Here is a 239980-nt window from a genome sequence, read left to right as displayed (position 1 = left end):
GCGTGGTCGAAGTCTTTGGTATGGAAGGTGCTGTCGAAGGAGCCTTGGTGAATTACTGCAGTGCACCTTGTATATGGTACACACTGTTGACACTGTGTGTCAGTGTGGAGAGAGTAAATGTTCAAGATGGGGAATGGAGTGCCGGCCAAGTGGGCTGCTTTGTCTTGGATTGTGTTGAGTTTCTTGAGTGTTTTTGGAACTGCACTCATTTAGGCAAGTGGAGCGTATTCCATCACACTCCTGACTTGAGCGATGTAGATGATGAACAGACTTTAGGGAATCAGGAGGTAAGTTACTCATCACAGAATTCCCAGCCTCTAATCTTCTCTGTTGCCAGTGTAATTATATGACTGGTCCAGTACAGTATTTGGTCAAAGGTAAACACCAGGTTTTTGATGGTGGAGGAATTAGCGATTGCACTATCATAGAATGTCAAGTAGAGATAGTTAGAGTCTTTTTTGAAATAATAATGTAGTTGCCTAGATCTTAAATCTTCTCTTTGAGTAGAAATTTTGCTTCATTTCCTCTCTAGTTTTTTTTGCCAATTACCGATCTACTCACTGATCTACTTTTAGATTTAGATTCCTGTTAGCCTTACATTTGCAAAGGGGCAGCAATGGGATGGTTTGTTGGCTGAAGGGAGACCTCCTGCTGTAGACCTGTATCAACAGGAAATTTTAAATCAGCTGAGCTTAAATTCAGTGCACCTAGCTGTGCCCAAAAGTGTGACAATATGATCTATAAATTGCTTTCAAAATTTTTCAAAGCTTTAAAACTTTTTTACTGAAAAAGTTTCAAATACAACAAAGCAGCTGCACATCATAAGGATAGATATATTTTTTGGCTGATGTCATAATTTGAAGTCATAGCTTAACTAGGTATGATTTGGAAACAATTTTTAACAAATTGAAGCATTTATTTCTAACTTAGAAGACGAGAAACATATTGTTCTGCTCAATGCTATTTGAAGAAGGTCAACTTAGAACTTCAGGTGCAGGAGAACACTGATTTCCTGCCAAGGTTACAGCAAAAGATTGGCAGAAGTTCAGATGCTTGGGTATCAATCCTCAGCTTGACAGACCTAGAGGATAGCAGAGGCACTGGATGATAGAAAGAGAGAACTTGCATTTCTATAATACCTTCCACAGCCTCCGGCATTTCTGCACTTCTGAAGTGTATTCAATGTTGTAATGCAGGAAACGTGGCAGCTAATTTGCACACAGCAAGGTCCCACAGCGATAGCAGTAAACCAGTGGAGCTGCACCCTTGGGTGAGGTGAGGTTGGTGGATGGCCCCAAGGTGTTGAGATTCCAAGGGCGCATAGTTCTCTCCTGTAAAGATACTGCTGAAGTGGGTTGGGTGGGGTGGGTGTGGGAAATTGGGGAAGATGGTGGAAACGTAGCATTGATGGTTTTGGACTTTGGAGGCTTGCAGAATTTGGGAAGGAATCTGTGTCTTACTGTTGAAGGGGCTGAGGTTTAAACCGTGCTTACCATCCACAATGATACCATTGTGTGGTTTTAGGAAGCATGTCTTTCTGAAGTCATCTTGAATGATGATAGCGTCCTTCATGCTCCTCGTTTGTTTCCCCCACGGTGAAACATCAGCAGCTGCAGACACTATCCTCAATGGACCAATGTTAACCACTGAGCAGGAGGAGGATGGAGCCTAAAAGAGTATGCCGTCACATCCTTGCTCCTCATCTAGCACCAGAGCCGAAACATGCACCTCGGTGGCAATGTGCAAGTTGGCTCAAAGGGATCCACACACTGGTGACAGCACATTACAGTCTTCAGACCAACTGTCAGAGACTGAAATAGTGCCAGCCTCTAGCAATCGGAGTGGTGTTGGAAGCGATCTGGATGCTGAGCCGCAGGCTGGTGACGAGCCTCTGGAGCCATCCGTCAGGCGGCAGATGCTAGACATACAACATAAGGTACATGGAGAATTGGCAGAGACTCCAGAGGAGTGGACTCCACCATTTTCCATGCTAGTGGGGGAGTCCATCCAGACCATGAGTGCTGTGGTCCCCGGTGACTGTCATGGAGGGCCAAACACAGCACTCACTGATAGGATATTGGTTATGCATTCTGACCTGCACTCCATCAACTGTCTCTGAGCTCCGGTGCCCAGAGCCAAGGCAAGAAGGCTAGAGGATCCTGGAGCTGCAGTCAGGTCCTGCTTCCTCTCAGGAAAGCAGGGAGGGCCAAATGGATCTCAGGTCCTGTGGATGAGCAGGTGCCTTGGCCATTGGGGAGCACCTCTCAGGGTCCTTCTAATGGGGACAGCCTCTCCCTCTGCCATTGTCACAATGCCTTCACGTGCCACAGCGACATATGAGTCTCCTGCCATTGTGCTACCCTGAGGCCTTCACGGCTACAGGATACCTGCCAAGGTCATCCCAGGCAAAGGGACATGAGGATCAGCAGCCTGTCTCCAGCACAGCTGGCGGTAAGGGGGGAGCACCACCCAAAGCATCCAAAAAAAATTTAAGAAAACACCTCATTAGTCACACAGGAGTTCATAAGGGTGATTGCTTAATTTTGTTAGGTCTGAAATTTCTTGATGTACTTTGTCAATAAATAATTTTTCTTTGCACTTGCATCTCTGGCTGCATGAGTGTTTCATGTTTGTGATGTGCTAGTTTTGATTTGGATTGACTGCATGCTTTTATGGGAACTTTTGCTCATGTGGGCCCCTCTGATCGGTTTCATTTAGTATTTCTACATTGGCACATGCACAGACAGCCCTACTGTTGATGAGTGGGAGATACCAAGAGAAAGTGCGGGCAGCCAAGATGGTCTCATAGATCAAATTACAGATTGCTAGTTAAACCTTTGCTTATTAGTGAATCTCGCATCTCCCTGTCATCCAAGGCACCCTGTGTACTGGTTTGTGCAGCTTGCTGGTTTGGCTCATCTTCATCATCAGACTAATCCTCAGACTCTTCGTCAGACGATGGGGTTGGCTCCGTTAGATCCTCCTCTGCTAGGCTTCTCTTCTCTGGAACACCAGGTTGTGGAAAGCATAGTAGACCATGACCATATCTGAGACTTGAGCAGGAGAGTATTGAAAAGTGCCAGCTGACTGGTCCAAACATTGAAATCTGATTTAGCCTGCTCAATGTTGGCCCTGGTGGAAGTGTAGCTCTTGTTGTACCGCCTTTCTGGCTCAGTGCGCGGATTTTGGAATGGGATCATGAGCCATCTGTTCAGGAGGTATCCCTTGTCACCCAGAAGCTAGTGTTCCAAGGGTTCTGGTCCACAGAACATCCCTGGCACCAAGGACTGTCTAAGTATCTATGTATCATGACTGCTAACAGGATATTAGCGTGCGCACACTTACATTATCCTTTGCATATGGCACATACACGCTACACATTGATGTGTGTGCAGCGGGCGGTGGTCCCGATTTCCAAATGTAAAATTTACTCCTTGGTGTTACTCTTCTAAGACCTGGGATTAATAGTAACATTGAGGCTGAGTTTAATAACACTGGGTTAACTGTCTTCCAACTTTACAGCCTTAGTTGTATCAGTATGCATGAAAAATTCTTATTCCTTTTCTCCAAATGTTCGTTGTTCCAACTAGAGTATTTTAAATGGCTATCATTTACTATAAAATGTAGCATGAATCCTGGGGTTCATAAGTGGAACCACCACAAACCCAAATAATATTAATTCTATCATGTTATGTCAGAAACTATTTTATGAAAACTGAATGATAGTCTTTCAAGTTTAGTCATTTTAAATTTAACCATACATTCATCAAAGTTGACTAAGAGGAAGCAGCTAATGACCTACATTTATGAATGGCAGAACGTTAACAGATAAAATTTAATATAGATTAGGGTAAAGAACTGAACCTTTTGTGATATGAAAGCCATATATACACTATATATATATGTCATAGAAATAATTAAGGAGAGGTTGAAAGAGATCTGTGATTGTTGGTAAACATGGAATTTAACATGTCAACTTAACATCAGTCTCAACATAATGGTAACATCCTTACCTCTGAGTCAGAAATTTGTGAGTTTAAGTCCCCTCAATAGATTTCAGCACATCACCTAGACTGGAACATAATCTAGTACTGAGGTGCTGCCTTTGTATGAGACATTAAACCAAGACAACTGCTCTCTTGGGTGGATGTTAAAGATCTCACTCATTGTTAGAAGAGGTTCACCTTAGGTGTCCTGATCAATTTTATCCCTCAAGCAACATCACTAATAACAGTTTATCTGGTCATTGAACTCATTGCTGCGATATGCAAACTGCCTACTGTGCTTCCCTACATTAAAAAAATGACACCTAATTGGGTGTAAAGTGCTTTGTGATATTCTGAGGTCATGAAATGAACTATATAAATGCAAGTTCTTTCATTTTTCACCACAGAGCTGTGATCAGCAAAGCAAAAAAAACCAAATAATTAGATTATCAATCACAAGAAGTCATGCTAAAACTCAATACCACTCTGCTGAAACCTCATCAGTGCTTACTTTTTGCCAGCAAAGCACACAAAAAAAGACTCAAGCTCTGGAACTGTTGCAGGACAAGGTCACAAGGCTGATCCCCAGGGTCAGAGAAATGAACTATGAGGTAATACTAAAACATCCAGGACTCTTCAGCTCTTATATCAAAGGTTGGGCAGATTCCACAAATTTGTGGGCAATCCACTCCCACCAGATTACCACCCAGCCAAAGGTTTACCTTACTATCTCTCTTTTCCTTTGTGGGATAGGTCTGTGTTACATTTCCAGCCGTATATATCTCATTGTAGCCGACGCACTTCTGACAAAGGCTTCTCTTTCCATTCTCCCATCATGTGTGCTAAGGTTCCAGCTTTAGTCTCCCACTATTCATCATCTATATGCCATCTCTTGGCAAAATTATCTGTAAGTATGGCATCAACTGACAACATACTGTTTCATCTCTCTGCCATCACTTGCCATTTCATGAATGTATTACTTGTACCCCTGTGAAGCACCTGGAACAGTTTTTCTACATTAAAGGTGCATAAATGCAGGTAGTTGTGCTGTACAACTTCCTGTCTGACAACCAGTAACGGGTGAGACCGAACTTTCTCCAGCTCAGCATTGGCAAGACGAAGCCATTCTGTTTGCTCCTGCTCGGAATTAATACAATTCCAAATCCCTTCCCAATTGCTTGCCATCAATGCACAAGCTTTATTTACATCCTTTTTGACCCCAAACTTAAATTCAAACCCCTATATTCTGTCCATCAATAGAACCATTTATTCTACTTTCATAACGTTACTCACTTTTTCCCCTAACTCAATGCAACCCATATTGAAACTGTCATCCATCTCTTCTTCACTCTGACAGATCTGACGATCCAGTCAGGCTGAAAGTAGGACACAGGTGGATGGCTATGAGAACACACTTGACTCGCAATTGGCTGGAACACGCCCATATTTCTGATCTCAGGTTATCATATCCTGGGAGCTTCTTCTGTTGAAAGGAGTTAATGGATTTCTTTGTCACCACGATTGGGACCATCCGCACAATTGCCTTTGGCACTTTCTTCCCTTCTCCTAATCCAGAAGGATTTTCCTCGAAGACTCCCCCTTGCAGTAGCACTGAACTTGAGTCTTTTTGTAGTTCCTCTCCTATCTCCCTGTTTTGCCCTCTCTAAGCTCATCATGTCCATGAGATTCACCTCCTGCTTTTTCAACCATATTCCCACTGAACTACTGACCACCCAACTTCCTGGGTCCTGTTTTAGCTGACATTGTTAAAGGTTCTCTCTCTTCAGCTTCTGTCCCTCCTTAAAAAGTGCAGTCATGACCCCTCTCCTCTGAAAGCCAACCCTTGACCCCTCCATCCTTGCCAGTTGCCATCCCCATCTCAACTTCCCATTCCTTTCCAAATACCTTGAACATGTTGTCAGCTCCCAAATTTGTGCCCATATTTCCAAAAATTTCATGTTAAATCTCTCCAAACAAGTTTTCACCTCAGCCACATTATCAAGACTACTGTTGTCCATGTCACAAATGGCATCCTATGTGACTTGACAAAGCTAAACTATCCCCTCTCATTCTTCTGCCTTGTCTGCTAATTGATACAGTTGACCACACCATCCTCCTCAGCGCCCCTCCACCATTGTCCAGTTGGTTGAGACTGCACTCAACTGCTTCCATTCTTATCTAGCCAATCATAGTCAGAGAACTGTCATCAATGGCTTCCCTTCCTATTGCTGTACAGTTACCGCTGTACCCTCTGTTGGGGAACACCGCAACCTGGAAGTTCCCCGCCAAACCACTCGCCATCCTGACTTGGAAATATATAGCTGGTCTTTCACTATCGCTGGGTCAAAATCCTGGAACTCCCTCCTGAACAGCACTGTAGGTTTACCTACACCACAGGGACATGCAGGGTTCAAGAAGGGAGCTCATCACCACCTTCTCAAGGGCAATTAGGGATGGGCAATAAATGCTGGCTTAGCCAGCGAAGCCCAGATCCCATAAATGAATTTTTTTAAAATCCCTATGGTCTGTCTTTGACTGCCTCCTATTCTTCATCTACATACTGTCCCTCAACATGTGACAATATCCGAAAATACAACGTCAGTTTTCACATGTACACTGATGATATCCAGCCCTACCTCACCACCAACCCTCTCGACCCCTCCACTGTCTCTAAATTGTCAGATTGTTTGTTCAACATCCAGTATTGGATGAGCAGAAATTTCCTACATTTAAATACTGGGAAGACTGAAGCCATTGTCTTTGTCTGCACACAAAAAAAACTATGTTCTCTAGCTACTGATTCCATCTTGCTCCTTAGCAACTGTCTGAGGATAAATCAGACCGTTGACAACCTCAGTATCATATATGAGCCAGGAATGATCTTTTAACCACATATCCACACCATAACTAAGACCGCCTATGTCTACCGGCGTAACATCACCAAACTTCACCCCTGTTTCAGTTCTTCTGCTGCTGAAACCCTCATCCATTCCTTTTACCTCCAGGCATGAATATTCTAATGCACTGGCCAGCCTCCCATTGTGTATCCCTCAGAAACTAGCGGTCATCCAAAACTCTGCTGTTCATGTCCTAAACTGCACCAAATCCCATTCATTCATCACTCCTGTACTCCATGAACTATACTGGCTCCCAATTAAACAACACTTCAATTTTAAAGTTCTTTTCTTCATTTTCAAATTCCTCCATGACCTGGCCTCTCCTTAGTTATGTAATCTCCTTCAGTCCGACAACCCTTCATCTGCCACCTCAAATTCCGTGCTATTGAGCATCCCCACTTTTAATCATTCCATTATTGGTGCCTTCAGTTGCCTAGACTCTAAGCTCTCGAATTCCCTTCCGAAACCTCTCTGCCTCACATTCCTCCTTTAAGAAACTCATTAAAACCTAACACTTTGACCAAACTGTGGGTCATATGCACTAATATCTCCTTATGTGGGTCAATGTGTATTTTGATTTATAATGCCCCTGTTATGGCACAGCTGGTGGTAAATACTGAGCTGCTCACATTCCAAAGGGAAACATGACACAACTGCCACAACTGTTTTGCAATTTATATAAATTTTGAGATGCATGCCTTGAATTCAGTAGTAATAAGACCAGTGAGTCTTATAGGTTTCTTACAAAACTAAATTAGACCCTTATCATTAGAAGAAATTTTTTTTAAATACACACATAAATCTTACAATTTTTAAAAAACTCATTAATGGGATGTGGGCTTTGCTGGCTGGGCCAGCACTTATTGCCCATCCCTAAATGCCCTTGAGAAGGTGGTGGTGAGCTGCCTTCTTGAACTGCTGCAATCCATGTGGAGTGCCTTTGGGAAGGGAGTTCTGGGATTTTGACCCAGCGACAGTAAAGGAACGGCAACATATTTCTAAGTCAGGGTGGTGAGTGACTTGGAGGGAACTTTTAGGTGGTGGTTTTACCATCTATCTGCTGCCCTTGTCCTTCTAGATTGTAATGGTCATGGGTTTGGAAGGTGCTGTCTAAGGAGCCTCGGTGAATTCCTGCACTGCATCTTGTAGATGGTACACACTGCTGCCACTGTGTGTTGGTGGTGGAGGAAGTGAATGTTTGTAGATGTGGTGCCAATCAAGTGGGCTGCTTTGTCCTGGATAGTGTCAAGCTTCTTGAGTATTGTGGGGGCCGCATTCATCCAGGCAAGTGGGGAGTATTCTATCACACTCCTGATTTGTGCCTTGTAGATGGTGGACAGGCTTTCGGCAGTCAGGAGGTGGGTTACTCTTGTAGCCATAGTATTTATATGGCTAGTCCAGTTCCGTTTCTGTTCGATGCTAAACTCTACGATGTTGATAGTAGAGGATTCAGTGATGATAATGCCATTCAACATCAGGAGTCGATGGCTGGATTCTCCCTCGTTGGAGATGGTCATTGCCTGACACTTGTGTGGCGTGAATGTTACTTGGCACTTGTCAGCCCAAGCCTGGATATTTTCCAGGTCTTGCTGCATTTGGACATGGACTGCTTCAGTATCTGAGGAGTCACAAATGGTGTTGAACATTGTGTAATCAGTAGCAAACATCCCCCACTTCTGACCTTATGATGGAAAGACGGTCATTGATGAAGCAGCTGAAGATGGTTGGGCTGAGGACACTACGCTGGGGAAGTCCTGCGATGATGTCCTGGAGCTGAGATGACTGACCTCCAACAACCACAAACATCTTCCGTTTTGCCAGGTATGACTCCAGCCAGTGGAGAGATTTCCCCAATTCCCATTGACTCCAGATTTGTTAAGGCTCCTTGATGCCACATTTGATCAAATGCGGCTTTGATGTCAAGGGTAGTCACCCTTACCTCACCTCGGGAGTTCAGTACTTTGGTCCATGTTTGACCCAAGGCTGTAATGAGGTCAGGAGCTGAGTGGCCCTGGTGGAATCAAAACTGTGCATCAGTGAGCAGGTTGTTGCTAAGCAAGTGCCGCTTGATAGCACTGTTGATGACCCCTTCCATTACTTTACTGATGGCTGAGAGTAGACTGATAGTGCGGTAATTGGCTGGGTTGGATTTGTCATGCTTTTTGTGTACCGGACATACCTGGACAATTTTCCACATAGCCGGGTAGATGCCAGTGTCATAGCTGCACTGGAACAGCTTGGATAGGGGCGCAGCAAGTTGTGGAGCACAAGTCTTCAATATTGTTGCCAGAAGATTGTCAGGGCCCACATTATCCAGTGCCTTCAACTGTTTCTTGATATCACATGGAGTGAATCGAATTGGCTGAAAACTGGCATCTAAGTCAGGGTGGTGAGTGACTTGGAGGGAACTTTTAGGTGGTGGTTTTACCATCTATCTGCTGCCCTTGTCCTTCTAGATTGTAATGGTCATGGGTTTGGAAGGTGCTGTCTAAGGAGCCTCGGTGAATTCCTGCACTGCATCTTGTAGATGGTACACACTGCTGCCACTGTGTGTTGGTGGTGGAGGAAGTGAATGTTTGTAGATGTGGTGCACAATACCGTATTGTCGTGGACAGATGCATCTGCGGCAGGCAGGTTGACGAGAACGAGGTCAAGAATGTTTTTCTCTCTTGTTGGTTCTCTCACCACCTGCTGCAGACTCAGTCTAGCAGCTACGTCCTTTAGGACTCAGCCAGCTTGGTCAGTAGAGGTGCTGCCGAGCCGCTCTTGGTGATGGACATTGAAGTCCCCCAGCCAAAGTACATTCTGTGCCCTTGCCACCCTCATGCCAAAGTAGTGAAACAATGGGAATTTGCATTCAAAGATGAAAATGTGTATAAAGGAGTGAAGGCTGTGTGTAAGGGTGGGAATTCTAAGGTGGGCACCTCTGGAGGAGGCCAAGAAGGATCATCCGCTCAGCACCTCTGGCTGAAGATTATAGCAAACGCTTCAGCCTTATCTTTTGCACTGATGTGCTGGGATCCTCCATCATTGAGGATGGGGATATTTGTGGAGCCACCTCCTCCAGTGGGTTATTTAACTGTCCACCACCATTCACGACTGGATGTTCATGACTGAAGAGCTTGGATCTGATCCGTTAGTTCTGGGATCGCTTAGATTTGTCTATCATTGCTGCATATGCTTTTGGCACCGAAGTAGTCCTGTGTGATAGCTTCACCAGGTTGACACCTCATTTTTACGTATGCCTGGTGCTGCTCCTGGCCTGCCCTCTTGCAATCTTCATTGAACCAGTGTTGATTCCCGGCTTGATGGTAATGGTAGAGTGGGGGATATGCTGGGCCATGAGGTTACGGATTGTGTTCAAGTACAATTCCACTGCTGCTGATGGCCCACAGCGCCACATGCATGCCCAGTCTTGAGTTGCTAGATCTGTTCGAAATCTAACCCATTTAGCAAGTTGATGGAGGGTATCCTCAACGTGAAAGCGGGACTTTGTCTCCACAATGACGTGGCGGTGGTCACTCCTACCGTATTGTCGTGGACAGATGCATCTGCGGCAGGCAGGTTGATGAGAACGAGGTCAAGAATGTTTTTCTCTCTTGTTGGTTCTCTCACCACCTGCTGCAGACTCAGTCTAGCAGCTACGTCCTTTAGGACTCAGCCAGCTTGGTCAGTAGAGGTGCTGCCGAGCCGCTCTTGGTGATGGACATTGAAGTCCCCCAGCCAAAGTACATTCTGTGCCCTTGCCACCCTCATGCCAAAGTAGTGAAACAATGGGAATTTGCATTCAAAGATGAAAATGTGTATAAAGGAGTGAAGGCTGTGTGTAAGGGTGGGAATTCTAAGATCTAACAAGTGGGTAAAGCCTTCAGCACCTACACCTCAAGCTGCTTTCTACAAAGAACTGAAGTTAAGAAAACTCACTTTGAATTGGATTGTTCAGGGTATCATGTGTCTTTGCCTGGGTCTTTTAAAATCTGTGTGTCTGACTATTGCATTAACAAAAGTGTAACTGGGAATTAGACTAACTAGGGGATTTAGAAATTACCATAGTAGTGTCGGGGAGGCGATGGCATAGAGGTGTTGTGGCTGGACTAGTGATCCAGTAACCCAGGGTAATCGCCTGGGGACCCGGGTTTGAATCCTGCCACGGCAGATGTTGGAATTTAAATTGATATTTAATTCAATTTGAATTAAAAGTCTGATGATGAGCTCAGTGCTTCCCAAGCGGTATTCAACATGGAGGAGCACCGATTCATCAGCTGAGGGAGGGCGGTACATGGTATTCAGAAGGAGGTTTCCTTGCCCATGTTTGACCTGATGCCATGAGCCTTCATGGGGTCCGGAGTCAATGTTGAGCACTCCCGACCACCTCTGCTGGGCCTGTCCTGCCGGTACAGAACATACCCAGAGATGGTGGTAATGGTGTCTGGGACATTATCTGTAAGGTATAATTCCGTGAGGATAACTATGTCAGGCTGTTACTTGATTAGTTTCCCAATTTTGGCACTACTCCCCAGATGTTAGTAAGGAGGATTTTGCAGGGTCTACAGGGCTGAGATTACCATTGTCATTTCTGGTGTCTAGTCGTTGCCAGGTGATTCATATTCATTCCTTTTTTGTGACTTTGTTGTGGATTGTTACATCTGAGTGGTTTGCTCGGCCATTTCAGAGGGCATTTAAGAGTTAACCACATTGCTGTGAGTCTGGAGTCATGTGTAGGCCAGACCAGGTAAGGACGACAGATTTCCTTCCTTAAAGGATATTAGTGAACCAGATTGGTTTTTACAACAATCGACAATGGTTTGATGGTCATCATCAGACTTTTAATTCAAATTGAATTAAATATCAATTTAAATTCCAACTTCTGCCGTGGCAGGATTCAAACCCGGGTCCCCAGGTGATTACCCTGGATTTCTGGATCACTAGTTCAGCCACAACACCTCTATGCCATCGCCTCCCCGATACTACTATGATCATTTCTAAATCCCCCAGTTAGTCTAATTCCCAGTTACACTTTTGTTAATGCAATAGTCAGACACACAGATTTTAAAAGACCCAGGCAAAGAAACATGATACCCCGAACAATCCAATTCAAAGTGAGTTTTCTTAACTTCAATTCTTTGTAGACAGCAGCTTGAGGTGTAGGTGCTGAAGGCTTTTCCCACTTGTTAGATCTTAGAATTCTCATCCTTACATGCAGCCTTCACTCCTTCATACATATGAATGCAAATTCCCATTGTTTCATTACATCTTTGGACTTTACCTTTCTAATAATAAAAATCTCTCATAATACCAATTTTACTAGTAGCCTTTGGGAAAAATAAACATGCTGTTTCTTAACTTCCCCTGGCTAGGGGAATATTTCACTCCCTCTTTTGAAATCAAGTCTGGTTTATTTAAAAATGCAAACATTCCTTTGACATCCATGTTTACCTACTTAACATTTGAAACCTAGCTTATCTTCTGTTACATCAATTCCTTCAGACCAGCTGCCTTTAATTCAATTAAGTCTCACACACACAGACATAGACCCAAAGACACAGACCCCATTATTTCTCTACTTTATAATAAATTCCAACAACATTATGAAAATTATTATATCTTCTTGACATCCATATGAAGTGCCTTGGTATGTTTTAATTTGTTAAAGGAGCTATTTAAATACAAGTTCTTGTTGTTCTTGCTGGTTTGAAAAGTAAAATCTTACCTATTAAGAGGTAGGAGAAAATGTTAACTGCCTTTTCTCACACTGTTCAATAGAGAATGGGTTGAATACAAATTTCCAACCACACCCACGAACATAAACCAAAATGCACCCATGTGTTAAGAAATCTGTTTTTGCATTCCAGCTAGGAAAATCTCTGCATCGGGAGTGTAAATTCATAGAATTACCCTTTTATAAAAATGGTCCTATTCATTTGATCGAGTAACTGTAGTCTTGAAATAAAAACAAAAAAGACTGGGGATGTTTACTAGGCCAGACAGCATGAATGGAGCAATACAGGAAGGTAGGGTTAACATTTGAAGTCAATGATCTTTTGTTAGAACCAGAAGAAATTACAGAATAACTTATAAAGAGAAACAGAGCCAAGGAAAAAGGTGAAGAGAGGAAAAGAGAGAATCTGTGATTAGGTGGAATACAGGAGATAATTAAATGACTATAGTGATAATAGTGCAAGATAAAGGGAGGCAATAATGAGAGAAATTGAAGAAGCAAAACAAAAGCAAAGTACTGCAGATGCTGGAAATCAGAAATTGAAACAGAAAATGCTAAAAACACTCAGGAAGTCCAGAAGTATCTATAGAAAGAAACAGAGAAATAAAAGACGTATCCAAAGCCCAGAGACTGGGGGAGAGAAACATCAGAAATCTGGCAAGGATGAGATGGCTTCAGTGACCCAGGAGTATGGTAGAAGGAAAAAACAGGTGGAAGTCAGAGGTGCAGACCATGTCACCAACCTTTTACGCACCTCTTGTCCACTACTTAATCACAGGTCATTTTTTCTCTCCCCATGCCTTTTTCCTTAGCTCTGATCCTATTTATAAATTGTTCATTTATAGCATATCCTGATTCTGACAAAAGGTCATTGACTGGAAATGTTAACCTACCTTATTCACTTTGCAGTGTTTGAAGAATTTCAAATTTCTATTTCAGCTTTGAAGCATCTGTACTACTTTTCTTTTAATGTTAAAAATATCAATTTCAGAAATATGCTTTTTTTTGCTAATTTAGGAGAAATTATTCTCCTTAACCATCAGTTTTGGCATTTGTTAGGAAATAGAGACAGTTTAAGTAAGCTATATTTCTATTTGTGAGTGTTAGGAATGAGTTTTGGCTTTAATGTTTAAGTTTGATTTGTATTTCTGTATCTGTGTGTTGAGAGAAGGTCAAATTCAGTTTGAGTTTCACTTTTAAAAGGTGCTTGCATTTCTAATAAGGCTTTTACAACTGTTGTAGCTAAGTTAAGCAAACAAGAGTAGAAGAATTGGGCTGTTGCTAGCAGCAGGGATCCAGAGAGGCAAGTCCATCCCATAGTCACACTGAAAAATTTAAGAAACAGCAATTTTAAGTTTAGTTTGAAGCCAGGACTCCAGAGAGACTGGACACTGGTAGAGGGAGCTGCAGATTTCCCAAAAGAACCAAAAGGTCCCAAGGCCAAAGGATTGAGACAGAAACGAGGAAAAGTCCCAAGAAGACCTCCTAAGTCAAAGGAAGAACAGGAATCTGGATAACGTCCTGTTAATGAAGATAAGAATGAGGGGCAGAGAGAAAGGCTCCAAGCTTCAGATTTAAAGAAACAAAAGCTGCAGAAAGCAGCTTTAAGCGAGAATGGCTTGCAAAAGGCAAAGAGACAACTGAAGGTCTGTAACTCTTTGCAATGAACCATGGGACACAGTGGTGTATTGTTGATAGCTGAGACAGTGAGGGGGTGTGTGTGGAAGACAGCTTGAATACATGTGGTGACCCAGGGAAGAGGAACATCAGGAGAGTTTGAAACCCTGGGGCAGAATTTTATGTCCCGCAGGCGGCTGTGCACCCTACCCAATCGGGTGTAAAATAGCACGCGATGATTTTGGGCGAGTGGCTTGATGCCATCGCACACTCGTGCGATATTTTAGTCAGCACACACACGAGAGTTGGCAGTGCACCTGCCATCAATTAAGAGGCCTATTAAGGCCATTAAAGTATTAATTAAGGGAGATTTTTCACTGCCTATCCAACGTTACGGCTGGTGGGCGGGCGAATTGGCGAGGCAGCTTTTACATTTTTGAGGAAACCTCATCCATGGGCAGGATGGGGTTTCCCACATTAACTTAAAAGAAAATGTTTTGACATAATTTTTATTATGTATATATTCATGTGACTGAGTCCTCTGTAGGGACTTTTTTTTCAGAATTTCCAACTCTTAATTTTTGATTTTAAAATTTTTCAGCTGCCTAAGGCAGCTCTCTGATTTCAGGGAGCTTTCAACGCATGCTCCCCCGTATCTATGCAGACTTCGACGCTCACCCTCCTCCCGCCCCCACCCTGGCAGCACTGAGCCTTTCAGCACGCATTTCACGCTGGCAAGTTGTTGATTGGCCAGCCAGCATGAAATCACTGTTGGGGGCCAAATGCAGGCGGTGGACCATTCCCCGGTCACTCCCAGACCTGCTCGCCATGCCCGCCTGACCACCCAAAAATTCTTCCCCTGGAGGTGAACCCTTGTGGAAGACTCTGAGAGAAAACGTCAGTTTGGGAGAAGTTTCCAAGGCAGAGTCTTGGAGAGTAGAAATTGGAAACCCTTGTGTGAAAGACGGAGTTCAGTGAGACTGGTACTAACCTGATACCAGAGTGGAACCCAGCTAGATAGATCCTAACTTTTATTTGTTTGGTTAGATACGTGAAGAGTAGCTACTGAACAGAGTCACAGGGGTCAGCTGATGAACTTTTAACAAACGGTGTGACAAGCATCTGGGGGGAGTTGAGGAGAGATCCATAGCATCTGGTTGAGGTGGCATCTGTCACTTGGTCTCAGGGTGTGGTGTGTCTGACCACAGTGTGCCTATTGGTACATGGACTGCGTACTTACTGTGGACATTAGAGTACAAGATGGCTTTTATAACTTGTGTTATCCTTACAAATCTGTATATATCTATAAAAGTATAGTTGTGGGTGTAGGAGTAATGTAATATAATTCATCTTTTCTTGTTTAATAAACGTTTTACTCTTTTGTTAAAAGTTCATCAGCTGACCCCTGTGACTCTGTTCAGTAGCTACTCTCCACGTATCTAAACAAACAAATAAAAGTTAGGATCTATCTAGCTGGGTTCCACTCTGGTATCAGATTAGTCCAGGGGCAAACTCAGCGGGGACGATAACACATTTCTACAAGATGATTTGGACTGAAGTTTGGGCAGCATGTTTCTTTGAAAGAGCTATCCAATTAGTCCCACTTGCTTGCTGCCTCCCCATAGCCTTGCTTTCCTTTTCAAGTGTATATTTCATTCCCTTTTGAAAGTTACTGTTGGATCTGCTTCCACCACTCTTTCAGTTAGTACATTCCAGATCATAACTTGCTGCATAAAACTATTCTCCTTTCCTCCACTCAACTCTCTGCTCTTTTTGTCAATTTTCTTAAAATTTTCAGTTAAAGAATACCAATATATTCATATGCAATCATTTACACATGTTCTTGCAGAGACTAATACATGTTCATTTTCACACTTACATTCACTCAGTCAGCTTTCAGATATCAACACTCTACAAAGAATTACATAGAATTGACCAGCATAGACTATTTGGCACAACAGGTTGCAGTTGTCTATGGTCCATGGAATCTCCTCCCACCTTAATTCATGTTACCCTGTCACCATGTCCTTCCTCACACACATTTTTAAACTGTGATTTGCTCTAATTTTGATTACTTAGAACAGGATGTGCAGAAGGGTATACCAGTTATAAGACTTTTTTTTTCATATTTGGTGCCTGGGTTGAACTCTAGTTTACTGGGACGCCAACTGCAATAATCGCACCTGAAATTAATCTGGATATTCTCAATCCAATTCCTAGTGGGTGTGCATTCATCACAATGGTTTCTGCACACAATAAATGTGTTATATGCATGCTGTGTCTTGAATACAGTGTTACCTGGCAGGTGAAACCACTAAAATGTGACAAATAGGTTAAATACCAATTGGATAAAAGAAAAACTGACATTTATATAACACTGTTATATAACACCTGGACTTTGCAAAGCACTTCACAACCAAAAATACTTTTTTTGAAGTGTAGTTAGTCAAAGTGTAGTTGATGTCAAAAATGTGGCATCCAATTTCCATACAGAAAGGTCTCGCAAACAGCAATGGGCTAAATTTTTCTGTGTGAATTTCTGAATAATGCACACCATTATTATTAATGCACAAATTGACCAGCAACTTTTGTCGATTAAGAGGTACCCTGTGAATTGCAAGTCAGCCTGCGGGTTTCTGGTCGATTCACGATGCTGTTAGCTTCATGAAAACAGCATTCTTCCATTAATTTGAACTTCTTGAGTGTTGTTGGAGCTTCAGTCATCCATCACACTCCTGACGTGGTGGACAGGCTTTGGGGAGTCAGGAGGTAGATGATTCACAACAGATTTATCAGCCACTAACCTGTTCCATAGCCACAGTATTTATTGCAGCTAGTGACTTCCAGAATGTTAATGCTGCCTTGCTGCTGCCTATTTCCAGCAATTTCGATTTTTAATACAAAGCATCAATCACTTCCTCAATATGCTCAGACGTTGCATGATTTTTGTGTTGAAAGTCTGTTTCTGCAATTTACAAAACATATGGGATCCGGGGCTTTATGAATAAAGGCATAAAGTACAAAAACAAGGAAATTATGATAAACCTGTAAAAACAATGGTTCAACCTCAACTGGAATATTGGGCAGGATTTTACCGTCGGTGAGTGGGGGTGGGGCCCGCTCACTGACGTGTAAAATGACAGGTGATGACGTCAGGCAGAACTCCCGATGTCACCGCACCCCATTTAAATTTTCAGGTAGGCGGAGGTGCAGCAAAATCAGCTGCACGCCGGCTGACCTGTCAATGGCCAACTGAGGCCATTGACAGAGTCAATTAAGTAATTAACGGACCTGCCCGTCCAACCTTAAGGTTGGCGGGCAGGCCAGGAGCCCTGGTGGGGATTAGAAAAAGCATGAAACCTCATCCACGGGCGGGATGAGGTTTCATGTAGGTTTTTAAAAATTTTAATAACGTTTTTGTAAAAATTATGGACATGTCTCAACTCATGTGACCGCGTCATATGAGGGGACATGTTATGAAAATTTTATTATTCTATTTTTAGCTTTTTTACATTGAGAGCCAATCTCCCTGAGGCAGCACTTAACCTCAGGGAGATGTGCTCTCTTTCGTGCACATGCGCAAAAGAGCGCACTCTTGATTTTGGGATTCCCCCCTGCCCGCACAGCATAGCACTTCCGTGCGGGCATCATGCTGGGCAGGCCTCAATTGGCCTACCCACGTGAAATGGCGCCACACCCCCGATTGGGGGCGCCGATCGGAAGTGCGCCTGTGCACGCGCACCCTTCAACTTCGCCCCCAACGGGGGGAAAATCCTGCCCATTTTGTCCAGTTCTGGGTACCACACTTTAGGAATGATGTGAAGGCATTAGTGAGGATGCAGATAAGATTGACAAGATTGGCTCCAGGAATGAGGAACTTCAATTACATGGATAGATTGGAGAAGCTGCAGCTGTCTTTCTTGGGGAAGAGGAGATTTGAGGAAGGGAAGAAGAAGGTTTGATAGAGGTGTTCAAATGATGAGGGGTCTGGACAGAGTACATAAGGAGACACTTTTTCCATTGATGGAGGGACTGAGAACCAGAGAACAATGATTTAAGGTGATTGGCAAAAGAAACAATGGCAACACGAGGAAAAGCTTTTTTACACTGCAAATGGTTAGGATCTGGAATGCCCTGCCTGAGTCTGTGATGGAGGAAGATTCAATTGTAGCTTTCAAAAGGGAATTGGATAATTTGCTGAAGAGGAAAAATTGCAGGGCTATGTGGAAAAGACAGGGGAATGGATCTACCTGGATTGCACATTTAGAGAGCTGGTGTGGACACGTGAGTCGAATGACCTGTGCTATAACCATTCTATGACTCAATGATTCTATACTTTAATTTTTGTATTCAAACAGGCTTGGGTCACGGGATCAGATTTAAAATAAAATTGAAAATCAACGTGCTTTTGTGCCCTTCCAAGTCACTATGTTTCCAGATGGCCATTAAAACCTTTCATGGTTTTCAGATCATGTTTACCAATAAATAGAAGCATTATAGGATTAATTTGGTGGAAAAATATTTCATATGCCAAATTTTTTGAAAGCCGGTGAGAAATCTAACTGCTGATGTTTTCTTTGAGATAGATCACAGGCATCTCTGGTGCATCATCCAATGCAATATTTAGCAATGCAGAACAGAAGGTCAATTGTCAATCTGTGCTAAAGGTCCCAGAGTAAGTGGATTTGTAGTGTTGTTATATATCTCAGAAGCCTTATCTGATTATAGCAAAAGCAGCAGATGATATGCTACAATTGGCTTGAAGTATGCTAATGGCAATGTGATGGGAAAATCAGTCAGGGTTTCTGTTCTTGATTGCTAACCAATGACTACTGTTGGACAGTCTGCATGAGTGAAGCAGAGATCATGGCATAGTACTTTATTGCACCCAAAAACAAATGGATAGGCCCAAGGTACACTTCATATTGGGCCTTGGGCCTCAATATCATTGAACTGAGATGTCTAGAGTTGCTTGTTTGGTGACCAGAACTGGTCACAGTGCTCCAAGTGTGGTCTGACCAGCTTGGTCATGAAATAAAAACAGAAAATGCTGGAAAATACTCAGCAGGTCAAGCAGCATTTGTGAAAAGAGAAACAGAGTAACATTTCAGGTTGATGACCTTTCATCAGAACTGGGAGAAGTAAAAAATGTAATGGATTTAAAGTAAGTGAAAGAGGTGTAAGGGTGAAATAAGAAGAAAAAGGAAGACCTGTGATAGGTGGAAGACAGGAGAGGTTAAATGGCACAAGAGTTAAAAGCAAATACTGCGGATGCTGGAAATTTGAAACAAAAACAGAAAATGCTGGAAAAACTCAGCAGGTCTAGCAGCTTCTGTGGAGAGAGAAACAGAGTTAACATTTCAAGTCCGTATGACCCTTCTTCAGAGCTGAAGAGATGTGGAAATGTGATGAAATTTATACTGTTAAAGGAGGGTGGGGTAGATGGAGCTGGATAGCTGCACACCATGAGGTCAGCTAATTAAATGCACCTCAGATACAATGGGAGGAGGATGGCAGAAAACTGGGGAAGAAGCAGAACTTAAACCCAAAATGGTCCTAAATGTTTGGAAATTTTGTGGTGGTGGAAGATGCTTGGAAGATGCAGCAACCTAGTGCAGTAAAACTAGAGGAAGGCTGCAACTTGGCTGACAGGAATGGTAGTAGGGAACAAAAGAAGAGCAAACATTACAGTCTGTTTGGGGTCAGGGATTGGAGTTCTGCCAAGAGTGTGACAGGCATTCTGTGGAGGGAGGCGGCTGTCACATGCTATATCTTTGAAGTCTAGGATTCCCTTGTAGTACAAGACAAAAATTATCTTCATCAAAGTACCCAAGGTGAGCTGCCTACTTCCTCAAACCCTCACTTCTAGTCTATTTATTTGTCTGACACTCTTTTGTTCAAGTATCCTTAGGGTTCCAGAGAAGTCAGAGGTGAAAGTGGGACCTGACCATGGGGAGCTGATGCTCTGTCGATGTCAACTGCCAATTGAACCTGTGGCCTTAAATCTCAGTTTGAGTGCTGCTCAAAAAAAGTCTTAAATAAGCATCATTTTGAAATGAAAGTCACCATAGTCCCAGAGGGCCACAGGCTGCTCTCTCATCAGAGAAAGATAACTGGTGGTGAATTTAACCTGAGGGTCAGCACACCTCACGTTGTCCTCACCTGGTACAGGAATTGAACCTGCACTGTTGGCCTCATTCTGCATCACAAACCAATCATCCAGCCAACTGAGCTAACTGACCATAGAGACACTGAGGTCCATTTTGGTGGATCTGAGGTAGATGGTAAGGCTCATGGAGTAATCTAATTCCATCCCCCAAGCCAATACCTGAGAATGGTGCGAAATTAGGAAACACTACCCGGATTGAGCAATTGCACAATTAAACTTGCACCTGGCCCCCCAAGACCTCCAGACCTTCAGATCACATGGAATCGATTGGAAAGGATCATGAAAATTGACTTTGAGAGTTTGGGTTTGAAATTTCTCAGAGTCTACAGGGTCCAACTGATGCCATCAGGTCTGCTCTCCTGCTGATCAAATGGCACTCAGGCCCAGGACCAAGCTTGGCCAAGATTCCTTGACTGCAGTCCAGATTCTTGTTTACAGTTGTGACCTTTGTAACTCAGGACAAAGTCATTATAATCAACCAAAAGTATCTTGAATATATTTACTTGTGGTTTGTATTGTGATTTTATGCCTAGCTGTAAAGAGCTAGTATCACACTTAGCAGTGTTATTAAAATTCCAATCCAGCGTGGTCCCAATGCACAAATTCCCCGGGAGCGTCATTCAGTTATAAAAGCATTGCAAGAAAGTATTGCAGGAATGGAACTTTTTAGTAACCAGTAGCTACCGTTAGTGAATCAATTGAGGTGTGTAAAATATTCTTGTTAACATTCTATTGTGTGGAAGTTGAGTTGTAGAAATTATATCCAATGGACTCACAAGCTAAACCATAGTACAAAATTCTAAATTCTAATCTGGCAATAATTCAGTTTTGGTGTCAGATGACTATTCATTCCTGCCGTTTATGAAATCACAATCCCTTGGTGTAAGACTATGGAGAAACAATCCAGCAGATTCCATGGTGGAATAAAGTAGAGACAACTGTTTATACAGCTAGCTCCATTGTTCAAATTGTGAGATACTGGGCTGGATTTCACAGTCAGCAGTGAAGCAATAGCCGCTGACAGTTTGCCACTGACTTTGACGAAAACTGCACACAAAGATCTAGGAATCTTTGTGATGTGGATTTAATCTTTTGCAACGTCAGTTTGAATCTGCTGCCAAGTCAAGGGAATCTCCAGCTATCCAACAACCATGATGTCATCAAGTAGGGTAATCAGCCAATCACATTGAAATATTCTCACAGACAGCAAGCCAGGAAATAGAAACTGCAAAATCTCTTTATTTTTGATTTTTAAATTTTACAGGTAGTGAAATAAATGTTTGGGACATACACTTAGGATTAAGGTAGAACCGAGAATACCATAATCGAACTTTGAGCAGTGAGGCTATTTAGCAGTAATTATGAACTTAGTGCTTTGTTAAAAACCCAATTACACTTAATTACTAATGTGTAACTTTTTCAAGGGTGAGACTAAAAGCGAAGTGTGTAAGTTATTATCAGGCTAATGATTTCTAATTTATTTCATTCTGGGGGGAATCTTAACGAGCACCCTCTGTAGAAACGGAGAATTACAGACAGCAACTTCTGGATTTCTGTGTGTAACTGGCTACTTGCAGACTTCAGAAGTTGCTATCAGTTTTGCCTGCATTATTACCCCAAAATTCGAGCCAATATTTTTGATTAACTACTTTCACTTCATATGTGGGAGTAGCATTAGAACTTATGCTTATACTCAAACAGCTATTTTCCCTTCACCTACACAGAAAGAAGATCATGTACAAAGTAACAAATGTTTCCATAGCAACCACATTGCTACCAATGTATATAAGATCGGAAATAACCAATTAAAATGGTCCCTGTAGTCTCAACTATGGCAGACCAATTAATTTTTTTCTGCTTCCAAAAGACTTCATAGCTTTTATGATGTCACTACATGCTGCATCACATTAATGCATGGTAAATCTACCTCACTTTTATTTCTGACCTGTTTTCAATTTAAAAAATTTTTTTTATTTATATTTATTTCTGTTCAGACCATAGGAATAAATGGGAAATATGTTAAGAGAATGTTAGATAGTAGAGCTATTTGGTAGTGAGCCTGAACTTGTAAAGGAGTTTGTAACTTTGTTGCTGGCATGGCAGGATCACTTATTCTTTAGATATCTCATTGCATGCTTTAGAGTAATTGTCTTAAAATATTTAGCTCCAGGATCAAAACACTTGGGTTACTCCAAATAGCTATTAATAGTGGCCTTCAGATTATTTACTTTCACACTTACTTTAGGTAAATGTTTTTCTTTCCCCTTGAAAGTTGACAGTTGAGAGTTTGATTTTGGAATGGTGCTTTTCTTTTTCAGGCAGTCAATCAGTATGTTAAATTCATGGGAGAATGTAGAACTCGGGGGCACAGTTTAAAAATAAGAGGTCTCCCATTTAAGACAGAGATGAGAAGGAATTGCTGCTCTCAGAGAATGGTTAGTCTTTGGAATTCTCTTCCACAGAATGCTGTGGAGCCTGGGGTCAAGTGTATTCAAGGCTGAGTTAGACAGAATTTTGATCTATAAGGGAGTGGAGGGTTATGGGGGAAAGGCAGAAAGTGGAGTTAAGGGCGCAGTCAGATCAGCCATGACCTTATTGTGTGACAAAGCAGGCTAGATGGCCGAATGTCCTACTCCTGCTCCTATTTCTTATGATTTTATGATCTTATTCCAACCTCACATATAGTAAGATGTTACTCATCCAGGACCATAAAAAACAGTAAAAGTAAATACTGCAGATGCTGGAGATCTGAAGTGAAAACAGAAGTGCGGGAAAAACCGTGTTCCAGAGAAGTTATATTGGACTCGAAACATTCACTCTGTTTCTCTCTCCACAGATGCTGCCAGACCTGCTGAGTTTTTCTAACACTTTCTGCTTTCATTCCATTAAAAAATCATCTTGAGGCACTTCCCTTTAAGAAGTCCCACCTTTAAAGGTTAGGTGGCTTTTGCTCTCTTCATTGTTTTGTTACAGACAGGGGAGAGGCAGTCAAACTGCATTGATTTCCTCTTCCCACCTATCCGTAAGCAGAAGGTGTTTTGAATTAGTTTTTTTAAAGATTTGGTGGTGGTGTGTTTTCCCAATCCCTTGGGTTTTTTTGTGATCCAATTTTACTAATAATCCACAGCAAATTCGAGTTAGGTTTAACTCAGGAGATTAGTTTATTTTATGATTACTCCTAGCGCTCCCCTAATTAATCTGACTCCCAGTTACACCCCTGCTAAGATAACAGTAAAAAAAAAATAGATTTTAATAGACTCAGGCAAAGCACACAATACCCTGAACAGTGATATTCATGGTAAATTCTCTTAGCTTTGGTTCCGATAGGCAGCAGCTTGGTACATAGAGGCTGGAGGCTTTTCACACTTGTTTGATCTTAGAATTCCTTCCTCTTACACATAGCCTTCTCTCCTTTATACATATTTTCCCCTTTGAATATAAATGTCATTGTTTCAATATGTCTTTGAAACTTTACCTTTCTAAGAATAAAAATATTTCATAGTAGCAACTTTATCAGTAAGCTTTGGGAAAAATAAACACAGTTTGGCTTCTTCTGGCCATGTGTAACATTTCACCCTCTCTTTTGAAATTCAAACTACTCTGGTTTATCTAAGAATGCAAATGTTCCTTTACACCTTACATTCTAAAACTTCAACCATATTTACCAGTTTAGCATTTCAAACCTAGCTTCTCTTCTGATAAATCAAAGCCTTCAGACTAGCTGTCTTTAATTCAACTAAGTTCCCCCCCCAACCACACACACACACACACACACACACACACACACACAGACTATCCAGACCCACTATTCCTATTATTATACTTTCATAACACTCATTTTACCTTGAATTAAGGAGACAGTTTAAACTGTAGCTGTCTTATAAAACCTCACAATTGTAACACTTTTTCCACTGGTTAGGGAGTCCTGACTAAGGGGCATTGTCTAAAAATTGGAGTCAGACCTTTCAGGAGTAAAACTAGAAAATACTTCTACACACATAGGATGGCAGCAGTTTGAACTCTCTTCCAGAAACAACAATTGATGCTGGTTCAACTGTAATTTTAAAATCTGAGATTGATAAATTTTTGTCATCCAAAGGTATTAAGGGATATCAAGCAAAGGCAGTGAAGTTAATTTGCATATCAGCCATAATCTCATTGAACAGTGGAACAAACTTGAGGGACTAAATGGGCTTCTCCTGTTGCTATGTTCAACAACTTTCTATCAGTCCTAATTCTATAGTATTCAGCTCCAAATACAATTCTTTCAATAATGAAACAACCCTTGCTAACCCACAGCAAGACATGAACAAATTCCAGGCTTCAGCTACAAGTGACAAATAATATTTTCATCAGGGTGCCAGGCAATGACCAAATCCATCAAGAAAAGCATAAAATCTCCCCCATCTTCAGCGGTATCATTATTATTGAGTCCCTCACCTTTAATGCCTTGATGATTCACCAATGAATAGAAGCTCAGCTGAACTTGCAAAATCAACACCGTGACTACAAGGGGCTATGTGCAGAGGCTTTGTACTCTGTGACAAGTGGCTCACCTCTTAACATGTTAACATCTTTCCATCACCTAAAAGTCAAGATCACGTTGAATACTCATCATTTATCTTTGAAAGCACCTTCCAGACCCATGGCTTCCACCACTAGGAAGACAAAGGCAGCAGGTGCGTGGGAACACCACCACCTGCAAGTTCCCTTCCAAGCCACACACAAGCCTGACTTGGAACTATACCACCATACTGTTGCTGGGTCAAGTTCCTGGAACTGTCTCCCTAACAGCACTATGGGTGTACCTACACCACATGGCCTGCAGCAGTTCAAGAAGGCGGTTCACCACCATCTTCTCAAAGGCAATAAGGGATAGGCAACAAATGCTGGCCTAGCCAGCAACACCCACATCCCATGAAAGAATTTTTAAAATTGCCTTGATATGTGCAGATGCAACAACATTCACAAATCCTGATTCTATCCAGAACAGAGCAGTTCACTTGATTGATGCCAAAGCCATTGCATTCCTAATCACTCCTTCTAGCACCAGGACGTTATGACTGAAATCAGTATTATAGGCAGAATGCACTGCAGCAATTCACAAAGTTTAATTTGACAGCATCTCCTTCCACTGTGAAGTCAATCACTGAGAAGAAAAGCATGAATGTCATGGGAATGCCATTGCCTCCAAATTCTCATCCAATTCATACACCATTCCAATTTGGACATAAATTGCCATATCTTTATCATCACAAGGCCAATATCCTAATGTTCTTGAACTAACATCATTGTGGGAGTACTGTCACCACGATGACTGCAATGGTTCAAGAAAAAGATCCATAACTACCTTCTGTAAGTAACTAGATAATCAATAAATATGACTATGACAGCCTATGTCCAGAGAACAAATTGAAAAAAAAATTAGGCAGCATGGGTCCATGTTTGTGAATGAAAGGAATGCTCCCTAGAGGGAGATAGCATGCACTACATATCAGACAAACAGTGGGCGAATCGTCTGCTCGCGTTTGTGATGGGTGTCATACTGGATGGCAACAGAAAATATTGGGAGATTGCAAAAATTGGTTTCATGCCATCATAAAACCAGTTTGTGATCATCTGCTCCACCCCTCAATGGCCGGCTGCGTTTTCCACTGCCGCACGTTGGCAACCTTATTTAAATATTTTAGCATCACATTATAAGCTCTGCTCACCAGAACCATCCCCCCACGCTGGATCATCTGAGCACATCAGCACTTCACAACTGTACATAAGCGACATACACCTGGCAAGCTGCATTTCGCTCGGGACTTAGAGGTTTGTTTGCCTACTTTGCTTCGGGCAGCACTGGCAGTCATCAGCACCAGGCTTCACAGGCAGTGCTACATCACTTTTAGGGAGAGCTCACAGCCAGTTCTCTACCTACCAGACCAGCTGTAAGGCGGGGGTGGCTTTTCAGTGGCTACAGGGCTACGGCTTGCTTGAGGAAGGGGGAGAAGTGGCTTCAGGCAAGGGAAGATATTGCAGGGTGAGGGCTGGACTGGGGAAGGAGGGTATCCCAAGGTGTGCGTGGGGGCACGTTGATCTTTGCAAGTGACCTCAAGATGTTGAGGGCTGAGCAGGCAGTCTCCAGAGGAAATGAGGCCAGATGGAAATGTGAGGGTGTGTGTGAGAGAGTGAGTGGTGATGTCTCTTGAGCTGGCAGTGAGGGAGATGCCTTTGTGAGTATGTGAGTTTAAAGTGATGAGGTGGTTGCCTTAACCTGGCAGCATGGATGAGATCATTCATCCTCTTTCTGCACTGGATAGCCGACCTCTTCTGTGCATTGTTGACCCTGGCCACCATTGCCACCACCTCCCAAACCGGAGTGGTGAGATTGCCCCTCCTGTGGCCAGGAGTGTGGGTTGAGGACATCATGGCAGGCCTCCAAAAGGCATTCCAGTGACAGGTCACTGAACTCTTTTTGGCTTTCAGGGCCATGTCTTCATTGGAACAGTCCTGGGCTGCAAACATTGAGAATTGTGTGCGTGGCTGTAGTTTAGACATGGCACCTGGAACAAGGAAACGGTGAGGTAACTGCGTGGTGGGCGATTCAGAGGCTGCCTGCCAGCGAGACGGTGTGTTTCCCGTGGCTGCATAATTAATGATATGGGAAGCAGATGATATGGCGTGAAAACCCGCCATTGCAGCCAGCAGGTAAACCATCATTTTTCACGCCCGCTACCGCACTTAGTGCAATTCTGGGATGATTGTGCCTAGTAACTCTGCTTGTGTGCATTTTTCAGTAGCTTTTTAATCACTTTCTCAACTTGCCTTCAATTCACCTACAGAGGGCATCTACCTACATATCAGAAAAGCTGTTCAGCCTTTCCTGCCTGAGATCCAGGGGACAAAAGTATAGCAAGTCTTCATTAGAGAGGCCGCACTAGCAGTCTGTAATGAGGAATACCTTCAGTGGCAGAAGGACAGACTCTCATGCCTTTAAAGAGTTTGGTTTGACCATCAGAACAAGAAAGATGAATGTCATGGTCCAGGGCTTAACCATACCGCCACTAATCAGCATTGACATTGTGACACTAGAGGTTGTTGATAGCTTCACATATCTAGGCTCCATAATCACCAGTAATCTTCCACTTGATGCTGTAATCAAAATGCACGTTAAAAAACCTGCAGCTGTTATGTCCAAGCTAAGTAAGACAGTGTGGAACAACAGTAACCTGACCGAGAACACTAAACTGTGAGTCTACCAAGCCTGTGCCCTTTGTGCACTCATTTACAGTGGTGGGTAAGTTTGTTTAAATCCTCCCCAACAACACTAGCAAACCGCCCCTAAGGATTTTGGTCCTAGCTCTGTTGAGGTGCAACTTGTCTGGCCTGTACCAGTTCCACCATCCCAGAACTGGTTCCAATGTCACCTGACTAGCAATCCAGAGACACAGGGTAATGCTCTGGGGATCCGGGTTTGAATCCCTCCACGGCAGATGGTGATATTTGAATTCAGTAAAAATCTGAAACTAATGGTCTGATGATGACCATGAAACCATTGCCAATTGTCGTAAATACCCATCTGGTTCATTAATATCCTTTAAGGAACAAAATCTGCTGTCCTTACCTGGTCTAGCCTACGTGTGACTCCAGACCCACAGCAATATGGTTGACTCTTAAATGCCCTCTGAACAAGGGCAATTAGGGATGGGCAATAAATGCTGGCCTAGCCAATGAGGCCGACATCCCATGAGCTAATAAAAAAAAGGAATCTCAAGCCCTCTCTCCTGCACCATCACTTTGCTGATGATTGACAGGAGGCTGATGGAATGGTAGTTGGACGGATTGCATTTGTCCTGCATCCCTGGGCAATTCTCCACTTTTTCAGCTATATGTCTGTTTTGTAGCTGCACTGGAACAAATTGGCTGCATACATGGTTTGTTCTGGTGCACAAGTCTTCTGCAGTACAGCTGGCATGTTGCCAATCTCCATAGCCCATGTGTCCAGAGTGTTTAGCTATTTATTTCATGTGGAGTGAGTCAAATTGGCTGAAGACTGGGATCTGTGAAAGTGGGAACGTGTGTGGCATTATCACTGTCTATTCAATACTTCTGGCTGAAAATTGTAGCTTCAGCCTGGGCTCCTCCATCATTGAGGATGGGGATATTTGTGGAGCCCCCTCCTCCAGTGAGTTGTTTAATTGTCCACCACCATTCATGACTGGATGTGGCAGGACTGCAGAGCTTAGATCTGATCCATTGGTTGTGGAATCCCTTAGCTCTGTCTATCACTTGCTGCCCATGCTGTTTGGCATGCAAGTAGTCCTATGTTATAGTTTCACCAGGTTGACACCTCATTTTTAGTTATACTTGGTGGTGCTCTTGGCATGCCCTCCTTCACTCTTCATTGAACCAGGGTTGATCCCTGGCTTGGTGGTAATGGTGGAGTGGTGGATAAGCCGGGCCATGAGTTACAGGTTGTGGTTGAATACAATTCCACTGCTCCTGATACCCCACAGCGCCTCATGGTTGCACAGTCTTGAGTTGCTAGATCTGTTTGAAATTTATCCCATTTAGCGCGTGCCACATAACATAGTGGAGAGTATCATCAATGTGAAGGAGCACCGATTCATCAACTGAGGGAGGGTGGTACGTGGTAATCAGCAGGAGGTTTCCTTGCTCATGTTTGCCCTGATGGCATGAGACTTCAAAGGGTCTGGAGTCGATGTTGAGGACTCCCAGGGCAACTCCCTCCCGACCGTAACGCACTGTGTCACCACCTCTGCTGGGACTGTCCTGCCGATGGGAGCCAGGGATGGTGCCTGGGACATTGTCTGTAAGATATGCTTCTGTGAGTATGACTATGTCAGGCTTTTACTTGACTAGTCTATAAGACAGCTCTCCCAAATTTAGCACTAGCCCCTAGATGTTGGTAAGGGGGACATTTCAGGGTCGACAGGGCTGAGTTTGCCGTTGTCATTTCTGGTGCCTAGATTGATGCCAAGTGGTTCATTTCATTCCTAGCAATCTGATATAATTGAGTGGCTTGTTAGGGCATTTCAGAGGGCATTTAAAAGCCAACCACAATGCTGTGGGTCTGGAGTCACATGTAGGCCAGACCAGGTAAGGATAGCAGATTTTTCCCCTAAAGGGCATTAGTGAATCAGATGGGCTTTTATGACTATCAGTAGACTTTTAATTCCAGATTTTTATGCCATGGTGGGATTCAAACCTGGGTCTTCAGAGCATTACCCTGAGTCTCTGGATTATTAATCCAGTGAGAATACTACTATGCCACTGCCTCCCCTGAATGATAACTTTTTGTGTCCCTTGTATGAGTACACCCAAGTCTCTCTGAACATCAACATTTACAAATTTCATGCTTTTAAAAAATATCCTGCTTTTCTATTCTTACAACCAAAGTGAATGACCTCATACTTCCCCATACTATACTCCTCCTCCTGTCTTGTTGCTCACACACTGTTTCTTTGCAGTCTCTTTGTGGCCTCCTCACAGTTTGCATTCCCATCTAGCTTAACATGGTCAGCAAACTTAAATACAGTACTCTCTGTCTCTTCATCTACATCATTAATATAGACTGTAAAGAGCTGAGGCCCCAGCACTGATTCTTGTGGCACTCCACTAGTCACAGCCTGCCATCTTGAAAATGCTCCATTTATCCCTACACACAGTGTCCTCTCTGTTAACAATACTCTATCCATGCCAATATATCACCCCCAACTCCACAAGATATCATCTTATGTATTAGCCTTTCATGTGGCACCTTATCAAATGCAGTTCCCCTTTACCTACTCTGTTAGCTACTGCAAGGCACTCTCAATCTCTTCAATTTTGCATACACAAAACTTGGCCAGTTCTTGAATGTTGCCAAAACAAAACTCATTTTTCAACCACACCTGGTCAGCCAAAAATTCCACCTCCCATATTATGTTGAAGGAGAGACACTGGAATATGTTGGACACTTCCCATACATTGGTAGCTACCTCTCTCAAAAGGCCACTATCGACAAGGAGATTGAATGCTGGATCAGCTGTGCCTGCTCAACTTTATACAAACTGCGGCAGTGAGCGACAGAAAAGACCTCTGCAAGTCAACAAAAGTCCCATTGCACAGAGCAGTTGGCATTACCACGTTCCTGTACTGCAGTGAGACCTTGACTGTATATCAATGACACATAAAAGCGCTCCACCGTATCCTCCGGATTCAATGGGAGGACTGTCAAACAAACATGAGTGTCCTTTATCAAGGCAACTCCACAAGCATTCAAGCAAAACCCCTGCAAGATCAACTTCAATAGATTGGACACTGTGTCTGGATGGCCAAAAAGCTATCTCCCCGCAACAGGTCCTGTTTCCTCAACTCTCAAATAGCCAATGTTCCAGGGGAGGACAAAGAAAATGTTTTATACACTTTGAAGCTCTCCTTGAGGCGCGGCAGCATTGACATTAATAACTGGGAGGAACTTGCTACCAATCGTTCAGACTGGCAACTTGTCCATCAAGCTGCATGACATTTTGAGTGACACTGTCTTAATGATAAGGCAGAGTGGCAGCAGAGAGGAAAGAAAATGAAGCAGATCCTGCACTCTGAATCCCACTACCTCATGAGACATCCTGCCCCAAGTGCTGTAAGAACTGTGGGTTGAAAATCAGCCTGTTCAGTCACATGAAGACCAACAGTAGAGACTTGTGACCCTGTGTAGATGTCATCCTTGAATCGAGGGACAGTTGCTGCTGCCGAGTTACATCCTCGACAAATTCCAGTAAATTTGTCAAACAGGATTTCCTTTTTGCAAGATGTTGACTTGTTCTGACCATATTATACTTATCCAAGTGTATTGTTAAAACTTCCTTAATAATAGATTCCAGCACTTTCCAGATGACTGACGTTAGGCTAACTGGTTTGTAGTTCCCTGTTTTCTCTCTCCCTCCTTTCTTGAATAGCAGTAAGACATTTGCTAGCTTCCAATCTGCTGGGAGCATTCCAGAATCTAGAGAATTTTGGAAAATCAGAGCTAGTTCAAACTTTGCAGCCATCTGTTTTAGAACCATTGGAAGTAGGCCATCAGGTACTGGGGATCCATTGGATTTTGGTCGCTTGGACTTTATCCAGTTCTTTCTTTTTACTGACATTAATTACCTTAATTTCCTCACTCTTATTCACCTCCTATTTCTGGTATCAAATTTGTATATTCTACTGTGAAGACAGACGCAAAATATTTGTTCAATGTTGCTCCCATTTTCTCATTCCCCATGATAATTTTTCCTGTCTCAGCTCCTAAGGAACCAACATTTACTTTAGCTGAAACAAAAACAGAATTACCTGGAAAAACTCAGCAGGTCTGGCAGCATCGGCGGAGAAGAAAAGAGTTGACGTTTCGAGTCCTCATGACCCTTCGACAGAACTTGAGTTCGAGTCCAAGAAAGAGCTGAAATATAAGCTGGTTTAAGGTGTGTGTGTGGGGGGCGGAGAGATAGAGAGACAGAGAGGTGGAGGGGGGGGTGTGTGGTTGTAGGGACAAACAAGCAGTGATAGAAGCAGATCATCAAAAGATGTCAACGACAATAGTACAATAGAACACATAGGTGTTAAAGTTAAAGTTGGTGATATTATCTAAACGAATGTGCTAATTAAGAATGGATGGTAGGGCACTCAAGGTATAGCTCTAGTGGGTTTTTTTTTATAATGGAAATAGGTGGGAAAAGGAAAATCTTTATAATTTATTGGAAAAAAAAAGGAAGGGGGAAACAGAAAGGGGGTGGGGATGGGGGAGGGAGCTCACGACCTAAAGTTGTTGAATTCAATATTCAGTCCGGAAGGCTGTAAAGTTCCTAGTCGGAAGATGAGGTGTTGTTCCTCCAGTTTGCGTTGGGCTTCACTGGAACAATGCAGCAAGCCAAGGACAGACATGTGGGCAAGAGGGCAGGGTGGAGTGTTAAAATGGCAAGCGACAGGGAGGTTTGGGTCATTCTTGCGGACAGACCGCAGGTGTTCTGCAAAGCGGTCGCCCAGTTTACGTTTGGTCTCTCCAGTGTAGAGGAGACCACATTGGGAGCAACGAATGCAGTAGACTAAGTTGGGGGAAATGCAAGTGAAATGCTGCTTCACTTGAAAGGAGTGTTTGGGTCCTTGGACGGTGAGGAGAGAGGAAGTGAAAGGGCAGGTGTTGCATCTTTTGCGTGGGCATGGGGTTGTGCCATAGGAGGGGGTTGAGGAGTAGGGGGTGATGGAGGAGTGGACCAGGGTGTCCTGGAGGGAGCGATCCCTACGGAATGCCGATAAGGGGGGTGAAGGGAAGATGTGTTTGGTGGTGGCATCATGCTGGAGTTGGCGGAAATGGCGGAGGATGATCCTTTGAATGCGGAGGCTGGTGGGGTGATAAGTGAGGACAAGGGGGACCCTATCATGTTTCTGGGAGGGAGGAGAAGGCGTGAGGGCGGATGCGCGGGAGATGGGCCGGACACGGTTGAGGGCCCTGTCAACGACCGTGGGTGGAAAACCTCGGTTAAGGAAGAAGGAGGACATGTCAGAGGAACTGTTTTTGAAGGTAGCATCATCGGAACAGATGCGACGGAGGCGAAGGAACTGAGAGAATGGGATGGAGTCCTTACAGGAAGCGGGGTGTGAGGAGCTGTAGTCGAGATAGCTGTGGGAGTCGGTGGGTTTGTAATGGATATTGGTGGACAGTCTATCACCAGAGATTGAGACAGAGAGGTCAAGGAAGGGAAGGGAAGTGTCAGAGATGGACCACGTGAAAATGATGGAGGGGTGGAGATTGGAAGCAAAATTAATAAATTTTTCCAAGTCCTGACGAGAGCATGAAGCGGCACCGAAGTAATCATCGATGTACCGGAGAAAGAGTTGTGGAAGGGGGCCGGAGTAGGACTGCAACAAGGAATGTTCCACATACCCCATAAAGAGACAGGCATAGCTGGGGCCCATGCGGGTACCCATAGCCACACCTTTTATTTGGAGGAAGTGAGAGGAGTTGAAGGAGAAATTGTTCAGCGTGAGAACAAGTTCAGCCAGACGGAGGAGAGTAGTGGTGGATGGGGATTGTTTGGGCCTCTGTTCGAGGAAGAAGCTAAGGGCCCTCAGACCATCCTGGTGGGGGATGGAGGTGTAGAGGGATTGGACGTCCATGGTGAAGAGGAAGCGGTAGGGGCCAGGGAACTGGAAATTGTTGATGTGACGTAAGGTGTCAGAGGAATCACGGATATAGGTGGGAAGGGACTGGACAAGGGGAGAGAGAAGGGAGTCAAGATAACGAGAAATGAGTTCTGTGGGGCAGGAGCAAGCTGAGATGATCGGTCTACCGGGGCAGTTCCGTTTGTGGATTTTGGGTAGGAGATAGAAGCGGGCCATCTGAGGTTGGGCGACTATCAGGTTGGAAACTGTGGGAGGGAGATCCCCAGAGGAGATGAGGTCAGTGACAGTCCTGGAAACAGTGGCTTGATGTTCAGTGGTGGGGTCATGGTCCAGGGAGAGGTAGGAGGAAGTGTCTGCGAGTTGACGCTCAGCCTCCGCGAGGTAGAGGTCAGTGCGCCAGACAACAACAGCACCACCCTTGTCAGCGGGTTTGATGACAATGTCAGGGTTGGACCTGAGAGAATGGAGTGCAGTAAGTTCAGAGAGAGACAGGTTAGAATGGGTGAGAGGAGCAGAGAAATTGAGACGACTAATGTCGCGCCGACAGTTCTCAATGAAAGGATCGAGAGAAGGTAAGAATCCAGAGGGAGGGGTCCAGGTGGAGGGAGAATATTGGAGATGGGTAAAAGGATCTGTTGAACTGGGAGAGGACTCCTGCCCAAAGAAGTGAGCCCGGAGACGAAGACGGCGGAAGAAGAGTTCAGTATCATGCCGAGCCCGAAATTCATTGAGGTGAGGGCGTAAGGGTATGAAACTAAGTCCTTTGCTGAGCACTGAACGTTCAGCATCGGAGAGGGGAAGGTCAGGGGGTATAGTGAATACACGGCTGGGGTTGGGATTGGAAGAAAGGGTGGGGACGGAGGGACAGGCAGGGGTGGAGGGTCCTAGATGGGTGTTGGTGTCGATGAGTTGTTGGAGCTTGCGTTCCTTAGCACTTGAGAGAAAGAGAAAAAGTTTCTTGTTGAGGCATCGGATGAGCCGAAGGATAAAATGAAACTGGGGGCACGCGCAGCTTTGAAAAAGGGTACGGCGGTGCTGCTGGAGGGAGAGGTCGAGTGTGTTCATATGGCGGCGCATGGCACTGAGTGTGGATTTCAGAATGTGACGGGAACAGCAGTCCGAGAAACGTCTTATGTCCCGGAGATACCTGTAATCCTGGGTGGGTTCGAAACATGAGGGGTGGAATTTCAGTTGAAATCCACGTGGGGTAAGTTGGAGACGGAGACAGTCACTGAGAAAGGAGATATGACTGTGAAAGCGGGTTTTAGTAAACACCTTGTCAAACACTAGGAGGGAAATGGAAAGCAATGAAGGTGAACAAGGCAACAGAGAGATACGGAAATCTTGTCGCAGAGAGGAACAGAACTTCTTCAAGGAGGTAGGCATTTCTTGAAGAGCAGTGGCAGTCAATTAAACACAGAGATAAAAACAAAAAAACTGCGGATGCTGGAAATCCAAAACAAAAACAGAATTACCTGGAAAAACTCAGCAGGTCTGGCAGCATCGGCGGAGAAGAAAAGAGTTGACATTTCGAGTCCTCATGACCCTTCGACAGAACTTGAGTTCGAGTCCAAGAAAGAGCTGAAATATAAGCTGGTTTAAGGTGTGTGTGTGGGGGGCGGAGAGATAGAGAGACAGAGAGGTGGAGGGGGGGGGTGTGTGGTTGTAGGGACAAACAAGCAGTGATAGAAGCAGATCATCAAAAGATGTCAACGACAATAGTACAATAGAACACATAGGTGTTAAAGTTAAAGTTGGTGATATTATCTAAACGAATGTGCTAATTAAGAATGGATGGTAGGGCACTCAAGGTATAGCTCTAGTGGGGTTTTTTTTATAATGGAAATAGGTGGGAAAAGGAAAATCTTTATAATTTATTGGAAAAAAAAAGGAAGGGGGAAACAGAAAGGGGGTGGGGATGGGGGAGGGAGCTCACGACCTAAAGTTGTTGAATTCAATATTCAGTCCGGAAGGCTGTAAAGTCCCTAGTCGGAAGATGAGGTGTTGTTCCTCCAGTTTGCGTTGGGCTTCACTGGAACAATGCAGCAAGCCAAGGACAGACATGTGAGCAAGAGAGCAGGGTGGAGTGTTAAAATGGCAAGCGACAGGGAGGTTTGGGTCATTCTTGCGGACAGACCGCAGATGTTCTGCAAAGCGGTCGCCCAGTTTACGTTTGGTCTCTCCAAAGGAGAGAAGGAACTGAGAGAATGGGATGGAGTCCTTACAGGAAGCGGGGTGTGAGGAGCTGTAGTCAAGATAGCTGTGGGAGTCGGTGGGTTTGTAATGGATATTGGTGGACAGTCTATCACCAGAGATTGAGACAGAGAGTGAAGCAGCATTTCACTTGCATTTCCCCCAACTTATTCTACTGCATTCGTTGCTCCCAATGTGGTCTCCTCTACATTGGAGAGACCAAACGTAAACTGGGCGACCGCTTTGCAGAACACCTGCGGTCTGTCCGCAAGAATGACCCAAACCTCCCTGTCGCTTGCCATTTTAACACTCCACCCTGCTCTCTTGCCCACATGTCTGTCCTTGGCTTGCTGCATTGTTCCAGTGAAGCCCAACGCAAACTGGGGGAACAACACCTCATCTTCCGACTAGGGACTTTACAGCCTTCCGGACTGAATATTGAATTCAACAACTTTAGGTCATGAGCTCCCTCCCCCATCTCCACCCCCTTTCTGTTTCCCCCCTTTTTTTTCCAATAAATTATAAAGATTTTCCTTTTCCCACCTATTTCCATTATAAAAAAACCCCCACTAGAGCTATACCTTGAGTGCCCTACCATCCATTCTTAATTAGCACATTCGTTTAGATAATATCACCAACTTTAACTTTAACACCTAAGTGTTCTATTGTACTATTGTCGTTGACATCTTTTGATGATCTGCTTCTATCACTGCTTGTTTGTCCCTACAACCACACACCCCCCCCTCCACCTCTCTGTCTCTCTATCTCTCTGCCCCCCACACACACACCTTAAACCAGCTTATATTTCAGCTCTTTCTTGGACTCGAACTCAAGTTCTGTCGAAGGGTCATGAGGACTCGAAACGTCAACTCTTTTCTTCTCCGCCGATGCTGCCAGACCTGCTGAGTTTTTCCAGGTAATTCTGTTTTTGTTTTGGATTTCCAGCATCCGCAGTTTTTTTGTTTTTATTTACTTTAGCTGCTCTCTTCCTTTTTAAATATTTGTAAAAGGTCTTGCAATCTGATTTTATATTCCTGGCTAGTTTATGCTCATATTCTATTCATTTTCCCTTTTAAACAACTTTTTATGGCTCATTGCTGCTAAAATACTTCCAATCCTCGGACTTACTACTATTCTTTGCAAATTATAAGTTTCTTCTTTTAATCTAAGACTATATACTTAACCTTCTTAGTAAGAGATCTTTCCTGCTGAATTTTTGTTTTACAATGGCATGCACTATGTTGAACATTTTGAATTTTTAAAAAATGTTTCCCACTGTTTATTTATTGCTGTACCTTTTAATCTATTCACCCAATCAACCATAGCCAGCTCTCCCCTCAAACCGTTTATTTGACTTTGTTTAATTTAAGATTTGTATTTGTGATTGGGGTATGTTATTTTCAAACTTAATGTGGTATTCAGTTGTATTATGATAACTATTTCCCAGTGGATCTTCTACATGATATTACTAATTGACCCTGCTTCATTACACAATACTAGATCAAAGATAGTTTTACCCCTAGTTCATTCCACAACATGTTGCTCCAGGAAATTGTCACGAAAGCATTCTACATACTCATCTTCCTTTGCCAATTCGATTAGTCCAGTCTATATGAAGATTAAAGTCCTATACAACTATTTCATTGCCTTTGTTACAAGCTCCAATAATTTCTTGTTTAATGCTTTGTACAAGTGGTGTTAAGGGACTTATAAATAACTCCCAGAGATCTTGTGGTGCAGTGTGTATTATCCCTGCCTTTGAGCCAAATGCTCTGATCCCAGTCCCACTCCAGGACTTGATGACTCAGGAAATTGCCTTCAATAACGCAGCCTTGCAGGTTGATTGTCAACCTGTAAATCCTTCCACCATGCACCAATGGCAGATGGTAAGAATGGGAGAGATTTCTGGTCAGTCACGTGATGGAAAGAAATTGGAGCCTCTACCATCACTATCTGTAGCTCCAGGCTACGACATGTATGTAAAAGTGTGTCTTGCCACAGCAAGTTGGACTCTTTTTGGGGCTGGTTGGCTTGATGGCTGGTGCTGCAAATTGATGCCAATAGCATGGGGTTCAGTTCCTGTTCCAGCTGGGGTGCATTTTGAACCTGTCCCCTTACCCTACCTGCTATGGGTCAGCCTTGCCTTTGGGTAAGGGAACTGTGGAAGAAACTATTCCTATTAACATATATTCTCACTTTTGCTATTCCTAATATCCATCCATATGATTCTACTGCCTGATTTTCTGAGTCAAGATCCTTTCTCACTGATGTCGTTATTTCATCCTTTGTTATCAGGGCCACTCTTCCTCCTCTTCTGTTCTGCCATCCTGCTCGTCTGGAGTATAAATGCCTAGCTACCATTGACAGGTTAGGCTGAATGATCTATTTCTATGTCCTGTGTAATCACCATGAGCTTTGTACCACCTAATTTAATGGACCTTGGTTCCACTCCATTTAATTGGATTGTCTAGTCTGATTCCAGAGAAATAATTTAAAATATGGTCTATCCCTGGAAAATGACCTGCTTCCCCCCACCCACATACTGGCCACTTCAGAAGCAAGAAGCAAAACATTGGTGCAACAATTGAATTTTTAGGATAATCCATCAGATCCATGGGTCACCATTTTTATTCCATCGCCAAATTCAAATTTAAAAACTGCTTTAGCAAGATTTGAACTCATATTTGCTGATTATTAGTCTAACTCTCTGGATACGAAAGTAGTATTATAATCATTATACCATCCAGAGCCTCTGGATGAGATAGAGACTTGCCTGTCGTATCGACAAATATCTATCTGGCCAGTGCGCATTGTGCTCAGCGCTGTACCTGGCGGGCAGGTGCCTGTTCCTCCCCGCCTCTGTCATAGGAGGAGGAGTCTGCTAAGACGATGACTAACAGGACTGGCTCTTCTCCTTTTGAGGGGTGACACAGCAACTGGATCCATCCGGCGGAAAGACTGCGACCTCGGAAAGCGCTTGGATCTCAGCTCTACCGGGTGAGCCAGTGAACAGAAACTTTCTGCAGGGTCGCTTACCCTGTTGGCTGGACATCATGGCCAACTACACAGAAACCGAGACTGACGAGGTAAATTCTCCGAGCTAGAATTTTCTTTTTTTTTTCTTGGGGGGGGGGGGGGGGTGGAGGGGGGTACTGTTTGATCTTAAATTGCATTTTTTTTGTATCGGGTTTTGTGACACTGGTTCAAACGTGGGGAGCAAGGTTAAATATGCTGTACAAAAGAGATAGGGAGTATATAATATGTGAAATCGGTAATGCTTTGGCTGCTGGGACGAGCCAGGTTAAAACAATAAGTATTGTTTCTTACTGGCTGTGGTGTGTAACCTAATCGTGTGTTGTGTCCAGTATTTTTAACCCTAGTAACCTTTCTCCACTCCTTCCGTAAAAGCGTATCCAATACTTTTATTTTACTGTTTTTTTTGGAGATCAGACATCTTGTTATTGTTGCCATCTTATGTTGCCTCCAGGCAGTGACAGTTCCCCCCCGCCCCCCCGAGGTCGCTGTGTGTTAACCTCACTCTTTCCCCTTACATTAAGTATCATTTTATGTTTATATCATGTGCGTACCCCTTTCCGTTTTAATGTGGGAGGACACACAAAGTAGTATGTTTTCCAGCCGAGAGCGCGCTGCTATATTTACTGATGGGGGCTTTTACTAAGGAGCCTTTCTTGTCCTTCCCTTTTCGGTTGCCCCATCTCATGCCCCAGTCTGAGTGGAAGCTCTCAGGAGCAGTCCTGTTCAGTGCTACTCTGCAGTTTTGTCAAGGTTTGCCTACCTCTTCAGAGTTCAATGCTGTGCCCTAGCTTGCTAGAGAGTGGGGAATATGCAAGGATGTTGTTTTTTGAATTATGAAGTAATGAGTGCAAAGAATCAGGGAAACATAGGAAACAAAAACTTGAAGATGGTGGACATACTTTATGTAGCTACATTTGTAATGTAGGAGGTGCAATAGTCAATTTGTCCACCGCAAGGCCCTGCAAACAGCACTGTGGTTTTTTTTGTGTAATAGCAGTGTTGGCTGAGGGGTAGATTTTGGTCATGCAGGGCTCTGAGGAGTCACTCACATGTCTTCCTTAAACAGTGCTGTGGGACCTTTTATGTTTCACCTGAGAGGCCTGATGTGACATTGTTATAACATGTCATTCGAAAACAGCTTCTCTGACAGTGCAGCATTCCCTCAGTACTGAAATAGTAGCTGAGATTGTGTATTTCATCAGAACTGGATCAGCTCTGATTAACTGTTACACCTGAAGTGTTAACTTATTTCATGTTCTCCATAGATATGAGGGGAGATTCTCCTGAATCTCTGTCCAGGCATGATGGATTGATTGGACACAAAAATATTTAGAAAACAGGTGGGTTGGAGTACCTGCTTGTAAAGGTGGCCACCTATTTAAATAAATGGAGGGGAACTGGGTGAGATTCTTTGAGGGTGTAATCTCTGACCTTGTGATTTTTCATATTGCTTGTGCTCAGGTGATTCAGAGTCACTGGGTGCAGACCTGAAAAAACTTCCCTTTTACTTTTATGAATGCATTAGGCATTCAACCTGTCTATCGAATTTGACTTCACCCTGCTTAAAAAGTTGACATTTAAAATCTGTATATTTCAGTTTTTTTTAAAAATCTCTTGTTACTTTTTCTTTCCCATTTCTTTCTCCTTCATTTACCAAGTCTTTAGAGCAATTAGAGAATAATGTGGGTTTCCCAATGCATCACGTTGCAAAAATACATCTGCGTTGTGAGATATCGTGGAAGTATGAAGGCACTATTTGCTAACTTTTGTGATTGTGCATTACAATCAGGTCTGCACTGTGCTAAGCCATTGTACAAAGCAGCTGAAGCTGACTGGGTTGATGCTGTGTAAATTTGAACCCACTTTTATTTAAAAAAATGTTTTTAGAAGTTGTAAGGCTGTCATTCTTTCCTTTATATGAACTGGTAATTATATTTTATTAATATGCATATCTGTAATAAGTATGTTTGTTTTAACTAAGAAAAACTACATACATCATGTATAACTCATTATAGCATTTTTGAAATTTTTATATCTATTTTTAACACCATTTTTGACAAGATAAATGTAAGGTAAATACTCAGTGAGTTGACTAACTAGAGTTCAGTAGAAGTATCACTTAATGCAAGTTAGGTAATTCCTATTGAGACAGTCAGCCAAATATTTAAAGCTGACGTTATCTGTCATGCTTAACTGTCTTTGTCAATGTGCCTTCCATAATACGAAATTAGCGTTAGTCATATAGGATGGCACAGATTGTAATCCGTCCAATACATGCTGAGGGATTGAAATTCTACAAAACTTCTAAGAGTAAAGTCAGTGATTATTAATGGCATCTGAATCCTGACATTTTGTTGAAGTGCACTCCAGTTTAAGTTCTTTATGTACGTGGTATTTGTGAGGTGAGTTTTATTCACTTTAAGGTTTTTTTTCCAAACGCATCAAAAGATGTCCTGATGAATATTTGCTGTCTCAATCAGTTTAAATGATTCTAACTGTTGTGGTATTAGGTTTTGTCTTCTTATTCTGAAGAATAGCCTGACCTGTTCCATAGTGCTGTTTTTCATGTTCTATTTTTAAAAATTTTAAATCTCCGTATAGTCCCATTGTGGATTCATAGATCTCCTTTTCACTCTCTCCAAGGCCTTGACATCTTTCCTGAGCCTTGGTTTCCAGAATTCAACAAAATTGTCTCACTGAACTTTGAAAAACATTCAGAGGTGCCCTGTCTTTGCTTCTCTCTTCTCTTCTCCAGTAGGGAGCTATGGAACCTGGGCATGATGCCTCGCTGAAATTAAGAATTTAGGTGCTTGGGGCCTTAATATCTGAACTTACTGTCCTTAGTTGAGAGAAGGTACCACTGGATAGGGATCAGAAATGGGAACCATGGTTCCCTTCCTCAGCCAACTTGAACTAATCTGTAGCACACTGGATGGTTCATTTACCCCAGTGCTTCCTAAACTATTTTACAATGTGGCTCCATTTTAACTCTTGAAAATTAACATGACTCCAGATGCCAACAAAAACAAAACAGCAACAAAAACAACATAGTAATATTCAGTATATAATTATTAAAGTTTGTGTATTCTGGATCAACATATAATAATACATCAAATAAATAAGAAACTCTTTTTAAAGCACTTGGTAAAAATGTTATTTTATGTCCTCACCCGTCCATTATTTCATCTGAGCCTTTCCAGCTCATGGACCTAAGCCAGGAAGCATTTGCATTCAGCATTAATGATCTATGTCAACATCACACCAAGATTCCTTAAAGGCCATCTTGACATCATTGATTTTAATGTGAGATGAGCCAATTAAATTTTTAATTTTCTACTGAGGATTTCAAATGACACAAAATCATATTTATAGTTCCAGAGGCTACAGTTTCACTGTGAATTCTGCTATACAATATGGCTTTAAAATAAAATGGATTTAATTTGCAAGGTAAGCATCTTACCTGAATGTGTAGCCGTGCTCCTCTCAATCTGGGAAACTGGAGTGCTTCTAAACAGACATAGAACTGAAGTGTTACAGTTCCTCACCAATGAGGTCTCAGCCAAGCTCACCATATCCCCCTGTACCAGAGGACTCAGTGAATTCTCTCTCCATGCCCCAACCCACACATACAGTAATCAATCCTCCTCCCTGTCTTCAAACACAAACACATACAGTAATCAGCCTCTCTTCTGCCTCCTTCCAACACACAGGCCAGCCAGCTAGTGGCAGCTCTGACAGTTTAAGCCTCAGCCTGCATATGAGCCTGTGTGTAGCTGCAGCCCTACAGTCAGCATTTTTAATTCCTCTTGATAAGAAGAGAAAAACCCCAAGATGGAGAGATGAGCAGGGCCAGGCCAGGACCAGATGCTGTCTGGACCTTGGTGCAGGGCAAAGTCCTTGAAGAGGGGAAGCTCACAAACCCAATTAATGTTTCTGCAAGCCTAACAGGGGTTGCTGCAGTTTCCATACAGACTGGCTGGAATAAGAGGTATGATAATTAAAGAGTTGTATTTGATTCTTAGCCACACTGTCTGGAAAATGGGTCACACTGCAGTTGGGCAGGAATATGAAGTGACAATCTGTTTAGGCTGTGTAGCTCCAATATTCTGTTCCCGGTGACTGATGGTAGACCAATTAGTACTATTTTAAAAAAGAAATGTACAAGCTACTGGTGGTAAAATTACATTAGTTTATTGTTAAGGTGTGGCTATTCTATTTCTCAGTGTGAAACTTGGCACCAGTCACGGTTATGTATTTACAATTGTTAGTCACTTTCTTTGGTAACTGAACATGCCAAGTTCCACTTTGCTGTAATGGACTCTGAGTCCATTAGTGAATAGGGGAGGGTATTATGTCTGTTTATAATTGTGCCTGTTGATTTGTGGTGAGTGGTTATGTTTAATTATGTTTTTGTTGGATAGCAATATGGAATTTTCACCTGTTGATCATGTTGTTTGATCCTGTTCACTCGTCCATGTGGCCACAATGGCTTTGGCTGGAGCCTATTAAAACATTGCGATGTCCCATCGTTTATAACATCTTTTGAAATCTGGAACTATTGTAATGCCTATTAACATATAGTATGGTTTTCCTGATAGCTTTAAGGGTAAATGCATGGGATGCAGTATTGAGATGTGTAAGGTTTCAGTTTTGACCTTCCATCTTGTTAATTTAGCTGGGTTGGTGGTGGGGGTGTGTTGGTGATAGGAGTGCTACATCAGTTTGTGAGTTTAGAATAGGGAGCAGAAAGATCAGCTTGGGTTCCCACATCTCAACTTGTGAAGTAGCCAATCAGGCATATCCATGTTTTAAAGAAAAATAAAATTAAGGGCATTTGTTTTCGACTGTTGTATTTGATACTTAGCCACACTGTCTGGAAAATGGGTCATCCTGCAGTTGGGCAGGAATATGCAGTGACAGTCCAGTTTGCATTTGTCTCTTAACATTGTACCCACAGTAACTATATCTTGTGCAATGGATTTGAAATTTTTGTATTATATTACTTTCTACTGATGGAAAGCAATGGCAAACCATCACTGACAAAGAAAAACTGCCAAGAAAATGGCTTAGGATGAAGCATCAGCAGACAATGAGCCAAGAACCTGCCTTCAGGCAAAACACACATGACGTGACATTCAACTGTACTTCTGGTATCCAGCTTCTCCTACCCGTATGGTTGCAGGCTTGCAATCCAAAGTGCAGTATAAATGGAGCAGAGGAGGATTTGGAGGAGGCAAGGGAGAAGATGGGGAACACAGCAGAGGAGAGCTAGTGATGCCATCTGGAAGAGCTGGTTTTGTGTCAGTAAGGTGGGGAGCGTTTGTTTAAAATTAGTTTAAAAATCACCTTTCACAGTCTTCTGTACCAACATTTGCAGTTTAATTATTGAAAAGGGTTGAGTATCTCTTCAGCTTTTTTGGCCCTCAAAATTCATGAATGGAGGAAGACCTGTAATCCACTCGACTGTACATGCGTGAGGTTCTGCCTTCCCAAATTTCACAATGACGTGAGGAGGCAGTGAAAACATTGTTTCTTCCCTGAGGTATTGTGAAAAATGTCAATGTTTTGCCACCATTAATCACTCATCATCAAAGATAATGTTTATGTGAAATGTGTTGACAACTGATGGAAAGTTAAAGTAAATTTTAGTGCTGTGTAATTTAAAAAAAATGTACATGGTTGTGTACCATTTTAGTACATGTTGAAAACAAATGTAGAACAAATGACTTTTTTCACAACAGCCTGTACAAAATGATTTCATATAGGAACATAAGACTTAGGAGCAGGAGTAGGTCATTCAGCTCTTTGAGCCTGCTCAGCCATTCGATAAAATACTGATCTGATTGTGGTCTCATCTCCACTTTCCCGTCTGCTCCCCAATAACCCTTGACTCCCTTGTCTATCAAAAATCTGTCTAACTCAGCCTTGAATAAATTCAGTGACCCACTGCTCTCTGGGGAAGAGAATTTCACATAGTAATGACCCTCTGGGAGAAATAAAATTCTCCTCATCTCAGTCTTTAAAGGGAGACCTTATTCTTAAACTGTTTCCTAGTTTTAGTCACCCCCACAAGTGGAAACATCCTCCTGGTATCCGCCTGATCAAGCCCTCTCAGAATCTTCAGATAAAAGCAAAAAACAGCGGATGCTGGAAATCCAAAACAAAAATAAAAATACCTGGAAAAACTCAGCAGGTCTGGCAGCATCTGCGGAGAGGAGCACAGTTAACGTTTCGAGTCTGCCTGACTCTTCAACAGACCTGCTGAAGAGTCATGTGGACTCGAAACGTTAGCTGTCCTCCTCTCCGCAGATGCTGCCAGACCTGCTGAGTTTTTCCAGGTATTTTTATTTTTGTTTTTCTCTCAGAATCTTATATGTTTTAATAAGATCACTTCTCATTCTTCTAAATGCCAATGGGTATAGGCCAAATCTGTTCAACCTTTCTACATAGGATAAGCCTTCACTCCAGGAATGAGTCAAGTGAATCTTCCCTGAACTGCTTCTAACACAGTTATATCCTTTTTCAAACAAGGAGACCAACATTGAATGCAATGTGCCAGAAGTGTGGTCTCACCAATGCCCTGTACAGCTGCAGTAAAACTTCCCTACTTTTAACTTCCATTCCCTTTGAAATTCCCAACATTCCATTTGCCTTCCTAATTACCTGCTTAATTTGTATGCTAGCTTTTTGTGATTCATGCACAAGGACCTCCAAATCCCTCTGTACTGCAGCCTTCTGCAGGCTTTCTCCATTTAAATAATATTCAGCTCTTCTACTCTTCCTGCCAAAGTGCATAACCTCACATTTTCCCACATTATATTCCATTTGCCAAGTTTTTGCCCACTCACTTAACCTGTCTGTATCCCTCAGTAGACTCCTTGTGTCATCCTCACCACTTGCCTTCCCACCTATTTTTGTGCCATCCGCACACTTGGCAATAGTACATTCACTTCCCTCATCCAAGTCATTAATATATATTGTAAATAATTGTGGCCCCAGCACTGATTCCTTGTTTCACTCCACTAGTTACAGGTTGCCATCCTGAAAATGTACCCCTTATCCCAACTCTCTGTCTTCTATTAGTTAGCCAATCCTCTATCCATGCTAACATACTACCCCCAACACCATGGGCTCTTAACTTATTAAGTAGCCTTATGTGTGGTACCTTATCGAATGCCTTTTGGAAATCCAAATATATTATGTACTGATTCACTTTTATCTAACCGGCTTGTTACCTCCTCGAAGAATTCTAACAAATGTGTTAGGCATGATTTCCCCTCGTGAAGCCATGCTGACTCTGCTTGATTATATTATGTATTTCTAAATGCTTTGCCAGTACATCCTTTATAATAGATTCTAATATTTTCCCAATGACAAATGTTAAGCTAACTGGCCTATAGTTACCTGTTTTTTGTCTTCCTCTCTTTTTGATTAAGGGTGTTACATTGGCAGCTTTCCAATCCTCTGGGACTTTTCCAGAATCTAAGGACTCTTGGAAGATTACTACCAGTGCATCCACTATTTGTGTAGCTACACCCTTTAATATCCAAGGATGCAACCCATCAGGTCCAGGGGACTTATCGGCCTTTAACCCCATTAATTTCCCTAATACTTTTCCTCTAGAGATAGTTATTATATTTATTTCCTATCTCCCTTTTGCCTCTTGATCATTTAGTCCTTTTAGCTGGAGTTGTTCCTGGCACAAAGGAAGGTCAAACACCTTAGTCCCAGGTCATCAATGCAGGAGTTCCTTGGTCCAAGTCCCAACCATCTTCAGTTGCTTCATCAATTCAATCAATCCTCATAACATTAAAGACATATTTGGATGTGCACTTGCGATGCCATGGCATACAAGGCTATGGGCCTAGCGCTGGAAAATGGGATTAGAATAGTTAGGTACTTGTTTGACCGGCGCAGACTCGATGGGCCGAAGGGCCTTTTTCTGTGCTGTAGACCTCTATGACTTGAGAATTCAATCACTGCAGCGTAAAGTCAGAAGTGGGAATGTTTTCTGATGATTTCCAGTGTTTGACACCATTTCCAACTCCTCAGATAATGAAGCAGTTCGTGCTCGCTTGCAAAACCTGAACAATAGGCTTGAGCTGATGATCGGTCAGTAACATTTTGCACCACACAAGTGTCAGGCAATGACCATCTCCCACAAGGGAAAGTCTAACCATCCCCCGACATTCGACAGCATTACCATCACTAAGTCACCAGGTGAGGAGGAATAAAGGAGGGGGGAATAACATATTTGCAGAAGGGGGGGTGGTGGTAGAGGGGGCTGTGCTCCACCCTCCACCTTCCTGCCTTTACTATAGTTTTGTTTTTCAAAGTGTGCTCCTCACTCTGTCCGCCTTCCATTTTATGGTGTGGGCAACATGAAATGCAGGCCAATTGGCTTAGTAATTGCTTCAGTTGCTAGTTTAGTTATTTATTTAAAAATGGCAGGTGGGCTGTTGATTTTGGCACCCGCTCACCAGCCGTGTCGGAACATACGAACAAGGAGCATGAGTAGGCCATTTGGCTGCTCGATCCTGCTCCGCCATTTAATAAGATTGTGGCTGATCTGATAGTAACCTCAAATCTGCATCCTACCTACCCCTGACAACCTATCACCATCTGGCTTACCAAGAATTTATCCATCTCTGCCTTAAAAATATTCAAAGACTCCACCAGATTTTCAGGGAGAGAGTTCCACAGACTCTCAACCCTCAGAGAAAAAAATTTACCTCATCTCCATTTTAAATTGGCGACCCCTTATTTTTAAACAGTGACAGTATTATGGGAACTGGATCAGGATGGGTGTTAAGGCAGTGACTTCTCATATATTAAAATGCAACCCACTGCTGGTATATTGCTGTTCCATCATGGTTATTGAGTCAAATCCTGGAACTCCCTATCTAACCGCACTATGGAAGTACTGTTACTACACTGGTTCAAGACGATGTCTCACCATGATCTTCTTGAAGGCCATTATCGATGGACAATACATGCCAGCCTTGCCAGTGACACCCCCAATCCATAAATGAATAAAAAAAAATCCTGAAAACTAACTTCCTGCTAAAAGAGGATGCATTTGCACCCACTTGTGGCACAGCTTGAGATACTCTGATTTAACTTGTGTAGCTGTTTCTTTTAAACAATAACACTTCACATTGTGGCATCCGGTTTATATTTTTTGAATAACTTCAATGTTTTTCCATAACAAGCTCTTATTGTATCTGATGTGCTTTGGGTTAACAAAGAAGATAGTTGTTAAAGTATCCTCTTACATAGACCCACCACACAAATTTCAATGTTGAAAGACTTAGAAGTTAATGTATCATTTTTCTTTGAGTATGAGGACACCCTTTGTAATCAAATACTTTGAAGTTTTAATATTCATTCACAGACATCATAGGCAATGGTGGCATTTATTGTCCATCCCTACTTGCCCTGACGAGGTGGTGGTGGAACTAAATGAAATATTATGCCACTTCAGGCAATTATGAGCCAACCATGTTGTTGTGGGACTGGAGCCATATAATAGGCCAGACCGGGTAAGAATGGTAGGTTTTCTTCCCCAAAGTTAATGTTAGTGAACTACTTGATTTTTGTTTTACCGTCACCTGCTAGCTTCTTGGTCACTTCACAATGCCACGACAATGGATTACAACCCTGAATTACTTATGGACATGTTAAGCTTTTTAAGGAAGACCTGGTTTTTCAAAAAGACATACTAGCAAAGACACTGAGCAAAAGGTGGCTGAGAATGTAAAGTAGCCACTTTTTGAAAAATTTCTAATTTTCTTGACCGACTTGTCCCGAGGGAAGCTGGAATGTTGCACCTAAAAAGGTGCCAAGGCCTAGTTCAGACAGAAACACTTGAAAGGAAGAAATGAAATGCAAAAGGCTGAACCTTAATCTCCTGTGGTTGCGGAGACAATGGAGACTGCCACATCTCAGCAGACATCCCAAGCCCATCTCCTGTTGAGTTATATCTCACAATGTGGTAATGGACTGAGTTTAAAGAAAGTGGACTTTGGGCGAAAAACATTTTTGTTTTTTCCCTTCCAGGAATACACAAGGAAATGGGTTAAAAAGCTAGCTGCAGACCTGATCTATGTGTGCTAGTATTCTAGAGTGTTGTGAGAGCGACAACACAGGAAGATCAACTAGTCACCCCTGCAGCTTGCAGGCAAAGTCTCTCTCCCTCTCTCTGTTGCTGGAGGCAAGTCAGCAAAGCCAAAATCACAAAAGGAATAGGACAGCTTCTTCAGCCAGCCTGCAGAACCAAGTGTCTCCGAACCAGCTGCTAAACTGCCAATGTCAGCTCTACTGGAATCACCCAACCTAATGGCCGCAACATTTCACCATCTACTCCTTACGGAAAAGCCAAAGACTGATTTGTACATCATTAAAAACTTTTATTTGGACTCAACTTCTCATTTCCGATCTATGTATATGTATGTTACATTTTTAGTATTCTTTCTCGGGTTTTAGTAATTAATAAACTTACTCTTTCTGTGATTCAAGAAAGCCTGGTCAAATTGGCTCCTTCTAAAACGTAAATACCAGGAAAAGGTATCCATGGAGGGGAAGAGATCCCTTTTAAATTACCCTGTTGCAACCAACTGAGGGTGGGTGTTGGGGGGGGCGGGGGAGAGGTTGGGTAATGGGGGGTTAAATAAAGAAGGGGAGCCAGCCCATTCCTTCTCACCTAGGAGCAAAACAAAATTGGGGTCCCATTTGGGAAGTTAATAAATTGGGGGACCTTGCGTCGGGACCGGTCTCAGCTAATACAGCTTCTAATGCATAAATTTTTAAAATTGAATTCAAATCCTCAAACTGTCAGAGTGGGAATTTGAACTCGGGTCCTATGAGATAGTTGAGGTATCTGACCAGTAACATGACCAGTTCATGATTATAATGCAGCATGGACCTATAAAAGATTAATGTGACTCCTGAGCACATCAAAAATGATCAGAAAGTCTTTTTGTGGAAGTCTCACGTGTGACTAAGGGAAAAAAATCTTTTATAAAACTAGGGGTGCCTCAAATTGTTCAGTTTGTGAATTAAGGTCCGAGACAGACCATTGTTTTTGTTGAGGCTTTTTGTTTCGGTATTGATCTTTGATTACTGTTTCATTTCAGACATCAGCCTTGGTTACATATGAAATTGGAGCAGAAGTAGGCCATTCATTAAGATCATGGCTGATCTGTTTGTGTTTCGAATTTCGCATTCCAATCTGCCCCTCGATAACCTTAGATAAATTCAACTTTGCTCTTCTCCACTGATGCTGCCAGACCTGCTGAGTTTTTCCAGGTAATCTGTTTTTGTTTTAGATAAATTCTTGTTAGGCAAGGGAATCAATCTCCACCTTAAAAATATTCAGTGACCCCACCTCCACCGCCTTCTGAGGCAGAGCATTCCAAAATCGCACAACCCTCTTGAGATAAAAATATTCTCCTCATCTCTGTCCTAAAAGGGCAACCCCTAATTTTAAAACAGTGCCCTCTAGCTCTGGACTCATCCATAAGAAGAAACATCCTTCCTATGTCCACCTTGTCAATACCATTTAGGACTTTATATACACAATCAAGTCACCCCTCACTCTTCCAAACTCCAGTGGAAACAAGCCCAGTTTGTCTAACCTATCCTCATAAGACAACCCATTCATTCCAGGTATCAATCTAGTAAACCTCCTCTGACCCGCCTCCAAGGCATTTACATCCTTCCTTAAATAAGGAGACCAAAACTGCGCACAATATTCGAGATGTGGTCTCACCAGTGCCCTGTATAACTGAAGTATAACATTATTACTTCTATGTTCAACACCTCTTCCAATAAAGGATAGCATTCCATTAGTCTTCTTGATTACATGCTGTACCTGCATACTAACTTTTTGTGACTCATGCACTAGAACACCTAGATCCCTCTGCACCTCGGAATTCTGCAGCTGTTTTCCATTTAAGTAATATCCTGCTTTTTTTATTCTTCCTGCCAAAGTGAACAACTTCACATTATACTCCATGTGCCATGTTTTTACCCATTCACTGAACCTATCCATATCAGTCTGCAACCTCCTTATGTCCTCCTCACACCATACTTTCTTGCTTATCTTTGTGTCACATGCAAGTCTTCACTTCCCTCATCTAAGTCATTGATATAACTTGTAAAAAGTTGAGGCCCCAGCACTGACCCCTGCAGGACTCCACTTGTCACACCCTGTCAATCAGAAAAAGACCCATTTATGCATACTCTCTTTTTTGCCAGCCAGACATACTTCTATCCATTCTAATATGTTATCTCCTACACCATGAGCTTTTATTTTCCGCAACAGCCTTTGATGTTGCACCTTTTCTAATGCCTTCTGGAAATCCAAGTACAGCACAGGCTCTACTTTAGCCACAGCACATGTTATTCCTTCAAACAACTCCAATGTATTGGTTAAACGTGATTTCCCTTTCATAAAACCATGCTGAGTCTTCCCGATTACCTTGAGTTTCTCTAAGTGCCCAGCTATAACCTTCTTAATGATTGGTTCTAACACCTTCCCCATGACAGATCAAGCTAACTGGCTTAGAGTTTCCTGTTTTCTGCCTCTCTCCCTTCTTGAATAGAGTTATATTTGCTACTTCCCAGTCTGATGAAACCTTTCCAGAACCTAGGGAATTTTGGAAAATTAACACAGACGTTCTACTACCTCATTAGCCACCATCAGGACCCAGAGACTTGTCAGCTTGCAGCTCCATCAGTTTGCTCAGTGCTGCTTCCCTAGTGATTCCAATTTCACCAAGCTCCCCTCTCCCTTCCACCCCTTGATTTGCATCTATTACTGGAATGATTTTTTTGTATCCTCTATAATGAAGACAGAAGCAAAAATTTGTTCATTTCATCTGCCATTTGCTCCCCATTGTCACTCTCTAGAGGACCAGCACTCACTTTATTTACTCTTTTCCTGTTTAAGTACCTGCAGAAACTCTTGCTATCCGTTTTTACATTCCTAGCCAGCTTCCTCTCGTACTCCAAGTTCTTTCTCTTTTTTGTTCTTCTCTGCTGTTCTTTACGTTCTGACCAATCATCTGACCTGCTATTCGTCTTTGCGCAGTTATATGCTTTTCCCTTAAGTTTGATGCTTTCCTTAACTTCTTTTGTTAACCACGTATGGTGGTTCCTCCCTTTAGAATTTTTCTTTATAGTAAGAATATACTTATTCTGAGTATTCTGAAATATCCCCTTAACATATCTGCCACTGCTTCTTTATTGATCTATCCCCTAGCCTAGTATCCCAATTCACTTCAGCTAGCTCAGCTTTCGTGCCCACATAGTTGCCCTAATTAAGTTTAAAATACTAGTCTCAGGCCCATTCTTCTCCCTTTCAGACTAGATGAAAAATTCAATCATATTGTGGTCGCTGCTACTTAGGGGTGCCTTTATCCTGGGGTAATTAATTCTGTCACATTACACAATACCAAGTCTAATATAACCTGCTCTGTTTTAATGGTTCCAGAACGTGCTGCTCTAAGAAACTATGTCGAAAGCAATCTATGAGCTCCTCATCCAGTCTGCTACTGCCAATCTTATTTTTCCAGTTTATATGTAGATTAAAATCACCCATGATTATTGCTGTCCTCTTATCACAAGCACCCAGTGTTTTTTCTTGTATACTTTGTCCTACGTTATGGTCATTGTTATGGGGTTGTTACTATAGTGTATTATATACTGTGTAATAAAATAACATGAATCCGTTAAAGCATTTGTAATTGCTAAAAGTCCTTATTCAGTTCTTCTTTCATAAATTCCAACATGTCTTTGTTCTTGCTGGTTGAGTATTATTGACATGTGTAGCCAGTCTACATATTGTCACACTTGATTTAATCAAAAACATCTTCTTTTGCCTAACCAAAGCATTTGTGTGAAGCCATTTTTGTTTAGAAGCTTGTTCAGAAGCATGCCATTGTGATTTCAGACAAAAGTCTCTGATAACTATGAATCTTGTGTGACTGAGGAAAATATTAAACAATGCAATGAAATGCATGCAAGAGCAACTCATGGATGTCAGACATAACTGGTCACGTTGGAGAGACTAAAGGAGTTCTGGTGGTTCTCCTTTAAAGCAGAGAAAACTAAATGGAGGTTTAATGCAAGTTATACGCACAATTATATGCTTTTTCATTAAGTTTGATGCTTTCCTTAACTTCTTTTGTTAACCATACATGGCGGTTCAAAATTGAGAAGCTTCAATAGTGTAAATAAGTAGCGACTGTTTCCATTGGCAGGAGGGTGGTTACCAGAGGATACAGATTTAAGATCATAAGCAAAAGAACCAGAGGGAGGTGTGTTTATTTTTATGCAGTGAGTTGCTATGATCTAGAATGCACTGCCTGTAACGATAGTGGAAGTACATACAACAGGCACTTTAAAGAGGGAAACAAAAATAAAAATACCTGGAAAAACTCAGCAGGCCTGACAGCATCTGTGGAGAGGAACACAGTTAACGTTTCGAGTCTGTATGACTCTTCAACAATTCTGAAGAAGAATCAGATGACGCCTTCATTGAAGACCCATCACAGCACTCACCCACACCCACCACCAGCATGGAAAGACACACCTCAGTGGGATCTAATTCTAGAATAGCCTCGGGGTCACAATCTGGTGAGCACATTGCATTGTCTAATCCACAGCAGGCGGCAGCAGGGACTTCCCATGCCTCCGGCACTCGGAGGATTGCTGGAGGCCAGAAATCTGCTAGTCCGAGTCAGATGAGGAGCCTCTGGACTCGGTCATGCCTCTTGCTGGAGCTGTGAAGGCAGGCTCTGGATCATCAGGAAGGGATGTCCACTGGACTCCTCAGATTGCAAGGCATGATGAAGGCATCCGTCCACCTTCAGTTTGAGGTGATAGTGCCGCCATGCCAACGCACTGAGGTCAATACTGGTTTCAACAGTGTCAACATGAGAGGGATGCAGGGCAGCTCAATCTCATTCCAGCTTCCCCTTCTCCTCAAGGAGTCAGCCAGGGGCCCTCGGGCACCCATAGGAGGATCAGCAGGTGTACCCCCCCCGGGGCCATCCCTCTAGGTGACTCCGGGTGTGTCCGGCCTGTCCGAATCCCCTCTTCCTGTGACCCCAGCAGCTCCAGCTCCACAGGTCGGGCTCTCCGGGGATGCTTGCCAAGGTCTTCACAGACAGGACGTAGCAGTCAGCAGCCTGTCTCCATCTTCACTGTGAGGAGCACCAAGACATAGCAACAAGATTAGGAAAGTTAAGAAGGTGTAGTTGCGCAGCCAGGGCACGAGTGTTAATCACTTGTACTGAATGTTCACTATTCTAAATAAACTCCCAAGAGTGTCTCCCTGCCTATGGCTCCTTGTTATGTTGAGCAGCGTTTTTATCATTCAGAAGTGAATCTTTGATTCCTGCACAAGATAAAGAAAGGCAGGTGTCTCAGTCCAGGACCTCTTCCCTGTGCAGTGTGTAGCCTTCAGAGCAAAGTGACAAGTTAGTGAAGCCTGCATCTCGATGGTGCTTGTTACTGCTGCCAGAATGTTGTGGATAGGTGTCAGAGTTGTATCATCCTTTTAGTCTGCTCTCAGTACCTTTTGAGGTCGGGCTGGTCCCTATTTTGTTGGCATCTGTGACTGGTGAATCTTTGCCCCTGAAAGGATCGGCTGACAAAGCATCAGGTGCATTTAAAGATTTAAATATGCTTCTCCATGATATGACCCTGATCACAGCGCAAGCGAGCTGCCCTCAGCCAGACAGGAGTCAGACATTTACAGAGGCTATGTGAAGATCTATGGAGTGTCTTCACTGCATGTCGTCGTCATTCCCCTGGAATCTAGTGACTATTAAGGCTTCCGCTGCTTCTTCATGACATTAATCTGAGCACTGGTGGTGTGTGCACTGCCATCAGCCACACAAGAGTCAAACATTCACAGATGCAAGGTGAAGGTGTCAGGATTGTTCTCACTGCATCTTATCGTCATCCTCCACGAATCTTGCGGCTATGAGGGCCTCCCAAGTGCACCTGTCTCATCTGGTTCGTGCAGTTGCCTCATCGTTGGTATCCTCACCTTCGAGGACCACATCATCATCATCCCCTTTGACGTCCTCCTTTATTGGAGGATATGTGTAGCTCCTCCAACTCCTCCTCAGCCAGGTCCTACCCCCGTTGCATTGCCAGGCTGTGGAGTGTGCAGCAAGCAACGATGATGTGCGACACCCTCTGGGGACCGTATTGCAGTAATCCACCTGACTTGTCGAGGCATCGGAACCTCATTTTTGAAATGGCTATCGGTTGTTCTGCCAAAGTCAGTCATGGCATGAACCTCATTTATACTGTCACTCTACTGCAGTCCGAGGCCGCTGCCCAGGCATCATCAGTCACGTCCTCTGTGTTTCTGAATAGCCAAACCTGCAGCCTCTCTGGACCCTGGAAGATGTCAGGGATCTGAGACCTGCTAAGGATGTAGGAGTCGTGGACGCTTCCTGAGAATTGTGTGCAGACCTGTAGGTTGCGTCTGTGGTGGTCGCACACCAGATGAATATTCAGCAAGTGGAAGCCCTTGCGGTTGATGTAGTTGACTGCTTATTGCCATGGGGATCTAAGCGCCATGTGAGCATAGCCAATGGCATCCTGCACCTGTGGAAAACCAGAAGTCTGCACATATCCCAGCGCTGTTGCTCCAGGCTTTGCTGATCCCAGGCGGAATGCGAAGATGGTGTCCGTGACCTCCTGGATACACTTGTGCATAGAGGCTTGCGATATCCCCACAGGTCACCTGTGGAGCCCTGGAAGGAGCCACTTGCGTAAAAATTGAGTGCTGCGGTCACTTTCAAGGCCACTGGCAGTGGATGCCCTCCATGTCCCTGTGGCACCCAATCCTGTAGCAGGTGACTGACCAGTTCCCTAGATATGCACAGTCTTCAGCGACACAGGTTCTTAGTCATGTGCAGAAATGACGGGTGCTGCCTATAGACCCTGGGTCCAGCAAGGCACCTATGAGCAAGTTGTGGATCTTCAGCTTTGTGCTCTGCAGGCCTTGCTGCCCCTTCTTCTTGACGGAGGCGCTCCTCCCTTTGCTGAGCCTGGCACCTCCACTTCTTCTCTGGTCTCGGTAAGCCATGAGGCATACCGCTAAATCACTAGGCTCCATGATTCAGTCCCCTCCTGCAGGATCAAAGAGAGAGATGGGTGGATTAGCATAGGTGTACTAGGAACTTCTTAAGTCTGAAGGCCTCTTCACACATGCAGGGGAGTGCTGGCCACCACTTGGATGGCCAGTGTGTAGTGTGCTCTTTGGCCGACCCACTCCACTTCACTGATTGGCGGCAGCCTTGGCCACTGGACTTCATGCCGTGCTCTCAGCCCAGGTGCAGGCATTCTCCTAACCCACACTGCAAGGTTGTACTGCTTGTTTGAATGGATGGTGGTCCAAACCTTAATAAAGACATTGCAAAGGGTTGTGAGTGCCTTCACCAGTGACTGCGGTGTGGCCACCTTTCGCAATGGAATTCTACAACTTGCCCAGTTGGCCATTTGCTCTGCTGCCCCCAAAAACAAACATTAATTTTCAGTCTGCGTGCGAGGGGTGAAAAGTTCTGGAGCATTCGGTGGCACTCATGCTTTCGTGTTGTTTGAGTGGGCAAAAAAGTTTCAGAGGCCGGACTCCAAGTATGTCAATAGAGCTGTAGTTGAATGATCTCAGCTGTGGAAGAATGCCACTTTTGACAAGGTTTTCCAAGTGCACAGCCGCTTCCCTCACCCCCACCTCCTCCCACCCGCTCTGGCATGTGTTTGAGTATTTCTTTCAGTCTGTGCTGCCTTGCTCCCCACCCAGCCATCGGCCTGACCTGCAGCGGAGCCCTTGCCCTGGCACTGTACTGAAAGCCAGCCAGGAAAAAGCAAATTCCCTGTGCCCCCCGTGAATGCATAGCAGCTCCTACTGATGCCCGTGATTGCTGCACAAGGTTGTGTGCATTCATCTCCAAGTTCCCCTCGAAGTACAGGTCGCCAGGTCCACACCTTTTAAATATAAAAACAAAAAAACTGCGGATGCTGGAAATCCAAAACAAAAACAGAATTACCTGGAAAAACTCAGCAGGTCTGGCAGCATCGGCAGAGAAGAAAAGAGTTGACGTTTCGAGTCCTCATGACCCTTCGACAGAACTTTTAAAGGTAGTCGTGAAGCACACCGTTCCGAAGTCACGCTGACGTGGGTGATAAATTTGACACGGGGATGGGGGGTGGGAATGATTCCAGTAAGCAGGGCTTATAATTAGATGCAAATGTATTAAAATGACTTTCCTGACGTGCAGCAGTCTCCCCATTGACGGGTGGAGCAGACAGTCGCAAACATTTCATGTCAGCATAAAACGAATTTTTGGCCACCTTGCTATATTGTGAACATTATTTTTTTTCCTCTAACAACTGGATGAACTTTTCATTTAATGCTTGTTAATCAATGCATGTGGACAGAGAAGGTTCCTCTGATTTTGAAAGTAGCTTCAGCACCAAGGCAAATAATGACAGGCAGGTTGATTCCAGCAAGCTTTCACCAAGTTACAGTGCCCACCTACAGTCCAGCCATCAAAACCTTAAAAGGAACATCAAGCTCTTTATATGATTTGAAACAAAAATGATCTATGATCTATATGACTCTTCGACAGAACTAAGGAAAAATAGAAAAGAGGTGAAATATAAGCTGGTTTAAGGGGTGTGGGACAGCTAGAGCTGGATAAAGGACCAGTGATAGGTGGAGATAACCAAAAGATGTCATAGACAAAAGGACAACGAGGTGTTGAAGGTGGCGATATTATCTAAGAAATGCGCTAATAGGTGACATTAAGGGTAGAAAGCAGGATGAGTAAGGTACAGATAGCCCGGGTGGGGGAAGGGATCGAAATAGGCTAAAAGGTAGAGATAAAACAATGGATGGAAATACATTTAAAAATAATGGAAATATGTGGGAAAAGAAAAATCTATATAAATTATTGGAAAAAAGGGGGATTGGAAAAGGGGTGGGGATGGAGGAGAGAGTTCATGATCTAAAATTGTTGAACTCAGTATTCAGTCCGGAAGGCTGTAAAGTGCCTAGTTGGAAGATGAGGTGCTGTTCCTCCAGTTTGCGTTGAGCTTCACTGGAACAATGCAGCAGGCCAAGGACAGACATGTGGGCATAAGAGCAGGGTGGAGTGTTGAAATGGCAAGCGACAAGGAGGTCTGGGTCATGCTTGTAGACAGACCAAATGTGTTCCGCAAAGCGGTCACCCAGTCTGCGTTTGGTCTCTCCAATGTAGAGGAAACTGTGGGAGCAGTGAATGCAATAGACTAAATTGAGGGAAGTGCAAGTGAAATGCTGCTTCACTTGAAAGGAGTGTTTGGGCCCTTGGACAGTGAGGAGAGGGGAAGTAAAGGGGCTGGTGTTGCACCTTCTGCTGTTGCATGGGAAGATGCCGTGGGAGGGGATGTGTTGTAAGGGGTGATGGAGGAGTGGACCAAGGTGTCCCGGAGGGAATGATCCCTGTGGAATGCTGCCGGGGGATGAAGGGAAGATGTGTTTGGTGGTGGCATCATACTGGAGTTGGCAAAAATGGCGGAGGATGGTCCTTTTGAATGCGGAGGCTGGTGGGGTGATAAGTGAGGACAAGGGGGACCCTATCATGGTTCTAGGAGGGAGAGGTAGGTGTGAGGGCAGATGCACGGGAGATGGGCCGGACACAGTTGAGGGCCCAGTCAACCACCGTGGGTGGAAAGCCTCGGTTAAGCAAGAAGGAAGATATGTCAGAGGAACTGTTTTTGAAAGTGGCATCATCAGAACAGATGCGATGGAGGCGAAGGAACTGAGAGAATGGGATGGAGTCCTTACAGGAAGCGGGGTGTGAGGAGCTGTAGTCGAGGTAGCTGTGGGAGTCAGTTGGCTTGTAATGAATATTGGTGGACAGTCTATCACCAGAAATTGAAACAGAGGTCAAGGAAGGGAAGGAATGTGTCAGAGATGGACCATGTGAAAATGATGGAGGGGTGGAAACTGGAAGCAAAATTAATAAATTTTTCCAGGTCCAGATGAGAGCATGAAGCAGCACCGAAGCAATCATCGATGTACCAGAGAAAGAGTTGTGGGAGGGGGGCCGGAGTAGGACAGGAACAAGGAATGTTCCACATACCCCATATGGAGACAGGCATAGCTGGGGCCCACGCGGGTACCCATAACCACACCTTTTATTTGGAGGAAGTGAGAGGAGTTAAAGGAGAAATTGTTCAGTGTGAGAACAAGTTCAGCCAGACGGAGGAGAGTAATGGTGGATGGGGATTGTTCGGGCCTCTGTTCGAGGAAGAAGCGGAGAGCCATCATCTTCCTCGAACAGTGGCCCGAACAATCACACTCTGGGTGAAAAGAATTTTCCTCACATCACATTTACTCCTTCTGCCAATTATTTTGAATCTGTGCCCTCTAGTTCTTGATGGTCTCTTGAGTGGGAACAGTTCTATTTACCCTGCAGAGCCATGTAAGTTTAGTAGTAGCAGTTGATGAGTCCATTGGTGCAGTACAGGAAAGCTGAAGGCGACAGAGTCCAGATCCAGAAGCAGAGAATAAGTTGCTGCAGCTCTTTCTGTTACTTGAAGCTAACCTTGGTGGATCTTCACCATCCAGACCAAGTCAAGAGGTTCTGCAGACATGTGCTATTTGTGGTAAAGACCGTACCCATGGAACTCGGGTTGATTGTGCGCTGCTGTCGGCTGAGGATCAGACTAGCTCTTAGAAGGAGAGGAGCTGAAACTCTTCGTAAGGAAGACAGAGTTTTGAAGGACTTTGTGACTGAGTTTGATGATTTGGCTGCTGTGTGCACTGCCAAACCCATTTGTAAGAACTGCCTTAGTTGTAACTCATTTAATGTTAAGCTTATAGTTAATAATTGACCACAATTTGCCTGTTAATTCACGTTTAACTTGCATTGAATATAGGAGGTATTCTAAGATATTATTTAGTATTTGCTTTGTTTGACTCTTGTGTAATAAGATTTTCTGTTTAGACCATGGAACTTGTGGCTTCATTCTTCTGGCAAATAACTGGGATTTCAGATTTTTTTTTAAAACGTGGTCACTGGTCTCTGCCAAGATGGTCACATGCTGTATTTCCAACATGCTTCACAATTGCATGATCTGCTGGTTAAAAGCTAGCTTCTGTAGACTGAAGCCTTGGCAAATATTCCCATTTTTATCTGGATTTATTAAAGTTAAAACATCACTACTGACCCATTTAATCACTGTTCAGCAGAATTAAAGGGTTTACTTAAAGCAGAAACTCACTTGCCCAGACTGTATATTTTTGCTTTGAGAATCGCAATTTTGAATATTTATTCAATGGCTTGTTTACAAGTTTCTGATGTCACTGGCTAGGTTTGATACAGATTCAACAGTTTGACCAAGAGGCCTTCGAACTTTAAACTTGATATCCTTCCAGATACATTAACCCTGTAGTGTTAGGCTGATCGTTCCTGTATGCACATCTGCTCTTAAATCATTTGGTTTAGATTGGTTTCATCCGTAGCTCTGAGTCAAAAGGTCATGGGAACATGCTCCACTCCGGAGACTGGAGCCCATGATCTAGGATGATACTTCAATGCAGACCTGAATGAGATATTAAAGCAAGGCTTCTTTTGCTTCTGCAGGTAGACGCAAAGGATCCCATGCTACTATTCATAGAACAGCAAGGAACAATTTTCCATTGGCCTGACTAATATTTAGCCCTCAACCAGCACGACTAAAATAAGTATACTAGTCATCTTCTAATTGCTGTTTGTGGAACGTTGCCGTAAGCAAATTGTATGCCGTGTCGCCTACATTACTGGAGTGTCCATGCTTCAAAAATATTTAATGACTGTAAAGCATTTTGGGGGATTGAGGTTATAGAAGGTGCTATATGGATCTATATTTTCACTTTTTAGCTATACAATCAATCCTTTTTTTATACTTCACTGATGCAAATGGCCTCATGACTGATCAATACAAAATGGCCACTTATTTCAGTCCCTTTGTGTGAAATGGCACCCTGAATTGGCCTACAAGATATCATAGATCAAGTAAAACCTAGACGTTTAGGAAATGATTGAGTCTGAACATCAAAAAGACAAAAACAATGGTTTTTAGAAGGAATACATTAGAAGAAACTGGAGTGAAGATTGAAGTGGATGGTGTCTTGCTGGAACAGGTAGATAAGTTTGTCTATTTAAGAAAAATGAGAACAGAATATGGTAGGTGCAATGCTGAAATTAGAAGGATAGAGATGGCCAGAAGTAATTTTGTGATGATGAAGGATGTGTTAACAACAAGAAAACGCAAACTTGTAACAAGGAAACATCTCATAAGATGCTACTTTCTATCCACTTTCCCATATGCCTCAGAAACCTGGATCATAAATAAAGATCTATGGAAGAAAATAGAGGCCTTTGAAATGTGGAATGCTAAGAGGTGTGTTAAAAATTCCATATACAGATCACAAGACCAATGAAGAGTTACTTAAAATAGCAAGAATAAAAATAACTCTCAAAAGTGACATCCAGAAAAGAAAATGTTAGTATTTCAGCTGTTTGATCAGAGCTGGAAAGCTACAGAGATCTCTTATAGAGAGCAAAGTGTAGGGCAGCAGGAAGAGGGGTTGGCCTAGGCATGGTTGGGTGATGGATGTCACGGAGCAGTTGCAGATGAGTTGCAGTGGATGTGAGAGAGTGGTGCTTGACAGACCAACATGGCGGCCCTGTATTTTCATCCTTGAGATGGGTGGGGGGAGTCAAGGAAACTCCCAGCTCGACCCCTCTCCACCGCCTTGGGAGAAAGTGGCCGGCAGGTTGGGATCTTCATTGCCAAGGGTTAGATACAAACCAAAGTTGGGCCAGCCGACCTGGAAAGAAATGCAGAGGCAACAATGGGCAGCCAGGTGCTGAGATGGCCTGTTTAAAAGGGCCTGCTTGGAACTGTGGGACTTTGTCCCAGTGGCAAAAAAAAAGGCCCTCACACCCTCACCCTCCGAACACTCTCCATGCCATCTCATGCCCCCATGCCAAGCTCTGGCACTTTCATGCCCATTGACCCATAGTACGCTGTCTAGAATAATTGAACATCACATTGTAAAGTGGGATGTGTAGAAAAAAGTTTTTCAAAGTGTATTCCATTGATAAATCTCTCCTAAGAAAAAAACCTGCATCCCAGCATAAAAAATGTTTAACAAAAACAGAATTACCTAGAAAAACTCAGCAGGCCTGGCAGCATTGGCGGAGAAGAAAAGAGTTGACGTTTCGAGTCCTCATGACCCTTCAACAGAACTAGGTGAATCCTTGGATTCACCTAGTTCTGTTGAAGGGTCATGAGGACTCGAAAAGTCAACTCTTTTCTTCTCCGCCGATGCTGCCAGACCCGCTGAGTTTTTCCAGGTAATTCTGTTTTTGTTTTGGATTTCCAGCATCCGCAGTTTTTTGTTTTTAAAAAATGTTTACGCTGGGGTGCAGGTGTTTTCTTAGCTGAGAGCACAGACATCTATTAGAATAACAGAACATTTACTCCCCAGTGTAAACATTGTTTGAATGACAGCTCAGGCTTTCTGATCTCTGTGGTCAATTTCACAATGTTTGTTGACATAAGGACATGGATTGAAGTGTTTGTGGTTTTTGAAACTTCAAAGGGCCTGGATGATCAGCTTTCAGTCCAGATCTTTTTTTTCCCCATAGGAGAGATTTATCAATGGAATACATTTTTTCAAAGCTTTATGTTCATTGGTTCTAGAAAGTGAAGTGTCAGAGCTTGGCATAGGGGATGGATAAAAGGGCAGATCATAGCATAGGGGGCATGAGGGGCCTGAGGGGATGGGGGGGGCGGGCGGTGGTGGTGGTGGTGTAACTTGGCATAAGGGCCATGAGGGGGACCTTTTGAACTTACCTTTCAAAGGGCACCCTCATGCAGACTGGGTTCATGACTAATCTAAGGGGCCATGAACCACAACTCTTTAAAAACCTGGCCCAAATCCATTAAAACTTGCGGAGGAGTAAGAGATATCTACCTTTTTCAATGGAGTCAGCCAGGTCAGGAGTTCTAAATGCAGGCTTCTGACAGGAAGCAGCCCGCAAACTTTAAAGGCACTCCCAAAAATATCTCAGTGCGGGAATGGGGTGGGAAATCTTGGAACCTGGACCCGCCTGCCATTTTTAAAGAGTCAATCAATCTCCGGTGAAAATCTGGCCCCACGTACCACAACAGCAGATCTCCTGCTAGGAGTAGCTACAAGCAGCAGCAACAGTAGCATTGACTTGCTAATCACCACAACAATTATCTTGTAAGTTGGTGGAAAGTATTGAAACTGAGGGAATGAAACAAAACAAATAACCTGCAAAATTTAAACTACTAAATTTATGGCTGCTATTTATTATAGCACGCAGCCTCTTTAATCATTTTATTGATTAAAATGACAAAATCCTGCTGCCTACAGAGTAGCACAGTTTAAATCAAGCCAACACCGAAAGTGCTTATCTTCATTGGCACTGGTACAACTTTAACAATTATACAAAATGTGGAAGCAAGATCCCACAAACAACTATGTGATAATGACCAGACACTGCGGAGAACTCGCCCGCTTTTTGAAATAGCACTATGGAATCTTCACGTCTCCTTGAAAGCTACCCATTTTCACTACTGATGCCCTCTATATGCTCTTAATAATCCTTTTTCCTCTTAAAGCTAACAGATGTTAGACGTGCACAATGAATAGTGGGCTAGACTGCTCCTGAATATATCTGAGGTTCAAGCTATGGAATTGAGCTGGGAAAATGTTGAAAGGTGCAAGGGGTATCTGTCTGAATTGTTTCAAACTAAGAAGGAAAGAAATAAATCATTTGCATTCTTTTGCCAATCCTCACATCCACAGGCTGTTCCATGGTGCCAAATGCCGGAATATGCCTCTTTCTCTATATTCTCATCTGGGGAGAAAATAATGCTAAGGCCAATGTTGAGCAAGCCACCTCACTGCCTCTCAAATGCAGTTCCATTCATGCCTTTTTTCAAATCAGGGAATGGGGACAGTTAGTAACCACAAAGTGGATTTACACATCAAGGTATGGGCTGGGCTGTGGTGTTAAATGAATGCTTTGCATCTGTCTTTACCAAGGAAGATGCTGCCCACATCATGGTGAAAGAGGAGGTAGTTCAGGCAATTGAAGGGTTTAAAATTAATAAGTAGGAGGTCTTTCTGTACTTAAAGTTGGTGAGGAACCAGGACTGGATGTGATGCATCAAGGATCCTGAGCGAATTGAGTGTGGAAATTGTGGAGGCACTGGCCATAATTTTCCAATCTTCCTCAGATTCAGGGGTGGCGCCAGCAGGCTGGAGAATTGCAAATGTTAATGCCTTGTTCAAAAAAGGCTGTAAAGATAAACCCAGCAGCTACAGGCCAATCAGTTTAACTTCAGTTATGAGGAAGCTTTTAGAAATTATAATTTGGGATAAAATTAATAGTCACTTGGGCAAACGCAAGTTAATTAGGGAAAGCCAGCATGGATTTATTAAGGGCAAATTGTGTTTGACTAACTTGGAGTTTTTTGAAGAGGTAACAGAGAGGGTTCATGAGGGTAAAGCCATTGATGTGGTGTACATGGACTTCTAGAAGGCATTTGATAAAGTGCTGCACAAGAGACTTGTGAACAAGGACAGTAGCAACATGGTTACAAATTTGCTAAGTGATGGGAAACAGAGTAGTGGTGAATGGTTGTTTTTCTGAAGGAAAGTTTATAATGGAGATCCCCAGATATTGGTGTTAAGACTCTTGCTCTTCATATATATGTTAGTGACCTAGACCTTAATGTACAGGGCACAATTTCAAAATTTGTGGATGATACAAAACTTGGAAGTATTGTGAATCATGGGGAGGATGGTGTAGAACCTCAAGGACATAGACAGGTTGGTGGAATGGGTGGACCAAAGGCAGGTGAAATTTAAATCAGATAAGTGTGAAGTATTTCATTTTGGTAGGAGAATACAGAGATGTTATAAAATTATGGGTACAATTCTAAAGGGGGTGCTGGAGCAGAGGCACCTGGGTGTATATGTGCCTAAGTCATTGAAGGTGGCAGGGCAGGTTGAGAGAATGGTTAATAAAGCATACAGTATCCTGGGCTTTATCAACAGAGGCATAGAATACAAGAGCAAGGAAGTTGTGTTAAACTTTTATAAAACACTGGTTCAACCTCAGCTGGAGTATTGTGTCCAGTTCTGGGTGCCACACTTTAGGAATGATGGGAAGACATTAGAGAGGGTGCAGAAAAGATTCAGAAGAATGGTTTCAGGGATGAGGAACTTCAGTTACGTCGAAAGATTAGGGAAGTCAGGACTGTTCTCCTTAAAGAAGAAAAGGCAGAGAGGAGATTTGATAGAAATATTAAAAATCATGAGGGGTTTGGTAAGAGTGAACAGGGAGAAACTGTACCCATTATTGGAAGGATTGAGAATGAGAAGGCTCATATTTAAGGTAATTGGCAAAAGAACCAAAGGCGAAATGAACATTTTTCTCATGCAGTGAGCGGTTAGGATCTGGAGGCACTGCCTGAGAGTGCAGTGGAGACGGGGTCAACTGAGGCATTCAAAAGGGAATTGGATCATTATTTTAAAAAGAAGAATGCACAGGCTATGGGGGAAAGGCAGGGGAGTGGCTCTCGGTGAATTGCTCCTTCAGAGGGCCAGCAAAGACATGACAGACCGAATGGCCTTACTCTGTGCTGTAACCATCTGATTCTTCTTGTAACTCCTTTTTACTTTGTCTTTCTCCTTTTCCCAGCTCCCAGTTTAGCCTGTAGTAATCTACTATGAAATTACTTGACTTGTGCCATGTGTAGCATCATTCCATGGTACTCGGTCACTATATGCCTTTTCAATTCACTTGAGGGCTGTGTGATCTTGTGCGCAAGTGGGTGTAGTGTAGCCTGTATGTCTCTTGATTTACCAAGGCGCGTAAATTGTGCAGATGACAAAATTCTTTTTAAAGACATGTTTATTGTATGCATTGTTTATACTTCTGTTGTGGGCTGACTGATACTAATATTTTTCAGGGAAGAAATCTATAGATTACTCAGAGCATCCTTGTTTTGCAGTTCAGAACAGTACAATGGTATAGTAGTTATGCTATTGGACAAAAATCCAGAGGTCTGAGGCAGAATCATCTTCTCAAGTCGAGGTTCCTGACAGTGGGACTGGAAGTGTGCAGCACTTCAGCTTGGATGCAGAATGGCTGGTCACGCACAATCAGGCAGCGGCCAGCCAGCTAGATATGCAGAGATGAGGTAATGGGCGTGGGAAGGAAGTTAACATCCCTTGCATTACCTGACGATGGTTGAAGTTCTGGGCACCATATTTAAACGACATGTCGACAGGCATCTACTGCGTACCATCCAGCAGCATCAATCTGTTTGTAATCCCTGGAAGTGCTGCGATTTCCACTCCAACTTCAGATCTGTCAGCCCCCGCCCTGATCACTGCAACTGCTGCCATCACCCCCCACTTCTGATCTGTTACCTCACCGTGCCATCCCCTCCACCCCACCATGAAGTGCTGCCATCTCCCTATCTGTTGGTTGCGATCACCTTCTATGTCCTAGCACAGACAACGAGTGGCCCCACAGTTCAGTGATGCCTCCCTGCCGGTTCTCCTCCAGGTTGGCTGTGAACAGTGAGAGGTTCTGTTTCCCAGTGATGGCAGCAGGAGGCCCTCCCACCAGAGGTGGCAGCAGAGAGTGGCAGGGGGCTCCACAAACAAGACTGGCTCCAGTGCTGCAAAAGAATGAACAACCTCCTTCGCTCTGTGAGGGTAAGTGGCACAGTGTAGTCACTCCAGTGTGGCATTCATAAGGGCATCAAGCAATATTATTGTGCAAGTGGAGAGGAATACTAGACAGGTGTTTGGGGTTCCAGGCCTCAGTATCGGATGGAACATGTGGGCTGAATGTGTGGGAGCCAGAGTGTGTGTGTGTGGGACATTTACTAGGGAGGGCACAGCAGATTTCATAGGCATGTATACACATTAAGGGGTAAGGTGCCCATTGAGATGACACTCGCTCCTTCTGTCTGCCTGCAGGACAAAAGAGTGCATAACACTAGAGAGTGCTCCAAGGCTGGTGACGGTGTCCCTGCTGAAGAAGAGATTCCTGAGTTAGCAGGTGAGCAAGCTGGGTGCTCCTGTGTGGACCGAGAGGCTGGAGTCTCAAATTATTTGAGTGAGTTGCCTCTAACCTGGTTTTGAGAACTGGACAGACAGGAAATACACATGATACATTGATAGGAAAAGGGATTGTGCAGAACCACAAGCTAATTCTTTGTATTTTCCATTGCAGGTCCTTGCAGCAAGGTGAAATGCTAGAGCCAGCCTGCACCAAGCTCCACCTTCTCTCTGAGGACAATGACAAAGAACGCTCAGAGGATGTACCTTCACATCATTCCCCTGCACCCTCCACCAGCACAGAGGCACGCATCTCGGTGGGTAGACATTCGAGATTTGGCTCGGGGTCACAATCTGGGAGCACATCACAGACAAGTCCCCGCAGCTGATGGAAATGTGATATCCAAGATCCCTAACAGCCAGAGGATTGCTGGAGACCAGGCCCGTGCTAATGGTGTGCCTCTGGAAATGGCCATAAGACACTTGAAGGAGATACTGAGACTGGCAGGGGAAATCTAATGGAGATGCCTGAAACCATGTGTAGACTTGAACGAAAGGTGGAGGAGTCCCCCTAAGTGCTGAGTTCCGTCATGGCTCTGGCATGCGAGTGCTTGTCTTCTTTCATGGAGAGGTTAGCAACTGCCCTGGAAAGCCAAGTCCAGCGAACAATCAGTGGCTGCCGGATATGCGTTCGCACCTGCATCCTGTCGCTCTGCCATGGACTCTATACAGCGATGGCTTGGTGGGAGTGGGATGAGGCACCTCAATTTCCCTCCAGGTGCCCCTTCTTCAGGATTCAGGGAGGTGCCTTTATCCAACAATAGGGAGGAGGAGCGCCAGCAAGTTGCTCTGGGGATGTCACCTCAGGGCTTGCATTCCTTCTCCCCTCTGCCGGTGACCCCAGTGCCTCCAGCAGGTGAGATGGAAGAGGGTGCACCTGTGCAGAAGTCCCTCAGCAGGCCGGAGCCCTCTAGGCCTCAGACCACCAGTGGACGGTTGCCAAGATCATCTCAGGCAATGGGAGAAAGCACTCAGCAGGCTGCCTCCACCTCAACTGCAGATGTTGGGCTAGCACCAAGGCATAGTGCTAGAAGGTGTAATCGTAAAAAATCATAATAGCAGCAAGGTTTCATGGGGTCCAGTCATTTCGTTGATGCGTTCAGTTATATTTAAATATATAGTTTGAAACACATTATTCATATGTGTTGAATATTCATGATTTTTGGAGCTTTGCTAACTGATGGGGCTTTTAAGGAGGTGGCACCTCATTGGCTCAGTGATGCGGGGCCTCTGAGGTAGTGTCACCTCTGACCTGTAATTTTCGACATTTGTCACCCCTTGGTTTTGGGGGTTTGGATCCTGGTTGGAGGATTAGGATGTGGTGCTCACCCCCTTAGCATCCATTACAAGCTGTTGTCTTATCATCATCTGCAGCTAAAGCATTCTGTATATTACAGGTGTATACATAGGATTCTTAACAAGGCCCTTGCCAGTATTTGGACATGTGTCATTGAACATGGACAACTGACTTGCCATTCAGAAGCGTGTGTGGATTTGACTGAACCATGCATTTGGGCTTGCTCAGGCCAAGGGCCTGCAGCATTTTTCATTACGCACGGCAGATGTCACAGACCTTTACATTGGTCTGGAGGGAGTGAGCCAATCTGTGAGGGGATCAAGAGATCTTGTAGGGGCCTCATTCTGGCTGGAATCTGGACGCGATCAGGGTGTCACAGGCCTGTCCAGCACATTGCTGCATCGTCCAGGCATCTGCAGGTGGAACCGCACCATTTGCTCCCTCATGAATATCAACTTTTTCCTCTTCTTCCTCATTGAGGAGGCATCCACTTCTCTAACTCCCCATCTGCAAATTCTTCACATCTTTCCTGTGCGATGTTGTGTAGGGTGCAGCAGACACAGTGATCCTGGTGACTCTCTTTGGCGTATACTGAAGTACTCTAACTGATCGGTCCAGGCAGGGAATCTTACCTTCAGTAGTCCAGTGGTCTGTTCTGTTGGTTGTTCTTGTTAAGGCATCAGAGGCATTATACCTCGCCTCTGCTGGGCTTTTTAAAATTTCTTTCACTGGATGTGGGTGTTGCTGGCTAGGCCAGCATTTATTGCCCATTCCATATTGCCCTTGAGAAGATGATGGTGAGCTGCTGCCTTGAACCGCTGTGGGCCATGTGTTGTTGGAATATCCACAGTGCTGTTAGGAAGGGATTTTCAGGATTTTTGACCCAGTGACTGAAGGAATGGCGACGTGGTTCCAAGTCAGGATGGTGGGTGTCTTGGAGGGGAACTTGCAGGTGGTGGTGTTCCCATGTCCTTCGAGGCGGCAGAGGTCACTGGTTTGGAAGGTGTTGTCGAAGGAGCCGAGATGAGTTGCTGTAGTGCATCCTGTAGATGGTTCATCCTACTGCCGCTGTGTGTTGGTGGTGGAGGGAGTGAATGTTTAAGATGGTGGTTGGGTGCCAATTAAGTGGGCTGCTTTGTTCTGGATGATGTTGAACTTTTTGAGTGTTATTGGAGCCGCACTTATCCAGGCAAGTGGGTTCTACATTGGAACCAGGTACCCAGGCTTTGTGGGTTTTGTAAGGTGTCACCCAGGCGCATCCCCCTGCAGTCACTAAGGTAGAGAAAACAGTTGTGGTACCTGAGAGTGACTGAGGATGTAAACATGAGAGCTCCTTGGGAAGTGAGTATATACGTGAAAGATTCTTTTGTGATCACAGACCAGATTCAAATTGAAAGAGTGAAACCCCTTATGATTTATGAAGGCTGCTAGATGATCCCAGGGAGCTCTTAGAGCCACATGTGTGCAATCAATTGCTCCTTGTACCTATGGAAGTCCTGCAATAGCACCAAATCCTACAACTCTGGCTGCCTGTCTCAGGGTCTCTGGTGAATTGCACAAAATCACTAGCTCTTCTCAGCAGAGCATTGGTGACCCCCCTGAATTATTTGTCAGTGGTGGTTGATTTCAAGGTGCTAGACACCTTCATAGAGCCCTAGAAAGAACCCCGCAGGCATAGAAATTCAATGCTACAATTACTTTTAAAGCTGTTGGCATTGGATTGCCTCCTAATCCACAAGGACATGGGCCATCCTGAAGGAACTGACTTGGGTGAATGATGGAAGCCTGTGACATCCTTGGTTGTCTCTGACATTACCTCTGACATTTGCAAGTAGTTACAGTGCTTGGTGCCTCAGTGGCCTCTGGTTGGCAGCATCCTGAACTGCCTTAACTTATCCTGGTGTCCCTTGTTGGTCTTCTGGACGTTGTTGCACCTGTCTGTGGGCCATCCTTTGCTGGTTCCTCTCAAGCTGCACCAGAGCTAGCAGAAACACCGGGTGCATGTGACTCATCTTGGCTGCCTGAGGTAAACTGTGAACAAAAGGCTGGCAAAGTTCTGGTCAGCAGTCTTTAAGGCCCTCCCACTGTAATGAGCAATGGGGACCTCTATACTTGGCATTGGCCACACCCTGGTCTCCACCCACCCCACTATGGACAACTCCATCTTCAAGCTTTACTCCAGAGAACTCTTCATTTGTCACAGCCATGCCTGTGGACAGTCGCACCGTGATCCTGGAAATGAATGTCATCACCCTGCACCCCGCCTCAATCACTTTTGACCATCCCTCCATCACCCTTAGCCCTCACTTCATTATCCTTTCCCTGCCTTGGTGACCCTCAGGGCACTCCTTCAAGACCTAACTGGCTTACTAATATTCTTTTGGGAAGGAAATCTGCTGTCCTTATCTGGCCTGGCTTATATGTGATTCCACTCCCATGTGACTGACTCTTAAACTGCCTTCTGAAGTTGCCTAGTAAGTCACTCAGCTGTGTTAGAAATGGGCAATAGCATCCACACCCCGAGAATGATATTTAAAAAAGATTCTAGGCTAACACTGCACTTTGTGAGCTTGAGTACTACTTGATTGGTGTTCCAGCAGAGGATGTTGGTCTTTGGTGTTTTCAGTAGAGCTGTTTACTGATTAGCTGCTTTCATCTCAGGGGTTCCCTGGTGAAATGGCTGGTCTCTGTGGGATGAGAAACTAATATTAGATTTATATTGTAGGAACCCTTCAAGGAGAAGTAATAATCTGGGGTGCCCTGTGCTGTGTGCGTTATTTACATTGCGGGCGGATTTACATGGTAGTGAGCAACAGAAAAACAGCTATGCAACTCTTGCAAAAGAGCTTTTGCCCACATTTTATGTTTCACAACACCATTTCTGGTTGTGAGATCTCTTGCATAGATTGGACGTTGTCAAGAGAGATGTGGCTAAAAGTGCTCACGATTCATTTGAGAAGTGTCCAAGTAAATGACTTCCATAAGAGCATCATGAAAGCATTTTCAGCATTTGAACTACAGTTCAAGAAGAAGGCTGGCCACTATTACCTCCACCTTCTTGGGATGACAGTGGATCCACAATAAATATAAACTTGCCAGGAACATTCTGAGAATAAATTTAAATAAAAATAAATTCTCTGTTCAAAGCAAAAAGCATCTTTAGAATTTGACAGACATTATGGCCTTTATTCTTAGTGTTTTTGGAAGTGATTTTAACCTTATTAAATCCATATTATGGTTTATTTTGTTGCACGTACTATATGCTGGAGATTCAGATCATTACAGAATATGTTCATAATTGGGTATTTTTTATACAATTGCAACTCTTAAGTGAGCCACGAACCAATAGTTACAGCTCATTTTATTTTTAACTTCATGGTAATGCATTGTATTTTGTGGGCCAAGATGTAGTCTCAGAAAGAATTAACAGCGTAATAGATGCAATTTTAAAAACACCTGCTCTAATAATGCCTGGCCTCGAAAAGCATGCCTTTGGGGGTACAACTCCCAAATCTCCAGTGCTTTAAAATGCTTTAGTTGATATGATTTTTTAACATTGACTCTCTCAATCTGGTTACCAATTAATAGTTCTGAATCTGTTTCTCATATTTGAAATTTCACTTCATTTCACCTGTTGCATAACATCTAACAAAGGTTGATGCAGTTCATGTTATTTATCTACTGATTCTGTTGTGTACAACGTGAAATGTAGATTGCAATGCTTTCTTCTTCGGCATCCAAGTGGAAAATTGGCCGTTATGCTTTTTGCAACAGAAACTCGTTCAGTACTTTAGAAAACGAATAACACATTTCTCCAAGCTCTTATTAATTTAATGCTGCCTCTTTGGTTGTAAAGCAAACACATCTCAAACCATTGTATAAAAGTCAAAGCCCCATTGACTCCTACATTGGTATTTGAGGGAGGAAAAATTGCATTTAGCTGGTATGCACATCCTTTTTCTTGTGCTTATCAAGATGGAAATTCAGTGTTTGCGGATGAAATTCAGTGTTTCCACCAATATGTACCCATTGCGTCAAATTACGGGCCAACTATTTTTCTTTGATTTTGATTCTCTGGATGTAAGTCTCACAGAGTAGGCCACATTTATTATACAGCCATGATTGCCCTGGAAAAATTAGGATGGTGGTGGACCTTCTCCTTGAACTGCTGATATCGTTAATACAATGGGGTGGTTTGGTAGGCAACATCAGTGAACAGTTTTGTTACAATTATGAGGTTTATCAGATTGCCATGGAAAGTATGAAGGGACGTGGGGTGGGTGGAAGAGGTGGCATGGATGGGGCATAGGGAGTATGTGGGGGGCATGAGAGGATAGAGGGCTGTTTCTGTTTTATTGTTTTTTTTTTTTGCAGCTGCATCAGAGTGTTGATCACCAAGGCCAGCCTTTTCGCCCAGCCCACCTCCACCTCGTCCGAGCCCAACTTCCATTGCACGCCCCCCCCTCCCCTGGAATGCAAATTGGAACTTCCGGGAATTCTCCTGACTCTTCACCCCCAACCCGGGTGCAATAACTCAGGCTTCACTGTCTATCCACTGTCAATACAGGGCAAAATCTTCTGTTCTTGGCGGGTGTCTCATTCGTTGCCTGAAAGAGCAACGAGACATCCACACCAGCTCTGAGGAGGAAGGCTTGCCATATCTTATACCCATCAGGCAGTTAAGAGGACAGCTGTAGGCCTTCTTCCAGACTTGGGACGCTGGAAGACAATTTCCCAGCCACCAAGAGCTGCCGGTTCACTAGAGGCCGACAGCTCTTGCTACGCAGCAGCATCATGGAGGAGGCCATGACTGCTGCCAGAAATGGAATCTCTGCGAGGAAGAAGATACAAGGTCAAACAATGTGCTGAGTTTGTGAATAGCTGATTTCCAGCTGAGACAGTGGGTGGAGTGAAAAGTGGTATCTAAGGTGAGGGCATGAAGCTTGTGGCAAGGGCCTAAGGCAATGGCTTTGGTCTTACAATATTTACTGGAGGAAATTGCAGTTCATCCAAGACTGAATGTTGTGCAAGCAGGCTGACAACTCAGGTAGTGAAAGGGTCAAGGTGGAGTGGTGTCATCAGTGTACTTGTGGAACATGATACCAAGGGCAGAACTCTTACTGACCTGATTCACAGGGTATATATTCACCAGAATGCTGTAGGAAACCGGCTATTCAGGATTTCTCCAACATGCTGTGGAGCTTTAACTCTGCAGTGTCTCTCTGACTTCATGGATCAGTTCTTACCTTGGAGGCCAGATGGAATGACAGGCTGGGCCTACAGTTGGGTGGGGAGCCAGTCACTGATAACCATCATGTAATTCTGTGTTGTGCATGGGGGTCAATAGGGGAGGGGGCAAGGTTGATCTTGAGGGGATGGTGGGGGAGATGGAAACAGTCAATTGGGTAGGCTGTCAATCCCAGGGGAATCGGGGCCTGCTGGTGGGTAAGGATGTTGGGATCTGGGTGGGGGAAAGATTGGAGGCTCCAGGGTCAGGGGAATTGAGTTTTTGAATTGTAAAGGTTCCTCAGGCAGATGCCTGGATCCAGGAAGCAGGCGTGAAGGCATTTACCTCCTGGATCCACCAAGTTCTTTCCTTGGCGGAACCACTGAGTTCCTAATTGCTCATGAAACCAGTTAATTTCAAAACCTGAATGCCACTGAGGCTCCTGTCTCATTATCATATTTAAAGTTTCATTCCACCTCCTTGGATGGGATTAGTCGCCTGCCCACCGTCCAGTTTCAGTTAAAGCTGGAACCAGGGAGGTTGGAGGTAGGTTGTGGTGGAAAACAGATTTCTGGGACTTGAACTTCCACACATACCATCCTGGCCACCCCCCCCCCCCCCCCCCCCCCCCGCCCCCAACCAACCCACCCACCCCCCCCAAACCCAGCCCAACTCATGTATTTTTAATGTAAAATTTGACTCCATATCTTTGAAAGATGTCACCGTGGAGCAGCATGTCGACGAGGAACAGGAAGGGATAAATTCTTGGAAAATTCCAGAGGTAGCTGTATGGTAGTGGGAAGAGAAGCCAGTGCTGGAAGTCTAGTACGACTGGATAGGTAAGAGTGGAAACAAGTGAAGGCAGACTCAATAAACTTGACAACAGTGGAGAGACATTGGAGGAAGATGGTGTAGTCAACTATGTCAAAGGCTGCAGATAGGTCAAGATGGACTAATGAGGCACGGGGTGTCATTTAAAACATAGATTAGGTCTGTTGTAATGCTTTGACGGGTGTAAACCCAAGTAAGGAGTTTCAAATATGGAGTTCTTGGAAAGATGAGCACAAATTTGAAAAGCAGCAACACACTCAAGAACTTTAGATAGGAAGGGGAGGTTTGTGATCATGTGGTAATTTGCAAAGTCAGAGAGATTGACTATTTTGAGGAGGGAGTGATGAAACAATTTTGAAAAGAAGGAGGATAGTATTTGAGGAGAGGGAACCATTTACAATATAAGGTGGCAGGAGGACCAGGAAGTGAAGTTGTGTGGTCAGCAGTTCAGTTCATTGAGAGAGCTGGGGGAACATAATGACAAGGTGAGCTTGCAAAGGGCATGAAGGGTTTATGAAGGAAACTAGAGAATGTCATAAGTTCAAGGCAAGGCTGAGAAAGTTTGGCTCAGTGGGAACTGGGCATGTGGCAGAGACAACTGAACTGATGGTCTCAAACTTAGGGACCAGAACGTCCATGAGCTTCTCTCACCAGTTGGAGTGAGGGTGGAGGGCACAGGACTGGGGGGTTCAAGGAGATTGTTGGTATTGGTGACAAGTAGCTAGGGTTATCTTTGTATTCTAGCATGATCCTGAAGTAGTGGGTGGTTTTAACAGAGGAGTACAAGGCCCAGCAGTACTTGATGTGGACCAACTAGATCTGACTAGCTGGCTAAACCAGTTGAGTGCCTTTTTGATTCAAGCCTGTGCCCTTGGACTTGACGGAGAAAAGTGAGGGCTGTATCAGGGGAAAACCATCAGGATTGTAGTGGGTGAGGATTTTTATTTAGAATAAGGACATCAAAGCCATAAGTGAAGGAATGATTGAGGAGGTTGACAGCTGGTGAAGAATTGTCATGAACAAAGGTCAGAAGTAAGACCGGCTAATTATCGACTCAGCTCGTTTATATTGAAGAGATCCCTAGTTTCTTCATCTCTCCTCATGACCAAAGCTTCTGGTCTCTGATATCACCATAGGGAATTTCTTTTCCCATCCTCTCCATGGCCTTTCCTTCCTTCCTCAAGCAAGGCTCCCAAACTGAACACAATATTACAACTAGTGCAATCATGATTTTTGTAGATTTAGCACTCTTTGCTTCTGTATATCCCTATTTACAAAACCTACGCTCACATACTCATCCTCCCACTTTTAAGTATTTACATATCTAAACTGTTAAATTCTCTGCTTTATTGCTTTCATAAGTTTTGCCACCTAGTGTATTGGCTCCTCTCCTTATTCTTCCTCCTAATACTTTAGCCCAGATCTTCCAGTCAGCATGGGAGAGTCTGATACTGACTCCGATTTAAACTGCCCACTTACTATTTTACGCTGCAGTTTTTGCACCTTCCGATGCAGGCTTCAGCAGGGATGCAGGGGTGAACCCTGTCGGGTGGCCAAGTCGTGAGTGTAAATGCAGTACAGACACGCCCCTTTTTCTCATCATGAACTGAAGACACACCCCATACTTTAGTTCATTGACGTACATTGTTTTGAAAGGCATAGCCTTACCACACTTTAGAAGGAATAATTTGACAAGGAAGTATTCAATGAATGGCATGGCACTAGGAAGTTCTGAGGAACAAAGAGACCTTGGCGTGTGTGTCCATTGATCTCTGAAGGCAGAGGGGCATGTTAATGGAGTGGTGAAAAAGGCATATGGGACACTTGCCTTTATCAATTGAGGCATAGATTACAAAAGTAGGGAGGTCATGTTGGAGTTGTATAGAACCTTGGTGAGGCCACAGCTGGAGTACTGTGTGCAGTTCTGGTCGCCACATTATAGGAAGGATGTGGTTGCACTGAAGGGGGTGCAGAGGAGATTCACCAGGATGTTGCCTGGGATGAAACATTTAAGTTATGAAGAGAGATTGGATAGACTTGGGTTGTTTTCGTTGGAGCAGAGAAGACTGAGGGGTGACCTGATTATGAGGGGCATGGATAGAGAGCAGCTGTTCGCCTTAGTTGAAGGGTCACTCACAAGGGGGCATAAGTTCAAGGTGAGGGGCAGGAGGTTCAGGGGGGATGTGAGGAAAAACATTTTTACCCAGAGGGTGGTGACGGTCTAGAATGCACTGTCTGGGAGAGTGGTGGAGGCGGGTTGCCTCACATCCTTTAAAGAGTACCTGGATGAGTACTTGGCATGTCATAACATTCAAGGCTATGGGCAGGTGCTGGTAAATGGGATTAGGTAGGTAGGTCAGGTGTTTCTCACATGTCGGTGCAGACTCGATGGGCCGAAGGGCCTCTTCTGCACTGTGATTCTGTGATTGACAGTACTAGCCCCCCCAACAGTGCTCACTCCCATCAACCCCCAATAGTGCTGAACCCCATTTGCCCCTTGTTAATGTTCAGCCCCTCTGACAGTGTACAGCTACCCTCACACCCCGACAGTGTGCAAACCCCCAACAATATTCACCCTCAACACCCCCCCAACCCCATGAAAATGCTGAGCTGCCTCCCGCACCCCTGTGCTACCCAACGATGCTGACTCTTCCAACATCAGCCAGACAGAAACCAGGGATTCCAGAATGTGAGTTGGGAGCAGGAGGGGTTTGGGAGAGGTTGAGCACTGTCTGGGGAGTGCTGAATATTGCTGGGAGGGGAGGTGAGGAGGTGAACATTGTTGGCATTGGGGGTGGGGTGAACGTTGCTGCAGGGGGTTTTGTCAGTGCTGGAGTGCTTTGACACTTTTGCTTTTTGTAAAGCTGTGCTCCTAAGCAGGCTTTACACCTGTTGTGAAAAAACCAGGGTGAGTAAGAGTAAACAGCCTCCGTGGTTCTTGCCATCTGATTCCACTGTCGTAGGGATTGTGGAGCAATCCAAGCAGGGTAAAACCAACACAAAAACAGAATTACCTGGAAAAACTCAGCAGGTCTGGCAGCATCGGCGGAGAAGAAAAGAGTTGACATTTCGAGTCCTCATGACCCTTCGACAGAGTTCTGTCGAAGGGTCATGAGGACTCGAAACGTCAACTCTTTTCTTCTCCGCCGATGCTGCCAGACCTGCTGAGTTTTTCCAGGTAATTCTGTTTTTGTTTTGGATTTCCAGCATCCGCAGTTTTTTTGTTTTTATCAGGGTAAAACCAACGATTGGAAGTTTAAACTTCCTGTGTAAATACCACAGGTGTGCATGTGTTGTGACTTCCTCAAGGTCCCCGACATGCATCAGTGACATAAGTTGATTTGGAGGCCTCTCTCCATATTGGAGATTTTGCACCAATTATCTCACTTTTGTGAACATTAAACTTCTCTGACATCAGCCCCGTCCCATAGCCTGTCTGTATCCTTCTGACACCATTTAGAAAAGAAGAGAGTACTTAAATTTATACAGCAATTTTCGCATCCCCAAGACATCTCCAAAATGCCTCACAATTAATGAATTATGTTAGAGATATGGTTGTTCCAGTTAAGCAAGCGATGTGGCAGTCAATTTGTAAATGAGGTAAAAGACCAGTCAGCCTCTTTTGTTGGTGTTCATTGAGGAATAAAAGTTGACCAGGGCATGAGGAAGGCCCTTCTACTCTGAATTTTGTCATGGGATCTTTTATATTGGTTTGAACAGACAGATGGACTTCACATTGATTCCTTAACTGAAAAACAGGATCTATGACGATGTTCAAGTCTTTTGTGAGTGCTCGAACCCAAAACCTTCTGAATCCCAAGACAGGAGTGTTACTGTTGAGTCAAGCTGACAGCTGCAGGCCCACTTTACAGCCAACCTTGCTCTCCAAGTGTGTTGTCTGTGAATTTTAACATTGTGCTCTCTATATCGAAGTAAAGATGTTATGTATTTATGGAGAATTGAAGTTATCCCAACATTAAGCCTGGGGATCTCCAATGTTTACATTCTTCCAAAAAGAGTAATGTGCCTTGACCATCACTTGCTTTCTGTCCTGTAATAACTTTGCTATTCAAGCTGTTGCATTGCATGAATACCGTGACTCTTTAATTTTATCAACAAATCTCCTTTGTGGAGTTTGATCAAATTCCATCTTTCCTTCTTTTTCTTTTATCTCTGGGAATTTTTTTTTTTGGCCACTACATCACTTGCTAGTCAAGAAGTGAACTATTCTGCAGCCTGGTGTGGATTTTGTTAGGAGAAATGCCTGTGATGTTCATGATGCCACCAGGATTAAGAATCACACGAAAATGTCAGATCTCTGATCAGATTTTTGTCTTATTGATATTACAGAAGGGGCTGTAAATCTTTGCATTGCTTGACATTTTTTTCATAGCATTTGTCAGAAAGTCATAATAGCACTTAGGTGAAACGTGTTTATATAGAGGAATAAAACCTCATAAATGATCAGCATTATCCCTCTGTTGTATTTGAAATTTGGTTCATATTATTTTACTTTGGCTTCTTAAAAAATAATGAATCTGCTACATGATCTATTTATAACCTTTTAAATTGATATTGGTAATGTTGACTAGAGCTTTTTGATCTAGTACAACTTTAAAACTTTGTTATACATGGATTTATTACCTTAGCTTGCACGATATGTTGGGCTGAATTTTCATGTCCAAAAAACACAGGAATGGGTATGGGCCTATTGAAAAAAAACAAGTCTGCAAAACCACAGTTTTGAATTTCCATTGGAAAAGTAGCCGACATAAACTTTCCATAGTTGGGAAGAGCTTTGGGGCAGGTTTGGGTTGCAGCCAGCACGCGCAGCCTCTGATACTGGGGTTGCCATTGACAGCCTGAGGGAAAATTTGTGTTTCCTGTCCTTATATTTTCATTGGATCAGGCGGGTTTTGGAAGGCTTCGAAAAACCCAGCCTGTTTGACAGTCCGTGAACATTGGGGGTAGCCTACTGGGAAGGTGCAAGTTGGAAATATTCTGACAGGCAAGTGTTAAATGGTTTGACTGCTTCAAATATCATTATTAGATGCTGTATTAGAAGTTGGATGTGTTTTCACTTCAGTGATTGATTATAGGACTCCTGCAGAGGTAAGTTGACCAATACATTGATCAGCATTGCATAAGTGTTGAGATACATCAGAGTGCTTTTCCTTTAGGGAAAAGTCCAATATGCATTCAAAACTGAAGAAAACAGTGCCTGGGAGCTCTACTGTCATGATCTGAGGACTGTACATACTGAGTACTGGTGAGTGGCTATGGATAATATGTGGAGGTCATAGAGAGGGCATGGGGAATATGAGGAGGAATGGAGGGGACATAAGGGGCATGATGAATAGAAGATGGCATGGAAAAGACATGGGGGTATGAGAAGACATGGAAGGGACATAGGGGAATGAGGCAGTATGGGAAAAATGAGGGGGCTTATAGGGAGCATAGAACGACATGGGGAATATGAAGTGGTGGGGGTGGTGGGGGTGGGGGGGGGGGGGTAGATGGGAGAGCTTGGCTGATGTTCCAGCAAACTGAGGCAGGCCTTCTTATTGATGCACACTCATTCGATGCTGCCTCAGGACTCGGAAAACCCGAACCCTTCCTGTTACCATCTGGAGATGAAAATATTAGGGGTTGGGGGGGGTGATGGGCAGAACCGATGGGCTCAGGTTTCCGAAGTTGGTGCAGACTTGATGGGCCGAAGGACCTCTTCTGCACTGTGTGATTCTGTGAAATGGCTCAACTCATATTTTCCAAGACCGAAACACAAACCACTGCCTCAGCTATGAATTAACATGATTAACATGTAGGAGGCTTGTGTTTGTTTCAACTTTAATTCAAGTAGATTCTCCTGTTTCATACAGGACGACTGTGTCAGTTTATGGTCTGCATTATTACCCATTTTAAATTTGTTTTTACTTGTGTACAGTCTCTTTTTCTCAATGTGTGCACATTGTTTATCGTTCTGTTTAACTCTTCTGCTTATAGTAGGAGGCTCTATTGTCATAGATATCACTGAGAACAGATTTGTAGCTTAGTTCTCACTGCAATATATTGGAGATGATGGCAAAGGAATAGATAACTCAAATTAATTTGCAAATAGTTATTTAAATGTAGATATGATTCTACTGGTTTTTGGATCTGTGTTGTACTTTGTCAATTCAAATGCAATAACCTGAGCAAAATATTTTTACTGTTCTTAGACCCACATCAAAATTAAAATAAAGCAGTACCATTGCAGCAGTTTATCTCTCTTAATCACTGTCTGAGGTGTGCAGTTAGCCTTTTCCCTCTTTTTCTTTTTTTTTGTCATCACTAAACTATAGTATTTTCAGGGAGGGGATAAGTTTAGCATTTGCTCTGTGACTTAATCTGTGAAGTGCAATAATTTATTAATTAAATTCAAAATTAAAGCTGTCATTAAATATATGTTCAGATGATTCTAACTTTATTCCTCCACTGATAAATTGAAGATTATAATTTGCAAGTTATCAGTTTCTTTATCTTAACCAACCACTAGAGGGATATCATTGTACTTTTGTTTTACAGGACCAATTTGAAGATGCCTATGAAAACATCCCAGTGTAAGTGCAATGTTATTGTACTCTTAAGTTTTGTAAGATTTTGCATACATGAAGAGGCAAAAGCATACAAGGTAACTTGAAAGTTACTTCTTCACTGTTTCTAGTCATTTTTCATACTGAATTTATATCATTTGTTGATATTCCCAAGTATTAAAGGGGGACCCTCAATGCTTTGACGGGGGAGATAAATGTGGAATGGCTGTATTCTGTGTGTATGTTGGACATTACAAGTCACTTTAATGTGCTGTGTGTTTGTTAATACTATTTTAGGAACAACAAGGGTGATGATGCCCATTTTAATTTAAAAAAAAGTCTTTTACTTCATAAGTCAACAGATGAAATTTTCTTTACTCTGCAAGTGTTAACACAGTCTTACAGACCAACATATGGCTGCCCAGATCAATCACAAAACTGGGGACTCTGGAAAAAGAGATTCCTTAGATAAAAATTGCTTTAGATGTGGTTAAAAAGATGAGCTGAACATGTTAACACACTGCTTTGGTAGGCCCAATAGCTGACAATATAATAGCTAGACAATGAATCAAAAAATCATCTGCAAAATCTGATGACTTTTTAAAATCATTCTAACCTTATCTTAGCCTCAGAAGTAACAACATTTTTGAAAGGGCTAAATTTAGTAAACGTGTCCAGCAGCCAGCAGAACCTGTCGACTCCTTCATTATTGAGTTGTGCAGAAGAGCTGGAGGCTGTGATTACGGTGACCTGAAATCTAAGCTAATCAGGGATAGAATAGGAGGATAGGAGTGGCGGATGACACAATCTCAGATGTGATTCAAGCAAAGGAAGGTCCAACCCTTGAGAAGCCCTTGATTGTCAGGCAACCTGACATCCATTTCCATCTGAACATCCAGTTCAGCTCCATTTTGAGGAGAGAAAGCAAACCGTGGCACAAAGTAAACCCCACTGTCCAGTTAGTAATACAGCACAGAAGCAGGGACACTTCAGGCCAAGGGAAGCAGCACCCTAACTGACCAGCAGAGTGACCATGCCAGCGCTGTGGAGCAAAGCTCCCACGAGTGTGATCAATGTCCAGCAATTTCAGTCCAGTGCTTTCATTGTAACTGAATAGGACACGTCGGGAAGCTGTGCAAAGCCAAAATGTAAAAATGCACGGAAGATTCCAAGAGGACTCATGTGGCCAAAATAGTACATCAAGGGGCACGCAACCACACTTCTTGGATAAGGTCAAAGATCCTGGATTTTCGTTCTAGAATGCAGACATTTCGGCTAATGGCCATTTCACAAGCTTTAAATTGGACACAGGAGACAGTGTTATGGTCCTATCTGATAAAGAACTGTGGCTGAGACCCCTCAGGCTAAGAGCAACAGACACATTATTTTATGGAATCCAACTTCCAGCCTTAGGCACGATTCTGGAACCATTAAGGTATGGCAGCAAACAAATCTTCAAGCTGGTATATGTCATCCTTAACCAGTCTTTTTCTCTCTTGAGCAGAGAGGCCTGTGTAGCCCTGAATCTCCTCAAAACAGCAGATTTCAAGACAGCCACTGTTGTAAGTTATGCAGAACTGCAAGTTCCCGAGAGCTCCAGCAGAAAAGATTCTCTTGGCTGGGACTTCAGCTCTGAATTATCTCCTCTCTTTGCAGAGCAGGTTTGTCCGCTTTTGTTACAGGTGCCAGAAGCCCCTTATTGGTCAGACGAGCCAACCACTCAGATGGTTACCATGACACCCTGAGTAGATGATCATCAAGAGAGGAACTAGCAATGAAAAGAACCTCAACTTCTGGCTCCAACGACAGTTGGAGAGATAAACCCTGAGACCACAGAGCAGATGCTACAGTCCCCAGCCAGTATGACAATGCCACAAACGATGCTGGAACTGAGTAGCAGCCATCCATTGATGGCAGCACATCACAGAGCCAAATGCAAACACAACAGGAAAAGCCATCTTACATTCCCAGCATGCATTATGGTGAGCTGCAGAAAGGGAGAAAAGAAAAATCACTGTAGGGACTAGCCCAGAGTTCATCCACCCTATAAAGAGCGGGATAAACCAATCGCCATCTATTACTATAAGTGGGGAACCAATAAAGAGCGATTCCATGTCAAAGAATTGGAAAAGAGGATGGTAAGACACCCAGATGCCAGAAAAGACACCCAGATGATTCAACAAAGTTTACTTGGGTGACAGAGCTTACCAATCCTCAGACAGTAGTGAGAATAGCATATGGAAGGGTTATAAGTCGTCCAGACTGCCTGAACCTATGAACTCGGAGACTTTGGGTGGGCTGCAGGGGGCGGTGTTGCAGATGGCATAGTTGTAATGATGTAATCCATGGGGTAAATGAGGAAAACCTGTAAATACGCTCGTTAAAGACTTGAGGGGAGGTGTATAAAGGTCTGACACGTAACGGGTTAACCTAGGATGGAGTACAGTACCATCCACAGTGATGTAAGAGAACATATGACCTGCACTTGGGGTCAGTATAGTTTGGACAGAGCTTTGTGTAGAAGCAAGCAGGGAGACAGCTCCTAGCTTGGACCTTTTCAGTACCTCCGTATATAGTTTTTAGTTGTTTAGTAGTTCAATAGTAAGTATTTATTAAGACCACAAATACCTTAAGACCTACTGAACTATGCCCAAAACCTTACAACAAACTGATGCTGCCTTTTCAGATGATGTCACCAAGGGGCAGCATGTAGATGAGAAATAGGAGGCCAAAGTTAAATTGTTAAGGGACACCAGAGGTAATGGTGCAGGAGTAAGAGTAGGGAGAGAAACCATTGCAGTCGGTTCTCTGACTGCAGTTAGATAAGAATGGGCCAGGTGAGTGCAGTCCCACCCAGTTAGATGACCGTGGAGAGGATTTGGAGGAGGATGGTGTGAACAGCTGTGTCAAAGGCTGCAGACAGGTCAAGAGGGTGAGGAGGGGTAGTGTGCTTTCGTCACAGTCATGGAGGATATCAATACCGATTTTGGAAAGAGACTTTTCATGCTGTGACAGGTAGGGAAACCTGGTTGGAGGGATTCAAACATGGAATTTTGGTAAAGGTGGGTACAAATTTGGCAGGCATCAACATATTTAAGGATTATATAGAGAAGAGGGAGGTTTGAGATGGGAAGGACAGAAAGGTTGAGGGTTTTGTTTTGAAGAAGAGATGATAGATTTGAAGGAGTGGGAACAGTACATGAGAAGAGAGAATTGTTAACAATATTATTTAACATGGGAGCGAGGAACGAAGTTGGTTAGTCAATAGTTCACTGGGTATAGGGTGGAGAGATCAGGAGGTGGACTTCATGAACGAAATGAACTCAAAAAGAGCATATATGGAGATGGGGGAGAAACTAGAGAAAGCGAGAAACTCAGAGCTAAGGCAGGGAGGAGCCTTCGAGGCTATTTGAGCTAGGGGAATGGAGGGATGTGACAGTGCAGCTGATTGGGATGGCTTCAACTGTGGTAACAAAGATATCCATGAGCTTGCACATGGTAGAGATGAGGATGAAAGAGACTAGGAAGAGGCTAAAAAGATGATCTGCTGAAAAGTAGCCTGGATTTTCCTTGCCTTTCAGGATCATCCTTAGATCGTGAGCAGTAAGCCACATAACCTTGCTGAAATTCATTAATTGGTACAGCTTTTGAAACTTAGAAACCAATTTATCATCTTGTTTCCTCTGCTATGTGCCGTATGAATAAATTAATTGATTTCCCTTTTTATTGAACCATGGAAATTTCTTCAATTACAGCACTGATTGCTGAGATTTGGGAAAAGTATCCTTTAGCTACCTTATCCCTGTGTTGATAAAATTAGTTTAATTGGCTTTGGGTAGATGTCGAATGTCTAGAATATCAACATCCTTGAGGAGGAAAATTTGCTCCCTTTGCTTTCTTGAGGTTTACTGTTGCATAGTGACTTACCTTCTGTGTTAACTAAAAGTAGCCATTGCTACATGCTTTTTTAGTCATGTTTATATATACTATAGAAAATTTGATCTATTCTTGAGGAACCAAGGTGTATTTGTGGGTATGTACACATTACATGCTAAATTCATTTTTGTGGATATATGGGTGTTTAAAATGCATTGCGAGTAGCTTAAGGGGTAGAAGCTCCACAGTATGGTTTAAGTTTGTTTTTAGCAATATTTACTTCTAGTTAATAGCCACAGGTGCTGCTGACAAATCCTGACTGTTACCTGCCCTGTTCATCAGGAACAAAGTTTGTTGAGGGACCTTCAATAGGTGCCAGGCTCCTCATTAACATATTTACGGTTGCCACAAAATTGTAGTTGTAGCTGTGCAGAACACTAAATTGTCAGACTTTGTGTCATTTTTATGCTTGAAAAAATGGGCACGACTCATGTCAATCTCTACCCCCAGTGTTGGGCTCCTCACTAAGAAATGGTACCACTTGGCTGCACTTGCCTTGAATGGGTGTTTTTTTTTCTCTGGGGGTACGTGCTAGCAAGGCTGAGCTTGACCCAAGGATTCATAAACATGAGTGTTCAGTTCTTTCAAATATCCTGTTGTAGGAAGGATTACACTGTAGATCTGAAAACGTTTCAGATGGCTCGAGTTTCAAAGTGAACTGCCTGGGAAATGGTGTAGGTGTATAGCTCAATTTCTGCCAATCCATTCATCAAGAAGAAGGCAGCCCTGGCAGAATTTCAGAGGCATTAATTCACATAGTTCTGTTTTAAACTTGTCAGCATTTGTAAATTTTCAGGAAAAAAGACAGACAGAGAAAGGACTAAGTTATGGAACAGGGGAAGTGCAACTAAAATATACTTGGCCTAGGTTTGAACTGTCATGATTTCAAAAGAAAGCTCAACAAAATTATTTGTTAATCATTGCATCATTCATTCTGGTGTGTACCGTGCAGTATGTGGTCATACGTTGTGTTTTCTGTACCAGTCTTGATGCCTTAAAGAGTCATTGAGGAATTTTCAAGATTCTTCTCCCTAATTAAACTGAGTTTTAATTTTTTTTGCATCTCCCAGGAGATTATATGGCTCGAGTGATTGGGGAGTGTCAGTTTGGTAATTAATGACAAGCCAATGTTTTTGGTCTTTGCAATATTTAGTTGGAAGAAATTTCTGTTCATCTAATAACGGATATTAGACAAGCAATGTGACAATTTAGGGACAATGGAGGGATCGAGAGAGATGGTGGCGAGGCAGAACTGACTGTCAACAGTATACATGCGGACTCATGCTGTGCTTTCTTGTATATTTTGTATGCAAATTGTCTATTCTTTTGTATGACTTGAATATTCATGGCAACTAATAGTCCCTCTAATTCTGTAAGTAGATGCATTTTTAAAGTCTTTGAGATCATAAGAGAGCTTTATAATTTATTTAGCTAACATAGTTACTATTCACTACATTCTCTATCTCCTAATAAGATGATACTGGCTTTAATCTGTTGAGCAGTTTGTTACAAGGCTACGCCCTTCATTTTTGAAAATATGATTTTTCAATTTTCAACTGACTTAAACATTTGTAATTTGAACTGAGACAGCAAACTGCTTAGAAATGCAATGCCACATTCCAAGTTGAAGCTGAGAAGCCAACAAGTCACCCTCAGGGAAGTGTGAAGGGAAAGACATTTCCTGGATCCAGACACCCATTGAAACTCATAACTGTCTAAGGAAGAGGCATTAAAAATGCAAAGTACTGGATATTGAAACAATGGCTGTACAGACAAATCCACTCAAAACTCCTTGGAGATACACAATGGATGAAGCGTTTCAAGGCAAGGCTGTCGGTCACTAGAGATAGATTGCAAGTGACACAGTGGTGCCCAGAAAGCTCTCAGCAGAGGAAACAAGCTGAGGGCTGCTCGTGCTCTCCCTCTTTTTTTTGGAGTAAGCATGTCACCTGGGCCGAGAAGCAAATTCTATCTGAAACCTACCAAAGAGCTGAGATCTCATTGCAGTTGCAACATCTTCTACATCTGACTGCACCCAAGAAACCAACTAACGTATTTTGGCTGCAAAATTTAAAATCTACATCTCAAGGTCAATCAAAGGAAAATTAACAGTATATTCTTTGTTTCTTTTTATTGGACTCTAACTCCCCTTACTTCTGTTGTGCATGTGTGCACCTAATGACTGCATGAGGGCTGGGTGCTTGACATTGCTTTATCATTATTTCTCTCGGGTTTAGTGGTTATAAATTTGCTCTTTTCTTTGACTGAAGGGAACCTTGTTTGATTGGATCCTTATAGCTCATAACTGAAATAGTTAAATACATGCTGATTTGGAAAAGTGATATCCTTGTAAGAAATTTAAACCTTTGTTGTGACCAACCACGGAGGTTGAATAGAGGGGAGCCAATTTATCCCTTCTCACCTTGTCCCAGTAAAATTGGGGGCGCATATCTGGAATTGTTCCTACAGACTGACGAAAGAATTGGGGAAAGTAACTTGCTCTTTCAAAAGCAGTTTAGAAACTGAGAAAGATTTTCTTGTGACTGTAATAATAAAGTGCTAAAATGCCCACATTCATTGTCAATGCTTTCATAGAACAGGATGAGATAACTGGCGAAAGTTAAGGGCACTGTCCTTAGGAGAATTAAAAGGTATAGCTCCGCCCAAAAGCTGGAAAAACAGAAATTTTAAAATTAGTGGTGAAACATCTTGTGGAAATTGAGGACACTTAAACAGATAAATTAGTGACAGGAAAATTAAAATTGGAACAGTTGAAATTTGAGGAAAGGGAAAAAGAGAGAGGGGCTGTAACAGGAAAGAGAGAGGCAGGAATGGAAGGAGGTGAGAGAATTCCAGGAAAGAGGAAAGTGAGTTTAAATGAAAACAGCTTGAGTTGATAAGGCAGGATCCCATTATGCCCATTGAAGATACCTTTAGCTCAGACTTAAAGACTGAGGTATTCAGGTTTTTCCATTTAATTCCTAAGTTTGAAGAAGAAGAAGCCTTCTTTATCGCTTTCAAAAGGTTATCACAGCAGTTAAAGTGGCCAGCTCGACATGGTCCCTGCTGTTGCAGAGTAAGCCAGGAAAAGCTCATGAGGTTTACTCCCTCTTGGCTGAAGAAAATGGAACAAGCTATGAGGCAGCAAAAAAGGCTATTTTAAGTATGTATCAGTTAGTACTGGTGGGTGCAGGCACTTAAAATTGAGGCTGCCTGCCCATGAAAACCTTCGTGAAATAATTCTGCTCAAGAAGTTCAAAAACTCCACGCTCTTCCCGATAAGAACTCACATCGAGGAACAGACAGTAACAGGGTCCAACCAGGCAGCAACCCTAGCTGATGAGCTCGTCCACTAACCCTCATCCCAAAGGAAACCCTTCTCTAGTCACCCTCAACCAACTGAGAAGGATAGAAGGTGGGCAAGTGATAGGAAACTGAACACCCATGGGAAAGAAGGTTCAGCTGGAAACACAGGGGCCTTCCTCAGGCCAGAAAGGATGGTGTTGAGAAGAGCAGTGAGGCCAAGAAGGCTATGTGTTTTACCTGCTGCAAAGCAGGACATCTCTGTGCTAACTGCTGGAAGTTATAGGAAAAACCAGTGGGATTTGTCTGCGCAGAAAATGGGAGGCAGACAGAGAGCATAGCAGACCAGGCTGTGGCTCTGACTGCAGCAGCAAATCCCTGTAGATGCATTACTGTAAATGCAGGTGAGTTTAAAAAGATCCCTGACAGTTTCAAGGATTTATCAGAAGGGAGAGTGGCCACATTTCCCTCGAGCGAGGTGAGTAAGCCTATAATCATACTGAGGGATACAGGGGTCTAGCCAAATTCTGCTTCTGGGAAAAGGCATGACCTTTCCACCAGAGAGTGCAGTAAGTGCCAAGTGATCCAGGTGAATTCCTCAGCGTATCATCCACAGTTGCAGGGGGCACCAGAACTGAACAAACATCAGAAAGGGTAGTTCACAGTAGAAAAAGAAACCCCACGTTTATTACTACTCTCAAACACTTTAAGAAATATGTCCGAAATGGATATAGAGATATCATTGTTTATACTGACTGCAATCCTTTGACCTTTGGAGAGAAAATCAACACTCGGAATGCAAGGTTATTCCATTGGAGTTTGCTTTGTCAACCGTATCACTGAAAAATCACCCACATTGCAGGGAATTCAAATGTGATTGTGGACATCCTGGCCAGAATTTAGGGACCCAGTTGGAACTGATGGAATAATCCAGACCAAGACTAAGAGAATGAATGGAAGTGAATGTGTTTTTTTTTTGTGTTGTGTTTTTACACCTTGTAATGAAATGAGTGTGAATCTCTCTGTGATGGGGAGGTATTACAAGGCTATGCCGCTTTATTGTAGAAAATATGATATTTTTTAATTTCAACTCACTTGAACTTCAACAATTTGAACTGAGACAGCGCAAACGGCTTAAAAATGCAAGGCCACATTCCAAAGTGAAGTTGGGAAACAAACTTCATACTCCCTAAGGGGAGTGTGAAGAGAGAAACATTTCCTGTGATCCAGGCACCCATCGAAACTCATTACTGACGAAGGAAGAGACGTTAAAAATGCAAAGTACTGGATATTGAAAAAATGGCTGCCACAGACAGACCCACCCATAAGCTCTTGGAAGTACACAATGCATTAAGTATTTTAAGACAGGGCTGCCAGCTACTAGGGAGAGATTGCCAGTGACAGAGGCAGTGTCCAGAAAGCTTTGAGCAGAGGAAACAAGCTGAGCGCTGCTTGCTCTCCCCATCTTTCTATTCCTGGTTCGAAAAGCCAACTCTATCAGAAACCTACCAACGAACTGAGGTGTTGTAATAATTGCAACATCTTCTACATCTGACTGCACCCAAGAAACCAGCTAACCTATTTTGGCTGCAACATTTAAAATCTACGTCTCAAGGACAATCAAAGGATACTTAACTGTGTACTCTTTTACCAGTTTTTTCATTGGACTCTAACTCCCCATATTTCTGGTGTGTGCGTGTGTGTCCTAATGACTGCATGAGGGCCGAATGCTTGACGTTCTGTTTTTATTTTTTCCCTCAGGGTTTAGTGGTTAATAAATTTGCTCTTTCTTTGACTCAATCAAAGTTTGTTTGATTGGCTCATTATTGTTCACAGCTTAAGTGGTTAAATACATTTTGATTTGGGAGAAGGCATATCGTCGTAAAAAGGAAACTTAAAACTTTGTTGTGACCAACTGAGGAGGTTGAATAGTGGGGAGTCAGTCATCCCTTCTTGAGTGTTACAAGTTAGTCAGTGAATGACTGACTGACTGACGGTGACAACACATTGTATGCGGTAAGTGGTTATTTAAATACAATGGCTATAATTCAGAATTATTTATTTGGCTGTGTCAGTGTTTTGCTTTTGGCCAGTTCCACCTGATGCGATGAGCTTCTCCCTGTTTGCGACTAACAGGTGGTTGCTGGATTACAGATTAAAATGAATCCATTATCCTTCAGCACATCGACAAGCCATCTGAGATGCTGATGCATTATTTATATAATGCTGTTTGTTCATCATTTTGAACATCAACCTGCGTTCTGAAGGGTGCAGCAACAAAGAGAGTTGCTGCAATGTGTGCTTAAATGACCTCCCTATTGGACTGAATATCTTGACTTTTCATGCATGGTTTATGGATGCTTTCATTTGTAAATCTTACTGCTGTTAATGGTAATCTCTATATTTAAGGCACTGCTTGTAAGCTCAAATAAACAACAGTAAATATTACATTTTAAGAGCAAAATTTCTCTGGCATCTTTTATCTAACATGGTCCAGACTGAAAACATTTGGCTAGATTTGTTCAGCATTTTCAAAGGGCCATAGGGCAGATGGGAGCCACAAGGAGGAGGCTGGAGGGAGCCACAAGGAGGAGGCTGGAGGGAGCCACAAGGAGGAGGCTGGAGGGAGCCACAAGGAGGAGGCTGGAGGGAGCCACAAGGAGGAGGCTGGAGGGAGCCACAAGGAGGAGGCTGGAGGGAGCCACAAGGAGGAGGCTGGAGGGAGCCACAAGGAGGAGGCTGGAGGGAGCCACAAGGAGGAGGCTGGAGGGAGCCACAAGGAGGAGGCTGGAGGGAGCCACAAGGAGGAGGCTGGAGGGAGCCACAAGGAGGAGGCTGGAGGGAGCCACAAGGAGGAGGCTGGAGGGAGCCACAAGGAGGAGGCTGGAGGGAGCCACAAGGAGGAGGCTGGAGGGAGGGGTGATCACACAGATTTGGCCAGAGGGCTATGGGAGTTTACAAAGATAGGACTGTAGTGCTGGTGGATGTTGCAAATGCAAGAGAATTTGCTTCATTTGTTGATGTGCACAAGCATTTTGAAGTTGATATGCTAGGAGATGGGGAATCAGTGGAATAACCAATAAGACTGATAGGTGAATGGGGGTTTGTGAGGGACTGAGGTAGGTAATGGCGTTCTGGATGAGTTGGTGTTTGGGGGATGGAGCTCGGGGATATTGGAAAAGTTGAGTCAGTTGACAACAGGTGTTATGACCAACACCATTGTAGGTGAGATTGAGGCAAGGACTGGCCATGCTTTGGAAGGAGGAAATCTTAATCTCATCTCGGGAATAACCAGGTCTCAGGTTGTATCACATTGAAGTGAGTTTGAGCAGGTATCTGGGGATGAGCTGGTGAACTAGCTGAATAAGATGTCGTGCGTTTTGCTTATTTTGAACTGTTTAAAAGAAAAGACAAGAGTTTTGAATCATCTGCAGCTTAATGTGCAATCAGAATTCTGTTCGTGTGGTCATGGCAGCAGAGAACTAAAGCTGCGCACCATTAGTATCTTCATAAAAGATTGTGGACAATTATTATGCTGACTCTGGTGCTTTGATCATCCAAACTAGGGTTTAAATGGTCTACTTCAGCAAAATATATGCAAGATCAATCCTCCCTAACTTATTTTTAAACCAGTCATTCATCTCTTAGCGACAAGTACAAGCGGAAGAAAACTGGCTTAAGTGAATATAATTGTTTCTTTAGGTAGTGTAAAAGGAAAGCAGCAAGATTTATTGTTCGTTCTTTCTCCCTCTCTCTTTCTCATCTCAGTGATGGTGATCATGACAAATATCATTGATTGTTGTAAAAACCCATCTGTTTCTCTGTTGTTCTTTAAGTAAGGAAACCTGATGCCCTTACCCCATCAGGCCTCCATATGACTCCAGACCCTTAGATTACACGGTACAATACAATGGAGGAGTCTGTCCACCTTCAGGCTGAGGTGATAGCACTGGCATGTCAATGCACCGAGGTTAACATTGGTAGGAAGGCAGCTACCATAAATACCTTGGTCCAGGACATCAGTCCTGCACTGAGCTGATCTCCATCGCAGATGCCATAGTTGGCTTCCAAGTAAATGCGATAGTGGTGTGGGGTAGTTTGATCTCACTCCAGCTTCCCCTTCTCCTCAAGGAGTCAGCCACGGGCTCTCGGGCACCCATGGGGAGCAGGATCAGCAGGTGCACACTCCAGGCCATCCACCCAGGTGATTCCAGGAGTGTCCAGTCCACCTGAATCCCTGAATTTCCTGTGACCTCAGCAGCTCCTCAGGCTGAGGAGGGTGCCATTGCCACACAGCAGGACCCCGAAAGCAGGACTTCCGCCAAGGTCTTCACAGACAGTGCATAGGCAGCAGGCTGCCTCAACCTCTGCTGTGGATGTCAGGGGAGCACTAAGGTGCCAAGAGCTTAGGAAGGTTAAAAAGGTGTAGGTGTACAGTCTGGGCACAGGTGTTAATCACTTGTCCATAATGTTTACTATTGTAAATAAACTCCTGAGAATGTGTCCTTGCCAATGGCTTCTCATTATGATGAACAGCGAATGTTTTTTTTTTAAATTCATTTACGGGGTGTGGGCGTTGCTGGCTGGGCCAGCATTTATTGCCTGTCCCTAGTTGCCCTTGAGAAGGTGGTGGTGAGCTGCCTTCTTGAACTGCTGCAGTCCATGTGGTGTAGGTACACCATCAGTGCTGTTAGAGAGGGAGTTCCAGCATTTTGACCCAGCTACAGTGAAGGAACGGCGATATATTTCCAAGTCAGGATGGTGAGTAACTTGGAGGGGAATTCCAGATGATGGTGTTCCAATCTGCCTGCCTCCCTTGTCCTTTTAGATGGTAGTGGTTGTGGGTTTGGAAGGTGCTGTCGGACTCAGATGTGAAATCTTGGTTCCTGCATAACATAATGGCAGGTGTCTCAGTCCAGGCTGCTTCACTGTGCAGTGTGTAACGTTCAGACCAAAGTGATGGTCCAGCCTCACACTCACTGGACACATTAGTGATGCCTGCACCTCAATGATGCTTGTCATTGCTGCCAGAATGTCGTAGACAGGTGTCACAGAGTTCCGTCATTCTGTCTCTGTGCTCTCAGCACCTTTTGAAGTGGGGCTGGCCCCCACCTCTTCAGCATCTGTGACTGGTGACAGTGTGCTCCTCAAGGGGCAGGTGCTGAAGGCTGACGAAGGAACAGTTGCATTTAAAGTTTCATGGCTGCGTCTCCATGATATGACCCTGATTACAGAGCGCAAGTGAACTGCCCTCAGCCAGACAGGAGTCAGACATTCACAGGCCATGTGAAGATCTATGGAGTGTCTGCACTGCATGTCGTCATCATCCTCCAAGAAGCTATCGACTAATAGTGCCTCCGCAGCGCCTCCATGACATGAGCCTGAGCACTGAGGGTATGTGTGCTGCTATCAGCTACACAGGAGTCAAATGTTCACAGTTGCAAGGTGAGGATGTCAGGACTGTCCTCACTGCAACTTGTCATCCTTCTCCACGAATCTCGCAGCTCCTAAGTGCGCCTGCCTGCCTCATCTGGCCAGTGTGATAGGCTTATTGCTGGCATCTTATCTTTGAGGACTTCGTCCCCTTCAATGTCTTCTTCATTGGAGGAGATGTGCAGCTGTTCCATTTCCTCCTCGGTCAGGTCCTCCCCCCATCGCAGCACCAAGTTGTGCCCAGGAAGCATGAGATGAACACCCTTGGTGGACTGTTTTGCACTGATCCACTGTACCTGTTGAAGTACTGGAACCTCATTTTCAAAATACCCATCGTTTGCTCCAACAAAGTCTGGATTGTGACATCAGGCATTTGATACTGTCGCTTTGTTGCAGCCTGAGGCCACCGCATGGGCATCATCAGCCATGTCCTTTGTGGGTACTGCCTTTCCCCCCAAGGAGCCAATATTGCAGCCTCCCTGGACTCTGGAAGATGAGACCTGCTAAGGATGTAGGGGTTGTGATTGCTCGCTGGAAATCATGTGCCAACCAGTAGGATGCATTTGTAGTCATCGCACACCAGCTGAACATTCAGTGAGCAGAAGCCCTTGCGGTTTACGTAGTTGACTACTTGCTACCACAAAGATCTAAGCGCCACGTGAGTGCAGTTGATGGCACCCTGCATCTGTGGAAAACCTGATATCTATGCGAATCCTAGCGCTCTTGCTTCCTGGCTTTCCTGATCCCGGGCAAAATGCACAAAGTTCTGTGCATTTGTGAAGCTGGCGTCCGTGACCTCCTGGATACACTTGTGCCTGGAGGCTTGCAATATCCTGCACAGAGCCCTGGAAGGAGCCACTGGCGTAAAAATTGAGCGCTGCGGTCACTTTCACGGCCACTGGCAGTGGACGCCCTCCATGTCCCCGTGGTGCCAACTTCTGCAGCAGGCGTCATATGTGACCAAACCAGTTCCCTAGATGTGCAGTCTTCAACAGTACGGGTTCTCAGTTATCTGCAGGATGACAAGTGCCATTGATAGACCCTTCATCTTGATGGAGGTGCTCCTCCCTTTGCCAAGCCAGCTGCCTCCACTGCCCTCTTCTTCCTCTCTGCTCCCTGTAAGCCATGAGGCATACTGCTAAATCATCAGGCTCCATGATCCTGATGTTCTCCTGCAGGATGAAAGAGAGGCATGCAGGTTAGCATATGTGTCCTAAAAACCTCTCTTGGTTAAGTCTGAAGGCCCCTTCACACATGCAGGAGAGTGCTGGCCATCATTTGGATGGCCAATGTGTAGTGCACTCATTGGCTATGCGAGAACTCACCCACCTCTGCCCTACTCCGCTTAACTGATTGGCAGCAGCTTCGGGCACTGGGCTCTATGCTGTGCTCACAGCTCAGGCAGACATAATCTCTTAACTCTCACTGCAAAGCTGCACTGTTAGCTTGAACCATGATGGATACTGGTCCAAACCTTAATAAAGACATTGCAAGGGGCTGTGAGTGCCTCCACCACTGACTGTTCTATGGCCATCTTCCGCAAGGGGATTCTATAACTTGCTCAGTTGGTCAGTTGTTCTGCTGTCCCCTAAAATTTGCAGTGTGCGCCCAAGGGGTGAAAAGCTCTGGCGCATTTGGTGGCACTTTCATGCTTTTGTGTTGCCTGAGTGGGAAGAAAAGCTTTAGAGGCCCGACTCCAAGCAGGTCAATGGTGCTGCAGCAGAACGATCTCAGCTGCAGAAGAATTTTCGCTTTTTACAAGCTTTTACAAGTGCTTGGCTGCTTCCCTCACCATCCTCCCCGCCCAACCCTTCCTCCAACCTCCCGCCATTTGGTTGTATGCTGCCTTGGCTGCCGCCACCACCCCACCAGGTGCTTGTAGTCTGTGCTGCCTTAAGAGCAGTATTCTCAGGATTACTCCCATTGCCACGTGCTAGTGAGCATAGGAATAGGAGGACTGATCAATTGCACTTGTGGCTAGAGAATTGGTATAGGAAGGAGGGCATCAGATTTCTGGTGAAGGTGGGTCCTGTACAAGATGGATGGGTTACACCTTAACAGGACCAGGAGTAATATCCTCGAAGGGAGATTTGCTTGGGAGGGTTTAAACTAACTTGTTAGGGGGATGGGAACTGGAGGGATAGCACAAATTGGAAGGAAGTAAAGCTGGTAATGGGAAGTAGAAAAGTAACAAGTAAAGTTAGAAGGCAGGTGAAACAAAGATGAGCATCAACTAAACTAAAAATGTGGAATAATGTAAAAAAGACAAAGTTAAGGGTACTCTACCTGAATGTGTGTAGCATTCGCAACAAGGTAGATGATTTAAAGGCACAAATTGAGGTAAATGGGTATGATCTAATTACCATTACGGAAATGTGGCTGCAGAGTGATCAAGACTGGGAGCTGAATATTCAAGAATTTTGACATTTAAGAAAGACAGGCAAAAAGGAAAAGGAGGTTGTGTCTTTTTTTTATTCAATTACTGGATGTGGGCTTCACTGGCTAGGCCAACCAGAGAGCAGGCTATACTAGATCTGGCATTATGCAATGACATGGGAGTAATTAATGATCTCATAGTGATGGTGCCCCTAGGTAGCAGGGACCATAATATGATTGAATTTTACATTCAGTTTGAGGGAGAGAGGAGTGGGCCTGAGATTAAGTTTTTAAACTTAATAAGGACAATTATGAGGGCATGGAAGCTGAGCTGGCTAAAGTGAATTGGCAAATTAGGTTAAGGGATAGGTCAATAGAGATGCAGTGGCTAATATTTAAAGGGATATTTCAGAATACACAACATAGATACATTCTAACAAGTAAGAAAAAGTCCAAGAGACGGACACACCATTTGTGATTAACTAGAAAAGTTAAAGGTAGTATCAAGAATTGATAATGGAAAACAAAGGGATGGCAGATGAATTAAACAGGTATTTTGCATCAGATACAAGTAACATCCCAGAAGCAGCTATAAACCAGGAAGTGGAAGTGGGGAAGGAAGTCAGGAAAATTAGAGTTACTAGAGATGTGGTACTGAGTGAATTTTTGGAGCTGCGGGCTGACAAGAGCTTGGGTCCTGATGGACTTCATCCTAGGGCCTTTAGGGGAGGTGGGGGAGGGGTTGTCTGCTGAGATAATTGATTCATTGGTTTTGATTTTCTGGGCTCCCTGTATTCAGGGAGGGTCCCATTGGATTGGAAGATAACAAATTAACTTCATTATTCAGAAAGGGAGGGAGGCAGAAGGCGGAAAGCTGCTGGCCAGTTAGTTTGACAATGTTAGAAGCTATTATTAGGGAAGCTATAGCAGGGCACTTGGATAAGTTTAAGGTCATCAGGCAGAGTCAACATGGTTTTGTGAAAGGGAAATCATGTTTGACCAAGTTGTTGGAGTTCTTTGAGGAAGTAACATGTGCTATGGATAAAGGAGAACTGGTGCATATGCTGCACTTAGATTTCCAGAAGGCATTTGATAAATGCCACATCAAAGGTTATTGCAGAAAATAAAAGCTCATGGTATAGTGGGTAACGTATTGGCATGGATAGAAGATAGGCTGGCTAACAGGAAGCAGAGAGTATGCATAAATGGATCTTTTTCAGGTTGGCAAGATGTAACAAGTGGTGTGCCACAGGGATCAGTGCTGGGACCTCAACTGTTTACAATTTCTGTAAATAACTTGGATGAAGGGATGGATGGGATGGTTGCCACAAAGATAGGCAGGAAAGTAAGTTCTGAAGAGGACATAAGGAGGCTACAAAAAGAAATAGAAGATCTGGCAAATGGAGTATAATTGTGGGAATACATCAGTGATCATCTTCTAAAATTTGATAGATTCTGGAATGGTTCCTGCAGATTGAAAGGTGGCAAATGTCACCCCACTATTAAAGAAGGGAGGAAGAAAGAAAACAGGGGACTACGAGGACACCATCTGGTTTAAATATTGCAATGAATATTAGCCTTACCTCAGTAGTAGGGAAAATGCTTGAATCTATTATGAAGGATGTGATATATGGACACTTGGATTATAACGATCTGATTGTGCATAGTCAACATGGATTTATGAATGGGAAATCATGTTTGACGAAGATGTTGGAGTTTTTTGAGGATGCTACTAACAGAATTGATAAAGGGGAGTTGGTGGATGTAGTATACTTGGATTTTCAGAAGGCTTTTGATAAGTCCCCACATGAGGCTGGTTAGCAAAATAAAAGCACTTTGAATAGGAGGTAATATAGGTAATATACTGGTGTGGATTAAGGATTGGCTAACAGGCAGAAAACAGAGAGCAGGAATAAACGGTTATTCTCAGTTTGGCAGTGACTAATGAGATACCGCAACGATCAGCTGTTCACTATATATATCTATGTGTATGCATATATATATATATATATATATATATATATATATATATGATTTGGATGTGGGGACCAAATATAATATTTCTACATTCATGGATGACACAAAGCTAGATTAGAAAGTGTAGCTGTACAAAGGACCTGCGCATCCTCATCAATAAATCATTGAAAGCCAATGTTCTAGTGCAGCAGGCAATTAGGAAGGCTAATTGTATGTTAGCCTTTATCACAAGAGAATTTGAGTAAAGGTGTAGCGAAGTCTTGCTTCAATTGTAAAGAACCTCAGTTAGGCCGCACCTGGAATGCTGTGTGCAGATTTGGTCCTCTTGCCTTAGGGAAGGATATTATTGCCATAAAGGGAGTGCAGCAAAGGTTCACTAGACTTGTTCCCGTGATGGCGGGACTGTCCTCTCGAGAGGTTGGAGAAACTGGGCCTGTATTCTCGAGAGTTTCAAAGAATAAGAATTGATCTCATTGAAGCCTATAAAATACTTAAAGGGATAGACAGGCTAGGTGCAGGTAAAATGTTTCCCTTGGTTAGGGAGTCTAGAACTCGGGACACAATTTCAAAATAAGGGGGAAGCCACTTAGGACCGAGATGAGGAGAATTTTCTTTGCAGAAGGAGTTTGTGATCCTTTGGAATTCTCTACCCCAGAGGGCTGTGGAAGCTCAATCATTATGTTTAAAGTGGAAATTGACAGATTTCTAAATACCAATGACATAAATGGATATAGGGATAGTGTAGGGGAAAAGGCATTGAAGTGGATGATCTGCCATGATCGTATTGAATGGCGGAGCAAGTTCGATAGGTTGAATGGCCTACTCCTGTTTATAATTTCCTATGTTCCAGATATAATGGATTTTAGCTATAAGTAAATGGTGAGAAGAACACAAAGAGGTTTCAAAGGAATCTAGACAGGTCAAGTGAGGGAGTAAGCACTTGGCAGATACAATATGACGTGGGGAAGTATGAAGTTATCCACTAATGCAGGAAAACAGAAAAGCAGAATATTTTTTAGGAGGTGAGAGATTGGGAAATATTGGTCTTCAAAGATATCTGGGTATCCTTATGCATGAATCACAGAAAGTTAATATACAGATGCATCAAGTAATTAGGAAAGCAAGTGCTGTATTTGTCTTTATTATAAAGGAATTGGAATACAAGAGTAAAGAATGCTTACTGCGATTTTATAGGGCATTGAGAGATCACGCCTGGAGTACTGTGTACAGTTTTAGTTTGTTTACCTAAGAAGAATAAACTTGCCTTCGAAGGTATACAATGAGTGTTTATTCAACTGACTTATGGGAATGTGCTGTGAGGAGAAATTGTGTAGGTTAGGCCTGTATTCCTTAAGATTTAGAAGAATGAGAAGTGATGTCACTGAACATAATTTTTTTAAGGGCCTTGACAGGGTAGATGCTGGGAGCTTGCTTTCCCTGACAGATGGAGATTCAAGTTATACTCCTCCCTGCTTAGCTTCTGAATACAACAAATGAAAAGGTGCTGAACTGATGCTGCTTCAATTCCCTGGGTGGGAAGGTCGGAAAATCTAAGTCACATGCAGGTGGCCTTTGAGTACCTTGCTGGTTTAGGTCACAGGGAATGTTTGGTAGACTGCATTCTCAACTGCAAAGCTAGAAGGGATTAAAATTACAAGTACAAAAAAATTGAGAAGTACTGAACTAGTAGCAGTTCTTATCCATATTTCTCTGCATAAATGTTGCTGCTCATTCTTGCTCGTAGGTGGCTGCACTTGTGTTATGTTACAGGGGTGATTCATCAGCACTGGCTCATGTTGTGTGCATGAACTCGAATGGGGAATCGATGCCACTGTTGGCACACAGATGGACAGAATTGCATGTCACATGCATATTAATTTGTAATCGGCAAGTTCTAAGCCATGATATTGGATTATGGCTGCTAAAATCAGAAGTGATTTTGTTGGCAGAATCTATTACTGCTTTTCTAACCCATCTGTCAAGTTAAAGCTACCTGCAAATGGTGCTTTCTTTCACTGGTTCTTTCGTTCACCCTTGAAATAACGCACTCATTTGGACTCTTGTATGAAAAAAGGTAAAATTGATGGTGGAATTACACAGGAACGGTCAGTTGTTATGGTACCATGCAGGCTTCAGGAGGCACAGAACTGTGCCTTACCTGTTTAAAAAGGTCACCAGCTGTCACTGCAGATCTGTAAACTAACCTACCTGAATAAAGATCCATCATACTGCAGGAATCAAAGGCTCTTCCACATAACAACTTGATGGCTGGTTAACTCGCCCTCTCTTGGCTGTGTTTATTTGTGCTACAACACTAGAGGGAGCACTTCCCCCTGCACATGCCCAGATGCAATGTCAGAGCCTGTGAGGTCACTGATAGCGACATCCCTGGCAGCTGCCATAATTAAAATGAACAAAAACAGGAATGAAGACCCGACAATCTGCTGCTTCCCTCCCACACCCCCCACCGTGGCTCCTCACTGCTCTCCTTGCCACTTGACCTATACTCCCCGCTCCCTCCTTCGGACTTTCACCACCTCCTTCACCGCTGGCTCACTTCAAAATGGATGGTGGGGAGTAGAAGGGAGAAGTGAGGGGAACGGTGAGAGGTCCCATGAGGGAATGGGGATGGGAGGGGGGAGAAGCAGTGAAGAGGGCAGGAGGTATGTGGGAAAGAGCTCGGGGAAGTGAGCCAGCGGCAAAGGACTGCTGAGGGACCGTGGAGGAAGCAGGGGTGGGTGGGGTGTGGGTCATGGGGGAAGCGGCAGAGGGAGCCACAGTGTACGGGATGGAGCCAGCAGCCACAGAGAGGAAGCTAGCAGTGGAGGGGAGGGTGCTGGCAATAGGCAGAAGGAATCCGGCAGCAGCGGGGGAGCAGACAGCAGGCGGGAGGGAGCAGGCAGCTAGCGGTGGGGAGCACGCAGCAGGCTGAGGGAGCAGGCAGTGAGCCACACAATAATGATGTAAGTGGTTGAAGAAACCGGGCGCATGCCAGTGGCTGCAGTGGAAACCAATGTCCTGTTTTCTGTTTCTTATTCGGCAGTGGGAGTTACAGAGATGAGATAGATAACCTGTTAACCTGTATTAGTGATGGCTGAGATAAAGGGCACTGGATGAGCTGCCTCACTCTTTGTGGGGTGTGGGGGGGTGGTGGAGGGGGGGGGTGGAAATGAACCTGTATTTACATAGCGCCTTTTGTGACTTCAGGACATCCTGCTCACAATGAGTGCTTTACATTCAAAATACTTTACAACCAATTAAGTACTTTTGAAAAGTAGTCACTGTCATAGTGTAGGGAAAATAAGTGCCATGGGATCATTTGAAACCATATGAATAAGCAGACAGGGCATCTGCTCAACATCTCAACTGAAAAACAATGCTTCCTACAAAGCGATATTCCTGCGGTGCATTCCCCATTCTGTATCTTATTTATGCCACAGGTTGGCTTCCCTTTTTTTAAAACCATGAATAATGAGTAAATGATATTGAAAGGTGGAGTCAGGGAGCAGTTGGTGGGTTCAGTCTGAACCAGGCAGAGAAAGCAGTGACAAAACATCATCTTTATTGGTTATTAAACAATTGTAAAGCAGAAATGTTCAAGAAATAGCCAAGGTAACAAAAGCATCAGGTTGAGGAGGTGATGGTGTGGGGGTTGTGTTTAAGAGTTGTTGTCATTGGATGACAAGAGGTGAATTTTGGAAATCTGAAGAAGTTAGTTTATTGGCTCGGTAATTAATTTCAAAACTGAGTAGCTTGCGCTGTGAAAGCATCTTAAACTGGAAAATAATTGAAAATCAAGTGACTTTGTAAGGGGCTATAAAACTACTGTTTTAATGTAGCTTTTAAAACTGACTATCTGCAAAATAGTAAGAGCAAGAATGTTTTTAAAAAAAGAAATAATTGCCCTTGGCTATTTTCTGTTGATGGCAGATGCCGCTTTTGTGTCGCACTGCCACTGCCACTTTTGCCGACTCAGAGAGCACTGGGATTCTGTGATAGTATAGAAGACTGCACAGATTTGCTTCTAGGTTTTTGATGTGACTGCATGACGTTTGCCCAATACTGTGTGTGGAGCTGTACAGTGAGACAGCCTTGCCCAATCTTCACAAAGCTGCAGTGCCTGCGGAAACCTTGCCAGCTGCTTACATTTGCTGGGACTGTCAGTGAACTGCAGGACAGTTTACTCGTCCCTCATGAAGGAAAAATTACAGATTAGGAATGTAAGTGACATGCGGTTTCCTTGCTTCTTTAAAAAACAAGCTTGATTGTGATGCCTCCAGCATGTCTTTTTTTTTACAATGTGCTGTGTAATTTTTCATGCAGTATCTTTTGATCCCGAATGTATGGCATAGCCAGTGCTGCGTATTTTTGCCGGTGGTAGGAGGAGCTTCAGGCCCAAATGACTGAATAGGTGGGATAAGAAATAATTCTATTTACATATACATTCAGGTATAATTAAAATCATGTGTAAAGATATAAAATAGATGCTGCTGCAGTGACTGTTGAGGTTACAGTGAATAGATTTTTCTGAAGGCTAAAGTGCTGATATATTGGTGGAGTAACGGCAATGAATTGATAATTATAATTATGTGTGTAAGCTTTAATAAAACAGTATGTACAAAATAACATGTCTAGGATGCTCATGTAACCTGCTTAATAGTAATTGTGGGTTTGCTTGTGTGATTAGGATGGATAAAGCTTAATGATATGGTTTAGAGCAGGTTTCAATAGATATTTCCTGGCATGCAGCAGTTTGCTTTATGCTTACGTGTTTTAAAATAAGGGTAATTGCTATGTTTGTGTGCTTTGCTCATCCTTGGATAATTTGTTCAAGGGCTGGATTTTCAGGTCCCGCTGGGGGGATTGTGGGGGTGTTGAAATATCAATGCTGTTTTCGGTGCCAGCAGTGTTATCAAGATGGGGGTTTGGGGGCCAGGGACTAGGCCCAGCCTTGAGATCCGAGAGCTCCATTATGAAGGCTAATTTAGGTGGTTATAGAGCCCAGTGAGAGGATGTTATGATTTCCACATTATCACATGAGCTGCACGCAGACCAGCTCAATGGAGGTGGGTACGCAGTGGGGAGTCAGTCATGGCCGTCGCAAGGAAGTAGCTGGGCCTCATAAAAAGGTGAATGGTGCGCACGGGAGCTTGACCAGGAAGGCAGATGCCATCGGCTCAGTGCAGGTGGCAGGGAGAGTCGGCAGTAAGTGGTCAGGCAGTGCAGTGGGTCACCAATATCCTGGCATCATGTGGGTTTGAGAAGGGGTCAGCGCCTCCAAACACAATTCGAGGTCAACATGAGAACAAGGAAACCTGCAGCTGGCAATGGGCACACAACTCAGATTTTGGGCCTAGTAGTGATGAGGGGCAACACCCTTGGTAGGATGGTGGAGACCCGGATGTCAAGAGGACAGTGGAGAGGGGCAGGAAGGCAATGAAAACTTAGCCCCAAGTGAGCGAACAACATGTGAAACACAATTTCTGTATAAGACTTACTTACCAGCATTCATCATCTGCCCAATTATTTTGTTAAGTGCAGAAAAATCTCTGGCTATCGGCAGGAGACTGTTTACAGGGCCAGACACAACACCTAATCAGTGTTCCCATGTATATGTAAATTGTGATTTAGATCTGTGAAAGGGATGAGAATTGATCACCTCTGACCTTGAAGGAGTTTCTGTAAGGGAAGTTTAATCAAGGTGGCTAAACAAAGTTAACTGAGGAAATTTGGCCCATAGTGATTTTTGGAGCTTTTTGAGGTGCATCAGAATACTGAGGATGTCTGGCTTCTTCAAATCAGGTCACACCTAGATGGGCTAATGGAAGACTATTGAGTTTCTGATTAGATATGGGGCTTTGGAAAGTCTACTTTCTCTGCATAAGGAATTTGACATTATTGAGACTAAGGTGATGATGTGGCTCTGATGCTACTCATAGAACTGCTATGTTACACAATACAGATTACATTCCTCACCACATCATGCGCTAAGAAATTTTGCTTTCTTATCTCTCATCGAGCTATACAAAAACTTATTAAAATGTCATTAAGTGAAAAGCAAGCTGGTTCATGACCCATCCGGTCTTGTTTTATTTTGAATGTCAATATATTATTTGATCTCACTATTTCCTCCTCCCTCATCCTCACCGATCCCCAGTCATCCTCACCGCCCATTCACCCTCGCCACCCCTCTTCCAACTGCTCATCCTCACCCACCCACAACCCCATTAAGGACAACTGTACAAGGACCACCCAGATCTCCATGAATCCATTTCCCAGGCACTCACCTTTTCAAAAGAAAAATATTCTTTTCTATTTTCCCTTTCAAAGTGGATAACTTCACAGGTCTCCATGCTCTATTTCATCTGTAAAGTTCTTACCTATTCACTTAGCCTGTCCATATCCTTTTGCAGCCTCTGCATCCTCCTCACAGCTTGCATTCCCACCAGCATTTTATTATTAGCAAACTTGGGAACACTTCATCAACTCCTGATCTAAGTCATTGTTGTACATGGTAAATCCTGATGGCCCAACAGATTGTTGCTGTCCCAACTATTAATAACCTGTCAAACGGCAACTTATTTTACTCAGTTTCTGCCTGTTAACCAATCCTCAACCTATAACCCCATGAGCTCTAATTTTCTATTAATAACCCCTTGAGTGGCACCTTTATTGAATGCTTTTTGAAAATCCAGACACACTATATCCACTAGTTCCCCCTTCCCTTCTTTACTAGTTTCAACCTTAAAAAAACTCTCATGGATTTGTCAAATCCAATTTCATCTCATAAATCTGTGTTTACTCTGCATTTATATTATCTGTATCTAAGTGCCCAGTTATCATTGTTGTAATAATAGATTCTAGCAATTTCTGTACTATTTCTGTCAGACTAACTGACCTATAGTTCTCTGTTGTTCTTCCTCCTTTATTGAATAGATGAGTTATGTTTACTATCTTCCAATCTTTGGCAACCATACTAACATCCTCCAGCACCCCCCGCCCTTGCTTTCCCTCCAGACATTGCCCCCGCTCTCCCTCTGGGCCCTCACCCTCCCTCCGGACCACCACCCCGTCCCTGCCGACCTCCGCCCCCTATTTGAGTACATGCTCAATGTACACAACTCGGATTTATTTTTCTGAATTAACAAAGAAGCAGTGGATGGGGATCTAGGCTGGGATATAATTCCACTGGTGCCGGCAGCACATTGCTTAAGTGTCTTTTTCCCTGACACTAACCTTATAGTGATTGATGGCGGGCTGAAGAGAGCTGCCACTGTTAAACCCAATCCTGTTCACATATGCACACTATTCAACAGAAGTGACCTTTCAGCCAGTCTTTGCCTATCACTTAGCCCTATATAGACTAGAACAGCTTAATATCTGATGATGTTCTTCTGCTGCTCTTTAACCCAAAGTCTTGACATTGCATTATTATCTAGAATTTCTAATCTGACTTGACTTTCGCTGCACATTACTACTTCACCATGATACCATCAGACCTCCAAATCATTACTCCTTTAATCTTTTTGGATAAAGCATAGTTGGTATTGGCATTGTCTTTATCCTGCTTTCAATAATCCTGTAATATTGACTATTGCTTTATTTTAACCTAAAATTTCCATCTGACGCATGCCAATTTTTAGATTATCAATTCCAATTAAAGGACAGACAAGCATTTTGTTTAAAGTTGCTGTGATGTATGTGGCAGTGAATAGAACAGTAGCAGTTAAAAGCAACTCCACGATTTATATTTATATGTGACCTTTCAGGTAGACCCAAAGCACTTCAGAGGTGTCAACAGTGCTGAGATAATGAAGAAAAGAGTAGAAAGTCTGATGAAAAGGTTTGGTCATAGAGCTGGGTTTTAAGCATTGTCTTAAAGTTTGAGAAGGAGGCGGGAGGTTTTAGGAAAGGAGGTGAAGGATGTAAGGCCTAGATGGCTGAAGGCACTGCTGTCAATGTTGGACTGAAAGGAATGAGACGCTCAAGAAGTAGAAGCCAGTGGTATAAAGAGTTAGGATGTTGGGTTTGAAGGGCTGGATAAAGTTATAGTAATAGATTACATCAAGGAGAAGGTTGCAGAATGAGCCACTTAAACACCAGGATGAAAATTTTAAATTTGAAGACATGGGAGAAATCAGGAGCCATTACAAGTCAGCGAGGTCAGAGATAAAGACTGAGTGGGATTTGGTACAGTATAGGATATGGAAAATAGAGTTTTGCATGTGATGAAGTTTACGAAAGGTAGGGAATTGGGTGCAGCTTAGGAGCACTTGGACGTGACCAAGGCACAGATGAGGATTTCAGTGCAAATAACCTGAGGTAGGAGTTTAACTGGTCAACATTATGGATTTGGAAGTAGGTAGTCTTTTGCAATGGAGTGTGTATGAGGTTAGAAACTGAATTTTGGATCAAATAGGAAGCGGTATTTGTGAACAGGGACACAGTCAGTGGCAGGGATAATGAATTTGCAGTTGAGGTCTGGAGATGACATCGGTATTCCCAATACTTAAATGGAGGAAATTACTAATCATTCAAGACCGGGTGATCTGGTAGTCTAGAGGTAGAGCTGATGTCATCAATACACGTATGAAGGCTGACCTCATGTCTGTGGATCATAATGGCAAATGGCAGGATACAGGTGAGTTAGAGGAGGGGGGTCAAGCGTGGATCCTTGGGGGACTCCTGAGGTTACTGCATGGGTGAAACAGAATGCATTGCTACAGGTGTTGCAGTACAGTTTTGCAGATGGGAATAGAAGTAGAGAGGGTGGTCCCACCAAACTGCATAAATGGACAAGAGGCGTTTGAGGCAGATAGTATGATAGACCAGGCTGGGGGCTGCAAATAGGTCAAGGAGGGATAATGCACGATAGGGCTGTTTTGGTTCTGTGGGAGGGGTAGATACCTGATTGAAGTGAGTCAGATCAAGTTGCGTGAGCATGGCCTGGCAGGTGCACAAGACCCTTGCAGAGCTGGGAGGAGATTGAAGATGGCCTAAAAGGTAAAAGAGACTGAAGGGTCAAGGGTGAGTTTATTTGAAGAATTGGAAACACTTTTCAAAGCGAGGGGGCAGTGTCTGTAGGAAGAGAAGCACACACAATGTAAGTTAGCATTTTGGTCAACAGTCGGAATAGGTTTTGGATAAGATGAGCTTAGAAAATGCTAAGGGAAGGCAGAGTTGGATGTAGAGGGATGGAGATTCTGGGGCAGAGTAGGGAAGGAATGGGGTGGAGAGATTGCTTGTTGGGCTAGGAAAAGAGGAAAGTAGCAGAGGAATCTTATGGATTGATCCTCATATCCAAGGGATGTTACCAATCCAACCTCAGTAAACAGCACCAGTTTGTATTTATATAACACTTTTAACATTGTAAAATATCCCAAGGTATTGTCAGGGTATTGTAACACAAAATATGACTTTGAACCACATATTAGGTCAGATGGCCAAAAGCTTAGTCAGAGGTAGGTTTTAAGAAATGTCTTAAAATAATAAAGAGGGAGAAATGAGAGTAGAGAAAAACTAGCAAGAAATATAAAAAGACAGTAAAATCTTCTATAAGCATATAAAAAGGAAAAGAGTAGCTTAAGTAAGAGTTGGTCCCTTAAAGGATGGGACTGGAGAATTAATAATTGGAAACAAGGAAATGGCAGAGACTTTGAACAAGTATTTTGTATCTGTTCTCACAGTAGAAGACACAAAAGACATTGCAAGATTAGGAGGAAATCTAGAGGCAAAGGGGAGAGAGAAACTTAAAACAATCACGTTCACTGGAGAAAAAGTGCTAGGTAAACTAATGGGACTAATGTCTCTTGAACCTGATGGCCTGCATCCTATGGTCTTAAAAGAAGTAGCTGCAGAGATTAGATAGCACTATTTGTAATTTTCCAAAATTCCCTAGATTCTGAAAAGATCCCAGCAGATTGGAAAACCACAAATGTAACACCACTTTCAAGAAAGCAGGGAGACAGAAAGCAGGAAACAATAGGCCTGTTGGCCTAACATCCTTCTTTGGGAAAATGCTAGAATCCACTGTTAAGGAGATCTTATCAGGACATTTAGAAAATCATAATACAATTAGGCAGAGTCAACATGGTTTTATGAAAGGGAAATCGTTCTTGACACATTTATTAGAGTTCTTTGAGTATGTAACATGCAGGATGGATAAAGGGGAGCCAGCAAATGGAGTGTATTTGGATTTCTAAAAGGCATTCAGTGATGTGCCACATAAAAGGTTACTGTACAGGATAAGAACTGGGGGTGTTGGGGGTGATATATTAATGTGGATAGAAGATCGGTTAATGGACAGAAAACAGAGTCAGGATAAATGGGTCATTTTCGACTTAAGAAACTGTAACTAGTGGAGTGCCAAAGGAATCAGTGCTGGGCCTCGACTATTTACAATGTATATTAATGGCTTGGATGAGGGGACTGACTGTATTGTAGCCAAATTTGCTGCTGATACAAAGCTAGGTAGGAAAACAAGTTGTGAGGATGATACAAAGAATTTGCAAAGGAATATAGATTGGTTAAGTGAGTGGGCAAACATTTGGCAGAGTATAATGTAGGAAAATGTGAGGTTGCCTATGTTGGCAGGAAGAATAGAAAAGCAGAATATTATTTATATATTCTGCAGGGACTGCAGAATGTTATAGTACAGAGGGATCTGAGTGTCCTTGTACATGAATCACAAAAAGTTAGCATGCAGGTACAGCAATTGGGAAGACAAATCACATGTTGGCCTTTATTTCAAAGGGACTGGAGTACAAGAATAAAAAGTCCTGCTACAATTGCACAGGGCATTGGTGATACCGCACTTGGAACACTGCGTACAGTTTTGGGGTCACCTTACTTGAGGGATATACTTGCATTGGAAACAGTTCAGAGAAGTTAGGCTGATTCCTGAGAAGACGAGGTTGCCTTATGAGGAAAGGTTGAGCAGGTTTACCCTATACCCCTTGGAATTTAGAGAAATGAGAGGTGATCTCATTGAAACTTAGAAGATTCTGAGAGGGCTTGATAGGGTAGATGCTAGGAGGATGTTTTCCCTCAAGGGGGCATTAGAACTAGGGGGCAATTTTAAAAATAAGGGGTCTCAGATTTAAGTCTGAGATGAGGTCGGAATTTCTTTTCTGAGGATCATTAGTCTTTGGAATTCTCTTTCCCAGAGAGCAGGGGAGGCTGGGTCATTGAATATGTTCAATGCTGAGTTGGGCAGATTTTTGATTAACAAGGGAATCAAGGGTTATGGAGGGGGGTTAGGCAGGAAAGTGGAGTTAAGGCCAAAGTCAGACTAGCCATGATCTTATTAATAGGTGGAGCGGGCTCAAGGGGCTGAATGACTTACTTTTGCCTATTTCTAGTGATATTAAAGGAGGAAAGCGAGGCGGAGAGGTGTTGGGAGGGTGTTCCAGAGCTTGGGGCCTAGGCAATTGAAGGCGCAGCCACCAATGGTGGAGCAATTATAATTGGGGAATGCATAAGAGGCCAGAATTAGAGGAGTGTAGATATCTGAGGGTTGTGGGTTTGGAGGAGATTACAGGGTAGGAAGGAGCAATGCCATGGAAGGATTTGAAAGCAAGGATGAGAATTTTAAAATCAAGATGTTGCTTGACCAGAAGATAATTAGGTAATTGAGCCAAGGATGATAGGTGAACAGGATGTGGTACAAGTTAAGACATGGGCAGCAGGATTTTGGGTGACCTGAAGTTCACGGAAGGTGGGATGTGGGAGATCAGCATGGAGTGCATTGGAATAGTCAAGCCTATAGGTAATGAAAGCATTAATGATGGTTTCAGCAGCAGATGAGAGCTGAGGCAGGGGTGAAGTTATGGAGATGGAAATATGGCATGATTATGAGGTTGGAAGGTCATCTTGGGGTCTGATGTGCAATCAAACAGCTAATCATATTATCTGCTTTCCATTAGCGGTAATTAAATACAGTATCATATGACATGTCCCATTTCCTGGTGAGTCTATTGGACAGTCATGCAGCCAGGTTCTTGAGAAGTTAATAAAAGAACTGTATTATTCCAGAGTCTCGTTGTGCTCCTGCCTTTGATGGTTTCTTCAGTATGTGTGCGCAGCATCTACTAACCCCAATAAGAAAATTAGTTCATTGATTTCTTTGCTTATGGACACTGCCTATTATGTATGGTAAGAAATGTATTCTGTTTGTAGTTTTAATTTTATGAAAGTTGAAAGTGTAATGTGTAGCATGTAAAGTATAAGAAGGAAATCAATGTTTTCATTATAACAGGACAATGTCGGACACAATATCACAGCCGTGATTGGATTGACTTAAAAGCTTCAATAAGTTATAATGTGTTAATGGCTGCACATTTATAAAGCAGTAATGGATGTTAGCAAAATCTCTGCCATAAACATAATTAATAAGTCATACATCTTTTTACTTGGGTGGCAATTTCCCCACCACATTGAATTTGAATTCTTTTTTTGTGTTGAATGGATTTTATATCTCTGACATCTAAGTTCTATCCTCGGCATCCTATTTGATGTGCTTCCTCAGTTTATCAGGATTTTTTTCCCTTTCTCCTGATTAATCATTATAAATGCTTAATATGTTACATTACGTTTTTATTTCTGAGCTTGTATCACCTGAGTAACTTGTGAAAATAAAAGATCACAGTTAGGAGGAAGTCATTCTCAACAGGTCTAACTTGATCTTGTTTAGAATCTATCCTTCTGTTTTGTGTCAGTCCCAACAATCCTAAGATTCTTGAAACACTGCATCTAAACTGCTTCATTGCTGTCACTAATCGGCTTCCTCTCTGGATGTTTTTCTGTCCTCTTGCCCTAAATATGGACTGGGCACTAAATTTATGTCAATAACTCCACTGGAGGTGGTTTTCTGGAAGCCAGTCCCCCTCATGGGGGAGTGCCAGCTTCTGGCATGGCCCATGTGACATGAGAAGAGTGTTCATGCAGATAGCTCTTGTGAGAGCCAAAAGCAGCTGAACCAGTCACGCAGAACGATCAGCTATGTGATGCCCATTCCCCTAATTTGGACCACGTGGGTCCATTAACTGAATTTGTACATCACTCACCAAACATCAAGTGCTCTGCTGGCATGATGGGCCCAGTGCTCGTGTTGTGTAAAGGACCAGGTACCCAAATTTCAGGCAGGCGAATTTGATAAACCTCTGCTATTTCAAAGTGTCTATATACTGTGGAGTATTTTTGGAGGTATTGTGATTAGTTCTTGTATTTGATAGCGAATGCTGTTGAATCCTCATAGGGACGGCAGAGGATTTGATAACCTTTCCCCATTAAGGCTCTGGGAGCCCCAGTTTTAATGCCTTTGAGTCTACAACATGACAGGGAGATGGAATAGAGCCTTTGGAGAGGGAAAGCTCTGCACAATGCATTCAACCTGGAGCCAGACTCCAAACGCTCCTGGACAGTGATAGGAGGCTGTCTGACAGACCAGCCAATGCATCCAGCATCACGGTGTGCATCTCATCAGTGTTCTCATGTATGCCACCAAGTCAATGTCCTCGCAGAACTTGTCTGTAGCCTCGCCCTTTGGTGAGCTGATGACCAAACCCCCATCCTCACCCCTGTGGCCAGGTTGCCAACCACTCATGCCTGGTGACTTATCACATGCAGTTCCCAACACTATACTAGCCTTTAAGGTACAAACAGTGCCAGTGGCCATGAGTGTCAGATTAAGAGATGGGGCCTCTTTATCAGTGCTGTGATGTTGCTCTTTCTCCCATCCTGGGGCTGCTGTGGCTGGGTATATAGCAGTTCTTGGCTCTCCAAAATCAGAAGGGGAAAGCTGGGGTCAGGAAAGAGGGGCTGGAAAACAAGAGGTCCCTGGTGATGCCATCTGCAGCTTGCTTATCCTGCCAGACAGCAGGATGAGGGTGCACTGGATGTTAAGAAGGAACATAAGATAGCAGTATGCTGCCATCCTCTCTGTTCTCAGTGTTGCTGGATGCCATGGACAATTTATCAGCTGGCCCCATGATATAGAGAACCATTTCTTCCATAAGGCTCAGGAGAAGGAGGCATTCTTGCCCCTTTTTATTTCCCTTTCCTCTTTATGTTTATCCCATCCAATATTTCACACTCGCCTTTCTTTATAATAATGTCTGCATCATCTCCTCTTGTGAAGGAATCTGCAAAATTTTCATTAAGGACCATGCCCATGTTTTCTGTCTCCACACATGGGTTACTGTTTTGTTTTCTAAGAGGCCCCACTCTTTCCTACATTAGCCTTGACAGAGATTTTATTTAAACCAACTGTGAACTACCATGGGACATAATCTTTGAAGTGTGATATAAGTATAGATTGTTTACTCCAGTTATGTCTTCTCAGTTTGTCATCCTTTTTCTTATGCTTTCCTCCCCAAGCTCCAACCCCTCAGCTGCTCTTTCTCAAAACCCAACTCCTTGATTAAAATTTTTGTCACTCCTTTTGGCTTGATATATATTTTCCTCCGACCTCCTTGAAGGGCGTTGTGATGTTTTTCTACATTAAAGGTATTTTGTGAGTGCAAGTTGCTGTATGAGTCATGAGGCCCTGTTTTACTGCTGATTATTAATAATAAAGTGAATCAGCTCCCTTGTTGGCTCTATACATTTATTCAGCCAATAGCCAGACATAGAAATCAGCAAGATCCCAGGCTCATGCCTGTGTTGTGTAAGCTAACCTTTGCTACAGCAGCAATAGAGATGCTAATATGTTGGTCCTAGCATTTGAGTTAGTGAGAGGGAAAAAAAGCTAGGGTTGCTAGTGCTGATTGGAAGTGCCCAGTAACCTCTGCTGAAGGTAGACTTTGTGCAGACTATGAATGAAAAAGGATTGACTGCCTCAGTGATGGTCCCAGTGGTTTAATAACCTGCTTGTGCTCACTGTTGAGATTTGCACATGAATGTTGACAATTTGGTTCAGGTACAGAGGGCAAATGGGGCTCATGGAACTGTAGAACAACAAGAGATAAAGTCTTTGAATGAAGGAAATGAGAAAAAATGTTAAGAAATAAAAAACGCAGTTTAGAATTCTCCCAGGTTCTGCTTCTTAAAAACATATTCCCAAGGGTGTAAGAGGTGACTCCTTCATGGTAACCATTCTCTTCCAATGGTGGGAAACTACTTTGTGCATTATGATTAAGGATGAACGTGGGTTTATTTTTAATTTTGATTAAGACCTATTTAAGATGGGGGCAAGACCTCTTGCTTCCCGATGAGTCCTTCATATTTCCTGTTAATATTACAATGAACCTGGTGGAAAAACTTTTCAGATTCAGAAGGCCAAAGGAATTCTATCCTTTATTACAAGAGGAACTGCACATAAAAGTCAGAATGTTATGCTTCAGTTATGCAGGGCATTGTTGTCGCATCTCGAATACTGTGTGCAGTTTTGGTCTTCTTATTTAAGGAAGGATGTAAATGCGTTGGAGGCGGGTCAGAGGAGGTTTACTAGATTGATACCTCGAATGAGCGGATTGTCTTATGAGGATACGTTGGCCAGGCTAGGCTTGTTTCCACTGGAGTTTGGAAGAGTGAGGGGTGACTTGATTGAAGTATATAAGATCCTGAATGGTCTAGATAAGGTGGACGTGTAAAAGACATTTCCTCTCGTGGGCGAGTCCAGAACTAGGGGACACTGTTTTAAAATTAGGGGTCACCCTTATAGGACAGAGATGAGGAGAATTTTTTTCTCTCAGAAGGTTGTGCGACTTTGGAACTCTTTGCCTTAGAAGGTAGTGGAAGTGGAGTCACTGAATACTTTTAAGACAGAGGTAGATAGATCCTTGTTAGGCAGAGGAATTGTTGGTTATCAAAGTAGATGGAATTGTAGAACTTGAAACACAAACAGATCAGCCACTATCTTAACGAATGGCGGAGCAGGCTCGAGGGGCTGAGTGGCCTACTTCTGTTCCTATTTCATATATTCCTATTCAAGACGGGGGCATGACCTCTTGCTTCCCAATGAATCTTTCATACTTCCTGTTAATGTTACAATGAACCTGGTGGAAAGTTCTTTCAGATTTAATCCACTTTGGTGTTTGTCATGTCTTCAGTTAACTTTTCATCCACTCTAGTAATGTGCAGAGTGACACCCATTGCCAGTAGAGTTTATTGTTTATTTTCTGTTATATAGGGCATCCCAGATGGACTTGAAGAGTGCCCTGGAAGAATGCAACATTGCACTGAGTTTATTCTTAAATAACAAATTTTCCGAAGCTTTGGATTTGCTGCGGCCTTGGTAAGAAGTCTTTTGAATTTGAATTAAATGAAGAATTTTTCAGTTTGTAGTTCCACATTTCCTATAAAAGATTTTATATAGAATTTGAACTGCTTTCCTGTCCAATCAGTTATCTACAACAATGGCATACACGTTGTGAATATTATAAGAGAATAAAGTTAACCTTTAGAGTACAGATTACGCTCTTGTGTATTTTGGAAAGAGAAAATAATCACACTTGTATTAATTTCAAGGTGCTTTGTTAGTTATCATAAAAAAAGATTTTTGGCAGTCCCAGACATTTCCTTTTAACTTCACTTTTAACAGTTGGTTTTAGGTTATTGAGCTTGAGAACTGGGTGGTTAAACTTATGTTGCTGTTCTCCCTTTTCTAGGGTTTGTGTTTCAGCCTAGCCCAGACTGAAGGAATGAAAATGTCTTCTCTGCACCAGTTGTAAGATGCTTAAGGGATAGACAATATAAGATGCTAAAGGGGATAGACAAAGTAGATGTGGAGTGGATGTTTCCCCTTGTGGGGCATTCTAGAATGAGAGGCCATTGTTTTAGGCTAAAGGGTGGTAGATTTAAATCAGAGATGAGGAGGAATTACTTTTCTTGAAGGGTCGTGAATCTGTGGAATTCACTACCTCAGAGTGCAGTGGATGCCGGGACGCTGAATAAATTTAAGGAGGAGATAGACAGATCTTTAATTAGTAACGGGTTGAAAGGTTGTGGGGAGAGGGTGGGAAATTGGAGTTGAGGCCGAAATGAGATCATCCATGATCATAATGAATGGCAGGGCAGTCTGGAGGGGCTGAATTGCCTACTCCTGCTCCTAGTTCTTATGTTCTTATGTAAGGGCATTAAGTGAAGTGAATTTGGTAGTCTAAATCTAGTTTTCAGTGGTTGTGATTTACATGACACAAAATTGCCCATAATTTGACATGCGGTTGGCCTGTAGTTGAGTTGATAATCTCATTCAGATTACTGATGGCATATTGCTCCTGAAGTTTGCCAACCATGCAGATCTTTTGTCTTCAGTGCCATCCATAGCAGAGTTGGTAGCACTTGTTTCTGAGTCAGAAGGCTTTTGGTTCAAGTTACACTACAGAGACTTCAAAAATCTTGACTGGCACTGCAGTGCAGTTCTGAGTGCTGCACTGTCGGAGGCACTGCCTTTTAAATAAGTTGTTAAACTGAAATTCTGCCTGTTCAAGTCACAAAAGATCCTATGACACTCTTGATAAAGAGCAGGGGAATTCTCCTTGGTATCCTAGCCAATATTTGTCCTTCATTTAACATTACTGAAACAGATATCTGTCTGTTTTCCGAATGCTGTTAGTGCGAGTTTGCTGTGCATAAATTGGCAGCTCATTTCCTAAACTACAACAGACACTTCTTAAAATACTTCATTGGTTATAAAGCCCTTTGGGATATGCTAAAGTCAAAAAAGGCATGACATAAATGCAAGTCTTTCTTTATTGTCATGCAGATCCTGCATGATACTGCAGATTGGCAGTAGTAGCCTGGATGAGGAGTTCTTAGAATGCTTTTGAGATGGTTCCAGAACATGTTGGTCTAAGAAACTAACCAGAGAGCAGGTTATATTAGACTTGGTATTGTGTAACTTGACCAGGTTAATTAATGACCTCAGAGTAAAGGCACCCCTACGTAGCAACAACCGCAATATGATTGATTTTTACATCCAGTTTGAAAGGGAGAAGAGTGGGTCTAAGACTAATATCTTAAACTTTAAAGTAACTATGTGGGGATGAAAGCTGAGCTAGCTGAAATGGACTGGGAAACTAGGCTAGAGGATAGATCAATAGAGAAGCAGTGGCAAACATTTAAGGGGATATTTCATTTTATTCAGAATAAGTATATAAAGCTACAGTCACTACATTCCTTAAAGCTACAATTACTACAGAGTCTGGAATGAATTTTCTGAAAGGATGGTGGAGGCAGGTTCGATTGAGGTATCCAAAAAGGAATTAGATTGCCAACTGAAAAGAAAGGATGTGCAAAGTTACGGGGATAAGGCTGGGGAGTGGGATTAGGTAGAATGCTCTTTCAGAGAACCAGTGCAGACTCGATGGGCCGAGTGGCCACCTCCTGAAACAGACTAAAAGCAGTATTAACTAAGTACTTTTTGGCAACTTATACTTTAAACCACAGAATAGAAGTTTCCCCATTTACTTTTAACACAACCGAAGAACCCACTTCACAGGTATAATATGCACTGTCACTTAAGTAGTCGTTTGATTTTTCCGGACCCAGTCCAAGGTGAGGGTTTACTTCCATTCCTTTCCTTTCCCAGCCAGGTAACTTTTAACCCCAGAACTGCTTTTCACAGAGAGTTTTCCTGGAGATTCTGCCTTAATGCATATATTCAAGGCTGAGTTAGATAAATCTTTCGTCAACAAGGGAGTTGAGTGCTATGGGGGGAAGACAGGAAAGTGGACTTGAGGCCAAGGTCAGATCAGTCATGTTCTGATCAAATGGCAGAGCAGGCTTGAGGTGCGGAATGGCCTTCTGCTCCTAATGCTTGTTTCTTTTGTTTTCTCTAGTACAAGCTTCCAGCTCATTTCAAATCCTCATAAATTTGGGCTTTTTAATCTGAGTGCAATCTCCTACTTGCACCTGCACCAGCACAGTGAACCATTGAGACATTTGGCCTGTAGCTGCTTCCTCTCTTTTGTATCCTGGCAGATTCCGCGGGCGGACTTTTCCCATCCTGCCTAAGGCGCGTTTTTTGCAGGCAGGAACAGAAAATTTGGAGGGAGACAAAAAATTGGATTCCCATCGGCGTGAAAACTGTTGACAATTTTCCCCTCGCTTCTTTAATGGCAGGTTGAGTATCCTGCCGACTAGTGACATGAACACCATTTGCACTCAATACCATTTCATGAATGCTTATTAAATATACTGCTCGCCTTCCAATTTTGCATTGTGCAAGTGGGAATCGTTCTGTTTCACATTTGAAAATGAGTGGTGCGCACCGGTCAGCCCTCACTTCACTTGTAACTTCGAAGCGATTGCAACATTCCAAGCCTACCTGCCATGGCACTGCTCCGGTTTTGTAGCAGTGCCAGTGGAATGCCACACTGCTGTGGCTGTAGAGTTGGTCTTCACCCAGTGGTTGCCTCCGTATTCGAGGAGGGCACCACTGTGCAGCGGCTCTCAGGCAGGGCTATATCCTCAAACAGAGACCAGCATTGTAACTGAGTGTGGCGGTGGGGGGAGGTCTGGCTGATGGGAGGGGGGTCGGATGATGGGCATAAGCGGGGAGGCACTGTGGTTGGAAGGGAATAGAGGGGTAATGGACACACGGTGGGCACTGAAGTAGAAGGAGTTGGAAGGGAGTAGTGGGGGAAGGCGAATGATGACAGGCAGAGGGGAGACCGAGGGGTGGGAAGCTGGAGACTGACAAGGAAAACTGAAATTTAGACTCACAAGAGTGTGGATGGGATTCCAAATGTATAAATGGGAGGGGATGTATGCAGATTTCGGAATAGGAAGGGTGGGTGGGTGTGTGTCAGTGTGGCACAAGAGGGATGGATTGCATGAAGGTCATGGAGTGGGGAGGTGGGAAAGAGAGATGGGGGGGTTCATTGAAAGGTAGTCAGAGTACCTGGTCTGGGGCCAACAGGTAAGAGTAAGAAAGTAGAGATAGTCCTGGGGCTCTGTGGACCTCAGTCAGGGTGAGAGATTAGACACAGTCCTGGGGTGTAGCGGGCCATGCTACAGGGCGATGCATGGTTCACATGTAGTTCTGGTCCAGGGAGAGGCAAGGCCTGTGTGTTCAATTAGGAGAAGGCACAGTTTGGTGTGCAGGGCATGTTCACAATCGGTGGCCATAGGCTTGTAGGTTCTGGGTTGCAGATGGGATGGTCATGGCTAGGGGAGGTATCTGCAGCCTGTAGACAGAGAAAACATAATAAAGGAGGGGGTATTCAAATCTCTCTTTGTTTGGGGCGGGGGGGGGGGAGGAGAGTCAGTACACTAGCAGGCAGAATACCAGATTGTATGTCACTCACTGTGAATGTCAGGATGTGATCAACTCATGGAGGTCTGATTCATACTAGGCTGCTGGGAGAAGCTGAATCCGCCTTCCCCACAGGAGTGATCAGTGTCCTCCCCAGCCAGCTCAGCGGCATCCTCCTTGAATCTGGTGAGCTCCATGATCTTGGCTGTCCCTCCTCCCATTTGGATTCTCTCCCCCCTGTTGTGGGAAAGCTTAGACAGCATGAAGACAAAGGGATAGAATGTGATGAGAAGGGATGGAGCAGAGGGTGGGAAGCATACATGACTGCTGTGTGTGGTGAGCTTGCCTCAGAAAAGGCTGAGGATGGAGTTTGTGTAGCATGATAGATGAGATGGTGATGAAAAAGTATCTGTGAGACACTCAGTGCTGATATGGGCCCCCCACTAATGTTGTGTGAGACCCCTGAAGAATGCAGTTCTTTGAGTGCATGTTGCCATGATGAGAGTGTGTTATTGGAGGTAGCTGAAGGTTGACTTATCCTGGCAGAACGGATGAGATCATTCATTCATTCTCCTCTTATACTGGATTGTGTTGCCAGTACCTCTGACCCAAGCCGGAGAGGTGAGGCTGTTATGCTTCCTGGAGCCATCCCACGGGTACAGCATATCCTGGTGTTCCAACACTCCTCTGATTAATGCCTCGAGGGAGTCGTGGCTAAACCTGGGTGCAGCCTTCTTTTTGGCTGCAGCCATCTCTACAGGTCTCCTGAGGACAGCTGGGCTGGAGAGAGTGAATGTGTGTGCTGGGTGATATTCAAATATGGCACCCAGACCTTGGACCACATTAGATAATGCGGGATGTATGAATTTGTTGACGACCTGCCATATGATTTGGAGGATGGGGGTAGGGGAGGGGTGTTGGAGGAGGAGGTTGGAGAGAGTTGGGGTGGAGGGGGAGATTGGGTGGGGGTTTGGAGTGTGGGAGAAGTTGCTGGAGGGAGGGGTGAGAAAGAGGTTGCTAGCAGTGGAGCACTAATGTTTTTCACTTAAAAAGCATAGTTTTACTGACTTTTGGGGATTCAAATGATTAATACATAGGGAAAAAAAAGTAGCAGTAGATTTAGAAATTCTGTGGCGAACACATTTTCTTAGAGCTCCCGCACCTCAAAATTTGACATTTCTGGCCATCACCAATGCCTCTGATGCTGGGGAATGCTGTGATATGCAAAAATTGCAGTGTGATTTTATTCTATTGCTGGTTTTCTGATTAGAAACCAAAAAAGGTATTTGCCCTGGTGAAGGAAGCATCAGTGACTTGCTTCATGTGTCTATGCGTGGCAGATTGATTGTTGCCGATGTCCCCTGTAACAGCTTGGAAGGAAGACACAGGCAAAATAGCTGAGGCCTGTTCTGCTGAGACACCCTATGTTTGACATGTTTTCACACGTGATTCCATCAGCCACTGTGGAGAGTCTGTGACAACAGTTTTACACAGATATTCTTGAATTTGTACACATGTCTATGTGGATAAGTTATGGTAAGGGCTGTTTTTCAACCCAAAAGTCAGGATTTCCCACAGCCTGCACTGTTTGGTCCTGACAGGGAGCCTGCCTAGTAGTCAGCCTGATCGACAGGCTTGCCTTTCAGTTGCTGGGAAGCACTCCAGAACAGGTCAGAGTAGCATGTTCTATTCCAAAAAAACTAGTTGAGGAAGGATAGATCTGGAGCCAATCTTTACACAGTTTTATATTTATTTACAGAGTTACACATTACAAACATACGCCTTCTAACCATAACAACCGCAGTTTTAGTCTTTGTCTATCTATAGGGGGCTCAAGTGAATGTCCAATTAATGCCCACCAATCGCCTACAATTAAACACAATTACTATGCAATTAACGGAGCAGGCTGTAGGACCAGGTAGGTCTGATCTCAGACCCCAGCGGTGGGATGCGGATGGGGATGGTGTGGCGCAGGTGTGGGATCCCAAAACCAGTGGGTGGTGGGTGTGTGGTGTTTGGCAAACCCAGACCCCGGAGGATGGAGGGTCCTTGTGTAGTGCATAGGGGCAGGGTTCTGATTGGGGTGGACTGGGAGCTGGACTTAGCAAACTTGCTGCTCATTGTAAAATCTGCAAAGCACCTGAAATCAGAAGCTTCCAGCCTCATTTTCTTGTCTTGTCTTTCATCTGCCCTCATTCCAAGATTGGCCACACTCTGAACAATCAGCCTCATTGGCATATTTAAAATGCCAGCCTGCTTCCTGGGTGCGGGCTGGCTGTCCACCACTTGTCCTGCCTCTGTAAAACATGGAATTCTGTGAATTGGAGGAGGCTTCCCAACATACTCGAAAGTTTTCCCTCAGTTTAACCTTCTACCAGTTCCACATACACATCCATATTTAAATTTTCCCTATGTTCTTGAAACCAAAAATAACAGCAAAACAGTGAGTCAACAACAGGTACAACACACTGCTATCACCTTGGTTTTAGCACTCTGTTTTGCAAATTAGCTGTTCAGCTCAGGGATTCAATCTGTTGGCATCATTTTAAAAATTTATTATCACTACTTTTTCAAAACAGCATAAAGATTGCTAATAATTCATTAAAAGCTTTAACTCATCTTTCAAAAGGGTTAATACACTCCACCCGTGAAGATTGATTCTCATGTGCTAGCTATAGGTGAGGGGTTCCCAAACTGTGGATTGTCGCAAGGTGAGATTTTGAGGTAATGAGGCAGCAAAGCTGGCCATGGAGCTCGGACTGAGTGAGAGACTCCCTTGAAATGTTGGTGCTTTTTTTGATTGATGGGCATGGCTTGTTTTCTGAAACCTGACTGAAGCTATCACCACAGCCTGTTTTAAAAAAAAAATGGGCCTCTGCTTTTTTCTGGGAAAACCCAGCAGTTTTAAACACCCACTTTCCCTGTCAACCACTCTCACCCCCCTCCCCCACTCCCCAATAACTCTCTAAGTCTCCTCCCCACAATTTTCACTCTGGCATCATATGAAGCCTGAAACGTTTAAATGTGGTCACATTGGGAAAAAGTTTTGGAAGAACTGCACTTGACTCTTTGTGCATTGCCCCTGTGATGAAAGGTCTACTGCCCTAAGCTAACGATGGTTAAATCTGGAACATTTCCTCTGCAACATTTCATCCTGTGACTTCTGGTGTTAGCTTTGCTCCTATAGAATCATAGAACGATAACAACACAGGAGGAGGCCAATCAGTTCATTGTGTTTGTGTCAGCTTCATGAAAGAGCTATCCTGTTAGTTTCACTTGTAAAGCTTTCTTTTCAAGTATTTATCCAAATCCATTTTGAAAGTTATTATTGAATTTACTTCTACCACTTTTCAGACAACACATTTCAGGTCAAAATAACTTGCTGTATAAATTTTATTTTTCCTCATTTCATCTCTGGCTCTTTTGCCAGCTAATTTAAATCCGTGTCCTCTGGTCACTGATTTTTCTACTACTGGAAACAGTAAATAGCAAAAAGCTATCAAAACTGTTCATGATTTTGAACACCTCTATTAAATCTCTTAACTTTCAGTGCTGTATTGAGAACAACCCCAGCTTCCTTAGTCTCTCCACCTAACTAATGTCCTGGTACCATTCTAATAAATCTCCTACACCTACCCTAAGACCTTGACATTGTTCCTAAAGGGTGGTGCCCAGAATTGGCTACAATAACTTAGTTGGGCCTTAACCATAAATGTGTTTAAGATTTTTTTTTGCTTTTGTACTCCATATCTCTATAAATTAAAGAATTCTGTATGCCTTTTTGACAGACTTCTCAGCTTGTCCTGTCATCTTCGAAGACTTGTGCAAGTATTGCCCCAAAGTCTCTCTGCTTCTGCACCCTTCTTAAAATTGCACCATCGATTCTATATAGTCGCTTCTCATTCTTCCCACCAAGATGAATCATTTCACACTTCTCTGTGTTAACTTTCATCTGCCATGTGTCTTTCTAGTTCACCAGCCTGTCTATGCCCTCCTGCAGTCTTTGTTTTCCAGATTTCTGAGTTTCGTGTAATCTGCAAACTTTGAAATTATGCCCTATATACCCAAATTCAGAACTTTTAATATTTATGAAGAAGAGCAGTGGTTACAACACCAGTGCTGTGAGGTACAGCACAGCACACTTCCCTCCATTGTGGAAACATCTGTTCATCATTTCTCACTGCTTTCTGTCCCTTTAGCCAATTTTGTATCCACGTAGCCACTGCCCCTTTAATCCAATGTTGTTCAATTTTGGTAACATTTATAATGTGATACTTCGTCAAACAGCTTTTATGAAAGTCAATGTCCACAGCAGCAAACTTCATCAACCCTCTCTATTACTTCATCAAAGAACGTAATCAAGTTAGTCAAACAATAAGTAACTTTCATTTACTAACGCATGTTTTTCCAAGTGTCAATTAATTTTGTCTTTGACTATTGCTTGTAAACATTTCTACATCACTGCTTTTAGGCTACCTGGCCTATAGCTTCCAAGTTTATGCTTCTCTCTTTTCTGAACAGGAGCATACAATGAAAAATGCAGGTAACAAAGGTGCATTAAACTGGAAATAGAACTTGTGGCCCTCCATTGCACCCTTTCCAAAGTCATAATATACCCCACACTTTGGCCTGCATTTTCATTCTTGAGGCCAGTAGCGGGATTCGGGAATGTTCCCGGCTTGACCCGCCTGCCTCGGGAGAAAGTGCCCGCTAAGGCACTGGGGTGGAGTGGGGAGGGCGGCTGCAAGCTGGAGTCTGGCCAGTCAACCTAGGAAGAGGTTTGAAAGCAGCAAATGAACCCAATAATACTGGGGTGTGTTTAAAAAAAACACTTTGAAAAAAAAAGTAAATTCATTCATAACTTTCTCCTATGTTGAAAAAAAAGTCATTTCATTATACACTATTGGGTTCATTGGTTCTAGAGAGTTTATAGTGGGTCAATGGCCATGGAAGTGCCATAGCTTGGCACAGGGCATGAGGTTCCATAGGGGTTGGGTGGAAGGGCAGAGCTCGGCATAGGGGATACGAGGAGGACCATTTGAATTTGCTTTTTAAAAGATCCCCTCATGCAAACAAGGGTTTACAGCTCCACTGAGGTGCCGTGAACCACGACTCTTTTAAAAACCTGGCCCAACTCCATGAAAATTGCGGAGGAGTTGGGGATACCTATCTTCGCAATGGAGCCGGCCAGGTTGGGCATGCCAGATGCCGGCTTTTGACAGGAACCAATTCTCACCCTTTAAAGGCACTTATGAAAATCAGAGCCTGGGAATAGGGTCAGGAATCCTGGAATCTGGACCCGCCTGCCATTTTTAAAGGGCTCCCAAGTGTGTAGATTTCAAAAATTGGTGTGGGTAGGTGCTGAAACCTATACAATGTGTTATATGTGTGGCTTTGATATATGCCTATGAACTGGTAGGCTGTTCACCATTACATGAATGGGATGCTTCCTCCATTTTAGCTGTGGCTGTCTTATGTGACAATGTAAAGAATTGCTTGCACTCCATTTAGTAGGTAGCCGCATGGAAGAATATTATCTGCAAACTATTGCCTTCATTCTGCTTCCAAAGAAAATTATTTCTGGCAACTCATATGACAGCTTCAATGTCAAACAATGGTTGCCGAATTTCCATTATCTTGGTACTGTTGTGGTTTAAGTGGCAGTGAGGTTTGTGGAAGAAACTGAAGCAGGATTACTTGCCTTTGTGGTCATTCTCCTTATGCATGAGTTCACCTGACACTCTGCCCCCATCTCTATTCCTATAGTTTGTAATTCCGACTTGTGTTTGAATATTTTTTGTGAAGAAATGGTACATAGGCATATATGTTTGATGCATAAAGGAACTAGAAAAGCATTTTATATCTTTTGAGCATATGAGACACTTTATATCAAACCAATCCCAGAGACTTCTCTTTTTTGGAGAGTTGTGTACTGTAAGGTATGTGAAGGTCAAATGTCATTGAAGAAATGGGGAAGATCATATGATATTTCCAAAAACTGACTTCCTTAATTTGCAGAGTGCACAACACTCCTCTCCCAGTTTTTTTTATTCATTCATGGGATGTGGGTGTCGCTGGTTAGGGCAGCATTTATTGCCTATCCCTAATTGCCCTGGCAGCCTGGCTATCTTCATCAAGTGTGAACCTTACATATCGATGAACCTTACTGTAGAGGGCATCTGTCAGTTCCTTGGTGCATCTATTTTTATTTTTATTCATTTTATGGGATGTGGGCATTGCTGGCTAGGCCAGCATTTATTGACCATCCCTAACTGAGAAGGTGGTGGTGAGCTGTCTCCTTGAACCACTGCAGTCCATGTGGTGTAGATACACCAACAGGGAGGGAGGGAGTTCCAGGATTTTGACCCAGTGAAATGAAGGAATGGCGATATATTTCCAAGTCAGGATGGCAAGTGGCTTGGAGGGGAACTTCCAGGTAGTGGTGTTCCCATGTGTCTGCTGCCCTTGTCCTTCTAGATGGTAGTGGTCGTGGGTTTGGAAGGTGCTATCTAAGGAGCTTTGGTGAGTACATCTTGTAGATGGTATAAACTGCTGCCACTGTGCTTCGGTGGTGGAGGGAGTGAATGTTTGCTAATCAAGTGGGCTGCTTTGTCCTGGATAGTGTCAAGCTTCTTGAGTTTGCTTTAAGTTTTGTTTTGCCTATTGATCATATTACCTTGATCTGTCAAATGGTTTTGGTTTAGATTTTAGATTTTGTAAATGTTACTCATAATTTCTGTTTATCATGAAGTACCTTTGTTTTGCACTTTGGACAGCATTCTAATGGTTTGGTTAGAAAAATCCGTTAGAATCCAGCATTGGTTTTACTTTGTCATTAAGCCATGTGCTTCAGTATGACATTTTGTTAGTGCAGTTTATTGCTATCCTATTTGATAATCCCATTAACTTGAGTTCGATGTAAACTATTTATTTTTTTAAAATTTATTTTGGAATGGCATAATAGCGCTCATTGTGATAAGGGAGGCAGTCATGTCTCAATTACAAGCTCAATGGATGCATTTTAACCTAACTCACATGTCAGGAAATTGGCAGAATTGGGTAGAATGCCAGTTTTACACCCTCCGCCGCCACCACCCCCACGCCTCCCATTATTCTCCATTAAACTTAGAGGAGGGTAAAATCAGATGGGATGTAGTAAAACCAGCAATGTCCACAATCCTGTGAGTTTTCCAAGTTTGGTTAAAAATAGCCCCAACACTGGTTTACTATCAATAAATTTTGAAACGGCTACATTGCTTTAAACACCAAGAATGATGGCCGAATGAAGAATCCATAAAGGTGACGGAGGGGTGGAGACAGAAAAGGACAGTTCAATGACAAACTCGGACATTATCCTTGTTGGTTGTCAGTTTTAAATGGAACAAAGTTGCCATGCAACTGGCATAGAGCCAATTGTAGCTGAAAAAATGCAAACATAGAAAATGATTGGGGAAAATAAACAAAGGAAAGGGAGGTTTTCCAAAAATGTTGAAGGAAAATAACTCTGTAATTCAACTGTGGTAGCGGCAATATCTAACCAGTATGAACTCCCCTATTTGCCATAGAGCAATGCTCAATTTTCTTTCCCTCCAGATATGTAACTAGTTGTTTTTAATGCAGGTCCAAAGACAGCATGTACCATGCCCTAGGTTACAGCACTATGCATGCGATGCAAGCAGCCATGACCTTTGAGCAACAGGATATCCTTGCAGCCATTGGAACAATGAAGGAAGCTTTGCAAACCTGCCAGAGGTGAGTTTTGCAGTGACAGTATTGTACCAAATTGTACCAAACAACCGCTATTACCACAGAAGCCCTCAGTTTGATTGATCACTACCACAGTTTGTTGCAATTATTAATATGTTCTTTTTGTAACTCATTTTTCTGATGGGATTTTTGTTACCTTCATATTTATATCAGAGCACCAGCAAGAATAGTCACGCATGATGTAGGAGATGGAAGGGTTAATTTCTCTATCCATTCTGCCCCATAGAAAATCTCCTTTAAAACCAGTATTGGTCATGATGAAAATGTTTAACGCTCCAACTAATTGTAAGATTTGCTTTTAGACATTTCTGGTGTTTTGTTTTGAAAGTTGAAATGCTCCATGCTGTCTGTTTTGATGGCTTCAAGCTCTTTGTGTTTAAGGTTAGCATGTCAATTAATCTTGTAAAAGCACTAAACTGCCCGATTTGGCTCAATTTTCCAGCAAAGTCTTAATTGAATGTGGATTAAGAACATTAAAAACTTCTTAATTTTATGCATCAAAGTGCATTAAGTCTGTTAATCTAGCCAAATAGACTGCAGGATACGTTCACTTGCTGAGTAGTTGAACTTAGTGGTCAGTCATTCATGAGAAGTTACAATTTTCTGATTTTGAATGCCTGAGTGTGAAATCATTTGTTCTCTATGGGAAATCAGAATACCATATATTCCTCACTATCTTCAATTAATTTTATGTGTTAAAAGTGTGTCAGCCTTTCATATACGTCTATGGACTATAATATTTATGGTAAGCAAAATGCATACTAATAGGGACTGTGCTATGGAGTTAGTATAATGGACATTGTCATTATGCTACGAAAGGTCAAACAAACCAAAGCAAAAGCACCAATATTACTACCTATACTTGAAAGGAAAACCTACTAGCATTAAGGCACCTGTGAATTTGAAATAAGATTACCCTTCTGCTCCCATTTCCTCAAATCAACCAAAAGGACTAAATTCAGTTTGATACTTTAGACTAGACACAACTTTCTAAGAGACAGTGAAAGAAAAAAGGTAGCTTTTGCCTGAAAAAGTGGTGAAATATTCAATGCAAATTTGATCCCTAAATACTGCAAAGTTAAGCAGCTAACTAAGATAATTATAAATTTAGTAGTCTCTCATTTTAAGCAAAATGGCCACTACTGGTTAACACTTTTGCTGCCAGAGATTTGTTTCACATCATATCAGTGTGTTTCCAATGTTTTCAAAATTTAGCCAACTGTAGATTTCAACAAATAATGAAATGGTGCAGTGTAGCAGGAGGCCATTTGCCCATCATGTCTCTGCCAGCCCTTTGAAAAAACTATAAAATTAGTCCTGCTCCCCTACTCTTTTCCATAATCTTATCACTTTTTCCCCTTCAGGCATTTATCCATTTCTACTTTGAAAGTTATTACTGAATCTGGATCCACCATCCTTTCAGGCAGTGCATTCCTGATCACAACCCATTACGGAAACATTTTTTTTCCCTCATGTCACCTCTGGTTCTTTTGCTAATTACCTTAAACCTGTGTCCTCTGCTTACCAGCCCTTCTGCCAGTGGAAACAGTTTCTCCTTATTTAGTTATCAAAACTCTCTTTGGGCGGAATTTTCCCTTCCAGCGACTAAGTGCAGTGGTGGGTGGGTTCGCTGCACGTTTCTCCACTGGGCGGCGTGGCAGGAAATGGCACCCGATTTCACGCTTGGAAGCTCATTAATTATGCATCGGTGAGTAGTTTTCCAAATCACATGACGGGGCTGGTAGTGATTCGTCTGCCCCGCCGCTACCTAATGGGCTGAAGGTCTGGGCGCCACATTTAAATGCCACCCGAGCACGTGTACATTACTCTCAGCAAGCCAGCTGGTTGTCAAGAAACTTATTGGTATTGCACCGAGGAAAAATGCAGCACCCAGGTTCAGCAATGACTCCCTTAAGGCCCTTATCCGTGGAGTCCTCCAGCACCCGGATGTCCTCTATCTGAAGGATGGCTCCAGGAGGCCCACCAGCCTCACCTCACTGACCTAGGATGCGGTTTAAGGGAGGTCAGCGCATTGAGCACCTGTCCGAGAAACGCAATCTAGTGCAGGAAGAGTTTGAATGATCTCATCTCCTCTGCCAGGGTAAGTCGACCTTCAGATCGATCCAATCTCACGTCTCTTAGTGGCATCGTGCACTCAAAGGCTTACACTGCTCAGGGATCTCGCATTATTAGTGGGGGAGACATCAGCATTGATTTTCTCACGGACTCTTTAACATCATATCTATCATGCTGCAGAAACTCCATCCTTAGCCCTTGCTGGGGAGGGCTCAGCACGCGCAGCAGGCATGTATGCTTCCCAGCCTTTGCTCCATCCCTTCTCATTGCACTCCATCCATTTGTCTTCATGCAGGCCAAGCTCGCCCACAACTGTAGGGCGATATCCCAGATGGAAGGAGGGATGGTAGGCGTCCAGGAGCCTGTCCCACTTTGAGGAGGATGCCATCTAGTTGGTGGGTGAGGACAGAGATCACTTCAGTGGCGAAGGTGAGATCGACCTCTCCCAATAATCTATTCCTCCAGAGGCTGTCTCCTCATGGTGGAAAGGTTATACACCATACAGCAGACTGCCATGAATCTTGACACTCATTCTGCCAGGAACTGCAGGGCCACTCCAGAGTGGCCCAGGCAGTGGAAGCAGTATTTCAGCATGCCCGTGGTCTGCTGTATCATGCATGGCGGAGCCATGACATCAGACAGAATGTGGACGGACTGCTCCATCCCTTGCTGTAGTCTGTTGACTGCATCTCGCAAATCTACCTGATTTTCCACCACCTGTCATGCCATCTCCAGCATGTTAGAGATGGCTGCTTGCAGAAGCTCATCATCTGACTCAGAGTTAGTGGGTGCCTCATGTCCAGCAGTCCTCCAAGTGCCAGAGACCTGGGCTGTCACTGCCTCCAGCTGCTGTGGAGATGTGTCAGTGTGATGTTCCTCAGAACGTGACCCAAGTCTAATCTAGATCCATAACCCACTGGGGTGTGTGGCTTTCCACTGCTGGAGGGTGCAAGTGAATGCAGTGATGGTTCTTCCCCGATGCATCTTCAGCATCCTCCTCTGAGGTGGCTTGGGGGCTTAAGGTAGCTTTGGTGGTCTCTCTGGGCCTGCTGGTGCCTGTGAGAGAAGATAATTTAGTTCATAAGCAGGCAGAATACAACATTGCCAATCACTCACTGTGATTATCAGGATGTGATTATGAGAAACATTTTAAACAGTGTTCAACTTCATGAGCTCCCTTGGAAACCTTGGTCCAGCAGATCCTGATGGATTTTCGCTTGGACCTGCAACCCATTGCTATAGGCATTGGTGGGATCCATCAGTGGCTAGGCGGGAGGAATGTCGGGGCACCTTGACCTCCCTCCAGGATCCCCTTCTCAGGGAGTCAGGCGGGGGCTTTGGGATACCCAGAGGGAGGAGTACCAGCAGCTGGGAACCCTTGAGCCATCCAGCCAGGTGACTCAGAGTGTTCAGCTGATGCCAATCACACCTCCCACTGTACAGGCCAAAGAAGGTTCACCTGCCCCACAGCAGGAGACCCAAAGCAGGCCAGCGTCCTCCAGGTCTTGGCCCTCTGAAGGATGCCCACTAAAATTATCAAAGACAATAGAGCGTAGCAGCCGGCAGGCTGTCTCCACCTCTGCTGTGGATGTCGGGTTGCACCTAGGCGTAGCAGTAAGGTTAGAAAAATTAAGAATCTTTGACATCACTTTTGGGTCACGGGTGTTCAGTCACTGTGTATACCCTTGTAAATACAATTCCTGCTCATGAGAATTCTCTGGTCAATTGAAAGTGTTGTGCATGTGCATTTGTGTGCCCTCTTATTGCGAGGGTTAGCCATGCTCCCACTCAATGCTCACCTTCCTTTGTGAGCCTCACATGTGATGTGTAGTTGAGTCATGATAGTTACTCGACCCTTGCATTCTGTCAGGGAGATGTGTGGAACTCTTGTAAAATATATTAGTAACCTCTACTCCTTACAAGACAACATGGAGTTAGGCTTGCTCAATAGCCTTGAAGGGTTAGCTGTAATCGTGTCTCAACATGAAAAGGCTCTCTTCATTGCTAGTGCAAAAGCACAAGATCTGTAGCTGTAATGGTCTCTCCAACCATATGCGCATCTCAGTGTCCGCTAAAAGTTTCTCATTAAGGTGGTGATGACTGAATCTAGTCCTTTGATGCAGCGATTGCGCTGCTGTGCTGATTTTCACTTCCCAGAGGGCACAGATACAGGGTTCACGACTGACCTTTCCAAAGATTAGGGCCTGCTGAATCATCAGGTTGAAGGTGCAAGTCCGAAAGCTGAACTTGCTCTCGATGCCACTAGTTGTAAAGGCCTTCCAGTGCACTGGTGTGGTACTAAGGGACAGAAGGAATGTGGCCGTTTCCTGTTGCCTGCAACTCACTCCTCCTGGAATCTTATGGCCAACAGTGTGGCACGGGCACGTCTTCCACGTCGTGCTTCTTTGTTGGAATCTTCATGTGGAAGCTGACCCTCATCTCTCTTTTCAGGTTCCTGCCCTTCTTGCTCTTCTTCATCCGAGGATCTCTCAGCCTTCTCCATGCCTCCCTCTGGCAAGGGATCCCCCCTTTGAAGCGCTAGGTTGTGAAGGGCACAACAGACCACAACTATGCGGAGCAATCCCATGTAGGAAGTACTGCAGAGCACCACCTAAGCATTCAAAGCATTGGAAGCGCATCTTCAAGATGCCAATGGTTTGCTCGATGATAGATCGTATCAACCAATACCCAACTTTGTATCTCTCCTCCAAGGCACTCTAAGGATGATGCACGAGTGTCATGAGCCATTGCTTGAGTGAGTACCCCTTATCTCCAAGCCGCTAGCCCTGTAATTGCTGAGGCCCTTCTTTGTTCATTGTCTTACGCTCAGTGGCGATGGGAATATCTGGCTTGGTACTGGGCTGCAGATAGGATAGTCATGGTTAGGGGTGGCACTTGCAGCCTGTAAATGGGGAAAACTTAATAAGGTGGGAGGGTGGTATATGAAGCTCTCCTGTGGAGTGGGGAGCTCAGTTGTGCGAGTCGCCTCCATGGGATGGGTCTGACCTCCTCGTCCTCTACCTGTTACTGGGGCTCCCCTGGACCATGGACCTCAGGCCAGGTCTCTTCTTGAAGCTGAGCTAGATGCCAGGCCCTTCTCCTCCTCATCGAATCACTGCCATCAAGAAGGCAGCATTGAGTGCAGGCTCCATTATTCAATCTTCCTTCTACCTGTGGACTGATAGATACAACAGATCAATGAACGCTGGGCAAATATAGTAGACCTCCCACGTGCAAACAGAAAGCCAATGTCATGCCCTACAGCTACATCTGTGCTTACAGTTTTTTACTGATTCAACTTTCCAGCTGAGGTGCACGCTCTCAGATCTAGGTGATCAAGATGCCAACCCTGATACTTGGCATCTCAAAACTACAGAGGTTAGAAGAGGTTTGGACACATTCATGAAATGTGCCCCTTGCCAAAGGCAATCCCGCAATCTCTGATCTTGTCTGCTGACCAATCTCAGTTTGGACTGCAGCAACGACTGTGTCCTTCGGCCTGGAAGAAAGCTCATTACAGGCTTTTATTGATGATCTGACAGATATGCAGCAGCTGTGGTTCCTTAACACTAGCCTGTATTTTTCATTCTCACATACCTCTCCGCTAATGCTCAAATGGAGCAACTATGTTGTGAAGCAACTGACTCTCGCAATTTCTCTTAAAGTGCACCAAAAGACAATGGCTTCAATTGCATTTTCTCAAGCAAGTCTTCCTCTTTTCTTTCAACTGTGACTCTCTTTCAGTGTTATAACTCCAAGCAGTTTGAGGGCGCCCCCTGAAAGAGCCCCTTAGTCTAGCTGTGGGCTCTTCCCACACTGCCTCAGACCTCTACCATGCAGGTTCTTTTCCAGTTTTGATTTTAAACTGTGCAATAACTTCTGGGTTTCAAGATGGTGGTGCTGTATTTTTATTTTGAGACCAGCTTCGACTCTCCCCCGTCAGTGTTTGGGTCCCTCCAATCTTCCTGGAACTTTACAATGTGCAGGTAGAGCCTCCACCAGTTCTGCAGCCTCCTCCAGTAACCCTTGATCCCATTATCATTGTTTTGGACATTCCAGCCCTCCTCCCTGAACCCATCACTGTTGATGTCCCCATGTCTCATGTGAATCTCACCCCTCCACAGGAGAGCTTCATATACCATCCCCCCCTTATTAAGTTTTCCCCATTTACAGGCTGCAAGTGCCACCCCTAACCATGACCATCCTATCTGCAGCCCAGTACCAGGCCAGATATTCCCATCACAACTGAGCGTAAGACAATGAACATGCCCTGCACACCAAGTTGTGTTCTATCCCAATTGAGCACACAGGCTTTGCCCCTTTCCGGAGTGGGACTACAATGTGCGTGCCATGCATAAACCTTTAGTATGGCCCGCAAAGCCCCAGGACTGCCTTTAACCTTTCACTCCGACCTCTTGTCCCCAGACCAGGGACTATGACTGCTTTTCAATTAGCTTTCCCGTTTCTTTATGACTGATCACAACACAGTCTGTCTTCCTCCGCTGCCGCCTCCCTCCATGAGCCTCTGTGCAACCCACCCCTCGGGTGCCACAATAACACAACTGGGCCCCCCCACCCCCACCCCCACCCCCACCCCTACCAAAAAACCCATTGTATTCCACAGTCTGCATGCATTCCCTCCCATTCCTACACTTCAATTTCCATCCACCCCTTCTGTGTCTGTGTTCTTGCCTTCCATGGCAGGCTCCAGCTCCCCCACCCTCAGTCTCCTCTCTGTCTGCTATTTGTCTCCCCCTCTCCAACCCCACCATAGCCCATTGCCCCCATGTATCTGTCGTCCTTCCTCTTCACCACCCTGGTCGCAATGCTGGTCTCTGTTTCCGAATGCAGCCCACAGAGTGTTGTCCTCCCCAAGTATGGAGGCACCCACCATGAGATCAACCCTACATCCCACCAATGTGGTGTCATACTGGCATTGGTGAGAAACCAGAGCAACATTGTTGCAGGTAGGCTTTGTATGTTGCACTCACCTAGAAGTCACGAGCGAAGTGAGGGTGGACAGCTGCACGCCACTTATATCTGAATGTGATTTAGACCGGTCTAATTTCTTGCTGTCATGGCACATAATTAGGAGGGGATTGTGATCCAGTGAGTTTTTAATGAGCATTCATGTTATGGTAATATATGCAAATGTATTTCCCAACATGGATCAGCAGGAAACCCAACCTGCCATCAGCCCACCATGAAAGTGGTGAGGGGAAAATTCAGAATTGATTTCCCGCTGATAGGATTCTGACTTTTGGCGCCTCTCCAAATTTTCTGCTCTCGCCTGTCACGAAACCCGCCGCTGTCCTTCAAGTTTTGAACACTCCAATATATCACTGCTTAACTTGTGATGTGGTGGAGGGAGCAATCCAGGTCTCAATTGTTACGCAGCTCGGATCTCCCACTGCGAAGCTGCCTCCAATGCATTGCTGGGCTCTTGGCACAGCTGGAGGCTGATGCAATGCTGGGAAACTTGCCTCCCTTTATGAAAATAGCTTCTAATTGCGGTCTTAAGTGTATTAATAGCCTGCCTGCCTCTGATGAGTGGACAGCCAATCCCACTCACAGCCTGCTCCTGGCGAATGTGCCTGCAGGTGGCAACATGTTGGGAAGCTGCCCAAACACTCCTTGATCTGATTTTCCACACGTCCATCACCTCCAAAACTGGATCCACATGGCTGGGAAAGGTCCAGCCATTGTTTCTGAAGTAATATGGCCACTTCTGGGCATCACACTTCAGCTGAGGAGATAACCACTGTTAAATAAAGGTTTAGGATAGCTTCCTTGCTTTTGGATGTGCCCCGATTTCCGAAGGCAAGGATCAAATATGTCCTTTTAGCAGCCTTCTCAACTTGTCGTGCCCCATTCAAAGACTTGTGCATACACCCCCAGGTGTCTCTTAAGGCCATTCTGTCCACAGATTATATACAATTTGCTCTATCCTATATTTTCCCTCAGATTAAATAAATTGTGTAATATTTCACCTTGACCTCCACCAAAGTCAATCTAAATTTTGATTGCGCATCTTTCCAATCCTATATTTTGCTGTTTTGGTACATGATAAACAATGTCCAGTCTGCTCATCAATTTGGTTGTGGGTTCTCTGGTGAAAGAACACAGGACAAATGATCTAGTTGCAGGTTTCCAAAAGGTACTTAAGCCACAGAAGGATATTTTCTTAGTAGTTAGGATGGGAGGCTTATATCAAATATAGAAGAGATGTAGGGGCTGAATTTACTAACCCCGGTGGTTGCCCCATCCACAGGCTGAAAAGCCAGTGACAATTCCACTGCGGCCACTTCCAGAAGCTCCAATGGGATTAAAAGTCAGTCTACTGTCTGCTATCAGTTCTTCCATGTCTTTAAATGTGAGCAGCCCGCCTCCAAGAGCTGCTGACCAATCAGAGGACCAGCAGTTCTTCAGTCACGGCAGAGCCACTAGGGAGTTTTGGCCACTTTGGGAATGCAGGAGGCCCTGGACTGGGAGGTGAGTGGGGTGGGCTTGCTAGGGCCGGTTAAGTAGATGCAGGGGAGGTGGCCTTCCTGGAGGGCAGTGGATGATCTTTAGCAGGCGTGGGGGAAGGGTTGACTGTTGCCGCTAGGGAGACAGTCCATGGGGCACAGTGTGGCTGATAAGGAAGGTACACCTAAGCCCACAGAGAGGCTGCCAGGATATTTAAACCACCGCCCCCCCTCCAACCGCCAGAACTGGGACCCTGTTTCTTCCCAAAAATATTTGACAGAGAACAAATGTGCAGAAGACTTTCTTCTTATGTTGATTGTTGATGGAGATTTAGATATAATGGTGTTGGGGGTTTACTGGAGGAGGAATTTGTTGGTCCATGAGGGTGATGAATGAGTGGGGGAGGTGAGTTAGAGAGTATAAGCAGTAACATGCCAATTTTACAGCACAGAAGAAAGCCATTCAGCCGATCGTACCTGATGTCTGCTTGCCCTCTTTCCTTTATCTTTTCAAAAGCATAATCTGCTATTCAAATGCTTTTGAAAAGATAAAGGTAAAAAGGGCATGGGACTCCAGTACAGGCATGATGGGCTGAATAGCTTTCTCCTGTGTTGCTTAAGTAACATTACCTTTATGAGGTTACCATATTTTGGGGCTGTTGTCAAGGTTACTTGCAGTGTTAAGTGCAGATTGTGGTCACCTTGAGAAAATAGTGAAATTAAGGTGCTTAAAGTGAGGTGAGCTTGTTCCTGGCTCTCTTTTGGCTGCCTGTTTCATGCTTACGTTCAGCAGCATTTTGCCTGTGTCATTGTTTTCTGTCTCTCCGTCTCCTCGTTGCCTCCACAGAACTGGATCAAATACTGAAAAACGTTTTTTCTCTTGTTAATTTTATTTTTGCTTCCCTACTGCACAAGATCAAGGTAAGAACGTTTCAAAATATTTTATTTCTTGACTAATTTGACAGGCTGTTCAGTTCTCCATCCTGAGTCCTCTATCTGAAAACCATGTCAGCTGATTGACGTGCTTCACCTCTCTCCATTTTGTATCTTATGCTCAAGCCCATGTTCATCTCTTCAGAACAATTTTTAAACATTCATTTGCCTTTTTACAAACAGTTCCTATTGATACCTTGTTCCTCACTCTGGCCTTGACCTTCTAGCGCCTGTCAACTCTCACCCTAGCCTTATAGTATTCCACTATCAAAACAAGAGTTGGGGGGGGGAAGTGGGGTGGCTAACCTAAAAAATGTGGGGGTTGGGGGATGGGTTTGGGCTGGGCAAGGGGTTGTTAAAGTCTGAGAAATCTGTTTTCTGACCCAAACTCTGGCTGGGATTTTCCAGCCTTGTCGTGGGCAGGGCGGCGCCCCAGCCAGAAGCCCATTGGCTTGCGGCGGGACTGGAAGATCACAGTGGCGGGCGGGTGTGGAAAATCCCACCCCATATCTCCAACTTGCCCGTTTCTGGCTTTAACTGAGGCTGGAAGGTGAAGAAGGGTCCAGCCCATTCCAAAGAGATGGGTTGGAATTTTGAAAGATGATATGCAGGCTGCGAGCCTCTTCACCGTTCAGGTTTTCAACTTAAATTGCTATCGGCTTGTTTTGCCAAACATTGGGAAGAACAGCAGTTTCAGCAAGGCAAGGACTTGGCGGATTCAGGAGGTAAGCACCTTGATTCAGGTGCCTGCCAGAGGAAATTTTCCAATCCGGCAACACCAGCCCACATGCCACAAGCCCTCTGATCCAAACTTGCTGCCTCTGACCAGCCCATTGCCCCTCACCATTCTCTCCTCACGCTCCACCGCTAGGACCCTGATTTCATCCCCCAAAGGAGATCTCTGACTGTTCTGCCCTGATTCCAACCTCCTGTTACACCCCCCACCCCCAAACCCCTTGCCTACTTCTGTGGCCATCATCAGTTGGCTCTCTGTCCGACTGAAGACCTAGCCTGTCAATCAGGATGTGAGGGAGTCTCAAATCCCCCACTACTTTCTGCTTGTCTTGCTCCCTGCAAGCCAGTAAGTAAAACCTCTCCCCCCTAACTGGACTGTTTTGTTTTATGAAAATGATCATTATGTTTAATATTCCTTTTAATTAACAAAAGCACAAGCTGTGTTTGAAGATGGAGAGAGGTGGAGAAAAACATGTAATTTTCTTCCATGAATGGAGGCAGAAGCATGTAACGGTGCTAGGAGGGAAAGGTAAAGGAAAGAGTTTGTTTGGCCATTACTCCTTTTGCTTTTAAATGCTTGATTGCTTCTTTGTCCAATTAACTAAGGATGCTCCAAAATTATGCTCTAATGATATAATTAACTATTTTAAAATAACCTTACCCTTGAAGAAAATGTCCAGTGTAATTCTTTGAGAGTTTGGTACTATTTTAGCAAAACCATTGCTGTATGATAAACATTTCTGTCTGGTTGATGTAAGCTTGTATCGTGCAGCGTTAACTATCTTAATATATTCTGTGGGAACAAAGAAGTTTAGGATTCTAAAACTATACGAAAATTTGGAAGAGACAAGATCACTGGTCCTCTTCACATTTCCCAGTATTAATGACCTATGGTGCACTAAATTATGCTAGGGTGGTGGCCAGTTGCTTCACTTATTCTGGAGACAACAGGGATCTCCATTGGGACTCAGTGGGAGGCCCAAATTAATCGAGACTGCATTATATGCTTGACTGCCCATATAATTGAGGCTCAGTGCTAGAATTTTAGACAATCCATATACATATTTAGCGGTGTATATTTGAAAATGTAATTTCCTTGCTGTTTGTGGTGGATGGCAAAACCATCTGATAAATACTGCCCAAAGTCTTGACCAGCTGTTCACCCTGCTAACAACTGTTGGATGCATTTGGAAAGTGAAGATTTGGGGCTGCTTTAACCAGCCTTTAAATCTGTAAGTACAGTATTGAAATACATGAAATGGCCTGCGTGCCTAATATGTTACAAGCAGTGTCTTTATAATTGATGCCTCTGGTGACAAATGATTAGTGCATCTGCCCGACATTGGTGGCTACCTGTGACGAGCATGGTCATTGTAAGGTGGAGGAGGCTATAATATGGAGGCTTCCCTGCAACAGTTGCATATCATTTGAAGGGCTTATAGATGCCTATAGCAAAGGCTCAAGGTAGCATAAAGATGTCACAGTTTCCAAAATCTTCTGTCACACTTGTACAGCTATACTGATCACTTCTTTCTCTTCGGATATTTTGGTACCAAGATCTGCTTATCCTCTGAAGGAGCAAAGTTCATGAGGTCCTTCAGTGGCCTGATGACACTCAACAGTGTACACCAAGGCCAAAGGAAAAAGTACCTAAAAGTTACAGTAATGTTGCTTTCTTTATACTAAAATTTCTACTGATATTCCATTGTCAATCCTTCATCCAGTATATAAGAACATTACTGGAGGTGCTGGACTGTACTCAATTGTCAACTTTAAATTATGACCATAATTGCTTAAAGTTTGATCAGATTGCCAGTCTTTCAGGTATTTGCAGGTAATTCTTATGGTGTACATAATGCTTTATAACTTCATGGAGACAATCCTCATCCAAAAGCAGCTCTCGTTTTCACTTGCTTTGTGCAAGTTTGTTTGATTTTGGTTTTGAGTTAGTGAAGCTCTGGCCTTTATTGTCAATCAGATGTGTTGATTTAATTCTCAGACAGATGGTGTACTGAATTTTTAACCTAAGAATGCTTTCAAGTTTCATTTTGTGTCAAACTGTTATCCAGTCGCTTTGCCTACTACCAGTAATTTCAAAAGTAAAGCATTGTTTCCTATGCATGGTATTGACAGTGCCCTAAGTTGCATGTCTCTCACAGGCCCATTTAGCTAGTTTTGAGAGTTACTCATTTCCAAGGAAAGGCATTAGTGACTAAACAGCACATAGCCAAGTGAATAGGGAATCCTGCACTGTTACCTCCATGCAGGGAAGAAGCACAGGATTATGTTAAGGGTCATTGCATATAGTCACAGGGGCTTAACCACATCTGCTCTAAACAGAACTCAAATGGGAGGAACCTTTGCTAAGATCGGTTTTCAGTATAGCACTCCTACCTGGAATACCTAATCACCTTTGAAATTATAGCACGCACATCCTACTGAATAATTCAGTTTCTATCAAGCCAGTTCAAAGCTTCTAGCTGACTCCTCTGCCTACAATCCATCCAGTTTGAAACATTGTTGTTATGGTGGCATTAAGAACAGATTGTTTGCCCACCCTTTGGCAAGAAAAATCAAAGCTAGACAGAATAAAAATTAGAAAAAATGCATAAAGCAGAAATGCTCTCAAGTGTTCTTTATTTCCTCCCAATATTAGTTGCAATGTTGAGCATTCAAAATGCCCAATAAATCAAGCTTGTAGATTGTTATAAAATTCATGTGCATAATTTAATGGTTATCAGGAAACCTTAGTAGCTAAACTAAATTGCAAATGATCTGCTCTGTTATATATCACCGATGTAAACCTCCTTTCAAAAGACAATGGGCAGAATTTTCCCCCCGTCGGGGGCGGGGGTGGGTTCAAGAGCGGATGCATGGAGGCACACTTCCGATCGGCGCCCGATTGGGGGCGTGCTGCCATTTTATGTGGGTGGGCCAATTAAGGCCCACCCAGCGTGATGACCTCAAAGAAGTGCTATGCGCTCCCTGTGCGGGGGGTGGGGGGGTGGGGGGGGTGGGGCGGCAGTATGCGCGTAAAAGAGCACACTCATCTCCCTGAGGCTAAGTGCTGCCTCGGAGATTGGCTGCACATTAAAAAATATTGAAAAACAGAAAAAAAAATTCCCTGACATGTCCCCCCCGATGTGATACTGTCACATGAGTTGGGACATGTCCATTACTTTCAGTTTCACTTTTTAAAAAAATTTATATACACCCATGGATGAGGTTTCATGCTTTTTCCAATGCCCACCAGGGCTCCCGGCCTGTCCGCCAACCTTAAGATTGGACGGGCAGGTCCAGTAATTACATTAATTACTTTGTCAATGGCCTCAATAGGCCATTGACAGGTCGGTTGGTGCACAGTTGGTTTGGCTGAGCCCCTGCTGACCTGAAAATTGAAATTGGGCAGGGTGACGCTGGGAGTTCTGCGTCATTTGTCATTTTACACATTGGCGAGGGGACCCCGCCCCCTATTCGCCGACCAAGAAATCCTGGCCAGTGATTTTAAAGAACGCCACTATATTTTATGTAATGTAATAGGAAGACAGGCCGAGATATGTAGAGAATAATGATAACAATAGAAATTTCAGCATTAATGTCGGTCATTTGGTAGTTAGTGATCGTATTAGTGTTTGCTCCACATTGTAGCTGTCTAGTATAATCCAATTTGCTTGCAGTTTCCCCATAGCCTATTAATATTTTTTCTCTGCACGTATGCATTCAATTCTGTCTTGAACAGAGGATCACTTGGCTTTGCTGGCACCTGTGGTAATACATTCTATATCATCATGTCCCTTCACATGAAAAATATTCTCCTAACTTTGCCCTTTTTGGTTTTAGTGCAAACGATAAGTTTATACACCTGGTTGCCAATTTACCAAGCAATGGAAATAATCCTTCACTATTTACCCCCTTAAAGCACACGAGGTCCATCATAACCCTCTGTACTCAATGTTACACTTAGTTTTTTAAGGACCTTTTCCTTAACGATATCATTTTGTCACTGGCCACCATCCTTTCTTTAGACGGAAGCCAAAATTGGAGATTTACTTCAACTGTAGCTGAGCTGATGTTGAGGAATATCTTTTGTGTTTAATGTCTATATATGTTGGAATTGCAGTGTCTTTTTTCTATCTGCGCTTCTGTTGTTAAGAACTATGTATCGGTACCTTGGATCTTTCTTTTCATCCACACCGTTGAATGGTTTACCATTAAGGTGTCCTCGCCATTCTTTGTTTTTCAATCTCTGCATACTGCTTCACATTATTCACATTTATCTGCATTGAACTACATCCTGCATGCCCACTGAACTGTGCCTTCTTGCATCCCTTCTCATGATTTGCTGTGCTCTTTAATATGGCACCAACAGCAAATTTTGATAATTCCTTCATTTCCATCTCCAATTGGAGAGAAAGAGAACAAAAGAAGCAGGAGCAGGAGCAGTCATTGGACCCCTCAAGCTTGCCCCGCCATTCAATAAGATCGTGTCTGATTTGCCCCAGGGCTCAACTCCTGTTTCGTGCCAGCTCTTCATAGCCCTCTACTCCCTGATATTTTAAAAATCTATCTACCTCCTCTTTAAATACTTTCAATGATCTAGCCTCCACAACTCTGGGGTAGAGAATTCCAGACATTCACTACCCTCTGAGAGAAGAAATTCCTTCGGATCTCAGTTTTAAATGAGTGTCCCCTTATTCTGTAACTATGTCCCCTAGTTTGAGATTCTCCCACTAGCGGAAACATCTCAACGTCTCCTCTCTCAAGCCCCCTCAGAATCTTGCACGTTTCAATAAGATCACCCCTTGTTCTTCTAAACTCTAATAAATAAAGGCCTAACCTGTTTAGCCATTCCTGCTAATGTGAACCCCATCATCCCAGGAATCAGCCTAGTGAATCTCTTTTGAACTATCTCCAATGCCAGTTTATCCTTCCTTAAATATGGTGACCAAAACTATCCACTGTACTCCAGGTGTGGCCTCACCAACACCCTGTACAGTTGTTACAAGACCTCCCTATATTTAAACTCCAACCCTCTAGCAATACAGGCCAAAATTCCATTTGCCTTCTTAATTACTTGCTGCACTTGCATGCTAACTTCTGGTGTTTCATGCACAAGAACATGCAGATCCCTCTGTGCTGCACTTTTTTGGAGTCTCTTTCCATTTAAGTAATAGTCTGCCTTTTGATTCTTCCTACCAAAGTGCATGACCTCACATTCCCCTACGTTAAACTCCATCTGCCAAGTTTTTGCCCACTCACTCAACCTATGTATATCCCTTGCAGATTCCTTACGTCTTCTTCACAACATGCCTTCCCACCTTTTTTGTATTGTCAGCAAATTTGGATACATTACACTCTGCTCCATCCTCCATGTCATTAATATAGATAGCAAATAATAAAGGCCCTAGGACTGATCCTTGTGGCACTCCACTAGTTATGTCTTTCCAACCTGAAAAAGACCCATTAACCCCGACTCTGTGTCAACTAATCCTCAATCCATGCTAATACATTATTCCCAATACCCTGAGCTCCTACCTTGTGCAATAATTTATTATGTAGCACCTTATCGAATTCCTTCTGGAAATCCAAATATACTACATCTACCTATTCCCCTTTATCAACTCTGCTTGTTATTTCCTCAAAGAACTCTAGCAAATTTGTCAAACATGATTTCCCTTTCACAAAACCACGTTGCCTCTGTTTGTGTTAAGTTTTTCTAAATATCCTGCTATTTCTTCCTTAGTATTGGACTCTAGTATTTTCCCAACAGCAGATGTTAGGCTGACTGGCCTATAGTTTCCTGATTTTTGTCTCCCTCCCTTCTTGAACAGTGGTGTCACATTAACAGTTTTCTGCTGGGACGGTCCCAGAATCCAGTGAGTTCTGGAATATTTCAACCACTGCCTCTACTATCTCTGCGGCCACTTCCTTTAAAATTCTTGGATGCAGGCCATCAAGGTCCTGGTGACTTGTGTGCCTTTAGTCGTTTTAGTTTGTCAAATACTTTGTTCCTCATGATAGAGACTGTTACAAGACCTTTCCTCCCATTAGCTCCTTGCTTATCTGATATCTTTGGGATGTTTATATATCCTCCGATGCAAAATATTGGTTTAAGTTATCTTTAATTTCCCTGTTCCCGGTTATCAATTCTCCAGTTGCATCCTCCAAGGGACCCATGCTCACTTTAGCCACCCTTTTTATATACTTGTAGAAGGTCTTGCTGTTTGTTTTTATATTTCTTGCCAATTTACTTTCATAATCAATTTTTTTCCTCCTTTATTAGCTTTTTAGTCATCTGCTGGTTCCTAAATAAATTCCCAATCTTCTGGCCTACCACTAGTTTTCGCTGCTTTGTATACCTTAGTCTTTGATTGAATACTGTCCTTGACCGCCTTTGTTAACCACGGGTGGTTCATCCTTCTCATCGAGTACTTCTTTTTGACTGGGATAAATTTTTGCTGAGCGTTATGAAAAATCTGCTTAAATGTCTGCCATTGCTCATCCACTGACCTTACTCTCAGTCTATTTTCCCAGCCTGCTTTAGACAACTCTTTCTTCATACCTCTGTAATTGCCCATATTTAAGTTGAGGACACTGATTTGAGACCCAAGCTGCTTGCCCTCAAACTGAATTTGAAATTCTACCATGTTGTGATCGCTACCCACTAGAGGATCCTTAACTACGAGATCTCTTATCAATCCTACCTCATTACACATTAATAGATCTAAAATAGCCTGTTCCTGGGTAGTTTCTGCAACGTATTGCTCTAAGAAACAACCCCTGATGCACTCTACAAATTCGTCTCCCCATGTTACCCCTGTCAATCTGAGTTGCCCAGTCAATGTGCAGATTAAAATCACCCATGACAATTGTAGCACCCTGCTTACATGCCTCCATAATTTCCTGATTTATACTTTTTGTCCTACAGTGAGGCAACTCATCAGGGGCCTACAGACAACTCCCACCCATGACTTCTTCCCCTTGCTATTCCTTATTTTCATCCAAACCGATTCTACATCACGATCTATCGCACCTATATCACTACTCAACACTGCACTGATACGTTCCTTTATTAACAAAGCTACCCCACCTCCTTTTCCACTTTTATCTATTTTTCCGGAAGGTCGTATACCCTTGAACCTTGAGTTCCCAGTCTTGGTCACCCTGCAACCACACTTCTATAATAGCTATCAAGTTAAATTCATTTATTTCTATTTGTGCCGTCAACTCATCTATCTTGTTACAAATGCTGTGTGCAACCCATTCATGGACATGCTTCTAGAAACATGTTGTAACTTTCAGAAGTATTCATTTATTGCTGTTATGTTTTCTGTCCTTTGGTCATCCTTCTATCTGTGTCTCTACCTTTAAACCATGGATCTTGATTGTGACATCACGTGTCTTCTGGAGGCCTTCATTCAAGCACTTTTTGCATCCTAAGATACCATCCTGACTTGAACTTGTTTCGTCATTGCTTCTGGGTCAAAATTGCAGAGCTCCCTACTGAATAACATTATGGGAGGCCATTTGCTATACAGATTGCAGCAGTTCAAGAAGAAGGCCCACCAACACCATTTCTGGACAACTGGCAATAAATAGGAAATACCAGCCTTGCCACCAATGCCCACATTCTGAGAATGACTTTAAAAATATGCCATTTCCTTTTTAGTATTCGTATTAACGTTAGTGGTTCCTCTGCACTACTCCTTCACCCTTCTCTCTCAAAAATTGTGCAGAGTTCTGAAGTATATCTGTCATTCCTTTATCCTCTGCTACAAGATTATCATCTTCATCCTATCTCTTTTATGACATGCTTTTGTTTTCTGTGTGCAGAAAAGTTTTTTTTATTACACTTGATGTTCTCTGGTAGCCTTTTTAAAAAATATACCCATAGCCCTTTTTATTTTCCTGTGTAATTTTCAGCAAGGAATTGCTAGGAAATGGATAAGTGCTGTGCTATATTTATTAGAGGATATTGAACCTACAATAGCAGGGCTATCTGAAAGTTGGAAACCCTTTATTCTGTATTGGTCTTTCTGATGCATCTAGGAGATAATACAATAAAAATTGGCCAATTTTCTTTTGTATAGAAATAATCTTTATTTAGTGCCACCATTATAATATATCGCACAGATCTCTGAAACCTGAACATCCTGGGTTTAGCATTAAAAATCTTAAACTCTTATTGTTGAATAATGTCAGGCTTTTACAAATAATCTTAAAATTAGAGTCAGGCCGTTCAAAAGTGATGTCAGGAAGCACTTTTTGCAAAGGGTGTAAGTTTGGAACTCTTCCCCCAAAAGTCTATGGATGCTGGCTCAATTGAGGCTTTTCGGACAGAGATCTATAGGTGAGGTATCAAGGTTAAATAATGGGTTAAAAGTAGGTGAATGAAGCTGAGGCACAGATCAGTGATGATCTAATTGAATGGCAGAACAGGCTCAGAGCTGATTGGCCTACTCCTGCTCCTATGTTGTACTCAGTACTTTGGAAAATGCCTATTCCATTTTGAGAACAACACAAAATATTTGCAAGAACAATCGGTGAGAACAATGTCACAGCATCTATCAATCACTTAACTAGAAATTGATCACCAAATTACCTCAATACAGTGGTGCTACCTTGTATAAAGGTGGAGCAGGAGGGACGGATATCAGCAGCAATTTCAGGATTTGGAGCATGAAGAAAGGATGGTCAAATGCTGAGAGATGCAGGAAAGGAGGCGATATCCCCATATTATACCCAATTCCCCTTATTTGCACAGATGATTCCAGTTCACAAAGCTCATTCTGTTGAAATGATTGCTCCTACTCTAATTCAATTACGCATAAGACTGCAAAACCCTTGACCTGCCAACTTCCTTTTTGCAAAACCTGCAGGATTTTAAACCTGAAATTTGAGCCAGCCAATCCTGACTTCACTTCCCTCCTCTTTATCTAGTTTAATTTGCTTGTAGACTGTCACAACTTCACTTCAGCTTCTCAAAAAAAAGCCCCAATTTGTAACCTTTATGCTTTTCCAGCACTTGCTGCTGAGGTGCTGTGAGGTTTGAAATTGATGGGGGTGATGTGTAGCTGCTGAGTCAACGCTCCATGACTTCTCTCTCAAACTGATCTGAAAGTGCTGCCCCCCTAGCTTGCAGTTCTTTTAACATCTTTCCTCTGACAAGCACTGGGCACAAGCTTCCTTTTAATTAGCAAAATAATTAAAGCCATTTCCCTTCATCTCCTGTGTTGGTCTTGTACCTTGAAGCAACTGAGAGGGCATGTCTTTTAAAAACATTTGATGATTTCATTAATTACCTAATTATCACTTCTTTCATTTATAAAATATTTGCTCGAATCACTATGTGCTGAAACTCAGCAATATATGGCAAGGTTTGTTTTGACGTTTAATGTGTTTTTCCTCAAAATAAGAAGTTGCTGTTCCAAACCTGTGCTGTGCCATGGAGTAGGAGTTCATTTTCTCAAGCAGTGGGTTCCCAAACTCAGTCATGGTATTACAGCCGCACTCAGCAAAAGCAAAGCTCTGAGGACCAGTGGAAAGGAGGGAATACTGAGGAACAGAATTGTGCCGCATTACACCTTCTGGCAGAGCAACATTGACCAGAAGTGGTAGGCAGGGCAGAAATTTCATAGGTTTGACTGTATATATAAAAGTGTAATTTAATAAATCTGGGAGACTGTGGACTGGCACTGGAGTTGTTGTTTAGAAACCCAACTGGTTCACCGTTATCCTCCAGGAAGGAACCTGTCACTTCTACCTAGTCTGATCTACATATGGCTACAGTTCTATACCACATAGACAACTATGGATGAGCAATAATAGAGGCAGTGTTGCTTACATCTAAAGAAAAAAGGGAAATGGAAATGTAAATTAGATGAATTCAACAAAACCAGGCTAGTGTAGGATAAGTGGTAAATGGTTCATTAGTGAGCGCCTCATCAGAGAACCCCTGTGGTATGATAATATAGGAGAAACGTATCTCCAGGTTCTACTTCATAAGCTTGCAGGGAGAAAGAGATATGTGGTTTATATTACAATATTACTTCAAAGATAGGGTGATATCAGTAAGGTGGTGGGTATTCCTCTGAACTTACATAACAACAGATGGACTTCTTAATTTATCCTTGAGATGCGGGTGTCGCTGGCAAGGCCCTCATTTATTGCTTATTTCTAGTTAACCTTCAGCAGAATGTGTTGAGCTGCCTTTTAGAGCCACTGCAGTCTGTGTGGAAAAGGTTTGCTCACAATGCTGTTAGGTATTCCAGAACTCTGACCCAGCAACCATGAAGGAATGGCAATATATGTTTTAGTCAGCATGGTGTGTGACTTGGTGAGAAAATTTAAGCTAATGGTGTTTCCATGCACTTGCTGCCCTTGCCCTTCTGGGTGAGTGTGCAATTTTGAAATGACCTGCCAAGAAGTCAGGAACATCTATGAGATGTCAGTGCTTCATCTAAGACTGAATCCGGTGAATTCATGGTCATTTAATTGAAATTCTTCAATTGATCCAATTTTTTAAGAACCAGATTGTTGCTTTGCTTAATTCAAATTATTGGATAATTCAAATTATTTTAATGAAAGAAATCGAATCATCTGAAATGGTTTCAGCAGGTGGGATCAATAAATGGATGCTCATTATCTAGCAGAGTCACCAAACTACTTCTGCTGCAAGACTTGTGTGCGAGTCTACCACAATGGTCAAAACTTGTTTGGAAACCAGCCATGCCAATTCTTGGAATGGCTGTTTGGGGTTTTAGCCACTGCTCCCACTACAAGGTCATTGACATAGACATAAAGAGAGGAGAACTAGGAGTAGGGCTCCCTAAGCACTTGATCCTTGATTGAGACCCAACATAACTGCCAGCATCACACCCTTGATTATGTTCCAGATCCTGGTCAAGGATGGTGCACCCAAATCAGTGATCTCTATTGCTTAGAATGACAAGGGCAACAGAAGAGGACCACCACCTCTGCGTTCCCCTCCCAAGGCATACACCATCTTGGCTTGGACATATGTTGCTGTTCATTCATCATCAGTGGGTCAAAATCCTGGAACACCCTACCTAACTGTAATGGGAGAGAATACCTTGACCACCCGAGCAGTAGCAGCTCAAGTAGGCCACTACGTCGCCTTTTTGCTGGCAACTGGGGATGGATTTCAGACAGGCAATTAGAGTCATAGAGTTATACAGTTGTAAGTGTTCAAAACTATGCCAACATTGGAAAATAAAAGTATGGAAAACTAATCATTGTGAGGCTTGAAAATCTATTTACTAAGCATGCTATTTCTTCATTAAAACAAGACTAGTTTAAACTGCAATCTATTGTTATGTCAAACTTCTCAACAGGCTTAAAAATGTTTTGTTCAGGTTTCGAAAGAAGAATTCTGTTGTGGAGTCATTATCACATTTAGTTTCAAAACAAGGGTCTGACCAACTGACAGAAGGTACAGTAAACTTTTGGTGTAAATATGTCATAACCGGCCAGGTGACATAGTAGTTTAGGGGCCAGGAATATGAGGTATACAGAAGGTTAGTGAGTACTTCAGGAAGAGTATTAAGTGGTTGGGGTGGAAAGTATTAAGGATTTGGAGAGGCAAGGTTATGTAAGATATAACACTGTGTGGGAAGGGAGAATTGGTGACGAATTGGGTAGGGAGTAATGTGGATAGTAAAGGGGAAATGGGGCAGTGAGTAATGAAGTTGTACATAAGAATTAATTTATAAGAAAAGGAATCAGCGTGGCTGGAGCAGTAAGTATTTGGGTGAAGAGAATTGTGCAGGTGTAATATTTGAAAGGAGGCACTTTATATTCCATGAGGGGGCGCCCGATACATAAATGGAGAGCAGTGGTACTGGATGGACCAAGAGACAGAGAAAAAGATAGAGAAGGAGATTGAAGGACCAATATGGCGGTGAAGAGCCATGGAGTAACTGAGAGAAAAGCAGGATCAGAAAAAAATAGATGAGTGGAACCAGTAGCATGAGGGAAGGGAATAAGATGGAAATGAAGAGCAATGGATATGGAGGAGAGGGGCTGAAGCAGATAGAGGAAGATAAGGAGGAGTGGAGTGAGATAACTAGGAAAGCAAAAATTGAACTTCAGACTTAGAGAGCAATATTCAACCAGGAACAGACATGAGTTGCTATGTAACCGGCAACTGAGCTTTCAGAAAAACGTAGCTTTTATCAAAGTGACTAAATTAATCAAATAAAATGGCACTAGACCAGTGTCATCATACTTATGCTTACCTTTGCTGTATGAATAAAGTGCGAAAGGGGGTGGGGCGGGGGCAGGCACCCACTTTGGTGGTCTGCTGGACTCAGGACTGCATCTTGTCGGCGGCAGAGTGTATATCCCCATTAAGGATGACTGCCAACCCCAGAGGTTGCCAGCCAATTGGAGGGCAGATAGCTGAATATTCTCAGCAGCACCACCAGAAGTGGTGCCCACTGCTGGGACTGCACCTGGAAGAAGAAGATACCATGGAAGGGCAGTCTTTTCATAAGCAGTTAAAAGAGGTCTAGGACACTAAAGCCAGTGAAGCAGGCCCCAGCGAGTGGTGGGGGTCGGAGGGAAGAGTTGTAGTTGGTGAGGCCAGGTAGAGCTGTGCCTCGGGGAATGGCCCCTACCGCCAGGGCCCAAAACCCCTGCCACCCCCATTGGCCAAAGAGTGCCTGAATAGGAGGGCATCCCCTGTTGGGTTCAGGGTTCATTTGGCAGTCTCCCCACGTGGCGGATGCCCTCAACCTGTGCTGCAGGAGGAGACCCTTAATTAGCTAGTCAAGTGGCTCAATTGGCCTCTGGGAGGATGTTGGTAAAATGGCATGCCATCAGGAAGACGGTGGGCAAGCCACCCCACGTTCCCGTGTGATTTTATTGTGCCTACCCTGGTCCTAGTCTCCCAGCTCATGGCTTAAATTTTATTGTGGAATTGTCTGCAATAGCAGTAAATACACCTCATAATCATACCTGAAGTATAACCAGTAAAACAAACCACATAGTCAGGACACTGCATCTGCTGCCTGTGGTATCATTTATGTCTCTGACTGTTGTGAAAACACCCCTTGATAAAACTTGTTGATAATGCATGATCCGGACAATAAAATTGCATGAGTATAATTTCTCACCCTTTATCTCCCTCTCTGATAATCTAAGTACTATTTTAAGTCTAAATTTTAATTGCAAACAGTCCTGAATACATTGTTTTTCATTAGAGGAGATGCATGCAGAGATGTGCTACGCCGAATGCCTACTTCAGAAGGCAGCTCTGACATTAGTGCAGGTAAGAAACCACTTCTATGTTTAAACATGTTTGGTTTTATTAACGGAACACAGTTCACAATGAAGCATTAATCGCTATTTGAGCTAGCCTAGCAGTTTTATGTAATTGTAATCAATCCAAAATTGATTTTAATAAGATTAAGTTTGTGGAGAGCGAACGATGGTTTGCAAAATAACCATTTAAACTTGTTCCTCCTCCTCCTCCTCAAAGTGTTGGAATGTCTTTTGGCGGTGTATGATTCCATGGACATTGATCATTGTCCAGTTCTGTGTTCATGTAGGTCAGAACGTGAAGAGTATGGGTGGGCTATTGAATCATGCCAAATATAACAGCTGGGCCCAGTATCTGCATGGATGTACTCCAGCTGACATTTTGTACCCGATCCCAGTGGGCACTTATAATGAGAGAAATTGCTAATCAGTTGAGATCAGCTAACTTGGTGTGGAGTGGAGAAAACCCCTTTTTAATATTTGGGTCAGATCTGAGCTAATTGTGCGATTAACTTGACAACAACATCATAACCATTCTCAAATTTATAAACTTCTCAAGTGTAATTTTGAAGCAAATGCATATCATACATCAAGTGCAGACTGTTTTTTCCAGTCACATCTGTAGGATAGGTATCATCATGTGTTGGGGGAAATAATTTTTTATTTTATCTGTCTCTAGCCCAGGGTGTTGAGATCAATTGCCACTGCCTGGCTGAGATTGGTGAACTTATCACAGACTGGGAATTAACAATAAGTTCTTTGGATATGAGCAATACTGGCAAAGCAGTATTTATTGCCAACCCCCAGTCTCCGAGTGGATTAAGATTCAGCTATTCGTGAACAATCTAGCATTCAGGAATTGAAGTTAAAATCCATTGGACTGTAAGGCGAATTGATGCATTAGACAAATTACTTGGTTAATAACCCATTTGGACTGATGGAAAAGCAAGAGTAAGATCCATCTGCCACATTGCTGTAACAAACTGCTTTTGTCACACATGAATGAAACATAATCACTGATCAGTGAACATTACACAATCTATTGTCAGCTGTTAACTTGGGAATTATGACTGAACTTTGAGATCTGACAAATGGTTTAAAATTGTACCTGTGATAATTTTAGTGTTGGGGTGACTAATGATCGAGGTACAGTGCCCTTGAACTTGGTCAGTTTATATTTCTGTGGAACATCATGGCTGCAGCCCAGGCAGAGCTGTTAACATTGGCAAGTTTTAGGTGTGGGATTTTTCTAAGTCATTTGATAACCTTGCAAAAATGTAATCCCTTCACGTTTCCAACAGAAGCATATCGGCTTTGACAACTTTACTAAAATACGACTTTGGCCAAGAGTTTTGTTGCAGTGTCCACCTCATTTCCCTTCAGATCGAGGGACACTATAACCTATCCTGATATTCCTTGATGTGAAAAGTAAACTCACCAAAAAAGGCCTTGCCTGGTGATGTGAAGGTTTAGAGATTTTAAAATTACTGTGTGGTGATCTCCTCTCCATTTAAACAATATTATGGGGATCAGGCATATAGGGTAACAGATTGTACATTGAGAAATAAAGTTTGTAGTGAAATAACTGAGAGAATCTTCAGTCGTATTCGCCATTTAAAATCTACATGTTAACTGCTGTTTTTTTAATGATCTGATCTTTGAATATGAAGAGGGAGAATGATGAGCATCTATGGGATGCAAGTTCTCCTGGAGCTGACTCTAACCTCTCTAATTGTTTGGTTGTGCAGGGGTTACTAGCTGATTTACATTGTAACTCATATCCTTTGTTAACCCTAAATTTTACATTTCCCGTTTACTTAAAATTCTAACTTCCGAGACAAGCTTTTATGTTACAAAAGTATTTTCTTGGGGATTGTTTTATATTTCGTCTATTCAAAATTCTGGATTGTGCTGCTTCCCTTTTACTCTTGGCTAATTAATGAGACCTCTTTCCCTTTTTCTTCCCCTGCCATCCCAACCTCCATTCCCCCCTCCAACAACCTTGGTGGAACTAGGGAAAGCAGACTAGGATGGCTTCAGTTTTGATCCCCAGTCTGTGTTGGATTGCTGATCTCACTCTGCATGGCAACGAGGATGCAAATAATTGATCTCAGTAGTAGGCAGTTAGGATAAGATAAAGTCAGCCAGGAATTCTCTGTTCCTGACCACTGATCAATCACCCTTACTGGAAAATGTGCATGTGTAGGTTTTGGATCAGGGCAGGATAAGGTTTGGCTGTGAACTTCACCCTATAGTCAAAAAGCTGAAGTACACTGTGTCCATGCATGACGATGGCCTTTGTGGGTGACACCATAGGCAGGACACACCTGTTGTACTGTACTTCACTGTTCAAGAGAGAGAGGATTTTTTTTCTTTCTAATCTCCTGCTTATTCCTCAACATTACTACTAATAATATCAAAACAGATTATCTGGTCATTATCACATGTTGTTTGTAGGACTTTGCTGTGCATAAATTGGCTGCCGCATTTCCAACGATACAATTCTTCATTGGTTGTAAAGCATTTTTGGAGGTCCGGAAGACATGAAAGGCTCTCCATAAATGCCAGTTTTCTTTTTCTAGGATGAAAACATGATTAATTTTATTAAAGGAGGAATCAAAATACGAACAAGTTATAACATCTACAGGTAAATGCTTCTTCCATCTCTAACTCTTAAAATTCATAACTGAAATTCTTATGTTAACTTTCTAATGAGTTACCTAGTGGCACAAATACTAGCTGCGTCTTCACACAAGTAGGTTGGCCTCGCCAGGCCAAGTAAGGTCAGTTCACATAACTATTGGCGTTTTGGTTGCATCTCTCTTGATGTTCCAGCAGCCAATGACAGGAACTTTCCTGGCTTGGTTGATAGGCCGTGCGAGGTATGAAGGCTACCTGGTGTAAGAGTGAGGGGTGGGGGTGGGGGTGGAGGTGGTGGTTGTTGCTGGGAGGGGCGGTGGGAGATGCTCGTTGATGGCCCTGGTGCCTGGGCACAGAAAAAAATCAAGAGTGTCCAATTTTACACAGCTTCCTCTTCATCTGTGTCTTGTTCGGTTGTACTTTGAGTGGGCACATCATTTAAACGTGAGAGGAAGGCCACACAGATTGTGTCCTGACTCCTGACCCCTTTGGTCACCACCCTCACTGGGTTCACTGAGCATTGTGGGCTCTGTTGAGAAGCGGGAACTCCATGTGCCCCGGTGCCTGCCATTGTATAATCGACTCTGGTTAGACAGTTTTGGGGCTAAATTAGACCACGTAGTGCTCATTTTTTAGGTGCCAACATAGCCACCTAATACATGAAAATGGAGTCAGAAATTCACATGCAGACTTCTGATGGGAGGTGCCAGGATGCCATCTTGGCGTCATTGTTTGTGTAGGAACACCAACCCAAATGACCACTGGCAGCATGCAGAGCAGGAAGATCATGACGCGAATCAGTGTGCAAAACTGATTTATTGCCAGCACTGCTATTTTCCAACTGCATGCTCCAGCCAATGACCTGTCTTAACCTTGCACAGCTGAATACAACATTAAACAGAATGAAGGACCTACCATATTTGAGCTGTGAACTATTTGCAGGTTAGTTGCTAGATTATTTCTTTTAGCTGCTGATACAATTGTATGTATTTTGGAGCTTTCCATTACTTGCTTAAGGTTTGAATAGTCTACAGGGAGTGATCTTGCAGCTGCTAAAATACTTTCTTGTCAATTTAAAAACTTGAGCTGAAAGAAGTTGTTTCCAGACATGGGTGGTTTGGTAAGGCTTCTGGGAAGTGAGTGTGACTGGAAGAATGAAGAAAGGCCACACAGCAGGACAAGCTGCTGGAGGAGGAGAGGAGAGGTGGGTGGGTGGATTGAGGAGCAGGTGAGCTCTCAGCAGGAGGCCGTATCTGACAAGCCAGGGAGCAATTCTCTTACCTCAACTTCAACGAGGACCAATGTTTGAGGTGCCTTTGTTTCGCAAAAGAGGTTGTGACTGAAATTGACCAAGTGCAGTAATCAGAACTGAATGCTCAAAGCAAGAAAAAGACAGCATTGCCTCTGGCTGTCAAGGTGATTGTGGCTCGTAATTTGTATCTACCTGGCTTGTGCTGGAACTATAAGCAACAGCTCAAAATAAGGTACGTTACTGAGGCTGTTTATGCACAAAAATATTTGAACCTCATTCCCTCTTGCCAGACATAAGCAAGCAGTGAAACATGAGGGTTTACACCAATTGGTTTTGCTCATGGTGCCAGGTATTGTTGACTACATGCACATTGACTTGAGTGCATCTTTTGAACTCTTCGATTTTCATGAACTGAAAAGGATTTCACCTCAATGTGCAGCTGGTATGTGATCAAAGACAACACATCATATAGATGAATGCCCATTACCTTAGTAGTGGTCACGATTCCTTCATTCTGTGACAGTCCACTCAGCCGTCTGCATTTGTTCCACCATCACAAGTCAAAGGTTGGCTATTGGGCAGCAAGGTTTATCCACATGTGACATGGCTCATTACCCCAGACCAGAACCTGCACATACACGTGCACAGCAGGCCTACAATGAAAGCCTAATTCTAGAAAAGTAATGTTGGGTAGCACACATCGAGACCTTCAAAACAGGTTTCTGCTGCCTGGACTGCTCTGGAGGAATCCTGGAGTAAGAATCAGAGCAGATATCAAGATTAGTGGCAGTTGTTGTACAGTTTTGCTATTATGAGGGGACCACCCTTGCCACTACCTATCAGGTGAGATGATCAGGAGAATGAGGAAGAGGAAGGATAATGGGAAGTAGAGGAAGGGAGGCTACATCATATACAGCCCCTTTCTGCCCAGGCTCTACTTGATGAAATAATTATTGAGCGATTCCAGTAACCTCAATCACACCTCCCCATTTACCAAAAGTTCTGCACCGCTTACCTTTTCATCATCACTGACGATCATATCATCCACTTCCTGACAACACAAAAAAACAAGAACAACCAGAAAATATACTTTCCAATTTTTATAAAATTCAATTTTTACAGTACAAAAATAAAGCAGTCATCCTTGTACATTTGCTTTATGCCTTTGTCTCTTCCTGTGCTCCTAGGTGCTTCCCCAGTGGCTGCAGCATAGGTGTGGAAGACTGCTGAACTTCAATTGAGGACACTGCAGATTGTCTGAGAGACTGACCTGGAGCAGTAATCTGGGCCATCTGGCTGACAGAAACATCAGGGGCACTGCAGCATGGGAGCAGAAATGCTGTTATTTTGAAAAAGGACAGCAGGCTCATTTCCCAAAGAGCTACTACCACACTGCTGGGGCGATGCCAAAGCAATCCAAATGATCTGTTGGAGAACAGATTGATGAACTGCTGAGACATTCTGGAAGTTCATTTGAACAATGTAATCCAGAACCATGATGGCAGCAGTCTAAGTTCCCACCCCAGTACTCAGACCTTTGCTGGACAGTGTGTGTTTTGCAGTGGAAGCTGTGACATTGGCCATCAGAAGCTGCATCATAATAGATTTCACAGGTGGGAAGTGATCATCTGTTCCTTGTTTGAACGGATGGGCTCCAAGCTCTGCACAAAGCTCTGTGCCAAGTTGGTGCTGAACTCTTTCAGGTTTATTGATATGATGCACAGCCTTTCTGGCAGGATTTCCAGACATTGACCATTTGGCTGTGTACACCCATCAGTCCTCTTCTATAACCATCTCTTCATCTTCACTGTTATCTTCCTCCTCCTCCTCTGACTGGGGAGGTTCCAAGTTTTGTGTATCTGAAATGAAGGGAGAGGAGAAAGAAAGAAATGCATGCTTATATAAGAACACGGGAAATAAGAGCAGTAGTAAGCCATATGGCCCTTCCATCCTATTCTGTCATTCACTAAGATCGTGGCTGATCTGAGCTTGGCCTTAGCTCCACTTTCTTGCCTGTTCTCTTAAACCTCGACTGCCCTGTAGTTCAGAAATCTGACTGTCTTGCCTTGAATATATTCAATCACACAGCTTTCGGGGTAGGGAATTCCAAAAATTCATAATCTGCTGAGAAGAAATTCATCTTCATCACCATCTTAAATGGGCAACTCTTTACTCTGAGACTATGCCCCCTAGTTCTAGATTCCTCCATGAGGGCAACCAGTCTCATAGCATCTTTTGTCAGAATCTTTTATGCTTCAATAAGACCACCTCTCATTCTTCTAAACTTCAGTGAGTAAAGGCCCAAGCTGCTCAACCTTTCCTCATAAGATAGCCTCTTCATCCCAGGAACTAACCTAATGGCCCTTCTCTGAACTGCCTCCAATGAGAGTATATACCTTCTTAAATAAGGAGACCAAAACAGTATACAGTACTCTTGTTGTGGTCTCAACAATGCCCTGTACAGTTGTGGCAAGACTTCCCTGTTTTTAAACTCCGTACCACTTGCAATGAAGGCCAACACTCCATTTGCTTTCCTTAATATTTTCTGTACCTGCATTCTAACATTTTGCATATCAAACACCCAGATCCCTTTGTCACACATCATTCTGTAGTCCCTCTCCATTTATATAATATTTTGCTTTTCTATTCTTCCTACCAAAGTAGATCACTTCACATGTTCCCACATTATGCTCCATCTGCCAAGTTTTAGCAGACTCACTTAACCTACTGCATCTTTTTGTAGACTTTGTTTTTACAATTTGTTTTCCCACCTATTTTTGTATCATCAGCAACTTTGGCTGCAATAAATTCTACCCCTTCATCCAAGTCATTAATATACTGTAGATTGTAAGTAGTTGAGGCCCAGCAACTGATCCCGGTGACACCCTGTTACATTTTGCCAAACTAAAAATTGACCAATTTATATCCCGACTGTTTTCTGTTGGTTAGCCAATTCGCTATCCATGCTAATATATTACCCCCAAACCATGAACTTTTATCTTGTGCTGTAACCTTTTATGTTGAATGCCTCTTGGAAACCCAAACTACATCTACTGTTTCCCCTTTATTAATGCTGCTCATAACTTTCTCTAAGAGGTTTCTCAAGCATGCTTTCCCTTTCATTAAAACCATGTTGACTGCTTGATTGTATTATGATTTTCTTAATGTCCTGCTGCTCCTTCCTTAATAATGGATTCCAGCATTTCCCCAGTGACAAATGTTAGGCTAACTAGCCTATAGTTTCCTGCTTTCTGTCACTCTCCTTCCTTGAATAGGGAGGCTTTCCAATTCTCTGGGATCTTTCCAGAGCAAGAAGAATTTTGGAAGATTATAACCAATGTGGCCACTATCTCCACAACTACTCTTTTTAAGACCCTAAGATGCAAGCTGTCAGGTCCAGGGGACTTGCCCATGTTTAGTCCCATTAGTTTGCCTCGTACTTTTTCTCTAGTGATAATTGTTTAAAGTTTCTTTGCTCCCTCCCACCATCATCTGCAATGTGTAAGTCTTTGTGTAAGCCATGAGTAAAAGGAGAATGAAGAAAAGTGAAGGAGAATTAGGTGTATAGTTACCCTCATAATCAAACCCTGCACTCATGGCCCTAGTGATACAAAGCATCTCCCATGATGGCCAACACTGTTTCCTTCATAGAGATTAAAACATGCAGGCTTCTCTGTCCTCACCTCCTGCCGCCTCTTGATTTTTAAAAATATTATTTCTGGGATGTGAGTGTTGCTGGCATGGCCAGCATATATTACCCATCCCTAATTGTGCTTGAGCTATCTGCTTGAACCACTGTAGTCTGTGTGGTGAAAGCACACGCGCAGTGCTGTTAAGAAGAGTGTTCCTGGATTTTGACCCAGTGACAGTGGAGAATAGGCCAGGATTTTCTGGGAGGACCGGAAATTCCCACCTTTGCCTTGTCCATCAAATTTTCCGTCCTGCCCGTAACAGGTGTGGGTGGGACTGGAAAATCCCAGCCATAGTTCCAAGGTTGTGTTGCTTGAAGGGAAGCTTGGCAGTGGGGAGGGGTATTCCCATGTGTCAGTTATTCTTTCCTCCTAGGTGGTAGAGAATGCAGATTTGGAAGGTGCTGTCAAAGAAGCCTTGCTGAGTTGCTGCCATGCATCTTGTACATGGGACACACTGTAACTAAGAAGCACCAGTAGTGGAGAAAATGAATATTTAAGGTAGTGCATGGAGTGTTAATTAAGCAAACTGCTTTGTCTTGAATGGTGTCAAGCTTCTCAAGTCTTGTTGGAGCTCCACTCATCAGGCAAGTGGAGAGTATTCTATCACGCCCCTAATTTGCGCGTTGTAGATAGTGGGCAGGTTTTGGGGAGTTAACAGTCATTAACATGGAGCTCCCAACCTCTGAACTGCCCTTGTCGCCACGGTATTTTTGTGGCTGGTCCAGTTAGGTTTCTAATCCATTTATTATGAGATCTCTTAGCTCTGTTGCATGTTTCTTCTGCTGTTTGTTGTGGAAGTAGTCCTCTTATTGTAGTGTCACCAGATTCCCACCTCATTTTTAGGTATGTTTCTTGTGGCTCTTAGCATGCTCTCCCACATTAAGTGGATCCCCTGGCTTGGTGGTGATAGTAAAGGGAGGGATTTGCCAGGCTATGAAGTTACAGATTATAGTTGAATACATTTCTGCTACCGCTGAAAACCCACAGCACATCCTGAATGCCCAGTTTTGAGCTGCTGGATCTGTTCTGAATATATCTTATTTTGCTTGGAATAATGTCACCCAGTATGATGGAGGGTATCCTCAGTGTGAAGATAGAACTTTGTCTCCAGATGGACTGTGTGATGGTCACTCCTATCAATACTGTCATGGACAGTTGCATTTGTGACAGGTAGATTGGTGAGGATGAGGTCAAGTAAGGAAATCTTTCCCTCTTGTTGGTTCTCTCATCAGCCGCTGTCTGGCAGATGTGTCCTTCATAGCCAATTTGCCACTCTTGATTATGGACATTGAAGTCCCCTACTCAGAGTACATTCTGTGCCCCTGCTACCTTCAATGCTTCATCAAATGGTGTTCAATGTGGCGGATTACAGATTCATCAGCTGAAGAAGGGCAGTAAGTGGTTATCAGCAGGAGGTTCATTTGGCCATGTTTGACCTGATGTCCTGAGACTTCATGGGTTCTGGGTTAAATGTTGAGGAATCCCAGGCTACTCCTTCCCAAATGTATATTACAGGACAAATGCTGAGATGATGATGGTGGTGTCTGGGACATTGTCTGTGTGATTACCAGGCTGTTGCTTGACTCATCTATGGGACAGCTCTCCCAATTTTGGCACAATTCCCCAGATGCTAGTGTGGAGGACTTTGCAGGGTTGACTGGGCCTGCTGCACCTTTACAAAAGCAAAATACTGCAGATATTGGAAATCTGAAATAAAAGCAGAAAATGATGGAAATACTCATCAGGTCAGATAGCATCTGTGGAGAGAGAAATGTTTCAGGTCAATAACCTTTCATCAGAACTAGGAAATGTTAGAAATGTAATAGATTTTAAGCAAGTGAAAGGAGGGTGGAATCAGAGCAAAAGTGAAGACCTGTAATAGGATGGAAGACAGGAGAGATTAAAGGACAAAATGATTGATGGTGCAGGGCCAAATGGAGTGGTATTGGGACAAGTAAAGAAACAAAAGATGTATCTAAGGAAGTGTGAGTGGCAGAATGGTAATAGCTGCCACCTGAAACCAGAAAAGAAGGAAAAACTAGATTCAAACCAAAATTGCAAAGGAAAGGAAATAACATGGTGCTGAGATTACATTCTGAAATTGTTGAACTCAGTGTTGAGCCTGAAAGGCTGTCAAATGCCTAATCAAAAGATGAGATGTTGCTTGAGGTTTTGTGAACTTCACTGGAACATTGCAGCAGGCCAAGGACAGAGAGATCAGCATGAGAGCAAGGTGGAGAATTAAAATGACAGGTCACCAGGAGCTCAGGATCATGTTGGACATGCCTTTGTTGTGCCCTTGGCCAATGCTAGGTGGTTCATCTGGTTTTACTCATATTGTTTTTCATTGTGGTTTGATACAACTGAGTGGTTTGCTAGGCCATTTCAGATGGCAGTTCAGAGTGAATCACATTACTGTTGGTCTAGAGTTACATTTAGGCCAGATGGGGTAAGGACAGCAGAATTCATTTCCGAAAGGGCATTAATGAACCAAATGGGTTTATAATTCATTCCAGGAGTTTCATGCTCACCATTACTGATACTAGCTTTTTACCCCAAACTTATTTAATTAACTGAACTTAAACTGCCAAGGTAGGATTTGAGCTCATGTCTCTGGATCATTAGCCAAGGCCTCTGGATTACTCCCCAGCAACATTATCACTATCATATCAAATCCAGTGCCGCCATTTCCTGCTAGAAAGTGGAACTTGTGTCAGTGAGTGTTCTGCTTTGTTTGGGTAATGTGGCTATCATAGTTGAAAAGCTTCCAGTGTGTGTGAACTGTCAGTTGTGGGTGCAAGGCTTGCAAAAGTGCTAAATGTTTGAGGGTGATGTGAGGCATCTAAATTTTAAGATAAAGTATTGATTGGTAGAGATTGTTGATAGGTCAGTGATGGGATTGTAGTTAGTTGAGCAGTGTATGAGGCCTGTGCTCCCTTTGATAGAATATGGCGCTTGAAGATGAATTCACTCATTTTGACAACTCATGCCAGACAGTTAACCTGCTTCCTGCACTGCATCCATGTTCCTGGGCCAACATTCCAGGCATTGACCTCTGCCACTACTTCTTCCCACTGTCACCTGAGTATATGTCTGGAAGGCCTCCTGTCCCTGCAGTAGATGCAGTATGTCTCTCCTCCTCCTCATGACCTACACCAAGAACTCCAGTGTATTTTGAGAAAACTGATACTCGCGCTCTCATACATTTCTCAAAGTATTGCAACCCAGATTCACTTTTCAAAAACTCGCACTTCTTGCAGCCCCAGTTGACCTCCCCTTTAAGTGGTGCAGGCTGCCTTTAAGTACTGCTATCCACTCACAATATTTGGCTGCTGCCTGATATGTGCAGACAGTACACACAGCAGCCTTTACAATATCAAGAAGCATGAATTTACTTTGCTGCTTCCAATGCAATGGACAGGCACAGGTTAACTGCATACCACAATCCCCATGCCTGTTTTCAGGGTTAGTCAGCTTGATGCCTCTCATTGCTCCCTGTAACATATCTTGCATTTATTTTCCTGTCTCTGTTTTAAAACCTCTGCTCTTTTCAGCAGAGTTTTTTTGTTAAAATTTAATGTCCCTTTTGTACATTATACCTTTGCTCCTATTCTAATAGTTGTATCTGACGACAACTGCAGCATTTAGCTGACGTGCCAGTCAGAGCTCCGTGTTCACAGGTTCCCACTACGTGGGCAGCATATTTCAAAGCTGTAGGTTAATGTGAGAAGTGATCAATCGTATCGCAAAATCCAGCTACCCTAAAGCGGTGATGTTTGAAAACTGGATTTTTTTTAAGCTGATGTCACCTGGCTTTCCCTCCTCACTGACATTTTTAGTCTAATCGTATGGCTGGGAAATTTCTTGGAGCTGTCCAGTATTCCACCGAGTGCAACGGGAACCCCATTTACCCGTTCAAGCAGAGCTTCTGCCATATTTCCGAAATAACACTGATGGATCCGAAGCAGCTCCAAAGAATTTCTTGGCTTTTTTTGCAGCGTTGTCTCTATTATTTTCAAAGCTGCCCTTTGCAACCCTTGCTTGGAAAATGTACCCTCAACACTTCGCATGCCCAACCCAATCCAGCCTGAACCGTCCAACCTGAAATTTGGCAAGATCCGAAATCCGGCAGGAACTTGGTTCCAAGGTTGCCGGTTTTGAGACACTGGCTGGAGTCGTCCTCTCCTGTTGGTGGCGGGCGTCATGGTGGATGGAGAACTCGGCAGGAGGGGCAAAAATCGGTTTCACACACACTCCATGATGAGTTGGAAGGCCAAATCCAGAAGCTCATCACTTGACTCACACCTCACAGATGCCTCTCCCCCAGCAGCCCGCCAAGTTCCGGGAAGCTCGACTGAGCCTGACCCCTCCTGCTGCAGACATGTATCCGCGCAGTGATCACCAGATTGTGAACCCGAGCCTGCTCTAGACCTAGGTGCCACTGAGGTGTGTGTTTCTGCACTGGTGCAGGGTGTGGGTAAATGTTGTGATGGGTTTTCCAGGCTGCTTATTTCCAGCTCTTCAATGGAGGAGGAGTCCTCTTGGCTGGAGGTGAGGATGTGGATGGAGCTGAGGGACTGGCTGGCTGAGGGTGTCATTCACTTGGCAGAGCTCCCTGTGAACCAAAGTAATGATAATTAGTGCATGGCAGCAGAGTCAAATGCAGGAGAGAGAGAGCACTCACAGTTGCATTGAGAGAGGGATGATGGGGTGCAGGATCCTCAAGGGGCTGTTTGCTGCCCACCTCACTGTCGCCACAGGCATGGTCCACGTCCTCACCAGGCAGCACGGTGGCACACTCCTCAAAGTGAATGAGAGGCCCAATGTGGGCCTCTCCATCCCTGGCCTTGGGCCTCTCCCGGCTGTTGTGAGCCAGCTTCTCCTTCAGGAAAACAGATGGAGAGTGTGAGCAGGGCATGTGACACTGTGTGGAATGTTTGTTTGATGAGCAGAGCCATGGATGGGATGAGGACAAGTGCTCCAGAGGACATGAGCCTTATGGAGATGTGAGGGTGTGTGTGAGAGGTGTGTGATCCCTGTGGATGTGTGATGGGTTTGGGAGTTTGGTGAGGCGGTTGATTTACTCTGACAGAATAGATGTGAGCATTCATTCTCCTCCCGGATGTCTGACCTCCTCTGATTACCACCTTTCTAGCCAGATTGGTGACTCTGGTGGACCTCCAGCAGCTAGAGTGTGGGTAGAGGACATCACAGTGGCCTTCTGCTGTGTCCAGCAGGCACCCCAGATGGGGCTACCATCACTTTTTCTTTCAGGGCCATCTGTTGCCTGGAGCAGCCCTGGGCTATAGACATGAAGTAGATTGCCCACTGGTGCGCTTTCGATAAGGCGCCCGGAGTGAGGAAGTGCTGAGGTCACAGCGTGGCCTAATCTGAGCCCTCCCGCCAGTGATCTGGCGTATTTCTTGTGAATGCATTATTAATGAGGCAAGATGTGCCGGGAAGGGATGATATGGCATGAAAAGCTGCCATTGCGGCCGACGGGTAAAACATCTATTTTTCATGGCCGCTGCTGCACTTAGTGCAAATCAGGGATGATTCCACCCACTGTACCTGTATTGGCTGCATGGGCATCTTGAAGTCTGATGCTGATGCCACCATAAGGGGTGACTGAACCAGGGACAGATTGCAGTAGCTGATGCCTGGATTGTTGGACTATCCAAAAACACCCAACCCAGCTCCAGTTGATTTCCAAGTTTCTCTTAAGAGCGGGCCCCTGATGCACTTGTAACACATCACTAGAATAATGTTCAAGTGATAAGGAAGGTCTGTGGTAGCAGATACACTCTAAGGGAAGAAGATGATTGAAATCAAATAAGAGAACCTCCTACCAGGTGGAAGATTCGGATTCTTTCTGGAAGGAAGAACATCATATTGAAAGCACTATCCTTTATGACTTCCTTCTTTGACATGGATGGTTAGTTTTAAGTGAACCTGGATATGCTTATACAAGGAGTGTACAGCTTGTCATGTGGTTCGAAGCCAGATGACATTAAATTGTGCCAGTTGGTGGTAAGAGGGGTTTATATTCGGGGTTCTTGGTTAGGTATTTGTTTATGTTTTTGTTTGACTTGTTTACTGTTGCTAATATTTAATCTATTTATTAAGAGAATGCCAACAGATCGTACAGATGACACAGGACCGAGTCAAAACTGATGTCTACTGCCAGTTTGAAGGAGGTGTCAAGCTAGGGATTGGAGCTTTTAACCTGGTACAGAATGCCCTCATTACACCGCAGTTGTCCATTCTTTAAGTTGGAAAAAATGTTTTTGCGTTCTACATTTGTTACTTGAGTATATTATTGAACTAAAATGGATTCTTCCCTTTTCCTCTCAGATGCTGTCTCTGCTACCTTTGAGAATTCTTCGACTTCTTGAATTTATTGGATTTTCGGGTAATCGGGTATGTATTAGTGTGCATATAAGTGTAAGAATAGCATACTACAGCTACTGGTTAAGATTTGCCACTACCTTCTCACAGTCCCTCAAAGTGGGACTATGATTTGAGCATGCTGCTTATGCCTGTCGGCTGAAAATGGAAGGTTAGCAGCTTCAGTATTATTTGTTTCTGTAACCAGACACTGCTATCTATTGGCAAACCGCAGTAGTGCACAGATTTCAACTGACCACCATTTTGGCATAGGCCCAGAATGTCTTTCTAATTTTTTGGCACAACAGCTGTGTTGTGCTGGATGTTTCTGCAGAATTCACTCTTAAGTGACCTTGCCCTGGAAGCTCACTACTCGCAAATTTTCTTGGTCATTGGCGCCATACCTGAGCCACAGCAGCCAAACCCCAAAATAATCCATTAGCGTGGCCCTGAAAAGAATGTGGGTTTAAACTACACTGAATTTGTGTTTAAAACATTAAAAGGATGCGTTAGGGCAGATACAGTGAAACTGTTTCCTCTGGTGGGGCTCTCAAAACCCAGGAGATATAATATTAACATTATTAGAAGAGCTTAACATCTGAACAAGTTCTTAACATTGGGAAACACCTTTTCACAGAAGGGGTAGTAAAAATCTAGTGCAATTCTCCGAGAAGGCAGAGGATGCTGGGTCAGCTTTCAAGGCTGAGGTTGATACATTTTATGATAGGGAAGGTTATCAAAGAATTTCGGCCAAAGGAGCGAACTGAATGGTGGAGCAGGCTTAAGAGGCTGAATGGCCTTCTCCAGCTCCTAATATTTCTGGGACTAAAATCTCCCCAAAACTATGGAATTTGCAGGATGATGTGTAATATGTGACCCAAAATAATTACTAATAACTTTTAATAATTTAGTTGCTTATGTCCCTTCTTAGTTGCATGAGTGAGTTGGGATGGTGTTGCATTTATATGTCACTGTTTTCTTCAGGATCTGGGGTTATCCATGCTGCGTGAAGGCGCCAGCACCCATAGCTTGAGAGCTGTATTGTGTGCCTTGACTCTATTGATGTATCAAACTTACATCACTGTAGTTCTCGGTAAGATGTATCTTTTTATCTCTTCCAGTCTTTGGCTTGGGAATATGGTAATTGGAATTTTTCATATTTCATCAAATCTGTAGATGAGATTCAAGTGTATAAATCAATGTAGATTTCTGTTTTGTAAATGGACTGGGGAAAATTTGGTTGGTCACAATTGCCACTCAGAAATCTTGTTAACAATTACCTTTCAATACATAGACCTGGGTATGGTAATATCTACATGACAGACATGGAAGTTAGAGGGTTATGTCTATGACCAGTGATCCAGAGACCTCTGGGATTGTGGGGAATTGGGTGGCAATATTTATCCTTCAACCATTAAAGCACTTTTTTTATTCATTCACGGGATGTGGGCTTCGCTGGTTGGGCCAGCATTTATTGCCCATCCCTAGTTGCCCTTGAGAAGGTGGTGATGAGCTGCCTCCTTGAACTCCTGCAATCCCTGTAGGTACACCCACAGTGCTATTAGGGAAGGAGTTCCAGGAATTTGACCCAGTGACAGTGAAGGAATGGCGATATATTTCCAAGTCAGGATGATTAGTGACTTGGAAGGGAACTTCCAGGTGGTGGTGTTCCCATCTATCTGCTGCCCTTGTCCTTCTGGATGGTAGTGGTCATGGGTTTAGAAGGTGCTGTCTAAGGAGCATTGGTGAATTCCTGCAGTGCATCTTGTAGATGACACACACTGCTGCTACTGTGCGTCGGTGGTGGAGAGAGTGAATGTTTGTGGCTGGGGTGCTAATCAAGCAGGCTGTTTTGTCCTTGATGGTGTCAAGCTTCTTGAGTGTTGTGGGAACTGCACTCATCCAGGCAAGTGGGGAGCATTCCATCACACTCCTGACTTGGGCCTTGCAGACGGTGGACAGGCTTTGGAGAGTCAGGAGGTGAGTTACTCAACACACAATTCCTAGCCTCTGACCTGCTCTTGTAGCCATAATATTTATATGGCTAGTCCAGTTCAGTTTCTGGTCAATGGTAGCCCCCAGGATGTTGATAGTGGGGGATTCAGTGATGGTAATGCCATTGAACATCAAGGGGCAATGGTTAGATTCTGTCTTGTTGGAGATGGTCATGCGTGGCATGAATGTTATTTGCCACTTGTGAGCCCAAGCCTGGATATTATTCAGGACTTGCTGCATTTGGACTTGGACTGCTTCAGTATCTGAGGAGTCGCAAATGGTGCTGAACATTGTGCAATCATCAGCGCACATCCCCACTTCTGACCTTATGATGGAAGGAAGGTCATTGATGAAGCAGCTGAAGATGGTTGGGCCGAGGACACCACCCTGAGGAACTCCTGCAGCGATTTCCTGAAGCTGAGATGACTGACCTTCAACAACCACAACCATCTTCCTTTGTGCTAAGTATGACTCCAACCAGTGGAGAGTTCCCAAACAAAAACAAAAATACCTAGGAAAAACTTAGCAGGTCTGGCAGCATCTGCGGAGAGGAATACAGCTAACGTTTAGAGTCCGAATGACCCTTCAACAGAGCTAAGTAAAAATAGAAAATAGGTGAAATATAATCTGGTTTAAGGGGGGGCGGGGGGTGGAGCTGGATAGAGGGTCAGTGATAGGTGGAGGTAGCCAAAAGATGTCACAGACAAAAGGACAAAGAGGTGTTGAAGGTGGTGATATTATCTGAGGAATGTGCTAATTAAGGGTAGAAAGCAGGACAAGCAAGGTACAGATAGCCCTAGTGTGGATGGGGTGGGGTGAAGGAATCAAAAAAGGCTAAAAGGTAGAGATAAAACAATGGATAGAAATATATTTAAAAATAATAGAAATAGGTGGGAAAAGAAAAATCTGTAAATTGGGAAAAAAAAGGGTGGGGAATCGGAAAGGGGGTGGGGATGGAGTAGAGAGATCATGATCTAAAATTGTTGATCTCAATATTCAGTCCGGAAGGCTGTAAAGTGCCTTCCTATAGATTTTTCTTTTCCCACCTATTTCCATTATTTTTAAATGTATTTCCATTCATTGTTTTATCTCTACCTTTTAGCCTTTTTTGATTCCTTCGCCCCCACCCCACCCCCGCTAGGGCTATCTATACCTTGCTTGTCCTGCTTTCTACCCTTAATTAGCACATTCCTCAGATAATACCACCACCTTCAACACCTCTTTGTCCTTTTGTCTGTGACATCTTTTGGTTATCTCCACCAATCACTGACCCACTATCCAGCTCTACCCCCCTCCCTCTTAAACCAGCTTATATTTCACCTCTTTTCTATTTCTACTTAGTTCTGTTGAAAGGTCATTCGGACTTGAAATGTTAGTTGTGTTCCTCTCCGCAGATGCTGCCGGAGCTGCTGAGTTTTTCCAGGTATTTTTGTTTTTGCTTTGGATTTCCAGCATCCGCAGTTTTTTGCTTTTATCTTAGTGGAGAGTTCCCCCGATTCCCATTGACTCCAGTTTTGCTAGGGCCCCTTGATGCCACACTCTGTCAAATACAAGGGAAGTCACTCTCACCTCACCTTGGGTGTCCAACTCGTTTGTCCATGTTTGAACCAAGGCTGTAATGAGGTCAGGAGCAGAGTAGCCCTGGCGAAACCCAAACTGGGCATCAGTGAGCAGGTTATTGCTAAGCAAGTATCACTTGATAACACTTTGATGACCCCTTCCATTACTTTACTGATGATCAAGAGAAGATTGATGGGGCAGTAATTGGCCGGGTTGGATTTGTCCTGCGTTTTCTATACAGGACGTACCTGTGCAATTTTCCACATAGCCGGGTAGCTACCAATGTTGTAGCTGTACTGGAATAGCTTGGCTAGGGGCACAGCCAGCTCTGGAGCACATCTTCAGTACTATTGCCGGAATATTGTCAGGCCCCATAGCCTTTGTAGTATCCAAATTCCTTCAGCCGTTTCTTGATATCCTGCGGAGTAAATCTAATTGGCTGAAGGCTGGCACCTGTGACACTAGGGACCTCTGGAGGAGGGACGAGATGGATCATCCACTCAGCACTTATGGCTGAAGATCGTAGCCAATGCTTCAGCCTTATCTTTTGCACTGAAGTGCTGAGCTCCCCCATCAATGAGGATGGGGATATTTGTGGAGCCTCCTCCTCCAGTGAGTTGTTTAATTGTCCACCGCCATTCACGACTGGATGTGGCAGGACTGCATAGCTTAGATCCTATCTCATGGTCGTGGGATCGCTTAACTTTGTCTATCACTTCCTGCTTTTGCTGTTTGGTACGCAAGTAGTCCTGTGTTGTAGCTCCACCAGGTTGACACCTCATTTTTAGGTATGCCTGGTGCTGCTCCTGGCATGCCTTCCTGCACTCTTCATTGAACCAGGGTTGATCTTGTGACTTGATGGTAAGGGTAGAGTGGGGGATATGCCAGGCCATGAGGTTACAGATTGTGGCTGAGTACAATTCTGCTGCTGCTGATGGTCCATAGTGCCTTAAGGATGCCCAGTCTTAAGTTTGAAATTTTAAGTCATCTGTTTGAAATCTATCCCATTTAGCATGGTGGTAGTGCCACACAACATGATGGAGGGTATCCTCAATGTGAAGGCGGGATTTCGTCTCCACAAGGACTGTGCAATGGTCACTCTACTGATACTGTCATGGACAGATGCATCTGCGGCAGGCAGGTTGGTGAAGATGAGGTCAGGTATGTTTTTCCCTCTTGTTGGTTCCCTCACCACCTGCCCTTTAGGTCTTGGCCAGCTCGGTCAGTCGTGATGCTACTGAGCCACTCTTGGTGATGGACATTGCAGTCCCCCACCCAGAGTAAGTTCTTCATTGCTTCCTCCAAGTGGTGTTCAACATGGAGGAGCACTGATCTGAGTGGAGGAAGAGCAGTACATGGTAATCAGCAGGAGGTTTCCTTATCCATGTTTGACTTGATGCCACGAGACCTCATGGGGTCCGGAGTCGATGTTGAGGACTCCCAGGGCAATTCCCTCCCTCCCATATATTACTGTGCCGCTACCTCTGCTGGGTCTTTCCTGCCGGTGGAACAAGACATTACCCAGGAATGGTGATGGTGGTGTCTGGGGCACTATCTGTAAGGTGATTCCGTGAGACAGGTATTAGAAAGGAGGACTTCTCAGTGTCGATACGGCTGAATTTGCTGTTGTCGTTTCCGGGGCCGGGTGGTCTGTCTGGTTCCATTCCTTTTCTGAGACTTTGTAGTGGTTTGATACAACTGAGTGGCTTGCTAGGCCATTTCAGAGGGCAGTTATGAGTCAAATGTCAGCCAGGTAAGGACGCAGATTTCTTAAAGGATATTAGTGAACCAGATGGGTTTTTACGACAATAGTTTTGTGGTCATCATTAAACTTTTAATTCCAGATTTTTATTGGATTCAAATTCCACCATCTGCCGTGGGGGGATTTGAACCCGGGTCCCCAGAGTATTACCCTGGGTCTCTGGATTACTCGCTCATCGACAATACCATTATGCCATCACCTATATTATCTGGTCAATATCTTGTTGCTGTTTGTGAAACTCTGCTTTGTGCAAATCAGCTACTGAGTTCTCTTAACATTACAACAATGCCTACGTTTCAAACGTACTTAATCGTCTGTGAAGCACTTTGGTGTGCCCTAAGGTTGTGAAAAATGCTACATAAATGAACATGCATTTCTGTTCCTCCTTTGGGAGGCTTTTAGTGGAAGTTATTTTTTTCTTTGGTGTTCAGTGCACCCAAATGTGCCTTTATGAAGAAAAAACTACTTACTTTCTTCTCAATGGTGAAACTACTTAACAGGTGCGGGTGAAGGCAACCTCCAAGAAGCCGAAACACTCCTTCAACCTTACCTCGAGAAATATCCTAATGTAAGTATTGAAGAAAAATAATTCCTAATTTTCTGTTTTGCATCAAATCTTCAATTGCAATGCCCATGACCCTGATGTTGAATAATTGCACCAAAACATGTTACTAGAAAAGATTCTCAATTAAAACATCTGCAAGAACTGATAAGTAGCAAGCATTCGTAGTGTCACGGTTTTATAATAATATAAAGGGCCAATCGTTCATAAGGGATTGTGCAAAGACATTGTGGGTTCTTTAATTGAGACTAGACACATGGGAACATTTATACAAAGGCATAAAGCCTGAATACACCAGTAGCAGAGCTGTGTGTGCTGTGCTCTGTCCAAAAGCAAAAGTGAAATTAAAACTGGATACACTTCCTTTCTAGGGCTCTCATGCTGCAATCCCTTAACAACTAATAGTATACCATAATCTTTTAAAAAATATATTCTTTCTTGTGGGTGCATTGGCAAGGCCAGTGTTTGCTGCCCAGCCCTAGTTGTCCTGAGGTGGTGGTGTGAGCCTTTTCCTTGAACCACTGATAGTGCTTTGTATGGCTTGCTAGGCCACTTCAGAAGGCAATTAAGAATCAAACACTGTGGTGTTTGACTGGAGTCAACCTAGGCCAGCCTGGTTGAGGATCATGATCAATTTTACTGACTCCAGTTTTTTACTTCCAGATTCTTAGAACTTGAATTTAGTTTTTATTTTTAACTGCTGGAGTGTGGTTTTAATTCTCATTTTCAAGTTTATTAACCGGGCTCTGGATTATTAGTTCAGTAATGTAACGTATGCTACACTATCATACCTGATTGTCAAGAAAGCGTGTAAACTGTTAGTGCAACTCTGTCTTTTATTTTTTATTGTCTGTTTATTATTAGAATGGTAGAGTTAATAAGCTAGATTATCTTCCCCTATAATAAAAGCAAAATACTGCGGATGCTGGAAACCTGAAACAAAAACAGAACATGCTGGAAAAACTCAGCAGGTCTGACAGCATCTGTGGAGAGAAAAAAAACAAAGTTAACGTTTCGAGTCCGTGTGACTGGAGTCTTTCTCTCCACAGATGCTGTCAGACCTGCTGAGTTTTTCCAGCATTTTCTGTTATCTTCTCCTCTACCTGGATAACTGCAAAGAAGGAAGGAAAATGGGATAGGAGGACCGACTTTAGATGCCCACCCCGAGAATCATCTAGCTTACTCATTCCTTCCACTCCTCCTCACCCTCACTCACCTTACTTCAGGCACAAGCCCCTTTAACTGTTCCACTGCACGGAAATGATGGTGAGGGCAGATGAGGCCATGGACTGCAGCGGTTCAAGAAGGCAGCTCACCACCACATTCTCGGGGGCAATTAGGGCGTGGGCAATAAAAGGTGGCCTAGCCAGCGACACCACATGTCACTAACAAATAAAAAAAATTAAAAAATAGTTTCCTGCTATCCGTTGGTGCACTGCCAGCCCCAGTTAAAACCAGAATTGGGGGTGGGGCGGCAGTACTTTATTCAGCAGCAATAGGAAAACTATTAATGTCCGTGTTGGAAGTGGAGAGGCCTGGTAGTGGACAGGTTTCCCTCTCTCCTGCCCTTATCTCCAGTTGACAAAACTAGGCCTCGTTTCATCCTGAACCCTTTATCAAACTGTCACTGGAAGTCTTCCTGTCGCTTTTTCTCCATTAGCTGTTGTTGCTTCGCCTCCTTCTGTAGCTGCTACTTATGTTTGTATTTTCCTGCTTGGCAGGGTTGGGCTCCTTCTGTGTGGCGGTGGCCCCAGTGGGAGCCCCGTCTGCAATTTTAATTAAGCTTTAACAAGGAAAATGGGTTGGAGGCACATTAGGGTTGGGCTGGTTTAAGTCTGATCCACATTCAACGGTGAAATAGCTCTGAAGGGAAATCTTGCTCAAAACTTTGTGGAAAAGTTAAAGTGTTGGGAGAGAGCTGCTGTCGATGTCTAAAAATTGGGGCCTTGAAATTATGCCAGAATTATGACTGTAGCCTGTAAATGTATTCCTGTAATGTTCCTTTCAGATATGCTTATTGCATTTATCTGAATTTCTTCCTTTGCTGTTATATAGGAAGCACTTGTCCACCAAAGGCATTTTTTTTTTTGCGTATACCTTTGTAGTAGCACCCTCGCCTCCTGAGTCAAGACTTGAACCCAAGCTCCACTCCAGGCACTTCAGAGCATAATCTAAACTGACACTTCAGTGCACTAATGAGGGAGTGCTGCATTGTCAAAGATGCCATCCTTTGGATGAGACATAAAACCAAGGCTCCATCTACTCGATGTTGGTGTACATGATCCCTTTGCACTATTCTGTAGAGGAATAGGGGAGTTCTGCCAGTGTCCTGGCTAATATTTATCCTTCAACCAATAGCTGGAACAGATGGTCATTATCTCACTGCTGGCCTCCCACCTGGTACTGGCCCCTGGCCCTCATATTTATGAGACTGGTGTCCCCAGGCAGTTTGGTGGTGAAGATTTAATTCCAAAACTGCTACACCACTGGCAGTGGCCATTGAGTAGGTGCTGGCAGAGGGAAGCAAACTGACTGTCATGTTTCCTATACAGCTGTGACTACACTTCAAAAGCACTTCATGGACTTTGACGCACTTTGATGTTGATTTTGCAGCATTGTACTTGCAGTTTGAGTATGGATATTCACGAATTTTCAATGATGCTGCTCACCAAGCAGTACCTTGTAGACAACCTTATCACGTTTGAATTTTATTTTTCAACAACATTGTAAGCTATACCTTTGCAACCAATCCAGCCTCACTGATGAAATCTTTACTTTTATATGAAATGTCAATAACAAACTTTGTCCTTCGCCTTTAGGGCTCCATTATATTATTTTATTCAGCAAGAATAAAAATACTCAGGGGAAACTTTGAAATGGTGAGTCTTTTTAATTCCATTTTGAATGTTACAAAATGCATGCTCCTTTTAAGCTTTTATTTTGTATATATGTTCAATTTATAACACATAGAATAGTAGACTGTTGGCTGTTTTAGTCAGATTTTTTGCCAGTCATGTATGTTCATTAATTCTGGGCTTGTATTCTACTCATGCAGCGCATAATTTCTGACTGTAGATAACCTAGAAGAGCTTGCCAACTTGCTCCAATTTACTAAACTCTAGACTGTGGAGCCAATAATTCTAGTGCTCTGTGCAGTTGGCTGCTGCATGTTCCAAAGCAACACTAACTGTCTTCAAAAATGACTGTCGTTGTGAAATGCCTTTGAGATGCCCTGAGAACTTGAGAGGTGCTTGTCATGTTTTGGGTTCTTTCTTTACGGAAAAGATTTTGGGGTCGAGTTGTACTCCAAGAACAGTGTTTTTAAACTCTGTGATCTACAAATGAGTTCTTACAGCCTGCCAAAACAGGTAGGCTGAAAGCATGCCTGATTTTGGCCCTCGGTCCTCATTTACATGAGACTGATATTCCCCAGGAAGCTTGCTGGTATGGACAATTAAATTTTTTGGCCAGAGTGGCATCAGCAGTGGTTCTTGGGTGGGGGGGGAGAAAGGGGGGAGGGAGTGGGGGTGGGGGGGAGAGAGAGGGGGGAGGGAGTGGGGGTGGGGGGGGAGAGAGAGGGGGGAGGGAGTGGGGTGGGGGGAGAGGAGGGAGGGAGTGGGGGTGGGGGGAGAGGAGGGAGGGAGTGGGGGGAGTGGGGGTGGTGGGGGCGGTGGGGAGGGAGGGAGTGGGGGGAGAGGGGTGCATGGCGGCCTTGTGCTACACTGGGGGAAAGGCAATTGAGAACAGGTCAGGTGGGGGCTGGAAACAGTCTGCACACTCATTCTCCGCTGATCTGTATTCAGGTAGGACACTCCAAGAATAAGGCTGATCCATGAGAATATTTAACAGAAATAGCTTGTCCCCATGTTATTACTTTTTGAAAAATTCTAAGGAAGCAAAAGGCACTTTATTAGAAAAATCAGGCCTATGCCTTCAAGTCAGGGAAACCATGACACCTTTCCCATCTTGCTGTTCCACCTGACTAAACTGGGAGAGACGAGGGAAGGAAGAGTGGTATGACATAAGACTGACATTGAAATGTGTTTTGTATCAAGCCTCGAGGCGTAAAGTTAGCAGCCCTCATTAAAAGATGAGGTAAAACATTAAAGAGAAAGACAGTTACAGTTGTAAAAGTATTTTTTCATTGACTGATGAATATGTGTGAACATTGGTTTGCAGATAAATATGGGACACTCTGGTTGTGCAGTGCTGAGGGAATGCTCTCCTTCTAGTGGGAATTTAAACCAAGGTTTTGTCCGCCCCCTCAGGTGGACACAAATATCTTCCCTCAAACAACAGCACTAAAACAGATTATATAGTCTTGATTGCATCACAGTTTGTGGGAGCTTGCTGTGCCCAAATTGGCTGCTGAGTTTCCCTACATTACAACAGTGCCAACACTTTAAAAATAGGTCATTAGCCAGAAATTATTGAGAGGTAATGAAAAGCATTACGTAAATGGAAGTCCTTCTTTATCTTATTTTCAGTTCATGCTAATCGATATTTCTTTTTCATTTGTATTTTTTTATACTGAAAACATAGGCTCAGAAGAAGTTTGAGGAATGCATAGCAGCTCAGGAAGAGTGGAGACAGATTCATCATCTGTGTTACTGGGAACTAATGTGGAGTCACTCCTTTCAGCAGCAGTGGCTGCAGGCATACCGCTTTGCTGATCTCCTCTCCAAAGAAAGTCGGTGGTCTCAAGTAAGTAAATTTGTAGACAATGTGCTATACAAAAGATCTTACACTCCACCTGTCTATCTAACACGATTTTGAATTTAGCTGCCTTTCATTTGCTACTAATGCTTGTCAGCCCAACTCGGTGTGTTAGTTTATTGAAATGTTATGTTACAGTGAAAGTATTAAAATATGCTCTTTGTTGGAATCCAAGATCCAATCTGGAAGCCAGTGGAAGGCCCAGGCTGGAAGCTAGTCGAGGGGGGTGGGGGCCCAGGCTGGAATTGAGTTTGAAATTGATTTAGTTTAGATCAAAACTCGGGTCTTTAGCTGAACAAATCAAACTGCATGAATATAAGGGGTGAGTTGGCTAAATAGACTGGGAAACTAGGTTAAAAATATTTTGGTAAGTATTTAAATAAGTAATTTGTAATTTGCAATAGTTTTACAATCCCTTAAGGAATAAAAACCTTAGAGGGAAAATTGTCTAACCATGGCTAATGAGAAGTTAAAGACAGTATTGAATTAAAGGAAGAGCCTTTCCAAAAAGTGAATGAGGATTGGGGGAATTTTAAAATTCAGCAAAGGATAAACTGATAAAGAAAGAGAGAATAGGATATGAGTGTAAACTAGCAGGAGACACAAAAAGAGATTGTAAAAGCTTCTTTGTGTTTGTAAAAAGGAAGAAATTAGCAAGAGTAAACAGGTATCCCTTAGAGGCAGTGACAGAAGTAATTATAATGGGCTTTATAAGGAAGTGGCAGACATTAAAATAATACTTTTTATCAGCCTTCATTGTAGAAGTCACAAAAATACACTTTCCAGAAGCAGGCAGAATCAAAGCTTGAGTGAAAATGAAGAGCTTAAAGATAATAGCATTAATAAAGAAATAGTACAGGAGAAATTATGGAACTAAAAAACCAACAAATCCCCTGGATTTGATAGTGGATGCATTGAATCTAGAATTTCTTAGATTCTAGAATGCTCCCAGTGGATTGGAAGGTAGCAAGTTCAAGAAAGGAGGGAGAAAGAAAATAGGAAATTATCGACCAGCTAACTTGGCATCAATTGTAGGAGAAATGCTGGAATCTGTTATGAGGGTTATGATTCAGGTCACTTAAAAAAAAATCATGATTAAGCAGAGTTAACACATTTTATGATAGGGAAATTTTGAGGATGTGACTAACAGGCTGGATAGGGAAGAATCGAGTAAATGTGGTCTAAATTAACTTTTTAAAAGAGCATTTAATTACGTGCTGGACAAGAGGTTATTATACAAAGTTAGGACTCATGGGGGAGTGGGTAATTTTTAGCATGGAATAAGGGTTGATTAACTAATAGAAAACAGACAGGAATAAACAAATAATTTTTGGTTGGCAGAATGTAACTATTAGGATACCGCAAGGATCAGTGCTTGTGCCTCAGCTATTAACAATCTATATTAATGACTTAGATGAGGGAACTGAGTGTAAAGTATTCAAGTTTGCTGATGTTAGAAAGTTAGTGGGAAAATAAGCAGCGAGGCACCTGCCCTGCATCCAATTCCTTCTGGGTAACTATTGTAAAGACCCAGACCGACCCCTCCCCAGGGAACTCCCCCATTCCCTGACTAACCACCCCCACACAGTATTCCCCACCCCCTTCAAACCCAATGAGATTCCCCCCATCTGCACAGGACTCTCCCACCCATCCGCATACCCGACTCTCACCAACCCCTCTCCAAACCAAGTCCTGACTGTTCACCGCCCCCCCCCCCCTCACCATGACCTGACCCACCCTGCAAGCCTGACCCGGCAACGCCCCCACCCCCCACCGCCCCAACCCTCTCCCTGCCGAGGTCCAATGCGCCCCCCCCCATTAATGTGATAACCCATGTTTTTGTGAAGTTGGAAGATTTCTGACATAAGATCACTATTGTTACTACAGGCAATCTACACGTTTCAGAAAGCTGCAATTCTCAGCATGCTCCCAGAGCAAGACATTCAAAAGACTGGAGAGAAAGTGGAAGAACTATTCAGGTCAGTGAGGCTTTGATTGTTGTTACTGTCAAAATTTTATCTTGAGGTGATGAATGTTTAAGGACCCTGCAGTGATCCCCTGAGTTAATGGGCTATTTCGTTTTTACAAACTGAACTAAAGGACTTCAAGTGCAGTACTTGGCAGATAAGGATCAAATCTGGGTTCCATTCTCCTGCACCTCTTCTCAGTTCTTGCAGATACTGTACACAGCACTGAACCTAGAGTCCATTCTCCTCTGTCTACCTCCATTTCTTTCAAATACCATACATGGCACTGAAATTAGCCTCCATTCTCCTCTTATTCCTTGCAGTTTCTGTTGCCAGCACTGAACATATTCTGCATTCTTTTTCATAGAATCTTGTAGCACAGAATGAGATCATTTAGCCCATCATGCTTTTACTGGCTCTTTGAAAAAGCCATCCAATTAGACCCGCTCACCAACTGATCCTTTCCATAGCCCTGAAAATAGCACTCAATCTAACCTCCATTCCCCTGTATCTCTTCCCATCTCCCACCGATACTGTAGAAAGCACTGTGAAGCATTTTGGGAGGATTTGCCACACCCTAGGCACTGTATAACTGCAAGCTGTTGTTTTTGTTTTCTTTTTATTTCTACAAGCAAAAAAAAACTTGACTAAATGTTTCTTTTCATGAAAAATTGCAATACCTCTTATTGACTTTGCTATTGTAAGACTGTTGTTTGGATTGCAGACAAGTTGAAGGTCTGAAGCAACGAATTGCTGGGAAATCTATACCCACAGAGAAGTTTGCAGTGAGAAAAGCCAGACGGTACACGACTCCAAATCCTGTCAAACTGGTCCTGCCTTTACTGGTGAGGATTCTTTGTTTTGACACACATTTTTCAGATGAAATAAATTTTTAAAATAAGTAGGCTGAGAGAGGTAGTGCCTCAATTGTGATGGTTCAGAAGCAGAAGTATTAAGTTGCGCATTGAGTGAAAACACAGAGCCTGACTGCACAGGAGTGTAGTTATAGGTACTTTTCAATACGGCCAATTCTGCATCTTCAATCTGGTCCAGCAAGATTCCATGCTGGATGAGGAATTTCACAAAATTTAGCCTGTGATCATTTGCCTTTGAGCCTGAAGTTAACTCATTTGCAGTGTAATTAGAGTTAACATATTCCTCTAGAAAATAGCAAATTGATATGCGGTGGAATTTGTTTATGTGCAAGGGTTAAACAGCCAAAGGATGTGGTATAATCAAGCTTGGATAGAAGGAGATATCTGTTGCATGGATTGTCATATTATGGGGAAAACTGGATTTAGCAATTGATATGTTTAGATTTGATTTATAATCCAAAATATTTTGTTTAGCAACTAATTAAGGAGCTTCTTGTAGAAGCTGATTTACTGTGCTGAGTTTGCTGTTTTAAAAACTGATTTATATCAATTTTACTGCAAATGGAGTACAACCCCTTTTACAATGCTAAGTATATAATCTTGAATTCTGCACCAGTCCAGTTAAAACTTTATGTTCTTCACTTGACTGGTGGTCTAATCCCTCATTCTGGCAGTGTATGTTATCCTCTTCATTTACCTAATACAATCCATTGTTGGATTTAATAGAATAAATGGGAACTCCAAAACATAGAGGGGAATAGAGAAAAAAATGCCCCTACCAACACTCGATACCAGGATGTGCCAAGTGTTTCAAGTGTGTGAATGGTGGGAAATACCTTGTAGTATGTGTTTTGCAGGGCATCATCATATGTCTATTTAAGTCTGTTGGCTGGTGTATTATGCAGTCACTGCAAAGAGATACAGAAACCCTGGCAGAGAAAAGCCTGAGACCAGGTCCTGCTGTATTTTCTACCCAGGCTACACCTACGGTATCTCCCGTCATGGAGATTTGTCCTGTACAAACCTGGCAAACAAATAAATGGATTGAGAGAGTGGAATTTGTGAGATGGACCCATACAAATTACTTTTAGTCACAATTTTAAGTGTTACCATCACTGTCCTTCAAATGCCATCCAATATAAAAAGCTGGAAGATAAAACCTTACTGGGGTTAGACAAAGCACGTGAATAGATAGAATTTATTTATGCGTTTGCCTATTCAATGATAATCAGTGAATTAATGGTATACCATAAATAACAAACGACAACTTAGTTTTGGGTCAACCAATGACTTGCTTGTTATTTAAAAAAATAAAAACAACCTTCAAGGAGCGAGGTCAATTTTTTCTTTGTTCTCGGAATATGGGCATTGCTGGCAGAGCGGGCATTTATTACCCACCTTTAAATGGTTTTTAAACCGTTGCTTTCCATGTAGTAAAGGTACTCCCACAGTGCTGTTAGGTAAGGAGTTCTGGGATTTTGGCTAAGCGGCAACGAAAGAACTGTGATGATAAATTTGCAGTTCGGGATGGTGTATGATTTGGGGTGGAACTTGCAAGTTTGGGAGGTGCTGGGGAAGAAACCTTGGTGAGTTAAGAACCAGATTTGGGTTATGTAATTTTATTCCACTATTTAGTTGGGACTGGTTATTATTAATTTGATAAATACATTAATTTATCCCTCCTGACAGGAAATGATGTACGTGTGGAACGGATTTGCAATACTGGGTAAACGAGCAGACCTGACTGAGAACATGCTGGTTACAATAGAAAAGGCAGAAATAGAGTTACAAAAACACCCCAGTGAGTACATTGTAATGTTGCATCATAAGCACATGTCTAGGATGCTTTCAAAAAAAGAAACTCGGATGGCAAGTCTGCCTGGCTGAGTTCAATGACCTGTGAAAAATGCCATGACAGATCTGCTAGTACTTTTGTTTGACAAATCCTCTCTGTAGAAAACTAAAAGTGGGGAATAATTAGAGGCATAAAATGGAAAATAGATCAGACACAATTAATAGACTCAGAAGTAAATTCTAGGATGTACTTCTTTGGGTGTCTGCTGCTGTTGTGTCAGATATTCTCAGGTATGATAGCTGTAGAAATGGCCCTTTTGCCTTAGTTAGGAAAAGGAAATTGAGCTACTGTGCCCAAGTCTGATTACTGTTAAGTGACCCTTTGATGGGGAATGCACACATTAAGATTGGGCAATGATGTATATTATCAAAGCTCACTTGTGATCTCTTCTCCTGCCCCCTCTCACAGTTGAATTGCCTGATGTTGCCTGATAATCTGGAATCTCATCCCAATAGAGGAAGCAAATCATTATAGGATACATACAGATTATGTAGTGTTAGGGAATAGAGATAGTTTAAGTAAGTTATATTTGTATTTGTGGATGTTAGGATTGTGTTTTAGCTTTAAAGTTTAAGTTTGATTTGTATTTCTGTATTTGTGTGTTAAGTTGAGTTTTAGTTTCACTTTCCATTGAGACTTTTACAACCCTAAGCTAAGTAAAGCAAAGAGTAAAAAAAAAACTGGGCTGTTGCCTAGCAACAAGGGTCCAGATAGGCAGGCCCCTCCCACAGACACAAACAAAACAAACTAGAAACAACAGTTTGATTTGGAAGCTGTTTGAGTTCAGTTGGTTTTGAAAGTAGCTGCCAGGAGAGACTGGAGCAACGGTGACAGCAAGTCCCAAGCTAAAGAAAAGACTCCCAAATCTAGCGGAATGGAACAGGAGAAAGTCCCAAGAAGACCTTCTCGTCAAAGGAAGGACTGGAACCTGGAAAATTCCTGTTCTGTGGAAGTGAAAGTAAGGAGCAGAAAGGAAGGCTTCCAGCTTAAAGAGATAAAGGCTTGTGAGAAGCCAGAAGGTCCAAAGAGATGGCTGAAGGTCTGTAACTCTTTGCTATGGACATGTGAAGCCGTAATGTATTGTTGGCGGCTGAGACAGTGAGAGAGAGTGCATGGAAGAAAGCTTGAATGCATGTGGTAACCCAGGGGAGAGGAATTTCGGAACGAGAGTTCGAAACCCTGGAGGTGAACATTTGCAGAAGGCGCCTGAGAGAAAGCATCGGTTTTGGAGAAGTTTCCAAGGCGAGTTCTTGGAAACTGGAGATTGGAAACCCTCGTGTGAAAGACAGAGTTCATTGAGATTGGTTAGCTCATGGTGTGACAAGGGTCTGGGTGGAGTTAAGGAGAGATCCAAAGAATCTGTCTGGGGTGGCATTTGTCACTTGGTTTCAGAGTGTGATATGTCTGACCAGAGGTCGCAGTTGGTTTATATGGACAGTACTTACTGTGAACATTATAGTATAAGAGTTTTTGTAACTTGTGTTACCCTTACAAATCTGTATACATCTGTAAAGATATAGTTGTGGGTGAAGGAGTATTGTAATATAGTTAATCTTTTCTTGTTTAATAAATGTTTTATTCTTTTATTAAGAGTTTATCAGCTGACTCCTGTGACTCTGTTCAGTAGCACCTCACCACGTATCTAAACAAACAAATAAAAGTTATGATCTGTCAAGCTGGGTTCCACCCTGGGTTCTGGCTTGTCGAGTGGTAACCTCAGCTGGGGATCATAGCAGTAGGATATCAAAGAAACATACACTTGAGGAAAAATACAATAAAGAACAGTGTAATAAAATACAGACATTACATCAAATTTTTTTTTACTGAAACAATAGGTACTTTAGATGACAAAAGTTGTTGAACTTTGACTATGTCACTTTCTGCTCTTGTCTCTAAAAGAGCCTGTTGAATACCAAGTAGATGATGAGAGTCTTGTACAGCTTCTAAAAGGGCTATGTCTGAAACATTTGGGCCGTCCCTTACAAGCTGAACTCTGCTTCAATCAGGTGATCCAAAGGTAAGGTGGCTTGCTCTCACACTTTTCTTTTGGTGGTTTAAAATTCCATTTGTCAAATGAGTGTTGCATCATACAAGATGGAGATATGCCAGTGTACAGTGAGTGCTTGGAGAGTTCATTGATTTAATGATCATAAAGAAAATGCAGTTGCAGTCAAATTGACTTGAGTAAGCAAGTGCAGCATATCTGAACTAAATGAAGAAAGACGTTTTGCCAGACAAGGATTTCTTCAGAGATAAAAACAAAAAACTGCGGTTGCTGGAAATCCAAAACAAAAACAGAATTACCTGTCGGGACCTGGAAAAATTTATTAATTTTGCTTCCAATCTCCACACCTCCATCATTTTCACATGGTCCATCTCTGACACTTCCCTTCCCTTCCTTGACCCCTTTGTCTCAATTTCTGGTGATAGACTGTCCACCAATATCCATTACAAGCCTACCGACTCCCACAGCTACCTCGACTATAGCTCCTCACACTCCGCTTCCTGTAAGGACTCCATCCCATTCTCTCAGTTCCTTCACCTCCATCGCATCTGTTCTGATGATGCTACCTTCAAAAACAGTTCCTCTGACGTGTCCTCCTTCTTCCTTAACCGAGGTTTTCCACCCACGGTCGTTGACAGGACCCTCAACCATGTCCGGGCCATCTCCCGTGCATCTGCCCTCACACCTTCTCCTCCCTCCCAGAAACATGATAGGGTCCCCCTTGTCCTCACTTATCACCCCACCAGCCTCTGCATTCAAAGGATCATCCTCCGCCATTTCCGTCAACTCCAGCATGATGCCACCACCAAACACATCTTCCCTTCACCCCCCTTGGTGGCATTCCGTAGGGATCGTTCCCTCCGGGACACCTTGGTCCACTCCTCCATCACCCCCTACTTATCAATCCCCACCTATGGCACCTCCCCATGCCCACGCAAAAGATGCAATGCCTGCCCCTTCACTTACTCTTTCCTCACCGTCCAAGGGCCCAAACACTCCTTTGAAGTGAAGCAGCATTTCACTTGCATTTCCCCTAACTTAGTTTACTGCATTTGTTGCTCCCAATGCGGTCTCCTCTACATTGGAGAGACCAAACGTAAACTGGGCGACTGCTTTGCAGAACACCTGCCGTCTGTCCGCAAGAATGACCCAAACCTCCCTGTCGCTTGCCATTTTAACACTCCACCCTGCTCTCTTGCCTACATGTCTGTCCTTGGCTTGCTGCATTGTTGAGGAACAGCACCTCATCTTCCGACTAGGTACTTTACAGCCTTCCGGACTGAATATTGAATTCAACAACTTTAGATCTTGAACTCCCTCCTCCATCCCCACCCTCTTTCTGTTTCTTCCCCCTTCCTTTTGTTTTTTCCAATAATTTATATAGATTTTTCTTTTCCCACCTATTTCCATTATAATCTTTTATGCCCTGTTAGCCTTTCCACCCCACCCCCACTAGAGCTGTACCTTGAGTGTCCTGCCATCCATTCTTAATTAGCACATTCATTTAGATAATATCACTACCTTCAACACCTCTTTGTTCTTTTGTCTGTGACATCTTTTGATTATCTGCTCCTATCACTGCTTGCTTGTCCCTACAACCACACCCCCCCCCCCACTTAAACCAGCTTATATTTCACCCCTCTCCTAATATTCACTCAGTTCTGTTGAAGGGTCTTGAGGACTCGAAACGTCAACCCTTTTCTTCTCCGCTGATGCTGCCAGACCTGCTGAGTTTTCCTACGGATTGCAAATTTTTTGACCTATGGTTGTCTTGCAGCTGCACTTTTCACAATTAGTTTACAGATATGGTAGATGTACATCTGTTCACAGTGACTTTTGAGACTGTAGTAATCAGCAGATTTTGTGCATCAAGTACTGGATTTTAAAATACAAACAGGATAAAGTTCACAGTCTAGGTCATTGTGTTTAGGACTGTATTTATAAATAAATGAGCTTTTTGCTTTATTTTATATAGTGAGAAGAGGATAAGGTACGATCATTATTTGGTGCCATTTACTCTTTATGAAATGGGTTTGTTATACAAACAGCAAGGACACAATGATAAGGCCAGGATGTACTTTGAAACAGCAAAGTAAGTACCGTCGTAAAATGTTAAATTTACAGCTGTATTGGCAATAATTCATTGATTATTTTTAATTTCTGCTGCCTTTATCTAGCTTGTGGATAAGCCTATCAGACAAAAGTCAGTTTGAAATTTCAATGTGACATTAGGACTTTATGACCTGAATTTTCACCATGATGGAGAGGCTCCATGATGAAAATGGCGGATGAGCCTGGAAGTCAAAAGTCCCACCCCCGAACATGGCACTTCCCATTTTCATGGGGACAGGGCATGTTTCGTGCATGCATGGTGCAGGGAGGCAGCTGGCCACTTAAATCATCAGCTGCCTCCACTCAAGTCAGATTTTGGTAGCCTAAGATTGTGGAGTCCGGGCAGGTCTGAATTTTTTGTGTTTCCTTGGATAGCCAGAGTGTACCCCCTTTGGAGAGGTGCAGGTACTCCTGTGGAATTCGCTTTAAACTTGTATTCACTGCCCCAGAATTGGCACAAACTCAATACCAACTGTCTTACCTTAAGCCAGGGGAGTAGGAGGGTGGGACTGGTGGACTCATAGGGCAATTTTTTTTCCCCTACTGACTCGTGTACCCAGATGCGAGGAAGAAATTTGTGCTTGAGAAGGGCACATTCTGCTTCATGCGAAGGAAGATAGAAGATGGGCATGGCACCTTTGCACATAGAGGCCATAGAAGCCAGTTAATGTGAGCAGCTGGAGGCCAGAGGGATAGCAGAAGGGGAGGAAAAGGTTGTGGCACACACACCAGGAAGAAGGAGGTGAGGTAGGATGTGGGAAAGATGTACAGACCTAGGACATCCTATCTCAATATCATGGAGAAAAAGTGCTGAAAGTGACTGAGGTTGAACCACGAGGTAGTGACAGACATATGTCACATGGTCCAGAAACAACTTGAGCCACACACCGAAGGTAATAGTTGCTCCTCAATTTTTTTGCCTCAGGTTCTTTCCATGGCTCATTAGGAGACCTGTCTGGTATATTCTAGTCAACAGCATACAGCTGCATTATGGCTGTAACTAATGCCCTGTTTGCTCATGCGAGGGAGCACATAAATTTCCCTGTTGATTTGGCATCTCAGATGCAGAGAGCCACAGCCTTAGCCCAATTCGCAGGTTTCCCTCAGCTGCAGGATGTTATTGATTGCACCCATGTTGTCATAAAGGCTCCAGATCAACATGCTGACACCTTTGTCAACTGAAAGTCTTTCCACTTACTCAATGTCTAGGTGGTTTGTGACCACAATAAGGTCTTCCTTTATGTGTGTGCATGGTTCCCTGGGTAGCTGCCGTGACTCCTTCATACTGAAGAGTTCCCAATTCCCTCTGCTATTTCAGCCACCTACGCAGATTGATGGTTGGCTTCTAGGGGACCCCTTTAAGAAATTAACTAATGACCCCCTTTAGGAGCCCTTGAGCTGAGTCAGAGTGCAACTACAACAGCAGCTATGTCATCACAGGAGTACAATCGAGCAGGCCATTGGCATTTAAAAAATGGGCTTCAAGTGCCTCAATTGCTCAGGCGGAGCCCTACAATGTGCCTCAGCAAGGATAGTGGTGTTCTGCATGCTGCACAATACTACGCAGTGGAAAGGCTTCCAAATCTGTGACAATGAGACCATGGGTAGAGCTCCAATCTCTCAGGAGGAGTAAGATGAGGAGGAGGAGAAAGCCCCTGTCTATTTTGATGATTCAGAACCAAATGAGAATGAAGAGGCCACCAATGACAGAGCAGCTGGGATCATTGACATGTAGCCAGGGCTGATTCTGTACAGAGGCATCCTTGTACAAAATAGATTATCATAAGGTCCTCCGATCCCACAATTGCCATCTGTCGTTCCCTGGTGAGCAGCTTCCACCTAAAGAACTTTGAACATTGACACCACAGTTACTCAAGGGTCTGCCCCACAATGGAGATGATCAACATCAATGAGTTTGACACAGTCACATTAAAATTGTTGCAAGCCTCACCATCATAGCCAAGGGCCTCGTCATATTGCAAACACACATGGTAATAAGTGCTTCACAACCTGGCCCCCTCACATGAACACGAGTGCCGATAAATAAGGCGCCAAAGCTGCCACCTTATCCTGCTCCCTTGCTACACTCACTGCAGCCACAATTTGTATCCAAACCTCCTTTGTTGTGACAGATGGATTTCGATGGCCAGCAGGGTACAGTACAGACCCCCTCCTCTGGACCTCTTCCACTAACAATTGAAGTTCCTGATCAGAGAGGTGTGGGGCAGCTGGACCCATCCCTGCCCCTACAGCTCCTCTGTGTATACACTCTGTCAATAAAAATGTAAGGCAAAAGGGTCATGAGCAATTCCGATTACAAGGCCCTCATTCACTTTTAGGAATATAGGAACATAAGCCAGGATTTTCTCCTCCCATTTGTGAAGGGTGTCATAGCAGGCAGGAGTGGAAAATATCAGAGCATCGCAAAAATCAGTCTCACGTCGTAAATCCAGTTTGCGATCGTCTGCTCCACCTATCAGTGGCGGGCTGTGTTTCCTGCCACCGCACGTCAGGAAGCTAATTTCAATACATTAGAATCTCATGATAAGCCCTGCTCACTGGAATCATCCCCTCCACACTGGACTATGAGCTTGCGTATCATGCAGACGTGCTTCACAATAGTGCATAAGCGTCATGCACCTGGTGAGCTGCACTTCACTTGGGACTTTGAGTGTTTGTTTGCTTACCTTGCTTCAGGCAGCACTTGTGGTCATCAGCGCCAAGCTTTGCAGGCAGCACTACATCGCTTTTTGGGGGAGCTCATGGGCAAATTTCTTCCTATCAGACCAGCATTAAGGCAGGGGTGGCTTTTCAGCAGCTGCAGGGCTAGGGCTTTCTTGGGGGAGAAATGGCCTTAGGCAAGCAAAGAGACTGCAGGGTGAGGCTGTAGGGGGAAGCAGAGTATCCCAGGGTGTGTGTGGAGGAGTTTGTTGATCTGTGCAAATGGCCTCAAGATGGTGAGGGCTGAAGAGGCAGTCTCCAGAGGAGATGAGGCCGGATAAAGATGTGGGGATGTGTGTGAGAGAGTAAGTGGTGATCTCTTGAACTGGCAGGGAGTGAGATGCCAGTGAATGTGTGATGGGCTTGTGAATGTGTGACTTTAGAGTGATGAGATGGTTGCCTTACCCTGGTGGCATGGATGAGATTGTTCACTCTCTTTCTGCACTGGATGGCCGACCTCTTCTGTGTAGCATTGACACTGACCACCGCTGCCACCACCTCCCAAGCTGGACTGGTGAGATTGCTGGACCTCTTGTGGCCAAAGCAGGGGTTGAGGACACCATGGCAGACCTCCATAAGGCATTTCAGTGACTGGTCACAGAACTCTCCTTGGCTTTCGGGGCCATGCCTTCACTGGAGCAGCTCTGGGCTGCAAGCATTGAGAACGGTGTGCGCAGTTGCAGTTTAGATATGGCATCCGGAGTGAGGAAATATTGAGGTAACGGCATGGCGGGTGGGCTGCCCTTCAGCGATACGGTGTGTTTCCTGTGGCTGCAAAAACCCACCCTTGAGGCTGATGAGAAAAACATCTTTTTTCACGGCCGTCACTGCACTTAGTGCAATTCAGAGAAAATTCCGGCCATAGGAGCAGGAGTCGGCCATTTGGCCCATGTAGCCTGCTCTGCCATTCAAACAGATCATAGCTAATCATCTACCTCTACGGTATTTTTCCCCACTATTCCTGTATTCTTTGATGTCATTAGTATCCAGATATCTATCAAACTCTGTTTTGAACTTGTTCAATGCTGAAAATCTGCACCAGAACTAGCTGTGCATCTGCATCTAACTGACAGTGTGGGAAATTGCTGTGGTGTGCCCCATCTTCAAGGCTTAGGATAAATCTAGCTTAGTCAATTATACCATGAGCCCCCTGCCAATCATTAATAAAGTGATTGGAAGAAGTTTATCATTAGTGCCATCACGTGACACCTGATCATTAATAACCTGTCCAATGATGCTCAGTTCGGGTTCCGTCAGGACAGCTCAACTTCAGACTTCTTCACAGACTTGAATCAGACATGGACAAGAGTTAAATGCAAGAGGGGAGGTGAAATCTTGAAATCAGGGTGGCATTTGACCAACCACAGCACCATAGAACTCCAGTGAAGTTAAGGAAAATAGGGTATAAACCCTCCAGTGGTTGACGGCATACCTGGCACAAAAGATGGGAGTGGTTGTCAAAAGCCAATCATTGTAGCCCTAGGACACTAAGATTGGGAGTTGGATTGTATGCGGGCACAGACTGCTTCAGTATCTGAGGAGTTGGAAATGGAACTGAAATCTCTGCATTCAGCAGTAAACATTCCCACTTGAGATCGAATAATGGAAGGATTGTCATTAATGAAGCAGCTGCCCTGAAGAACTTCTGCAGTGATGTTCCGGGGCTGAGATGATTGGCCTCCAACAACTACAATCATTTCCCTTTGTGTTACGTGTGGTTCCAGTGAGTAGAAAGTTTTGTCCCTGATTTCCATTCGCTACTTTTATTCGGGCTCCTTGAAACCACATTCGTCAAATGCTGCCTTGATATTAAAGTCAGTCACTCTTACCTCACATCTGGAATTCAGCTTTGCTAATGATTGAAAGCAGACTGACTAGGTGGTAATTGACTTGATTGAATTTGTTCTACTTTTTGTGGACAGGACATACCTGGGCAATTTTCCACTTTGTCAGGTAAATGCCAGTGTTGCAACTGTATTGGAACTAGCTGGTTCCGGAGCACAAGGTTTCATCACTACCAGTGGGATGTTGAAGGGCCCATAAACTTTGCTACGTCCAACACTTAGCTGTTTCTTGATATGGGGAGTGAATCTCACTGGGTGAAGATTAGCTGATTTAATGGCAGGGACCTCAGGAGGAAGTTGAATCATTCACATATTCTGGTTGTATCATATATTCCGACCACATCTCGCAACTACATATTTGCAACCACATATCCATCCCATTATTAAGATCAGCCATCTGCGCCGCGGCAACATTGTCCAACTTCTCTCCTGCTTTAGCTCGTTCGTTACTAAAACCCTCCAACATCCCTTTCTTACTCCTAGTCTGTGGACTATTCCAGCAAACTCTATGCCACCTTCCTATTTCTAAATTTGAGGTCATCCAAAACTCTGCTGCCTGTGTCCTAACACACATCTGTTTACCTGTCACCCCTGAACATGCTGACCTATGTTGGCTCTCATTAAGTAATGTCCTGATTTTAACACACTTGTCCTTGTTTTCAAATCCTTCCTTGCTCTCACCCCTCCCTGCCTCTATAATCTCAAATAGCCCATAACCCTTCAGGATATCTGTACTCCTCCAATTCTGATCTCTTGAGCATCCCTGATTTTAATTGTTCCACCATTGGCAGTTGTGCCTTCAGTTGGCCATATATGAACCTCTGGAATTCCCTCCCTAAACCTTACTGCCTTTCTCCCTCCCTTTCCTCCTTTTAAGACATTCCTTAAAACACACATCTTTGATCAAAATTTTGGTCATCTTCCCTAATATCTCCTTATGTGGCTTTTTGTCAGAATTTGTTTGATAATGCTGCTCTGAAGCACCTTGGGATGTTTGGCCATGGCAAATGTGCTACAAGTTGTTGTTGTTACTGGTTGATATCTTGTCATTCTTTTCCTAGTACTATTAACATCAAGATAAAAGCTCATCTTCTCCAGGCTACTAAGGATGGTCAATTGCATAGAATTAGATTGAAAATACAACACGGGAAGAGGCTGCTTGACATAATCAGCCTGTTGTTTAACCTCCGCTTGAACAATAGCCCTTATCCCACATGCCAACACTGTTCCCATATCCTTTTACTCCTTTTTTCTTTGACGACCAATCTATCCTATTTTTAAGTGTTGAAATGGTCTGTCTTTCAAATTGCTGTGCACAGTAATGTGTGGAGGTGAAACAAATAAGGTTTGATTATTTATTGATTGTTTTTCCTTATGCTGTCAATAAATTCAAACCCAGCTGCTGAGCTTTTGGCTCCTGTTCTAACTTGGTGTAATTGGCAGTTTCTGTGTGTATGCCTTTGTTCTGTCGCAGTGTATTGGTGACTTACTTTAGAGAACCTGAGCATTTTTCCACAACGAAGCTCACATATGTAACCATGAAATGGTGGAACATCTTATTGTCTTGGATAGTGTCAACATAACAGTAGAGTAAGGATAATTTTAATTTAGTCCACCAGGAGGAAACATGGTGTAAAACATCTCTCATTCCTATCACTCTATTCCAACTTGGATTCTCCTGCAGCCATATCTTCCGAGGTCTTCAGTTGGATTCCCCAGGCATCCGCCTGATTCAGTAGGACCCTCGTTACCACATGCAGAGAGGTTTCTATGATGTATGTAGACTCCCGAAGCATTTTCAAGGAAGAACTAGGCAAGCTGTGCGCAGTACATGCTCCATCCATTTATATTGGATGTTGAAATAGAAAAGATATGTTTAGAATGACTTTTGCCAGGAGATGCCTGTACAAAAATATTGTTTTAAAAAAAGTATAATCATTGAAGTTTTCTCCTCCATGTGTGATCTTTCCATCCCAATGAAATCGGCTCGACCTCAAGACTGCTCGATATTGCACCATAGCAGGATGCCCATTCACGGCCAATGCATGGTTAATGTGGGCCATATCTTGAAACGGACCAGGCCTACCACTGGCATGAACATGTAGATATTCCGCAAGCTATGTGCCTGTTCCATGTCAGAAGTCAAAATGAACTTTAATATTTCAACATATTACCCTCCCCATGATTGGATGACATTTGTATCTGGAGATTTAACGGTGTTCAAACAATGAGGGCAGACTAAAGCTATGATAGTTGGCTTAACATTCCTCATTATTTATCTTCATAAATGAATTGAAACTTGTATTTGCACTAGAATGCCAAGAAGACTGATCAATGATGTAAATAGAACTAAAGAGTTTTCTCATCCAGTTGAATTGCTGGGATTTTAACACAATGGTTAAATAGCTAGCTGAATATATATTGCATTGCTATTACCTGGGAGTACAAAACACTCCAGCCTAGTTCAAGGGTTATTCAACCATCATAATCCTCTAATCTTAATTAGTAGCTGAAGAACTGTGGCACAGACAAACTTGATGGTTTTATTGAACATTATTTGGCTTTTCCAGCCGAGAATAGCCACGAGAAGAATTGCATACCCTAAATACATTAAAAAGGAGTTTGATTCTTCATTGCTTGATTCTAAATTGTTTTCTATTAAATGCATTCTTATGTTTTATTTTCCCCTATTGCAGGAATAACTACAAAGACTATTCAATGGAATCTCGGTTACATTTTAGGATCCATGCTGCACTCAACAGCTTGAAGAATTCCCCTACCTCAACACCTTGACTATTCCTCAGGAACAACTTCCTGAAGTATGTTGCAATAAATAAAAGCCTGTGTACGGGTAGGAGTGATATACAAATCACAGACAAGAGCAAAATAATGCTGACATAATCCGCTGTCTTAGAAGTATTCTGAATGTTGTAATATGTTCCCTTAATTCTCATCTTAAAAAATTAAGCAGGGTTTTTTTTTACAATGCTGTAAAGTGTGTTCTTGCATAAAAATAAAAGACAGAGATTTGTTCTTTATCAAAATAACTTTTATCAAATTTGTTCTTTCTTAAATGCAGACTGGATAATGCTGGTGCAATACATTTATATAAGTGATTCAGGTAGTTTATTTTAATTTTAATTTAGTTTTAAGAGTCTGAATGAAAGAAAAGCTGAATATCTTGCAACTCGAACGGAAGGATGAAAAGATTTACAAATTTTTGAAACCTGAAATAAGAGCAGAAAATGTGAATTCTCAAGTGGCTTGTTGGCATCTGAAATAAAGTTAATGTTTGGTTGGAGACCTTTCATCAGAATGGAGAGTCCCCAGTACCTATATTTACTGTTGATGGACTTGTAATATATTTCCAGCGTTTTCTGTTTCTAATACATTGGAACCTTACTACAAGTACATTCTGTCTGTACTACCATGGATTTATTAGTTATTAGGACATTTATCATGATGGTGTCCATGAACTTGCAATAGTAGATTTGGCTGTACAGTGCTCCCCATTTACTATGGACTGATCTATGGCAAAATGTTCATTCCAGCTGAGAATGGACATTCCAATACCTAAAACACTATGCAAGGTCCAAGTAACTGATTATGGGATTGTGGCCCACAAACCTTCACAATCCAGGCCTCTAATCCCAGCAATTTGGTGTTATTTGTTCACTGGGTTATTTGGTTTGAATATTGTGGCACAGAGCTTTGGCAAGTCTGTACTTGGTTCTGTTGCTTTGTTGCCTTATAAGTTCAAAATCAGGCCACTAAGACTTATTGCTCTTGGTAGCCGAAGATGCATACAAAGTACTGGGCCCATGAGGTTCCGTGATACAACACAGCTATGTGGCCAATCAAGTTAAAAGCATTGAACACCTTTGCTGTACTAAATGAACTCAAACCTGCAGCAAGATCTGAGATAGAAAATTGTGATGGACACAATGAATGCAATAACTAATAGACTCCAATCAGCACCTGGATCTTTAGAATAATAGAACAATTGGTATTATATTAGTTCTTTTGGCTTGGGTTTTTGTCCAACTTTCCTGCCTTTACAAATTATATTCTACATGAGTGGCATACACTATGTATTTTTTATGTATGTACCATTGTTATATGCCATTGTGTTTTCCTCATTAATTGTGCATGGGAAGCCAATCCCGCCCCCCCCCAAAAAAAACGACCCATGTTTACCATTTTATGCATTCACCTTACGAACATTGGCCATTGATTTCTCATTGAAAATTGAATTCCATTCCTACAGGTGCAGTTGAACTGGGGCCTAATTGATTTATAATTTTTGGGACCTTCATTTTTAAACAATAAGAGTGAAATAGGTTTCAGTGCTAATAATTTATATGACTACTGTGTCTGTTATTTCTTAATTCGCACCAAGTCCTGTTCACCTATCTGCCCTGTGCTTGCTGATCTACATTGCCTCCTGGTTAAGCAATGTCTCTATTTTAAAATTCTATCCTTGATTCAAATCCTTCCATGGCTTTGCTGATCCCCATCTCTGTAATCTTCTTCAGCCCTACAACCTCCAAAGATCTCGGCACTTTGCCGATTTGGGCCTCTTGAGCATTCTTAATTTTAATCATCACATCTATGGTGCCAAGGCCCTAAGCTCTGAACTTCCCATTCTGTTTCTCTCCCGCTCTCTCCTCCTTTAAGACCACCTTTAAAACCTGCCTTTTTTTAGCGAGCATTTAGTCATCTGGCTTAATGTTTACTTATGTGGCTCAGTGTCAAATCTATAATGCTCCTGTAAAGCGCCTTGGGATGTGTTATTATGTAAAAGGCACTGTATAAATGCAAGTTATTGTACAAAACTGATTTGAATTATTTTTTTGTAGCTGGAATTTCTGACCAGTTAGCAGTTTATAACCAAACTTATAACACCAAGTGGTATGCACGTTTTAATATTACACATGTTAGAGCCTGGCTGGAACTCTGCTGTAGTGAACGGAATTGGAAATCTGTCTTCTTTGGTTCTAAGTGGTTCGGAATGGCTGTGATTTGTTGTTAGTCTCAGAGTAGATCTTTCCAAATGTTGAGTTCATAAGCAACAAAATAAACAGTGTAGATTTGCAGGATTTAGGGAGTAATGAGGGTAGCTTCAGTTTGGCCTATGAACCAAACACACTAATTATTTGCATTCTGCTGATGAATGAAACGTCAATAACAATACAGTGTAGACAACAAAAGGAGCCATGACCTAAGAGCAAAATATTGCAGATGCTGGGAACTTGAAATAAAATGAAGGGGGTCACTGCCTTGAAACGTTAATTCTGTTTCTTTTTCCACAGATGTTACCAGATATGCTGAGTATTTCCAGTATTTTCTGTTTCTATTTTGAGGCATAATCTAGTTGGGCCTGATGAAAACTGCCATTAAAACTTTTCACACCTGGGCTGGGATTCTATCAGCACAACAGGGGTCTCGCCTACTAGTCAGAGAATTGGTGGGGAACACCTGTCACTTCCATGGGAGAGGCCTGACAGAACCACCATCAAGCCTTTCCCATGATTGAGGCCCCCGGCAGCAAAAGCCCTGTCTGCTGGGAGCTGGGGCAAATCAAAACAGCTTCTCATTAACGCCAGTGCAAGCAGGAATTGGTGGCAATGCCACCCGAGACCTAGGATCAATGAGGTGAGTGATGGTTGGATTGGGGAGAAAGAGGGGTCAGAGGCAAGGACAAGGGGGAGTGGCTTTCAGCAGCCACCCCCTTCCCAATGTTGGGTCCCTCAATCAGCACAGAGTGCCTGACTACGAGGGACCTCACCCTGGGGGGCCGGTGGCAAAACGAACAAGGTTTGTTGGGGCTTCTGAAGAAGAGTCACCTGGACTCGAAACGTTAACTCTGTCTTTCTTTCACAGATGCTGTCAGACCTGCTGAGTTTATCCAGCAATTTTTATTTTTGTTGGGCAGCCTCCTGAGTTTGTGGGAAAACCGTGGCCTCCATTTAATCCCTGAGCCATCACTAAATTGTGATAATGGATGTCAATTGGCTGGTTAATGTGTCTAATTGATACCCTGCCACTGGCAGCCAGGAATCCCGCGTCACCCCTTTCGCCCTCCAACTTAATCAGGGGAGGTTTTCCTGTCACTGGGAGACTGACATAGGGTATCTCCCGCAATTAAATTCACCATGGTTCCCACTGTGACAGGCTACATTAAGTCAAGCCCCTGATAGCTGACATGAACCCAGTCCACTACCGTTATGTCGTCAGCAAACAATAATGTATTTTAGTAGATATTGCTCTATATGGGTTATTTGGTCATTAGTAAATGCCAAGTCTTTGAAGCCATTGATTCTGCATGCTTGTAATTTTATTGATGCTATTATGACAAAGTTTTGCCTACCTGATTCTGATGGAAAATGTTTTCTATAAATGAACACTACCACTTCATGAACACTAGTGGGAAATGTGCAAACCGCAAAGCCTGTATTTGGTGGGGAACTGAGCTTTTTTGCTGCACCATTTCCTTAATTTGTGATCTGTTAAAACTTGATAATACTGAAATGAAAATGTACAGGAACACCTGTCATGCCCTCTAAGAACAGTTTGGTCTTCATTCTGGTAATTTTACACAACATGACCCTTCCAAGCTCTATTGCAGCTCGGGTAGTGCTTAACATAACTTGCTCATGTTAATCCATGGTAAGTATTGTAATTGATATTTAAAGAACACTTTGCAGAATGTTACAGTAAAACCTGTTTTTACTCCCACCAGAAAACGAAATGGTGTTGGGTATCTTGAAATGCAATGCCCTGGGCCACTGTTTTAATCAAAGCCAAAAGAAAACTAGTAGATGATTGATCTCTCCTAAGATTAGCTACCAGTGATGAGTTATATGCATTATTTCACCCTGTCCCCTCTGTGATGGAATTAATCCATCTTCTAAGCAAATTGGCAGCAGGGGGTGTAGTTGCCAAGTTTCTGCTACATAAGGTTTAAAATCTTAATTTCCTTTATATATTCCTTTACAATTCAGTGCCTTTGATGGCAGGATAGCTTCAGTGAATAATTGCTAAATTCTGATGTTTGAATGTTGTGCCTCAGTTAGAGTTATCCTGGAAATGGAGTCGGTAGGACTGGGTTTTTTAAATGTCTGTCCAATTTCCTTATCTATTATTGGGAAGGATTAAGATTAATGTTCAGTCTCTTCCCAGGGATGGATCAAAGCTAAGCTTAGCTATAAATTTTAACTTTTAGGTTCGAGCTCCCTGTAAATACATAACTTGCGCAGGGTCAATTATCACAAATTCAGTCAAATGAAATGGCACTGTGACAACAAAGGCTTGTTTCCAGCAACCCTGCACTTGGAAGAGTCTGTGTTCTTATTCCTGATCCTTATCTACTGACACTTGCTGAAAGCACACAGGTGTATTTGCAGAGCGAGGGATAGATTGGGCCTGAGTGTTCAGGCTACCATAAGATAAAAGCAAAATACTGCGGATGTTGGAAATCTGAAACAAAAACAAAAATAGCTGGAAAAACTCAGCAGGTCTGACAGCATCTACGGAGAGGAATGCAGTTAACATTTCGAGTCCGTATGACTCTTCCTCAGAACTGAGAAATATAGAAATGTGGTGAAATATAAGCTGGTTGAGGGGGGTGGGACAGGTAGAGCTGGATAGAGGGCCAGTGATAGGTGGAGGCAAAGAAGAGATTGCCAAATATGTCATAGACAAAAGGACAGCCCTTTGTCCTTTTGTCTATGACATCTTTGGCAATCTCTTCAGGCTACCATGCTGGATTTTCCATTTGGCAGTTCCTGTTCAGATTATCATAACTATACCAAGTCCTTGGATGAAAAACAAAAATAAAGGAGGAAACCGGGGAAACTAGTTTAAATTTACTTAAGTGTTAAAGCAATCTAGTAAGGTGTTCAAGAATGTTTTAGTTTACTTTTTATTCTATATTTTTACAAACGGAAATGAAGTGTAAAGCAGAGTGCGATGAAAAATATCTTGATCTAATATTCTGCTTTGTGATTCTGTAGAGGTATGTCTCATTGACCATGCCCTATATTAGTGCAGTGTACAGGACATCCCTTCCAATTCTGTGTTACCCATCTCCCATCTTACATACTCCTTTGCAATACAGGGCTGAATTTTCGCCCCCTAGTCAGGAGTGCAGAGTCGAGAATATCCCGATGCCCTGGATGTTCTCATTTTCGTTCAGTTGGGGCAGGTATAAATGGGAGTCATGTTCTGCCTTGGAACCTGTGCGGAGGCAGCAACAGCAGCTGCCAGGTGCAGAGGTGGGCTGTGTGAAAGGCCCAACTTTGTGATCCAAGACTTCGCCCAGCTGTAAATAAAAAACCCAAAGGACAGCCTTCTAGCTCTCACCCCTCACCTCCCACACACTACCTAGTTACCACCTATACCACCTCATGTCCCCCACCTTCCAATGGCTTCTTATGCCATCCAGGCCAACTGATGACCCTTGGTATACCCCCATGATCCTTTGTCACTCCTGTGCCACCTTAGTGCCAATGCTTGCCAACCTATGACCCCCCTCAACTCATTCCATGACCCATTATAGCCTCTATGCCAACTTACAGCCAACTCGTGCCAACCCATGACCTCCCCGCACCCACCACCCTTTTCCCTTACACCCTCCAAGCCAACTCACCTAATAATCACCAAGGGCAAACCTCAGGAGCCATGGTGAGATGAAATAAAATAAAGTTCTAAGGGCAGGATTTTCCTGTCGGGGGGATGAGGCCCACTCACCGACGCATAAAATGACGCGTGGTGACGTCGGGCAGAACTCCCGACGTCACTGCGCCCCATTTAAATTTTCAGGTAGGCTGGGGCTCAGCAAAATCAGCTGTGCACTTGCCGACCTGTCAATGGCCAATTGAGGCCATTTAAGTAATTAATGGGCTGGGAGCCCTGGTGGGCATTAGAAAAAGCATGAAATTTCATCCACGGGCGGGATGAGGTTTCATGTAGGTTTTTAAAAATTTAATTAAAATTTTTTTTTAAAAAGTTATGGACATGTCCCAACTCATGTGACAGTGTCACATGATGAGACATGGCAGGGATTTTTTTTTCTATTTTAAATAATTTGTACAGTAGAGACAATCTCCCTGAGGCAGCACTTAGACTCCGGGAGATGAGTGTGCTCTTTCATACGCATGCGCGAAAGAGCGCACTCTCGAGTTTAGGGATTCCCCGTCCATCCGCACAGGGAGCACATAGCACTTCTGTGCGGACGTCACGCTGGGTAGGCCTTAATTGGCCCGCCCATGTAAAATGGTGTGCCCCCGCACTTCAACTCCCCCCCCTCCCGATGGGGGGAAAATCCTGCCCAAAGTGTCTGTTGATTTCTTCACTATTTTAAAAATAAAATCTCATTGATAAAAATCCATTCACTACATTTAAAACTCTTCAAGTACTTAGGGAAAGCATCCATTTGAATTCATAGCCCCGCATCAAAGACTTCATAAACACTTGGAGCTGTCAGTCAAACTGTGCAAACTACAATCCGCCCCTGTTTCCTCACCTCAGTGAAAATGGTAGGTGCTGGGTTCAGGGATGGGACTTGGGAATCAGGGCTCTGGCGCTATTTTAGTTAAGTCGGTGACCCTTTCTGTGCCTGTGAAAATTCAGGCCTTAAGTGGCACTTATTCCTTACTTTGTTACCTATAGGGCCACCCGCCTAAGCTGTCTAATAGTAAAGCCATTCCCAAACTACAAATAGCTTGGTATCCTGTAACACCTTTGATTAGATTTAGCTCTGTTTTGACTTATTCCATCTCCCCTATTAAAAATTGCAGCAGTGGGCTGACCCAGGAATGAAAATCTCCCTGTTGTTCTGATTATTCCCAAGCATTTCCTTTCCCTGCGGCTCCAAAAGTTTTGCCATGAGCCAGCTCCATAATATATATGAACATCCCCTTCCATAACGCCAATACTTGTCAATTTGTGCCTTTGGTGCTTTTTTTTAAAAAGCAGATCAGCATCTAGTCAAACCTGGAATAAATTGCATTGGATAAGTTTGGTTCTAATCTTTTCTAAGCTGCGCATTCCAAGTGGAATGCCATCTGTTGTGTGGAAGCTGAATGCTGAAGCTCCTTTCCATGCTTTGGGGAGGCCTATGTTACTCTTTCAATATAAGCATTTCTATTTTCAAAAAGATGTGTGTTAGTATATCTTGGGGTAAGAAAATTCTTTCCGTACTTCAGAAAGAGGGGTTTATTTTCTCTAAAGTTCTGAGGAAAGTCCTTTTGCTATACAGTCTTCCTAAACTTCCCAACTTGATCAGAATAATTTTCATTTAATGCACAGAATGAAACATGCTCAACAGCTTCTGTTTGTTTCTTGCAAACCTAGCCAACAAATTTCACCTTTTGCCTTTACTGGCACCATCTTAAGTATTGCTTCATTACTCCCTCTGGCCTCGAGGAGAATTTCATTTTTCCTCCTTTGTTGACTCTGCCTTCAAGAAGCTTGCTATTGGTCTTTCATTCCAAACACTTTCTGTCCTTCCCTTCTGAAAGCATCAGCAGCCTACATCATCACTGAAGGCATCACAACTCAGCCTGAATTGAATAGGTATCAGAAATTGGCTGCACCACTTCCACTTCCAATTCAGATTTATGATCATTGCGGCAGATTCAGATCAATTCTGTGGCACAATTTGACATAAATTCGCCATGAGAGAATTAGGGAGCGTAAAGGTCTAAATTCTAACAGTCAGGGCTGAATGCGCTATTCTAGGAAATTCCGGGCCTGACATATCGTTTCGTGAAGACTTGTACTGGCTTCGATGGACACAGTTCTCTATCCAAGTGCTTGTGGATTTCTTTTCAAACCATTGATAAAATACTGAGTAAACCTCTGAGCCACTTTCTAATTTAACAATTTGCTGCTGAATTGCTGGACACAAGGGATTTGTTTTTGCAGGAGACTCCCCAGCTGCCATGTAAGTACAGTGCACTCTATCCGTAGACTGTGAAGACAATTGGGGAAAGAAATTATGTTGTTGGTTACTTCAAACTTGAAGTGTAGCCCTTCTCATTTTAAGCATGATAGTTGGTCCTTTTGTGGACCAATACCATTAGTCCTTTGTTTTGCTTTCGTGCTGCATACGTGCATGATTTATTTGAATAGTGGAACAAGCTCAGAGGGATTGATTGGTGTACTCTTGTTCCTATAATCATATTTTGATCTTAAAAATCACTGGTCCATTATGGACAACTAATTTCCATGTTCAAAGTTGCATGTTTTGAATGCAAGACTTCTGGATGAAAAGAATGGAGGAAATGAGGCAGATTAGAACTAATACAAACTCAAGCCTGGCATTAACTTTACTGTGAAGAGAAACACAATTAACGTTTCAGACTGATGACCTTTCTAGAGTACTGGAAAATGCTAGCGATTAACAGCTTTTAAGCAAGTACAGAACCAGTGAAAAGGGAGGCATGGGAAGAACTAAGGGAAGAGACCTGTGATGGGTGGAGGGCCAGAATAATTAAATGATAAAAAATGATAAAAAGGATGATGATGCAAGACAAAAGGAGATGATAATGGGACAAATATAAGGACAAAAGATGGGTCAAGTATCAAAGCTTGATTTTTCTTAACTGATCCAAGGTTATCATAAGAAACCACAATGTAATACAAAATATTTTAAATGTTTTATTTTTTATTCGGATGTAAAAGTGAAACTTATGATTTTTTTCAATAAATCAATTACAGATCAGTAAAATTTATCGATGGCTGGTAACACTAATTTTGGATAGACTATCTATTCAGGCTGTAGCTTTCTTTCTGAATGGTAGCAGGCTATCATTTGCATCAAGTCCTCCTTTTCTGTTAGTATGGGACCACTGTCTCTACATACTAATATGAGGAAATTGATCTTGTATGGTACTTATCTGGAATTAAGGAATTCTTAGATCTTCTCCATTCTCTTTTTCCTCCTTGAATTTTTAAAATTTAGTTACCGATCTTCTTCACAGTGGCACTATAACTATGCAGAACAGTACAGTTTAGGTGTTTCCAAGGCAACTGTTATTGTTGCTCTGTTTTGATGGATGGTGTTGAGGTGGATTGGCAACTGAGTCAAACTCTGAAACTCCACCATGACCATTCAATCAAGATGTCAGTTCCTGTGAGTAATAGCGCAGCAGGTCCTTCACAACAAGAGAATTCTACCCTAACCCTGAAGAACAGAAAAAGATGCTCCATACTGTCCATGCTCGAAATGCTGCTACTAACGAAAGATTAATTCATAATGATGGTGTTTGCTTTAATTACCAGAGCGTTTTCTTGGAAATATTTTTGTATTCTTTGTGTTGAGTCAAGTAATAAACGTCATTGCAATTACTGGTGATTTTAATTTCCTATAATCTTGAACGATATAAGGTGTCAGAAGGCACCACTTGCTTTCTGAATGTCAACAGAAGCTGAAGTACATTTTAACAACAGAAACTACAACATTCCATGAACCTTGATATATTAAAATAGAAATGCAAGGGATGCATTTTGGAACTGCACTTATATATTATTTATTTGTCCAACTAGCATATATTGTCTTATGTTAGCTCTAAAATGGAAGAACATTAGAAACAATTGTATTGGAACTATATTTTGGGAGAAGTGGATAGCAATGCTATATATTTTTATGTTGATCGTACTGTACATTCATAGTCTATTCTGTGATGTGTTGCTTCATATTATGAATGAGTAATTATAATGACAGATAATATTGACAAAGACTACTCAGCTTATATGCAGCGTATATGTATTTTTTTAATCTGAAGATTGGAATTCTCCCATTTTATTCTGTATGTATACTCCCTAATGGATTATGTTGTTACTGAGTTATATGTTGGAATTTTGCACTGTAATTTGTCTGCTTTGATGGTAATTATACTTATCTTTTAAAACCATGAATTAAACCAAAACAAAAAAACCTGAAAATTGGAATAAACTATCTCTTAGTATGTTTACAATAAAAAGAATTGCTGGTAGTGATGTGACGTTTGTGTGTATTTTGATAAGTACGGAATACATTAATTACTCTGAGTCAAATCCATCTATTATTTATCATGCATTCTAACTAAACTTGCCAATTTTAGTCATGTGCATAAACCTTGCAGCTCTTAACTAGCAAACCATGTCTAATTTATTATATCCATTATTATCTACTATCTTGGAATCAAGATAAACTCATTTATTATGGCATTCTACAGTGCCATCCAGTGGTATTCATCTTGGGCAACTTGTGGCAATCCATCTTTGTGATCCCCTAGAGAGGTGTTTCTGCATTGTCCCAGCACTCCAGTCTCATTCCGCTTTATTTGTGTCAGAGTTGCCAGACTGATGCACGTGTGCCCCTATATTTATACCCCTGCTGTTTCAGCAAAAATGGCTTCCTAGCTTTGTGATAAGATACAGCTCTCATTACCGTAGGTGGACTAATTTTGCTCTATATGGGAGGTTTGCGATGGGACCATTACTCAATGCATTTTTTTCTTGACCTGAGGAAGAAGAATTGGATATCCTGCAGCAGGGAGAGGGATTTAGAAGTGTGGTGCCGGAGGAAAAGAAAGCATGCATTAGAAGACTCAAGGTTTAGAGGCATGTAAATGAAAGAGTTGGGAGATTGCAATGGAAAGGAAATCGGGCATAGGCATACAAAGGAGGAATCAGAGTCCAGAAGTATTTGTACTTCCAAATGTAAAAAATCTCAGTATTTCGAACATTACTGGTACTGTGAGGTGCACTTGTAGGAGGATGCAGTTTTGGGCTCTGGGTTTTAATTCAGAAAAATTGAAATGACATGTGCCTACTGATGACTTTTCAGTTCATCAAAGTTGTTCTTGCATCCAATTTACAGACAGCACGGTTAAAAGCAGAGGTGAGCTCTGAGTAGCCTATACTTTAATCCCATGTCTGAAAATCACTTCAACAGCATCCTTTCCCAACAGCCATCCATATGGTCTAAGGAAGAATGTAAGATTTGTACCAAATTTTCTGCTATGGGCTCATACCCAGTTGTCCAAGGACAGTTCATGTTGGATTTCCAGCTGACACAAAGATCAGTTCAAATTGTACTGAAGCCTAGATCTCATGGTCAGAAAGACAAAGCGTGTAAAGGATTTCACTACCCAGACCCCCTGGCCACATATCTTGCTTGATCATTTAAGATAGACGTTTGTTCCAACATGAGTTGGTGAAAGAGCCAGAGGGAAACCTGGTAAACATGGGAAATGAAACCCTTTACCCATAGAATTGAGTGTAAGTATCCACATGATGATACAGACCTCTATAGCAAAAACAAATTGCAGGTACCCCTTGTCTAGTACATTAACACAGTGACTCAGACAAATTCAATTAGGGGAACCCATGATAATGTTTTTAAGGGAGGAGGTTGTCACCATTTTGAAATAAAATGAGTTTTAAGAGAAGGGTGCAGTTTTCATGATGCAAACAGCATAAAACTTTGACATGAATTGTGTTGATCTGTACATTTGAAAACATGGGAATAAATGTGCATCATACCATAAGAATAATGTCTTTTAAACAAGAATGGCAATGTTGTATGCTATAATCAGATAATAGTACTAAAATGAAACCATAGAAAAGTTATAGTACAGAAAGAGGCCATTCATCCCATTGTGTCTACATGCCGAAAAAGAAAAAATAAATACTAGCTGCCCATTTTAATCCCGCCTGGTCCATAGCCTTGCAGCTTACGGCACTTTAGGTGCAGTTTTATGGCACTGTGGATGGTAAATGCTGAGCTTCTCAAATCCCAGAGGGAAACTTGAAACATCTGTCACAACTGTTTTGCAATTTGCATTTTTATTTTGAGATGTGTGCCTTGAATTCAGTAGTAAGACCATCAAGTCTAAGAGGTTTTCTACAAAACTAATTAAACATTTATTAATAAAATAAATGATTTTAAGCACATACATGGTTTTACAGATTACTACTATGATAACTCCTAGCTCCCCTAATTAATCCAACTCCCAGTTACACCTCCGTTACGGCAGCAGTAAAACAACATAGATTTCAACAGACCCAGGCAAAGCACACAATACCCTGGACAATGATGTTTAAAATGAATTCTTTTAGCTTCCTATAGGCAGCAGATTGGTAATAGAGGCTGGAGGCTTTTCACACTTGTTAGATCTTAGAATTCCTTCTTCCAAAGATAACCTCATCTTTTTACAGGTGTCTCCCTTTTTAATGTAAATTCCATTGTCCCAAAATGCAGCTTTACAGTTTCCATAATATAAATCTTTCATAGTGTTCATTTTATCAGTAATCTTTGGGAAAATAAACACACTGTTTGGCTTAGCCTCTGTTGGCTAGGTGTACCACCTTACCATCTCTTTGAAATTCACGACTCTGCCTTATCTAAAAATGCAAATGTTCCTCACCTCACATTCTGAAACTTCAGCCATGGCTACGTATTTAGCATCTCAAATCTAGCTTCCCTTCTGATACATCAAAGCACCTAGAACAGCTGTCTGTAATTTAATTAAAGCCCACAACCACACACACAGAAACAAATCCAAACCCCAGTATTAACCTACCTTTACAGTAATAATATGAAAATTATTATATTTTCATGACATGCAGCTCCAGGTGCCTTTTGAATGAGTTGAGGGTTTCTGCCTCCACCACCAAACCAGGCAGTGAATTCCAAACACCCACCCCCTCTGGGTGAAGAAGTTTTTCCTCATGTCCCACAGGTGCAGGGTGTGATTGACTGTACTCATGTAGTGCTCAGGTCTCCATCGCTACACTCGGTGGACTTCATCAACTGCAAAGGCTTCTACTTCACTGAACCTGCAGCTGGTGTGCAACTACCAGAAACGCATCCTGCAGGTGCGCGCACAGTTTCCAGGGAGTGTGCACGACGCCTACATCCTGTGTTGCAGATCCCTGCAGTCTTCCAGGATCTGCAGAAGCTGCAGGGTTGGCTCCCTGGGGACAAGGGCTACCCGCAGAGGCTGTGGCTGACAAAACCCGTGTGGCAGCCTCAGACTGCAGCAGAGTGATGCTATAATGAGGCTCATGCAGCAACTCGCAACTTGGTGGAGCAGACCATCGGGATGCTGAAAATGCGGTTCCAGTGCCTGGACCAGTGTGGTGGAGCCCTGCAGTACAGTCCACGGTGATGTCACTCATTGTTGTCGTCTTCTGCGCCCTTTACAACCTGGCGCTGCAACAAGGAGAGGAGCTGGCTGAGGGGGAGATGGAGGAGCTGCATGTCTCATCTGATAAGGAGGAAGCTGATGGGGGTGAGGGTGAGGGGATCCTTGATGGTGACAACGACGGGGATGAGGTTCTTTCATTGGCTAGACGAGGCAGGCGTGCTCAGGAGACCTTCATAGCTGCCAAATTTGTGGCGGATGATGACACCATGCAGTAAAGTGTCCCCCTGGATCCTCATTTCGCAGCTGTGAACGTTTGACTCCAGTCTGGCTTATGGCAGGGCCAATACCCTCGGTGAGAATGCTCCTGTCATGGAGATGCAGCGGAGGCCCTAATAGTCACTCGATCGCAGGAGGATGATGACAACATGCAGTGAGGACACTCCATAGATCTTCACATAGCCTCTGAGAATGTCTGACTCCTGCCTGGCCGAGGGCAGCTCACTTGTGCTCCATGATCAGGGCCATCTCAGAGACACAGCCATGAAACTTTAGAAACATCTGATGCTGTGTCCGCCTTCAGCACCTCAGCCCTTCAGGAGCTGGTGCACAGCATCACTGGTCACAGATGCTGGTGTGACGGGGGCCAGCTCCACCTTAAAGATGCTGAGAGCACAGAGAGACTATGAGAGAACTCTGTAGTGCCTGCCCACTACATTCTGCCTAGGTGCAGGCATCAATAATGTTTCCAGGGTGTGTGCGGCTGGACCATCACTGTGCACCGAGCACAAGGAAGAGGCTCTGGACTGAGACTCCTGCCTTTTATCTTATGCAGAAAGGTTTCAAATCTGAGTGACAAGAACACTGCCCATCGGAACAAGGAGCCATAGATAATGAGACATTCTTAGGAGTTTATTGGCAATAGTGAACATTATGTACAAGTGATCAACACCCATGGCCAGGCTATGCAACTACTTTTACCTAACTTTCCTAACTCTGCTGCTACGTCTTGATGCTCCCCGGAAATTCACAGTGGAGATGGAGGCAGCCTGCTGACTGTGACGCCCTGTCTGTGATGACTTTGGTGGGCATCCTCTGGAGGGCCAAGATTTGGAGGGCCCCAGTCTGCTTTCAGGGTCCTGCTGTGTGGCAGTGGCATCCTCCTCGGCCTGTGAAGCTGGAGCTGCTGAAGTCACAGGAAGAGGGGAGTCAGATGGTCCGGTCACTCCCAGAGTCTCCTGGGTGGATGGCCCCAGAATGTGCATCTGCTGATCCTCCTCCCTGTGGGTGCCTGAGGACCCCTGGCTGACTCCATGAGCAGAAGGGGTAGCTGGAATGAAATCGAGCTGCCCAGCACATCTCTTGCATACATGCTATTGGGGGCCAACTATGGCAGCAGCAATGGAATTAAGCCTGCGCAGCAGTGCAGGAATGATGTCCTGGATCAAGGTCTTCATGGCGGCCACCATCCTGCCCGTGTTGACTTTGGTGCATTGCAATGCTGGCGCTATCACCTCAGCCTGAAGATGGGACAGACTCCTCCGTTGTACCATGCAATCTGAGGAGTGTAGTGGACATCCCTTCCTGATGTTCCTGAGCTTGCCTTTGCAGCTTCAGCAACTGTGCCATGACTGAGTCCAGAGGCTCATCTTCTGACTCGAACTCAGTAAAGTTCTGGCCTCCAGCAGACCTCCGAGTGCCAGGGATCTGGGAAGTCCCTGTCTCTGCCTGCTGCGGATCAGAAAGTGTGATGTGCTCACCAGATTGTGGTCCCAAGGCTACTCTAAAGCTAGATCCCACCGAGGTGTGTGTCTCTGCGCTGGTGGAGGGTGTGGGTGAGCGCTCTGATGGGACTTCAGTGAGGGTGCCTTCAGATTCCTCTTCAGAGGTTTCTCTGGAGCTGCTTGGAGGTTTTGGGTCGTGGAGTCCGTTGGCTGCTTCCCAGATGTGCCTGAAAAAGCAAGGGGAGATAATTAGTGTATGACAGTGGCCTGTGAAACAGGACGCATCACTCACGGCATGGTTGACTGATGGATGTTGCACGGCTGGATCCTCACTTGGTAAACCAGCGCTGACCTCACTATAATCACAGGACCGGTCCCAGTTATTGCCGGCTAGCTGGATGGCTGTGTTTTCAAATTCTGTCAGAACTTTGAATTCTGGCATCCCTCCACCTGTCTGCGACCTTTCCCTCCTGTTTTGAGCCAGTTTGTCCTACGTGGATAGAGATGGGGAGAGTGTGTCAGGACACCTGCTGGGCCAGATAATAAGTATGCCTAGCCTGTGTTGGTGATGAGTGGCCATGGACTGGATGAGGACAATGATGGTGTGTGTGAAAGAGTGAATAGTGATGTCCCTGCACTGGCACAGCCCTGTGGATGTGTGATGGGTTTGTGAGTGTGTGAGTTGGGAGTGAGAAAAAAGTGACTTACCCTGATGGAACAGAGGAGATCATTCATCCTTTTGTGACATTGGGTGGCTGTCCCCTTCTGAAAGGCATTGGCGCTAACCACTGCTGCCACCGCCTCCCAAGCCAGGTTGGTGACATTGCTACCCATCCTGCAGCCAGAGTGGGGGCAGAGCACATTTCGGCAGGCTTCCACGGCATCCAGCAGTCACTCGAGGGACCTGTCATTGAAGCAGGGGGCTGCAGTCTTTTTGCTTTTGCAGGCCTTGTCTCCCAGGCAGTGGTGGTGAGCTGGTGGCGATGAGCGCTTTGCTGGCGGCTGCCTTTTAAAGGTGGCGGCCAGCATACTGCAACAGCGGGCTGATGGCAAGTGGGCAAATGAGAACCCGCACACCATGGAAACGACATGTTTCGCAGGAGTGAATATATAATGAGGCGGGCTCGGGAAGATACGGCATGAAAACCCGCTATTTTCATTGGCGAGTAGGAGTCCATTTTACTTGCCCGTTACCTCACTTAGTGCAATTCTGGGAAAATTCTGCCCAACGTGTTTATTTTTCCTAAAGATTACTGGTAAAACTTAGTGCTATGAGAGATTTTTATTGTCAGAAAGATAAAGTCCAAAGGCATAGTGAAACAATGGGAATTTGCAATCAAAGGGGAAAATATGTATAAATGAGTGAAGGCTGTGTAAGGGTAGGCAGTTTTATGATCTAACAACTGTGAAAATCCTTCAACATCTACACCTCAAGCTGCTGTTTTCAAAGAACTGAAGTTAAGAAAACTCACTTTGAATTCGACTGGTTCAGAGTCTTTGTGCTACCTTGCCTGGGTCTTTTAAAATCTATGTGTCTTACTGTTGCCTTAACGAAAGTGTAACTGGGAGTCAGATTAAGTAGGGGATTTAGAAGTTATCATAGTAGTGATTTAGAGATCTATGTATGTGTTTAAAATCATTTCCTTTATTAATAAATGTTTAATCTAGTTTTGTAAAAACCTAAAGACTTGGTGGTCTTATTACTACTGAATTCAAGGCACAGGTCTTGAAATTTATACAAATTGCAAAACAAGTTGTGACAGTTGTTTCAAGTTTCCCTTTGGTATTTGAACAACTAAGCATTTACCATCGGCTGTACCATAATACCCCTGTATCCCATGGGCTTTTACTTTTCTGACCAGTCTGCCATGTGGGACCTTGCCAAATGCCTTACTAAAATCCAAGTAGACAACATCTGCTACTCTACCCTCATCAATCCTCCTTGTTACTGCCTCAAAAAATTCAATTAAGTTATGAGATAGGACCTTCCCCTCGCAAAACCATACTGACTATCCTTGATTAATCCATTCCTTTCTAAGTGACAGTTTGTCATGTCTCTCAGAATTGTTCGTAATAATTTGCCCACCACAGAAGTCAGACTGACAGGCCTATAATTATTTGGCCTATCCCTCACACCCTTTTTACGTAATAGCACAACGTTCACAGACCTCCAATCCTCTGATGCTTCACCTGTATCTAGTGAGGAATGGAAAATGACCCTCGGAGCATCCGCTATTTTCTCCCTTGCTTCCTATAACATCCTGGAATACATCTGTGCTGGTGCAAGGACAGAGCGAGAGTTCCAGCAAGAATTGGGGCTTTGTAAAAAACCAGCGTGAGGACAGAGTGAGAGATCCAGCTAGAATCAGGGCTTTGAAAAAAACTGGCACGAGGGCAGAGTGAGAGTTCCAGTGAGAGTTGGGGATTTAAAACATAACAGGTGTGAGGACAGAATGGGAATAATTAACATTTTATTGTGTTTACTTACATTCCAATTTCAGTGCAGTAAATTAATTTGAGGCATGGCAGGACTGCTTATACCCATCGAGTGCACATTCTGTACCATGTGGGGACTCCAGGATGCTACCCACGTCCTGGACAACTACATATGCAGAAAGTGCCACCAAATGGAAAACTTGAGAACCGTATCTTGGAACTCGAAGAGCAGCTGGTGTCACTGAGGAGCATTCATGAGGATGAGGGCTACGTGGATAACATGTTTCAGAAGGTATCAATGCAGGTACAGAGTGTTTTTTGTCCTGATCTGGACTGCAGTGGGCTTGGATACTTGGTTATGCCTTTGATTTAGTTTGGGAGAAAATCTGCCCTCATATTTCCCTGCACCCCCCCCACCCCCCCACCCACTCACCAACAGAAAATCTGACCTATAAGCGGATATTTTAAAGGTCAGGTTTGGTGGGCCGGGTAATCACCGACTCAGCAAACCTGACCAGGGGATGTAAATCTGAAAAAATTGAAATTCGAGGGGGATGAGGACAATAGGGCGAGAAGGTCAAAAATCAGCTTTTCAAGCGTAAAACAAGCTTGTGATTGTCCGCTCCACCTGTCAATAGTGGGCCGCACTTCCTGCCGCCACATGTAATTTCAATACTTTACATCTCATTATCAGCCCTGCTTGCCGGAATGATTTCCTCACGTCAAATTTATCATCCACCTGAACTTCATGGGGGACTTGGAGGTGAATCTACACAACCTTGCGCAGCGCTCATGAGCATCGCCTGTAGGATATCAAGCATTCGCAGGGGACACAGGCAAGTTGCCTTTTCCCAGCTGGCTTTCAGTGCCGTGTGGGGGCAAGTGTGGGTCAGGCTGACAGGGATGGGGGAGGTGCAAGGCAGCATAGACTGAAGGAACTACTCAAACAAATGCCAGAGTGGTGGGGGGGGGGCGGTGGTTTGTGTGTGTGTGTGTGTGATGGGGTGGGTGTGCGGGGTTGGAGGGTGAGGGAAGTGGTCAAGCACTTGGAAAAGCTTGTCAAGATTGACCATTCTTCTACAGCTGTGACCATTCAGCAGCAGCTCCATTGATATGCTTGGAGTCAGGTCTCTGAAGCTTTTCTGCCCACTCAAGCCACAGAAAAGCATGAGAGTGCCACCAAACGCTTCATAACTTTTCACCCCTCAAGTGCCGACTGCAAATTAATGTGTGTTTTGAGGGCAGCAGAGCAACAGGCCGACTGCACAAGTTGTAGATTCCTTTGCTAAAGCTGGCCATGGCGCAGGCAGTGGGAGAGGCACTGACAGCCTCTTGCAATGTCTTTATTAAGGTTTGGGCCAATATCCCTCATGATTCAAGCACAGCCTTGCAGTTCAGCCTGCGCCTGAGTTGAGAGCACAGCATGCAGTCCAATGGCCGAAGCTGCTGTCAGTCGGTGAAGTGGAATGGGGCGGAGGTGGGTGGGGTTTCAAACAGGCAATGAGCGCATTACACACTGGCCATCTAAGTGATGGTTCAGCACTCTCCTGCTTGCATGAAGGGGCCTTCAGACTTAACCGAGAGAGATTCTTAGGACTCATATGCTAACCCACACATCTGTCTCTTTGGTCCTGCAGGTGGTGAACATCAAGATCATGGAGCCTGGCGATTTAACGGTCTGCCTCATGGTTTACAAGAAGCAGAGAAGAAGAAAGCAGAGGAGGCGCCTGGCTCGGCAAAGTGAGGAGCACCTCCCTCACGATGAAGGGGCAGCAGGGCCTGCTGCGCCTGCAGCTGAAGATCCACAGAGAGCTGTCACTGGTAGGTGCCTTGCTGGACCCAGAGTCATTAGATGGTGCCTGTCATTCCTGTGGATGATTGAGAACTAGCATCGCTGAAGACTGCACCTATCTAGGGAACTGGTCTGTCACATATGCCACTGCTGCAGGATTTGGCACCACAGGGACATGGAGGGCATCCACTGCCATTGGCTGTGAAAATGATCATGGCACTCAATTCTTACGCTAATGACTCCTTCCAGGGCTCCACAGGTGACATGTGTGGGATCTCACAAGCCTCCTCACAAGTGTACCCAGGAGGTTACGGATGCCATCTTTGCGAAGGCACAGAACATTCTGCATTCCACCCGGGATCAGAAAAGCCTGGAAGCAAGAGCGCTAGGATTTGTGCAGATCTCAGGTTTTCCACAGGTGCAGGGCGCCATCAAATGCACTCATGTGGCACTTAGATCTCAGTGGCAACAAGCAATTGACTTTGGTCTTTTCTGGTCATTTTTCTGCACTGGAGTGCTGCTTTGGGCTGCAGAGGAGTGCTTAAGTTGGAGTTTGGTGACTGAGGGAGTTCAGTGAGGAGGGAATGAGGTGATCCTTTGAGTACTGTGAGTATGGTTGGGTAAGTATTTACTACTTTAATCGCTCATTGTTTTTAAGGTCTTATTTTGTGGTTCATCATTTGAAGGGCTATATTCTGTAACAACAAGGAGCAGGGAAGAAGGACACTAGAGTAATTGATACTATTTTATATTAAGTATCTTCCAAAAGGTTTAATTTAATTTAAAGGTGTAAGTCATGGCAGGAGAGTGCAAAGCCATGGTGTGCTCCTCCTGCTCTATGTGGGAAGCTGGGAACATTTCCAGTGCCCAGGACCAGCATGTGTGCAGGAAGTGTTGCCAGCCGCAGCTCCTGGACGCCCGAGATTCAGAGCTGGAGCAGTGGCTGGGGACATTGTGGAGCATCCACAATGCAGACAGTATCATGGATAGCACGTATAGAGAGGTGGTCACACCACAGGCTAAGAGTCCACAGGCAGGAAAGGAATGGGTGACCACCAGGCAGAGCAAGAGGACAAGGCAGGCAGTGCAGGAATCTCCTGTGGCTATTCCCCTGCAAAACAGATATACCACTTTGGATACTGTTGGGGGGAATGGCCTCTCAAGGGAATGCAGCAACAGCCAAATTCATTGCACACGGTTGGCTCTGCTGCACAGGGGAGGAGTAAAAAGTGTGGGAATGCAATAGTTAAAATGGCAGGGAGGTGGGAACCTATGCAAGGAGTCAGAGGAGGGGGAATCAAGGACAAGAACAAAAGGCAGAAAGGGGAATGTGAAAAGTGATAGGCAAAGAAATCAAGGGCAATAATCAAAGAGGGCCTCAGTGAAAAATATTGGGAACAGGACAAGTAATGTTAAAAAGACAAGCCTTAAGACTTTGTGCCTTAACGTGAGGAGCATTCACAATAAAATGGATGAATTAACTGCTCAAATAGATGTAAACAGGTATGATATAGTCGGGATTATGGAGACATGGCTGCAGGGTGACCAGGGATGGGAACTGAACATCCAGGGGTATTCAGTATTTAGGAAGGACAGACAAAAAGGAAAAGGCGGTGGAGTTGCATTGCTGGTTAAAGAGGAAATTAACACAATCATGAGGAAAGATATTAGCTCCGATGATGTGGAATCTGTATGGGGAGAGCTGAGAAAGCTAAGTGGGAGGGTGAGCTGTGAGGAGGATGCAGAGATGCTTCAGTGTGATTTGGACAAGCTGACTGAATGGGCAAATGCATGGCAGATGCAGTATAATATGGATAAATGTGAGGTTATCCACTTTGGTAGCAAAAACAGGAAGGCAGCTTATTATCTGAATGGCTATAAATTGAGAGAGGGGAATGTGCAATGAGACCTGGGTGTCCTCATACACCAGGCGCTGAAGGTAAGCATGCAGGTGCAGCAGGTGGTAAAGAAGGCAAATGGTATGTTGGCCTTCATAGTGAGAGGATTCAAGTACAAGAGCAGGGATGTCTTGCTGCAATTGTACAGGGCCTTGATGAGAGCACACCTGGAATTTTGTGTGCAGTTTTGGTCTCCTTATCTGAAGAAGGATGTTCTTGCAATAGAGGAAGTGCAGCAAACGTTTACCAGACTGATTCCTGAGAAGTCAAGGCTGACATATGAGGGGAGATTGAGTCGGTTAGGATTATATTCGCTGGAGTTCAGAAGAATGAGATGGGATCTCATGGAAACCTATAAAATAAAACAGGACTAGACAGGGTAGATGCAGGAAGTATGTTCCCGATGGTGGGGGAGTCCAGAACCAGGGGTCACAGTCTGAGGATACAGGGTAGACCATTTAGGACTGAGATGAGGAGAAATTTCCTTGCCCAGAGAGTGGTGAGCCTGTGGAGTTCGTTACCACAGAAAGTAGTTGAGGCTAAAACATTGTATGTTTTCAAGAAGGAGTTAGATATAGCTCTTGGGGTGAAAGGAATCAAAGGATATGGGGAGAAAGCAAGAGTAGGCTATTGAGTTGGATGATCAGCCATGATCATAATGAATGGCGGAGCAGGCTCATAGGGCCGAATGGCCTACACCTGCTCCTATTTTCTATGTTTCTATGTTAACTAGTTCAGCCAAAAGGGCTTCCATTTACTAAATGTTCAGCTGGTGTGCGACCACCACAAATACACCCTGCAGGTCTGTGCATGATTCCCAGGAAGTGTCCACGACTCCTCTATCCTAAGCAGGTCTCAGATCCCTGATATCTTCTGTGGTCCAGAGTGGCTGCAGAGTTGGATCCTCAGGGACAAGGGTTACCCACAGAGGGCGCGGCTGATGACAGCTGTGCGGTGGCCTCAGACTGCAGCAGAGCAACAGTATAACGAGGCTCATGTTGCCACTCGGACTTTGATGGAGCAAACAATAGGCATTTTGAAAATAAGATTCCGGTGGCTCGACAGGTCTGGCAGAGCACTGCAATACAGTCCATTGAGGGTTTCGCGCATCATCATTGCTTGCTGCGCGCTTCACAGCTTGGAGCTGCAATGGAGGGAGGAACTGGCTGAGGAGGAGATGGAAGAGCTGCACATCTCCTCTGATGAGGAGGATGTTGAAGGGGATGACGATGATGAGGTCCTCGAAGGTGAAGATGCCAACGATGAGGCCAGATGAGGCAAGTATGCACAGGAGGCCATCATAGCTGCAAGGTTCATGGAGCATGATGACGAGATGCCATGAGGACAGTCCTGACATCCTCACCTTGCCTCTGTGAGCTTTTGACTCCTGTGTGGCTGATGGCAGCATCCATACACTCAGTGCTCAGACTCATGTCATGGAGACACAGCGGAGGCCCTAATAGTCACTAGATTCCAGGAGGATGATGACGACATGCAATGAGGACACTCTACAGATCTTCACATTGCCTCTGTGAATGTCTGACTCCTATCTGGCTGAGGCAGCTCGCTTGCACTCCATGATCAGGGTCATATCATGGAGACCCAACGTGAAACTTTATCCTTTGTCCTTTGTCCACCTTCAGCACCTCAGCCCTTCAGGAGCACAGCATCACTGGTCACATATGCTGAAGAGATGCCGGCCAGACCCACCATACAGGAGCTGAGAGCACAGAGAGAATGACGGAACTCAGTGATGCCAGCTCATAGCAATGACAAGCACCAGGCTTCACTGATGTGTCCAGTGAGTGAGATGCCAGACTATCACTTTAGTCTGAAGCTTACACACAGCACAGGGAAGAGGCCCTGGACTGATACACCTGCCTTTATCTTGTGCAGGAACGAAGGTTTCGCATCAAAGTGACACGAACACTGCCCATCAGAACAAGGAGCCAAAAAAAAGGAGACATTCTTGGGAGTTTATTTACAATAGTGAACATCATTTACAAGTGATTAACACCTGTGCCCAGGCTGTGCAACCACATCTTTTTGGGCCTTGTCCTAAATAGCCAAGTGGTTATGGTACTGGACTTACAACCCCAAGAGCAAGAGTTCAACTCTCACAATGGCAAACTATGAAACAATGTAACTTCATTTGAAAAACAGATGGAAACGGGTTTGTACTTGAAAGAGTTGCATCTTTTAGGCTTGGCCTAAATAGCCAAGTGGTTATGGTACTGGGTTTGTAACCCCATGATCAAGAGTCCAAATCTCACAATGGCAAACTATGAAACAATGTAACTTCATCTGAAACAGATGGAAACAGGTTTACTCAAAAGAGTATCAAGAGTTCAAATCTCACAATGACAAACGATGAAACAATGTAACTTCATCGGAAACAGATGGAAACATGTTTGTACTCGAAAGAGTTAAGTGCCAACCTAAAAGCTTGGCCTAAATAGCCAAGTGGTTATGGTACTGGACTTGCAACCCCAAGATCAAGAGTTCAAATCTCACAATGGCAAACTATGAAACAATGTAACTTCACTGAAACAGATGGAAACAGGTTTGTACTCGAAGGAGTTACATCTTTTGGGCTTGGCCTAAATAGCCAAGTGGTTATGGTACTGGGCTTGTAACCCCAAGGTCAAGAGTTCAAATCTCACAATGGCAAACTATGAAACAATGTAACTTCATCTGAATAGGAACAGATGGAAACATGTTTGTACTCGAAAGAGTTAAGTGCCAACCTAAATAGCCAAGTGGTTATGGTACTGGGCTTGTAACCCCAAGATCAAAAGTTCAAATCTCACAATGGCAAACTATGAAACAATGTAACTTCATCTGAATAGGAACAGATGGAAATGTGTTGCTTGACCTAAATGGCCAAGTGGTTATGGTACTGGGTTTGTAACCCCAAGATCAAGAGTTCAAATCTCAAAATGGCAAACTATGAAACAATGTAACTTCATCTGAATAGGAGCAGATGGGAAGGTTTTGCTTGGCCTAAATAGCCAAGTGGTTATGGTACTGGGTTTGTATCCCCAAGATCAAGAGTTCAAATCTCACCATGGCAAACAATGTAACTTCATCTGAAACAGATGGAAATGGGTTTGTACTCGAAAGAGTTACATCTTTTTGGGCCTTGTCTTAAATAGCCAAGTGGTTATGGTACTGGACTTGCAACCCCAAGATCAAGAGTTCAGATCTCACAATGGCAAACTATGAAACAATGTAACTTCATTTGAAAAACAGATGGAAACGGGTTTGTACTCAAAAGAGTTGCATCTTTTAGGCTTGGCCTAAATAGCCAAGTGGTTATGGTACTGGGTTTGTAACCCCAAGATCAAGAGTCCAAATCTCACAATGGCAAACAATGTAACTTCTTCTGAAACAGATGGAAACGGGTTTGTACTCGAAAGAGTTACATCACACTGTATGCTTGGCCTAAATAGCCAAGTGGTTATGGTACTGGACTTGCAGCCCCAAGATCAAGAGTTCAAATCTCACAATGGCAAACTATGAAACAATGTAACTTCACTGAAACAGATGGAAACAGGTTTGTACTTGAAGGAGTTACATCTTTTGGGCTTGGCCTAAATAGCCAAGTGGTTATGGTACTGGGCTTGTAACCCCAAGGTCAAGAGTTCAAATCTCACAATGGCAAACTATGAAACAATGTAACTTCATCTGAATAGGAACAGATGGAAACATGTTTGTACTCGAAAGAGTTAAGTGCCAACCTAAATAGCCAAGTGGTTATGGTACTGGGCTTGTAACCCCAAGATCAAAAGTTCAAATCTCAAAATGGCAAACTATGAAACAATGTAACTTCATCTGAAACAGATGGAAATGTTCTTGTACTTGAAAGAGTTATGCCTGTTGACAGTGACAACCAGCTTTCTAAAAAGATTATCAAGAGTTCAAATCTCACCATGGCAAACTATGAAACAATGTAATTTCATCTGAAACAGATGGAAACGGGTTTGTACTCGAAAGAGTTACATCTTTAGGCTTGGCCTAAATAGCCAAGTGGTTATGGTACTGGGTTTGTAACCCCCAAGATCAAGAGTTCAAATCTCACAATGGCAAGCTATGAAACAATGTAACTTCATCTGAAACAGATGGAAATTGCAGGGTCACTGGCCATAATTTTTGTTGCTTGACCTAAATGGCCAAGTGGTTATGGTACTGGGTTTGTAACCCCAAGATCAAGAGTTCAAATCTCAAAATGGCAAACTATGAAACAATGTAACTTCATCTGAAACAGATGGAAATGTTCTTGTACTTGAAAGAGTTATGCCTGTTGACAGTGACAACCAGCTTTCTAAAAAGATTATCAAGAGTTCAAATCTCACCATGGCAAACTATGAAACAATGTAATTTCATCTGAAACAGATGGAAACGGGTTTGTACTCGAAAGAGTTGCATCTTTTAGGCTTGGCCTAAATAGCCAAGTGGTTATGGTACTGGGTTTGTAACCCCAAGATCAAGATTTCAAATCTCACAATGGCAAACTATGAAACAATGTAACTTCATCTGAAACTGATGGAAATGGGTTTGTACTCGAAAGAGTTACAAGTGAAAAGTATGAAACCAAAGCCCCCGACCCCCAAGTAATATCTGTACTTAAAGGCATCACTCCGGGAGAAGTCAGAGCAAGAGTAGGCCATATGGCCCTCAATCCTATTAAACTCCCTTGGGTGCTGGTGCCCCGCAATACGAGCCGCCTCGGGGACGTGCCCTCTGTGCCTTTTGGCACGGCAAAGAGGGGCTTTATGTATGGACTGCTGCTGCACACCTTCCATTTTCTTGTCCTTGTCCGCCGCCCGGACACGCCCTGGCGTGCCTTGTTGCCGTCCGGCGGCGGAGGCCCCCGGTGGGAGGCCCTCTACGGAGGTGTCCTCCCCCTTTCTATCGGGGACCTGGGTTGGAGGGTGTTGCATGCAGCAGTCCCATATAATAAGAGGATGCATAGGTTCACGGACTCTCAGGACACGTGCCCTTTTTGCGGTCTTGTGGAGTCCGTGGACCATGCATATATAGGTGTTGTAGGCTGCACTCCCTTTTTAGTTATTTGAAAAACCTTTTATTGATGTTTTGTTTGCACTTCAGCCCCACACTCCTGATCTATGGGCACCCGGTGCGGAAGGGGGTCGGGAAGGAGGAGGACCTCCTCGTGATCCTGCTCCTGGGCCTGGCCAAGTTGGCCATTAACAGGTCCAGGCAGCGGGTGATCGACGGGGGAGTCCCGCCCGATTGTTTGTCCCTCTTCCGTGGCTACGTTCGCTGCCGGATGTCCCTGGAGAGGGAGCACGCGGTGTCTGCTGACACGCTCAAGGCCTTCCGTGCTCGGTGGGCACCGCGGGGCCTGGGGTGTTTTGTTGACCCCTTTAATCACATTTTGATTTAAAGTTTGTAAGGTTCCTTTAAATTTTTGTCCTTGATTTTACAGCTGACCTGAATTAGGGGCTGTGCCTGATTTATCCCAATTTTGTTGATTTGATTTTCATTTAAAAGATTATCAAGAGTTCAAATCTCACAATGGCAAACTATGAAACAATGTAACTTCATCTAAAACAGATGGAAACGTGTTTGTACTCGAAAGAGTTACATCTTTTAGGTCTTGAGGTGGCCCAGGTGTGCGGTGGTCTTCCGTCTGAGCATTCCCCTGTTCGGACGGAATTCCACATTGGCCCCAAGCCCCGAACCCTCCCTCGGGTGCTGGTGCCCCGCAATATGAGCTGCCTCGTGGACATGCCCTCTGTGCCTTTTGGCACGGCAAAGAGGAGCTTTTTGTACGGACTGCTGCTGCACACCTTCCATTTTCTCGCCCTTGTCCGCCGCCCGGACATGCCCTGGCGTGCCTTGTTGCCGTCCGGCAGCGGAGGCCCCTGATGGGAGGGCCTCTACGGAGGTATCCTCCCCCTTTCTATCGGGGACCTGGGTTGGAGGGTGTTGCATGCAGCAGTCCCCTATAATAGGAGAATGCATAGGTTCACGGACTCTCAGGACATATGCCCTTTTTGCGGTCTTGTGGAGTCCGTGGACCATGCATATATAGGTGTGGTAGGCTGCACTCCCTTTTTAGTTATTTGAAAAACCTTTTATTGATGTTTTGTTTGCACTTCAGCCCCACGCTCCTGATCTATGGGCACCCGGTGCGGAAGGGGGTCGGGAAGGAGGAGGACCTCCTCGTGATCCTGCTCCTGGGCCTGGCCAAGTTGGCCATTAACAGGTCCAGGCAGCGGGTGATCGACGGGGGAGTCCCGCCCGATTGTTTATCCTTCTTCCGCAGCTACGTTCACTGCCGGATGTCCCTGGAGAGGGAGCACGCGGTGTCTGCTGGCACTCTCGAGGCCTTCCATGCCCGGTGGGCACCGCGGGGACTGGGGTGTTTTGTTGACCCCTTTAATCACATTTTGATTTAAAGTTTGTAAGTTTCCTTTAAACTTTGTTCTTGGTTTTACAGCTGACCTGAATCAGGGGCTGTGCCTGATTTATCCCAATTTTGTTAATTTGGTTATATTAGTTTTAACTCAAAAGAGTTACATCTTCTTAACCTTCCTAACCCTGCTGCTATTTCTTGGTGCTCCCTGGACATCCACAGTGGAGTTGGAGGCAGCCTGCTGACTGCTGTCTGTGATGACCTTGGCAGGTGTCTTCTGGAGGGCCGAGACCTGGAGGGCCTCTGCCTGCTTTCAGAGTCCGGCTGTGTAACAGTGGCACCCTCCTTGGCCAGTGGAGCTGGAGCTGCTGGGGTCACAGGAAGAGGGTATTCAGATGGGCCGAACACTTCTGGAGTCACCTGGGTGGATGGCGCTGGTGTGTGCATCTGCTGATCCTCCTCCCTATCAGTGCCTGTGGGCCCAGGCTGACTCCTTGAGAAGGGGTAGCTGGAATGAGATCAGGCTGCCTCGAACCCCTCTCGCATGGACACTGTTGGTCAGCGATTGAGTTCAGCCCTTGCAGCAGTGCAGGAGCGATGTCCTGGACTAAGGTCTCCATGACGGCTGCCATCCTGCCAGTGCTGACCTTGGTGCGTTGGTAAGCCGGAGCTATCACCTCAGCTTGAAGATGGATGGACTCCTCCATCGTGCCTTGCAATCCGAGGAGTGCAGTGGCCATCCCTTCCTGATATTCCAAGACTTGTCTTTGCAGTTCCAGCAACTGTGACATGACCAAGTCCAGAAGCTCGTCATCTGACTCGGACTCAGCAAACGTCTGGCCTCCATCAGTCCTCTGCGTGCCGGGGACCTGGGAGGTCCCTGCCTCCACCTGCTGTGGGTCAGAGAGTGCGATGTGCTCACCGGATTGTGATCCTGAGGATACTCTGGAACTCGGTCCCATCAAAGTGTGTCTCTGCGCTGGTGAAGGGTGTGGGTGACAGGTCTGTGACACAGTGCTGTGGCAGGTCTTCACTGAAGGTGCCTTCAGAGTCCTCTTCAGAGGTTTCTTTGGGGCTTTATTGAGGCCTTGGGTCATGGACTCCATTGGCTGTTTCCTAGAAGTGCCTGAGAAAGCAAGGGGAGATAATTAGTGAATGGCAGTGGCCTGTGAAAGAGGACACATCACTCACAGCATGGTTGTCTGATGGACATTGCACTGCTGGAACCTCATTTGGTAGAGCTGCGCCACCCTCACCGTCAAGAGAGGAATGGCCCAGATCCTCGACGGCCAGCTGGATGGCTCTGTTTTCAAAGTCCGCGAGGACCTTGATTTCAGCCATTCCTCCACTGGTCTGCAACCTCTCCCTCTTGTTGTGTGCCAGCTTGCCCTGCATGAAAAGAGATGGAGAGAGTGTAAGCAGGATGCCTGCCAGGCCAGATGATAGGTATTAAATAAAAACAAAAATAGCTGGATAAGCTCAGCAGTCCGGACAGCATCTGTGGAGAGGAAGACAGAGTTAACGTTTCGAGTCTATGACTCTTCATCAGAACAGCTGAGCTTTTCGAGCTATTTTTGTTTTTATTTCAGCTTTCCAGCATCCGCAGTATTTTGCTTTTATCTTAGATGATAAGTATGCCTGGCATGTGTGGGTGGTTAGTGGTCCTATGGACTGGATGAGGACAATAAAGGTGTGTATAAGAGAATGAATGGTGATATTTCTTGAATTGGCAGTGAGTGAGGGCCCTGTGGATGTGTGATGGGTTTGTGAGTGTGTGAGTAGAGTGATGAGAAGAGTGACTTACCCTGACAGTGGAGGAGGTCATTTGTGCTCTTGTGGCACTGAGTGGCTGTCCTCTTTTGCAGGGCATTGGTGCTGACCACCGTTTCCAGCACTCCCATGCTGTATTAGTGAGGTTGTTGCCATCCTGCGGCCAGAGCGAGGGTAGAGGACATCACGTTGGGCCTCCACTGTGCTCAAAAGATGCTCGAGGTTCGCATTATTAAACCAGGAGGACTGCAGCCTTTTTGCCTTTCAGGGCCATGTCTTCTTTGCAGCAGTCCTGGGCTGGAAGCACTGAGAGGTGTGCGCATGGCTACATTTTAAATATGGCGTCCAGCATGATGAAGTGGCAAGATGATGGCATGGTGGGCGAATGGGATCCCGCCCACCATCGGAACAGTGTGTTTCCCAAAAATGCATAATTAATGAGGCAGGATTGGGATTATACAACATGAAAAGCCACCATTGCGGCCGGCAGGTAAAATGCACTTTTTCCTGCCCGCTACCGCACTTAGTGCAAATCTGGGATGATTTCGCCCTATGTCTCCTCAGAGCAACTGCAAGAAAATAGTTTTGTTTGTGAAAAGGTTCTTTATTGAGTTCGGTACAGTTTTTGCACTTTGTAAGCTTGTAACACATTACAGGTTACATTACAGGATGTTAGTAATGCCATGCATTGAGATTTGGTTCAGCACATTTCTTTGCCATAAAATGTTAAAGTATTAATGAGTCCAGGTCTTTTAGGAATGGGTTTGAGATGAAAAGGAGCTTGGTCATGATGTTCACTAAAACTTCAAGATTTAAGAACAACTCTGCCCAATTATGTGGAAAGGGGCTGTTGATTAAGGTACACTTAAAATATGCATGAATAGTATTGTGTACAGTTTTGGCCTCCTTATCTAAGAAAGGATATACTTGTCATAGAGGAAGTGCAATGGCGATTCACCAGACTAATCCCTGATATGGCAGGATTGTTGTATGAGAGAGATTGAGGAAACTGGGCCTGTATCTAGAGTTTTGAAGAATGAGAGATGATCTCATTGAAACTTATAAAATTCAAACAGGTAGACGTGGATAGGGTTTCCCTTGGCTGGTCGGTCTCGACCCAAGGGTCACAGTCTCAGAATAAGGGGCAGGCCATTTAAGACTGAGATGAGGGGGAATTTCTTTACTCAGAGGGTGGTGAACCTTTGGAATTCTGTACCCCAGAAGGCTGTGGAAGCTCAATCATTGAGCATGTTCAAAACAGAAATTAACAGATTTTTGGATACTAATGACATCAAAGAATATGGGGATAGTGGGGAAAAATGGCATAGAGCTAGATGATCAGACATGATCTGTTTGAATGGCGGAGCAGGTTCGATTGGCTGAATGGTCTACTCCTACTCTTATGTTCCAATGGAATACATAGTAATTTCTCTAAATATGTTGTAGAAATCGAGCAGATTGTGTTAGTGCTTGGGGTGTACAGCCAATCTAATATCCTTTGGGAAGCTAAAGTAGATGTGATCGGGAAGGATGTATCCTAACAATGATTGTTAACTAACAACTTTGTTTAATGAGAAATCTCGGCGATGGATAAAGACATACAGTGCTGAGCACCATGTTTCAAATGAACTCAAGAGAAAATGAGGTTAATCAAGATTAGAAGTCTATAGATTGTTGGAGGGAAGAAAGACAAACCAAGATAGTAGTTCCATAGCTTTGAAGTGCCAAGAGTTATATCAACTTGAAGGAATAAAGCAAACTGCAATTTGAAACATGGGTTGAATTTTATGGGGCACCATGGTCCCTGTACCACCCCCACCCAGGCTAAAATATCGGGGGAAGCCACCCATGTTTCTGACGGCTGTCCTGCAGCGATTTAACACTGGGAACAGCATTGCTTTAGGGTGAGAGGTGGGGTACCCTGTGGGTTATCTCGAAAGAGGCCAGGAGGCCCCCAAAAAGAGGTACACCCCAACACCCCCCACTCCTTCTGTTGCCCACCACCAGCTAGCCACTAAAGCTGTTGGGATTCCCGCATGGTGTGAACCTCCACCCACTGAGGTTAAAATACTGGTGGCAGCAGGAGGAGACCCTTAAGGGCCTCAGTAGGCCCAAGGTCAGGCAGGCCACCCAATGCCTTCCACTGTGCCCTCCCCCACGCCCCCCCAACCCCACATACTTAAATTTTAAACAGGCTGGGGCGAGCAGGTAGGTAGCGGGAAGGCCAGCTGCTGGATTTTACATGCACCCCCCCCCCCCACCCCCCCACCAACCGGCCCACTTTCAAACCTGCTAGTGGGGGAGTGTAAAATCCAGCCCAATAAAACCTTAAAATCAGCAAATTCATGGAATTACTCACAATTCTAGCATTATGTTTCCAGTTTCAGTGAAGTGGCACTGGACCAATTTATTCAGTTGACTCTCGTTGGTTTGGTTAATTACTCAATCTATAAAGGTGTACTGTAAATAGTGTGATTATTATACCAAGTACTTCCTAAAACATTATTTATTTATAGATTAATCCAATCATTTCTCTTGTGCTATATTTGTCATCTGCAATATGAAAATATACAGTTTGCATAATGTAGGGACAATTAGGGTAATCTTAATGGCATGCACAACTCTCAATACACATCTCTTTCAACCTCTCAATAAAAATATCTCCAGACTCTGTTGTGTGCATCACACTGACTGAAGAATATTCCTGTGGGATACAGTGCCTCCTATGGGAAAAGAAATGAGACAAATTAATGGTCTGTCAATTTTTTAAAAATTGGAAACAGAGCAAGACAACATTTGAGCGGTTGCCTTACCTTTGAGATGTGCCTATGTTTGGCTTGACTGTTCCCCATGCAGGGCTCGTTGTTATTGTTTTCTCCTTGTCGGAGATTGAACCAAAACAATGACCTCTGGGGGGAGAAGTACAAAATGTAGATTCAGTTACAAAGTAAATCGTTCTGCTGTATATGTCAGGGTCATTAAAGTATTTAGTCTTCAAAGATTATGCAGATTTCCTTAAGCCAGTGCATAATTATTGTTTTATTTAGTATGTAATGTACCTTTAAGAATAATACTTGTTAGGCAAGATCACACAATCTGTTGTAACCAATAGGAAAGTAGCGCGGGCTACCTCAGCAGTCAATGTAGAGATAGAGTTGGAGTTGAAAGCACACATGTAGTTGCCGCTAAGTACATTTTAAATAAACTTAAAGTTTCCACCCGAGAAGCACCTGCTGATCAACCCTATCACTAATAGTACAACTCGGCCACCCTACAACAAACTGGCGTCAAGAATAAAATGGAATTGAACAGGAGAAATCAAGATAGAAAGAAATCAGCACTGTACCTCACCCAGTGATTGTAAGTAGCAAGCTCCTTTAGAATTGAAGAAGTTATCCTCTCTCAAAATTCCACAATTTGGGAGAATTGATCCTTTTGAACTAGCCAGAGATGTTTAGTCTCAATACATAGAACCCCTCACGTTCTTTTCTCAAGCGAACGAGATAATGGGGGAAAAGAAGAGGCGAGCGACCGTCTTGAGTACTTGCAGGAGCAAAACCTATGGTTTGATTAGAAGTTTGACGGCAGCCAGTGCCCCAGATTTGAAGAATTTTGATGAATTAGTGGACCTCATGAAAGGTCACTTTCAACCCAAGTCACGATGCAGAGGTTCAGATTTAATTTGTGAAATAGAGCCCCAGGTGAGACGGTGTCATGCTACGTAGCAAATTTGAAGCAGCTAGCGGAACATTGTGAGTTCGGTACAACTCTGAATGACATGATCAGAGATCGTTTAGTGTGTGGTGTGATGGAGGACACTATTCAGAAAAGATTATTGTCCGAAGTGAATCTGGATTTCACGAAGACACCAGAGATAGCGCAGGCCATAGAAAGCGCAGTAAGAGATTCAAAAGTATACAGGGTGTGCAAAACGATGCCGTCCTCCACATCGGGCAGGAAACTTCTGCCAAAAGTGGCATGAGAAAGTGAGACTCCATTGAGAAGCTGGAAACAGCCCCTGTCAGCTGAAGAATAAAGAAATTGAAGTGAAATGGCAGTGAAATCGAAGAACAATTTTAATAAAGGTGGAAAAAATCAGTCTTTTAACGATTGGAAGTTTAAAAAATTCGAATGCTACTATTGTCATAAAAATGGATATATGATGAGGCAATGCAAGGAAAGATTCAAGCAGATCTGTAAGCAAAAGACGATGCCCAATGAAATCTACAATGTAAAAGAGCCTGAAACAACAAATTCAGACATTTACTCATTGTTTAATCTGAAAGTTGGAAAGACAGAACCAATATTTGTCACAGTGAAAATAAATGGCAGATCTGTGAAAATGGAAGTGGACATGGAAGCTTCCACTGCAGTAATTGGGGAACGTACCTTCAGATATTTGACTAATGGTGAACATCAATTAAGTTTAGAAGAAACAGCTGCCAAGCTAAAAACATATACAGATGAAGATATTCAAGTAAAAAGCATAAGCAGAGTAACTGTCCACTATGGAAGCCAATCAGCAAAGCTACCAGTCTTGGTATTGAGAAGTAGAGGACCAAGCCTTCTAGGGTGAAATTGGCTAAGGGAAATCAACCTTGATTGGCCACTGAGGTTCCACATGGAAGCTGAAAGCATTCCTGTTTTGAAAAAGGATTGTGTAAGGACTCAACAACCTGAAGAAATGCCAAACCCTGAAGAACAGCAGAAGGAACTCGAGGAGACCCTGCTAGATGACAATGTTCGAGATGAGGTGAGCAACTTTTGCAGGGAAAAATAAAACCTGTCGAAAGACATTCACACACTACAAGATTCCCTCAGGTCAAAATGTGTACCTCTGGAAAAGTATGAAGAGAAATAGAAAGAATTCAGACCCTCTCTGAACAAACTGAAGAATGAATTGGCAGAGAAGACAAACAATGTTCAATTTTCCAGGAGGCAGCAAACAAATACAAAAAAGAGATGGAAGAGCTGAAGAATCAGCTAAATGAAGTCAAAGAGGCTTTGGAAGCAATAGTCACAGAATGTCCCAAGAAACAGACAGATAATGAAATTTTGGGAGATTCAGCCACTGGGCTCAGACAAGTTGAGTTTGCATCTGAGAGAAGTCTGGCCAATAGTAAAGTCAAAAAGAAGGCCGAGATTAAAGTCTGTGCTAAAAAAATGAAAAGTGCACGTTCTAAGAGAGGGAGGTAATGCATCTGGGTCACTGGGTGGATTCATAGGGCCCCCACCTGGTTGAGTAGAAAATAAGAGCCATACGAGAGGCACCTACGCCAAAGAGCGCCTCAAAGCTCAAATCATTCCTAGGAATGATCAACTATTATGGGTGATTCTTACCCAATTTGTTTAGCGTGCTGCTCCCCCCTATATTCTCTGCTCAAAAAGAACCAACGTTGGTCTTGGGAGGCACCCCAGAAAGAAGTTTTCATAAAGATGAAATAATTGTTGCACTCGTCCAATCTATTAGTGCGTTATGACCAGATGAAAGAATTGGTGCTGTCATGTGATGCATCACCCTACGGAAAGGGAGCAGTGCTCTCTCATCGGATGGACGATGGCACGGAATGGCCAATGGTTTATGTAACAAGCAGGCTCACTGTAGCGGATAAGGGATACTCGCAGATAAAAAAAGAAGACCTCTCCATCATCTTTGGTGTCAAGAAATTTCAGCAGTACGTACACGGCTGCCATTTTACAATCAGTTCAAACCATTGCTAGGATTATTTAGTGAGGGCAAAGCTATACCACCCATAGCCTCAGTAAGAGTACAATGATGGGCTTTAATTCTGGCAACATATGAATACACTTTCGTACATAAGTCTGGCAACCAAATCGCAAATGCCGACGTCCTTAGTCGTTTGCCTTTACAAGAAAATGATGAGCATGTCCCAGTTCCACAGGAACTTGTTTTAGTGTTAAATTTCTTAGATTCCTCGTCAGTATGTGCTCAACAGATCAGAGCCCAGTCTTATCTCAAGTACAAGAACAAGTGCTACATGGTTGGTCACAGGAGCCCGTATTTGACTAAATGAAACCGTACTTCAACAGAAGACATGAAATAACTAGCCAGGGTGGCATTTTATTGTGGGGAGCATGAGTGATAGTTCCTCCAAAGGGAAGGGAGCACTTTAAATTCAACTACTCAGTGCCCATCCAGGAATTTCCCGAATGAAGACCATATACGGGATAGATGGCAAAATAGAGAGTCTAGTAAAGCACTGTGTGAAATGTCAACAACTGCAAAAGTTGCTAGTGACAGCTCCATCACAACCATGGAGGTGGCCAGGTAGACCCTGGGTGTGGTTACACATTGACTATGTTGGACCTTTCCTGGGAACAATGTTTCTGCTCATTGTTGATGCCCATTCAAAATGGTTGGAAATATATGAGGTGAAGTCGCTAATGTCGGGTACTACAATTGAGAAACTACGTCAGAGTTTTGCCATTCACGGACTGCCAGAAGTAGTCATTTCCGATGACGGCACAGCATTTACGAGTGCTGAGTTACAATGGTTTATCAGCCTCAACGGTATCACACATGTGAAAACTGCAAAGTACCATCATTCCTCAAATGGACTGGCCGAAAGGGCAGATCAAACATTCAAGACAGGCATGAAAAACTGGTGATTCCTTGGCATCCAAGCTAGCACGCTTTCTTTTTCATTACAGGACTAGCCCTCACACAGCAACAGGTGTCACACCTGTGGAGTTATTGTTGAAACACCGTCTCAGGATGAGATTGAGCTTAATAATGCTGAATTTAGAGGGTAAGTTGGAAAGGAGTCAGGGAAGCCATAAAACTAGACACGACTGGCATAATTGTGAGAGGAAAGTTACCGTCGGAGAGCTGGTATATGTGAAAAACTTTGGAGAAGGACCAAACTGATTACCGGGTGAAATAAGTGCATTGACTGGACCTCTATCTTACCACATGGAGGTGGAAGGCCGGATCATTCATAAACATGTGGACCATTTAAGGAAGAAAGAGACAAATCACCAAGATTTGGTTCCACCAGTGATCATGACCAGGTCTGCATTTCCTGTTGAGGATACTCAACCCAGGATTGACATGTCTGATGTTCCTGTAAGAGTTGAGGATACAGAACTGCAAGTGCCCACTGAAGCACCTGATGTTCAGACAACTCCGGAAAAGGAGGTTCCTGACAAAGAATCTGAAGTTGTGAAGCTGCAACGTTCCACAACTACCTGGAAACCACCTGAAAGACTGAACTTGTAAATTCCTTAACCAGTGTAAATATTATGGTGACTTGAATAATATGTACTTGTAAATACAATTTGTATAGCCAAGTTAAAGGGGGAGGAATGTAGTAATTATGGTTTTATTTAGTGTGTAATGTGCCTTTAAGAATAAGATCACATGATCTGTAGTAACCAATAAGAGAGTAGTGCGGGCTACCTTAGCAGGTAGTGTAGAGATAAAGTTGGAGTTGAAAGCACATGTGTAATTGCTGCTGAGTAAATTGTAAATAAACTTAAAGTTTCCACCCAAGAAGTATCTGCTGATCAACTCTATCACTAATAGAAGCATAGAAAATAGGAGCAGGAGTAGGCCATTCAGCCCTTCAAGCCTGCTCCACCATTCATTACGATCATGGCTGATCATCCAACTCAATAGCCTGCTCCTGCTTTCTCCCCATATCCTTTGATCCCTTTTTCCCTAAGAGCTATATCTAATTCCTTCATGTAAACATGAAATGCTTTGGCCTCAACTACTTTCTGTGGTAATGAATTCCACAGGCTCACCACTTTCTGGGTGAAGAAATTTCTCCTCATCTCAGTCCTAAATGGTCTACCCTGTATCCTCAGACTGTGACCCCTGATTCTGGACTCCCCCACCATTGGGAACATCATCCCTGCATCTACCCTGTCTAGTCCTGTTTTATTTTATAGGTTTTTATGAGATCCCACCTCATTCTTCTGAACTCCAGCGAATATAATCCTAACCGACTCAATCTCTCCTCATACGTCAGCCCTGCCATCCCAGGAATCAGTCTGGTAAACCTTCGCTGCACTTCCTCTATAGCAAGAACATCCTTCTTCAGATAAGGAGACCAAAACTGCTCACAATATTCCAGGTGTGGTCTCACCAAGGCCCTGTATAATTGCAGCAAGACATCCCTGCGCTTGTACTCGAATCCTCTCACTATGAAGGCCAACATACCATTTGCCTTCTGTACCACCTGCTGCACCTGCATGCTTACCTTCAGCAACTGGTGTATAAGGACACCCAGGTCTCGTTGCACATTCCCCTCTCTCAATTTATAGCCATTCAGATAATAATCTGCCTTCCTGTTTTTGCTACCAAAGTGGATAACCTCACATTTATCCATATTATACTGCATCTGCCATGCATTTACCCACTCACTCAGCTTGTCCAAATCACTCTGCATCCTCCTCACAGCTCACCCTGTCACCCAGCTTTGTGTCATCTGCAAATTTGGAGGTATTACATTTAGTTCCCTCATTTAGTACAACTCGGTCACCCTACAACAGTCAGGTTGCACTAAAGCTGGAGTTAGATGTGTATTCAGTGTTTTTCAGTGTTAGCTGTGACTCAGTAGTAGCACTCTTACCTCCAAGTCAGAAGATTCTGGGGTCAAATTTCACTCCAGAAACTTTGAGCACATAATCTAGGTTAACTGTGCAGGATGAGGGAGTGCTGCATTGTCAGAGCTGCGTGGTTTGGCTGAGACATTAAACTGTGGCCCCCATCTACCAAAGGTAAATTATGAAAGAAATCTAGCATGAAATGTAAAAACTGATAGCAAAAGCGTCTACAAGTATATAAAAGGAAAGAGCGTAACTAAAGTGAATGTTGGTCCCTTGGAGGGTGAGACTGGGGAGTTAATAGTGGGGAAAGCAGAAATGGCAGAGACTCTTAATCAATATTTTGCCTCAGTTTTCACGGTGGAGGACACTAGTACCATCCCAATAGTAAGGGGTACTGCAGAGGGTATAGAGAAGGAGGAACTTAGAACAATCATCATCACGAGAGAAAAAATACTGAGCAAACAATTGGGATTAAAGGTTGACAAGTCCCCAGGAGCTGATGGCTTACATCCCAGGGTCTTAAAGGAAGTGACAACAAAGATAACGGATGCATTGGTAATAATATTCCAAAATTCCCTGGATTCTGGAAAGGTACCAGTGGATTGGAAAAATGTTAATATAATGTCCTTATTCAAAAGGGGTGGCAGGGGTGGGGGGGGAGGGGTGGCAGAAAGTAGGAAACTATAGTTTATCCCTAATTGCCCTTGAGAAGGTAGTGAGCAGCCTTCTTGAACCGTTGCAATCCATGTTTGTAGGACCTTGTTGCTTGTAAGACCTTGTGCACAAATTGACTGCTATTATTCCTTACATTATCATAGTGACTGCAATACAAGGGCTGGATTTTCAAAGGGCCATGGGTTGGGACCCAGTACAGGCAAGAATTCAAATTCCCGGTCTCAAGGTCATGTTGGGATCCCAACATCTCCAGAAAAGTGGTGGATTTTCAAGGGGTCTGCAAGGTGGAGGGAGTGGGAAATTGTTGGAATCCATTATTAAGGAAATAGTAATGGGGCATTTGGAAAGCCAAAATGCAATCCATTAGAGTCAGCAGGGTTTTATGAAGAGTAAATCATGTTTAGCTAATTTGCTAGAGTCCTTTGAAGATGTGACAAGCAAAGTGGATAATGGGAATCCTATAGATGGAGTATATCTGGACTTCCAGAAGGCCTTTGATAAGGTGCTGCACAAAAGATTAATACACAAGATAAGATCACATGGAGTTAGGGGTAATATATTAGCTTGGATAGAGGATTGACTAACCAACAGAAAGCAGAGAGTCGGGATAAATGGGCCTTTTTCTGGATGGCAAGCTGTAGCTAGTGGGGTGCCACAGGGTTCGGTCCTTGGGCCCCAACTATTTACAATCTATATTAATGACTTGGATCCAGGGATAGAAGGTACAATAGCTAAATTTGCTGATGACACCAAAATAGGTGGGAAAGTAAGTTGCAATGAAGAAATAAGAAATTTACAAATGGTTATGGACAGGTTAGGTGAATGGACCAAAATTTGGCAGATGGAGTTTAACGTGGATAAACGTGAGGTTATCCATTTTGGTTGGAAGAATAAAAAGGTGACTTATTATTTAAATGGAGAGAAACTTCAGAATGCTTCAGTGCAGAGGAATCTGGGTGTCCCCCGTGCATGAATCGCTGAAAGCTAGTATGTAGGTACGGCAGGTAATAAGGAAGGCAAATGGAATTTTGACATTTATTGCTAAAGGAATAGAGTATTAAAATAGGGAAGTGTTGTTGCAACTGTACAAGGCATTCGTGAGACCGCACCTGGAGTACTGTGCACAGTTTTGGTCCCATTACTTGAGGAATGATGTAGTTGCATTGGAGGCGGTTCAGAGGAGATTCACTAGATTGATTCTAGAGATGCGGGGCTTGTCTTATGAGGAGAGATTGAGCAGTTTAGGCCTATACCCATTTGAGTTTAGAAGGATGAGAAGAGATCTAATTGAGGTATATAAAATGCTAAAGGGGATAGACAAAGTAGACGTGGAGTGGACGTTTCCCCTTGTGAGGCATTCTAGAACGAGAGGCCATTGTTTTAGGCTAAGGCTTAGGTTAAATCAGAGATGAGGAGGAATTACTTTTCTCAAAGGGTCGTGAATCTGTGGAATTCACTACCTCAGAGTGCAGTGGATGCCGGGACGCTGAATAAATTTAAGGAGGAGATAAACAGATTTTTAATTAGTAACGGGTCGAAATGTTATGGGGAGAGGGCGGGAAATTGGAGTTGAGGCCGAAATGAGATCAGCCATGATCGTGTTGAATGGTGGGGCAGGCTCGAGGGGCTGAATTGCCTACTCCTGCTCCTACTTATGTTCTTATGTTCTCAGATGGATGTAAAAGATACCATCATACAATTTCACGGGATATTTATTCCTCAACCATCATCACTAAAACTAGCTTTCTCTTCTTATTTTTTTTAATGCTTTCACAGGATGTGGGTGTCACTGCTAGGCTTGTATTTTTATTACCCGTCCCTAATTGCCCTTGAGAAAGTAGTGAGCCGCCTTCTTCAACCGTTGCAATCCATGTTTGTAGGACCTTATTGCTTGTAGGACCTTGTGCACAAATTGACTGCTATTATTCCTTACTGCAATAAAAGGGCTGGATTTTCAAAGGGCCATGGGTTGGGACCCAGTGCAGGCAAGAATTCAAATTCCTGGTCTCAAGGTCATGTTGGGATCCCAACATCTCCAGGAAAGTGTTGGATTTTCAAGGGGTCTGCAAGGTGGAGGGAGTGGGAAACACAATGATTGCCCATTAACTTGAGCTCATTAAAGAGCTCATTAAGAGGCCTGTCCATCCGGCACTGCATTTTCAATTTTTTGGGGGGGGCAAACCAGAACAGTCTTGTGCACAGTTGTTGGCTTTCTTGCGGGACCCAAGCAGGTTTCCTTGTAGTTGATATTTATTCAAATGTGTGGGACCAATTAGTGCTGGCCACTTTCCGCTGCATTCAACCTAATGAACTGTCTGCTCTAATTGGCAAAGCAATGTCAACCCACAAAATGGCTGTCAATTGCTTTTGCTGCTGGTACCAGGCAGACAGGTCTCACCTTCTGGAGGCACTGAGAGCCACTGAACTCATCTCCTGGTCAATGAGGCCATTTACATTTAAAAATAGCATTGCAAGAGCGACACATCTTGAGTACACATTCAGAACCCTGGGCAATGGGTTCCACACCCTGATTTTAAAATCCAGCCCCAAAAGCTCTTCAATAATTATAAAGTGTTTTGGGATGTCCTGAGGTCATCAAGGTGCTTTTGATCTGCAAGTTCTTATTTTCTTTCTCTGAGTTGGTGAGAAGTCAGCGTTCTGCCTTGATTTTATTTTGACCATAATTGCACCTGCTATTTTGCTGCAAAACTAAAACCCAGAAATAGACTATACAAAGAGCCCAGCAACATTTTCCTTTGCCCCCACTGAGACTGGACATTTTGGCTACTGCACCCATACACCATCAAATGTAAATAATGGTCCGTGAATGAATGGGAGATTTATGCAGGGCCACACTTCCCTCATTTATCATTTGATGGCAGCCAGCAGTAAAGAGCACCTCAAGGAAAGGCACTTCATGGGCCACTTGTAAAAGGCTCCATCATTGAAGTCCAGAATCAAGTGGGAAAGCCAGAAGGGAAGTTCCTGAGGTTTACTAGCTAATGTTCTTGAAGTTTTCTTCAAAGATTTTTTGCTTAATGATTTTTAATTTGAATTTTGCTGAAAAGAGAGACATGTTGCCTCACCCAAAACTCAAATAGTTTCTTACACTCACTGGAGTCAAGCAGGACCTTAGATGAGATACTGTAGAAATTCTGGTGACCATACAGACATGCTTTCAGGTGAGGAGTATATTGAGAAAATGAGAAACTTCAGTTATGTGATGGCACTGGAGAATCTGGGACTGATTTCTTCATAAGCATGGTGGAAGCAGATTCAATTGTACCTTTCGAAAGGGAATTTGGTAAATACTTGTAAAGGAATTTGAAAAGGAGGATAAAATGGAGGGGGCTATGGAGAAAGAACAGGGGATTGAGACAAATTGGGAAGATCTTTCAAAAAGCTGGCACAGGAACAGGTTATAAGACTTCATTCTGTGCTGAATGATTCTATAATTCTATAAAATATAATAAAAAATAACATGCAGAGTGTGAGCACTGTCTCAGACCAGAATATTTTATATTTTTCTAAGTGTTGGGTGATGAGCGGGAATGGTGTTGGGAGGGAGGGTGGAAAGCAGGAAGATTAAAAAAAGGTTCAAAAAGAAGAATGGTCCGCTTCCCTCCAAAAAAAGTCATACTGGATCATACTAGAGCTAATACTGGTTTAGGACTCACCTGCAGACATTAGCGTAGAAACCCTGTGGTTCCAAGATCCAGTCACTTAACTTCAAAGACTGGAAGCTCACATACTGCGGGTGCAGGCTGCACATTCCGGCAATATCCTTGCTGGACGAGGGTTTCCACCTCTGTTCCCTGGAACTCTGCTGGATGTTCCTGCTGCTCCGCGGATTTGCCAACTTTCTCCTTTCTGACAGTGCCAACCGATAGGCAACGAGCAGTGGTTCATCCTGAGAGCTAGTGTCGAGACAGTAGAGGTTCTGAGTCAAAGCATCGTGCAATACCAGACTCCCACTGTCGTCGGTAAACTGGAACTGAAATCCTATTACATCCACTGCCCACTGCCTCAAGATGGTGGAAACATTAAAGGTGTCATAGCCAGAGGATGGCAGCTCACTCAGATTCAAAATCTTCTTGTCCAGCGGATCGCTAATGGTCAGGTTGTTCCCTTCCAAACCTATATTATGTATTGTTACGTTGACTGTCAGCGACTTTGGGTGGAGAGTTCTCCGCAGTAGCACCAGCTCTGCTGCCACCATGGAGGGCTTGAGCTTGGATATGTTAAACCATATCCATCCTGGATTGTCATATTCAGGAACTAAAGTAAACATGAAAAAAACAGTGGAAATTTATCAGCATGAGGTGTAAACAATTCCTCAATAAAAAATCTCCTTCTGCTACTCTTCCATTATCCATCCTGTTCTACTGTTTCAATGCATTACAGGCACAATATAAATGCAAGTAGTTGCTGTTACCGTGTTAACAGCAGGATGTTTGTATTTGAATTGACTTTCTTGGTCCTCTCCTTAGGCACATTTTTCATATAAATTAGTAGATTATTGTAAAAAGGAGAAACAAAATCAAACATTCGAAGATGTATTAAATTCACAATATTGAAGTATCTCTGTTTCTTGATCAAACTTTTCAATCTCTTTACTACTGCTTTACCCGACTCTGGATTACTTTATTAGATAATTCTCATTTCCATTTTCTCTTCTTCAGCCACTTCTCCACTTCACGATTGATACCCTGTTCTACCATTATGGTCAGTGGAGACACAGTGACAATGAGCTTTGGTTTCTTTTATTGTTACTCTTTCCGAGTACACATTGGCAATGGAGAATTTGCCCACTGCACTGCATGCACCAGGAAAATATCCCCCTAGGTAAGTTTGTTTTCCATGTTTTAAACTACTTAGTTGTGGCATTCTCAATTCAGAGTCACAAGGCTGCGGGGGTCTAGAGACTTTTTCACATATTCTATGTTAACCCTTTGGTGCACTGTGGAGGAATGTTGCACTGTTGGAGGTGCCGCTTTTTGGATGAGACATTAAACCGAAGCCCCAATACCTGAGTAGGTTATTCATCAGCTTTATCAGAACCTTTTGAGGTTTCGAGTTAGTGTTCAGTTATAGACAATGTTGAGATTGATAATGAGGTATTTGCCTCTTGTGCAACGTAAACAAGGCCCCATTGCTATTTTCAAGAAAGGTTTTCATCTTCCACTTACTGAGGATGCCATCAGATGTTTTTAATATATTGTGCTCCTGATCATTCAGTCATTTTTTTTATGCTTAAAAAAGGGCCAGTAATTCAAAATAAACAAATTCTTAATCTCCAATTTTTCCTTCTTTCCCTCCTTATGTGGATGCAGCTGGATCCATGCTCGATCATTCACGGTAATTAACAAGGCAAAGTGAGAATTTAGTGCTAAAAATAAGTTTGACTGAAGTAGCTTAATTGAATTGAGACACGCAAGCTGTCTACAGAATTAATTTATAATACATTGTACCTTTAATACTCCGGAAGCTTTGGACCAGAGTTCCCTCAGTTGCAGTGGAGTCCTTGGTCTCCGATGAGCTGAGTTGCTGATAGATCAGTCTCATGTAAGGGTGAAGCTTGGTACGTCGTGGAAATGTAAGTGTGTTTATATGTAACATCTCCAAAATAGCCTTACTGAACGGTTGCTGTCTCTGATCACTGTTTGCATAGCAATTCATCTCTGATGCCAAGAAGCAGATGAGCAACAAAGATCCAGAAAGAAAGCTGAACGGTCCCATTGGCATTTTGTTTCCTAAACTCATTTTTTCCCTAGTGCACCCTTGGCTGATTGCTGTGTGTGCCCTGAGCCTATAAGAACAGGGTGCCGAGTAATAATGAACTCCAGCCAGGAAACTGTTGCAATTAATTGCAAATTCTTGAAACATTTGGCAGGTTTTGAAACTCATTAGTAGCATTAAGAAACTGCAGGAAATCTGCAGTGAACCCCCTAGGGACTGAGAAATATGTTTGGAGTGCAGTTAAACATAGAAATAGAAATAGACACTGAAAAGCTTTACTAGTGGGTGATCAATTAGCACTCCAAACACTTTCAGTTCAATTCCTACTTTGTTTTCTTTTTAAATATATTTTTCCTTGTCCTTTATGGGCTTCCTGTGTCACATCCCATTCTGGCTAAAAACAATTGAATGAGCGGCTTCAAGATGTCTGTCAAAGGCCTCACTATAGCCTAACCTGGGGGTGACTTGCAGGATGGCGTGGAAAGAATTAGGGGAGCAAGACGGACTGGTTAACTCTTTCAAAAAGCCGACATAGGCATGATGGGCTGAATGGCCTTCTTCAATGCTGTAAGATTCTATATTTCTCTCCCCAGTTTTCCCTCCATCCCAATTTTGGTGCAAGGAGCAGGCACATGCTTGGGAGTTTCCAATAGGGTTGTCAACCCTCCTGGAATGGCCAGGAGTCTACTGGAATCAGCATCAATCTTCTGCTGGCTAAAGAAAGCAATCTGAGAGATTTTAAAACAGTATTTTAAACAAATCAGTTCCATAATTCAACATCAGCAACCGCCAAGAAGGTGAAAGACATGACAACTCCCATCATGAGGCATTGCCACTCAGTGGCATCACATCCAGCGCTGCACTGCCCAAACCAATTCAAACCTTAAACTGAAAAGGAAGGCAAGAGGGATTTTAGCAGGCTGCAATGGGGTTGTTGGGGATTGAATTTAATTGAGGGATTGGGCGCAAGCAACAAGGGTTGGTCCGAGTGGAATGAGCACAAGCAGGGATTTGGATCACTTCATTTCATGAAAAACAAAAATTGGATTAGTTGTAGGAGGCAGAGGGTGATGACAGAAGACTGCTTTAGTGACTGGAAGCCAGTGTCCAGTGGCATACCACAGGGATCTGTGCAGCAATGTGGGAGGTAGGATTAGGAAGTTTGCGGATGACACAAAGATTGGCCGGGTGGTTAACAGTGAGGTTGAGTGTCTTGGGCTACAGGAGATATAGACGGGATGGTCAAATGGGCAGGTAAGTGGCAGATGGAATTTAACCCTGAAAAGTGTGAGGTGATACACTTTGGAAGGAGTAATTTGACAAGGAAGTATTCAATGAATGGCATGACACTAGGAAATTCTGAGGAACAAAGGGACCTTGGCTTATGTTTCCATAGACCTCTGAAGGCAGAGGGGCATGTTAGTGGGGTAGTGAAAAAGGCATATGGGACACTTGCCTTTATCAATCAAGACATAGATTATAAAAGTAGGGAGGTCATGTTGGAGTTGTCTAGAACTTGGTGAGGCCACAGCTGGAGTACTGTGTGCCGTTCTGGTCACCACATTATAGGAAGGATGTGATTGGAGGGGGTGCAGAGGAGATTCATCAGGATGTTGCCTGAGATGACACATTTAAGTTATGAAGAGAGGTTAAATAGATTTGGGTTGTTTTTGTTGGAGCAGAGAAGACTGAGGGGTGACCTGATCGAGGTGTACAAGATTATGAGGGGCATGGACAGGGCGGATAAGGAGCAGCTGTACCCCTTAGTTGAAGGATCAATCACGAGGGGACACAAGTTCAAGGTGAGGGGCAGGAGGTTTGGGGGGATGTGAGAAAAAACTTTTTTACCCAGAGGGTGGTGACAGTTTGGAATGCACTGCCTGGGAGGGTGGTGGAGGCGGGTTGCCTCACATCCTTTAAAAAGTACCTGGATGAGCACTTGGCACATCATAACATTCAAGGCTATGGGCCAAGTGCTGGTAAATGGGATTAGGTAGGTAGGTAGGTCAGGTGTTTCTCACGTGTTGGTGCAGACTCGATGGGCCCAAGGGCCTCTTCTGCACTGTGTGATTCTGTAATTCTGGAGGGAGAGAAAAGAATATACACCTCGGTTTTAGCAGCTTTTAATATCCCTGTTTGAAACCATGGTGTTGGCTCTTGCAATGAGCCCCTTAAGAGTGAGTAAAGTTTTTTTCCCTCTAAACTTTATCCCCAGCCTCCAACTCCCCACAGTATCCCCCGCCCCCCAACTTCCCACAGTATCCCCGCCCCCCAACTCCCCACTGTATCCCCGCCCCCCAACTTCCCACGATATCCACCGCCCCCCCAACTCCTCACGTTATCCCCCACCCCCCAACTCCCCACTGTATCCCCGCCCCCCAACTTCCCACGATATCCACCGCCCCCCCAACACCTCACGTTATCCCCCACCCCCCAACTCCCCACTGTATCCCCGCCCCCCAACTTCCCATGGTATCCCCCGCCCCCCAACTCCATGGGGTATCCCCCGCCCCCCAACATCCCAAGGTCTCCCCGCACCCCCCCAACTTCCCACGGTATCCCTGCCCCCCACCTTCCCACGGTATCCCCACCCCCCCAACTCCACACAGTATCCCCCGCCCCCCAACTTCCCACGGTATCCCCGCCCCCCAATTCCCCACGGTATTCCCCGCCCCCCAACTCCACACGGTATCCCACACCTTCCAACTTCCCATGTTATTCACTGCACCCCCCCAACTCCCCACGGTATCCCACGCCCTCCAACTCCACACTGTATCCCCCGCCCCCCCCAACTCCGCATGATATCCCACGCCCTCCAACTCCACACGGTATCCCCCGACCCCCAACTTCCCACGGTTTCCCCGCCCCCCAACTCCCCACAGTATCCCCCACCCCCAACTCCCCATGGAACTCCCAGCCTCTGAAGACCTGAACCCCCCACCCCCGAACCGACTCAGCCCAACCCCACGCCCGACCCAACCCACCCCCAACAACCCACATGAGGTCCGACCCGCACCCCCCCCCCCCGCCAAAACCCAACCATCCAGCTCGGGGGTCAAACTAACCCCCACCCCACCCTGAGGTCTAACCACCCACCGCTCCTTGCCTCCCCGAGGTCCAACCACCCCCACCCTCCACACCCCACCACAGCCCCCCAACTCACTTGTGGCCCCATCCCCCTCAAGACCCCATCCCTCCGAGGTCAACCCCCATCTCACCCCCGAAGTCTGATCTCCCCCGAGGCCTCACCCGCACCACCCCCCACCCCCACAACCGAGACCTCACCTCCCTCCCCCAAGTCCTGACCCTCCCAATCTCCAATCCTCCCCACCATCACCTAAATACAATCCACTTACCTTAGGCATTTACCCTCTCCGTGGTCTCAAGGGCCTTTAAATTTCATGGGGAGGAGCAGTAGGGGTCAAATGTTTACAGAGGCAGCTGCCCATGTAAAAGTGCAGCTGCATTCAAACAGATCCAATTTCCATTACTGGCATTTCCAAAACACAATGGGCAGAATATTCAGGTCAGCGTATAGGCGCACTCCTGACCCACTTGAGCATAAAATAGCAGGTCCTGATGTTATCCTGTGCTCCCGTGATATTTTGGTCAGTGGGAACGTGCATAAGTCGGAAGCGTGCCCGCCGACAATTAAGAGAGCACTTAAGCCCACTAAAGTTGTAATTGTCCCTGATTTTTCATGGCCCGTCCAGCATCACATTTGGCCGACGGGTGAATCAGCCAGGCAGCCTTTGCATTTTTCAAGAAACCTCATCCAAGGGTGGGATGAGGTTTCCATTTTTAAATAAAAAAAATAAAATCTATGGGCAGAATTTTTATAATGTATATGTTCAGGTGACTGATTGTGATATTTGGACATTTTTGTTCTGATTTCAAAATCTTTATTTAATACTCTTGGAGACTTCAGCTACCTGAAGCAGCTCTCTGACCTTTGACTGTAAGGCCTAAAGTTGCCAGAGTTATTTGGAGAGGCGAGATGCTCTTTTGGAGAGGAAAGGTGCCTTTGGAGGAGGTCAAGTGCCTTTAGGAGAGGGAAGGTACCCTTTTGGAGAGGAAGGTGCCTTTGGGAGAGGTCAGGTGTCCATTAGGGGAGGTCAGATACCCTTTTGGGAATGTTAAGAATAGACATAATGTGTGTAAAAAGTGGATAAGCTCTGTGGAAATGTCAAGCTGGCAAGTCATTTAAATCTCCAACCCTTTAAATTTTGTGGGAAAAAATTCCAGCCTGCAGTTGAAAAAAATCGATGCTTGCTATTTCATTGTTTGTTGACATAAAGCTTAGTGCTGCTTGACTGCTTCCATAACCTATTATTATCACAGTGGGGGGGCCTGTAAGTTCAAAGTTTGATTGACAGTTCCTACTGGTTGTAAAGAGATTAGCTGTCTTTGAATTGGGACTAAGAACACAAGTGATGTTTTGATAAGGGATTAAATACTTGAGTGAAATGTTTATTTTTAGAAGAGATTAAATATTTGAAGGTGAGTTGGCATGGAGCGTGTAAGGGCAAAGGGTGATAGGTGGGGGCATGGGTTGGCATTGGGGCTATCAAGGACTATAGAGATGAGTGGGGATCATGGATTGGTATGGAGGGTATGAGGGGCCATGCAGGTTGGATAGAGAGGTATAGGTTGGCATGGAGGATATGAGGGACCATGAGGTGGTAGAAGGACATTGGTTGGCTTGCAGACTATGAGGGTCCATGAGGATGGGTGGAGGGTCACAGGTCAGCATGGAGGGTATGAGGGCCCATCGGGATGGTAGAGAGGCATAGATTGATGGGGGCCATGGGGGTGGGTGGGGAGCATGAGGTGGCATGAGTTGGCATGGGTGGGGCATGGAGAATGTGTGGCGGTGAGGAAGTGTGAGAGTTGAAGTCTGGAGGGCTATTCTGTGTTTTCTTAATTTTATTATAACTGGGATGATGTCCCAGAGCACTGAGGCGAGTCTTTTAATCAGCCCACCTTGGCACTTGGCAGCTCTTGTGGCTGCCTCCAAACTCTTTCTGGGGTCAATGGGCCCGTCTCCTGTTAACACTCACCCATCCACCCACCTCCCCTCTCTCATGTCAATTGAAATTCCAAAGATTCGGGGCTTTCTCCTGAGTCAGGAGCACAGAGTCAGGAATTCTCCCAACTCTGTGCTCCCAACTTGAGGCATTTTCAAATTGGCAGGCTGTAACTAGCAGAATACCACAAGAATTAGTGCTTGGGTCTCAGCTATTTATAATCTATATTAAAGTGAAGGGACTGAGTATAATGTATCAAAGTTTACTGACAATACAAAGGTAGGTGGAAAGTAAGTGATGGGAAGGATGCAAAGAGGCTTCAGAGGGAAGTAAACAAGTTGAATGATTGGACAAGAACATGGCAGATTGAATACAATTTGGCAAAGTCTAAAGTTATCCACTTTGGTAAGAATAATAAACAAAGCAGAATATTTTTTGAATAGCAAGAGGCTGAGAATT

At 43.6% G+C, this 239980-nt stretch overlaps 2 protein-coding genes across 12 annotated transcripts; one reads left to right on the top strand and one right to left on the bottom strand.

Annotated features, from left to right (window-relative positions):
* Positions 1-38637: 38637 nt before the first annotated feature.
* Positions 38638-190398, top strand: LOC121277021 (tetratricopeptide repeat protein 39B). Of its 11 annotated transcripts, none has more exons than XM_041185880.1 (21): positions 66881-66950; positions 67125-67266; positions 80929-80963; positions 114091-114195; positions 125779-125910; positions 145553-145750; positions 147512-147588; positions 149360-149427; positions 152000-152064; positions 163128-163230; positions 163356-163421; positions 164373-164481; positions 169206-169273; positions 172087-172146; positions 173810-173971; positions 175871-175962; positions 176675-176795; positions 178515-178626; positions 180580-180697; positions 182661-182777; positions 190059-190398. In XM_041185880.1, exons 2-21 carry the CDS (start codon positions 67144-67146, stop codon positions 190153-190155), a joined length of 2028 nt encoding a protein of 675 aa, XP_041041814.1. In that variant the 5' UTR covers positions 66881-66950; positions 67125-67143; the 3' UTR covers positions 190156-190398. The 11 variants fall into 11 exon arrangements, 10 of the variants coding, with proteins under 10 accessions (XP_041041815.1, XP_041041818.1, XP_041041821.1 ...); XM_041185883.1 differs by lacking the exon at positions 145553-145750 and adding an exon at positions 135384-135389 and having other exon boundaries at positions 66885-66950; XM_041185881.1 differs by lacking the exons at positions 66881-66950; positions 67125-67266 and adding an exon at positions 38638-38822.
* Positions 190399-231967: 41569 nt separating this feature from the next.
* On the bottom strand, positions 231968-234386 carry LOC121276756 (bone morphogenetic protein 2). Its single transcript, XM_041185301.1, has 3 exons — positions 234227-234386; positions 232433-233033; positions 231968-232106 (listed from the first exon to the last, which is right to left on the bottom strand). The coding sequence occupies exons 1-3, from the start codon at positions 234372-234374 to the stop codon at positions 231968-231970; spliced, it is 888 nt and encodes a 295-aa protein (XP_041041235.1). The 5' UTR covers positions 234375-234386.
* Between the last annotated feature and the right edge of the window lie 5594 nt (positions 234387-239980).

The sequence above is a fragment of the Carcharodon carcharias genome, chromosome 4 (assembly GCF_017639515.1).
Source record: "Carcharodon carcharias isolate sCarCar2 chromosome 4, sCarCar2.pri, whole genome shotgun sequence".
Classification (NCBI taxonomy): domain Eukaryota; kingdom Metazoa; phylum Chordata; class Chondrichthyes; order Lamniformes; family Lamnidae; genus Carcharodon; species Carcharodon carcharias.
Note: the sequence above shows the minus strand (reverse complement) of the source record. Positions and strands in the feature narration are given on the sequence as shown.

Excerpts from the sequence above, each read along its gene's own strand:
- LOC121277021 (XM_041185880.1), top strand. The coding sequence starts at position 67,144 with ATGCTAGAGCCAGCCTGCACCAAGCTCCACCTTCTCTCTGAGGACAAT. Across the intron at positions 173,972-175,870 it reads AAGAAAGTCGGTGGTCTCAA|GCAATCTACACGTTTCAGAA; the intron begins GTAAGTAAATTT and ends TTGTTACTACAG. Across the intron at positions 180,698-182,660 it reads TTCAATCAGGTGATCCAAAG|TGAGAAGAGGATAAGGTACG; the intron begins GTAAGGTGGCTT and ends TATTTTATATAG.
- LOC121276756 (XM_041185301.1), bottom strand. The coding sequence starts at position 234,374 with ATGTTACATATAAACACACTTACATTTCCACGACGTACCAAGCTTCAC. Across the intron at positions 233,034-234,226 it reads AAGCTTCCGGAGTATTAAAG|TTCCTGAATATGACAATCCA; the intron begins GTACAATGTATT and ends TGTTTACTTTAG. Across the intron at positions 232,107-232,432 it reads TTCTACGCTAATGTCTGCAG|CCCCCTCCATTTTATCCTCC; the intron begins GTGAGTCCTAAA and ends CTTTCTCCATAG.